This window comes from Diadema antillarum, unplaced genomic scaffold (assembly GCF_040938485.1).
Source record: "Diadema antillarum isolate AM-2024a unplaced genomic scaffold, OU_Dant_1.0 seq00000175_RagTag, whole genome shotgun sequence".
Lineage (NCBI taxonomy): Eukaryota > Metazoa > Echinodermata > Echinoidea > Diadematoida > Diadematidae > Diadema > Diadema antillarum.
Genome location: NW_027271243.1, coordinates 949199 through 1237556, shown reverse-complemented (window position 1 = coordinate 1237556; position 288358 = coordinate 949199). Strand labels below are relative to the sequence as shown.

Sequence of the window (288358 nt, the reverse complement as noted above, 5' to 3'; positions counted from 1 at the left end):
CACCATATCCAAATTGTTTGGAAACTACACGGGCAGCTCTTTTTTGAATGCGTCGTATAGATTCGCGATTTTTTGCGGAGCAGTTTCCCCACACAGAACAAGCATAGTCAAAACATGGTTGAATGGTAGACTTGTATAGGATGTTAAGTAACCGAGTGTCAAGGGTGCTACTAAGTCGTCGTAAAGAAAACACTTTATATGCTAAGCTTTTACACAGCTGTTTTACATGATTATCCCAAGTCAAATGACTGTCTATGTTAACACCCAAATATTTTACACAATCGACTTGTTTAAGTCTGATTCCATTAAGATTCACATTCAAATCCTTCAAATTAGGTTTAAAACGTGAGGATACAACTATTACATTTGTTTTATCAGCATTAATTTTCAATTTGTTATTTCTATACCAGCTATATATTTCATCAACGCAGGCTTGAAGCTTTATTTCAACATCATTCACATTTTGCCCATAGCTGTAGATTGCAACGTCATCATGCAGCGTATATATTACAGATACCTGAATTAACACTCTGAGTGATATCATTGATAAAGAGCAAAAAGAGTATGGGTCCAAGAACTCCACCTTGAGGGATTCCTATTGTTACTTTGTTTGGCTTTGATAGCTTTCCATTCAAACATACTGCTTGTTTCCTTCCTTTCAGGTAACTCTCAAACCAGCATAATTCAGTGCCATAAACTCCATGATATTGCAATTTCAAAAGTAATAATTCATGTGAAATTGCATCAAAACATTTGGATATATCTAGGAAACACACTGCCACTACTTCACGGGCATTTAGAGCTTCAAGCCAGTCATCAATTACTCTGTGCAAGCACGTAACAGTTGAATGATATTGTAAGAATGCTGACTGTTCAACAGTAATCAATTCATGATGAAGTAAATAAGAAATGAACTGCTTTTGGACAAATTTTTCAAGAATTTTTGCAACGTGAGAGACAACCGAAATCGGTCTGTAATTTGACAAAACTTCTTTATCTCCATTCCCTTTGTAGATAGGGGTGACACGGGAGAATTTCCAATCTTCAAATACAAGTCCAGTCTTTAACGAACCATTGAAAATACCAGTCAAAGTTTTAGATATATATAATGCGGCAATATTCAAAAGTTTACTATCTATATCTAAAATATCTAAATTACTGTCTTTGGGCAGTTCACGTAAAATCTTTAGTACATCATCCTCTTGTATATCAGAGAATCTAAATTCGTAAAGACATTTCGGGTTTTTCCAACATAATGATGCATTATCAAAAGAATTAAAAATTTTCTGCCCAACATTTACAAAAAAAATCATTCAATTTATCAGGACTTATTTCATTATGAACACTATTAAGATACTTTGAATTACCCGTGGCTCTATGTAATTCCTTCCAAAGTTCCTTAGGGTTGTTTTTATACTTTTCAGAAACTGATGCTAAATACACTTTCTTTGATTTACGAATTGCATCAGTGGCAATGTTTCTTTGTTTCCGATATTCATTCAAAGAAGTAGCACATGTAGCCTTGCGTTTAAGGTAATCTCTCTTATACATCATACCTATAATTTCTGATGTTATCCATGGATTATATTTATTCTTTATTCGAATATTTATGTTTAATTGGTGCATGTTTATCACATATTTTCAGAAATGCATTTATCCAATTTTGCCAAATATCATCACAAATAATTTGAGATGAGAAACCTTGATGATTTGTCAAAACATCACAGTTACATATATCATTGACAAAATCATCACAGTTAAATTCACTGTAATCTCTGAAACGGGCCAATTTATGGCCTGAGTTTCTAGCCGAACACTTAACACACGTGAAAATCATGTAATGATCACTTAGCGAGATCTGTGCAACATCAGTTATAATATGGCTCTCGGGTATTGTAGTAAGTATAAAGTCAATACACGTAGAAGAGGAGGCGGTAACGCGTGTTGGCTTGTGGACAAGCTGATGTAAAGAGAAAAGACATTCTAATGCATGAAGTGGTGAGTTATTTCCACCACTATAATCAACATTAAAATCACCCAGAATAATAAATTCCTTGTTATCCATTAATAATTTCTCAAACATACTGGTACATATCTAAAAAAAACTCATTTCCAGCATTAGGGGGACGGTATATACAACTTACCAATAAATTCATTTTCTTACATTTCAGTTCAATTAATACTGACTCAATATCATATTCCTCAATAAAATCACTTTTATCGGTTGTAGTTAAAGAACTTCTCACATATAAACAAACACCTCCTCCTCTTTTATACACACGATCCTTTCTTAAAATATCATAACCCTCTATCAGAATCTCATGATCTCCAATTTGTTCATGGAGCCACGTTTCAGAAATGCACAAAATATCAAAATTAAATGTAATCAAAATATACCGAATTTCATCTATTTTAGGCAGGAGGCTACAGACATTAATATGTGCTACTTTCAATCCGGTAAAATTTTCCAGTTGAGTACTAATCAAATAATTTGCTTTAATCTCACGACTTATACTGGGGAGCGAGTTGACATTGGGTTGACGTATTTTCAGCCCACATAAATCTGTATTTGGAATGTGACCATCTACTAGGTGTTCATATACTTGTCCATCAGAGTTCAGTGGTTTTAGGGTTCAGCAGCCTTTTGGCGGTCTCCAGACTGTCCATCCAATCGCGAGGGAATACCCTCCCTTTCGGTCTCCGACGGAATTTCTGATGATGGTGCTGCCAAAAACTCGGCGATGACTCATCGGTGATACGCGTTGTGTTTCCGCGAATGTGTGCTATGTAGTTTATAGCGAGAGCACGAATGCCGAAGCCATTTAGATGTACGCCATCTACCGACAGGTGTGAGCGAGGGTCGATGTTGCTGTTGTCGATGAATGACCAGCCGTGCTTATTGGCTAGAAGTTTGAGACCTCTGTTTACATCTTCCACTTTGCTGAATTCCTTTGTTGTTTCATTTGCGCGATGTATGATCGATGAGAGTGTGATGGCAGAAGCACTAGTTTCCTCGACTATCTGGTCAGCCAGAGATGCTAATTTGACAATCACCTCGTTGTCATCGTCATGGGGTAGATTATTCGTCCCCAGATGGAGGAGTATTTCATCAGGCTGATGTTGATTGGCCGCTGCACATGTTGCCTCAAATGCATCCTCTATCCGCGCACCAGGGAGGGATTTGCTAGCAACTCGTCGTCGCTTTGATAATCTCGAAGGTACTATCTTTTTTGTCATTGAGTCACCAATGATTAGAAGAGAGGCTCCTTCTGAAGTCACAGATTGGGGTGTGATTAGCGAGGCATGTTGTACTTTGTGTTTGTCACGGTAAGCTCTCAGTTGTTCGTCAGCACTAGGATATTGGGCAGATGTTTGATGCTCCCCCGTTGAAGTAGTAAGGCCATTGATTCTCTCGGTTACATGCCGGTCACTTTCATTGTTTTGTGGAGTTAGTGCATTGACGAGCATCCGAAGATCATTCACTTCTTTCGAGAGGTGTTTGACTTGGAGTGATAAATTCTGGAGACACATTGAAGAATCCACGGGGCTATGGTCATTGTCATGGGCGTTGGGACTGTCAGACATGACAATAGGGCTAGCAGGTGTGGCAGTATTGCTGATCCGATTTGGGGAGGTTGACGGGTCGCCCTGAATAGATGTATCTAATAGCGTATTGTCCAAAAGAATGCCATTGGAAGTGACCCTGCTGAAATGGTGGCGGCCATTTTGGATGGCAATACTGCTGTAATGTCTAGCTATTTCCACGTTTAGATTTGCATATATCATTTTCAGTTCTCCAGTTAGATACTCTATCTGCTCCTCTTCCAGAGCTGCATCCCCAATGTCATGTTTCAGGAGATGATGTAACACAGTGTATAGGCTATCATTGGTAATATGTTTCGGGAGCTTACAACGGAAGTCTTCAGTTCCGGGTTTTCCATAGAAAGTGTTAGTTTTCAAAGAATGTTTGCGTTTTGATTTCGCCATGGTATTTCACAGTGGGATAATATCAATGATGATATCAAAGATGAGATGGTACGGGTAGTCTCATACAATAAGCCAACCTCACCTCGCCAACGGGAAACTCACCCCTGGGTGTTCTTGACGATGCTTTGCTGCAACATAACGTAGTGAAGCATATGGGACTAAGCTGATGAGCACTTCAGTCACATCCAGATCTCGATTTACAACGACCGTGTTTTCCCAGCAAATTTCACATTGATGCGTTTTGATTATTGGTCCTTTTGGTTCCACCATGCACCATTGTTCCTTTCGTAGTTGTATCTCCAGTTTTGAATTTTGATTCTTGCGAGAAATTGGGTGCATTTGCAGGAGGATCGTGTGGTCACTATCAATGTGCACTATATTGTGTAGGCATGATGTAGGCATGACGACATGTAACTTTTTAAATGTCGACTTGGCAAGATACATTATGTCACCATGACGACATGTAACTTTTTTCGATGTTGACTTGGCAAGATACCTTATCTCACCATGACGACATGTAACTTTTTAGATGTCGACTTGGCAAGATACATTATGTCACCATGATGACATGTAACTTTTTAGATGTCGACTTGGTAAGATACATTATCACACCATAACGACATTTAACTTTTTAGATGTCGACTTGGCAAGATACCTTATCTCACCACGACGACATGTAACTTTTTAGATGTGACTTGGCAAGATATGTTATGTTGCCATGACAACATTTAAATTTTCAGAAATCGACTTGACTTGATAATTTTTGTCTCCATGTCAACTTATAAAGTTGATAAGTCGACATGATAGAGCTATTATGTTGACTTGACAAGATAAATTATCTCGCCAAGTCTCCAAGTTGAAGGGCACTTTAAAGCTTCCGTAGCTACATAATTTGATTTCTTTTCTATTAATACGGGTACGGAGTGGCCGGCTGCTCCCTCTGCCGCTCGCGCCCCACGCGCCGCGCCCCGCCTTCGCGCCTCCCCGAGTGGGCATGGCGCTGCCAGCTTATGAGCGAGCTGCAGTGGCGAGACCAGTGCGGCGGTGCGGACACGGCAAAGATGAAATCATGCGAACAAATATCCAACATTTTCCCGAACATGTGCAAAATTAAACTCCCTCGAAAATGAAATTAGTTGAAGGAACCCTGAATACACCTTCATACATGATAAAATTGATAATTTTACGGAGATTTACTGACAAAACAACTGCTAAAACTTATAGTGGGCCGAATTAGCCCACCGCGCGAAATGAACGTGAACCTATGGGGATCGCGAACCGCAATAAAAACGTCTGAAATTTCATTTTTACGCCGTTTTATCCCCTAAAAGTTGGAAAATATTCTTAACAGAAACCACTGAACACAATTCCATAAAAATTACGGTTAGAAAAGACATCACAAAGACAAAATAAACCAAAACACAGACAAGCGCTCACGATCACTATCGATACCAACGGGTGGGACAACTCGGCCCACCCTCGACGGGTGGGACGAGATGTCCCGTGGGCCGAGTTTACTAGCCCGACCCCTCTTCATAATAACACTGGGTCGTAATACTTCTCATTCACTTAATTCTAAAAGCCATGAAGGATGTTAAATGTACAGCACTACTACAGTAGTTACTGGAACAATTGGCGCAGATAAAAAAAAAAGTGCGTGGATTTTGTGTGACGAACAACTATAAAGATTTAAACAGAACAAACACGCAAAAAGAACATGCACAGCATTGCATAATGGGAAACCTCAAACAGCTTCATACAACCAGAAACACATTGGAATGTACGTATACCGAAATGCAATGGATGACTGTGGTCCTGCTTATTGCCTGATCGCCGTGAATTATATCTATGTTTACATGCGTGCACACACCCAATAAACAGTGCTGCTGGGCCATTGGGGTACAGTTATATAAAAGGTGAGTATACCAGAACTAGACTGAATTTTTGCCTATTATGGCCATTTTTTTCTTTCTTTATGACACACGTGTGCACCGTCTTACTGTACCTTACACTGTACTGACGCTATATAACGAGAAGATGGTTATCCGAAATAGAAACCGAATCATCTGAAGGATTTACACTATAGGCCTACGTGTAGAAAGTCCCGCTTGCAATGGCGTACTTCAGTTGACCAATTCTTTTACGTCATACGATTAAACTTGTGTGCAATAGATTTATCTGACATACTTGGTGAAATGAGAAGATAAAGGTAAGCACTTTTCTTCTATTTATGCTTCAAAGAATAGCTAATTAAGTGTGTTATTTACATAATAACAGTATATTTTTGCGGCATTTTGAAATACACGTGAAGCTTTAATACCAAAGCACTTCGCGTTACCTATACTTTACTGTCTTATACCTAACCGTCCTCTACAGGACAATAATCACTTATTATGCGGTTGTATTTATATCTGGTATATTTACCTTAATCAAAATAGGTACATTCGCTGTAATAATCAAATATGTAATCTTAATACACTAATAGCAAATTGAATAACTTACCTTTATGGAGTTTCAAGAAGTACGTCGTTTAAGATTGTTCTATGCACGATCCAACGCTGCGGAGAAAGTCATGTGATATCTGCCCCTTTCTCTCTCTCTCTCTCTCTCTCTCTCTGCTTCCTTGTGCGACACACTTCCTTCGTGCAAATTTGCACATACAACATACCATTTCGTAATTAGCTTACTATGTGCACATTTCTGAAAGTGACCTTCAAAGAGACATGGTAAATAAGTTTTCCCAACGTAACAATAAATTACGGAATTGATATTCAAAAAGGGATGAACTTGCATATGTGAACAGATAAGCCTCTTACAGGAATAATTTACCATTTGCAGATGAAAATAAAACCAAGCATTAGTGCTTTAAAATAGTTCCATATTGTGAGTTAGGAATAGAAACAATCACTGTAAAAATTTTAATCAGTGTAATCGATGTTAGTATTGTAAAAAAAAACAGAAAATGTGGGCAATGGTTACAGTAAAAATGGTTCCAGACTAAACCGTATACAGTATATGGTTTATTGATAAAAACACTGATCTCCTGATATTTCAGGCTTTATGGCGAAAATTTTTATGGTAGGATGTTTTGTGATATAAGAGACCTTCACATATGCATCAAATGTGTTATCTTGATTCTTTTTTAAATCAATGCTCCCAAAGGTAAATAGGACCTTTAATCAAAAATAGGGGAAACATTCTATTTCATTCGCATTGTACGCAGTAACAAATTATTTCCTGTACTATTGCCAAATACTACGTTTTTAAAGGACAAGTCCACCTTCATATACATAAGGATTGAGAGAATACAGCAATATTAGCAGAACACATCAGTGAGAGTTTGAGAAAAATTGGACAATCCGTTCAAAAGTTACGAATATTTTAAATATCTGTGCAGTCACTGCTGGAAGAGAAGACTACTACAGCGTATGATGTCACATGCGTACAACTCTATAAGGAAAATAAAAAGAGAATTTCACAAAACGTTACTTTTTGAATATAGTGCACATTTCTTCGAATTGCTACTGACGTATGTTAAGGGTGATATTATTCCCCCTGCCTTCTGAAAGAGAGAAGTCGAGTGTTCTTTTGTTATGCGAGAAAAATGGAAATATGTTGAATTTTCTTTATTCTTTCTTCATATCGTTGTACTCATGTGACATCACAAGCTATAGTAGTCTTTTCATCCAACCGGGACTGAGCAGAAACTTCAAAAATTCATAACTTTTGAGCGGATTGTCCGATTTTGCTCAAACTCTCACTAATGTGTTCTAGTAATATTGCTGCATTCTCTCAATCCTTATGTCTATGAAGGTGAACTTGTCCTTTAATGACTACTTTATTGCTGTCAGCTATAGATGTGCTGTGAAGCACTATCAAGGATACGTGGATAATCATTGCATCACAGATGATTATCTCAATAAATTCAAACCAGCATGCCTGTCATGGCAACAACAAAAAAAAAACACCTTTTTTCTGCTCATGGGCAAAGCGGAACTACGGAATGGCTTACACTCAGACATGTCATATATTCTATGAACAGAGAGACTTCAAAGGTTAAGAGATTATTCTAAAGAGAATGATACTATCGGCTGAAACTTTCAGCATAATATATATGGCTCTGGAGCACTCAACCTGATTCTTATGTTATTCTTTCCGATTCACCGGTATACGGGCAATTACCCCGAGAGGGCAATTACCCCCCGGCTAAATACTGGTTAGTGGTAAGCTTAGAGTAACGATTAGGGTTAGGGTTAGGGTTAGGGTTAGGAGTTTGAGTTAGGGATAGGATTAGGTTCAGGATTAGGATTAGGATTAGGGCCAGGGGAAGGGTGCGTCGTAATTGCCCAGGGGGTAATTGCCCTAGACCCATCCCTCACCACTGTCCTGTCATGGCATATCACTTAATATCAAACGCAAACATTGGGCCTTGCCCAATGAAGAGAAAAGTTACCTCTCAGAATATTGAGCGTTTACTTGACAGTCTTGATAACGTAGACTGGTCACACATTGACACAATAAATGGATGATGTTAATACCTCGTGAGAATGATACGTTCTGTAAAGTATTATTTGATCAATATGATATGCACGTTCGTATCGGGCAGAAGCATTATGATAAGTAATAAAAAAAAATTCCAAGACTTCCCAGGATCGTTAAAACTTTCTAGTGATAGAAAAAAAATAATAATTTGTGTTACAAACATAAGCTTAAAGGGATGGTATAGTATATTGGTGAAGATGAGGACTGGGCTTTTAACGGTTTGCAAGATACCAAGAAACTACTATTACTTATGAAATAGTACAGAGCATACAACTCTGAGAGGGATTCAAAGTTCATTCAATGAAAATTGACTTTGGAATGGCCGAGACACCAAAAACAAAACAAAACAGAGTTAAACCAGGCGATCCTAAATAGACTGCCATTGCCAAGACCCCTGAAGAAGGCGGAGGCCGCTGTCAATTTGAGTCGATTATAAAATGGGTTCAAGAATGTAGCCAATAGGAAGCGCTGAAATGAGTCACATGTGCTTCCTTTATTCTAGTCCCATTGCACTGCGTGTTAAATCCTATTGCCGATCGTCTGTGCGCGCGGCGGCTCCTTTGATGAATTGCATGCATACGCGCTGTCAATCCTGTAAACAACTTCTAGTTCGGGCTGCCGGCCGGCCGGCCTCTCTTCCCTTGTGCATAACATGTGTGGCTTACGTATACTCTACACTTTGTACAGTACAGTAGACCAAGCGTTGTGGGACTGGACGCGTACATGGAGTCACTTTGAAGGGCAAATCCAACGATTTAGCAGGTTAATTTTCACGCCATTTTCAGAGTATGTTGTCTAGTAGGCCTATATGAGGAGTCTATATCAAGTCTTTAAGGTAAAGGGTGCATATTCTATGTAAAATAAGTAAGTTTTCATGCGGGAACTTAAGTGTCCGGAAACCCAACCCCCCATTATACTTAGACGTCTATAAACTGTATGTGCGGGATTTCCGAGTGGGACGTGAGTAAATGTTTGGGACGAACATCTTCGGACGTCTTGATCCACAAAGGTACGTGAAAAACGCTGAAAAATGCTGTTAGTTTTCGAATTTTCGACCCATTTTATAAAACAAATGATGCACAGGATTCGCCTCGTGCATGTTTCACAATTGTGACCCTGCACCTCAAAACAAACAAAAAGTCGCCAGACAAGAATTTTTAGTTAAGACCATATTCTGAAAGAGCAGACTTTAAGCTTTAAAATGATGTATAACTCAAATCAAATGGACTCTCCTAACCTATCTAAATATTGGAAAGAAAGCACAAACTCAGGAAAAGTGTGAACTGAGAAAAGAGGCTCTGAAGTACAATGTCTATTCAAGCGCTTAATCTTTACCAAACCGTGCTGGCTGTGAGATGAATGGGACAAAAAACAGGAAGTAAACCACCAGAGTAACAACAATGAAAGGATTTTCAGATTAAACTGAAATTAAGCATGCCTCATTAACACATTCTGTCCATAATTAATGCCAACTTTCAAAGCAGTAGCACTATCCTTTCAAAAGTTATTAGAGTTGAAAGTGAAGAGTGTGGACAAGGTTTTTCAGAAATGAAAAAGGGATTCCAAAGACACACCTAATCACACTATTCTACCAAAAATGCTCGAGATAAACTGCTAAAAAAACACACTTTCCTGCCTGTTTTATGACACCAAATTTTAGTATAATGTAAAAGAAGACCCGCTCTTTCAGAAAATATGAAAAAGTCAAGTTCGGCTAGGTTGACCCATTTCACTTATTTTCAGTCCTCACGCAAGATCAGTGCGTGCGACTTTATGTTCGTTTTGAGGTGCACAGTCACAATTGTAAATACCCTCGAGTGCACTATACGCCTACACTAACGCACTCTATCCTGTGCATCATTTGTATAATAAATTCATTCTTTAATGGCAAAAATGCATTACCAGTTTATTTCTTCATTTCTTCGTGTAGCCAATACATTAATTCTCAACATATATATATATATATATACATATATATATATATATGCATATACATATAAATATATATAAACATATATATATATATATATATATATATATACATATATATATATATGTATATCTTCATATGTAATGTCGTTTATACATTTTGCTATCAGGTTTTTTTTCACATCACAGTAATCATATACTTGTGGAAACAATAAATGTGGAATTTCTTAAAGGACAAGTTCACCTTCATAAACATAAGGATTGAGAGAATGTAGCAATATTAGTAGAACACATCATTGAAAGTTTGAAGGAAATCGGACATTCCGTTCAAAAGTTATGAATTTTTGAAGTTTTTGTGCAGTAACCGCTGGATGAGAAGACTACTGCAGTGTGTGAATAACTTAGATGTCACATGCGTACAACAATATAAGGAAAATATAAAGAGAATTCCACAAAATTTCATCTTTTGAAAAAAGTACGCATTCCCCCGACTCGTTACCGACAAATGTTATGGGTAATATTATTCCCCCTGCCTTTAGAAAGAGGCAAGTCAAGTGCTCTTTTATTATGCGAAAAAAGTGAAAATATGTTGAATTTTCTTTACTTTTTCTTTATACTGTTGTACGCATATGACTCACAAGCTGTAGTAGTCTCCTCACCCAGCGGTTCCAACACAAAAATTTTAAAAATTCATAACTTTTGCATCGATTGTCCAATTTCCTCAAACTTTCACTGATGTGTTCTACTAATATTGTTGCATTCTCTCAATCCTTATGTTTATGAAGGTGAACTTGTCCTTTAAGTTCTTGCAATGGATAAGAGCTACTGAATTATCCCTTAATTTTCAGAACGCCACATATATTTTGTATAGTAACAATCTTCTCTCCCAACAAAAGAAAAAATATTGGTTTTGATGAGATTTCTGTAAAAAAGTGTTCCCCATATGAAATATATATACATATATATATATATATATATATATATATATACATATATATATATATATATATACATATATATATATATATATATATATATATATATATATTATATTATTACTGATAATAAACCTCTAGACATATCATGTTATGTCATGTTATTTATTATTAATTATTATTAATTATGTCTCGGAACGTTGGTGATATTAGCAGAGTAAAGTTTCATCTCCTAATTACTCCACTACTTATGTCGTATTCCTATCTGATTTTACCCCATTTGGGCAGCGATCATCAAAATCTGTAAGATAGGTTGCTTTTTCTGAAAAAAAAAAATGCTCTGTGTTATTTTCGACTTTTGTAAAAGATCTCACACAGATCCATTGTCTTTTTGAAAACTAAATGCTAAAAATGAAAAATTTATATTACGGTGTATTTTCAATTCGGTAAGTTCATGTTTGATTAACCTGCTTTATTTGATAATCAGTTTCATAAGAATTTGTCCATTCATGAATACCCAACGAGACGATCTCAATAATATCATTTACTTTTGTTGAGGTCCATGTTAACACAAAATACTTTTTTCGTTTTTCATTGGGTCCGCATCTTCACCCTCTGAGTAATTGTTCACTATATTTACTGATTTAGTTGTGGACAATAAGCTTGATGTCGTGGTCATAACTGAATCATGGCTCTCTGGGGATAGCAGTAGAGATGCTTACACTTTGGCAGACCTTAGATCATCTTTGCCAAATTATGATTTTACTCATCAACCCCGTGTATCCTCTAGAGGTGGTGGCATTTTTGTACTTTATAGATCGACAGTACGGTGCACTGTTAATACAAACCACACTTTTTCTTCATTTGAGCTGCTTGATCTAACACTTAACCTTACTTCATCCTCTGCAGTTAGGTTATATTGTATTTATCGTCCTCCTCCTTCTACAAGTAACAGTTTCTCAAGTCGGACCTTCTTGCAAGAGTTCCTCACTCTTCTTGAAGGCGCAAGTGTTAGTGATTACTTACCTGTACTCTTAGGTGATTTTAATGTGCATGTAGATGATCCCAATGATAATTTTGCAAAGTTTTTCATGGATCGAGTTGATTCTCTGGGGTTCAAGCAGCATGTCCAAGGTGCCACTCATCGCGCCGGTCATACTCTGGACCTACTCTTCACTAGAGACTCGGATTCTGATATCATCCGCCGTGTCAGCATGGTATCTTCGCTACCTTCAGATCATTCTGCAATTGTTGCCTCAGCAAACCTCACAAGGCCACAGAATCCCACGAAACAAGTGAGCTACAGAAAATTTCGCAACATCGACATGGACTCTCTACGTAGTGACATTGACTTGTTAGTCAGTTCTTCTCTTGATCTGACTTGTCCTTCTGAAGTTGCTGATCATTACAACACCTGCCTCCGTTCTCTGCTAGATAGGTACGCTCCTCTCCAGGTGCGAACTGTAACGATCAGACCTCAAGCACCATGGTTCAATGACGAGATTCGAGAGGCAAAGAGGAGACGCCGCCGGGCAGAACGTCGAATGATCAAGTCAGGACTTAGTTTTGATCGGGAACAGTATCGTTACGAGTGTGAATCATACTACGAATGCATCTTCAAGGCTAAGTCAACTTACCTTAAGAATCTCATCGCTGATGCTGACACCAAGAGACTCTTCAGTCTTGTGAAATCACTCTCCTCATAAAATCACTCACTGATTCTTCCTGAACGCTCGTCGGACTCTGAACTTGCAAACAAATTTGCAAAGTTTTTTGCTGAGAAGGTAGCCAACGTTATATCTGCCTTCCCCGACTCTGTTCCAGTGTCATCAACCGCAGCTTTGATTGGTCCATCTGAGCTTCAACTTTCAGAATTCTGTCCTGTATCTGATCTGGAAGTTAAGGAACTTATTGCATCACTACCACCGAAGTACTGTAAATTGGACCCAATACCTACCTGGTTGTTGAAGGACACGCTGGATGATATTCTTCCTGTCATTACCAAGTTGTTCAACCTCTCTCTGTCCACTGGTCTCGTCCCAGAACCATTTAAGTCATCTCTACTCCTCCCTCTCCTGAAGAAGTCTTCACTTGACCCAAATGAACTCAACAATTATAGACCCATCGCTAATCTTCCATTTTTGGGTAAGGTCTTGGAGAGGATTGTGTCATCACAACTCAAAGATTACCTTGAAAGATCTGGCATGTTTCCTATTTTTCAATCCGCATATCGAAATCATCATTCGACAGAAACTGCCTTGGTTAAACTTTTCAATGATCTTCTACTGGCCGTAGACAAGGGAAATGAAGCAGCGTTAATACTTCTGGACTACACAGCTGCTTTTGACACTATTGACCACAGTGTGTTACTTCGCCGCCTTGAAAAAGACTTCCTGATATCCGGAACTGTTCTTGACTGGATCCGTTCATATCTTCACAGCCGTACTCAACGAGTCATCATCAATGACACGCTGTCTTCACCATTCCCCCTGACCTGCGGGGTTCCGCAAGGTTCTGTGATTGGGCCACTCCTTTTTCTTCTATATACCAGTCCATTGTCCAAAGTCATTGAATCCCACCAAGGCGTTCAGCATTTGGTGTATGCTGACGACACACAGATTTATGTGACACTCAAACCAAATGAGACGGCTGAAGCAGCTCAAAAACTTCAGAACTGTCTTGAGGACATCAAAATCTGGTCCTCAAACAATAAGCTTTGCCTCAACGAACAAAAATCAGAGATGATCCATATATATTCCAAACATAGAAACACCAATCCATTCCAAGATTTAGTTTCTGATAATGTTTCTACCAAGTGTAGTGAATGGGTACGCGATCTTGGTTTGATCATTGACAAAAATCTTACCCTTCAACACCACATTAAGCACATTTGTAAGGCAGCATCTTTTGGATTGTTCAAAATTGGGAAGATGAGGAAACTACTTGACCGACCTACAACTGCCAAATTAACTCACGCATTTGTTTCTTGTCATCTAGATTATTGCAATGCCATATTTTCTAACCTCCCTCAGACACATATATTCCCACTTCAACGGGTACAAAATTCTGCCGCAAGACTTGTCTCCCTCTCCAGGAAATCCGAGCCCATAACTCCAATCCTCCGTTCTCTCCACTGGCTTCCCGTACATCACCGCATATCTTTTAAAGTTCTTTTGCTTACGTACAAAATTCTGAATGGGCAAGCCCCCAGGTATCTCACAGACCTTGTTTCTTTACGTTCCATTACTTCCTCAAGATCCCTCCGTTCATCCTCTACAATGCAATTGACTCCTGGACCACGTACTTCCACAAAATACGGTGATCGTGCTTTTTCTACAATTGCCCCTTCTCTCTGGAATTCTCTACCCGCCTATATACATCAAGCCACTTCCGTTAATCAGTTTAAGATTTTGCTTAAGACTTATCTTTTTAGTAGATAGTTCTTTGGAATAGTCCAGTTGTGGGTCGGTCGATGGAGGTGCACACTGATTTTGATTTTCATTATTAATCGTAATTATACACTGTGTCTATTTTTTTTTTTGGTATGTTTGTACTTGTATTTTGGTATTTTGGTATTATTCTGGTATAGATATTAATTTTTCCGGTAAACTGTGCGCTTAGAAACATCGGTATTAAGCGCCTTATAAATGTATTGTATTATTATTATTATTATTTGCTTATTTTGTATGATTTGTTTGTATGATCCATAGTATAATGTACTTTTATTGATTACTTATGCTGAAATTCTCTACTTTCACGAAACTGTGCGTGTAACTAAGTTGTTGATTACATGTATGTTGGGATGAAGAAAATAAAAAATAAATGAACTGAACTGAACCACATGACACTAACACTTTTCGTTCCCTTATTGTATTACTGAGTAAATTATACAAAGAGCATAAACAAATGCAACATTCGATTGAAGAAGGCAACATACAATGCCATAATTTATAAAACTTGATATTGTACTTTCCCAACAAGTAATTTCGAGTACATGGCATCGCAGATGTATCCAGGAAAATGTGTAATGTGACCAATGTGGTGAAAATCAGACATTGTGTTTGTGTGTTTGTGTGTGTGGCCCGGGGGAGGATATCTGATTTTTTGTTTTTGTTTTTGTTTTTGGTTTTTTTTTTTTTGTGGGTGGATGGGTTGGGGGTAATTTTTTTTTATTTTTATTTGGAACGACTTCATTCTTGAACAAGATTCTTGCCTTGGCAATATTGACTTTTATCTTGACTTTACAAACCTGTAACCCCAGGAAAGGGTAAATACGTGGCCGCTACAGACAGGTGGACATTAAGAACCACGTTTACTATTATTCAATTCAATTCAATTCAATTCATGCTTCATGTTATTTTTCGAAAAGAACATAAACATTCACTTTCTTTGGTAACAGAGAATAAGGTTGCATAGTCAAGACAAAGTAAATTGAGAAAAATAAAATCGAAGAACCTTGGAATAAGAAATACGTTGTAATGAAACTTGACTGAAGTGATAAAGACGTCATAATGCGTAAGACATCGAAAAATGGAGGGACCCACTAAAAAGACAATGCTTGTAGAATGTGGGCCCCTCAAGTACAGAATGTCAATAGAAATTGAACTGATGCAAAAAGGGGAAGAAAGACTGGGAATAAAGTAAAAAAGAAAAAAGTCTGGAAGCCCTCTAGGAAGATAGAGTATCAAACAGACATACATACTCAGGCGAGTAAACAGAAAACGAAACTGGGACGGCGAAACTAATAAAGGGGGACTCATAGACAAGACAGAACGAGACAAGACAGAACGAGACAAGACTAATATAACAGGAAGACAATACAACGGACAGAAAGACAGAGCAGATCCAGTGATCCTCGACAGAATTCATTGAAAAAAATGATGGGATGCGTGAAAAGGATACCATTATATAGAAAAGTATAGAGAAATAGATGCAGAAATAATATAAATGAAATCAAACCTACTCTGTAGGTGTCTCAGGACAAGAGAGACGAGAAAATACGGTATATCACTTGTAAGCCAAGTTCTTCGAAAAGGAATTGAAATAAGCCAACAGGCTAATTCAATTCTGTGGGATCATAAAATTGCAATAAAGAAAACTTTAATCTTCTTTTTATGGCTTCCTTATGGCTTCCTTCACGGAGTAGATAGACATTTCCGCTGCCAGCATTTCCCTGCATGTGCTTCACTTTATAAGCTATATTGTCCTGTTGTGGCTAATCGTCTCTGTGGGCTTTTAACCTTTGACGTATATTATAGGCTTTTTTTGTCGCGTCTCTTTCCGCCATATTTTCTGTCTCCTCTTTTCCCACTTCTTTTTTCTTTCCTCTGTAATTATTTTCCCGCACTCTTTGTCGTTGTAAGCTCTTCACCCCTCTTTCCCCATTCCCTTTGAGGTTCCTATATAGTACAAGCATAATTTTTTTGGTGGGTACTTCCATCTTTTTTTTTTCAGAATATTAAAAAATGTCGGTATTACATGTATTACATTTTCTGTACTGGCTACAGACATTACTTTGTTGTTATTCAATAATGCCATAGTTCTTTGTACAGTCCATTAAAAGAAAATTAAAAGTGAAGTTTGAATTGAATTGAATTTTCGTACATTGTTATCGCTTCTCTTGACCTCTAATAACACCCCCCCCCCCCCCGTCAGAGGATTTGTCTACGCCGCTGACTAACATGATAACTTATTGTTTCGTTTCCTTGAACTTCCTCGTCCGATCCACTCCTTTCATGTGAGATGTTCATGTGCAGATTTGCACGTAGCCTACAGCAATCGGAAATACATTCCATGGAGGGAGAGCTGTGTCAAAGTACAAAGTTTTCATGGTAAAGGGTTATACCGAAACTCTCAGTTCCTTCCATACATGGATCTGGCACACGTGTAATAATAATGGGACTCTTTGACTTTCCGTTCCCTTATTGTCTTACACACAGAAATATACATCCAGCAGCCTTAACAAAGTAACATCCGATTCAAGAAAACAAATTAAAACACCATAATTGTATTGTATACTGCCCCAGTAAACAACACTATACAGGTTATATATTGTGTAACAGGCATACCAAGGGAGCTTGTTATCATAGATATATAACCAATGTAGTGGATTTTTTTTTTTTTTTTTTTGTGGGGGAGGAGTGGGGGTTCAGATATACCTTTCTTTTGTTCTTGTAGTTGGATTCAATTTTTGATTTTTCACTTTGAAACGTTTTCATGCAATGAAACTATCTCTTTCTTCTCTCTCTCTCTCTCTCTTTCTTCTTCTTCTTCTTCTTCTGTTTTTTTTCTTGTATTTACGTCATAATCCATTTTCATTTCTAACCATTGATGGAAACTCATTGCTCAACAACATTCTTGCTTATATTCACGATATCTAAGTGTATTTTGATTGTACAAAACTGTATACAGCAAACCACTTATAGGAAAGGGTAAGTATAGGTGACCGTTATAGACAGATGGCCATTAAGAACAAGCGATATGAATATACGGCAAATTTGACCTCAAAATAGTGTACCCGTTGTAGACGTCACATGGATGTTTACAACGAATGCTAAAGGTCGTAAGTCGTAAATAATTGACTTAGCTCATAAATGTGCAATTGTAAGATAAACATTTGCCTTGTGAGGAGGTGTTTAGGCCTACTCTCTCCAAAGTCATAGGTAGCTGGCCCTAAAAGATATTGTGCCGGCAAATACAATTCTACAAGGTTTTAAAGAAAACTTATAACTATTATCATGATTATTATTATTACTATTACTATCATCATCATCATCATCATCATTGTCAACTTTTAAAAACACGTGACGCTGAATGAAGAAAACGAATCGAGACACTGATCCGTTTATCTCAAAACTGTCTGCGAGAAAGATACAAACGTCAAACGTGTTTTATCCCAAATACTGTAGGTCGGACCAAATGTACCAGTGCATCTACCCCATGCAGAACACAGAAATGCCATACAGAATGCATGATTTTCATCTGTACAGTCTTTGTATTTATATAGGTCTTACGATTTATTTTAAACGCTCTGATTCTCTCAGAAGGATCTGAAATGAAACCATAGTGAGTGAACAAGGTCAAAAACGAACTTTACCATACAGCAATAACAGGACTTCAAGACACTCAAAATTACGATGTTGTGCTGCACGTCAATATGTACTTCATTAATTTTTCGCACAATAGATCACTGCTTTACTGGCGTGAAAGCCACAAACATATTATCTGTCTGACCCAGCCCTTCACTTCATAACAGAGTGGATGTTTGAAGTATATTCTAGTGGAAAGAGCTTGATGACCAGAAAAAAATTATATGCTGGATATCGAAACGAATGCGCTTAGATACAAGAATTAAACAGATATGCAAACATGTCATTATTCTATAGCTGACCATTATTGTTGATTGTTGTTTCTTTGTTTGTTTCTTTGTTTGTTTGTTTGTTTGTTTGTTTGTTTGTTTGTTTTTTTCATTACATGAAGCGAGAAAAAAACCACACACCTAGCGCTCTTCTTCGCGAATGCGTCCATAAACCGATCTCACTAGCTCAAGACTTTTGCCGTCACTCGCCTGCTTTACGATGAAGCTTCTATCCGAGTCATCGGCGATCTGCGCGGCGGGCCGACTCTCGAAGCCGTCTGTGGTACTGCTGCTCTTCTTGAAGGCGGAAACGGCCAGGCGCCCTCGCGGCGTTGCTATGCCACAGTTGGGTATTGCTTCGTTGTCAACACGCGACTTGTCTCACCTTTGTTTGCGTCGCGAAGGACGACTTTCACTACCTGTGAGGTGGCATTGTATATGTGAGAGTTGTGTTGAGGTAGCACTTGGTTGACGAGGGAGCCTGCCATGCCTGCGAGGCCTGATTTGTCCAGAAATGGTTCCATTTTCTATCTCTTCCTATTAAAGCAGGGAAAAAGAAAATGAAATGAAAAGGCGATACATACCTGTTCTGATAATACAGTGACGGCGATAATGACGGATACATTTGATATTTCGCAAGATCCCGCTACGGAAATTTTGGGCATGTTCAAAACTTGGCGGCAACCATGGCAATGGTGGCAACCCTCTTCGCTTTTGAACCGTTCAAGATAAGATGGAGAAGATTTAAAGCGATCAAGCCACGATCCGCCGCGCTTTGTGGAATATTTAATGATCGTAGCGGAATCGCCGTCTACTGATCTAGTGAAATGGAGGTATTAGTGCGCGGTCAATCACCTATAAATCAAACAAGTGAAGAGTTTCTTCGCAAAAACCGATAAGTCCATTTTTGAAGATTTTGAAGTACGGTCTCTGTCATAAAGTACAAATAATACCTTTTAAATGATATATTGGTCACTACATATAATTATAAAGATACGTTTTTGAAGTTATGGTCAAAGAAACAAAAATTTTCTTATTATCTTTTATTTTTCTTGACCTTTAATCGCAAACATCTCCATTTGGCAAATATGGACTTATCGGTTTTTGCGAACAAACTCAGCGCAGAACCAGTTTGTTTGGTTCGGGTGTTTCTTCGGTCATAATAGTTTACTTTTTCATCGGTATTTACCCATGAAATAAGGTAAATGAGAAACAATTAATAGAACCATTTTATAAATCAAATAACACTGAATAATGCACAGGTTACAGTTCGGGATGTTATCGGGGGTGCAGGTCATTCTCGGGTATTCACAATGTTGTGCATGTTACACCATTATAAATACCCTTGAATGCGCTATATAACGTGTCATTTGAAAAACCTGGAAAACTGAATAACTTACTTGATGGAATAAAACGAAGTAGGGCCCTATGTCATTCAAGGATCACGACTGCGCGGTTCAAACCAACCGACACGCCACCCCCCCCCCCCCCCCCCGTCTGAGTTTGCCTCCGTATTTGAATGTCACACACACACACACACACACACACACACACACACACACACATATACACACTTACACACAAATTAAAAATGAGATGCATGTAATGTCATAGAGATTAAAACACAAACTTATTGGCCATATTTCTCGGAAGAGAATGGCTTATCAAAGTTCAAATATCAAAGTTTATCAAAGTTATCAAAAATTAACCCATAGTAGACTTTGCTTCCACAAAAATAGATTAAATAGAAACACGCATTATACTCCCTTTCAAAGGCGGGGCTCTCCCACAATACAGTATGATGTAGCTTCTGACGGTATGGCAATCGATCTTTGCCTTCCACAAATTGAGTGACCCCATGAAACAGAAACCAATAAATCAAGAAAAAAGATCATATCAAAAATACATGTATTGTGTTACTACTGCGTTATACAATGGTATGAGAGACTGGTCGAAGCATTATGTGGTCTATTAGTTCACTCCCTTTCAAAGGCAGGGCAACACTTACGATATAGCTTCTTAGGGTATGACAGTTGATCTTTGCATTCCACATCGATACTGAGCATGGGTGATCCCATATTATATTACTGTGTCACTACTACAAGTATACAATGGTATTATTATACACCGTTTAAAATGTTACCTTCTTCTATATATGCACTAATTACTAGTTAACGATACGACATAGTTATTTTTTTCCTCAAATATCACGAAATCTATGTACATACTGGTCGAAGTAGTATGTGGTCTATTAGTTCACTCCCTTTCTAAGGTATAGCAGGGCTCTCCCACAATACTCTACGATATAGCTTCTGGGGGTATGACAGTTGATCTTTGCATTCCACATGAATACTGAGCATGAGTAATCCCATATTGTATGACTGTGTTACTACTATACAATGGTATTATCATACACCTTTTGAAATGTTTCCTTTTTCTGTGTATGCAATAATTACTAATTAACGCTATGACATAGTTACTTTTTTTCAAATATCATGAAATCTATGTAAAATTCATTTCTTTATATTAATTTTAGTATTGGCGTATTGTTTGTCAAGATATACACGTACATAATCACTTATAATTCCACATCTTTGAATTGTAGGACATACAGATTTACAAGCTAGCTTTTATGTAGGCCCCATCATATTTCTGTTATTTCCTTGGGGCACCTTTATATCATGATTATGAACATTAACATTTTTGTTTAGTATGTTCTTTTTTCCACTCAATCGAAAAACATGGCTGTATACGTTTTCTTCTCTTACTTTTTGTATAACTTTTAATTATTTTTGTAATTTCTTTGAGAAAAGTGGAAATCTGAAATGAATTGAATGCAATCTGAATTGATTTCAATGTTCGCAATATTTCTCTTCTGAAAACAGGTTATAGAGAGATTACATAGGAAGTAAAGCAAAGTTATCAAAGATTGCAGAAAACAAATACACAAATAAGCAAAAATCATATGGCACCAATAAATAGAACATGGTGCTACCTAGCGTCAGTTATAGAACACACACCAAAAAAGAGGGGGAAAAAATGTTCACTAGTATGTCCAATGTGACTGCAATGTTCATATCCCATAAATTATCTTTCCTCTTCGCTGTGTCTCTTCCTCTCTTTTTATTTATCTTTTATGTCTTCCTGTCTGTCCACTATCCCTTTCTCTTCTAACCACCCGTTGAACCATGTGATATGCAATATCAATTTGTGTTTGTATCTATACGCCTTGACATGTAATCTTTAGATTTGCTCATACAAACCCGCACATATAGAGCAACCATTAAAAGGAAAATATGACCGTTATGGACAGGATAGTGTGCATTTTTCAATCGGGCGTATATATGAAGAGTTTGTTCGCAAAAACCGATAAGTCCATTTTTCAAGATTTTGAGGTACGGTCTCTGTCATAAAGTACAAAATAATACCTTTTAAATGATACATTGGTCACCACATATGATGGTACATTTTGGAAGTTATGGTCAAAAGAAGCAAAAGTTTTCTTATTATTCTCTTTATTTTTCTTGACATTTAATCGCAAATATCTCCATTTGGCAAATATGGACCTATCGGTTTTTGCGAACAAACTGCTCATATGTATGACAGGTGCAATCCAGAGGTGACTGCAACACACATTGTGTGTTAGTTGTCGAACGAGTGGTTTCCACGCAAGATCTAAAGCAATATAGCAATATTATAACGAAGAGGAATGTATAAGTTCAACATAACCTCCTGCCGTTTCTAGTATTTTAACGTGTAAACGTGCTAACATGTTCAAGTTTCCCCTCCACATGTCATGTTCACGTTAGTATTGATAAATGAATTAGAATGAAACAAACAAAGGTGAATTAAAGTTAGAATATGATACCATTCACGAAAAACATACCCCAGAGCACATACGTGGGCTATCATTTTAATCATCACTCCTTTACCGTGATATTGCACTGCTGCCTTGTTTCAATATGGGTGTTTAGACTTTTCAAGGAAACCTGTCCATTGATACATAAGATTATACAGTGAAAACTTGTTTTCCTTTATTTGAGTGTGCAATTTTCTATTTGCGAAAATGTCACATCGTCAACAAATTTCGAAGCAGATTTTTATATTCCTTGCAGTTTTCAAAACATTATTTTGATAGCAATGTGTGAATGGAACTTCATAAGTAAATACACCAAAGATAACTTATTTCATTTTGCTTATTTCTGGCAAGGCAGTCAATATCGTGAGGTTGAGTATGGGTGAGAAGCTTTCGTGAAATTTTTATTGATTATTTCCAGCATGTCTATTGCTCAAAGGGAATTATGGGTGTGCTCATAGTGTACCTGGAGTAAATGTGCACATGACTGTGTCTGTTTGTTTGCCTGTGCACATTGTCATGGACACATCTGCAAGAATAGTGAATTGTAAATGGCAGGAATGATTCGAATGAGCATGTGTGGTGATTGTCCTGTGTGTGTGTGTGCGTGTGTGTGTGTGTGTGTGCGTGTGTGTGTGTGTGTGTGTGTGTGCATGTGCGTGTGTGTGTGTGTGAGTGTGTGTGTGTGTGTGTGTGTGTCTGTGACTGTGTATCAATACTTTCAATACTTTCTCGTGAAGAAATGGTCAGTAGGATTGATTTATAATCGAGTTGTTATGTTGAAGGGAGATGATTGGCAGTATAACTTGGTAATGGGTTTGTCTCTTGAATGGCATTTGTCATGTTTGTACCGTCTTTATGTTCATGTCACACCCAGAATGGGTTGATTTATGATTGATTTGAATGAAATCAATAAGATATCATTGAAAAACCAAAAAAAAAGTATCTGCAGAGTTATTCAATTGTCAATAAAACCTTAGGGCTGAAGGCACGGGGAGGGTTGGGAAGTGCATGCTGGTGTTGTGTGGGTGTGTCTGTGTGCATGTGTGTATGTTTTCTCGCAAATGGCTTCGTTTTTCTCTTTTTTTTTGTCGGAAAGCAATGAAATATGCCCCGTTTTGTGTTGTTAAGCAAATTATCTATTATGTTTCCGTTTTGCGGGCTTTTTGCGAGGATATGTGTTTAAAAAAAAGCGGATTTCGTTTCCATGGTTAAAAGAATTAGAGAGTAAGTTTGATATTCGCTTTCACGATGTTGGTGTTACTGCATTTTGTCCTAATTAGTGTAGGATTGACGTTATTTTGTACAATGTTTGTGTGTAATGCAGTTTGTATTTGTATGATGTTTTGTTTTTGTTTCTGTAAACATTTATGTTTATGTGATATGAAATTGAAAGAAATTCGAATAGAGAATTATCAAAACAGTTTATGAGTTTTGTCTTCTTGGGGTGGTAATCGCCCCTGCTCTCTTGCGGTATGAAAATGCAAGTACATGTAGTTTCATTACAGATAAATTGCGACTCGGAATAAATCCATTTTTTTTTGTTTTGTTTTGTTTTGTTTTTTGCTCATGTACCATTATTTTCATTTCCATTGAAATTTTTAAGGGAAACAAGGGTCTGTAATGCCAAAAGACACGCAAACACATACACACACATGCACAATGAAAATACAGGCACCCACGCATACGTTTACACACATGTAAAAAATAAAAAGACAAACATATCTGTGTAAATAGGCAAGGGTTAAAATGTTTTTTTTTTTTAAATCTTTATTTTTTTTAATTTATTGACACATTCACACACAAATGAGCATAACTAACTTCGGGATGTCATAAGAACTTACAAGAGAAGTGTGGAAAATGTGTGTGTATATATACATGTATTTTTTGTTCAATAACCAGTTTAGTTGATAGAATGATTCTTTCTAGGTTGCAAATAAGAAGAATAGTATGTCGGTTTGTTGTTTTTCATCAATGCGTCACGAAAACATCAATTCTCTACTTAAAATATCCAATCTTATGTCCTTCAGTACTATCCCAGAAAACACTGATTTTGCAAGAACATATTTTACTCTTAAGATAATTATCAGATAAAATGTGAATATAATGCACTGTTCGTTGAAAGAATCTCAAAAACTAAGCCAACGTCCCTTAACCATGTTAGCTGATTACATCAGAATTACATTTAATCCTTTTTTTTTTTACCCGACACAATGATTTTCACTTCCCTAATGAAATACGTACTTATTTTATACATGTTATATCGGACTTTACCAGATGCGGCTTACCTTATTGAAGGTGAATAATGAGAGACTTTTACCCAATATAAAAAAAAAACCCGTTGATGGATGCATGCGCGTAGAATGTAATGGAGAAGCAGTTGACTATTTGAACCATAACGTCATTCCTATTCTCATCAGGCAGTTTTAGTGGTGAAACAGAATCATTTCTCTCTCTCTCTCTCTCTCTCTCTCTCTCTCTCATTTTCATATCCTAATATATAATAGTTTGATGACCACAATAATATGCTGGAAATTGTAACGAACGCACTTACATAACTGAAATTAAAAGATGTCTTTTAAAAATGAAATTCCCCTATGGTTGACCTTTGTTTGTTTGTTGTTTGATTGATTGTTTGTTTTTATTACACGAAGAGAGGTAGAAAGAGCTAGTGCTCCTCTGTGTAAATGTGTCCATACACCGATCTCACCAGCACAAAACTTTCGCCGTCACTCCCCTGCTTAACGATGAAGCTTCTATCCGAGTTATCTGCGATCTGAGCGACGGGCTTACTCTCGAAGCCGTCTGAGGTACTACCACTCTTCTTGAAAGCGGAAACGGCCACGCGCCCCCATGGCGTCGGAATGCAACAGTATTGCTTTGGCGGCAAGACTCGAGTTGTCTGAGCGTTGTTTTGGTCACGGAGGATGACCCGCAATGTGTGTGAGCTGGCATTGTATATGTGAGACTGGTGCTGAGGTAGTAAGGAGCTGACCATGTTGACGATGTCTCCAAGACCTCTGGATCCAGTGGACTGGGCCGATGGCGTTTGATTAACATGAATTTCTAGACGCGTCGAAGCAGTCGTCTGTTGAGAAGTGGGCCTCGCCGGTTTTGTCTCCTTTGGCCTAATCTCTTCATCACCTGGACAGGGTAACAATTATAACGACAGAGAAAAAGTGAAGGTGATGTGATAAATAGATTAGTTTTCATAATTTTCATAATTCATCAGTGGTTTCCACTGATCAGGTACTAGCCATGCCCTTTAAGAATGGCAACTCTAACTGGAATGGGAACATTAATCAGGAAACTGGATACCATGTCAATAGTCATTCAAGCAAATGTTGCTACCATATCAACTTTTTTTATGAAACGGGGTCGAGAACGGGTCTAGGGCAATTACCCCCTGGGCAACTTTCCCGGACCCTTTCCCTGGACTTAATCCTAATCCTAATCCTGAAACTACTGGATCCTAACCTTTACCCAAACTCCTATTTAAACCCTAACCTTAATCTTTACTCTAACCTTACCACTAACCAATGTTTAGCCGGGGGGAGGGGGAGGTAATTGCGCGGATACACCCAGAATTAGACCTCGTTTGCAGTGCTGGCTCGGCCGCGGCCGGGCCCGTCTTAATTTCAGTGTAAACATGCAAACGGCCAAATACGGGGCCAAAATTGGCTTCTCATTTGGTCATGCTATGGAGGAGGTCTCGGCCGCGGCTCGGCCGCGGTCGAGCCGGGCCTTTTCTCAGTGTAAACGCAAACTGGGCCAAGTGCGCGGCCAATTTTAGTCTGGCCTCCAGACCCTCTGCGCGCAGTATTAAAAATAATAAAAAGTTTTGGTACCTCAAAAGTTTCCCTGAATTTCCTTGTCTTGGTTTGTGTTTCACGTCAAAGTACGTTGTCTGTGAGAATTACTCGCCCCAAAGTGCTCTCATGTCTTAGTAATCATGCGATAATGGTTTCGTACCAGAGCCGTCGCCGTACGGCGTCGATAAATATTGTACGAAACCACTGACTGCGACCAGCAGCGTGCAGCCCATTGTACGCATAGCTAACTGCGACCAGCAACCCCATACGCATAGCGTAATGGGGCTTCGCATTGTAGCATTCAGGATCATGACAGAATTAGTATCGCGGGTAAATGGCAACTTAAAATCCAAAAATTTCTTCGATTTGAAGACTTACCAATTAAGTTGAAGTATTGAAAACAGGCTTCGAACAACGTTTGGTTCTGCCAATAGTTCCTTTTTTTTCGAATTGATGACTGAATGTGACTCGGTCGAGAGGACCTTGGGAGAGCTACTACACTGACTACTACTGCCAGCGTATGCGCACACAAACATCTTATCCGTTGATGGATTTGAAATTTGTGCGCATGTGATGTGTTCGCATGCACTGGCTGTAGTATTCAGTGTATGGTAGCTCTCCCAAGGTCCTCTCGACCGAGTCACATTCAGTCATCAATTCGAACAGAAAGGGACTATAGGCAGAACCAAACGTTGCCCGAAGCCTGTTTTCAATACCTCACCTTAATTGGTAAGTCTTCAAATTGAAGAATTTTTGGGATGTTAAGTTGACATTTATCCTGCGATACTAAATCTGTCATGATCCTGAATGCTACAATGCGAAGCCCGATTACGCTGTGCGTATGGGACTGCTGGTCGCTATGCGTATGGGGCTGCTGGTCGCAGTTAATTGCATGATTACTCAAGGCCGTGTCACACCAGCCTTGCGTGCGACTTGCAAAGAACAATTTTGACTACCCGGAGGTCCCCGTAGATGATCCGCACATGACAGTACCTAGCATGTACAGTTAAACTCGCCTAAGTCGACGTCGCATATGTCGAATAATCGCGCAAGTCGAAGATTTTAAAAAGTCCCGATTTTTCCCCATTGACTTACGTGTATTAATTCACTCACAAGTCGAATTTTTTAAGTCGAATACTCGCCTAAGTCGATGAAATTCCAAGAACACTTTCACGGAAAAACCATTGAATTCAAATTCAAATTCAAATTCAAGTTTATTCCGTTTCTCGACAGTAAAAAAATAACATAACATACATCACTCTTTCTTCAGTGATAAGAATCGTACCAAAAAAAAAAACCAAACAAACAATCAAAGTGAGTTTACAGAGTAAAACAGCACTTGTATACTTGCAGTAAAGATACATTATAATGCCTGAAGTAAATTAAAGTAAAGTTGAATATCAACGTACAGAAGGCGAAAAACGGAGGGACCCACTGAAAAGACGAAGCTTGTAGAGTGTGGGCCCCTCAGGAGAGAAAGAATCAGTGAAAATATTGGTAATAATTATCGGCATCAGGACAGCAACGAAAATGTCTGAAGCAACAACAGCGAAAATAGTTGTAACAGCAGAGAAAAAAAAAGTAGAGAGGAAAAAATGTTTAAAAACATTGACAAAATAGAATTAGAAATGGAAGCCCATAAAGAGTCAGACAGAAAAGGAAGAAAAACACAAAATGACAACATTAACATATAAACGGACATAAAACGACACTGGGACATCGACGAGGCTATAGTTAAACGCAAAAGACAGACTACGACAGGAAGTAAGACTAGCACAACGGAGATAACGATACACGAGGGCTGGACGATGGAAAACAAAAACAAGACAGAGACAAGACCGGACGGAAAACAAAAACAAGACAGAGACAAGACCGGACGGAAAAAAAAAAAGTCCCTCATTATATAAGCGTATAGAGTGCAGATCCCGAAGAAAAATCCATCAACTGCATGACTAACTTAACCCAAAACTTTATTCACGAACTTGGCGGTGGTCAGCTAGTACGAGCGACAATGTGTAAACAACTATGCGGATTTTATGAAAGGGGTATCAAAATGAATAACGTGTAAAACTAATCCGATTCATGACAAATGTTATTGTAAAATCGCAAAAGATAGGCTTTTAATTTCCGTTTAAATGAATACAAAGAGGGAGCTGTTTTTATATCGTGGTTCAGAGAATTCCAATAGTTTGGACCAGTGTAGATAAATGAATTTTTACCTAAAATTGTTCGGAAAAAAGGTAAATGAAATTCATTTGAACGTCGGGTGGGATAGGAGTGAAATGATTGGTTTTTAAGGAACATTGAATCAAAAATAGATGGAAGTGAACTGCTATTAAACATGTACATAAATTGACCTAAGTTGAGTAAAAACAACTCATTTATTTTTAGTAACTTATTAGAAGCAAACAGTAAATTTGTATGTGAACGTGTAGGAGAATGACAAATAATACGGAGGGCTTTTTTCTGCAGTAACAACACTCTATTCAAGAGGGTCTGATGAGTATTACCCCAAGCCAAAATTCCATAATTCAAATAAGGCAGTATCAAAGTGGAGTATAACATGAGTAATGACTTTTGAGGAATATAAAATTTCAATCTGTTCAAAACACCTATATTACGTGAAATAATTTTACAGATATGATCAATATGTGTTTTCCAAGACAGTTTATTGTCAACAATTATACCAAGAAATTTAAAATCTAATACACTTTCTAAATTAATATCATCTAAAACTATGTTAGAATTTAATACTTCGACAGTATTACTGAAAAGCATATATTTTGTTTTTTGAAGATTCAATGATAATTTATTAGCCCTGACCCAATTAGTAACTTTTAACAGTTCTGTGTTAACTTTTTGGACTAAAATATCAACATCGTTGTGAGCAAAAATAACAGTGGTATCATCTGCAAAATGAATAAAAGAAAGAATTTCAGAAACAGAAGAAAAGTCATTGATATATACTATGAATAACAACGGTCCTAAAAGACTTCCCTGAGGAACACCACACTTGACATCTCTTATAACTGAATTATTATCTTTAATAGTAACAAACTGTTTCCTATTACCTAAGTAACTCTTAAACCACTCCAAGGCCTTCCCACGTATTCCATAATGCGATAACTTATAAAGTAAAATGTTATGATTGATTGTATCGAAGGCCTTGGAGAAGTCCAAAAAAAATACTAATTAAATGAGCGTGGTTGTCAATTGCGTTAACCACGTTATCAACGAAATGAAGAATTGCATGAATAGTGCTATGTTTTTCTCGAAATCCAAACTGAGACTTTGTAAAAATTTTATGCAAATTAAAAAAATTAATAATTCTAGTATAAATTATTTTTTCTAATACTTTAGACAATGAAGATAATAAAGAAATTGGGCGATAATTACTGATATCCAGTTTGTCATCCTTCTTATATATTGGTATTACTTTCGCCAATTTCATTTTATCAGGAAATATACCATGAGAAATTGATAAATTAAGAATATGAGTCAAAGGGTCTGCAATTGCAGATATGACTCCTTTAAGAATACAATTATCAATACCATCATAACCGGAACTGCGCTTATTTTGAACAGAAGAAACAATATCAATAATTTCATACCTATTCGTTGGAATAAAAAAAAACAGAATTTGGGTTACATTGACCTAAAAATTCAGTAAAATTTTGTTTTGTGGCCGGGATATCTTGAGCAAGCGATTCACCTATCTGAGAAAAATAGGAGTTAAAAACATTGGCAATATCAACAGAATTGTTAATCAAATTATCATCCGATTTAATTTGATCAATCTCTACTTTTTTGCTCTGTATATTCATCGCCCAGTTTAAAACTTTCCAGGTATTTTTAATATCAAACTGAAATTTTGACAACTGTCGTGAGTAATAATTTTTCTTCTCAAAACGTAAAATTCTGATTAGTGTATTTTTATAAGATGTGTATTTCCTTTTCGATTGATCAGTATTTTCCATTTTGTATTTATAATATAAACGATTTTTTCTGTTAATCGAGCGAAGAATTGATTTAGTTATCCACGGTAACCTAGGAGTCTTCTTATAATCCATTCTTTTCTTTTGTTTAGGAATTATATCATCCAAAAAACAATTCAAAATATTCATAAAATTGTCAAAAGACAAATTAACATCGTCACTGTCATATACTCGTGACCAATCTGCATTATCAAGAGCGGCATCAAGACTGGCCAACTTTTCAGGGGACACTCTACGTTTAAATAAAGGAAATGAAGATTTGGAGTCATTAACAAGCGTTCTCAAAGTAAAGGAAGTCATTATTGGAAAATGATCCGTTATATCTGAAAGAATTATAAAAGAGTCAGGGAGGGGTAAAACATTACAAAACATATTATCAATGAGAGTAGCCGAATGATCTGTAACCCGAGTCGGTTTGGAAATGAGGGGCAGAAAGGAAGAAGACAAAAGCGTTTCGAGAAACTCACTTGAAGAATGATCATTTCCTGATTTCAACAAATCAATGTTATAATCGCCAAGTAAAAAACAGTCCTTGTTTCGAATTATTGGATTTTTTGCCAAATCTGCAATATAAGTAAAAAAATCTACAATATTTGAATTGGGAGGTCTATATATAATTCCAACTACCACATTCTTACATCCTGGAATACTAAGTTCAATGAAAAGAGATTCAACGGTACTATCCATTCTGCAGATATCGCTGTGAATAACACATTTAAAAGAACTTGAGACATAAAATGCAACGCCACCTCCACTCCTGTCAGATCTGTTATTAACATACATATTATATCCGTCGATAGCAAAAGAGTTTTCAGACGACGCGGTTAGCCAAGTTTCACTCAGACCAATGACAGAGCATGATTGAGTGTGATCAGATTCTAATAAAAACTGTAACTCATCAAAATGCTTATGGCCCGTATTCTGCTAAAAACTTAGACCCGAGTTTAAACCCACGCCTGGGTCTAAAGTGGGTTTTGGGGGTTTAAACCTGGGTTTAAACCACCAGTTTAGACCCAGGTTTAAACCCAGGTTTAATTTGTATTCTACTAAGTCCAGCTGTGGTCTAAATTGGGTTTAAATTAAACCTACCCAGGAGGAGGTTTATTTCGAGTTTAAATCGAGTCTAACGATGACTGGTAAGGGTGCCAATGGCACGAAACGAGTGGCTGGCCGGATACGTACAGCAGCTAGCTTGCCGGCCACACGCGTGTACACACGAGATACGCCTACTACGTACTAGATCTAGTACTTGTACACTTACACCGTAGAAGAGACTCGAGATCTACAATGTATATGTTAGAAATACTACTACCTGTAGTTAGTCTAGACTTTACGATGAAAATAACCTGAAGACTAGACCAAGAACTCAACGAGCCTGATGGCTGAGGTCGATTTGGCATAGATAGACTAACTGTTAGATCGAGAACCTAGATCGTAGGACTAACGTTAGGACTAGGAGTAGGGTCCTACTAACGTTAGTAGAACCTATTCGAATAGCTAGAATATATTATTGTAACGTTAGGACTAACGTTAGATCTATTAAAAGTTTAAGGTTAGATCTAGTAGTGTGGTACGGTAGGTTTATCGAGACAGGGTTGATATAGGCCTAGATATGCTATCTATTTCTAAATTTTAGAATGGTTTCCATTTTTATAAACTGACAATCTTAAGAGAAAAGCTTTTATTCAATTTCCTACCTCAAAGTCCTGGTTTGATCAATCGCCAAATCATTCCGAACTCACGATTCAATCGACATAAAAAGCCATGTCCCATCCAGCGCACACAGCAACCGTGCCGCCGGCCGGCGCGGCGGCTCTGCTGGTACTGAGCATTCAAAGCTAGATAATAGCCAGGCCAGGAACATAATACTGCTGAGTAGCGCAAGCAACGATACGCTTACCATGTATCCTGTGATGTGCGTCGCACACGTACACAAACTGTACAGTAAATGTACAGTGCTTCACGAGTCGTCGCAAGCAAAAATACAGCATGCCCTTATTCGACATAAATACCCGTAAAAACTATTCAAAATCCAAGAAATTCACGCTCATGTGGCTGATACACTGCCAATAATAAATTTAAGTGGATTTGCGGAGAGAAAAGTACTCAGAGAGGGAGAATTTCTTCTTCCTTAGAGGGCACCATGGTGGCTTGATCCAAGACTATTTCGGGTTTAATTTAAACCCGAAATAGACTTTGGTTTAACTAAACCTCGCTAGCAGAATACAAAATTAAACCTCGGGTCTAGCTAAACCATAGGTGAGTCTAAAATGGGTTTAAACCTTGGTCTACAGTAGAATACGGGCTGTATGTTTAGATGCAGCAAAGAAAACGTGTCTTTAGAAAAACTATGATACATATCTTTACATTCATTAACAGTTATATAATTACATAGCGGGTTCGGAATTGAATCATCAAAATCATAAGTAAATTCAGGAGCTGATGAATTCAAATTATCGGCTGCGAAATTATCATAGGGAGTTGCATGTGTAACTGGTACTCCATCAACTAAATCAGATTCGGATGTTGTGTGTCTAAATAATTCAAAAAAATCATCATTCGACATAGAATGAAAGGGTGCATTTACGAAATCAGCCATAGTAAATAATGATATGGTCTGAAATAGAGTTCTGAGTTACCAGCAAAAGTGTGAAGAGGAAGCGTGCGATAGAAAAGGAAAGCGGCCAACAGGCAACGTGTGACAAAGCACGTGAACAATTCGATACACGTAGCAATGTGCAATGCTGGCGTAAGAGTCTTGATGTAGGGATGATCGCTTCGAGGAAGGTGGAGTGGGAGTAAGAAAAAGCAGAATGGGTTGAACGAGAGAGACCAATAATGGTGAGGGAGACAAACACAGAACAAATAGAACAAGTAAACGAAGATGCATGTACAACGAGTGTCTGGGTGGGCATCCAAACTGAAAGCAAAAGACATATATATAGAAAAAGTTGGGCTGAAAATAAAGAAAGAAAAGGAAGCAAATAACAAAACTCAACTGTTGGAATGAAAGAACATATCCGCCTCGGCATCATTATCAGGTATAACATGTACAATACAATTACAGAGCCGAGCTAAACTGTTGCTGTCACCGAGCCGTGCATCTCTTCCGGGGAATGAGTTGATTACGTAAATCGAGTATGTTGCCCTACTTTGTCTAATAAAATAATACAAACGTTTTATGAACGGTATACATATGCATAAATTATCCTTGAAAAGCGAAATCAGCAGTGTTTTGTAAATCAAAGCCTGACATTACACATACAGAAATACAGAAGGAAAAGGAGAAAAAGGGAAAAGGACGAAGAAGAAAACGAAAAAAAAAATGACGGAAGGTAAGGAGGAAAAGAAACTAACAAGAAAAGGAGAAAGACTATGGGAAACTTGTCGGAAGACGTACATGCATTTATCTCGTGTGAAAAACACATTCCACAGCGAGTGGCTGTCAACTCTGTATGAAACCGACACAAACAACAGGTGACTGTTATGGCGCGTGTGAAAATATGCATTATGTATTGAACTTAAGAACCTCGTGAAATTCACAGTACCAGGGTATGAAAGCAATGTTGCACAGCGATAGTTGGGCAATTATCAGTGCATTGCACTCAAGAGCAAGATTAAAAAAAAAAGACAAACAGACAAAAATATGCATGCTCAAGCTTGACAAGGTATGTAAAGAACAATGGAAACTTGACGCCATGCTATGTCGTAGGAGAAATACAAAATCTTGGGCATTATAACGTCAAACGACGTGGCGGATTAGGTCCAATCTGCATAATTTAGTAAGGTCATTGCTTTCCTACTTACATAAGGCCAAATGTTGGCAAGCTTCGCTTAACATTCATGGACTGTAGCGAGCTAGTGGATACAATACTTTTTTTTTTTGGGGGGGGGGGGGGGGAGGGAGGGGTCTTACAAAATGCGCCGGACACACACAGCCACATAGAACCTATACACCGAAGAGATGCTAAATCACCGCAATACCACAATAGCAAGACACTTCGGTGTATGGGTGTGTTAGGTCGACATTGCATCAGACAACGCTAACTTGGTAATTGGTAGCATAATGGGAACTCGCCTCCATGGCGCGTCAAATTTAAACCAGACCTGCTCATTATAACTATCGACATAAGGCCCATTGGTTAGGCCTTCTGAGTTTCAGGAAATGATAAATACATCTTCAGATTCACTTTATGTGGAAATAACAACTCAGAATTGAAACACGAATGCGTGTATGTTCGTGGTGCACAAAAAGAAAAAAGAATAAGTGGAGCTCAGATGCACCAACTAGGCAAAAAATACAAAAACCCTTGTCAGTCATTCTGACCTACCGAAAAAAAAGAAAAGAAATTACTGAAGCTTCCACATTCAAGTTTGACCTAGCAGTGTAGGTAATAAACAATACAAAATTTATCATTTGAGCATACAGTTGTATTGATCGAGGTAATATCTGTTCTTACTTGTAGACTGGGCAATGCAGTAAATAGACTTCATATACTGACTGCATCCTCTGACGAATAAGCATAATTTACACACCTCACTTGGTATGTAGCATTAATGACACAAATGAAGGGTGAAATAGTTATGAAATCATGCTATGGAAAAAAAAAGAATTGATATATGGAAAACCGTATTCAAACCATCCATGTCCCATATATATATATATATATATATTTTTTTTTTTCAGAGAAAAGCCAAAGGGTTATCATGTACATCCTTGGATGAATCGATTCTCTGTTCAAGTCAAAACTTTATATAAATGAGAAAAAAATTCAAATATAATTCAAGTCAAAACTTTGTATGAAAAAAAAAATCCTTTAGCTTAAGGCAGTTAATTTATCACTGTTCTGGACTACAACATTTCCTCTATACCCATAACAGATCACAGAAGATGAAATCTGTTCTTACTTGTAGATAGGTCAATGCAGTAAGTAAACTTCATATACTGTCTGCATCTTCTGACGAATAAGCATGTACTACTGTACAAGTGTACACACCTCATTTGGTACATAGCATGTAATGACACAAATGATGGGTGAAATAATTATCAAGTCATGTAATGGGGAAAAATGAATCGATACATGGAGACCATATTCAAACCAAACATCTCCCATATTTTTTTTTTTTCCAGAGAAAAGCCTAAAAGTTATCATGTACATCCTTGGATGAATCAATTCTCTGAAATCAAAACTTTATATTAACCACTGTACTTGCCTGAAAGAAAAAAACTATTTTCTTTTGTAAATACCTTAAAACAGTTAGTTTGCTGTTCTAGACTACAACATTTCCTCAATACCCATAACAAATCACAGAAGATGAAATCTGTTCTTACTTGTAGACAGGTCAATGCAGTAAATAAACTTTATATACTGACTGCATCTTCTGACGAATAAGCATATTTTACTATACACACCTCATGTGGTTTGTAGCATGTAATGACACAAATGAAGGGTGAAATAATCATCAAGTCATGTAAAAGGAGAGAATGAATTGATATATGGAAACCATATTCAGACCAACCATCTCCCATATCTTTTTTTTTTTTTTTGAGAACAGCCAAAGAGTTATCTTGTACATCCTTGGATGAGTCAATTCTCTTAACCCTAAACTTCATATGAATCACTGTACTTGCCAAAAAAAAAATTATATCCTAAAACATTTAATGTACTGTTCTGGACTGCAACATTTACACAGCAGGGCAAGCCCATGAATTGTACATATCTGTGTGGTCGCACCATGATTGCATTGCCACTGAGGCCAACTCTCCCTGTGTCACAGACAAAATTAATGTTACCGGTACGGTGCTAAAAACTTTCTCCAATGCTGTTGACATGATGAACTCTTTATCTCAGCAGCTGCGAATAACTTATTGCGAAAATAAATCCTCTTTTGTGATTTCATTTCAGGTACACAAGAGTATCAGTGGACCCCCCTTCAAGTGGTTGGCTATGCTACAGGACAATATTCACTCCATAAATAAAACTTCTTTTTTCATCATACTGAGACAAAAATGCTTAATCAATTAGATTTCTTTTCCTTTTCTCAATCACAAATCCACCAAACAGGAAAGAAGATCTTGGCAGACTTTGGACTTTGCAAAATGTTTCTGGTGTATAATTTGAAATTGATATAATATACTTGTAGAAGTCTGCCAGGAAATGTTTCATTAAATAATACCTTTTCTCTTCCACCTTTCTACGCCAGTTAGGGGCCTGCAAAGCGAGTAAGAGACGATTTCAGGCTCAGTCAGACACAACCATCCATCTCGTCGTCGAACCCTTCTCCCTGCATTCTAGTTGCAGCTTTGTGCCGATGAGTTTGATTCTCGTAGATTTGTTTTCCTTTTTTCTCAGGTCATAAGCTCTCTGCTCCAGCTGAAAGCGCTTCCGTTTCAGGGTGGCGGGAAGATCAGTGACGATGCGAAAGCTGAGTCGGGCCGGTGATTCTGGATGACCTTGCTTATCGCGAGCTTTCAGTTGCACTCGTTGATACGCTTGCAAAATGGCGTCTCTCGCGAACATTGATCCAAAACGCACGATGATGGGATCTGGGCCCCGTCTGTCAGCTTCTCCATTTGGAAGACCTCGTCTTGGTAGACGGTGTGTATTGACAATGGGCATGCCTTGCGCTTCCTCATCAGAGAAGCCAAGATCCTTGATCACCTTTCTCACTACACGCACGGGATTTTCATCTTTTTGCTGAGCTATGCCATACACCAACACGTTCAATTTCCTATCATGCAACTCAAGGGCCAAAAGCATATCCTTCAGCTCCTTTTCTAGGTTGACAGTATCCCGTTTCATTTTGGGTATAACATCATTCTCAATGGTCGTGATCCTGGAGCTGGAATCGGCTACAGATACTTCTAGGTTTGACAAGGTAGTGCGAATATCTGACACTTCACTACGAATAGCAGTTATATTTGTGCTGAGCGTGTCAAGCTTGTCAATTATTTTTTGCGTTGCTTCTTTGAAATCGGACTGGCTTACCACACCCAGGGACGCCATGTTGCTGTTCGCGGCACAGTATGGAGATTCCGTTGACACGTCAGGCAAGCACTCTGTAGCGCCGTGGGAGGGTGAATTCACGGGAAAGCCGTGTGCAGGGTCTCCAGTCGTGTCAGCGGAGTCTGGGCGTGGTTTTGCACGTGCGTCTGCGACCAGGGTGGAGGAAGAAGTGCTTGTCGTATTTCCTTTTTTTGATTTGTTCCTTAGAAAATACGGTTCCCTGGGATGGTTCGCCACTTTCGTATTCCGTCTGCTCATAATACTGATGAAATTTGGGAGGGCAATAAAGTCATTTTGTATCCGGAAAAGATACACGTATCACGAGCGTATCAAGCACGTCCGCTCGGTTCCATGCCGATGATCATATATCACTGTGCCTAAGTCGAATAAGATTTTATTGTGTAATAAATCACTGTCAAAATCACGAGACATCAGTTTTTGTTTACATACAGTATATACAAAAAGAAACTTTGCGTTAATAAACATTAACGTTTCATTAACGCAAGCGGTTTCACCTGAATCGTTATTAACGCAAACTAACGATCGGGAAAATTAACGTTTGCAGTAACGATGAGTAACGATCCCAAGTGTAACGATGTTTCGTTGACATTAACGATAGGTAACGCAAGAACTCACGCGAGATTTTGGTTTCCGTTACCCAGACCTGGTGAAAGGACGACGTAGCCCCTGCCGAGTGTAGCGATCTATGCCTTATATACTTAGCGGAGTCTTTTCGCGAATCGAATCACGATTTCGCGAATGGTTAATATGCGACCGGGGTCACCAAAAACGCACGCCGGGCCACCAAAAAAAAAAGCCGGATGTTTGCCTTCAGTTTTGGAAATGAACAGCGGTAACAATCGGCTCCATAAGATGCTAGAATAAATGTCAGATGTTTGCTCTTAATTTTGGAAATGAATAACGGTAATATTCAATGTGGATAAAGTGTCTTGCTGAAGGGCAAATATCGGGCACACCGCTCCAGCTCTCGGCTTCAGAGTAGACAACATATATGTACATTATACATGTGTACGCGTGGTGTAACTGTAAGTCGAAACTCGCCTAAGTCGATGTGTTTTGCTCAGTCCCGAGAAGATCGACTTATGCGAGTTTAACTGTATCTCAAAAGTAGTCGCCCGGAGGTGCGCACGCATATTTTTTTTTTTTTTTTACCCGCAATCGTGTTTAGGCCCTGTCACACCTTTCCGGGCAAGCTACTCGGGCTTGTTACGTGTAGGGATTTTCTAGCATACCGGACATTCCTGAGGGCGGAAAAGGATTTGAGCGAGTCAGCGCATGTGTCTTAAGGGGGTTTCACACCAAGCTTTGCGTAGAGTAGCGTAGAGTTGCGTAGAGTTGCGTAGCGACTACGCCGAAATCGGCTGCGTAGTAGCGCGTAGATATGCAGCGTGTTTCGCGTATAGCGGGCGTAGAGTTGCTTACACATACGTAGGTTGAGCGTAGAGACCGCGTAGAGTTGCTCACAGTTGCGTAAAGTTGCGTTCCGCGGGCGTATTCATAAAATAATGAGACTGCAGAGCTACTTCACCAGAGCTTTGTGCTTCTCAGTTCACTCTTGTCTGCTGTTCGAACAGGTAGCTAAACGTCATGGGGAGGTTGAATCCATTGCTAGTGTCTACAATTCTTCACCATTTGGATGCCCTAGAGACAGTATTCACAGAATGCGAACGTTTTCAACGAGAAAAGGAAAGAAAACGGGCTGTTGCAAGAATAAGAAGAAGGGTGTGGGTCAAGCCTTGGATCCAGCGTCGACCCCTCCACGGGCAGTATGAACAACTGATGAAAGAACTGCATGCCGAAGATGTTTCTTCATTTACCAATTTCATGCGGATGGAGCCACAGGTATTCAATGAACTCCTGACACGAATTGCACCGAGAATCACAAAACAGGATACCAACTTCAGACATTCTTTGGAACCTGGTTTGAAACTTGCCATAACTTTGAGGTTTCTAGCCACTGGCAATAGCTACAAGACCCTACAATATGGATTTCGAGTTGCTCATAATACTATTTGTGAGTTTATCCCCCAAGTGTGCCAGGCAATAATTAAAGAATTATCTGATGAAGTTCTCATGTGCCCAGATACCCCAGAGGGATGGAAACAAGTGGCTGAAGATTTCTACAACCATTGGAACTTTCCTCACTGCGTTGGAGCAATAGATGGCAAACATGTTGCCATTAAGAAACCTGCAAAGACCGGAAGTTTGTTCTACAACTACAAAGGTTTTTTCTCCATTGTCCTGCTGGCAATTGTAGACGCTAACTACAGGTTCATGTATGTGGACATTGGACAGACAGGTTCTGGCTCTGATGCTGGGGTGTTCAATCAGAGCCCTTTCAAGACAGCCATTGAGAGCGGGAAGCTGAACCTGCCTGCAGCAGACCCTCTGCCCCATGATGACCAGCCACTTGAATACTTCCTTGTTGGGGACGACGCTTTTGCGCTGAGGACTTGGCTGATGAAGCCTCTGCCACTTCGCAACATGACTCACCAGCAGCGAGTCTACAACTACAGGCTTTCACGAGCCAGACGGGTTGTAGAGAATGCGTTTGGTCTGCTGGCAGCAAGGTTCCGCTGCCTTCTGGTCACTTTGCCTCTAACTCCAGAGAGAGTCATCAAGATTACCCATGCATGCTGTGTCCTGCACAACTTTCTTCTGTTCAGAAACCCTACAGCTGATGTAGCTACACTTGATCAAGAGGACCAGCAGCACAACCATGAAGTAATTCCTGGTTCATGGAGACAGGATGCCCATCTGCCAGACATGGAACAACTGTATCGTGGCAACACAAGCAGAGCAGCAAAGGAGCAAAGGAACTACCTCGTGGAGTATTTCAACTCGCCAGTAGGCAGTGTACCATGGCAAGATGAGATCCTGATAATCAATAATTAGATCAGTGTGACTGAATGACATTGCAGTAGCTTCCTCTACCTTTGACATCGAAGCCACAATTTGGAGACAATATGACTTTACCGACCTTGTTTGATGTGTACGTGCTATTTCATCTGAAAGTAGTTGTTGCATTTCCGTTAAAGCACACTTCCTTCATTGTGAATAAATGCAAAAGGACTGAATTTAGTTTGTTTCGACTTTACTTTGTAGCAAACTCTGCTACTTACAGAGAATCTTGCAAGTTATATTATTATTTCCCTTTTTCTTGAAGTACATGTGAAAAAGTAACAGCATGCAAAGGGGTCCGTTTGATTGTAAACAGTTTCATGATAACTGAAGCAAGATATATAATGGAACAGAAAAGGAGGAAATGAACTACCTCGTCGAGTCTTTCAACTCGCTCGTAGGCAGTGTGCCATTACACGATGACATGTGCTGATTATAAATAATTACGTTACGATGACTGAACATTCCTCTACCTTGGGCATCGAAGCCACCATAACATTTTGGAAACAATATGTATTTTAGCAACCTTGTTTGATGCGCCATTTTATTTGAAAATTTACAGAGAAGTTGTTGCATTTCAGTCAAAGCTCACTCCACATTTATAAAGCACAATCATTGTGAATAAATGCAAACGGATCGAATTCAGTTGTTCAAAGACAATAATTTGTACAAACAAGCTGTGCTACTTACAGAGAATCTTACAAGTTATATGAATATTTCGCTTTGCTTGAAATACATACTGATAACAATAGCAGCATGCAAAGGGGTTTCGTTTGATTGTAGTCAGTTTCGTTATTACTGAAGCAATAATTTCTCTATAGAAGAGCGGCAAAGGAGTAAAGAAACAACCTCGTGGAGTATTTCAACTCGATCGCGTGTAGGCAGTGTGCAATGGCTAGATGAGATACTGATCATCAATAATTATATCATTGTGACTGAATGACATTCCTCTTTCTTGGACATCGACGCCACAATAACATTTGGGAGACAATACGTCTTCACCGACCTTGTTTGATTCGATACTTCATTGAAAAATTTACAAAGTAGTCATTGCAGTTCTGTTGAAGTGTGTAGATTTGTATCACTATGAATTAATACATGTGGATCGAATTCAGTTTGTTTAAGAGACAAAATTTATTAAGAAGCAAACAAACTGTGCAGGTTACAGAGAACCTTACAAGTTATACAAGTATTTCAGTTTTTCTTGAAGAAGATATGATAACTACACAACAACAGCATACAAAGGGGTTCCGTTTGATTGTGGTCAGTTTCATTCTTATACGGAAACAAGAATTTTCTCATGATAGTCATGTAGGAAGAAATTGTCATTGATAAATGTGTCATGATTTTATTTTTGCGGTCGTGCAGATGCTGACTCTTCGAAATCCTATATATAGTGTATCTTAAAAGTCCACGCGTTGAATATTTTTAATTTTTTGTTGGGGGAGGGGGGAGGAGAGAAATATGAAATTCATCTCAAAACTACAAACTAGAGTAGTCATTTCTGTATTCGTGCGTTGCTCAAACTATTACATATCTGACATGTCTGATGTGGTGCCACGGTTGATTTAATAAAAGGCTGACATAAAAGCCTGTCTTGCAGACTGCACAATGTTTTGCAAAAATGTGTTTGATTCTAATTCCAGACCATTTCGACTTTGAGACTTGTATATTTGGTCTTTTAAAGACAAAAAATTGGTGTTTGATTACTGTTTACTCTGAAAATGTCAACAAAAGAGATTCCCTTCAACAAATAACCATACCAATCAACTTTATGGCGTCCGAGAAGAGTAACATTAACGTCAATCAGAATTTATGTGACCTTAAACAACAATAGTTTTACACAACTTTAACTTGATAATTAGTCTTATGATCACTATAATCTTATACGAACAACAGCATAAAACAAGCATAAATCCTTGTTTATACACTCTGAAATGTAATTTGTAAAGTTACATGACAAGTACAACTGACATGACTGTATCTTGATCATCAAGTAGGCCTACTGATTACCACGGTACCAACAAACAACAGAAAACAAGAATGAAAACCCTGCTAACACTTTAAAATGTGAACTGTAAACTTACAGGAGGAGAGCAACTTCAAATACAAACATGAACACGAAATAATGATTACCATGGAGACCACAGTCCCAAACTTACATGTAAATCCTGATGAAGTCTAAAACGCGGTGTAGTTCTAAATGCCTATACTTTAAAATCAAAGAGATCAAAAATGAAAACAAAAAATCTAAGAAATGAAAAAAATAAAAAGTCAAGATCAACCGTCTGTAACACTTGCCAGACACAGTTTAATCCTGGCAGCTTGTGAACACAACAGTTATTCGCTATCGGTCTCTTCCTGAGTGTTGTTCTCACTGGACGCGTTCATCAGGGGATCTGGACACTGGAAGGTAAACATCTGTGAGGCAGTATCATAGCTGCTGGTACTAGCACCCGGGTCAGAGTAGGACAAGGGCTTCTTGGCAGGTCCAGCGGATGATGAGCTTCGCTCTTGAGGCGGAGACCATACAGGGAGATTATGATGGGCCTGAAAGTCTTGCGATGTCGTCTGCTGGCCATGCGGCTGTTGACTCTGTGACGAACTGTATCGATGACCTCGGAACGGGTGGCCCTGTGGCGAGATGTCTTGGTGGCCCAGTGACTGACCATGGTAAATCGAAGGCTCAAAAAATTGTTGATTCCGAAAGGGTTGTGCAGGAGACAGGAAAGGTTGTGGATGGGACTGGAAAGTTTGTATTGGAGGTCGGAATTGTGGAGGAGCCTTGGAGGGCTGTGCAAGAGGCTGAAATGGCTGCTGGGCTTGTTGTGATTCTCGGTTCTTCTGGATTTGCTGTCTTCTGTATTGATGAAGCTGTTTTGTCGCATCGATATAATATTCATTCCATGTCTCCTCATCCATCTTGCTTGTTTCATGAAACACCAGTTCTGCAAACATCCTTTGACTCTCGAAACCCTTTTCCGCATTCATAGCTTCAATAATGGCAGCCCTGGTGGAACTGACCTGTTTTGACAGCTAAAAAGACATACAAATAGAAATAATGAGTGAAATACAGACAAAATCTGTCCTCTCTTAATTTTTCTCTTTTGCTCACGCATTTCCCATTTCTGTGTATTTTTCTGATCATTATTTCTGTCTTCCTCCTTCTATTGGCCTTGCTGTAACATGTATGGCCTTTCTCAGCTGCTTCATCCTTCTCTCACTTTCTCGTTTCCTCTTTTTTTTTCATTATCAATTGCATTATTTATACATATATACTTTCTTTTTTTCTTCCTTTCATCTTACTGTTTCGGTTTATTCCCCTTTTAATCTTCTCTTTTTTCTTTCTTTCTATAAATTCTCTGTAATTGCCGCTGTGACGCGTTTACTGCATTCGTTCCATAAGCATGATAAAATCTAGAAACACTTTACCTGAGCAAAATCTGATGCAGGGGAGATATCTCTCTTCTTGCATGGCCCTCCTTTGCTTCGTGAAGCCTTGCTGGAAGATGCCCGGCTGGGAGGCCTACTGTCTATCGAGCTGTTGACACTGAGGTCTATGGTTTCGTCTTCATCGTTCTCTTCTTCATCAGCCCCCTCATCGTCGTCCTCGGATTCTCTTTTCCCTTCTGATGATGCACATAGGCCTACTGTTCCTTTCTACACCAAGTTAAAAAAGCAAAACGTGACATTTTCATTAATATTGACTTGTTCACTGTTGATTTTTGTGTCCCTTGAAGTTAATATATTCATTTCTGATGAATAATTATGGACATGCATTAACGAGAAGTGCGACTCCTTGAACAAATGTCTCACAGGACCTTGGAATATAAATAAGCCTTGTCAGGAAATACAATTGAATATAGTGCGCAATTGGGACAAAGGCATTCATTCCAATTCCATTCAAGAAACATTTATTTCTACATTAAATGAAACAGGGAGTAGAACCAGCGATACCCTGATAAAAGTGGGAGGTTGTCGTGTAAGGAACCTATACTTACCAATCCAGCAACACTTGGGGTTCCAGTGTTCTTCACGTTTCGGTACTGATGGATCCAACCAAATCGTTTCAGGAAGCGACTGTTTTCTGCTGTCATGTTGATAGATCCACTCCCTGATGCTCCTCTAGAGATCTTCATAAGCCTACCAACTTTATCTCGTTGAGTTTTCACCCATGTCTGCAAGCGCTGTCCTGGCTGGTCACCTGTACCTTCCACCCCAATCTCCAAGGCCTTTTCCTGATACAGCTGCTTCTTTGCCTCCTTATTACTATAGTCTTCACAAGCCTTATCATAGAGCATCGGGTGTTGTTGCACCCACTCCATAATAGCCACCCTCTCTTGGTCACTTGAAACTGAAAAGGGTGGAAGCTTGGTTTGTCTCCTCTTCTTCAGTGGTTTTGAAACTTCCCGGGCATCTTCATTGCCAGATTCATCACTAGGTTCAGATAGTGCTGGCGAATTGTCTGCATCTTGATGAGTAGGAGAAGAACTCTTGCCCGTATTACACCCTTTGCTCTTCCTTTTCGGCATTGTGCAGTTATTAGGCCTACACAAGAAGGATAGTCTCGAAGAGCACAGGTAGAATCATTCACCAGCGATGTGCAGAGTCCAGTGGGATGAATGAGACCAAGCAGTTTTCCAACACGGATCATGCGTGGGAATGCCAAATTTGGATGTACAGTAATAAAGGCTACGCAACTGTAAGCAACTCTACGCAAATGTACGACAGGTCTACGCAAGTGTACACAAATGTCTACGTAACAGTACGCAACACTACGCCATGTCATACGCGAGCCCCAAAAGTCCTTTCGTGTGAAAACGGTTTGGTGGCGTACTGTTGCGTTTAAATGGCGCAGAGTTGCGTAGTGTTGCGTACATTTGTGTACAGTTTGCGTACCAGTGCGGTACGCGGACGGTACGCGAAAAAATTAAACATGTTTAATTTTCTGCGTACATCTCGCGTACAAATTTTGCGTCCCTCGGCGTACTGTTACGCAGAGTTGCGTGCTCACAGCGCATAGTTGCGTAGTGTTGCGTAGTCACTACGCAACCATACGTAACACTACGTAACTCTACGCAAAGCTTGGTGTGAAACCCCCTTTACTTGCTGGACGCGTTATACTTGCGAGTATACTGTGTGACCTTTGTACCAGTCGCGTGGAGGCTGACAACTCAGTGAAGGAATTCCTCTAATGGAATGGCTGAAATCTCACAGAATTTCATTATCTTGGCTGCATACGGGACTGCGAAGTTCCTGCGTGGGAATTGCCTGGGAAGTACTGCCGCTAAGGGTCTCCTACTGACGTTCTGCGTGGACCTCTACGAGCATTCCCGCGACTCACCCGGAAAAAGTTTTGGTCATGCTCAAAACTTGGCTGCGGTTAAATCGGACTTGCGTGAGCACCTCCGGGCAACTACGCGCTAGATACTGTCAGGTGCGGACCAACTGCGGAGAGCTCCGGGGAGTAAATTTGTTTCCCCGCAAGTCAAGCCGCAGAAGTTCCCCCGTACGGTATGACAAGGCATGAATGAAAATTGCAAACATTCTTGTTCGCCCGCTGAAAATCTTCTACGTGCTGGAAACTACCTCCTCGCCACAAGCCCGCGTAGCTTGCCCGGAATGGTGTGACACGGCCTTAAGACGTGAAAGCACTTTGGGGCGAGTAAGTCTCACAGTGTTAGTTATATGAAAGGTACTTTAACCTGAAACACAAACTAAGACAAGGAAATTCAAGGAAACTTTTGAGGTACCAAAACTTTTTATCATCTTTAAGCTATTCAGGATATTAACCCCGTCGAAACGTCGAAAACTAGTATAGTTCAAGGTGGTTTTGTCCTGCAAAGGATTTTTCCTTTAGCAAAGGCCTTTGCCCAAACGGCGACTTCGTCGCCACGGAATCAAGTTGGCAATGAGTCTGAAAACCAGACTTTACCAAGTTGCGTTCGTTTACAAGCAGAGCGCCACTACGACAAAATATTGAAAGGTTTGAATTAAAAGCGCGGCCGAACCCGGCAGTGTAAACGGACAATATTGCGGGGCTCGGCCCCGCAATTCTCCCTATCGCATATAGCCGATATCTGATCAATCGCTCTTGTTACGTGCACTTCCGGTTTTGCGGTTTGGCCCACGTCACGTCCTCCATCTATAGATATTTTCCATAATTTCGTTGTTTTGCATCATCGGCCCAGCATTCATGGGCCGCTTTGCAGAAGAATCACATTCATCAAAAAGTTACAGATTAGAAAATAACTCTATTATTCGACAGTTATAAGACAGATACGAACTGTGAATACTAGTACTTCGGCGTTCAATGTGCATAAAAGCGTACATTTACACATCGCGCGTTCATAACCTGAAGTTTATCCCAAGAATCAAAGGTAAAAAAAAATAGAGCGCCACGCGCGTTCAAATCCCGAGAGCTATATGGGATAGGGAGAATTGAGGCTGGGCTCGGCCACGGCCGAGCCCAGCCTGTAAAGCCCAGCACTGTAAACGGGGTCTAACATGTTTGCCTAACGGCCGCGTCGTAGGATTAGCGTCGTACATGGAAAGCTCGGTGATAAAGGACCATCGAGCAAACGTGCCACCGAGAGGCGTCAGCTTCGAAGCCTTTTTGTGTTTGTTTTTTCATTTGCTCTTTCCTCAGGTGGCTAAATCTACATGTTAACGAATATCCGTGCAGCATAGTCCCATGGCATTCTATAGTTGTCTGTGCGTCTATTATCCGAACGTCCGAGTACTTCGAACTAACAAGTCCATCTTATTTAACGTGAGCTAAATTGGTAAGTGCATGATGGAGGTTTAAATATCTTCACATATTGTTATCGTCATGAAAATTTTATCAATGCTATTTGCAAAGTCATTTCACTATGAAAAATGAAAATATCTCACGGTTTCAAATCTGATAGATTTACAGCACTATTGATAACCATCAACATTTCAAAACTTTAAAATGGTTTTGCCTTTTTTCGTAACTTTTTTTTTTGTTTTTATATACTTGGTAATGCGACAATTTCAGCCCTATGAAATGAAAACGAAAAAGGACATTCTGACGTTCTAAAAGAAAAAAAAGAACATGTACTGAGGTATCATACTATAATTCGAGCAACGTCTGTCTGTCTGTCTGTCTGTGTGTCTGTTTGTCTGTTTGTCTGTTTGTTTTTCTACTCCTCCCAGGTCCTTGGTCCGATCTCCATCAAACTTAGTGGGTATATGCATGTTCACCGCGAAATTGCCCTTATGGGGTTCATTTTTGGAAAGGTCAAGGTCATTGGGGTCAAAGGTCAAATAACTGTTTTTCGCTACTCCTCCCAGGTCCTTGGTCCGATCTAAATCAAACTTAGTTGGTGGATGCAGGTTCACCGCGAAATTGCACTTGAGGGGTTCATTTTTGGAAAGGTCGAGGTCACTGGGATCAAAGGTCAAATAACTGTTTTTCGCTACTCCTCCCAGCTCCTTGGTCCGATCTCCATCAAACATACGCAGTAGTGGGTGGATGCAGGTTTACCGCGAAATTGCCCTTGAGGGGTGCATTCTTGGAAAGGTCAAGGTGACTGGGTCAAAGGTCAAATAACTGTTTTTCGCTACTTGGGATTCCCCCAGAAATATCATCAATGGGGTTTTCCCAGGTGTAGGCCTACTTGTATGGGGATTCCCCCAGAAATATCCTCTGTGGGATTTCCCAGATGTAGGCCTACTTATGCTTCCAGCAAGTTTGGCCAAGATCGGAACAAGGAGTAGAGCGAAACAGTTATTTGACCTCCGTTGACCCAGTGACCTTGACCATTTCTGGGGGAATCCCCATAGAGGATTTCTGGGGGAATCCCCATAGAGGATTTCTGGGCACTGGCTGAAGTCAAACAAACTACTGCGATAACTTCATCATAGCCCCCCCCCCCCCCCCCCCCATGCCCACTTCGGCAGATTTAGCACTCCACGGGTACATTGACTAGTAGCTTATAATTATGATTACCTGTATGTAATAAGTTGTCATCCAGTCTTCCATGGCTGCCATTTATAGACCATAAACGTACCTATTGAACGACATATTTCATATCGCTCGATACGATGTTGAGATGTCCTGTAAAGTTAATTTGATTTGGTTCGATTTTCGCATTTTACACAAAGTAAATCTAAAATTACAATATATAATGACATTATATGAAGATTTTGTTCGCAAAAACCGATAAGTCCATATTTGCCAAATGGAGATATTTGCGATTAAAGGTCAAGAAAAATAAAGAGAATAATGAGGAAATGTTTGCTTCTTTTGACCATAACTACAAAGAAGTACCTTGATAATAAGTGACCAATATATCATTTAAAAGGTATTATTTTGTACTTTATGACAGAGACCGTACTTCAAAATCTTCAAAAATGGACTTATCGGTTTTTGTGAAGAAACTCTTCATATATATACATAAAAAGTAAAAAGTTTTGTTTCTGACAAAGTGCTTTTGATGTTATATAACACTCTTATCTTACCTTATATTTCGTATTGTAATATTCTGTGGGCAACGTCAAAGAGTTTGACAGATAATATCCTTTTGTTGCAAAAGAAAGCTGTTCGCATATGTACAGGGTCTGGTTTCCTAGAACATGCAGACCCATTGTTCTTGAAATTGAAATGTTTAAAAGTAGATGATATACATTTCCTACAGACTGCCCTCTTCATGTTTCGTTCTAAGCAAGACTAATTACCTGTCTCTTTTTCGACAATGTTTCAACTTAACAGTGCAGTTCACTCGTATCCCACGAGACAAGCATCAGATATACAGTTAGTGAACCCTGGTACTGCACTAGCCTATAAATCAGTCAGACATAGCGGTCCTGATGTCTGGAATGCGCTACCTCAGCATGTTCGTAATTTACAAAAAATAGTTACTTTCAAAAGGTCGATCAAACATATTCTATTATCAGCTTCACACTGAACTCGTGGATACTATCAACTATTAAATTTGCTGTGATCATAACTATTTCCCCTGAAATCGACATTTGAATGGGATTTATGAGAAATTTAATCAATTTAATCAGTACAACTTTAAACTTTTTCTTGCTCTCTCTTGTCAATGTCCGACAGGACAAATAGGCACCACACATGCATTTCTTCTTTCCCCCTCATGTTCCCATGCTCTCTTTGTAAATACCCCCCCCCCCCCAATTCCTTTCAAGTATCATTTTAAACTATTTGCAAGCATATAGATTGTGTGCACGGGGGTTGCAACGATTTTCAAGCTTTAAGCTTATGTTGCAATTCCTTTGCGTGTTCGTTACCTTGAATAATGTAGCTCTCTTAGTGGAATTGTATACTATCCTGTAACTGCTTATTATCAATGTATACTTATTGTTTATATTCTGTCTTGGCTATATGAGATGTACTTGCATACATTTGTATGCATTCCTATTTTTTGAACACGCATGAAATCTTGAATAAATAAATAAATAAATGAATATATATCATACATTTGAAATATATGTATGGGCCTATACCAAGGTAGAGATATGTGAATTATAGTAACACACAAACAATAATTCAAAAATCATCAATCATTCAATCAAATTATGTCGAAAAAATAAATGGAGACCGCGATTTTAAGCGGAAGCAAAACTTTAACTTTAAGCGAAAATAATGGTCAACTTGTGTATTGTATAGTGCATGCTACTTAATCAAGAAATATCATGTCTTGCTGTATTAGACACCAAAGATTATAAAATAATCATGACATGTAACAGAGTTTCTAAAATTGTCTTTAGTTGATATATAAATATGAATATAATAGAAATGTATGTGTTCCTCTAACGTTACAAATAGCATTATCACTATTATCACTATCATTATCATTATATTAGGTATATGTATATGTTTTCTTAAATTTGTCCACCCTCTGTAGAAATAAAATTTGTAAGACCGCAACAGTTACTTTACTGCAGGCTGATCTACATTATTTAAAAAACAATATCTGGGGGGAGGACTAGCAGGAATTGAACCTCTAATCTTCATTAACTGCTTTCCCCCTGGTTCTGTTTTTCCCGACATTATTATGCTTTAGAAAAAAAAGAACATGCAGATCCGCAGTTACGGTCTTACAATGTTTCTTTGTACGGAGGGCACAAATTGAAGAGGAAACTCATAACTCATATCTTTACCCATATGCGTAAAAATCCCTTGCATTCAGTGATAACGATGTAAATGATGATGACCATAGAATGTTTCAGTGACAGTGATAGCTACAGACAACAGATGTTTTTATGCTGGGCAAATTTGAGTGAACTATTTACATTTTCGCAACTGGTCACCCAGCTGACGGAGTCCACTCTTCGTCAAGATGTCAGCGAGAGTTTCTCGAGTGTTTTCTGCCGTGGAGCGGTCATATTGCCAGCACACGAGAATGTCTTTGATGGCATCTTTCATGTCAGGCTGATGCTTAGTTTTTACTTGCTCCAACTGCGCATAGCTGATGCCCAGATTGGTGCCCAGCTGTTGGTAGAAAGAGGGCGCTATTCGTGCTGCAAGATTTTCAAGCTCGACCTCGTCGACTCTGCGTGGGTAACGTGTTGCCATGGCTAAAAAGGGTCAGGAGTGAAAATAATAGACGTGTTTCTGCTCTCTTGATGTTACTGTCATGAAAATCGTCATTGTCGTAATAGTCATTAGCATTACCCTATTCGGGTACCCCTTTATTCTTGTCCCCTATTCTCATTTTTTTTCTCCACCTTGTGTTGTCCTTATCGGTCAAATGACATTTAAAATACACGAAAGTTTTACGCTACTTATTTGTCATGTGTATATGTGCTCTGCTCCTTCAATTTAAAAAAAAAAGTAGAATTGTTCCAAGCCGTAATGTTTAGAGGTTGTTTTCTAAATCAAACGATTTGTTTATTGAGAAACGGTCTCGTCCACCTGTATACTTAAAGATTTCCGTCATGAAATAAATGTATTATTTACATCATAATGTACTGAGATCTCCTGTTTATAATTATGTCCATGACTAGTGAATATCTATGATATTGTCGAACTTATTTTTGTTATATACAAGAGGAGAAAAAAGTTACTGAAACTAAAACTGAAAATGAAGACCAAAACAGTCAGGAATACAACCTGATATAGCAATATTTTGAATATTGATATTGTTTTGACATTAGAGTACCAAAATAAATATCAACGTTATGATAATTGTGTTATTCCTTTGATTCAGCAGAAAAAAGACTATGACCGTGAATGGTATACATTTCTATCAAAACATAGACATAAAAATATACATAGACATAGACATTCACACACACCCACACTCATACACTTAACTTTCAGCGCTGTAATACAAATTCCATTTAGACAAATAATTAATACCCTCACTCACATTTAAAAAAGACATAGTCAGTTTTATTTGACCAATATGAATATATGCATATATATATACATACATATACAATATACATAATTGAGTATATGAATATAAGAACGACCGAAGTCCATGGAAGACCATTTCGAGTAAACTAAAAAAAACTTCATATCTTTTTTATTTGTCCAATAATATTCTATTTAACTGTGATGGGGAGGCAACATTGTATATACAAATTAGAATATAATGACAATTAACATTTACATTAATTGTGGAGAGGCCATTTTGTGTGGTGGACTTGGGTCGTTCTTTGATTCATATACATGATATTCTGCTTTAGAGATGAGGGATGGATGAGAGAGGGCGCTATTATATGAATGTAAGAATGACCCAAGTCCTTCATTCTTACATTAATATAAGATTTAACTCATTCATTTCAGGCACTTCCGGGAGTAATTAGGATTTATCATTTATACACAAGATGAGTCCATGCATAAGCTACAATTTCCCATGTCAAACTGAATTTGGCAACAAATTGGACTTGGGTCATTCAGGTCTTCAATTATATATGTATATGTGTATCCATTATATTGAAACAAGAAAGGGAAAACTGACCAGAAACATACACACACACACACACACACACACACACACACACACACACACACACATATATATATATATATATATATATATATATATATATATATTTATATATATATATATATAATACAGGTGTGTGTGTGTGTGTGTGTGTATGTGGGTGTGTGGGTATGCTTTTGTGCACTTTGTCATTGAGACGATTTAAACTGAGCATAGGCAGATGACTGAAAATACAAAACTTTTACCATTTTCGGAATACCATGGAGATACATCATTTTAAAATGACTAATAACGATTCTTTTGGTACGAAGCGGCAATAAGATCTTCTGGCATTGAGTCAATGACACGAGAAGTTATTTGGGCACTTCGCCTGACATACGCGACATCCCTGGCAGGGAAAGATGGCGTCACACTGTCATGAAGTTGGGAAAAGATGGCAAACGAATATGGAATTTGGAATTTTCTAGTTAGGACCCGAACTTGATCAAAAGCCATTCAACAGCTGAAGCAAGTAGCTACCATTGTACAATCTTATGTTACTATAGCCTGAGAAGCTCCATTGGAGATTGGATTATACGATGGCTGCGGCGAATGTCCCGATGTTTACGCGGATCAGAACCGAAATTGAAAATGTCCTTTATCAACTTGCTTCCACACAAACTCGCTGAACGAACATGTAGTCACACCTACTTTTTTCTTCCGTGGTCACAAATATATTTATCGTGTGTCCATATTCGTTGCTCAACTTGGGGAGAGTGTGACGCCAGTGACGCCACGGTTATGCCTTACACATTGCTATAATAGGAAAATATGAGCTCATCGCACGGAATGGACACATGTATAGTTTTATGCATGAATTCAGAGCAAATTAAATAACTTACTTGGTAAAATGACACGAAGTATAACACTCGGGCATCACGACTTCACGATTCTACCAACAGACATAACGCACCACCTGTGATAAAATGCGTACGTTCGAAGTCCAACATTATGAACATGATGGAAAGAGGGTGAGGGGATCACATGGTTACCCTATAAATGAGGTACAGTTTCGCTTCTGTGTTTGAATATCACACACATACACACACGCACACACACACACACACACACTAAAACACAAATAGTTTTGATAACGAGATACAAGTAATGACACACATGGACATTACCATACGCATAGCCATATTAATTTTCTTGGAATAGAGTTATCAAAGTCCATTATGATAAAATCAGTATCAGTAGACTTTGGTTCCGCAAACACAGATAAAACAGTAACATATTTATATAATATTGACTGGCCATGAGGGAGGTACCAGAAAATATTGCCCAAACTGAAAGCATATTGCCCGAGTCGAAGACGAGGGCAATATGTTTTCAGTGCGGGCAATATTTATCTGGTACCTCCCGAAAGAAAGGCCAGTCAATATCATAATTATTACCTATCCCTTAGGTAAATTAAGAAAATATGTGAATACGGCTATACACTGATACAGATCAAGCCACATTTGACTACCTGTAGACCATCAACATGTTGAATAATTGCAAAATTGTTCATCAATGTATATCATTCAACTCCAACTTCAAATATACATATGAAGTTGTAACAGGCAAACTTCAAACTTCTGAACGCTCTTACACTTTATTTTTACTTCTCTGTTTAAAGTTGGAGAGCTGTAAAACTGATGGTCACTGTGCAATTACTGAGCGCAAATGGACTAGTCATTGCCTAGTGCTGCTGTAAGTGGTCGACCTTGTATGAGCTGATTTATCAGGGTTCTTCTGCGGTGCGTGTAACTGACACCCTGGACGTCGTGGAAAGTTTTCTTTTCGTGGTCGATCGGAATGTTTACGTTTAAAGCAGGGAGGTGGGGAGAGAGATTCCACTCTCTCTCTCTTCCAACCTCCCCAAACCGGAAGACTGCACTGTTTGCACACATTGTTTTGTGTACGGTGCGGTGTGTGTAACCGACACGCAGCGACGTGGCGAAAAGCATATTGACTGCTGACCTCTAACCCTGCAAAATAACAACTCCTGACCTTTAACCCTGCAAAATAACAACTGGAATTGCCTCGCAAAACTCCCTCGTATAGGTAATAATTTTCATTACTGCCTGACTGCCTCGTGAATTACTGGGATCTTTTGCGCACGTCCACAAAACACCATTCTGTTTTTAGGACCACTGTGTGAATTACACAAAACGGTGAGACAAAGTTGTCACGCATTGTAGAAAACAGCAATACATCCGTTCTCAGCAAAAATGATAGATTGATTGATTGATTCTGATTTTATTTCTGAATTTATTTTTCATACATATAGATGAAGTACAAAGTAAATTGAACAAAAAAAAATGAGCACAGTTTAAATTGAAGCTGACAATTGAAGCAAATAAATGATTTCATTCAAATATTCAACTTTCCCCTGATACAAGTCAAAATGAAAATAAACTATTTTGGGCATAATCAATTAATGCCAACATAAGTTACAGTATAAATTATCACTTGCTCGAAGACAAATTAGGCAATTCTTGATGTACAGAAATTCAGGAGACCATCGTCATAAGCAAGCGCTTGACGAGGACAATGGTCTCAGAAATGATTGTTTAAACGATACAACATTTTAAGAACATAACATAACTAGACAAGCACTCTGAGAGCGCAGACCTCCGCCAAGCATGCAAATCATTTTCACCACTGATCTTGTTCTTCCATTTATTATGATAATAGAGATATCAGTGGTTTCCACCCATACGTACAAAGTTAATCGTTTGTTACTTGTGTCATTCTCAACCTTTCCTGCAAGTTTCATCGCAATCCGTTCACTACTTTTTGAGTTACTAGTATTTTGCACACAGACAAACTAACTAACTAACTAACTAACGAACAAACAATCAAACGGTAACGAAAACATAACCTCCTCCCTTGGCGGGGGTAATAAGTCACCACTCACTGAGTGGCGATAAGGAGAAGGGAGGAAAGAATGAGGGGGGGGGGGGGGCGGGAGTGCAGTGGTGCAGTGATACCGAAAAAAAAATAGAGGTTACAGCCTTCGGTTAGAAAGCTTGTACAACAAGACATTTTAGAAGTGGATCTCGACGAATTTCTTACTTTTCTGATAGAGGTTGTTGTGCTCTGTGACTCTTTGTGCAGTTTGTGTGTTAAAACACGTGCTTCCTTGTTTAATTCCACACTATCTCCCTTCTAATGAAGGGGACAATCCGTTAAAAGTCTAGATCGTTAAATTTTCGCTCTCGCCATTTCTAGATTGAGAAGACTACAACATTTTGTGACATTTTTGTTTTCATATTGTTACCGACTTCTAGCTTTAAGGTAGTATGTGTCCCCCTTTTTTTATTGTTGTTGTGCTGTTTGTTTTCTCAACATTTACCACTTAAAGACGAAACGATAGTTCTAAAAGATAACTTGAATACATAAATTTAAAAAGATAATTCTAAAATGTGTGTTAGGGATAGAAACAGCTAATGTTAAAATGTTGATCAGCATAATCAATGTTAAGTATTGTTAAATACAAAATGTAAATATAAGTTCAAACGAAATTATTTCTAGAGTAAACCATCTATAGTTATGGTTTATTTAGAAAAAATAGTGATATCTCTTGATATATTAAGTTTTATTGCCAAAAGAAAAAATATATATATATCATACGATATTTTGTGATACAACTGACCTACACATTATGCATCAAATGAGATAACTCTTTGACATTTTGCTACTGCTCCAAATGGTAAACTGCACCTTCAAGAACAACATAGAATTGGGTCAGAAACAATGTATAGAATGGACATGTGCTCACCTAATCCGTGCTGAATGCAATCTCTCAACCGAAAAACGAACAAATGCAATGTGAATCATGCGAATCAGTGCCGTATATAAAGAGTCTGGCCAACTCGGTTTTCGGCATATGAGATTTGAAGCCTGTGATTGGTCAAAAGCTGGTCCCATGATCTACAGGCGCCATGTCGTTACCAAAGTCAATTACACGGGCGCGAGCATAGCTCACACGCAGTGCCCATTGTTCATTTCGCGCAGCTACGCGCTAATGTTGCTTGCCTTTAGGACGTCCCCAATATTGGTCACGGTGCAGTGGGTATAATAATTGTCATTGCCGTTGTCTACTTTATCGAAGTAGAAGGTATACACGAAAGATATTTTGATATTATTATCTTACCGCGATAAACTAGGGAGGTGACTCCCTGAATAAACTGAAGATTCGTCATGCCTTCCTGCGCAGCATGGCGTTGCATGAAAGAACCTGGCACAAGTGTAATTGCACACCGCTTTCCGACAGATCTAAAAGGAAGGAAAAAGTGGGAAATCGGAGTGCGACGAGAAAGCAGATCCAAACACAAAAGGAAGGAAAAAGTGGGAAATGAGAGTGCGACCAGAAATCTGGTCATCGAGTAGCAACTCGTTTCTGTTCCAGGTGAGATTCATTTTACAGGTCAAAGGATCAAAGTTAGGAAAATGTTGAAATTCTACTATCTACAGGTGTGATCTATTGTTGAAATATTATTACATAGTTCCTCCATACCTTGGGGATTACCCAATGTATATATATAAAAAAAAAACAGTATTGGCATGCCACCATCACTCCAAATTAACACGTACGGAAAGGTTTTGGCTATGATGGTCAAAGGTCAAGTGAAATACTAACATGACAGGATTTTCCCTATATTTTTAAAATGACCGCTCAAAGTATTTGAATTGTCATAAAGATAGATTAGTCAAAGTAAAAATGCTCAAATTCCTTAATACTTGCTCAGTCTGCGAGTCTTTAACAATAAAATTCCATCCATTCACACCTAGTTTAAGGAAAGTAAACACTCGACGCATTAAATTTTGTGACAAACACGCCATTTTTTTTTCTACCAGGTATGTGAAACTTTCGTGTAACATTGGAAAGACGTACTCCAGACCTGTTAAGAGAACAATATGGCGGAGGTCTACCAGTCGCCGTTATCTTGTATAGGACATTTTCATTTGTTTTTTTACTTACTACATATCTATTCAATGATCATGGCAGTGTAGTTCTAATTTGGTGCGGATGCCACCGAGGATATCCCTCATAACGTAATCCAGGTACTGTCTTGTGCTTAGTTCAATTTCAGATCTTTCTCTTTAAATTATTTTTAAACAATTTGAGATCATTTTACATACCTTAATACGCACTTATCGATGACGTTGCCATGTTGTACATTGTACATAAGTGTATTCCTTTTGAATTACATACTAATGTGTACTAGTAGGCCTTCATGCCAGTTTCATACATATGGGAGTAAATAGGATGGTAATTGATGGTTATGTACGTGCGAATCATTAACAATTGTGGAATTCGTCTATCGTCTGTGCACAGCTAGAATTGTAAATTTATATATCATTTTGTTATACAACAATCTTGTTACCTGGACAACTTGCTAAATACAATATATTTATAGCATACAGTCTGGTGACAGATAATGACCCCGCCATTGTAACTTCCTTTTTTTTTACAGCAATTTATCATGATATTCCTATAGAGGAATTATGCCTATTATTCATCAAGTTTATGTACCTTTGTGTTTGTGTCTATATGAATGTGTAAGAATGATTGCCATGACAGTTGGCTTTGTTCAACATGGTTGGAATGAAAGAATGTCCCTCCCCCAACCTACCCCCCCCCCCCCCTTTCTCTCTCTCCCTCTCTAAGAAAAAAAAAGTTAAGCATTGCAGACAGTATGTCCCTTGCGCCTTTGGGACGCCTGCGCGTACACGCTAGTTCCCCAAGCGCACGCGCTAAAACCTTAAGCGCACTGTCCGCTGGGTAACGACATGGCGTCCAATTCATGAGTTGGCCAGACTCTCTTAATATACGGCACTGATGCGAATATTACAATAGCGCCCTCTTACGGGAATTTCATAAAAATTCTTAGGAAACATTTCAATCGAGTTGATAAAGCAAACTCAAACAGAACATAAAGGATAGCTGTTTCATCGGAGTTGAACCCAACAGAATGGAAAATGGAGTATCTAAAACTTCCACACGAGAGAACTGTGATAAATAGGTCACAATCAGATGATGTAATAGTATAATACCTTCCGTTATCTTGCTCACAATAATTTTGACTCAAAGAGGTATCGATACTCACTACCTATTGAGGGCGGACTATGAATTGTAAACTGTGACCGCAAGATAGGGCAATTCTCAAACTGCGTAGAGTAATAACACTCGACAGTGTAATTAGTACAAAACCCCTTTGCCATGAAGAGATTTTGCTCTTTAACATGAGTATGAGAAAAAAATCTTTTAAAACGTTGGTTGAGCATTGTAATGGTTCTGCAATGGTTACGTTTGCAGAGATAAAGGGTTATCACTTTCAAGTATACATTTACAATGTTATTGTGTGTGTAATTTTCTTTTTTTTTAAAACCAATATCTGTAGGGTCCGCCCATAAAAAAAACAGAGAGTAATGTTGTTGCGCGTTGACATTATAGCTTCTTCATATTCAAGTATAATGTACTGGTACGACATACACATCATTGCTTTGTAACAGTTGAAAACCAGTCCAAATGATATTTGTTAAATCAGGAACATGTGCCGTCTGAATTTGCTTGTTAAACTTTATTCATGTTATTTGAATCAATTTGAACTGGTTTTAACATGGAGCGAGCATCCATTTAAGGTTCGCCATAACGGCGGAAAAAAACATGTCATCGTGGCTTGTGCACGCGCGCCCTTTGTTTCCGGTAAATTTAAAATCAGTCCAACTATTATCTGCACCACTCTTCATTACCATGACAGCATTAAGTTACGGCTGATTACTGATGTCTGATTGTATCTGCTGGATCTGTGTTCTGTTTTTATGCTGAGGTTTACATCATACAGATGACACTAAAACAGAACGAAAGAAAGAAAGTAGGGACGTAAATGAGAAGATGAATACTTCTTTTTTTTTTCAAAGGCAGCTGAATATGAATTTGTATGGCAATCAAAAGTCAAACAAGTTACAAACCCGATTAAGCAGTAAACGATTAAAGATTGATGGATGGTACGCAAGTCTCCCAAGAAAAGAGAACTGCTGAGTTCGATACACTGAATTCATTAATTTTGATCACTTATTTTACATGGATATTCTGCAAGGCGTTTGTTATTCATTGTTTTACGAAGCAGGGGACATCAAACTTTCTTTATTTGAAGTATATGGTATAGATTGCAAATAAAAAAAGAAAATCGTGATTTTCTTCTTCTTTATTTTTTCTCTTTGTTTCCTCAACAATTTATTATTGCTGTGTTTTCATCACTCCTTATTTTTGCTAGCCCTTCTCTTCCTTTTCCTATCCACTTCTCATCCTCCATCTTCTTCTTTAGATTTTTCGGCTAATGAACCTTCTTTTCCGTTTCCTGCATGTGCAATTCTTGAATTATATTTCTCTATACCCTACCCGCAATTCCTCTCCTCCTGAGTTTGTTATCTCGTTCATTTCTATCTCTTTTCTTTTCCTTTATTAAGTTTGAGAATTCTTCTTCTTCTGATTAAGTCTGCCTCCTTCAATAGGCTGATGATTCTTGCAGACTGTGCTATTTACATTAAAATACAGTTTATTTACATATATTTACAAGCACATTAAAAAAAAATGAAGAAAGTAACTAGCCACTGTGACCAACAGTCGGTTACGGAATGATCCCACAGATGGCGCTGCTCAAACAATTTCTGACGACAGGGAATTCTAGTTCCTTACAGTTCTTTGAAAGAACGAATGGCGAAAAACAAAAGCAAGCATGCATCCAAAATAAGCATCTTCATCTTCCTTTACTGAATCTAAAAGGACTGCCGGCAGCAGAGAAAGAGAACGACATGCGTTAATCAGAGCAAAGATAACAACGAAGTAAATGGTATTTAGGTGTAACGATATAACCAATACGTTTTTAGGATTGAACCGGACCACGACGAGTGTTAAAACTAACAAATCAATCAACCAACCAATCAATACGTGTAACAACAAAAACAAAATTCATAAGACAAACTAGTAAGGTGCAAATTGAAGTGTTGCACATGGACTGAATGTTTAATACGGAAGATTGAAATCCAAGGACACTTCACTTGAAAGATACAGTATGATAATTAATGGTAATTCTTTGCTTGCATATTATTATGAAGGCCTGTATGGTATATGAAACTGATACCAGCGAAGGCACGTGCAATTCAGTGCTATTGAGCGGTTATCCTATGTTTAGGGTATCAAACAGTTATTATTCAAACTCAGATAAAGAGATTAAAAAATCAACCCCTGCTGTTGATCATTGCGTTTTATAGGTGTTATGGTCAATGACAGGTTTAAAGGAAGGATTCCTAGTTTGTTTGTTTGTTTGTTTTTGTACTATCCTGTGGAAAGTTTATGATTAACTGAAGCAGTAAGAGAGTGCTTTACAGTAAAGCATTCATGAAAATGAATTCAATCCACACAAAATATTGGCAGGTTCTTAGTGTCAGCGAGCTTATTAGCAGTACCTAACGCAGTCACGTAAATTAGATTGTATTATTTTGTCCTCACTCCTGTTAAATTCTGATACAATTTATCGCTTCACGTTTCTTTGACAGGACCGCATAAACACTACAAATGAGCTATATACGAAAAACTGAATTGTGCAAAAACCAAAGGCAAAAACAAACAAATAAACAAACAAACAATCCATGATAAATAAATAAACAAACAAACCCAAAAAACACAAATATTCGTTAAAAGAAAAAAAAATCTACAGATCAGTGTTTCAGATACACCTGGAATACGCAAATGCAAAAGAATCCAGGAACCGAGAAAATCAAGCCATCTAAAAAGGAGGATCAACCCAAGCCTACGTGTACGTATACAAGGTACAAGGGAGAGGGTGTGTGTAATGGTACCTCCTTGGTATAAGGTATACCAGCTATCTTTTCGTTTGTTCTTTCGTTCTTTGGTTCTTTCTTTCGTTCTTTCTTCCTTCCTTCCTTTCTTTCTGTCTTTCTTTCTTTACTTTCTTTCTTTATTCATTAATGTATTCATTCATCAATTTATTTGTTTATTCATTCATTTATTCGTCCATTTATTTATTTATTTTTCATAATAAATATGTAAACGTTTTTATATATCAATTCATCTATTTACTTATTACAGTGGGTCAAGAAGGAGTGCTGTTGGTCACGTTCGATGCTACATAATGATGTGAGAGCAAAATTCGAACCAAAATAAGTCCGCTTATACTCGGCAGACAGGAGGCCACCGTTCCCCCCCCCCCCCCTCCCTCCCATTAGTGTTCTCGCGTCAGCTGAAGAACATCCGGTTCGTTCGCAATTAAAAGGATGGTATGGTTTGGTTGGGATGGGGTATTCCAATTTTAACTTCTTCTTTTTTGCGAGAAAATGAGAAACCACTCATATGAAATATTAAAGAGCATACGATTCTAAGAGGATTACAAAGTTTATTTGATGAAAATTTGTATTGAATTGGTTGAGATATCAAAAAAAAAGTAAAACAAAATGGTCCTAAATGAAAGGTGGGTCCCATCTTTTATTATGGTTTCTTTATTTCTGGATATCTCAGCCATTTCTCTTTCAGATTTCATAAAAGGTTTCTCATTAGGCTCTATATCCAACAAAAAAGGTTGGAAACCTGAAACCCCATCTCAACCAAAACTATACCATCCCTCAATCGACGGCACGGAAGGCAACACTGCAGGTAAGGGACGAAATCGTACAATATCATCGTCATATTTTTTCGCATTTTACATGACGTAAGAAGTGATGCAAATGACGTCACAGTTATGTCGGAGAGAAAGGGAAAGAGGGAGGGAGAGAGAGAGAGAGAGAGAGAGAGTGTCCGATATGTTTCGTTGCTCAGCTATTTTCTTTTTTAAGAGTACAGTAACCAGTTGTAATAACATAGGAAGCGAATGTTTCATTCTTATAATCCCACATCCCTTTATTTCAAGTCTTTAATCTCACGTATCTTATCAGAGCCTGATCTCGTTTCCGTTTCTTCATCATTTCTCGGGAAGTTATAGTGTTTGTTTGTTTTTTAAATCCGTTTTCCCAATTCAATTACAGAATCATCCATTTTCATCCAACAAAAGACTGAAACAAAACACTACTACTTGTATTACACAACATACTTATTATCGTTTTAAAACTTTGCTAGAAATGCACAATGCAGTGTATATCATAAAACGTGTGTCATCATAAAAAAAAAAGTAAAATAACCAGCGGTTTTCTTATAAAGAGAAGACTTAGCGGTAGAATAAAACAAAGTGAATTACTTAGACTGTCGGACCATCATGTCTATATGCCTTTCCCTTTCATGATGATCCATGAACTTTGCTACATTCATGCAGAGCTTGAATGTCATCCCGTAAGAGCAATCTCTTATATCGATAGTAAGCATCGTATATTTTCCAGTCGCGATCATCTTGTTATCGCTATTGTCCAATACTCTCTCTCCATATATGTCAGTATAGAATTATGCATGTAGACAAGTACCAGTATACCGAGGAGGTACAGTACTGGTGAAAGATCCTTGATAATATACTTTCCATAATAACATCTTACCTAATTCATTCTTCGTTACACTCGCGTGTGAGTGCGTGCGCATAGGCTTGAATGCACAACGCGCAGAGCAGACAGGATAAAAACTTGACCCTTTGTGACTGCAGTCTCCCAAGGACGACTACGGCCGAAGAAAAAACAGGCTGAAAGTTTGTTGACCGCGATCGCGCTGTCTAGTCTAGATACAGAGACATAATGAGCAGAAGATAACAAACACTCGGTTCACAATATCGAAATTCGTGGTGAAGTGGACAATTATGTACTATATGAATGACTGTGTGAGCCACGGTAACACGCAGAGGGTGATGTTTTTGGGGAGGTGTTTGATAATAGGTGCTGGTACTTTTTATATCAAGTGCGGTTCAGGATACAGACTAAGGTCGTTGTTATTGGTAATCAGCTGGTTCCGTGCCACCGGCTTCTCGATCGTGCCGATTTCTCTCCCAGCAAGCAAGCGCGCGGACGGGCATCAGCCGCCGTCATCTATTTTTTCCGAATCCCGGGAAAACCTTCAGCCTCCCTACAACCAAATGTGTCGTATCGTATCGTCCGTGCGAGATGAGGCCATTTCACAGCGATGCATGCTCTTACATTTTAACGTCTAACTGCTGGGACGTAAGAACCAACTTCTGCTGCTAAACCGTGAGTATGATTTTGCGTATATGAAATTCATCCTCTTTCTCCGCAGTAATGGTGAGATACACGTACCCTGGTTACTGACGTAACGGTTAGAGCTATGTCTATAACAAGAAAAGATGAAACTGGCGGGGCAACGTGAGTATTCTTAGGCGGTCGTGCACATTACGACTCGGGACTTTGCGTGCTCGACCGTGATTTTTGTTGGTTTTGTTTTGTTTTTTCCTTTTTGTTTCACTTTCCGTGAGAAAAACTCTCCATTGCGAGTGCAATCACGCAACACGGGAATCAATCGTCCCTTTCTTTCCCAGCCTTCGCTCTGTGTTTGTTCGAAAGCGCACGTGCGCATAGATCTAGTGGTTGTAAAGGGATTAATATCTCGTTTCCTCATTCTTTCCCCCGACTGCTCAATGGATTTTCCTTTGTTCTTTTCTGTGGATATAGCTGCCGGAATAAGTACCAAGTAGTACTAGAGCTAGTAGTACATTATATCATAATTTAATAATAACTGGTAGTTGTTGTAGTTGTACTCAGTAGTAGTAGTAGTAGTAGTAGTAATAGTAGTAGTAGTAGTAGTAGTAGTAGTAGTAGTAGTAGTAGTAGTAAAGTAGTATAGTAGTAGAAGTAGGAGGAGGAGGAGTAGGAGGAGGAGGAGCTAGGAGGAGGATAGGAGCTGCTAGCTATAAAAGACCAGTATTTATAAACACTCTTACATTCAGTAGAGTTTTGGGGGCATGGGCAATCCTTTCACTGTCTTGATTGCCCATGCAGTTTATGACAATCATCTCTGATAATGCATATTGAACACAATTGTTCACTTATCAGCATGTTATTTAAATGATTAATATCATTGGGCCTGCAAGCTCAATGTTAGCCTGCTTGTAGGCCTATGACCTGAAATTGATGCAAATGATATCAAGTAAGCCCTGCCCCTGGTTATGGTTAATTTCCATCGATCACATTTTGCTTGAAAGGGTGCCTGATGGACTGTGTAGAGCCATTATTACTGCAGAACTCCCGTTGAAAAGGCTCGACCTTGTAGGCTTGATTTAATAATGAATTTAGTAATGCCCAGATGGTTATAGAGCTCTCTTTTCAGTTTTGCCAATTTGTGTTTGTATAGAAGAAAGTTTTGCTAAGGAGAACACCAAGTAGGCCTATATTCTAGTCTACAGAGTACTAGTACTTTCACAACTTGCAAGCTACTGGTATCAGGAACTATAGCAACTCTTACACTGGCACCAATCCAATGGTCCCGGCCAGACTGGTAACAATCACTGACGGGCCAGTAACTTTGCAGGAATTGCCAAATTTACTGGTCCGACATGACCTGTATAAAAACAACTGCATTGTAGGGGCGATTTGAAAAAAGATCACTGCCAGTAAATTTTGAGGTTCAGACCAGTAAAATATAGAAAAACTTGCTATCTACTGTAGTAGCAGTCGAGAGGTCGGACCAGTAGAAATTATGGGTTAGTGTGCAGCCCTGACTATAGGAAAGGAAGTGATAGAATTATTATGATTTGAGAAAAGGAGCTTCATGATTTACCATTGATTAGAAGAAAGTAAAAGAGCAAGCAAACTTGAAAATTGAAAGGAGTGATTAGGAAAGAGAAAGAGAGAAAGATATAAACCCTAAATAATGGAAAAGGATGGGGAGAGGAGAAGAGGGAAAGAGCGAGAGAGAGAGGGAGAGAGGGGGAGAGAAAGATACAGATACAGAGCTGCCAACTAGCACTGATTTTCAGTAATTTCTACTGAAATTGGAGAAGAATACTGAAGGTTGCAAGCAAATTACTGATTTTAGAAATCATTGTCTGTGATATATTCCATTACACTGTTTAGGATTACTGATTTTCGCTCAAAAAAGGTACAAATTACTGATCTTCAGCCATTAAAGTACTGAAAGGCATTTACAAAAGTTGGCAGCTCTGCAGAGAGAAAATGAACTGAAGGACCGAAATATATTATAATGGATTGTGCTATAAAAGACCATCCACAGATTTAAAAAAAAACAACAACAACATGATTTAAGGAGATACGGTAGAAAGAAACTCATGTCTGTATTTGCTACTGGATAAATTTCTTGAAAGTTAAAGGCATAATTTACCATTTGCAGATGAAACAAAAACCAAGCATTAGTGCTTTAAAATAGTTCTATAATGTGAGTTAGGGATAGAAACAACCACTGTAAAAATTTGAATCTGTAGAATCGATGTTAAGTATTGGTAATAAAACTGTGAACAATAGTTATGATAAAAATGTTTCCAGACTAAACCATATACAGTTATGGTTTAATGAGAAAAATAGTGGTACATGTATCTGCATATATTTCAGGATTTACTGCAAAAACAAGGAAAAATATGGTAGGATGTCTTGTGATACAACTGACCTACACATATGCATATCTTGAACATTTTCTAAATCACTGCTCCCAAAAGTTAAACAGGATCTTTAATGATTAAACTATTTGCCTCATAAAACATAGCTACATTGTACCTCAGGTGGACTGCCTATCTGTTCAGGATGTTAATCTAAGTGGTAAAAAGCATCAAAGTTCAGAGGATTTCCTTGTATTTATACTACTAATTTTGGCAGCCATAGGAACTCAAGTCGTTGAACATTCAATGTACTGTCTGACCAAATAACATCAGCTGGTGTTAATCCAAGATAGAAACAGGAAAGTTTGAAAGTCATTGCCAATTTCTCCTTTTCTTTCTTCTTCTTCCTTTTCCCACAGGGAATGAAGTCTTTCAGAGTTAGCTTTGCCAGTAAAATAACTGCCCAAAGAAGAAAGATGATTTTCTATCAAAAAGGCTTATCTGGCAGTCGATACGGCCTATCTCTTCTTTGCCAATATTTGAGTTGATAGTGACAAGAATGTTGAGTAAGGAGGGGTGTTCTATAGGGTGAGCTTAGGGTCATTGTACAGAATGTCACAGCCCAGAGCCCACTGGAGTGCCTCTTAATGGTGTAGTTTGGTCTAGGGTTGTGCATATATGGGTGAGAATTTTGAACGATGTACAATTGCCAATTTTCGCACCTTATGACATTCTTTCCCTTAGAACATGCCAGGATGATCTAAGAAACCAGATTTTTTCATGTCATCTCAAAGACTGGTAAATTTCCTTTCAGGAAATATATGGTTTGGTTGACTTTTGCCTGATATTTTTCATTTGACAAGGACTTAAAGAGCAAAAATACGGTAAAAACGCTATTTTCACAATAATTTTTGTTTCTCAAACTAATGATGTGCATTTTTAAGCGTACGTGGCATCTAATATCTGACCATGTTCTGGATCTGACATATCATGGGTATGAACCACAAAATTATAAGAACTTTATGAGCAGGTATAAACTCACAGAGAACAATTGAAATATCAAAGTCCTAAACAGACGAACGTCCGTGGTGCTTTTATTTCTATCACTGCTGCAAATTCTACTTTGTTGTCCCAACTGTAATGTATACGAAAATTTGGTGTTCCACCTAATGAACATATCCTGCAAAAATTGTACGTCTGCTGGCTGTACATGGGACGCAATATTCTTTTATGCAAAATTATACTCAGTTTTCGTCACGGACGTGCTTCCGCTATTTTCTAATAAAGATCGTATCTCATTAAACGCTATTGATGATATTGTTCTGAGTCGTAATCAACTAAGATCTAGCCACACGATAATATGTTTGTTTTGAGTTTCTGTCCATCCTTTGTCAAATAGGAACCGAAATTATATTTTTAGACGAACCTCCGAGAAAAAAAGAACGTCCGTGATGATTAAAACGTTTTCGAGTGGGACACCATCTTGCTTTGATGACGAAGGTGCATTTTACCTTTGGCTCTCTAGCCAAGGAGCTGTATGTTATTTTTGGAGCGGACTGAGGCTTGTCCGCAGTTTTTGGACCATGCAATTCACCGAAAACCAAGCAAATAATTAATATTTTCTCTGAAAATTCACCTCCTGATCCCCCTCTGAGCAATACATATGTTGTAAGGATGTCAAATTTCTTATAATTTGCATTGACAATACCTTTTCAAATTTTTGAAAGAGTTAGGAAGGCTAGGTACTCTCTGCCGATTAGTTATCCGTCCAGGAACATGACCCTATCAGTAGAACGAACGTCCGTGACAATTCCAGCGAACGTCCATGACGTATGCAACCCCTTCGATAGGGATAACTTGTTCCGAAAGTGTCCTGTATTCTTTAAAACTTTGGCTCGATTAGCGACAAATAAAGTTTTACAAAGTAGAAAATGAGTTTAGAGCAGTAGTTTCAGAATTTTTAAGACGTTATGTGATCATGATGAACAAACAATTGTAAATATACTCAAAATTTTACGCTTGTTTTCCCTCTAATTATACAAAAACAGCTAAGCACTAAAAACAAAGTTATAGGAAAATGGAATTTTGCGTAATCTGTAATTAATGTGCATTTCAATTTCTTTCTCATGAGGATCTAGAGACAATTTGTACTGTTACAGGTTCTGAAAATTTCGCTCACAGACGTTCTGTCCGAGAAAGGACATTTCTGATAATTACAAATATATCACTGCACATAAAGTTAATGTTAGTTGAAAATATTACCAAATCACCGAGCCGCTCATACCCAAAAGTGAATAATGTTCAGCAATCAATTTATTTGTAATAACAAAAGGAAAACGTTTTGGTCACGGATGTTCGTTGGTAGAATAAGTCAATGGATTACATAGAAGGAGAAAGAGGATCAGTGCCACTTTTTAGTGACAGGTGCGCCAAGTGTCTATCTTTTGAGTATGGTAGCTGCCGTCTCAAACAGAACACATCCAGTTTTGGCCTCCATAACGGACGTTCGCTGTAATTGTCATGATATTAAATGCCTTAATTCATTCTTATTTTTCTATTCATGACGATTTTTCTCTCATTCCCTCAATAGCCTGGACATGCTGCAACCAAACAGAAAACAGAAACAAAACAAAACAAACCAAAATAAATCCGAAAAGTGCTACGTAATCACATGCAGGATAATGACGGAAGAAGTCTGTAATGGGCATGTGTTGAATAAAAAATGGAAAAGTTTCAAAAGGACGTGGAAGCAGTTGAATAAAAATGACTGAGAAACAGAGAAGGGCTCGAGCTCCAACACACAGAGAAAAGAATTGCCAGTGCACTCCTGTTGTGCTATATTCCTCTGGAGAAGTTTTGTTTGTTTGTTTATGTTTTTTATTCATCGAAATGCGAACAAAAATAATGCAGTATATAATTATTGTCTAATGAAAACAAACAAATCCTCCGCTTATCATTACATGGTGTTGTTTTATACTCATCGATGAAAAGCGATGTTCATTTGTAATTCTTTCCAAGATTTTTTTTTTTCATTTTACATTTAAGAGACAGAGAGATCGTCAATTTGTTTGTGCTTTTGTGCTTACTTTGAAAAAACATGTTAAAAAAAGTAATGATTAAGAATAGGTTTAAGGTTGCACTTTGATACGTTCGCTCTTCCTAAGATTCGTTACTCCGATATCCAAAGGTTTGTTATTCCGAAAATGAAAAAAAAAAGTTTGTAGTTAATTAAGGAGATTTGTTATTAAAAATGTTGTTATTCCGAAAGTTTGTTAGTCCAAAAAATAAATATTAAGGATCATTATTTTTAGGTCCGTTCTTCTAAAAGTGGAAAGGGCCTGATATTCGTTTAGGTGAAAACGGTTATTATGAGGTTTTGAAATTTGGAGGATTTTAATTGTTAACTTTTTTCAGCACATTTGGATAAGCGAACATGATTATTCATGTTCCAATTGATAAACCTTTCGATTAACCTTGGGAGATTCCTATCATTTACCGAATAAAAAAGCTTCATAATTATACGAACTCTATCAATTTTCGTATTGACAAACTGTATGAATAACGAGCCTCCGAAATGACGCTCTACAACATGTTTGTTATAAGAAACCATATTGTATAATATCGAAGTCACAAACATCCATCCAGTAATATGGACTTATTGTGTCTTGTTATGACGAAACTTGCAGTATCGCAGCTATTATCATTTCTGACTCATATAATAATACAAATTCTCCTCGGTAACTGTGTGTAGCACAAGGAGCAAACATAGAGGGATTTCTTCCCAACGTATTTGTTTGCCCTCCCCAGCTAAACTTCATATTTCTATAACGGAGCACATTTCTGTTGTCTTTCTATGTTAATTCTTTGTCATAATTTTAGCTGTGACCATGTTTGTTGATAAGCAAATTTTGCATTGTAGACTTTAGATAACAAATGTAGGACCTGAATCTTTACTTCATGATAAAGAAATTTTAATAAAGATTATTCGTTCTCAAGGATGGACTATGTCACTGAGATTACACATACGTTTGTACGTTCATTTACGAGAGATGGAAAAATTGTTTTCTTTGATTCCTCAGTATGAGAAGATAAACAAGCTTATATAATTGAGAACTGGTAATATCTGTTCAGGATTTTGCAGAGGAGTTTGTTCTCGACATGAAATTGCTGTTTGTTGTGAGTAGAATGCGTATCCAACTCAAGAGAGCTGCATCTTGTTTGTTCCGAACGTCCGTGAGCTACATGCGAACCTCCGTGATGAAAACTATGCTATGTTCGTTGGGTTATAGAGACTGCATAGATCAGATACATCTTAAAAAGGTAGGTTATTATTTGGGAGTGGGGATTGAAGTATGGGATAGTGAAATAAGAGGTCAAAATATTGAGTTTCTGTAAAATGCGCGTAAAGTGGAGAAAGTGTTTAGCGGAAGAGCAATATTTCAACAAAAACGACAAATTTTTATAGTTAAATCATCAGTTGTCTACCATTACGTACAGGTTAAGAGTACAAGCTTAATATTCTGCAAGCACGTACACATGTCCCTTAAGATATTTTGTTTGGATTTTGAACTGAATCAGATCTTTGCAAACTATGATAAATGGTATTCAAGTGTATGTGCTGTACTATTCCTCACGGACGTTCGCAGCTCTGGACATGGTAAACTTCAGCGGTGAATAAAAACTTGTTCCTCTGGGAAAACCCTAGTATAATGGGTTCATATTAAAGCTTGAGTTATACTCTTTCAGGTAAGATGAATAATTTGGGGAATTTCCTACTTTTTAAATTTTGCCTTGTTTTGGCTCAATTGTACATCGTTCAAAATTCTGACCCATATTCTTTTCTTCTAGGTACAGTGACAGATGCATATTTGTTTTTATATGAGTATGCAAGGAAAGAAGAAGAATCAAATCAGCATCAGGATTAATCAACTGTGTGGAAAACACTATCAAGGCCTGTGGAAAAAGGTGCCATACTGACAAGGAGACTTGGATCCTTTGCAAATTTGTTTTCAAACAGAATGCACAAGGAAGACTGAATTTAGACAGTTGCAGACAAGACAATGGGTCTAAAGTTGCAGCTGGAGTGGAATTTGGTTTATTGTACCTAGTGGCAGCTGTGATTTCTAACTGTCAAGGGTTTGAAGGATAAGCCCCCATTTTGACCAGAGCATGCACATATAGCTGTAACACTTCCAGAGCTTTTGATTAATCCCCTGAAAACTTGACCTTTCTTCTAGAGTATAATAGACTTTGGCAGAGGCTTAACTGTTCCACAATCCCTTATTAAGGGGATAGATGATATAATAGGGATTAGGGGGATTAGGGGGATTAGGTAATCTCTGCTCCCTGACAGTTAATAGCTTCTGGACATCCGTGCCAGTCAAGCGCAGAAAGTGCTGCAGGAGGTTACCTCAATGGCTTCTTCTTCATCACTGCTTCTTGTGCAGGCATAGCACGACATACATCAGTACTGGTTCAGTTCAGTTCAGTTCAGTTCAAATTTATTACTTTTTTTCCACAGTGAAATAACATATAAACATAAATCTCACTTTCTTCAGTGACAAAAATGATGCATGTAGATTTACACTAAGAAAACAATTATTAAAAACTTACAGTAAGGATACATTACCATAGTTGGTAAAGACAAAGTATTAAATGAAAGTGAAATAATTGTCAATATGCATTGTGTGAAACAAACAGAGGGACCCACTAAAAAAGACAGAGCTTGTAGAATGTGGGCCCTTCTTCGATAATTTTAGATTTGGTCGAAGATTGATTGAAAACAGCAACAAAGCGGCACAGAAGGTTTGGGGGCCCACCGAGAGACAGACGGACAAACAGTTACACACAAAACAACAGCAAGCAAACTAATTAAAGCAAGACAAGACTGGGACAGCAATATGACTACTTGTAGAAGAAAAAATGACTTGACGACATGACACGACAGGAAACAAAACTATGATAGCGTGACAAAAAAAAAAAAGGTAATCAAATAGGCATTAGTATGGTGTAGAAAATCAAAGTGAAGATGGAGTTGGCACGTGAAGGGTAGACAAGTGGACATAGAGAGAAATGCAAAACAGGATGATACTATTTTATGGACATGGCGAATCACTGGGACTGCATGCAATTCATTTGAAAGAGAAACTAAAGGCATTTGGACAGCAAACTGAATTTCTGTGAAAGATCACAAGAGAGGGGTAGAGAGTGAGAGAGAGATAGATAGGAAATGATGTTTCATTACATTCTTTCAGTGATATTATTATATAATACACACCCATAATATCTGTCTATCTATATGTGTTATGAATAGACATTAGGGCCTGTATCACACTCAATACATGTATATTGATGAACGACTAGCTTGCTAGATAGATGATTAGATGGAGCGGGGGGGGGGGGGGGGGGGGGAGGTTGGGGACTTACAAAGAAACAGAATTTGCCTATTCTTTTCCCCGTGTGATGAAAGAGTGAAAATCAAGATTGCAGCTGAAAAAAGGGAGCTTTTGGGACAGTGGTCTCTCGTACGGAGCTGTTCCTTGCACACCATTTGTGGTTTCTTGTGTCTGCAGACTGAATAACACAGCCCACCACTTACATTGAATGTCCCGAGGCTGATGTCATGTTGGTTAACACTTAGAAACTCCATCAGGCATTACGCATCAAAAGATGTATTCATTTGTCTGAACCTTTTTGCCCCGCTCTTACATTTTTGCCTACTTTTTTTTTCTTTCTTGTCTGTCCACCACAACAGCTGTGATGTGGACTGCTGTCTAGACTTGTCTGGTCTTTTTGCTGAATGATGTTAGTCTTGTATTCCAGCACCTAATTTTTTTTTCAAATACCGAAGCAATCTGTTTAAAAAAAAGCAGGAAATGAGCACATTACCTACTTTGACACATTTTCCAAAGTTCTGTACTTCAATTCCTTGAAATCTCTCCACCCCCAAGAAAAGCACAAAAGCAATCACAGGCATTGAGGTGAAGCAGTGAACTTAGATCCAGCTAGCAGGTGCTTACAATTTTCTGGCTTCATTGTAAGGTTCTTATTGTTGCTGTCTTTGTGTTGTAGATTTATTATCGCTTGAAGATTTCAAAGAGAATTGTTATCAGAGACTTGAGCTTTCTCATCTGCTGAAAGTGAACTTATACCATGATTATGATTGAAATGATTGTACTGTGTTCACGCAAGCTTGCATTCAATTCAATTCAATCAAATTCAATAAATTTATTTCCATTTTGTCTTCCACTCCATCGAGAGATTCAAAATCAGTTCGATCCAAATGTTTTTAGCCCTGTATGAGTATGTGTGTGACTCCCACAGTTTAGGTTTAAAAAGTTCTACTATAGTAAAGGAAAGGCATATTGATAGCTTATGAATGAGACCCCATGTAAATGCTGTTCCATGTCCCTGGGTATAGGCTGGGGGTAATTCTACCTTTCAGAACCCGTTGAGGATGTTTTGATTTTGCTACAACACACATTTCCCACAGACACCTGCCGGAGTATACTCGGGGCTCGTCCCCTCTGAGGAAATTGTTTGCTCATAACATTAGTAAGTGTTCTATGTGTTACCCTGTATAACTTTATATGGAAATAAAATTATTTGAATTGAATTAAATTGAATATGATGGCGATACAATATGAGCACATACAAATGAAGATCTTTGTAGACCATCTCTTGAAATTGATTTTTAGCTGAAATGTTTGAAAAACTAGAAAGAATTTCATGAAATGTGTCATGTCATATCATATGATTATATAATGCCGATATAGATCCTTGTCATTTGATTGGTTGTTTGACACTGATCATTCTTCCCTTTTCACTATGACGTCATCTCCCCTGCAATTGCGGCTCCATTTACCGTGCAATTTTGGATCCATACGATTTGCTCCATTGCACACACGCCGAGAGCCCGGCACACTACACGTGTAAAACGCTTGCGTTTGCAGTGTGTGTGTGTGCAACAGCATGCTAGCATAAAGCTCTCAGTTAACACTCTCTCAATCTCATATTCTCTGTTGTTTCTAAATTAATGAAGCATATGACAAGGATCTATTTTAGGCATTGTATAAAACAAATAATAAATGTTTTTCATTCATGCAATGGACAGAATATTTCATTCAGTGAAAGATGAAATATTTGATCTACTCAACCAGGCTGCACCTCGTTGAATGGATCATTTCATCTTTCACCTCATGAAATATTCTGTCCACTGCACTCATAAACATTCATTATTTGTATAATATTTCATGTCAAATATTTCATGTCATGAAACAGAATGTTTATGTATGAACTTGGTGCATATTAGAATGTAGGCCTAACTGTAGGCAAATTTATTTTCTCTTTCACACCAAATGAAGTAAAGCTATTCATGCAGCACCTTCCTGTTCTTGGCTGTTTTCAAACTGTTCTTCTAATGAAAAGACAATCTATGTTTTGGAAAGTCTGTGATTCAGAGGTCATGACAGACCAATGCTAGCTGTGAACTGCCTTATGGGAGGGTTGTGTTTAAGGAAGTTGTAGTCCCTCCTGCTTTTGCTCCACCTGATCAGCTAGTCACCTGATGATGTTGGTTACAACCACTGATCTCCATAGAGTAATCTGGATATCTCATATTGGCCATATCATGCTGTACAAACAAATGAAGCTGTGATGCTGCCATTTTGCCGCCTGTCACAAATGTACACACTAGTAGTTATGTACATGTATGATTTACTGTATGCATGGTTGTTTTAATGTGTATCTACACAGGTGGACCAGATTAATGGAGAACATTCTATGTGGTATACATATAGTACATACAGGCTGACCAGATAAGTGGAGAATTTTCTAGGTGGTATACAATGTAGCTATACAGTACATGCATGTAACAGGAAATACATTATAGCTCACTCAATCTAGAATGATTTCATCCATTCCAGAAAGTTCTGGGAAGTGCTAACATATTTGGCTGAGTGAGGCACTGTCCCTGTAGCCCAATGTGATTGGTAGTTATTCTTGGCAGTGATGTTTTGTACATAGTTAGGCAGTGAGTCATCCAGGTTTCCTGGAACTTAGACTGGCTAGTAGGTTGGAGAGAGTTATAGAATGTGCTAGAAGGGGTGAATAGATAGTATATAAGCTAGAGAAATTCTGCAGTAGGCAGAGTACCCAACACCTCTGCTCTGAGAGTTACGTCACTTCTGGCTCTGAAGCAACTTGTTATAGTCAGTCCTGTGTTACCTGCTGACCTGTTATGTTTGTGGAGATACTTGGCTTGGGAGACATTTTTGCCTGCAGAAAATTAATGTGCCTTCATTGGACTCCATATTTTAATGTCAATGGACATTGCTACGGCAAAGCTGTGACGGGCTGGATTCCTCGCTGGACACTATAAAGTGAATCATCATTCAACGCATCGACTGGACGTGATCGTTGGATTCTGCACATTTCGCTGTGAACATTATACCGTGGACTATCGTAACCTGCGCCTCTGGAGTTACGTCAGAGGAATCATTCATCCGTGCGTCAAGGATCATTCGTCTGTGCATCGAACATCGTATTTGGACACTTTCAAAGGATTATTTAATACGTGTAAGTGATTCCACTACCGATTTATAACTGTTTCTATTGATCATTGTTGTACTGATGTGATGCTGATTACCAGTCTGTACCCACAATATCACTGTTAATAAACCGCCTGAACATCAGTTGATTGTTTCTTTTGTGCGATCATTCTCAGAGTGATTTTGGTCGTAACAAAATTGGGGGCTTGTCCGGGAAGTGAATTTTAAGCCAAAACTTAGAATTTGGAACGTTCCGGAATCCAGAATATTGGTACAGACAAAATACCAGTTGAGTTGATTGTTCAATTGTATATTGTGTGTAACACATTGTCACAATGTCAATCAGTACAATGGATGTTCAGGCATTTGTTCAGAGGACAGATTTGTCCCTCAAAGATTTGCAAAGGTTACGCAAATGTGATTTGACTGCTATTGCACAGCATTTAAATGTAGATGTTCCACAAGGTGCAAGAAAGGCAGAGATTCTTGACTTAGTAGCTGGTCACATGGAGCTCAAAGAAGAAATTGACACTTCCGATCAAGCTCACATTTCAGATCAAACACGGCTTGAGCTAGCTAGATTTGAAATAGAGAAAGAGAAGATGAGATCGGAAAGAGAGCAAAAGGCTAGGGAAATGGAAATGCTGGAAAGGGAAAAACAAAGAGAAATGGAAATGAAGAAATTCGAAATGGAGCAGCAAATGAAATTGCGTGAGATGGAATTGACTCATGCACAGACTGTTGGAAATCGTGAAAGGGCTCCCTCTGAATTTGATTTGGCCAAGAACATTCGATTGGTGCCAAAGTTTGAAGAAAACAGAGTTGATGCATATTTTGTGTCATTTGAGAAGGTGGCTAACAGTTTGAACTGGCCACAGGAATTTTGGCCCTTGCTCCTTCAAAGTGTGTTTGTCGGCAAAGCAGCCGATGTGTACTCATCTCTCTCTGAAGAGCAATCACGTGACTATGCTACAGTCAAGAAAGCAGTATTGAATGCTTATGAGTTGGTGCCAGAGGCGTACAGACACAAGTTCAGAAATTCGTACCGCAAACCAGGCCAGACACATGTTGAGTTTGCTCGTGAAAAAGAAATGATGTTTGATAGGTGGTACAGATCCCTGAAAGTGGATCAGGACTTTGATAACCTACGTGAGGTTGTTCTCTTGGAAGAATTCAAAAAGAGTGTTGCTTTCAGTGTGAGGTCGCATTTGGATGATCACAAAGTGACAAGTTTGCATAAAGCAGCCTTGATGGCTGATGAGTATGAGCTGACCCACAGAAATGACAACAGACCACCTTTCAGGAATTTCTCTGGAAATAAGAGAGACAAAAATCAGTCGAGCAGTCCAAAGAATGCTGGTTCTGAAAAAGGCACGAGTTCTGAAACTTCATCGACACCAAAGCCTCAATCTGACAAAGGGTCCAGTACAAGTGCAAATGTCATCAAATGTTTTCACTGTAATAAGACAGGGCATGTAAAGTCACAGTGTTGGAAGTTGCAAAACAAAACAAAGAAGGACTTGGGATTTGTCATGTCAAAAAGTGTCCTACCCGAAAACAGTGTCCCGTTCAGTGAAACACAGGCCATTGAAAGTCAATCTCCCAAATTCAAAGATAGGATGAAGCAGGTGGATGAGAGCTATCATAGCTTTTTGTTTGATGGTGAGGTGACCCCATGTACTTCTGGTGAGGCAGGTAAGCCAGTGGTCATCCTGAGGGATACGGGGGCCTCTCAGTCGTTGATGGTGGATGGTGGTTTGACTTTTCCACCAGATAGTGCAGTGAATGCAAAAGTCTTGATTCAGACTGTTGATGGCAGTTATATGTCAGTGCCACTGTATAGAGTGGATTTGAAGTGTGACCTAGTTTCTGGTCCTGTGACTGTTGGAGTTGTTCCCGAGTTGCCCATGGCAGGCATTGATTTCCTGTTGGGGAATGACTTGGCTGGGGACAAGGTGGTTGCGTCTCCAGTTGTTTCGGAGAAACCAGTGGTGGTTGCTGAAACTGAGCAGTTGCAGGAGGAATTTCCTGGGATTTTCCCAGATTGTGTTGTGACTAGGTCTCAGGCTCGTAGAGCTGTTCAAGATGATGCGGATTCTGTTGATGTGGAGGAGAATTCCGGTGTTTGGTTGGCAGAAACCTTTTTCAAGGATTTGAATGATGGGGTTGCTGTATTAGGCTCCGAGGCTAACAGTGATGGGCTGTTTAGCAAGTCTTCCTTGGTTGAAGCACAGCAGGCAGACTCTGAGTTGAAAGGCTTGTCTCAGACGGCATGTTCTGAGGCTGAGGCTGAAAAGGTCCCTGAGTGCTATTATGTCAAAGATGGCATTTTGATGAGGAAGTGGAGACCTCCCCATAGGCCAGCTGATGAGGATTGGACGGTGGTCCGTCAAGTTGTTGTCCCTCCTAGCTACCGCGGTGAGATCTTGAGGATTGCTCACGAGTTACCTGTTGGCGGCCATTTAGGCGTCAGAAAGACAAAGGATCGGATCATGAGGCATTTCTATTGGCCAGGGTTGAATGTGGATGTGGCTGAGTTTTGCAAGACTTGTCACACATGTCAGGTGGCTGGTAAACCACAGCATTCAGTGAAGCCGGCGCCATTGATTCCGATACCTGCGTTTGAAGAACCATTCAGTCGGGTTCTAGTTGACTGTGTTGGACCTTTGCCTAGGACAAGGTCAGGTCACAAGTACCTCTTGACAATCATGGACATGTCTACACGGTTTCCAGAGGCTATCCCATTGCGAAATATCACTGCTAAGACTGTGGTAGATGCTCTAGTGCAGTTTTTCACTCGGTATGGGTTGCCCAAGGAAGTGCAGTCTGACCAAGGGTCAAATTTCATGTCAGGCATATTTCAAGAGGTGATGTATCGTTTGGGTGTGAAGCAGCTGAAGTCGTCAGCTTATCATCCCCAGTCCCAAGGTGCGTTGGAGCGCTACCACCAGACCCTAAAGACAATGATTAGGGCGTTCTGTGAGGAGTATCCCGAGGATTGGGATAAGGGCATCCCTTTCCTACTGTTCGCAACGAGGGACTCCCCAAATGAGTCGACGGGTTTCAGCCCATTTGAGTTGGTGTACGGTCATGAAGTTAGGGGCCCACTGAAGCTCATCAAAGAGAAATTCATGACTGAGGATGATGAGGTCCACCTACTTGACTATGTGTCAAAGTTTCGTGAAAGGCTTTCAAAGGCTTGTGAGGTAGCTAGGGAACACTTGAAAGTGTCACAAGACTCTATGAAGAGAAAGGCAGACAAAAATGCCAAAGCCCGAACTTTCAACCCAGGTGACAAAGTTCTTGTACTGCTGCCCATACAAGGTGAACCACTGAAAGCTAAGTTCAGTGGCCCATACTATGTCAAAAAGAAACTCAATGATGTGAACTATGTGATCAGTACGCCAGACAGACGAAAAGATCAGAGGGTATGTCACATAAACATGCTGAAAGAGTACTATGAGAGAAAGGCTAGTCAGCCGGTAGGCGTAGCTCAGGTGGTAGTAGAAGAAGTAGATGAAGAAGGGGAAGCTCAAGATGAGAATGGAAGTGAGCCCTCTAGTGCCAGGTTGTCTAACTCAGAGATGTTAGGGAAAGTAGATGAGGCACTGAACTACCTACCTGAAAATCAGAGGAAAGATGTGACTAGTCTGTTACATGAGTACAAAGAACTGTGTAAAGACAAACCAGGCTGCACCCCTCTGGCTGTACATGATGTTGATGTAGGAGATGCTGACCCTATCAAGCAAAACCCTTACAGGTTAAACCCGAGCAAACTGCAAAAAGTAAGGGAAGAGGTTCAATACATGCTAGACAATGACATAATAGAACCGAGTAAAAGCAGTTGGAGCTCCCCAATCGTCATGGTGCCCAAGCCGGATGGGTCTCAAAGATTCTGTATAGATTACAGAAAGGTGAATGCCGTGACGAAAACAGACTCTTTCCCCATTCCCAGACTAGAAGACTGCATTGACAGGGTCGGAAATTCTGCATATGTCAGCAAAATAGACCTTCTAAAGGGATACTGGCAGGTGCCCATGACCGACAAAGCCAGAGAGATTTCTGCCTTTGCTACACCAGATGGCTTGTTCCAATGCAAAGTAATGCCATTCGGCATGAAAAATGCTCCGGCCACCTTCCAACGGCTGACAAACCAAATCATTGCCGGACTTGACAATTGTGTAGTATACATTGATGACATCCTGGTGTATAGTGACACGTGGGAGGAGCACATTACACACTTGCGGCAACTTTTTGATCGACTCAAGGAGGCCGGATTGGTGATTAATCTGGCAAAGAGTGAATTTGCAAAGGCCAAAGTGGTGTATCTCGGGCATGTAGTCGGTCAGGGACAAGTATTGCCAAGAGAAGCCAAGGTAGAGGCTATACTAGGCTTTCCCATCCCCCAATCCAAGAAGGAGTTGCTCAGATTTCTGGGCATGGCTGGTTTCTACAGGAAATTTGTACCGAATTTCAGCACTGTAGTCACCCCCCTAACAAACCTGCTGAAGGGCAAGGCAAAGTACACCTGGACTGATGAGTGTCAAAGAGCCTTCGAGAAACTAAAGGCAGTCCTTGCTAATGAGCCTGTTTTGGCAGCTCCTGACTTCGCAAAGCCATTCAAGGTGGCAATAGATGCTAGCGATGTAGGAGTGGGAGCGGTTTTGCTCCAGGAAGATGAAGAAGGCACTGAACGACCAGTTAGCTACTTCTCCAAAAAATTGAACACATACCAGAAGAAGTACTCCACAATTGAGAAGGAGGCTCTCAGTCTCATCCTTGCCCTCCAGCAATACGAAGTGTACTTGACAAATAGCAAAGGGGAGATCACAGTCTATACTGACCACAACCCCTTGGTCTTTTTAGACCGGTTCAAAATGAAGAACAACAGGTTGTTCAGATGGAGCATGATGACGCAGCCATATGCACTCAAAATCAAACATGTGGCAGGCAAAAACAATGTAATTGCCGACGCTCTGTCAAGAGTGTAACATGAAGAGAGTATCAAAGGTGAAAAGTTTTCACCGCATATCATTTCCAGTGTATGTGTTAAGCATATTCATTAATGTGTGCAAAACAGTTTGATATGATTGTATAAGCTCCGAGAATCCAAGCAATATCATTGTAAATGGTATCCATGAAAAGAGAACATGGAATTAATACAGCTATCCAAAAGGTATGTGATAGTATGTAATTTTTGTTGCTTGACTTTGATTTTACCTCACATTTGTTGTAAATAACAATGAGAAATTGTGAAGGTAAAAGAAACCCTTGCTACGGCAAGGCTTTCTTTTTCCCATGGGGGATGGTGTCACAAATGTACACACTAGTAGTTATGTACATGTATGATGTACTGTATGCATGGTTGTTTTAATGTGTATCTACACAGGTGGACCAGATTAATGGAGAACATTCTATGTGGTATACATATAGTACATACAGGCTGACCAGATAAGTGGAGAATTTTCTAGGTGGTATACAATGTAGCTATACAGTACATGCATGTAACAGGAAATACATTATAGCTCACTCAATCTAGAATGATTTCATCCATTCCAGAAAGTTCTGGGAAGTGCTAACATATTTGGCTGAGTGAGGCACTGTCCCTGTAGCCCAATGTGATTGGTAGTTATTCTTGGCAGTGATGTTTTGTACATAGTTAGGCAGTGAGTCATCCAGGTTTCCTGGAACTTAGACTGGCTAGTAGGTTGGAGAGAGTTATAGAATGTGCTAGAAGGGGTGAATAGATAGTATATAAGCTAGAGAAATTCTGCAGTAGGCAGAGTACCCAACACCTCTGCTCTGAGAGTTACGTCACTTCTGGCTCTGAAGCAACTTGTTATAGTCAGTCCTGTGTTACCTGCTGACCTGTTATGTTTGTGGAGATACTTGGCTTGGGAGACATTTTTGCCTGCAGAAAATTAATGTGCCTTCATTGGACTCCATATTTTAATGTCAATGGACATTGCTACGGCAAAGCTGTGACGGGCTGGATTCCTCGCTGGACACTATAAAGTGAATCATCATTCAACGCATCGACTGGACGTGATCGTTGGATTCTGCACATTTCGCTGTGAACATTATACCGTGGACTATCGTAACCTGCGCCTCTGGAGTTACGTCAGAGGAATCATTCATCCGTGCGTCAAGGATCATTCGTCTGTGCATCGAACATCGTATTTGGACACTTTCAAAGGATTATTTAATACGTGTAAGTGATTCCACTACCGATTTATAACTGTTTCTATTGATCATTGTTGTACTGATGTGATGCTGATTACCAGTCTGTACCCACAATATCACTGTTAATAAACCGCCTGAACATCAGTTGATTGTTTCTTTTGTGCGATCATTCTCAGAGTGATTTTGGTCGTAACACCGCCATTCTACCATGCATGCCTTTATGCGGGCCTGCAACATTTTCCAGCGGAGACTGTAGCCAAGATCATGTGATCTTGTGAGCTCCATACACAAGTGTATGGGTGATGTGTGTGGTAAGATGGAGGTGCGATGGCTTCAAAGCAATTGGCCAGTGAGATATCCAGATGCTTTCTGTAGAGATCAATGGTCAGAACCACATTTCATGCAGAGTAGATGAGTCATTGATATACTTGATGCACAACATTCCTGATAATATGTGACCCGCTACAACAAAAGGATCCTAAAGTCGCTGAAGGCCGACCCGAGAAAATCGAGTTTGAAGTCACATTATCAAAATTGGTCAAAACAATCGGATTTCTGTTTTTGGTATAATTTTGTAGTCTAATGTTTTGTCCATCATCTGCCGAAATTTCGAAGCTAAAGGATCAAAGGAAAGGCAAGAAATCAGCATTTTTCTGGGCCATGATTTTCCGACTTTCAGTGTAAGAGAAATGTGTCCGAAGATTTGGATTTAGCGCCGCAGATAGACTCCGCCCCTAGCAACGAGAGAGTGATCTTATTGGTCAGTGCGTGGCATCCTGATTACCGATTGGTCGTGCGTAGACCGCTTGCGCTAAGCTTGACTGACCATGGCGGAGGTCGCTAGGAGCATACCTTCTATTGTCAAGCGGTTATAACTGTCTCGCCTCTCCATGACCATAATAGCCTCGGAAGGACATCTTTGAAGGCATTTTTCTCGAAACTCTGATTTCCTCAACCACCTGACATGCGCTGATAAAATCATCGATATCTCTGCAACCGAGTACTTTTATGGGTTGTGCTATATGAAATTAAGATAGAAGAGTACTGGAACATTATCATGCCATTTTCAGAAAATTGTCCTCCCCCGACTTTTGGATCCTTTTGTTGTAGTGGGTCACATATGATAGGCATTGTCAACAGTTCTGCAACTTTAACCTATACATGCTGAAATGTCTTCATTGGTCAGTTATTGCTATACAGTCCAGGCACAGTAGTTGGGAATAACTTTTACAATTAATAGCAAGAGCCATGTTAAAGTGTGACACTATCTTGTGAAAAATATGAATGATAAAAATAACTGATTTTTAAAAATGTTTTTAATAACATCCAACTCCAATAAAACTTCCATGATTCTCATACTCAATTCTATTCTTAGTCATTGCATTTTTTTTTATACTTGAACTTTGCCATTGTTTTAGCCGATTCACCTGGCTATAACTCTTTCTCCTTCTCTCTATTCCAAGTCAACTTTAACATGGCATGAAATTACCCAGAGCTGGAAGGATACAGTACCACTTCTCTTGGTTGCACTTCATAATTCCAAAGGTTCACTAATCCAGAAATGAAATATGGTTTGTAGTTCAGAATGTTTGTTAGTATGCACCATCTTTATGTTTTCCTATTATTAACAATTTTACTATATTTTGGATCGACAAGCCTTTTGAATAACGAACATCATTTCATTTTCAGATAAACAAATCTTCCATTAATGAACATCACCCACTTTTTCACCCATGGATTGTGTAGCGGTTTACTCTTGAAATTTAAAGCAGCAGTGATCATTGTTGTCCCATGCATTGTAGATTAGATTCCTGCCATTGTTTCATGCTGCCACAGCAACCTTTCTCACTCACCGCCACACTGAAATAAGCACTGAACCTGTTACACACACAAGTTGCCAATGGTAACAAAATATTGAGGAGAATAACATGCTATGAACAATCACTTTTTGAAATGATAGTAATAATAGTGGCCTCTTAAAAAGTGTTCATGCTATCTAAAAAAGATACTCATCTTGCTGTGGAAACCATGATGAATGGGATATAAAACATTAAAAAGAATGGTGCATAAAATATAATTAATGTAAAAGATCAATGTACATTAGAGAGGAAAGTTTTAAAGTTCGATTTAAAAACATTAATTTTCAAATTGTCTTCCCTATATTTACACTTTATTTGGGAATGTAGTATGAATATATCACACTACATTTCGGAAAAGAATAGTATAATTCCCACATTCCTGAGTTTCCTATAATATTCAATGCGTATAGTGTACACTTGTAGACAAGAACTTTCACATTTTGCGTATCGTGCCTCTTCTGAAATTTGCGAAATGAAAATGCACCCAAACATTCCTCATTTTACAGTTAGTGTGATGAACATATGAACAGCTGCCTATTTTAGTAAGTAAAGGTCAATAACTGCAGACATTGTTCACATGAAGTTACTTGACCACCTATGCCCACCCCCCCCCCCCCCCCCCCCCCCCGATATGAAGTGGGAGATCAGCGGGTTAATATCTACACTAGACATAAGCAACGTCTTGACTCTTGTGAGAAGATATCTTAATGCCATGAAGGTGTTTAAAAATCTATTTTAGTGTCTTGAAACCTATGTAATTATACTCCTCATCAAGCAATGTTCTTGAAAATATGCTTTTGCTGACCAGTCTATATTACAGGGCAGACAATGGGTAGGGCCTACTGCTAAGAATTACTTAGCCAAGTAAAGTATTTACCTTCCTTGTGGAGTTGGGGGGAGGGGGGGGGGGGGGGGGGGGGGGAGAGGGGGCATGAGTTGAGGGGGGTATGGGGTAAGTACCTTCCTATAATGCTGGCTCTATGAATGTGTGGGGATGGGTAGCAGGCCAAGATATCTAGCTGGGAACATTAAAATGTGATCTTTGCAGTCAAAGCAAGTCATGTACAGGAAGATTGAGTCATACAGTAGTTGTCTGTCGCACACCAGGGCAGTGACCTCAAATCCAAGTCAGCTGACAGAGCAGAGAGCATGTGAGCAGGTAAGTGAGAAAGAGGATGAGAGATAGAGAAGGAGAGAGAGAGAGAGGAAGGGAGAAGAGGTAGAGAAGGAAAGAGGAAGGGAGAGAGGGGGAGAGAGAGACAAAGAGAGAGACAGGACAATGAGATCATCCGAAATCAGAGAGATAAAATTTGCCTCTCAAAGGCTCGTACCTCGATCTTGCCGGTGAACTGGTATGACCCTCTTTTGCAAAGTGTTTTATCAGTCAAGGGTGTAAAAGAACAACAAGATGTCAAGATAAGAGACATCTCGCCATGCATTAATGATCCTGGGTCTTTTTGGTTTTCAATGAATAAATCTGTCTTTGGGATTTCAACTGATTAATCTGTGCTTCAATGCCATGGGAAAAAAAGAGAGCAGAAATTGAAAACAAAAAATTGTGATGGGGGTGGGGACTCTGTTGACTGTTTTATGCGGAAGTGAGTTTCAACATACAGTGGCCAAACAGGACTATTTTTGACTCAAGATAACATATCTGTCACTTTGTCGAACTACTTCAGTTTTGTTCAACACATATTAATAAGATAATAACATGTTTGGTTCATGTTGCATAAACAAAGTTGATTGTCAAGATAGGGTTGAACCTAGCTGATGATCATTCTATTTTGTGTGCTTTTTATTTTCATTTAAAAGGGGACACAAGAGGTAAAACATCCGACAACAAAAATTGCTGTGTTACATATATAGATGTGTTATTTGTGCTGCAATGTTTTTGTAATTTTGCAGAAATAGGGTCATAATGCAAGCTTTCTGAATGATAAACCATAAACAGCCTATTCCATTGTCTTTTTATATACTGCAGGCAGACGGCAACGTACATGTGCTGCTCGATTGTCATGCTTCGACTGGAACTCAATACAGCGAGCAGCTCCACAGAGAGTAACAAGAGGCGTAAATTCCCTTCTAGGAGCGTGATGTGAATCAGAATTGGCCACCATCCCAGTCGGTTTAAAACGGGGCAGTTGACACCAGACATGGCAGCAATGATGTCGAGAAAGACCTGCTGACATAGCCCCTGCAATTGTCACCATCGACGGCAAAATTCTGGTGACTGGATGGTGCAATTAGGACAGCGAGAACCCTCAGCAGAGCGAGTAACAGCAAAGTCCACCGAAAGAGGGGCTTGTGTCTTGTTTATCTGTGATATTTCTGGATGAAGATAAGAAGTACATTTTGTTGCTGACTGAGGCATTTGTATTGAGATTCATTGTCAAGGTGAGTGTTGATTGTCAGTGCTAGCTGTTCCTCAGATGCTCTCGATGTACTATGTCCCTTTGGGTTATTTTAGTACCCTGGTAACCGATGCTAACTTCTTTGTGGAAAGGAATTCCTGAGAATCATACAGGAGTGTGTAAAAAAGTGTGAGGGTACGCGAAGGAGAGGTCGTTTGAATCTAGTGGAGACATTTGTTGCAGAGGGAGGAGCAGATACATAGATTGCTTGCAAGATGGAAGAGAGAGGGAGGCTGTCCGATGGCAGGCAGTTGTGTCCAGTGGTAGTGGTGGACGTGGAGGTGGACCCATCTACTGACCGCTATAGCCAACTCAATGAGGACATTCTAGAGGAGATGGGTGATGCTAGGGCTGCTGCCGGTGACTCCGATTCCGACTCCAGTTCGGACTCTGGCACCCTGCAGACAGTGGTGGTCGTCGACCAGACCAGGCAGACGATCGACCGGACGAAAGGAAGCATGCCAACAGGGGCAGCGGCATCGCAGGTGCCACACTCGGAATCCTCTGACGAGCTGGTGCAGTCGGTGAAGACGCTGACGACGCAGATCAAGCAGCTGACGGACAACACGAAGCGGTTGGCGCAGGAGGGACTCAGCCTCCGCAACGAGCTGGAGCGCGTCGCTGACCAGGTGGACCAGGCGGAGAAGTCGGACGAGCTGACCCAGCTCCTGGCTGCAGAGAAGCTAAAGCACATTGGCCAGTCTGGAAGTGACCAGACGAGCCAGGGACATCAGGAGCAGCCTATGGTCAAGGGGTCCTACGCACTCGGTAAGCCTAATACCTCTGCCACCTTTTCTGTTATCAGATGTGGGCTGTGTAGTAGTAAAAATGTGCAGGTTGTGAGTGGGAATCTATTGATGATTTGTTCAGCATGTGATTTATAAGTGAGATTTTGAGAGCAGCAAGGTGCAAAGAGTAGGCCTATGTGTAATTACAAAACACTTTGTCTGTGCTCAATCCAGTTAACCTTACCCTACCCTGCAGAATCAGTACCATAGAAGCAGTGCCTTTCAGAAGAATGAATACAGCAACCTCACACTGGATATGAAACAGACTCTTCAAGGGAAACATTGTGTTAATGCCTTCACCTTTGCATGAGTTAACTATCACTTTGCCTTCTCAGAAATGCATTCACAGAACAGCGGTGCATTCCATCAGGATTGCCAACAATTACAGTGTAGTTTTCATACAATCTCAATGGCATTGGATCCACATCCTGATTTTGAGAGGGTTATTAAAATTAACACAAAGAAGGCTTCTGAGGGGTTTAGAATAGGGCCTTCAGTGTTCATTCTATCCAGTGGTTTCAGCCACCGTGTATGTAGTGCATTTATAAGCAGCACAAAGAACAAGCAAGAGGAGATTTCCAGTAGAATGAAACGGGACACTCTAGTTGAGTGCACAAAAAGGCTGCAGAAATTTCTTCTGATGCACCTGCTCTTGGCTTCCTATAGAAGCTCAAATGCATTTCCCTGACATACTGTTAACCCGTTTCCTATGGGAACCGGGTGGGCTGTGTATTAAGTCTATTGGGATTTCAGAATTCAGTATGGAATGGGTTAAAATTCAGAAACATGAATGTCCATAACAGGTAAGGCCGTAAAATGTGATAAGCGCTAGCTTGCAAATGATGGAGGTGTTTACAAGCACACATCTTTATCAGTATCACTTCTGTTTTCTTGATTTTTTTCTTTGCCTGTGGAGCTCTGTTTGATAAAAGTGAATACAAGCTATCCATTTCATCTGAACACATCATAGATAAAGACTTTTTCATGTGGTATTCTACTCTGTACTCAGTATTCTTGGCACTCATAGAGTAGTTTTACAATTTTTAGTCTAGAGTCAAAGTTAAAACGTTGATGAAGCTCCTGACCAGTACAGGCAAGTATCCCCCAATTCCCTGTGTGCCTTATTTTATTACCTTAGCTTAGATTATTACAGTAATAGTCCTGGTATCATGGTTTCCATCACACATCACATCACAAGAGACCATAATTTCTATAAAAAAAGAGGTTTAAGCATTTGTTACTAGTTATGAAAGTTGCAGTGATATCATCATTTACATTACAGACTGCCCATACTAATCTTAGCAGCATCACATACCCACATCTGTGGATACCTGTTAATATTCCTTGTTTCAGTTTAGAATCATTAGATTGACGTTAGTAATCCATTATTTATTCAAATATACCTTGGAATATACTGGAGTGTACATGGGTCAATACATCAATCTGGATGAAAATATGAACATTACATGGAGTCACTAAGACTATGCAATAGCATTAGGTGATAGGGAGAAAGTCTGTGTTCAGCATTTCTGAAAATATATCTGTTTATCTGTTTCATTTTGGTGTGTGTGTGTGTGTGGTTTTTTTTTTGTCCATAGACTTTATATGCAAAGAGGTGTTTGTGTTTGACTTGTTGGAAGCACTGAGTGTTCCTACAGAAATGTTACTGGCATACAATCTGTACGTGGAGATAGACCATGTATACACAAATGCATCCAAATTTATCCGTGCTTCCTCCTTGAACATTATCCAGGGCGCGCCTAATGCCTCCCAAGTCTCCGGTGACATACACTGTAGCTACTCTTTATGTATGCATGCGTAAATAAAAAACGCAGTTGTGGACGGGACATTTTGAGGGGGGATGACATGAGTAATGCGTAGGCAGGCATTTGACTAAGAAATACCGATCTGTTTAATTCAATGACTCGATGTTCCAGTCTATGCTATAGATATTTGATGACAATAATCCCTTGCATCAAATCTTGTGAAGAAACTGTAAAAAGCATTTTGTGACCCTGTTGCTAAATCCTCACACGAATGGGAAGAAGAATTTCATGACTAGTTTGTAGGAGATGGCTTGAGATCATTTAGTGTCAGAATAATTAGCATGTAGGGTCATGTATGAAAACTTGTAAGCTATTAAACTACACACTGAAGATGTTCCATGACCTTATTTTTAAATAACCTTTTAGAGCCTGATAACTCCCATAATATGATAACTCCATGTATTTTGTGATCTGCCACAGTAGCCACTTTTACCCACCGAACAACTGTCTTTGACTGGGACTCCCCCCCCCCCCCCAAAAAAAAAAAAGAAAAAAAAAAAGAATGCCTCAACCTTGTGTGATTTTCAGCATTTCAGGCATGACTAGTTGGGTGAATTTGAATAATTCAATTGGGGAGGGAGTGGACAATACTTAATCTTCATTCACGTTCTTCTCATTTCATTTCCTTGTTCTTTACCGTGGTTACCTAGTTGCTGAATGTACAAGATACCCAATAAAATTGACCCCCCCCCCCCAAAAAAAAAAAAAAAAAAAATGCCCAGAGCAACAATGATCCACATCCAGCAACTTGATTACTAAGTGCTTTTGTGAAATCTTTTTTTTATTCTCATTTGAATACATACATTGAAGTATTTGAGAATTGATATTCTAAATCAAGCCACTACAGTGTGACATAGTGTCTTTATTAGCTTTGTACAAAGTGAAACACTCACAGTGGTTCCTTAATGACAATTTTGTTATCAGTTTCACCTTTAAACACCCTTAAACTCATATCAATTTTCTTTCGATGATGGATTGTATTCTGTTTTGATTAGCCACTTAGATGTGTGATATCTCAATACATACAATACAATACAATACATTTTTTTTCCTGTGCCAAATGACAAACATATAGTACTCTGTGATTATTTTTATTCGTGATTCATTTCATGTTTTCATTATCCCATTAAATATTCAAAAAATATCGATAGACAAATATCATAGAATGATGGTATTCCTCTCTTGTTTGTGAATAGAGACCAAAAGTTTCCCAGAGGAAGTGTGAGGTACAAGGGGGGGGGGGGGGGGTCAGAGGTTGCCATGGGAATGGACAATTGTGATATCTTGTTTGGAATGAAAACAGAAACATTTCCAACAGGATTACATTCATCTCTCGAAAAAGAAAACAACGCCATTGTGTACGCTTTTAACCCTTGATCTCCACAAATCCTCATGTAACTGCTAGCTTGGAACAGCAGAAGTTTCCATTCAGCTGTAAAAACATTTTCTGAGAGTGCGCTGTTAAAAAAAGAGAACTTTTAACAGAATAAACACTCAAACTCATTATGGTATCCCCATTTGGCACAGAAAATTGTACCCTGCTATCATGTACCATACCATTCCTTTATGGAGCATCAATCATACCATCATTTTATGATGCAGTTAAATCAGAAGTTTTCGTGTGCATGAAACTTTCAGAAATTTTGTGAGGAGCTGAGATTCGTGGAAGTTAAATGCATGCAAAAGTGTTTCATACAGTATGTACACAATGCATTGAATGCCGGTGGTCATGCACAGAGGTGTAGGAGGAGTGTTCAAACTGTGTATGAACATAACTTATGTTGTGTTTAAAGGGTGTGTAGGCCTACAGTTCTGGTCGAGGTGAGGATTTAGCTTTTTAACATTTTGCGAGATATTCAGAAACCACTCTATAAGATGTCAAGGAGCATGCAATTCTAAAAGGTATCAAAAGTTTATTTGATGAAAATCGGTTTTGAAATGGCTGAGATATCCAAAAACAAGGTGAAACAAAGAGATCCTAATAAAGTTGTGGCATGTCGCCTTTTATTATTATTACTTTTTTGGATATCTCAGCCATTTCAAAACCAATTTTCATCAAATAAGCATTGAATCCTTCTTGAAATTACATGCTCTTTCATATTTCATAAGAGGTTTCTCATTATCTCACTTAGAAATGTTCAAAACATGAATCCCTTACTTCAACCAGTACTGTACAGTCCCTTTAACATTGTCAAAACTGTATTATTTCCCATTCAGTCAAATGCTTTACAGCTGTCATAGTGTGTCCCCAGAGCTGGATCCAGAGTATTATTTATAAAAAAATGAAATACTTCAAATAGTATTAGTAATGATGTGATTTTCTGGCTTGTGACAAACTGAGAGGTTAGTCTCAGGCCTGTCTACAGCCTCAGGGGTATTCATAGGGTTAGGGAGGCAAGAGGTCAACCAAGTTCAACCCAAATCGTGGGGAAGAGGGCAGGGAGGTGGGGAAATAAAATACCGGTACCAAGGGAATGCTCCAGATGCTATCGTTCATGGGGCAGTGACAGTCATGTCATGCCATTCATTACACAGGTTCATGAATATGTTTTTACTTTTTACTGCTATTTCTTTGTCAGTTGCACTCTTGCTGTTTCATTGTTTGTTGTACTCTTTTTTTTTTCATTGTTTAAGTGCAAAATCTTGCATTTTACCCCATAGGCCTACAAATATTGTACATACTTTCCTGGAATTATGAATACATATTTTCTTGTCCCTGTTGCATAGATTTATACCAGGGGTCGCACTTAACTTTTTTTTTTAACTATCCAGGCGGACAACTTAGAATCAATTTTGACACTGAAGCAATATTTTGGCTTAAGCCAGACGGACTAGTAACTTCAGAATTTTACGATTTTTAGCTAGTCCGACGTGATTTCGGGTGGCCAATGGCCAGCGGACCATCACCAATTTCGAACCCTGTATGCATACCTGGTACATAAAACACGCAGATTTTGAATGAGGAAACCTAGCCTTTAGAGTAGAGTTTAGTGGAAGTACCCCTTCCCCCTTACAAATTTTCAGGACTAAATTGAAACCAGTGGATTAACCCATTGAGGACGAGTTCTTAGTATAATACTCAGGCAAGTGTCTATGGGAAACGCGTGTTGTAGCAAAATCGACCCGTCTTCAACGGGTTAAGAAAAATGAATGACACATACCATTAAAATGGCACTGACGAATCAATGGTGCCTTTCGTGCATGAAGAAGTTTTGTCTTTAACATGTCTCAGTGGAGAGTTGTGACTTCAAGGCATTGGCATGGGTCCTTATGAAACAGACTACATTTATCTCTAACCCGAGAGAGAGTATAATGTTTCAAAACGAGATTGGATTGGCATTTAAATTTGTGAATGTGGTTTGACTACCGTGATTCTTGGGGTGCCACATATATCTACCCAACATCCAATTGCGATTCAAGTGTTGTCACTGTGCAACTGCTTTGCGCAGTACGACCTGGGAAGCAGAGGTCAACTGAAGCCTGTGTTGTAGCCTGTGAGTTGTATATTGCATGGAAGCTGACCTTTTCAGTTCAGAGGTGTAAATGCATCTTGAAATGGCATTGCATGTATCTGCTCAGAAAGACGATCATGGTCTCAAATTCGTTTCAAAATTCCCTCTGAATCGAAAGGCAGTTCAAAATCAGCATTTCTAAACACATATGAAAACACACTTGCATTCATCTTTCATCCGAAAATGCCTGAAATGCGTTTAGGATCATGATTCTGCCTCAGAAAATATGTAGATTTAAAATGCAGCCATGGTGTATCTACAGGTGTAGGGCCTATTGAGGTATGCACAGTCTGTTACTTCACTTGATTGGCAAGTAGCAAATGATAATGAGAAGTCATTGGTGATTGGGATTATGGTGGTGGTAGTGGTAATGGTGGGAAAAAAAAAACACAACTTATACTAAAACAAAAAATAAAAAATAAAAACACAGCAGCGCCAGAGAGTTTTGCCCCAGCTATGACGCTGCTCGCCAGACAGGATTGGAAATCAATACAGAATAATCCACATTCGTAATGGAATATAGCAATGAATGACAGGAGTGTGGGAGTCAGGCGCATCTATTGACTGTGTAGCCTTGAATGTGGAAGCCCACTAGCAGGTCTTCCATTTGATAGGTAGTCTAATCTTTTCCAAACCTCTTTGCATCTAATTTTTTAAAACCTTGCTTTCTGAACTGTAGTGATAGATATCACTTTTGTTTTTCATATCTTTATCATTCATCTGCCAAGATCATCATTGTGATACAGTCAAACCTGTCTCAGCAACCACCTGGTTTATAGCAGCCTTGTGCCATAAAAAGACCAAAAAACAAAACAAAACAAAAACAAAAAACAAAACAAAACAAAACATTCCCCTCTGAGAGGAAAAGCATGTTAAAGAATCTGCCTATAGTGACTGCCTGCCTTTAGTGGCTACCTGTCTATAACAGCCATTTTTTAAGTTTCCCTTGCATGACCACTATAGACAGGTTTTGACAGCAGTTACATCTCAATTGTTCATATAGTTGTTTTAATACAAGTTATGTCTAGGTAAGTGGCCTTCTCATTTAATCATTAATTGATTGATATATTCTGTCTGCTCATATTATGTCATTTTTCATATATATTGAAAGCAACTTTTATGAACTTCCTTGAATTAGCTCATGATGTATAAACTCCACTTTTGTTTCTAGCTGAAAGTTTTACATGCTGGCAGTAGCACATAGCCTTGAATCTGGGACCTTGCTCCATATATTATTTTGTTTTCTTTTTGTTTTTTGTACACTGATTGCTCAAATTGGATATGTCATTTCTTTAATTGCATAACGATGCTCAAGACAAGCTGCACAAACGTCTTATCTCTTTTCCATTTGTTATTCCTGTGAATGAATTGTGGCATTAGGCTGTGGAACAGCCATGACGAACTAATCAATAATCTTAATTTGCTCGAGACTGCATTATCAATTTATGAACTAATTGGGAAGTGTCACATATATTTTAGTTAATATTTCTACCACAAATGGAAAACTCAACACTTCTTTTACATTCTTCATATTCAGAGATGGCTCAATGCCAAGTTGGCTGGATCAAAAGCAAAGAATTTCTCAAATTATTCAGTCATCTGAGAACATTACCCAACATAGATAAAAAGATATATTTTTAATTGCATTTAATCATAATTCTTGCCCATTTGTCCCACTCTTTTATGATTGTTTTTGGTATGTCTTGGTTCCTTCCTTTTAGATGTTCTTTTCTTGTCCTTATTCATTGCAAATCCGGTTTCTTTCTTATGTGACTCGTGATTTATGAAATAGTGTACAATGACATACAGTTTTAATATTGTATATTTGTTTATGAGATCAGCCTTGAAAGGCCAATTGCCTACTGCTGATTTCCTCCACCATTTATTTTAATTGTTATGTCAATCTTCAACACACACTTTTTAACTTTTAACTATGATTATGTACTTACCTAAAATATTTTCTGGTTTAATATGTTTGATTTGATTGATTGTATATTTATATGTTTTTTTAACTGAACTTGTAGAAATAAACTAAACTGAAACTGAATATGTAACTGGAATTGTCTAAACAACAGAAATGTCATGATGATAACTACAGTCTGTGGAAATATGTAACCTTTCGAAAGTGCAGGGGAAAGGAGGTGCTAATTACAAAGTATTGTCTTGTGTATTCATGTATATTTGTTTGAAGTATAAGAATAACATTAGCAACAGTAGCTGTGTGCTTTTACACACACACACACACACATACACACACACACACACACAAACAAACAAACATATGCACACACAGAATCCCCTGAAAATATACAAAATCAACCAATTATGTATCAAAGCAGTTAGTTAGAATGAAATTTAGTGTATGGTCACAGGTTTTTCTCCCATGGATGAACATTATTGATATTATATTTACTGGCAGTCTCTGAAGTTATGGCTTAAAACAAACAAAAGAGACAGTAATACCCTGATATTTTATATGGTCTATTGTGTCAAATATCCCATGAAGGTGATAGACTGAGTTTATTGCTTGAAAAACTCAATTTATGCAGAGATAAATCAAGTTTATTGATTGATAGATAAAGTTTTTCGATTCATGGGACATTTGGCTTGCTATACCCATGGAGTTATTCATGCTGTTAAAATCCTGCTTCTCTCTCTCTCTCTCTCTCTCTCTCATATCACCCTGCATACATATTAGTTGCCATGACAACGATTACATATACTTACCAGTGGAACAATCCACAAGTTAGCCTCTGGGGAGTTATTACTTCCTTCAATTTTCAAAATCCTTTTTATGAGGGGGAAGTATACAATTTGTAGGTGTTTGACTAAAATCTGTTTTGATTGCCAGCACATCCTAATCTAGTTTGCATAAGTGCTGGTTACTAGTACCGCTTTTTGATAATATGATAGACACAACAATGAAATTTTGAAATCATCCAACTTTCTTTTGTTTGGCCGGATTTTCAAAAAGCATTTTTATAGGCCTACCATTCTGTTAACCCATTGACAACATGTTGATTTTGCTACAACACGCATTTCCAATAGACAGCCACCCGAGTATACTCGGGAATAGTCTTCAGTGGGTTAATGCTTTATGGAGTATAATTCGGGTGCTGTTCGTTATTCCAAAGTTTCGCTATTCCGAAGGTTCGTTAATCCGAAACACACAAAGTCCCTATACCTAGAGGTTCGTTAATCCGAAAATGAAAAAGGGTTCGTTAATCCGAACATTTGTGGCGTTATTCCGAAGGTTCGTTATTCCGGAGATTCGTTAATCTGAAAATGAAATTCAGAATAATGAACCTTCGCAATAACGCAGAATAATGAACCTTCGCAATAACGAATGTTCAGACTAAAGAGCCTTCGGAATAACGAGCTGTAACCTATAATTCAGCCAACTTGCGTTATGAACTTGGATTTGAGTTTATGCTGTAAGTGTTTCAACTTGTTTACTGTACTGATGTAAGCCCATTGGATGGGTTTCTAAACAACATCCAACCTGTTTGGACCATGAAATGGACACAGAACATGTGCGAGGGGAATGCTGCAAGCATGTGGTCAGAATGCTTGTGTGTTGTGGTGGGGTAAAATGTGTCAGAGGTGTGTGGCATGCAGGGTGGGTGTTTGTGTTTTTGAAGCATTCGTGATTGATGCTTTTGTCACAAACATGATTGTATAAAGTGTGTGTATGTGTGTGTGATAGAATTAAAAAAACTTCATGGATTGCTGTTTTTTCTTGACATATTTTTGGTTTTGTTAGCTTTTTACTCAATCCTTTGATAACCTACAAGAGTGATTGATTCTCACCACATTTCTGACATGTATGCAAACTTGTTTACTGCATATAAGTGCATGATGTTAATTTCCTGAAGCCAAAACATTTAGATCTGAGGTGCGAAAACAATAGGGTGTGAAAAATAGTCTTTACACCCCACCCACAAAAGGATTTTGAGTTCATGTTTAATAATCATTTATTTTCAAAGGCAGTCACAAATATGCCAGGACAATTAAGGAGTTAGCAATGAGTGGATATTTATGAAGTATTGTTAAAAATAATGTTTTCCTCTTTGATAGTGAACTATGTTCAGTGGATGATTGAAGTTCATCATCTTGAATCAATCAAAAGTTCTATATTCCATGGGGTGTGCTTCCGTTGATATAATAGTACATTTGATGCATTTCATTTGAGAGATATGATAAGTAGAGCTTGAGAGACATTAGATGAAATGAATCTAAAATGAAGTGATCACATTTACCTCAGATTTACCTGCAGATCTATTGATATAAGACAAGGTATGCAGTGGTCAAATAATTTGAGTAGTCAAGCAGATTGAGTGGTCATTGTTGCTGGTGGTATGAAATAGAGAGTGCATATCTTTATGATGCAAGAGTTGTATAACAATGTAGGCCTACATCGTTTGGTTTCAGGGCTGAGCTGTTCTTGGAAAAGACTTCCACCATACATGTAGTCACCTCAGACCTAGGCATAATGCGCCAGGTAACTCAATGTCAAATGCATAGAGTGATGTAAAACATTGGCACACAAGTCAATCTTTGTCCAAATTGTGCTGTAGAATGTGAAATACGAGCCTGCATGACTCGTGCACATCTTTTATTGAGGCCAACAGGTACTAAATGTCATTATTTGATCCCTTTTATTGATATTTCGTGCTTCTTAAAAAATAGGCCTTTATTTTTCTTTCTATGGGGAGTGATGGGATAGCTGAATGTAAATTAGGCATGACCCACTGATATATCTCTGCTTTGCAAAATATTCATGAAATGTGAAGTTCATTTAAAGAAAAAAAAAGGAATGAAATTGCTAGTGTGTGTATGTGTCACATGCATGAAAGGTATGTTACCATTACTGGGTGGTAGAAACAGCATTGCATGATTTATTTGTCATTCTATTTTTGTGGTCATGAATTCTGGTCATATACATGATCTGTAGTCATAAAATCCCTGTTCCACTTTTAGGGTATACAGTTGAACCTCTCGTATCCGGACAAGTCGGGACCGTGGCTCATCCGGATAAGGGATTTGGCTGGATACGGGAGACTCAATGCTTTATACATGTACATATACTGTACATACACATGTACTGATGTACCAGGGTAGCCCATTGTATAGTACCACATGTTTATAGTAATGTGTATACTGCAACCTTTTCGTTGTTACATTTGGGGATGGAATGTCTGAAGGTAAGTAATTTGGAAGGAAATTTGATGTAATGTAACAGTTGGAAGTAATATGTAATTCATGAGTGTTTGTGTAGGAGTTCTCAAGGAGTTGGGAATCCCTCTTTCCTCCCGTAATTATTAAAAAAAATCACGGCGAGATTGCGTCCGTATGATAGAGAGATCCGGATAAAGGGAGGTCGGATAAGAGAGGTTCAACTGTATTCAAACAGACAAGAGGGGAAATAAAACTTGTCTGTATTACCTAAAATAGAGTGTGATGATAATGAAAACAATTTGATGGTTGCTATTTCTAAGTGGTATTCCAATTTTAGCTGAAGTAAAGTATCTAGTATGTAATAGGAAAGAGAAGGGAATGTGTTTCTATAAATCTTGTTCTTTCTTCTGTGAGCTCTTCAAACGCTGCTTGAATGATGTTTCTGCTTTGTCAAATCTGAGACTCACAGTCTTCCATTGTACTACTCAAGTTTTTGATATTGTGTGATAACTGAAGAAGATAAATAAAAAAATATATAATGGTTGGAGCAACAGACATTAAGAGAGGCATAAACCATTCTGTAAAATGTTTATTAGCTTGGGGATAGTTGTTTAAAGAGTGCCAAAGTGATGATGTCACCGTCTTTTGCTATAGCTTGGGTTGGAAACAGGTGCGAGCATGGTTAGCAACAATAGTATTTACAAATATTTGGACCTGCAGGTAAAGTTGTTTAAAACCAGTTACTGTGGCAGTGAAAGGCTGACATCACACTATATTAAATGGGTTAGTCAAATACCCATGATTGTGATTGGCTAAACACAGTCACGTGATGGAAGCACATTTTGTTATGTTCGCCCATGGGCAGAACATTTTTGTAATGTTCTCCCATGGGAAAACATTTTCACGTAACCAATGACAAACGATACCAAACGAATGAACAATCATATTTTTACGCAATTGATAGGAAAGATTTGCCGTAAAAAAGCAGATGACCGATTATTGTAATGCGTATGAAAGTGTGATTTGACTAACCCGTATAATATAACAGATGATGACTTGTCGAGTGTTGTCTTGAACATGTACCAACCGTTCCACCCTTATGGTTTGAAATGCTATTTCGAGAGGCTATAAGTCCCTTGACTTCGTCCCAGGACTTATAACCTCCCTCAATAGCATTTCAAACCCTTCGGGGGGAACATTTGGTATGTTCCCTCCCTCGCCAGTCATCACCTATATATTGGTTTACTCTTTAGACTCTTGATAGTGACACTGACAGCATGATTCTCAAAACTTTTATATTCTGGAGTTTTTGTGCATACATCCAGCCATCTTCTCAGATGGAACATGAACAAACAAACAAACAAACAAACAAACAAACAAAGTTCATAAACAAACAAACAAACGAATGTCACAGTAGAACTCAGTCAGCCAAGTTTGGCAATTTCTGAAATTTAGGCATCACATTTTTGAATAATTCAAGAGCAGTTAAGATGTAGAGGCATCTTTGTGCTTCCCCAAAGAAAACAACCTTAAAAGAATTTATGGTTGGACTGGTGTGAAATCTATGTCTTGTGCCATGTTTGTTTTTACTCAAATCTGTAAGGTGAGGTTTCTTTATGAATGCATTGAATGTTTCTCCCCGCATTTCCTGTGCTCCACCAGCGGAGCCTGTCATCAGTTATTAGATCAGGCACCCTGGTGTCATGTTCATACAAACATGTGGAAGAAATGATAGAGCACAAGTCTTCTTTTGAGTGACAGAGGTCAAAGGTCATGGCTTAAACATATAAACTCTTAAATCCAAATCTTGGAAACTCACCCAGGCTCTCCCTCAGTGCCTGCAGTGCCATTACTATATTTGGTATCACTTTGAAGCCTTTTGCATCACGTACCAATGATACTCCCGTTTTCTTATGACTATATGCAGGCACAGAATATGCAGTTTGTCAGAGTATTAAGATCAACTATGAAATGATATTAATTAGCAATAGCATGACTGTGGAGTCCTGTATTATTTTGTGCAGTGAATTTAATAATTCCTATCACAGGAGTGTGACTGGAGATTTTTTGATAGGATCATCTTGAGATGAATGGCGTTGATAGACTCTTGTCAAGCATAAATGTACATGTATTGTATTCTGTGTCACCTTTTATTGATCAATACAATTATTGTTACAACTGAGTTCATGAATTCGACACTGCCATAAAGTATATTAATTGATGCAAAGGACATGATTTCCAGATGATACAACTGCATCTTGAAAGAGATGGCATAATAATTGACATTCAAACAAAACCCAGTCAGAATGATTCAGTGCATTTTAGCAGTCAGCAAGTGAGCTTTAATATCAACATGATTTTCTTTTCCTTTTTTAACAAAAATGAAATGGAACATAGAAGGCTGTGGCTTACCAGTTTTTAGCTGCATAAAAGTACTGTAGAGTCAGAATAATGGAAACAAATTCAAAGTGCAGATACTGTTATTTACTTAGAAAGTCAGTAGCAAGGGGATAATCCAATGTATCAGTTTAATCATGGTCTGATTAATAGTCTTCGTGAGCTCTATTTGATCCATGTAGAATGTATATAGGTAGACTATAGGGTACCTACCTGTAATTTTTTATTTGTATGCCTGCCATACAAAGTATGTTTTGATAGGAGTTTAATAGATATTCATTCTGCTATAGTTATTGAAGGTGACTCCCTTTGATCTGCAAGAAATTCTGTCGCTACATGGTGGTGGTAAAATTCTCACTGCAGACTAGCAGTTTCTCTCAGGATGTCATGTTGCCATGGAAACGATGACTAGATTGTTATGCTCTCTCTACAGCTGAGGTGCTTTCTGCCATTATTTGCACACTTCCTTCAAAAAGTGAGAGAGTGCCTTCACTGTTGCTAAGAACTTGTTTAAAGGGGATGGCTAGTAACTGATCAGTGGGAAACAGTGGGAATGCTGGGGATGATTGTTCCAATTCTTGTGGGATTCATTTAAGAGTACATTATATATCTATTGTTGTGTGAAAATCATTTGCTTCAGAATGGTCTCATATTCAAGTAATGTGCAGTTTAATGTTTAATGATCGGCCCGTCACTGTACAGGCACGCTAACCTGGAAACATTAAAGTACACATTACTTGAATATTAGACCATTCTGAAGCAAATAATTTTCACACAACAATACAGTAGATGTAATGTTATAAAGTACTCTTAAATGAATCCCACGAGGATTGGAATAATCATCCCCCAGCATTCCCACTGATCAGTTACTAGCCATCCCCATGAAAGTGTCTCTGAACACATTTCGTGCTTGGTGAGTCAAGTTTGAAGACTAGTCCCGAGTATATACTCGGGCAGGTGTCTATGGGAAATGCGTGTTGTAGCAAAATCAGTCCATCCTGAACGAGGTTATCATATTTCTCACCATCAGTTTCTCAAATGACATTAGACAAATTGTATATTAGGACACTACCCCCCCCCCAAAAAAAAAAAAACAAAACAAAACAAAAAAAAAACAAAAACAAAATCAAAAACAAAAACAAAAACAGTACAGGTTTATAGTGACAGAGTTAGAGAAAAGATTACGGTAAAGTTTTGGTTTAATAAAGGGCTTTTTACACTTGTGTTTCTTAACCCCGGACTTTCTCTGACCCAGGACTATCGTTAGTCCCGTACCAATTTTTTCAGCTTTTTACACTCGCCAATTAGTCCCGTACTATCTCTTGTCCGGGGCTAAGGAGAAAACTGACCTTTTTACACTCGTATTTCTTAGCCCCGGACTTTCCAAACCACATGAATATTCATAATTACGCTGTGTACTGTACACGTACACGCACGCACCGGCAGCACTTGATTACCTCGTTTCTGATTGGTCAGTGAGGGTCGGACTTCGTCTCCGTCGCTTAGCCCAGGATTATTTTTTCGTTCTGTTTACACTCACTTGCTTGGCACCGCAATTGCGGTGCTAACCCCTGCTATTTTGCAGGGCCAGATAGTACCGTACTATCGGTGGGGCTAGCCCACTTTGGCAAAAACGAGTGTAAACAGAAAGTGGGCTAAGGATAGTCCCGTACCAACGGTGGGGCTAAGGCCCCCCCTTAGCCCCACCGTTGGTCCGGGGCTAAGCAAAATTTTACAAGTGTAAAAAGCCCTTTAGACCATTGTGATGTGCCATCACACTAGGTTGAAGAAGGCTACAAAAATATGCAGTGTCAGTTCCTAAGCAGTCATGTCATACCTCATTCAAAAGGCAGCGGGAAAATTAGCCCTAAACAAATGTCCATAGCAAGTTGAAGAAATGTCTACTTTCCATAAATGAAATAAGGCATAAATGAAAATCAAGTTGTATTTTCTTTGTGTCATTCCTTCTTGTGACATTGCAAATGGTTGCAGCCTTCAATATCCAGGTGTTACAATAGCCCTACTTGGATTTAACCAAAACCTTGACAATAACTTTTTGATAGAACTTTCCTGATGTGTTCTTAATCTTCTCATATTTCTACATTCACCATATCCACATGACATGTTTGAGCCAAATTTCTCTTTATCTTAAAACTTTTTACTCTCTCAGCTCCTTCAGTTACTCATCTTTTTCTTTCTCATGATGGAAGGCAACATCTTTTTTTCTTCCAGACATGGGCAGTCATAGAAATGAAATAAATAAGATGTGTATAAACACAACAAATGCATCACAAAACACAATTCTAAGGATGCTTTCCCAACTTGGAAAGAATTGTAAAAATAGCAGAGATAGTATTTGTGGGATAAATTATGGCATTCTCTTCTGAGAGCTAATCTACCAGATAGTGCTGGGGGGGGGGGGGAACAAACTCCCCTGCTGTCATGAATCATGGCCTCATTTGTGGAGGATGGCATGTTTACGATGATTAAGTTGTATATTTTGCAGGTGGGTGCACTGTACTTTTTCTTTGACAGAGATGGTGGTGGTGGTGGGGGGGGGGGGGGTGAACAGACTGTGCCATCGAGTGTATTCGTATTTTTTATTTTGCAGTGTCTTATTTTTGAAGCTTTGATGTGGTACAGGTGAATGAAGACAAAGGTTGTCATGGCAACGAGTGATGAAGGCATTGGTTCTTTGTGTACCACAGGTGGTTAGGTCAGTATGAAGATGGAGATTAGGAGATCTATGCACTAATGATGATGGGGATGATGAATTGACTATAATAATAAAGATCATGGTATTGACGATGGTGATGATGATATTGATGATGAAAATTATGTTAATGATAATGATAATGAATAACACCTATATAGCACTTAATGCTGATGTTTCTAAGGGCATTAATCTGGGGGGAAAAAAAAGATATTTGATGATGGTAATGATGTAATAATAATAGTAATGTCGTAATGGTGATACTGAGGATGGTGACGGTGGTGATGATGATGATGTGATGACAGTGCTAGTGATAATGTTGATAGGTAATAACTATGAGGTCTTTGTTATATAGAGTGGTATCTGCAGTGGTGCCACTGCTCTACCAGAGGGCCCAGCTACTGCTGATGATGATGGTAGTGATATGATGGTAGTGATATTAATGATGCTGATGATGATAGAAGATGGAGGAAATAAGTCCTGTTTATAGAGAAGTTGGTCTTACACTGCTACTACAAGATGAAATTGGTAAGGGTGTGATGATAATGATGATGATGATGATGATAATGATATTGATGATGCTGATGATGATAGAAGATGGAGGAAATAAGTCATGTTTAGAAGTTGGTCTTACAGTACTACTACAAGATGAAATTGGTAAGGGTGTGATGATGGTGATGATGGTGATGATGGTGATGATGGTGATGATGATGGTGATGATGATGATGATGATGATAATGAGGATGATGAGGGTGATGGTGATGATGATGATGATGTGAATAGTATGCTTATTAATAATGATGGTGATGATGAAATAGACAATGTTGACATTGAAGACAATGCTGGTTGTCATGGCAGTTATGATGATGAATGTAGGGTCAAAATGTGATGATGATACTGTTAGAAAAGATATAAATGCAGAAGATATTAGGGCAATGGCAAGGTTATCGACTTTGGGCAGCAAAAGAGAAGAGAGAAAAAAAACCAACAACATTTATTCTTGTACACACATTTCCACGCAACTATATTCCTGCTGTTTACTTCATATATTGTGTGTACCACAACAGAGGGGGCAAACAACTAATGATCCCTTGTGCCCAGATGGCATATATGAAGACAATAACTCCCTGCTACTTCACTCTGCTTGATGATCCATTTATGTACTAATATATGCCGCAAGAGGATGGAGCGCGGAGACCTATTGTAGGTTTTGCAGTGTATAGTAGATGGTTATCTATTCATATCATGTCTGGCATTATATATTATATTCCTCTCCTAAAGCAATGCACACTATGGGTAGGGTGGATATATAGCAGGCATTAACTGCAATAGAAGCATCCACTAATGAGGATCAGGAGAGTCAACACTTTTTGCAGACGTGGCCAAATTTTAGGGGCATGATAGATGGCTTTTTATGCATTATGAAAAAAAAGAAGAATGAAACACAGGCAACTGCAGTGCTGAAGCCTTCTTTGCAGCAGTTTTTATAGCCACTGGAGTGTACTCCATGTTTTTCTTTTATCTGAGAATATATAATGTGTTTGTGTGTGTGTTTGTGTGTGTGTGTGTCTCTGTGTGTATTTCTTAGTATGTAGTACATGTATTATTGTATGGGTTTATATGACTTCTAAGTGTGCATAATAGATGCAGTTTCAAGTATCTTGGATAGTGTCGTCTGCATCATTATGAATAGTGCATGACTTTCCATCGGTAGTCTTGGTTACAGGCTTACAAATACACTTTTGTGATTTTTTTTTCTTTGTCATGCCAAGTTAATTGTGTTTGTATCAGAGTGTGTCAACCTGTGACAAAGTTTGTTGACCTTTCTCCCCGTTGATGCAATTTTAAGTTGCCATTGATGTAATTAAGTTGGGAGCTGTAAACTGTAAAGCTGAGAGGAAAAAGGAAAAAGGTCGTACAAGTTGATCTTGGTTGAAGAATCTGAAAACTTTTGTCTGTTTGAAAAGATCAACACTTTGTCATCCTAAGTGCCTCCTTGTCTAATTTGTTACAATCTTAATGTGTTATTGTATCATATGAAACTTTGTTTGTTTGTTTTTTTTTTGAAGCATGTTTTTTGAAATGACCTATTTTGTGTGAGTGCTTGATCTCCACATACTTCACTGCATCTACATTTTGAATCCTTGTTTATTCAAAACTGGATTGTACACTGCCTGTGTGATATTTTTGTTTTTCATTCATTAAATACATCTTATTTGTTATCATTATGACACTTTCATTGAAGGCATTGGGACAATTACAGTGTGGAAAAGTTGACAATACCAAACTTAAATAGGAGATCAACATTTGACAGCATATCAAATTCTGGGTGTGCTTATTTTATGCCACATTTCAAAAATTAACATTTTTGAGTGTGGAGAGTGTAAACACTACCATTTCATCTTGGTTATACAATGTTTGAGGTGAGATATGATGATAGAAAAACAATGTTCAATCTTGGTTTGTTTGTTGTTGTTGGTTTTTTTTGGGGGGGTGGGGTGGGAACATTTGAAGAATATGACAAAATTGAGTTCACTCTGCCATTTCTGCTGTCAGGAGGCAATCAGTGGCAATCAAACGATAACTTCCTACTTGTCCATAAATAAATGCATCCATGTTAACTGGTAAAAAAAAAATGCATCTAACAAGCAATAAAAATTTATTTTAGAAAACGGTTTGTCTATGGAACTGATAAACCACAGTCTGATGAATCTGCACCCAAGAGAATTTGTTGCACAAATTTGGACCTTCATGTAATGCAGTGCAACCTTTCGTGAAAGGAAATGTCGTGTTACTCATTGTTAGAGATGTCATGTACCTTTGAAGTGGTATTCATCAGCTCTGCCTGACCTTTGGCAAGTATAAGAATTGGTTGCCATGTTATGTCAAGAAAGTTTTCTCTAAATTACGGGGCCTTCCACGCTGCCAGTTAAAAATCATCATGCTAAAAATGGAGATTGAATGACATACTGTAAAACGAGGAATGTTCCCCATGCATTTTAATTTCGCAAATCATGGCTGTTGCAAAATTCCCTAAAATTAAAACGCACAGGAATGTTCTTGTATACGCTATGCATTGAATGCCAGCGGCAATTCATGAAAATTTCATGCCATGTAATAAAATGCCATCTGCTCCAATTCGCGAAAATGTAATGCTGCGAAAATATCTTGCTTTGCAGTAAAGTATGTCTGTAGCAAAAAAAAAAGAACATTACCTGGTACGAGACTTTGAAGACAGCTGTGTGCTAGAAAAAAATACCAGCTATCTGCCCAGATACCAGAATGAGGATGGTGTTGTTTAGGGCATATGGAGTGTCTTAAAGATAAACCCATGTGCTTTAGGGGTAATGATTAACCCTCATTTTTTTCAAAATTTCTCAATGTTGCAGGCTTGTTACCATTGTTGTTACGCTTGGGTGGAAAAAAAAATCATGTGGAAGTCTGATGTATCAAAAAGTTGTGTTTAGTTTTTGTTTTATTTTATTTGTTTGCTTGTTTGTTGTTGGGTTGTTGTTTTTTTTGGGGGGGATTATAATCACAGTATAATAGGTTGTTATGAAGCAAAGATACATAATATTTAGGTTTAAGATATATATACATTTGTTTTACTCTGGTCTTCTGATTGTAAGTAATCTTTGTTGAAAAAAAAAGAGATAATATCTTCTTCATACTGTGCCTTTGGGCTGATCAGAAACGAAGTGAAACTTTGTAGCATTTTTTTTTGTCTGCTACTTACTTGTATATGGCTCTATAGAAACCATATAAAGTTAAAATGAGTCTGAGAACCAGTTGGAGGCAGTCTCAGAGATGGAAGGTACCACCACCTTGAGATGGCAGAGAAACAGGCTCTAGACAGCAGGGCATCCATCTATGATGCATGGCTTCATCAGTGCCTCAAGTCAGCCACACACCTGGGCAGCCATACATATATCATCCTCTACTCACCCGTTCTCTTTCCCCAAAAGAGATAAATTCACACAAAAAAAAGAGAGAGAAAAGTGAGTGGTAACCTCATTCCCATTGTGATCCAACGGAACTTAAAGTTTGATGCTGTGACGATATGAGTGACATTGATAATATTTATATAATATCGGATGGCCTTGAGATTAATACAAGGAAATATTGGACGAGCTATGCACAAATATTGGACGAGTCGAAGACGAGTCCAATATTTTGCTTAGCGAGTCCAATATTTCCTTGTATTAATCGAAAATAGGACATTCAATATCATCATTATTATCCTACAGAGGATTTTAGCAAAGAATGTTTTCACTTTGGCCTACCCTTTCTGTCTCCGACTCAGAGTGCTGTTCCTACTGTGTAGTGATCCTGACATGGGGTATGGTACATGTACACTCTTCAGTGCAAGTTAATCCACTTCAGTCTCTGATAAAACAGTGATCTATGTATCCAAGGTAGCCGTCATGTTACTGTTAGACCGAGATCTAGCTAATTTAGACCAGAATTAGATGTATTTGTATCCGAGATCTGAGAAACAATTCACGTCACATCTACCGTAGATCGTGAAAGATCGAATTAGGCTACTACTACCACAACTAGTCCTACTGTGCTGTATATAACATACTTGTACACACTTACGTACATGTACAGTAACTGTAATATGCATATCGCGCATGCAAATGCAAGCGCAGCGGCGGCGGCCGGCTACATTATATCGCGCGCGGGCTATCTAGCAGTAGCGCTGAGCATGCAGAGCTGCAGATCAATCATCGCCTTGCGCCTGCATGCACAAAAAAATGCAACTTGTTTTCATCAAACCTAAATTTAACTTCCTTTTATGAAAGTTATATTTTGAAAAATTGTGTGAAAAACAATTTCAACTAATTGATATATGAAATTTGTTTGTATAAACACAGAATTTTAGAAGAAACGATATTCTAGTTAATTCGTGATTGACCAATCACAGACGTTTTTACTCCTTATTTCAGGTCATCTCGTATATATCTCAACCAATCACGGTGCAGTTTACAAAAACTTTGGGGAATCCCCCTCTTGCCGTCCAATATTTTAAATATTGGTCGCCTCGGCAAAAAATATTGGTCGAGTTCAACAAACTTTTTAAGTGGGTTGGAGGTTATGAGGTGCCTCGACAAAATAACACTTGTATTTGGGCTCTAAAAATCCTCTGTATGGATAATAATTATATAATATTGGATGGCCTTGAGATTAATACAAGGAAATATTGGACGAGCTATGCACAAATATTGGACGAGTCGAAGACGAGTCCAATATTTTGCTTAGCGAGTCCAATATTTCCTTGTATTAATCGAAAATAGGACATTCAATATCATCATTATTATCCTACAGAGGATTTTAGCAAAGAATGTTTTCACTTTGGCCTACCCTTTCTGTCTCCGACTCCGAGTGCTGTTCCTACTGTGTAGTGATCCTGACATGGGGTATGGTACATGTACACTCTTCAGTGCAAGTTAATCCACTTCAGTTTCTGATAAAACAGTGATCTATGTATCCAAGGTAGCCGTCATGTTACTGTTAGACCGAGATCTAGCTAATTTAGACCAGAATTAGATGTATTTGTATCCGAGATCTGAGAAACAATTCACGTCACATCTACTGTAGATCGTGAAAGATCGAATTAGGCTACTACTACCACAACTAGTCCTACTGTGCTGTATATAACATACTTGTACACACTTACGTACATGTACAGTAACTGTAATATGCATATCGCGCATGCAAATGCAAGCGCAGCGGCGGCGGCCGGCTACATTATATCGCGCGCGGGCTATCTAGCAGTAGCGCTGAGCATGCAGAGCTGCAGATCAATCATCGCCTTGCGCCTGCATGCACAAAAAAATGCAACTTGTTTTCATCAAACCTAAATTTAACTTCCTTTTATGAAAGTTATATTTTGAAAAATTGTGTGAAAAACAATTTCAACTAATTGATATATGAAATTTGTTTGTATAAACACAGAATTTTAGAAGAAACGATATTCTAGTTAATTCGTGATTGACCAATCACAGACGTTTTTACTCCTTATTTCAGGTCATCTCGTATATATCTCAACCAATCACGGTGCAGTTTACAAAAACTTTGGGGAATCCCCCTCTTGCCGTCCAATATTTTAAATATTGGTCGCCTAGGCAAAAAATATTGGTCGAGTTCAACAAACTTTTTAAGTGGGTTGGAGGTTATGAGGTGCGTCGACAAAATAACACTTGTATTTGGGCTCTAAAAATCCTCTGTATGGATAATAATGTGTTATATTAGTTTAAAAAAAAATATTGTTTAAAAAAAAAGCAAGTGAGTGGGTATTCATGAAAAGAATTATATCCATATATGTCTATGTGTATGTGCAAAATAATATGTATGAAGGAAGATAAAAAAATTGTTTTCTCTGAATACCCATTGACTACTTTTTCTCCATTGATATTGCAATATCTGATGTCCAGTTTTGCTACAGTAGTTACTAAAGTTTAGCATTCATTTTGGTACAAGTTTTGCTATAAGGAATAAGTAACAAGTCTCCATGATTTTGCAGGAGACTGCCTGGGAACTTGGGTGCATTTGAATCTACAAAATATCTGAAGCAGAATCATGATATAAATGCGTTTGTGGCATTTTGGGGCAATAGATAAACCATGTTTTCAAACATCTTGAGAAACGCCAATTTTAAACACCATTCATAGGGTGTTTTGAAATGTGTTTGAGACCACGAGTGCCTTTCTACAAGTAGATTTATAAATGCAATATAATATTTTCTTGCCTACTCCTATGAACAAGACTAACACCACTTAGCACGAAAGCACTCACTGGCACGCACTTGATGCACATTTTATACAACATTGTGATAAAGAGCAGGATACAAGATACACATGTTAACTCATTCACTACCATCTTTTTTTCCTTTTTTTTAAGCAGCCACCGCCTGCTGAAGGATGCAATTCCTTAAATAAGAAAAAGAAACAGCTAATTTGGACATGTAATGTTACATAGGAAAGGAAAAAGTATAATTCGTCAATTGGTATGTTTTGCAATACATGTATATCCCCCATATGCCGAGTGAAGTTATCGTGCAAACCATGGAGAGCTACAACCAGTCGTAGCTCTTCGTGCAAACTGAGAATATTGCATGACATTAATATAAAATGGGGACTGGTTCTTACTTTCATGGTGAAATTTGTTTGATTTGAAATTTGAGTCACAGCTGTTTTGAGTCTATGACAAGGAAGTGAATAATCAGAGAAAATAAATGAACAGCAACAACAACAACAACAACAACAACAAAAATTTGGGTGTTCTCCTTCCTTCATCCCATTGAACGTGAGTCTCAAGTATACTCGGGCAGGTGTCTGCGGGAAATGTGTATTATATAGCAAACTCAACCCATCCTCAACGGGTTAAAGGAGACCTCCGGATGATTTTCAGATTTTTACTTTTGAACAACTATAATATGTGCTAGTGATACTGAGGACAGAGTTTCTGAATTTATGATGATTGGGATGAAGAATGAGAATATTTTCAAAATTGATAACAAAATTGCAGTGAACAAGGATGATGACATGGCAGAGTCACCATAAGAATGCATGAGTTCAGGCTCGAGGAAGCAGCACAAAAGAAGAAGGCATGCATAGAATATACACAAGTGAACTCGCAAGCAAGCGGTATTGCAATGGAATTACACTGCTACATTTCTGAAATATGTGAACCTCTTATGTCATTATCCTTTTTTCAGTGTAATTTATTTAAGGTTTTTCAAAGTATTGTTTCTCTGCTCAAGAACCACAATAAATTGCACGAATCTATACATGGAGCTGTTGATTTATGTACCTGGTACTACATGATGTGACATTATGAAAATCGTCTGGAATGCCCCTTTAATTGGGATTCACAATTCTACCAACCAATGCAAGATGTCGTCCTCAAAAATCTACTGAACAGCTGACCAAGACAAGCCAAGACTAGAATGAATGAATATGTCTTTACTTACTGACATTTTGTTTGCTCTTGTTCTCATGGGTGTCACAATCTACCTGTGTCCCTCCGATAACCCCATTAATTTGTTGACATGACCTGGCTTTGCAGAGTAATTATAGGCCTGCTGTTGCATAGATCACACACACTTCTTGGGAAAGGGGAGATAGAATAATCTTCTTCGCTGGCTACCTGTGCAGTAACTCTTGGCAGCTAACCATCTGATGTAATGTTATGTAATCAGCCAAGGTGTCCTGAAGATGACCTTGACACTGTGGACTGGGTGATTGATGAAAAGGGTGGATCAATGACAAGATATATAGGAATGGTCAAAGGCTGACAGATTGAAGATCACATCATACGTTCACTTGCACTTGTGTGACATTAACCTGTATACTATGCTTTTCAAGTACAATTCAAGCTTAGATTGTGTGCCTCGACTGCCTGGAAGAATGATAGAAATGCATGGGATGCATGGAAGGTGTGCCCAGAAGAACGATATGAATACATGTGAGGCACGTTTTTTTCGTAAAACTTTAAATTGGTCTCCGCAGTATTCACATTTTTTTTTTTTTTTTTTGGGGGGGGGGGGAGGGGGCACATGATGGTACTGTAATATCAACCAGTTGAGGATGAGTCCCAAGTTTACTCAAGTAAGTGGCTTTGGGAAATGCGTACTGTAGCAAAATCAGTCCATCCTCAATGGGTTACAGTGTGCTTTGTTTAGCGTTTGGCACACAGGATGAAGTGCTTCTTTGTCTGTTGAGACAGATGTCTGGAGAGTAACTACCAATAAATATATAGAGCTTACCTAATCCCCCTAATCCCAGCTATGCCACCTTGGCCTTCCTGCTGGACCAAGGTACATTATTACATCTGAGCGGGCTTGCTAACTTTATAGAATACAGCTAGGTCGAATTTATAATGTTCATAATGTGTAAACAACACTGAGAGGAGAGTTGTGACATGATAGCACAATTGCTTTCCTGAGTTTCATATTTAGTCGTGATGAATATCAAGTGCTGTTTGATGAAAACTTTGACTTTCATAATTGTTGTGTTCCATTTCTCCTTTGCTAAAATCTACTATTCTGTTTGTTTGCTCAAAACCACCAGTCTTTGTAATACTCAAGTCAATTTTTCACGCTGGGTAGCATGACACTTTAAGAGTTCATGCATCTACTAGCAATGATTTATTTTAGTTTTGTCAATGTATTGCATCATTGGCAAGAAGTGAAATTCCCTCCAGATTTTGCTGCAATGTTAATTAAAGTTTGTCCTTATAAAGAGGAAGTGCCTGTCACCAAACATAGTAGATAGGGGATATTGCGATGAACAGTAGATTGTATTTTCAACCATTACTTTTGTTTTTATCACTTAAGATCATCATCATTGATTATTCCCTTTGTCATCATCATCATCATCGTCATCGTTGTCGTCGTCGTATATCCTCACTTTGTCATCTTTTCCATCTGCAAATTGGCACGACCAATGGAAAAGCCAAATCATCTTCAGAATTTTCATTAAATGTTATCATCATCTCAACCTGTATTATACTAATGATGCACAGGATAGAGTGCGTTAGTGTAGGCGTAGTGCACTCTCGGGTATTTACAATGTAGTGCAACATGCACTCGGCTTCGCCTCGTGCATGTTTCACAATTGTAAATACCCTCGAGTGCACTACGCCTACACTAACGCCACGAAATAATCCTGTGCATCATTTGTTTTATAAAATGGGTCGAAAATTCGAAAACTAACATCATTTTTCAGTGTTTTTCACGTACCTTTGTGGGTCAAGACGTCCGCAGATGTTCGTCCCAAACTTTTACGCACGTCGCACTCGCGGAAGTCCCGCACATACAGTATAAGTATAATGGGGGGTTGGGTTTCCGGACACCCGCATGAAAACTTACTTATTTTACATAGAATATGCACCCTTTACCTTAAAGACTTGATATAGACTCCTCATATAGGCCTACTAGACAACATACTCTGAAAACGGCGTGAGAATGAACCTGCTAAATCGTTGGATTTGCTCTTCAAAGTGACTCCATGTACGCGTCCTGTCCCACAACGCTTGGTCTACTGTACTGTACGTATAAGAGTATACGTACGCCACACATGTTATGCACAAGGGAAGACAGGCCGGCCGGCCGGCAGCCCGAACTAGAAGTTGTTTACAGGATTGACAGCGCGTACGCGTATGCATGCAATTCATCAAAGGAGCCGCCGCGCGCACAGACGATCGGCAATCTACCATAGGATTACAGGCAGTGCAGTTGTACTGAAGTAAAGGAAGGAGGTGTGTCTCATTTCAGCGCTTCCTATTGGCTACATTCTTGAACCCATTTTATAACAATCATTATCGTTTGCATTCATCAAAGCTTGTCTGTTGTTGCTGCAGAACTTGGGTCAGTTTCCATGACAACTACTATATTTCTGTGTTCTCCTCATCCAATTGCTTTCATTCTGTCTATTTTGATGAGATTGTATTAATATAACAGATAGTATCTTCGCACACAGACATTCTCAATAATTTTTCCCCATCTTCAGAATGTGTTTTGATACATTATGAAAGTCTTTTGTTCCTACTTTAGTGGCATTGATGGTTTCATGCTGTTTAGTGGCTGTTCCCAGTCACTTGGGAGGAAACTTTGGGGGCTTAAATCATTTGCCCATTTTCTGGCATATGTTTGTGTTTAAAGGGACTGTACAGTACTGGTTGAGGTAGGGATTCATGTTTTGAACATTCCTAAGTGAGATAATGAAAAGCCTCTTATGAAATATGAAAGAGCATGTAATTTTAAGAAGGATTCAACATTTATTTGATGAAAATTGGGTTCCAAATGGCTGAGATATCCAAAAAAAAGTGTTAATAATAAAAGGCGACATGCCCCAACTTTATTAGGATCTCTTTGTTTCACCTTGTTTTTGGATATCTCAGCCATTTCAAAACCGATTTTCATCGAATAAACTTGTGATACTCCTTAGAACTGCATGCTCTTTGACATCTCATAGAGTGGTTTCTGAATATCTCGCAAAATGTTAAAAGCTAAATCTACACCTCGACCAGAACTGTACACACCCTTTAAGCTTTGATAAATGCCTCCAGGCTTTGGTTTTTGTTTTCCACACTATGTGTCTTCCATGAGACTAGCAGCATGGCAAGGGGTGAACATGCAAGGGAGTGGCTTTCACCACTTTCCCTCTCTGTTCCTCTACTATCATCAGCTATTTTTCAATAAATGTGAGAGATGTGGAATATAAGCATAGCAGCTAAGAGGCCTGACAAATGGCTAAAATGAGTGGGGGAGGAGGAGGGAAGGGTGAATCACTTTAGCAGGTTTCTGCTAAGTGCTAGCAAGAAGTGATGGGGATCACTGATTCTTCGACCTGCATTGATTATGACTCTTGCACATGAAGACCTCCATGTTTTTTGTCTTAACCCGTTCCATACTGAATTCTGAAATGCCCATAGACTTAACATGCAGGGCACCAGGTTCCCGTACAGAACAGGTTAATATCTGAAGGGGCAGAATGTCTGGCATTTTGGTTTACAGTGGGCTTTCGTTATAACGAAGTCCTTGGGATGGGCAGTTTTCTTTCGTTATGTGGAAATTTAGTTATAACCAAATAATTAAACAGCTGAAGACATGGAGTGGATAATGTTAGGACCTGAATTTTACTTTGTTGTAACAGGAATTTCGTTGTAACCGGAATTTCGTTGTAACCGTGTTCGTTATAGCGGAAGTGCACTGTATAGGGAGCGCGTGACTGCACATAGCTCAGCTAGACTCTGGGGGCTCGGACCACAGTGACTTTAGCATGGCTTTTACACTACCAGCCGAACCACCTCACCACACCGTGTGCACCTCCTGATCAGACGTCTCAATTCATCTTTGATGGAAATCATCACATTCATAAGAAAAAGGAACATATATTATGCTACCTCTGACAGCAAGAATAGCAAGCTTTCGATCGGCAATGCGAACGCTAAGACAACGCAGCCTCCCAGGTTGACAATCGAAACAGAGCATCTCACCAATGTGCAGAAAACCTGTTTTTGCCTGATTGAGGTACATTCACCATCACTGATCTAAAGCCCACTAATAACTGCTGAACTGTAACAAAGTGCATTTCACTTTTCAGCATGTTTTAACCATGGGAATTGACTGTCCCGGGCACTACCACCTTGAAACAGTAATGATATTTGCATACCATTAAGTGAACAAAGTAATTATAGGTGAACCGAATACCAATGATTAGGTCATTGAAATGAAGCACTCTCCACATGTTCGTTTCAGAGGAGGTATATCTTGTCTTTCTAGGGAGAGAGAGAAGGAGAGAGAGAGGGGGGGGGGGGGAGAGAAGGAGAGATAGTATTGTCCACTCCTTCATCACTCTGCTCTGTACTATGGAATAATCTTCTTCCATTAACCCGTTGAACACTAGTCCCAAGAATAACTCGTGCAGGTGTCTATGGGAAACGTGTGTGATAGCAAAATCAGTCTGTCCTCAAAGGGTTAAAGAGATTCATAGAAACACAAGTATACTGGGAAGGTTATGTATAAAATGCTTTTGAGAACGGCACAAGCTGTACCATTAAAACCTGCATTCGTAATGAGACAAGGAAATTATTCATCTCACTACGTGGTGAAAGCTGGGACGCACGCAACTCAACTCAAGAGGTACATGTAATAAGATACAACCTGCTTTTTTTTTTTATTTTGATAGGTGGCTTCATGTCTCATGTTGAGTATTGGCAGAGACTAGCACTTGGTGAAAAGTTTGATGACCCCCCTCTTCCAGTAGTTCTCATCTTCTAAGAGCACGCTTCTTCTGTCGTCCAGTGAAGTTGAAGTGTTGCTCCCATGGATTATTAACATCATGTTGAAGCCATACATGCCTCATATTATTTGTGTGCAACTTCAGCGTAGCTTTTCCTGGTTAGTCTCCATGTTTCAGACCCTTGTCACAGCACAAACATATATCTTGGTGCTCTTCTACAGTGATATTATTAGAAACTTAACACGGCCTCATGTCACACTCCCCCAGCATTGTTTTTTTAGAGATCAGTCTACAAAATTCAGACCTTTATTGACAGATATGCTCAAATGTGAGTATCCGTTCAGAAGTATTAAGTTCTGATATGTATAATTTAGATACTTTATAGATACATACAAGGACACAGTGAATATGCCAGGGCATTTGGGAATTTGACATTTAAGTATGATTTTCCAAGGGACCAAGGCCAGCTAGGGAAAAACCCGTCAGAGGCATCAATACTGGTTGCAGGCAGGAGTGAATGTCACAGTCATGTAATTGCATGGAGTTTACCTGTTCTACCTGTGAGTATTTGGCATGCTGTGTGGGTGCTACACAAGAGAATCGTGGACATGCATTCATTGAGTATCGCTGCGAAGCAATTTTAGCAGCTTGCAGTTGAAAGCAAATAAAGAGGGGGAAGAGGAGGGGAGGGAAGGGGAGGGGAGGGGGAAGGAGAGGGGAAGGGGAGGGGGAGATGGATGGTGGGGGATGGTGGAGTAAAGACAAGTACAGGGGAGGATAGGGAATTGAGGGGAGAATAAGGGGTGGAAGGGAGAGGAAGGATACAGGAGAGGGATAGAGAAGGGAAGATATACCAAGTGTGTTTTCTTCTGGACCCCTTGGTAGAACAGCTCCACCATGAGGGCGGAGCTGACTAGGACCATCCAGCCGCAGTTTCATGTACTTTTGTGATAATTTCTTTGTATTATTCATTAAGAAGTGATGTACATAGTTTTTATTTTGCAGAAATAAAATCAATCAATCAATCGATAGAGGAGTAAGAGGGGAGGGGGAAGAGAGGGACTGGTAGGGAAAGGTAAGGGGAGAAGTAGAGGGGAGGGGGAGTACTCTCTAAAAAAAAAATCAAGTGAAAATATTTACTCTTAAAGGAGTGAATACAGAAAAGAGTGAATTTAGAGTGAAATTGGAGTGAATTTTGAGTGAAAATGCTCATTTTCACTCATTTTGGAGTGACCTCAGGGATCACTCGAAGATTTTGGAGTGATCCCTGAGGTTACTCTATAAAACGAGTGAAAATGAACAATTTAACTCAAAATTCACTCCAATTTCACTCTAAGCTCACTCTGTTTTGTATTCACTCCTTCAAGAGTGCATATTTTCACTCGATTTTTTTCTAGAGAGTAGGACGGTAGATCTACCCTCCCCTTCATCTTCTCTCCTCTTCTCCTCTACCCTCCCTTTGTCCTCCTTCTCCCTCCTCTTCCTCAGCTTTACTTTCTCCCCATCTCCTCCCCTCTATTCTTCTCCCTTCCCCCTTCCTTCCCTTCCTCCCCCTCCCCTATCTCTCTTCTCCCTTCTTTTCTCTTTTATATGTTCTTGCCCTCTTGGCATTTCCCCTTAAAGGGGATGGCTAGTAACTGATCAGTGGAAATCAGTGGGAATGCTGGGGATTATTGTGTCAATCCATGTGGGATTCATTTAAGAGTACATTATATATCTATTGTTGTGTGAAAATTATTTGCTTCAGAATGGTCTCATATTCAAGTAATGTGCAGTTTAATGTTTCCAGTTTAGCGTGCCTGGTCAGTGACGGGGCATTAATCTGCACATTACTTGAGTATGAGACCGTTCTGAAGCAAATAATTTTCACACAACAGTAGATATATAATGTACTCTTAAATGAATCCCACAAGGATTGGAGCAATCATCCCTCAGCATTCCTACTGATTCCCACTGATCAGTTACTAGCCATCCCCTTTAATGTCTCCCTTTGACACCCTTATTCTCATCAGTTGTTCCCCCTCCCCCCTTCAGCTGTTCCCCTCCTCTTCTTTACCCCCTCCTCTCCCACCCCTCACATCCCAATGTACGATTCACCTTCAGCTTGTATGAACACAGGCATCTGCACACACTCTGGTGCGATGTGCCCGGCTGTAAACACAGCTTGAGCCGCAAACAACTCTTGTTTCCGAGAAGCCTGCAAAATCGGGTTATTTGAAGTCCCTGAATATTCAGTCCCCTTGGTCGTTGTGATGTAAGCGATTGTTGTGATACCCAGGAGGGAGTTTGAAGACTGCTGCCACTCTCGCATGAGAAGATTAATCGCAAAATATGAAATTTTGTGGAGAAAAAGGGATATTTGTGAAATGAAACTGTTTTAAAATGTGAAATGGAGTCCCACTTCAAAGACAATTTGTGCAGTCCTGGGCCCTGGTTTATGAGAAGATGAAATTGATTTTAAATTTCCTTCACACACAGGCTGCTATAGACTTATCATAGAAATCAACTTTATGAGCAATTTTAACTCTTCATAAAACAGGGTCCTGGATATTGAGAAAAGAATGAATTTCTGTGTGATGATGTGTATTCTTGTGTGTGTGTCTGTGTTTGTGTGTCTGTCTAGTATGTAGATAAAACAACTGTTGGAACAACACATTCAAAAAGAAAAGCAACAAGGGTAGAACTGGGAAAGGGGTATAGTGGAGAAACAGAGGGATTATGCTGGAATAAGATTTAAATCTTGATACAGCAACACAAGCAAGGGGGAAAGAGGACACGAGAAAAGGAATTTAGGAAGAAAATACAAAAATGAAATGAAAACAGATCAGACATATGCACAATTGATGGATATATTCAAGATGGAGGCAGCATAAGGAAGGGAATTACTAGTATAAAGAGATAAATGGAAAGAAATTGTTGAAAGAGATAGGGAGAGAGAAAGAGATAGAGAGAATAGGAAAGAAACACATAAAGAGATAGAAATAATGTAGAAATAATGATGGGAAGAGAAAAGAATGATTTAGTGGAGGTATGAAAGCAATTTTGTTGTAGAATGAATAATGATACAGCAATATAATGGGAGAGTGAAAGGGAGACATAGGAAGTTACTGTGGGAAGTAATAATAGAGATAAAGGGAGAGAGTAGGAGAGATAAGGAGAAAAATGAGAGAACAAAGAGATTAAGAAAGCGAGAAAGACAGTTACAAATTGACATTTACGTATTTAGTGCCAGGAGAGGGAAAAAGGAAAATTGGGGGGGGGGGGGGGGGAGACCAATAAAAAAAAAATCTGATAATAAGAGATATGTGTGTTGTAAAGGTCATTGGGCAAATAATCAAATTAAGCCAGTTATAGCGATACCATCACAGTGCATTTATTCCTCAAGAGTTCGACTTCTGAAAATTAATTTTCCCTTCAGAGATGATCTCCTGGAAAAACAAGCAAAGATAAAACATCTATACAAAACTGCAGAGAATGTATTATTCAACATCTACTTTAGATAGAAGAAGCTTGTATTTAATGTAGGCTGTAGATTCTGTACACATTGTACCACCTCTTCAGTTAGTGTTTGTTTCAAGCATTCGATACAAGCATGACTAGTACATACAGATTGATTTGTAGTGATTAGAAAATCTGGGGCATTCAGAGTATAAGTGATCAGATATATGCTACTATGCATTAATATTTACCCTATAAATGTTTTCTTGTATAGTCTGCATACTGCATTTATGCAGAACTGTACCTTTTTCTATAAAAGAGAAAAAGAATGAGAGGATGCACAATGTTGGTCAATTAGTCGTTGCAAAAATGTGGAATTTGACATTCCATTCCACAGTCAAGTCAGTGAAATAGAATATAAACTCCATACATTTCATCAAAAATCATTTACGGTAAAGTTTGATTTTAAAAGACGATTCTTCTTGAAGCATTAGCAGAGAGCACAGAATGGCCTTTTACATTAAATTGCAGTTTATTGCTGAACCAAAAAAATCTCATTAAGACAATTAGGCTGATCAACGATGGATTCCAATATTTCTCAGACATCTCAGAAATGCATTGATTAGTATGTTGCCCATTTTACACATGTCATTAGTTACTCGCAGTTCAGTTGGTAGGTTAATATGTGTTGGTTTTTACTCCATAAGAACTGTGTCAGTATTTTTGTTGACAGAGTCTCATTAGAAATGAAACCCTTCAAACAGACATGGACAAGGATTTTTCTATATTTTTATTAGTATTATTGAATTCATAACAAAAGAGAAAAATGATTTCTGATTGTCCACATAATTGTCAATTAATTGGATCCTCGATAACCAAATCCCAGACTCTGATTTCCTTATTTTTCCTTTTTTTTAGGTTTTTGTTTCAGCGCTTAATAATGCAATGCATGTTGCTGTCGCCCGCTGTCACAGGAATGGCATGGACACACATCTGCGCCTCATGTGCAGTAATTGACCATGTTCAACGAATGACGTGACATGATTATTAACCAAGCTTCATCGGTTTTATCACCCCTGACGACCCCCCCCCCCCCCCACTTTCTATTTGTTGTGGGAACTCGGACCAACGTTGTATTCAGTGATTGATAAACAGTGTCAGGAAGCCACTAGCCGTTAAAGCCAATTAAAATGTTATTTATGAATGCTGATTTATTGGAGATGTCATTGGGAGACTAAACAAAGGTCAGTGTTTTTTGTTTTTGTTTTTTGATGAGATGGGATATTAAAGGCCTATCTTGCATTGCGGATAAAATCTTATCCTTGAATTCAGGTTGTTTGGGGGTTTTTTGCCACATGAGAACTTAGTTCCTATAGTCCAACTATAGGCCAAAGGTGAACCTTGATTAAGAGAGACAGTTGTTTCATATAATGAGTCCATTTGCGAGTTGTAGAGTTGTCATTCTTGTTTAGTTTCAATAATACTTGTATATCTTGTGTCAATTTGAGCATCCCCACTTTAAGAGAGGTATTCATATAAGTCTGCTTAGCTCCATATGTACATTTAGGGGGTGTTTTTCACGCCAGCCAGTGTATTCGCTGTTTTTGTTAAACCCGTTGAGGACAGACTGATTTTGCTACAACACACATTTCCCATAGACACCTGCCCGAGCATACACTCTGGACTCGTCCTCGACAGGTTAAAGGTACAAGCCGAGTATCTCTGCTCACATAATCATACACATCTGCATGATTACTTTTGAGATCATCTTCCTTTGAGCATCGTAAATGTCCTGAAAATAGGCTTTTTTTTTAGTCTGCGGGATGTCGACAATGACTTTAAGATCTGTCCAAGACTTGCCTGAATTAGCGACAACAAAGGAAGGCTAATCAGGCTACAAAGAGATACAATGTAAGAAACAGAGTCAGTGAGGGCTTGTCACTAGTGAGTGCAGCCAAAAGTAAATTATAACATCGTGTAACCCTGCATCACAAAACCAACAAAAAGTCGCCAGACATACGAGATTTTTAGGTAATCACAGATTCTTAAAGAGCTGACTTTAAGCTTTAGAATAATGTATGATGTGATTCAAATTGACTTTTCTAACCTATATTGGAATGAAGCGTACACTCTGGAAAAGTGCATTCTGAGAAAAGAGGCTCTGAAGTATAGCGTCTCAAACTATTAAAAGCACTTCATCGTACCAAGCCATGCTCTGTTAAATGAATGGGACAAAAACAGGGTGCAAAACTCCACTACAGTATAACAATGAAAGGATTATCATATCGAGCTGAAATTGAGTATGCTTCATCAACACATTCAACTTTCAAGGCACAGTGTACAGTAACACATCCACCCACACAAGCACACATAAACATGTAGGCCTAGGTATTTTATCTTCAATTTATATGCGTGTAAAACGTATGTAACTGTATTGCGGCATCTACTCCTTGCCCGACCCTGTGAGTGCTTTATTGATGTGACTGCATGTGTACCTCCCAGGTATGTTTGATGCAGTTAGTGTAGCCACACATCTCCAATTATTCAATCCATTTATAAAGGACAATGCCGCAAGGGGGATTGACAATGCAGATTGCAAATTGCATGTAGGATAGAGAGAGCTTGGGGAGATAGTGTAGGGGGGGGGGTTGGATGTCACTGAGGGAGATGGAGTAATAATAATAATAATAATAATAACTATTTCTTATTGAGCGCTTTTACAGGACCTGATCAAAGCGCTGTACATACATCAACAAACAACATTCATAAAGCATAGGAACATACTTAGTAGTTACAATTGAAATAGTTCAGTCTTGAGTTTCCTTCTAAACATTTCCTCTGAATCACATAGACGGAGTTGTTTTGGTAGAGTGTTCCAGACAACAGATCCAGCATGTGAAAATGTACGTTCGAAAGCTTTGGTTTTTGCTTGTGGGATTTGTAGGACTGTCTTATCATTTTGTGACCGGAGTTGATATCTGGTGGCTGTAGGGGTGGTTAGTAGGTTGGATAGGTATTGAGGAGCGGTATTCATCATGCATTTATAGACAAGAAGGGCTAGTTTGAAATCGATACGCTCTTTGATGGGGAGCCAGTGTAACTGCTTCAGTAAAGGAGCACTCGGGGATCTTCTCTTTACACCAAGCACCAGGCGAGCCGCTCGATTTTGGACTTTTTGGAGTCTTTTCACATCACTGACATTCATATTTGCCAGCAGAGAATTTCCATAATCAAGCCTGCTAAGAACTAGAGAGCGCACTGCATGGTTAGTAGATAGGGAAGAAATCCCTTCCTTGTTCCTGGGAATTTTTTTCTTTGTATTCTCCTCTCATTCCCTTTGTTTTCTTGTGTTCTGTTATTGTTCTTTCAACTGAACCCTGCCATACTCCTCATCACAATATGGCCTCAGTTCCAGACTTGTGTATAATTTTTTTTCTTTTTCTTTTTTTTTGTAGTTGGCTTTGACTGATTATGTGGGTTTGACTGATGGGTAGTTAGAACTGACCCATCTGAAGAATTCATTTCCACTTTTGTACAGAATCAGTCTTCTTTCTTTTTTTCAGTGACACAAGCTAACTTCTTTATTTTGTTTGACCAAAGTACTACTGATTTTTATTGTGAAATATGTAAGAGGATGAAAAAATATTTCCATAAACACTCATGTATAAGGTGCACAAACTCCTGGTAGATGGAGAATGAGAAGAATCGTGAAGAGTCTGGGCAAGAAGTCTACTCACCACTTCATGTCACATAGCATCATGTTTGAGGTGGAGAAAGTGGCATATATTTGCTGTACAGGAGACAGGGACATAGCAGCTGTCCTGTTTGAGGGCAACATTTTTCTGTTCATTTTATTCTTTATTTTTCAACTTCTCTCGTTTCCTGCACTTGTGCTTGGCCAAGTACATGTGCACATCTTCTGTGAACATTCGCCGGATGTGCATTTCCCGTTTTTCAAATTGACCACCTCCTGTTTCTAGTCTGGGTTCAAGGCTTGCAGTTGATTTTCTGCAATTTTGCAAATGCCTGCCGAGTACAGTCCACTTGAGACAATTATAGCAAATAAGGTATACCGGTACACTTCCTTGGTCTGAAACTACCAAGGGCTTACCTGAATCAGGAAGGATAGCCTCCCTCAAGGCTGTCTACCATTTTTATTGATTCGACAACGCATTTGTTAGAGATAGTCATTTAGGAAAAACAAGATTCTCCAGCTTGAATATAAGGCTTCTTTTCATCCATTCTCTCACGGGCATTTCTTGACATTTGAGATGGAAATGTCGTTCAAATTAGTCACATTTAAAAATCAGCTTCTCTTGTACATATTCATCACTTTGCAATTGTACAGTCTGGCAAACAACCTGCATGTGAGTTGAGAACTGAGTAGGGCACCAATCTTGCTCCATTCCGTGTATTGTTATTGTCAAGTGTAGTTCAATGTGTGTGTTTGTGTTATGTGTGTGTATGTGTGTTTGTGTTTGTGTTTGTGTTAAATGCGCGTGTGATAGTCAAGGGTAGTTCTATGTGTGTGTGGTAGTCCAGGGTAGTTTATTGTGTGTGTTTGTATAATGTGTGTGCATGACATGGGAATAAATTAGCATATCTTTGCTAAGTTGGAGAAATGAAAATGAGATTTTTTTTGCCCGAAATTCTAAGACATGCAGTAAAGGTGAATTCCTGTAAATTTTCTGGTCATATCCTTGGAATTGCACTTGTACATTATCACTTGTTTGTTTTGTTGTTGATGCTATATGTTGCAGCATCAGATGCTTGGCTGAAATGATTACAGAGGAGACAGTATAATGTGTTAGAGTCAGCAGTTAGAAAATGTCGAACAGTGTGTGACAGCTGTGAGGAGAAATGCTCATAATTTGCTCGATTCGCTAAGACTGCACGAGGATCCTGCCTCCACTCGCATATCGAGGCACGGGTAGTCGTCATTCGTCTGCCTAATGCGCGACTCTTGGGAGTGAGAGTGAGCGAGCGAGAGAGAGGGAGAGAGAGAAGGGACAGATACGCTGTGCAGTATGTGAATGCCAAATCATCCGGCTCAGAAGCTGCCCTCAAAGGTGAACAAACTTTCCCCTTATGAATAATGCATGAGACATGCAGGAAGTCTGAGTGGGGGAAAAAAATAAAAGAAGAAGGATCTAGTTGCTCTTGCCAGACTGTGTTTCTCGGTATTGTCATTGTTCTCTCCTTTGCAGGCGGTTACCTTGGCGATTGCTGTTCGCTCTCTGTACAAGTGTCACTTTCGATCTATAGGTCTATAGCTCTCTCTCCCCCTCTCTCTCTATTTCTCTCTCTGTCTTATTCTCTGTCTGCGAGTATTATTTGTATACTTTTCTCTTCTTCTTCCCTTTCTGTTTCTATATATCTCTCTCTCTCTCTCTGTATATATCATGCTTAGTGAATGTCTCTCATCTCTTGTCCCCCATTTTCTCTCACATCATCTATTTCTCTTTTGTGCCACTATTAATGTTTGTTTCCTTTCTGTCAGCCTATCTTATCCCATTGAGGACGGGCTGATTTTGCTACAACAGGCATTTCCCATATAGACACTTGCCCGAGTATACTCGGGACTCATCTTCAATGGATTAATATACTGTCTGTCTGTCTGTCTGTCAGTCTGTCTGTTCATTCCTGTCCTCCATTTGTATTCCATGCTGGTTGCTGGTTATCCTATTAGTTATTTTTAATTTCTTTTTTTTACAGCAACTCATGTGTAGAGTTTATTCCAATTAATGTCATTATGATTGCCTTCAGATGTTTGGATGTAATGCTGTAAAGCAAGATTTTTTTCGCAGTGTGAAATTTTCAAGAATTTTCACTGGAATTCAATGCATATAGTGTACACAGGAACTTAAGTGTGCATTTACATTTGAGAATCTGTGCATCTGCATTTGACTTGCAAATCCTTTCTCTCACAAAATCTGTGAAATTGAGATGCACATATTTCTGGTTTTACGATACTAATTTGTAAGAGTTTACTGTGAGCATTGACGATGTTTACATGTATGGGTCTTGTGGTGCAAGACTATCAAACCGAAGCGGAGGAGGAAATCAGGTGGCATGGATGAAATGGATATATGGTGAGAGACGAGTTTAGTCTTTCCCTCTCAGATATCAGACCTCTTGCATATTTCATGAATAATCCTCCTAATCATCACATATTCTTTTCTTATTCGTTTTGATTTTCAAATGATGATGAGTCTGGCTCCTGTGGGTACAACGTGCTGACTGATATCTGAAGTGATATGCTGCCATCGGATGAAATCAATTATCGATGCGTACCGGTCATATTGCCAAAGTGAAAAGTAGAAACTAGAATAAAAAGGAAGGGATATATGTGGAGATGCAGAGACTATCATAATAGAAGACTGCAGACATGTAAGGTGATTGATATGTGTGCACTCAGAAGTGCTGTCAGATTGTACTAATGGAATTGAAACCATTCCAGAGTGTGTTTCAAACATCACTCTGTCAGTGTCAATCAGGGATGAGGAAGTGTGCATAAATCATTGTTTTATTTTTCTTTTCTTTTCACCAGGTCAGAATGTTTTGTATTGCAAATAGCCTTCCTGATGCGTCAGACCATTCTCAGAATGACAGACATGTTTCATTTTCGTGAATTTTATAGTACTGTAAAAGTGGACATTTTCACGGTGTTCAAATTTTCGCGCATTTCGCGCAACCAGAAACTAGCGCGAAAATAAAAGCACGCAAATATTTTTGCTTGCCATATGTGCCTGTGCGTGATGTCTTGATTCCGCGGAATTAAAAACACGCGAAACTCTTCCGACCCGGCCAAGCGCGAAAAATTAGTCACACGACAATATCCACTTTTCAGTATATGTCTATGGTCCAGGTCACAAACCACTGATTTGTAATCAACTACATCTCGCTTTACATGGTCTAGATCCATTTAACATTTTCCATTCTGATGCTAGTGTTTTGCATGATAAATAGCCTTCCTGACACTTAAGTGCATTCTCAGAATGACAGGAATGTTTCATTTTCATATTTTTATGCTATTACTTCTATTGTCTGGGTCACAAACTATTAATTTGCATTTAGTGTTCTTCTTTTATGTTAAACCAGTCTCTGCAGAGCCTTGTACAAACATGAAGTATTCAAACGCTTAAAGATACATGTATGTACCCCATATAACCCACCAAGTTTGGGGGGATTTAGTTGCAGCAGTGTTTAATACCCTGTTACCATTATTTCATAAGTACCTCTGAATGTGTGTGACATCCATTCTCATATAATGTAAGCTGATACGAGAAAGATGATAAATTTTATTCTCATATTTTATGTGAGAAGGAGTATATGGAGGTGGTTACATTCGTGATATTTCTGTACAAATTTAGATGTAAATTTCCAGGAAAAAAAAGTCAATTTAACCTGTTGAGGATGGGCTGATTTTGCTACAACACATATTTCCCACAGACACCTGCCCGAGTATTCTCGGGACTCGTCTTCAATGGGTTAAGAGAGACAAAAAAGGAACTTTAGTTTTCATAAATCTTCTTCCCTCTCTCTGTTATCATTTCTATCTCTTCCAGTTTCTCTCTATATATTTCTATATCTATTTTTATTTTTCAACTACTCTTCTTCTCTCTGATTAAAGGCACTTTTTAGGCCTACCAGTTGCATAGGAAACAAAAACCCCGCTTCAGTGCTTTAAAATATTTCTAAAATGTGAGTTAGGGATAGAATCAACCAATGTAAAAATGTTAATCCATAACACGTGATCAAGGTTAGGCAAAAATTTTTTAAATGTACAAAATGTGAACAATAGTTTTATCAACATTGTCTCTAGAATAAACCATCTACAGTTATGGTTTATTGAAAAAAAAAAATGATATTTCCTCTTATCTGAGGCTGTAATGCAAAATTTTTGAATGGTAGAATGTTTTGTGATACAACTGACCTACACACATGCATCAAATGTGATATAACTCAAACATGTTTAAATCACTGCTCCTAATGGTAAACAGTGGCTTCAGCCTCTCTCTCTATCCAACTCATGTCCATCATTCTCTCTTCAGCTCTACTTCCCTTGTACCTCTCATACTGTCCAAGCCTGTCTGACTCTTCTGTAGCATAGAACACATGCAACACATTTGCACCATTTTTGCGGTGGTGTTTGACTAACCTTATTTCCCCAGTATCCCACTCGGCCAGCAATGAATCAATGCGCCTCTTGCTTGATTAGAGCTTGGCTTTTCCCCCACGTTCCTGACTCTGTTTCATTTTAAGTATAGAGTGGATGATTTTTCTGCCAGAGAAAGTGAGCAGGAAAAAAAAAAAGTGGGCCGCAGTTGAAATGGAAGCACATTGGGTAGACAGGAGTAAATGGGAGATTGATTTTATGTGCTGTTTGAATTCGAGATTGATTTTGCGGTGATCAATATACTAGGGAATATAACAATAACTGACTCAATGTCAGTGATATAGCCACATCTTCCATAATATTTTGTGTTAGGGTTATGGTTAGGGTCAGGCTAGGCTTAGGCATAGGGCTAGGCTTGGTGGTATCTTTGCTGAACAAAAGCTTTTTAGTATCTTATTTTGAAAACTCTAAATAGAGAAATCATTCTGGAATGATTTTGATGATTCCTCTTACCCTTTCAGGATGATTGATTCAAAATATCCTTGGCATCTTGTGACAACTTGTTGCCTGTGATGTTCAGGGAGTTAATCAATTTTTAGCAGTCTCAATATAATACGTGTTATGAGTAGGTACGAATTGTTGTAGAGCACGCTGGAGGATATGTGAATATCTGAGGGGAACAATTGAAGAGTTTGTTCGCAAAAACCGATAAGTCTATATTTGAAGATTTTGAAGTACGGTCTCTGTCATGAAGTACAAAATAATACCTTTTAAATGATATATTGGTCACTACATATACAGGTACATTTTTGAAGTTATGGTCAAAAGAAGCAAATATTTTCTTATCATTCTCTTTATTTTTCTTGACCTTTAATCGCAAATATCTCCATTTGGCAAATATGGACTTATCGGTTTTTGCGAAAAAACTCTTCAATTGAAAAAACAAAAAAATTAAATGAAATGAATGAAATTGACCTGTCAGAAGATGAGCTGGTTTTGCTATTGACCGATTCGGGTTCGTTGAGGGCAGCAGACATTTTACGGCACAGGGCGCAGCCAAAGTGGGTGTATCAGCGACCCCCCCTGCTCTCCCCCACCCCGGGGCAACATGTTTATCACACACTTGTAACAAAGGTTTGCGCACTAGCAAGCATTCGCGCTATCAGTACGAGACGCCCATTGGCTAAAGCAGTTTTTCATTCTGCGCGCGTGCTAATGTAGGGAGAGGGGTGGGGGAGTGCGGAGGGGGGGTCTGCTGATACACCCACTATGGCTGCGCCCATGCTAAAAATACACATAGCGTGTCACAGAATCGGTCAATACCACGCATTTCCCATAAATATCTCCCTGAGTACGCTCGAGACTAGTCTTCAACGAGTTACCACTGTTCAGTTATGGTATGGACTTCGCAGGCATTACTTTATCAAACAAAAAGAAGTGTCTGAAAGCAAGACTATGCTGGTGGCTCTGCACAATGTAATACACATATCACTCAGTCTGAAGGTGATGAATGCATTGTGGTCATTGTTGCGTGAGTTTTGACAGCGTAATAAAAAAGGATGACAATTCATGTGTTGAAGATGGGCAGGCAGCAGGCCTGTAAACTGTCAAACATGACAGCACTTATGATTTATTGATATATTGTTGTATATAAGTATGTTCTGTTTCTATGTATCAGGACATCAGGTATCTGTTGTTACACAAGAAGGAAAATCTTTTATCGTAGGCAGATGTCAATATTTCAGAAATGGGGTGATTGTTTTTATTTACTGTGCAGATATCAATGACATCACTTTAGCATAGTGTTAAGAAATGGTTGCACATGATATTGTCCAGAATAATGCTCCAAGCCACTGAAGATATTCAATGCACTGATGGGCGACATATTGGATATATTGGACCAGCTGCTCTCCTGGTCACTAGACTTTAATGTTGGTTTTAAAAATGAACATAAGACCAGCAACTTCAAACAAAGTCACTGAATTGGCGAATTCACAGAATAAATGACCAGTTACACTGCAAGTCAATGGAATATAATCATTTGCAAACTATGTAATAAATATGTGACCAGCAACGCTGCTAATCAATGTCCAATTATATTGGAAAACATAATGAACATCAGGATGTAGCAACACTGTTATGTAAGTCAGATCCCTTGACTCTTTATGTGCCACGTTCACACGTCCGACTCAGTCGACGGCATGCCAACTTCGTATATTCTGCTCAAACGCACAAATCCACCCAAACCGATCGATAAATCGCCAAATGCCTCAGTACAATGAAAGCGTTCCTCACGCTTCCATTCCTCTTACATACAGCTTGCATTTTATGTTGTGATTGACCAACAAGCAGTGTTCCGTACTGGATTTGCGTGTAAATTCTAAGTTTCTGTCACCGTTTTGTATGCAAAAGTCATGCCTTAACAGTAATTTAGCTACAAGTCATTTGAAAGAAAAGCAATCATAAGATTTGTCATACAATTTACATCAAAGCAAAGCTTGGCATTTTCTCTCCATCTTCACTCACTATATGTCCAGTTTAACATAAATTTATATAGAGGTAATACATAGATTTGAAAAACAGAATGTTTTCTCAAAGCATGACAACGTTGGTGTCTCAGAATAATGTGGCACACAGGGGGTTTCCACCATGGCACATGAAGAGTTAATTCAGTGAAATCCTGTAATCTATGCTGCTTGTCAGTTTCAATCTTTACAAATATAAGGTCTACAAGAATCACACAAAAACAAAAATGATTTTGTTAATAACCTTCCTGTATCACTAATATTGAATATATGACCACTAACGCTCCTAATGATCCTTACCTATGTTGCAAAGAGGGCCTTGCGATCATTCCATATCTTTGTGGGGATTGTATAACAAGCTTGTGCAGGGAAAGATAACCCCTGCTATTATAAGTGTCTCGCTGCCGAGAGCTTTCAATATTCATCAACTCCAGAGCTGTCATAGGTAATATGGGGCTAATGGAAGAGGGAAATGTGTTTTTTCCACACACTTTGTACTGTATAAGTACAGTGATGAACAGTGATGATTTATTTTGCCGCCCCCAGTCAGTATATGTGTATTATGTATGTATGTATAGCCCAGAGTGTATGTGTGTATGTATGCGTGTGTATGTATCTGTGTGTATGTATCTGGATGTTTGTTTAGATGGATGTGTTTATAAGTGTGTGTTTGTGTATGTGATGTATACGTCTGTATAATATACACACATTTATGTATTTGTATGTGTGTGTATGTTGTATGTGTATAGGACCCTATATGTATCTGGAGAGAGAGGGGGAGAGAGAGAAAACTAGAGATAGATAGACAACAGACAAACAGTACAACCTGTACATGTATAGATGCATAGACTGTACATGCATGAAGGTAAGTATTCCATGGGGATATGATGCAACAATGAATGACAAGGACGTGATTTTCACATTTGATGCGCTTATCCCCAGACCAATTACACCAGCGAGGCTAGACAGGTTCTGAGAAACATAATCTATCATACACTTGATAGGCTGTGTTAGGTGTATAGGGGGAAATGATACACTTATAGCAAACAATGATCGTTGAGAAATGGGGCAGGTTGGTTGCATTCCTGCTTGGAAAAAAAAATATGAAGATATGCTTGCTGTCTTACTAAGATATGAAATAAATGGTTCATGATTGATAAGATCAGTGCCTATTCCTACCACTATGAAGAGTTCCTCTGCTGATCCAAGCAAGTACTTTACTACTGCAGCCATTCATAGACTGCAGCACATTATGTTGTGCCTCTGATACACAGGTTGAGAGATGTGGACCACAAAGTGTATTTAACACCAGGGATACACCAGTGTGTGTAGCATGAGCAGTAGTGCAAGCACAGCACAACACCAGGTTTATACCGGCTTGTTGGTGGTGTAATGAGATCTTTTGTGAAAATTGTGATAAAGCAGAAGTTTCTAGTAGCATAACACCAGATCTACACCAGTGTGTAGGTAAATGGAGTGTGTAATGATGTGTTTAAGCAGATAATGCAATGCTATTTATTGGCAACATAACACTAGAGCTACACAAGTGTTAAACAAAATCATTTGTTAGGTGTAATAATGCCTTTGTACAGAGAATGCAGAGACTAGCAGCTTGAAGGCACCAGAGGAATACCAAGGATATTCAATCTACACCAAGAATAAACACCAGTGTTTAGCATGCTGCCACCATGACATAGATACATTAAACGCTGACATCCAGGTAGCCAATGTTGGGATTACACCTCTGTTTTGGTTAATGAAAGACATCTATTCTGTTTGGTGGAAGACTGCCAGGTTTACACCAAAGTGTATTATTACACCACCTCTATGCACACAGTGCAGAAGTATTGATTGTAAGCTTTGATTATGCAATACCAAGTGTTACATCAGTCCTTTTTTCTTCCATCTGCCAGTTGCATAACACCAGACCCTTGCTTCATCGCCTCTCAAAATATGTGATTTACAATATTAAGTAACAACTATGATGGCTGCATGCAATAGTACCGTACTAAAGTATTGTAGCTACTGCCTTGATGTGTAGATCATGTTTTAACCCGTTGAGGACTAGTCACGAGTATACTTGGGCAAGTGTCTATGGGAAATGCGTGTTGTAGCAAAATCAAACCATCCTCAACGGGTTAAGAATTAGTTTATTACTGTAATAAGTAGCCTATTGTAAAAATGGGCACTGCCGGTCATAAAGTCACATCTTCACTTTGATATCAATTTTTGAGTACCAAAGATGCAAAAAATGGAGTTGGCATGCTCTGGTGATTTCATATTACCTAGGATCCAATGTGTGCCCCATCACCATAAAAGCCTAATAACATGGTAGAAATTATGATTCCCTGTTATTGGTATCTTGAAATTCTCCATATATGCAGTGATATATAATTTGTCCCATTTTAATGTACAATACCCATTACAGTAATGGAATGGAAGCTGGTCACCAGAGGGAGGGAAAAGTTGCTGTGAGGTTCAGATGCAGTTCACCATGCATGAGTCATGGCTTACATTTGATACAGTAGGTCAATGCAAACCACCTTTTCAAAATGTTTCATCAAAATGGGGGAAAACACCCAGAATTTCAAATTGTTCTTAAAATTTGATATTTGGCCAGGGAAAAGTGAAGTTTCAAACTTGCAACCATCAGAACAAATGCCATGTTTTCTTCATTTTTCTTTTTTAGTCAGATCACATTATCTGGCAGATTCCTCAGATCTGTCTGCAACTTTGTGAGGATGAAATTGTAATGGGTTACACGCAATGAGAAAGCAGGGCTGAATCAAAGACTACAAGATATCTACACCACAATGTCAAACCCAGGTGTTAGACTGGGACAGGAAGCAATACCGCTTGACCAGAACAAAACACAACGACAACATACAAAAATTATCTGACCACGATGCAACTTTCTACCAGCAGAATTTTAACGAGGGTAGGAGCACTTGATAGCAACTGTTACATAATACCTGAAGTTGAAGTGGCATTTTGCTCTTGTATGAATTTGCATCCGTGCATTAGTTCGTCATAAAGTGATCATACTTTTAAAAACATCCTATTTGTGCCCCTCCCCCCCCCCCCCCCCCCAATGTAACTTGAAGCAAGATGGACATTCAGTGCTGGTCAGTGACCTTTCCAATTCATACCTAAGCCCAACTTTGAAACCATTTATTTAAAGTTTGTATCTTTCTTTGAACACTGGACATAATCTTCTGTGTATCTAAAATGCTTTGAGAACCTATTTTGAGTTGAATTATACTATGTAGAAATTATCTATTATTATTCTTATTATTCTTATTCTTATTATCATTATCATTATTACTACTACTACTACTATTATTATTATTATTTTTATTGTTATCATTATTGTTATTATTATTATTATTATTACTACTACTACTATTACTATTATATTACTATTACTATTATAACTATTATCTATTACTACTACTACTACTACTACTACTACTACTACTACTACTACTACTACTACTACTACTACTACTATAACCTAAAACCAATATTCAAATGAAAATTATGGTGTTGCTCAGTGATGTGCATACTGGAGCCTGCAAATTATTGATTGACAGCCAGCAATTATTGAATGACCTTCCAAAAGACTAACTGAAATGAGCTGGAATTGAAATACGTGTATGACTCTTCAGTGAAAACACATAACATTGAAGGCACGTTGGAAAATCCTCTGTGGTAAAAGACAAAGAAATATTCATTTTTTGTTTAATTTGTTTGCATGCACAGTACGACTTTATTTGCTTTGTTTTCAGTTCATTTTCTTGCACTCTAGCAGAAAGTTACACATCATGTATTAGTTCCCATGGTAACTTGACATTACCTATCCATAATATGAGCCTCTTGTTTGATTGTTGTGGGAGAAGTGTGAAGTCAAGATACTTTTGCCGCATGAAATTTTCGCGAATTGGAATCGATGTCTTTATTTCATGGCATGAAATTTTCATGAATTGCCACTGGCATTTTACACATAGGTAGTGTGGACAAGAACTTTTGTGTGCATTTTTATTTCACTAATCTTGCCTCTCATAAAATTCATGAAATTGAAATGCACATGAACATTTCTAGTTTTACAGTAGGCCCTATAGAATGTGATATCTGTCATTTTGATTGCAGTGGTAGTACAGCTTTATATGCATTCATTTTAAGAAAAGAAAATGATCTGATTTCTGTTGCTTGAGAAGATCAATAATAGACATTAAAAAATGACACTTCTTTACAATTTTCTATACAATACAAACATACACAAATATCGCAACCCATTTGTACCCTCACAAAAAAAAAATCAAAGGTCGAGTAAGTTCTGTTCCTGCACACAAAACATAGGGTCCTGTTGACCGATCTACATTTGAAAACATATTTATGTGATGCAATTCCATGTAGGTATGACAATATGTGACCCACTACAACAAAAGGATCCGAAAGTCAGGAGGATAATTTTTCTGAAAATGGGATGACATTATTCCCTTACTCTTCTACTTTAATTTTACATAGCATAATTCATTACAGTATCTGGTTGGGGAGATATCGATGATTTTATTAGTGCATGTCAAGTGGTTGAGGAAATCAGAGTTTCGAGAAAATTGCCTTCAAAGTTATCCTTCTGACGCTATCATGATCAAGGGGAGGCGAGACAATTTTCACCGCTTGACAATAATATGCTCCTAGCGACCTCCGCGATGTTCATTCAAGCTTAGAGCCAGCAGTCTACGCACGACCAATCAGTAATCAGGATGCCACACACTGACCAATAAGATGACTCCCTCATTGCTAGGGGCGGAGTCTAGCTGTGGCGCTAAATCCAAATCTTCGGACACGTATCTGCTACGTTGAAAGTTGGAAATGATCATGGCCCAGAAAAATGCTGATTCCTTGCCTTTCCTTTGATCATTTAGCTTCAAAATTTTGGCAGATGATAGACAAAACATTAGACTACAAAATTATGCCAAAAACAGAAATCCGATTGTTTTGACCAATTTTGATGATGTGACTTCAAATCCTTTTGTTGTAGCGGGTTACATAATGATTAAGTGTACATGCATAGAGTAACAAGTCAAGAATGAAAGACAGAGAGAGAAAGAAAGAGGGGGAGAGTGAGAGGAAGAAAATGGATAGAAGGAGAGAGAAAGAATAGAAAAGGAGAGATAATGTAAAACACAATATTTTCGCGGCATGAAATTTTGGCGAATTGCCCCTAACAGTCAATGCATGTAGCATAGACAAGAACTTTCACGTGCATTTAATTTCGCGAATCTTGGCTCTCGCAAAATTCGCGAAATTAAAATGCACGCGAACATTCTTCGTTTTACGGTAAAGAGAAGGCAAGATGGAGCAAAATAGATAAATGGAGGGGGAGAAAGAGAAAGAAGAGAGAGAAAAGGAGGGAGAGATAGAAGGAGAGGGAGAGGAGACGGGAGAAGAGAGAGAAAGAGATGAGAGAATGTAGCAATCTTCTGATTATGTTTGCAATCTATTGATTGGGCAGTGGGAAGAAATATAGGGCAGGGTAGCTGTGTTTACTTACACCTTGCTGTTTGATCTCAAATACAAATGTATGTCAATCTTTACTCACTGTTTGCCGTTTAGTGTCAAATCTAGGCAAAGCTCTTATATTACCCGAGATCTTGACTCCCACCTCACTGCAAACTTCATTCAATTGAGATCTGATTTTGCCCACATGAATCAACACACTTTCAATATAATTTGGATTAATGTAAATTTTCAGCAGAAAGGCAGCAGTGTACCTGATAGGTGCTTTAATATTCTTTCTTTGTGCAGATATTGTCTCATTTTCTGTTCTCTGAAAACTCTTTCTTTCCTGTCTAATGTGAACGACCACAAACTATAAACTCGGCAGAATTTTCGCCCTTCCTGCAAGCTTTTGTTTGGAAGGACGTGGAACCAAATCCTAACATTATGATTCAAGCGAACTATTGTGAAAGAAAAAAAAAAATCAAAATATAAAGAACACTGAAAATTCCATTAAAATTAGACAACCCAAAGTCATCTTGTTTCTGTTCACTTGTAATGCTTATCCATGTTCCAAGAGAGGCTGTCGGTCCTGTAAGATGACAACTGTTACTTTTTACAGTATTTTTTTTTTTTGGGGGGGGGGGGGGGGGGGGTGAAGCCGAAATTACTGCAGGTTTCACAGAAAATACTGTTTTACCCAAATTGTACTACACTCATGCCTATTGCAGGAAAAGTGATATTGCTGTGTTTAAAAAAAAATGCCTTTGCATCAGACCTCATAATACTGTGGGTGCTATTTATAAGGTTGACATCCCTGAAAAATGAGTAAATATATACTGGCTTGTCGAAAGTCTGTAAGCTCAGTCCGTCAATCTGCAAGACAAAAAAAAGATACACATTTTCAAACAGGAAGAACTCAGAGAGAAGAGAGACAAAAAAGTAGAGATATTGAGAGAATGTTTGCATCTGTGAAGTCTGTTCATGACAGCAATGTAGGTGCAACCTGGGCATTTCCATTTCTTGTTTTAAACAGTGGATAAAGTAAAACTAATTTGTGTTTTCAGTGACAGTGTAAGACAATGGCGACATCCAAAAGTATAGAGGAAGACATTTCTATTCTGCCTGGGGCAGTAAGTGTCTTTGGTAATGCTTTTGTTCCAAACAAGGATGGCTTCTGAGGAGGGCACTTGCATTTGTAAGTCTTTACAAACGTAGCTTCAAACTGAGGCAGTCAAACTGGATTGTAAGCATTTGAAACGAATTTCATTATATGGGAGCGGAAAAATTAGAGGGCTCGTTACTGGATCAGGTGGTTATAGAAATAGTCGTTTTGGTGGTAGATTCCGGGAGAGGGGAAGGGGTAATGGCTGTTTGGAAGACAGGGGGGGGGGGGATTATTATGAACTTCACGATATTAGTAAACCAGCTCATTGTTATCTCTTCCAAGGAGATACTGTGTTTGACAGCATGATTGTGTTTGTTTGTTAGTCTGTCTTCATGTTAGCAATATTAGGCCTACTTCAAGAGTAACGATCAGATTTTTGGGAAATTTGCAGAATACTTCTGGCATGGTAATAAAAGGGAGCAGGTGATTACTTTTTGGTGATGATTGAGATGCTGTAAAATGAGGAATATTCGCGCGCATTTTGATTTCGTGAATTTTGCGAGAGCCAAGAGTAGCGAAATTAAAATGCACGCAAACGTTCTTGTCTACACTATTTGCATGTAATGTTAGAGGCAACTTGCGAAAATTTCATGCCGCGAAAAAAGGCTGTCGGCTTCAATTCACAAAAATTTCATGCCGCAAAAATATTGTGTTTTACAGTAATGATCCAGATCCAAGATGTTTTTAGAGGATGCTTGCCCAGTTTCATATGCATTAGCGACCTTATGGTATTGACAGAGGTTTGTTCCCTATGGCACTTGTAGTTGTGCTATTAACCCCCTTTGGGTCATAAATGATGAAGAGATTCCTGGAAGTGTATGCCATGCCCTGCTCATGCAAAGTAATGAGTGTGTAATGGGAAGAAGTACCACATTATAATCTTTCTCCTCGTTCCTGTAAATGCATAAACCAGGTCTCTCAGAGGGCTGAGACGATCTCAACGTATCCACGTTTGTTGCAGCCATGAAAATTAAATATTAATTGTAAGTAGAAGCATGATCTTCACAAAATTGACAGGAAGGAATATAATGTGGGTAAAAATGAGGGCATGGAGTTGATAACATCCTGCAAGTGCAATGAAGTTTAGCCTTAGGAATGCAACAAATTTTAGGAGTGTGTTAAAAGAGCTATGCTGTCACGTCATTAACACGCCTGTGTGTATCGGCAACATAGCTTTTACCCTTTGCCGACCTCTTAAATTAGTATTGTAATGCATGTGAGTGCTTCTGCCTATTACGTGCTCATGCAGATGTGTGTGTGTGTGCATTGTGTGTGCTTGTGCATATGTGTGTGAGGGAGAGAGTGAGTGTGCTAAGTGTAAAGGTTTCATAGAGATACATGTAGGGGTGTGTTCAGAAACATAGATGGATTGAATGAGGTGTGTGATGTTTGTGTGTGGAGGGATGGGGCATTTGGGCTTGCGAATGTGTTGTGAATCAATGGATAAATTGAGGAAAGGGGTTCGTTGAAGTCTGAATAACAAGTCGTTAGTGCTTACCTTGTTAATGTTGTTGTAACTTGTATTAATTTCACATTTTGAGCATGCTATTGTTGAATCAAGTTTGACATTACGTAATGTATGTGGGAATATGAATAACAAGTCTGAAGTGCCAAGCATGTGTGGTTGATGGCTTGATTTGAACAAAGAACGGTTTCTACATGAAATTTGTTATATTTAGAAGGGAAAAAACTGTCATTAGGACTAATATGTGTTTTTTGGTGTGTGTATAGGAATTTGTATATATATGTTTGTTTAAAAAGCCATATGCTGACCTGTCTTTTAACAGAAACCATTTCTATTTTGTAATAGTAAAAAAAAAAGAATGTTTATATTACCATTTGCTCGCATTGAAAAGAAGTGATTCTACAAAACATTTTTTTGTTGTATGTTGAGATTTGAATTTTCTTCAATGTGTCTTCGGCTCACAAATGAAATTTGTCAGATCGCAACTGCTGATTTGTGTATGTTGTATGTGTATGTATCCAGTGATTTTTTTTTTTCTTTTTAGTCTTTGCTCTAAGTTTTAAGCATGGAAACAGGAACCTAAAATGGAGCATAGTGGAGCCAAGAAGAGAAATGACTCAATGTATCAGTGAATAGACAGGATGTTTCTGTTATTGTTTGACATGGTATCTGGCAATTGGCTGGCAGTGTTGCAGTCTGCAGAATAACAGTGGTTTCAAAGGACCTTTTTGAGTGAATGAAATTGGTTTCTTGGTTTGAAGGGATGGTATAGGTTTGGTTGAGGTTGCTGGCTTCAAGTTTCTTACTTTTTTGTGAGATAATGAGTAACCTCTTATGATATGAAAGAGCATACAATTCTAAGAGGAACTCAAAGTTTATTTTATGAAAATTGGTTTTGAAATAGCTGAGATATCCAAAATACTGTAAAGCAATCCTAATAAAAGGTAGGACCCACCTTTTATTAGGATTGCTTTGTTATCGTGGCGGAGGCATTATGTTTTCGGGTTGTCCGTACGTCCATCCGTACGTCCGTACGTCCGTCCGCTTTCGTTTGCGCGATAACTTGAGTAATACTGACTGGAATTTTACCAAACATGGTCCAAGTATAAAGTATGATGGGGCAATTACTTGAATTGAGTTTGGGTGAAATCGGCCAAAGGCCAAAGGTCAAGGTCAAATCATGAAATTGTATCCGTTTACGCGATAACTCAAGACTGGATCGAGCAAATTTTACCAAACTTTGTAGGAGGATGATGTATGATGTGACAATTACTAGATTAGTTTTTTAGTGAAATCAGACAGAGGTGAAGGTCAAATCCTAAAATTTATCTGTTTACGTGATAACTCAAAACTGAATGAAGCAGCTTTCACCAAACTTGGTCCAAGTATGATGTATGATGGAGCAATTAGTTGAGTAGATTTAAGTGACATTGGCAAGAGGTCAAAGGTCAAAAGGTCAAGGTCAAATGCTAAAAATGTTGCTATTTCCCCCATATCTATGCAATGCCCGAAGGTATTTTTTTTAAACTTAGTGTAGACATGTACTACTGCGTGAAGATTCTCCAGAGAGAGTTTCATGTCATTAGGTGAAAGGTCAAAAGGTCAAAAGGTTAGGTGAAAATGTTGCAATATCACTTTTCTCGCAAATGGTTCAATGTATCTTCATGGAACTTGGTACATACGCATGTACTGACTGGCAGGGATTATCTAGGGAATTTAGGGGTCATGGGTCAATATTCAGGGATCAAAGGTCAAGGTCAACTCCTCAAAATTTTACTATTTCCCTCATATGTACTAGTACATGCAATGCTTGCATTATTAGTTTTTTTTTTTTACCTAATATTTATACATGCATTACCTAATGGAGATTCTCTGGGAAATTTCCAGCCAGAAGGTCAAAGGTTAAGGGTCACAGGCCAAGTTTCAATGCCCCCCCAAAAATCTATTTTGTACTGTAATTACACTCTTTCTTCATACCTTGGAAATTACTCATTGCATAAACTTATAAAAGGGTCGGTCAGAAGTCAAGTGAAAATTCTCAATTCCCCAAATATGTGTACCTGCACTCTTTATAGACAATTATAGCAAACCAAGTTCAAGGAAAGTGAACATTCCAGATATTTCTGACAAACCTGTCATTTCAATATTTTGCCAGTTATGTGAAACTGTCATCACACATTGTGAAGACATTGTACTATACACCTATTGGGAGAATCATGCATTATGGCGGAGGCATCAGTCGCCATAGCGACATTTCTAGTGTTACTTTATTTTTAGATATCTCGGCCATTTCAAAATCAATTTTCATCAAATAAATGCTGAGTTCCTTTTATAATTGTATGCTCTTTACTATTTTATATTGGTTTTGTTTTTATGATGCAAAAAGTTTAAAGCTGAATCCCCTTCTCAACGAAAACTATACCATATCTTTAAATGTGACGCTGCACCTCAAAACAAACAAAAAGTCGCCAGACATGAATTTTTAGTTAAGACCATATTCTGAAAGAGCAGACTTTAAGCTTTAAAATGATGAATAACTCAAATCAAATGGACTCTCCTAACCTATCTAAATATTAGAAAGAAAGCACAAACTCAGGAAAAGTGTGAACTGAGAAAAGAGGCTCTGAAGTACAGTGTCTATTAAGAAGCACTTAATCTTTACCAAACCGTGCTGGCTGTGCGATGAATGGGACAAAAACAGGAAGTAAACCACCAGAGTAACAACAATGAAGGGATTATCAGATTAAACTGAAATTAAGCATGCCTCATTAACACATTCTGTCCATAATTAATGCCAACTTTCAAAGTAGTAGCACTATCCTTTCAAAAGCTATTAGAGTTGAAAGTGAAGAGTGTGCACAAGGTTTTATCAGAAATGAAAGAGGGATTCTAAAGACACACCTAATCACACTATTCTACCAAAAATGTTCAAGATAAACTGCTAAAAAAACACACTTTCCTGCCCGTTTTATGATACCAAATTTTAGCATAGTATAAAAGAAGACCCGCTCTTTCAGAGAATATGAAAAAGTCAAGTTCGGCTATGTTGACCCATTGCACTTATTTGCAGTCCTCACGCAAAATCAGTGTGTGCGACTTTATGTTCGTTTTGAGGTGCACGGTCACAAATGGTCCCATTCTGCGAATGCATTAAATTTTCATGATGTATGCATCTTATCATAGCTCTCTCTATCTCTTTTTTGCTTTATTTCTTCAGAGCTGCAAGACAGGAAGTCACCGGAAGTATCCTCAGCAGGACCTAGCCCTGGGTCACCCTTCAAACAGGGCGAGCCTCGGACCCCGGAGACCCAGAAGCTGACCAACCTGCCCAGTCGGCCACCGGTCAAGCTTGAGTTCGAAAACATCGCATACAGCATACAGCAGGGGGACTGCTGCAAAAGAAACAGAGGTAGGTGTATGTTGTCATTTTTGTTCACAGTTTAAAGCTCAGCCCTCTGAGTCTTAAACTGATGTGATGTACCAGCAGCTAGAAAATGTAGCCAATCAGCAACCACTTGAACTGTGCTGGTCCTCAAACCCCCATCAACAGTCACTATCATTGTCCCGTCTGAACACCAGCACCTTATTTTAACTCATTTGCATCCTTATAAAACCTACTTTACACCTGGCTTACCAGTACCCTCCATTATGACACCTGCTAGCACCATCCCAATTCTCTCCACCTTTACATCCAATAGCACCGTGCCAATATCCTCCATCTAACACCCACTGGTACCTTATTTATCTCTTGTTATCCTACCATGAGCAGCATACTGTCACCGTGCCAGGATGTTTACTACTGGCTCAGCTGCACCCTCAGTCACCCCACTGCACTCAGCTTGCAACCATTAGCACCCCATCAAACTCAGCCACCACCCCATTAACACCTCACCAGCAAAGCAGTAGCACCCCTTCAATATGAGCGAGCACCCCATCAGCATGCAACAACAATCTCTAAGACTCTTGTCAGCTTTTCACTTCACACTCTTGTAGCACCTACTTGCAACCACCCATCAACCACTAGCTTGTTTTCTGTACCAAGCAGCACCCGGTCACCACCCACCAGTATCATATGGCTGCAAACTACCATCCCATATGATGCCATCCATTGGCACCTCATATCGTCCCAGCTGCGCCACTTACAACACCTCTGTGCCAGAGCTCTAATGTTCACCAGCAACTCCATTAACATTTATTAGCACAGCTCTTAGAGCACACTTGGGACACATTTTCATCTGCTTGCTCCTAAGTGACCTCTCTTTTTTTTTTTCATGTCACCCCCTTTTTAATCTCCAATAATATATCAATCACAGTATGTCATTTTCTTTTGTGAATGAATGCCAGTGCATTTGTGATCTGTATCACAAAAACACCAAAAAGTCGCCAAACATAGATTTTTAGTTTAGGGCAGATTCTGAATAGAGCAGACCCCCCCCCCCCCCCCAGCTTTTAAATGGTGTATAACTCCCTACAAATCAACTTTCCTAACCTACCTCAATGGAAAGAATGTACACACTCTGGAAAAGTGTGAAATGAAAAAGGGGCTTTGAATTTTATGGTCTATTCAAGTGCTTTATATCTCACCAAGCTGTGCTTTATGCAAGATGTAAAACTCTACAGCAATCTCAATGAAGGGGTTAAATTGTGCATTCTTTCATGTCAAATCTCAACTTTCAAAGCAGTTACATTTTCCTTGCAAAGTTATTAGAATCGCAAGTGTATAGTGTGTAAAGGCTTTTTAAGAAATGAAAAGGGGTCTCAATGACATATGTGACAGTGCACCTCAAAACAAACAAAAAGTCGCCAGACATGAATTTTTAGGTAAGACCATATTCTGAAAGAGCAGACTTTAAGCTTTAAAACGATGTATAACTCTAATCAAATGGATTCTCCTAACCTATCTAAATATTGGAAAGAAAGCACAAACTCAGGAAAAGTGTGAACTGAGAAAAGAGGCTCTGAAGTACAGTGTCTATTCAAGCGCTTAATCTTTACCAAACCGTGCTGGCAGTGCGATGAATGGGACAAAAAACAGGAAGTAAACCACCAGAGTAACAACAATGAAGAGATTATCAGATTAAACTGAAATTAAGCATGCCTCATTAACACATTCTGTCCATAATTAATGCCAACTTTCAAATCAGTAGCACTATCCTTTGAAAAGTTATTAGAGTTGAAAGTGAAGAGTGTGGACAAGGTTTTTCAGAAATGAAAAAGGGATTCTAAAGACACACCTCATCACACTATTCTACCTAAAATGTTCGAGATAAACTGCCAAAAAACGCACTTTCCTGTCTGTTTTATGAAACCAAATTTTAGCATAATGTAAAAGAAGACCCGCTCTTTCAGAAAATATGAAAAAGTCAAGTTCGGCTAAATTTACCCATTTCACTTATTTTCAGTCCTCACGCAAAATCAGTGCGTGCGACTTTATGTTCGTTTTGAGGTGCACGGTCACATATATAATCCAACAATTCTACAAAAAAAAACATTTCAGAAAAAATGTAAAAACAAAACAAAACAGAAATACCGTTTCCCATTTGTTCTATGACTCCCAAATTTAGGATAATATAGAAGAAGAATTGCTGTTTCAGAAAATATAAAAGAATGAGGATTGACTAGGTTGACCGACTGGAACAAAAAACAGGATGTAAGCCACTGGAGCAACAACAATGAAGGGATTATCAGATAAAGCTGAATTTAAGCACTCATCGTCAACACATTCTGTGAATGATTAATGCTAACTTTTAAAGCAGTAGCATCATTCTTTTGAAAGATAGAGTTGAAAGTGATGAGTATGGATGAAGTTTTTGAGAAATGAAAAGGGGACTCTTATAAGACACACCTAATCACACTAAACTGCTAAAAACTCAATTTCCTGTTTGTTTTATGATCCCTGACTTTAGTCTTGTGCAGAAGAAGACTTGCCCTTTCAGAAAATATGAAAAACTTCAGATTTGCTGGGTTGACCCATTTCACCTATTTTCAGTCTTCACAAAAGATCAGTGTGTGCACCTCATTGTTGGTTTTGTGATGCATGGTCACAATAATTGTACATAGTAGTAGCCAAGTCCTGCTTTTTCACTGTTCCTGTGGACAGGTTTATCATTCATGATTGAGAAAGTCACTTACCTCTGTCGCTGTCAGTACTGAGTAATGGTAGATTGTCCTGGGAATGAGCAGCGGACACCAGCTGAAAGTTTGTTGACCTTCCAAGAAAACCCTTCTTAAGGGCACATTTTAACATTGTTTCCACCTTGATAAATCTCAAAGTCGTGGTCCTGTGTTTATGCTGCATGTGTCGTAGATATTGTGTGGGAGAAAAAAAAAATGGTTATGGGGAAAAAAGGCGACTTAGAAATTGAAACAGACTTGCAAAGTGACTGCTAAATGGTTGAAAAATAAGATAGTTGTGCATAAACAGTCAATGCTTATGTTTTCTCCATGGACAGCTGTGTTTAAAATAACCATTCAGATGTGGGCACGGCAGGGTGATATTAGTTTGTTGATACTTGTTATGATAGTGACAGGTATATATCAAAAACTTTCACTAGATTGAGTGTTTCCTCCCCCTCATTTGACCATCACTTCATAACATATTATGTGAAGCTCAACATTTTTTTTTTGATCTAGCCACTACATAGAGTCTTTAAGGTGTGATGATCATGTGAGAGGCAGTTGTTACGAGGTGAAATGAGTGAACTTCTGTGGAAACTTCCTTTGACTGAGTCACGACAGGCCATTATGTGTGGAGTGTGTTGGTCAACCAAATCTCTATAATCCCCTTGTAGCTTCCTGTGTTATCTGATTGTTACTGAAATAGATGGTTTAAAGGGAAGATCTATTCCCCCCCCCAAAAAAAAAAAAGATGAAATAAAATAAAGGGATTATTTGTAGATGAAGTGAATACAGGAAGGGTTTTGAAACATTATTTGTACTGAAATAGATGGTTTAAAGGGAAGATCTATCCCCACCCCCATCCCCCTAAAAAAAAAGAGGGATTATTTGTAGATGAAGTGAATACAGGAATGTTTGTGAAACACTTTTCAATGAAAAATTGTGGATATTTGGAAGATCTATTCAATAAGTTTTAAAATTCTAAGCTTTGAGTTGATTTTGTTTGCTGCCCTCATGTGATGAGATCTGTGTGTATCACCTTTTCAGAATTGCGGAACACATAAGAAAACATAGATGAAATTTCACACAAGTCTACATTTGAAAGCATTCATTCTCTTGACTTGCACCTGAGGCAAATACTGTTCTCTGCACCTTGTGGAGGAGCTAAGTTAAGTGACTGTTTGATGTCTTGGAAAAAAGTTTGTGACATTCAGTGCACATATACTCCATTCTAAAATCATTCACACGCTATGACATCACAGATTGTTGTAAATTTTGCATCAAAAGAGAGCAGCAGATAGCATTAACTAAAACCTTACAAACGTATAACTTTTAAACACATTGAGAGATTTTTCTCAAAATTTCAAGTGTTTCATATATCTTTCTGCATTTGCTGAATGCCGACATAATATATTGTTGGTTGAGCATTAGAAGGATGTTAGGTTGCCTCAAACACTTTAGGTTTAGTGGCGACTTTACACTCTTATCATTCTCAGCAATGATATTTGGTGGAAACTCATCATTTAAAGGTGTCATATTATCCTCACTGACAAGTGCAAACTTTGTCAATGGCTACCAAGTCCTCCTCCAGCCATTCCCCTGTTTATGCCTCCGCCACGAAGTGGTGCCGGAGCCATTATGTTTTCGGGTTGTCCGTCCGTCCGTCCTTCCGTCCGTCCATCCGTCCTTTCGTCCGTCCATAATGAATTTTGTGGACAGGGTAACTATCAAAACCTTTTGAGATATCCTAATGAAACTTAGCATGTATGTGTATTAGGGGGTGAAGTTGTGCCTATCAACTTTGTGGTGCACACGCTCAAGGCCAAAGGTCAAAAGGTCAAGGTCAAATACATAAGATTTCACTATTTCCACCATATCTATGCAATGCCTGAAGATATTTTCTTGAAACTTAGTGTATACATGTATTACCTAATTAAAATTCTGTGATGAAAGTTTGGGTCATGAGGTCAAAGGTCAAAAGGTCAAGTGAAAATATTAAAACTTTACTTTTTTCTCCGTACCTTGGAAATTGTTCAAAATATCTTCATGGAACAAAGTACATATACATGTACTGATGACAGGCAGTGATTATCTAGAGAATTTAGGGTTCATGGAGTCAAAGGTCAGGGGTCAAAGGTCAAGGGCAACACTTCAACATTTTACTATTTCGCTCATGTTTATGCAATGCCAGCAGGATTGTATTTTTTACACTCGGTGTTTGGATGTATAACCTAATAGAGATTCTCTTGAATTTTTTTTTGATTTTTTTTTTTGCCTCAAAGGTCAAAAGGTCAAAGATCAAGTGAAAGTGCTGAACTAATGTTTTTTTCCATATCTTGGAAGTGCTTCAAGTTATCTTGAAACTTACTACATATTTATGCATGTTCTGCCTGACAGTGATTATCTTATGAATTTTAGGGTCAAAGGCCAGATGAAAATGGTAACAATTTACTAGATTATTCAATACATTATACATACCTTGAAATTACTCAATGCATTTTTATAAACGTATGAATGGGTCAAAGTCAAGTTAAAGTCCTTAAATCCCCAAATACATGCTCTCCTATTCATCCAATTAAACCTAGGTCAAGGAAGGTGAACATTCAAAACATTTGTGACAAACTTGTCATTTTAATATTTTGCCAGTTTTGTGATAATGTAATCACACATTGTCCACATGCACTAGACCTATTAGGAGAATCATGCATTATGGCAGAGGCATACCAGTCACCATAGCGACATTTCTAGTTATTCATGTAACATGTCTGATTTTTGCAGGGTTATTTGAAATCTTGACATTTCTCACTGAAGGCCCATTCTCAGTAAAAGCGTTCAAATACGGAATTTTGGTGTCGCCGACATTCCATGACAGTTTGCGGTTCCCTGAAACCTATTAGATACTATTTAAATGTTTATAATATATCACGAGGACTTTATTTGTTAAAAATAAACACGATCAAATGCGGTTGTCTGCCTTTTTGTATAAAATTTTGCTGTTAAACTTCGTTAAGACCCCCAAAACGCAGTGTCGCCGGCTATTTCAGAATTATGTTTTATTGCTCCTATCCGTCCACAAACATACTTTCCAAATATCATTTTCATGGACGATGAGCATATCATATGTGCTAATCACAATACTCAAAAAGTTCCAAAACTTTCATTGACTTCTGTTTTTATAGCCTTTTGAAACCTGTCGCCAAATTCACCGCCAGATACGTTACCAGTTTCTTTAGTGTTACAGCATTGGGAAAATAACAAGACTATGCAATGACCCTGTGTATATGAAACCCTGAGGATATACTTCATACACTGCAAGTACTTAGATTTTTTGTGCAACAGCTCTTTATTGAGAATACGGTACAATGTTTGAAATATCGGTTTTCTACACTTTTATTTGGACAGATACGTTACATACTTTTCACGCCACCCACGGCGACAGATATTGCAATATCAAACAAATTGTATATTATACATTACTCCTCGGAATGACGCATCGATTCAACATTAAAGTTTAGTACAAGTGAGAAATATTTGGTAGATATCGCTCTCATAATAATATGATCGACCATATACGTTACCACAGATACGTTACCCCAGATACGTGACCGAATTTTGCTCATTGGTCTTGTGCTTTCTGGGGATCAAATCTGGTCAAAATTCATCCCTACACATTACATGCTTCGTTTTGTTGGACCTCAGGATTATATTCTTACACCAAAAGGACAGAGAGGTGAAAAAGAGCAACACTTCCACATGATTTTTCTTTGTGCGTCAGTGTCTCACAACTTAATGCCAAGTTTTCCGACAGATACGTTACCACATAATCAAAATGCTGAAAAGAAATTGTAAATGGTTTTACAAACAAATCGTTGTGTGCTCATAAACTCCAAAGTTCTATTCTATAAAACCCAGCCACTTTCACATTCTATGCAACAACTTTGAACGTTTATTTTACAAGACGAAGCTAAGATTCAGCATATCAGTTTTTTGCTTTTCAGATTTAGCAGATACGTTACGTATAATTCAGGGCACCCACGGTGACAAATAATGTTATGTAAAACAAAGTGTTTATAAAATAATTCTGCATAGAATGACGCTTCCATAAAAAATTAAAGTTATGTTCAAATGAAGAATATTCAGTAGATATTGCTCTGTAACTTCACCGACAGATTCATTTACGGTACGCCAGATACGTTACCAAACTTTGAAAGAGTAAAAAGTAGTTTATGAAACGCTTCCGAGAAAAGTTCCAGTGTTCTGTTGCATATTTATTCTAGTGTTTTTCAACATATGAAGAACTACTCAAGATTCATTGATAAGTTGAACAATTATTTATTCATTTTCATTAAAAGGAATGAGCCAAATACGTTACCATAGGTCAAACAACTGTTTAGCACATCGAGTTCATAGAGACTGTACCTACTTCCTTCTAAGTGCCTGCAAAAATATATATTTTAAACCTTGTTTGCATTATCCATCAAAACTTAATGAATATTTATAGTCAGATGGATAAATACATTCAGACGTAAGATGAGAATATTCTGTGAATGAAGAACTCAGCTTTCACATTTAGGGCTCTTTTCCACTACATTTCATAGTTTAAATATTACGTACAATGTTTAAAATGGTTAATTTGGGCTTACATTATTCATTTTTACATCAATTCATGAGGTAAATAATTAAACAGGTGATATTTATTAATTCATACACAACTAAAATTATTACTTATATCTTACCAGATACGTTACCAAAGGTGATTCGATGTTTTTCAATAGTTATTTCCCCGGGAAAGCAATTCATATTTGTTTCCTGTGGAAATTCCAGATCGGATCGTTCCCTTTGCATGATTTGTGGGATTCGAAACTTTATTTGTAAGCGAAATTTGCAAAAAATACAAAGTGAATCTTAAGGTTATATTTCATTTCAGCAAAAAGCATATTTCAACCTACCACACAGAAATAATTTCTACCAATTAGCAAGGGATGACAACATCTTTACTTCTTGAAAAATCCCAATATCTTTAGGGGGGACAGATGTCTTTTCCTGAACAGAAATTGGATCAAAACAATAAATTTAATTCAGAGTTAGGAGTCCATTACAACATGTAAATTTGCGGTAACGTATCTGATTGGTGATCAAAAATCATATATGATGCTCTATTTCAATTCATTTTTACTCAATGAATGGTCATCATTTAGAATGTTCCACTTTTTGTTTCGTATTTGACCGGTTTTGAAGTTTCCGAAAACACATCTTTGAATGTATTACTTTGTGGTTGATTTTTCGGTTTTACTCACATGGAATTGAACACTTAATCTGAGAATGGCCCTGAAGGAAGCCATAAATGTCACACCTCTTCACTCGGTGTGAGACAAATTGCCTGTGTAGTCATGGAGATGAACTTGCTGAGGAAGATTTTTTTTTTCAATAATCTTTATCTATTGACATTCAAATCAATGCAGTTATCAGCAGATGCCGCTGTACGAACAGAAAAATCACACTTTTTTGACGCAAATACCATTAAGGTCTCTTTGAAATGCCTAATGATAAAGAGGCTAAATCAAAGGGTGAGTACAGTTCTGGTGGAGGTTAGGATTTCGCTTTTAACATTTTGCGAGATATTCAGAAACCACTTTATCAGATGTCAAAGAGCATGCAATTCTAAGGGGTATCAAAAATTTATTTCACGAAAATCGGTTTTGAAATGGCCGAGATATCCAAAAACAAGGTGAAACAAAGATATCCTAATAAAAGGCGTAGCCTGTCGCTTTTTATTATTATCACTTTTTTGATATCTCGGCTTTTTGAAAACCAATTTTCATCAAATAAATGTGAAATCCTTCTTAAAATTACAAGCTCTTTCATATTTCATAAGAGGTTTCTCATTATCTCTCTTAGGAATGATCAAAACATGAATCCCCACCTCAACCAGTACTGCGGGGATGTACAGTCCCTTTAAACATTTGCTTGACAAAATTAGGGCTACATCCATATCATGAACTATGCATACAATGTATGTACTGAATGCAATTGAAGTACACTTTGTATGTGAAGGCTGTGGTGTAGTGCAGAAGTCATTGTGAGGTCAGCCAAGATGCTCCTCTTTTTTACCCATTGAGAATGAACTTATTTTGCTTTACCATGCATATGAAGAGTTTGTTCGCAAAAACCGATATGTCCATATTTGCCAAATGGAGATATTTGTGGTTAAAGGTCAAGAAAAACAAAGAGAATAATAAGAACATTTTTGCTTCTTTTGACCATAACTTCAAAAATGTACCTTTATACGTACTGACCAATATATCATTTAAAAGGTATTATTTTGTGCTTTATGACAGAGACCGTACTTCAAAATCTTCAAAAATGGACTTATCGCTTTTTGCAAACAAACTCTTCATATGCTATAGCCACCTGCCTGAGTAAAGTCGCTACTAGTCTTCAAGGGGTTAAAACAAGGGCTGTAAGTTGAGATGTGATGATAGAGAAAGATTTGACAGGGTTGCATTTGTAACGAAGTTTTGGCCGAACCGGTAATTACCCCTTGTTTGTTTTAGCAGTGGACATAAATCATGCGGCCTTCTCGATGTCAGAGCTTGAAGAGTGCTGTAATGGTCAAGTGTTATAGATTGCTCGTGTTCGGCACTTTCTCACAGACCCCTGTTCACATCCCAACTTCTGGACGGTTGGAATCGAGGTTGTTCAAGAATGCTTTGAACATGTAATGTTAACCAGTTGAATTTGCCAATTCATTTCCCATGGACCCCTGCCCGAGTATGCTCGGGACTCGTCCTCATCGGGTTAAGACATGAATATTGCTGATCAAGTTCTGGTCGAATGTAGCATGGAAACATGTGTGCTTCCAGTAGCTGAATTTGGAGAATTTATTTCATTATTTATTATTATCCTATAAAATGTTATATAATTATTACTGTTATAGATGCAGAAGTTGTTTATACTATTGTGACAGGATATACGGTGAATGCAACTAAAGTAACCTTTGGTGTTTTCAATATTTCTTCTTCTTCACTGATACATGCAAGAACTTGTTCATTTTGTCAGTGTGAACAGAATGCAACTAAAAATGTAGCAAGAGATTCTGGGTCAGCGTGAACTTTTGTCCAGGGTGAACAAACTTTCTTCCCTTTGCTGCTTCTGCTCGCTGGAGAAATGTAATAAACGATCAGCCACCTATTAGCATCCGTGAGAAAAGGAGGACAGAAGAGTTTCGAGTAGATTTGAAAAAAGATTAACCTTTGAGAACTAGGGAATCTTTACACATTATCAAAGTGTCTGCATAAAACATAAACACAAGCTTATTGGAACTGTGGACAATGGACCGATGTAAAGAAATAGTCAATATAACCATACCATTATAACTTTAATATGAACCATATTTGCTGACACTCATGTCGTCATAATGCAGTTATTGTACGCCCTGTTTGAACCAAAGCTATTATCACATCACATTTGGGAAATGAGAGGAAATTGAGGAGAATTTAGATTATGTTTCAGAAAGAGGATGAAGATGAACAGGTGGCAGCAAATGGAGATGGAGGCAAAGGAGGAGGATGGAGAAGGAGGAGGATGGAGGAGGAGGAGGAGGAGGATGGAGGAGGAGGAGGAGGAGGAGGATGGAGGAGGAGGAGGAGGAGGAGGAGGATGGAGGAGGAGAAGGAGGAGGAGGAAATGAAACAAGAGAAGAGAGAGAGGAAGATGCTGAAGGACTGGGAAGGAAATAAGGGGAAAGACAGCATTAGAGTAGAAAGAGGAAAAGGGGAGGAGGGGATTTCCAGGAGGATGAAAATGATGAGGATGATATCATGTATGATGAGGGTTGATGGGAAAACAGAGCCAGAAAATGTGGCGGGATACAACACCATGGAGTTTGAAACCTGTGAGGGGGTAATGTAAATTATAGACCTGCTAAAAGGGCAGAATTCTTCTGTCTTATAGATATCTATATATTCTGGGTATTTTTTCTAGAAAGCTTTCTTTCTTGTCTGGTATTCTATGTATTTTTCTCTAGAAGGCTTCCTAAAGAAATAACTTGATTTATAAATAACTTGATTTATAAATAACTTGATTTTTTTTTTTACATATGTAATTATTCAACTGAACGAGATAACCTTGACAATGGTGTATGTGTGATTACATGCCTTACTGGTTTTTTCTGTCCTCACCATCTTCCATGTGATCACATATTTCTTTCTTCTTGATCTGTAACAATTTGTATGCGTAATCTTATTTTTTTTTTAATTTTATGTATGATTGTTTGCATGCTTTATCTTATTACATCAGATGTTTTATGTTGCTTTTTAGGATTTAAAATGGAAATAAACACATTGAATTAAAAAATGATAACAGTAATAGGACACTTGAAAGGGCATCACAAACTGAATTAAAAGAAAAATATATGATGACATTGACAAGACACTTTAAAGGGCATCATGGTCAGCCAGATTGAAGCAATCTATATTCACTACCCACCAGGGTTACATTTAAAAATCATAGATAGTGCCCATCAGGGAATTTCTGTGCATCAAAACATATTATGCACATCGCTAATGGCAGACTCTAGTCAAAATTTTTCAGCTGGGTGTGTACTATAGGGATCAGTGATAAAACTGTACACGTTTTGATGCATCGATTTTCAAACACATCCAAAGCGAGGCCAGCCTTTTTACTCCGTAGTCATCATGCTATCTGGTCTTTAATCATCAAAATGATAATTGGATATGGATGAGGGAGTAGACCAGAATATGGGTGGAGAGATCTGAATGACGATAAAACAACATTGCACCAAAAATGAACGGTTAAAACAAACAGATGTCATATAACAGATTAATCCACTGTTATTTGGAATTGCGTATGAACATCAGGTCAATAGGAATGTATCGCACATTGGAAGTGTCAGATTAGGGAGTATATAATATATGCATGGATATTGAGATTTATTAACACTCTTAAATGTGACCGATTACTCCATCTCTGTAGAGTCGAAGACAATCCTCGGTGGTCTGACGGGATGCTTCATGCCAGGGGAACTCATCGCCATCATGGGCCCCTCTGGTGCGGGCAAGTCCTCCTTTATGAACGTGCTCGCTGGATACAAGTAGGTAGCACAGGATCCATCATAAGCTCCCCGTTGCTCTTTTATCACTGTCTTATTTTTCCTTATTTATTTGTTTACAATATTTCTTCCCACTGTTTTTATCCCTTGAGGTACATTGACGCATCTTGCGGCTATGTTTGGACATATGCGGTTGTGTATGTGGCTTTTTTGTAGTTTTATGTGTGGTTGTGTGTTTAATTATATGGGTGTGTGGTTATGCCTGTGGATTTGGGTTGTTGTATGTACTGCTGTGCATGCATGCTTTTGAGTGTGTGGGGTTTTTTTTAGTGGTGTACACATAATATGTGTGATTATTTATTTGTGTTGTGTGTGTGGCTATGTATAGCTGTATATTTGGCTGTGTCTTTGTGTGGTTGTGTCTGTGGGTTTTTATTGTATCTGTATGTGTGTGTTTGTATGTGTGTGCAGGTCTGTATATCAATGAGTGTGTTGTGTGTGGCATTTGTGAGTGTGTATTTGTGGCTGTCATTGTGTGTGTTCGCTGTGTGTACCATGCGTACATGTGTGTTTATGGTTTGTGTAAAAGTACACTATGATTATGCTTGTCATTACGGAGATGAGAAATTATTTTAGCTAGTGTCAATAACCAAATTAACTTGGGGCCCAGCTGTCAGGTTGTTCATATCAAGGGGGCTTTTCCATGTAAAGGACTTTTTCATTATTAAGCATATTCAGCAAATATGACATAAGCAACAAATTCTAATACAGATAGCAACAACAACATGCACATTATGCATAAGTCAAACATGTCCATCCATCTAATGCTTCAAATTACAATTGATGACTCCTAATTTGTGCTTATTTGTCCCAAAATGAGAAGTATTTCTTACTTGTAAGAACCTCAAATTTCCAATAAAATTTGATGTAAAGAGGATGGTATTGAAAACTACTGGATCAGTTACAGAATAAATAGCTCCCTCCTGGGATCACATCTTTCAGAGTTTTCGATCATCATTTTTACATTTAGTCTAATACATTGCTGACAAGCATCCAAAAAGTTTGACGAATCAACTGAGGCTATAATGTTGTGGTGATACTGTATTGTGCTTGCAAATACTGATCTGAAAATTTAAGGCACAGTGACTTCCAATCTATGGGAGATAAGTGATATTCAAAGCTTAATTGCTCACCACCCTTTTCAGAAGTCCATTTTATTTCCTGCAAGCTTATCTAATCTCCATTATATTCATCCCAAATCCATATCTGGTACCGGTAGCTGATATGATTCTTATATAGCTTTTAACAGCAACTGCATGCAGGGATGGTGGGCAGGTAGACACCCATCACTGTAAGCTTGTCGTAGCTACTCTCATCAATTAAGTAAACGAAAATGCTCCAGTGCCCTCCCTGAAGGATGGGAGATATACACAAATCTAATTAAAGGAAATGAAGTTACGTGACAACAATGATTTGAATCATGTGCGCGCAGCACATTTGCCTTAAGCGTCATCAATTTAAGCTTCCATAATGAGCTTATCACACTTTGAGAACATCTTCCACTGTTGAGGATATCATCCCCGGGGGCGCCCTTCGGTCTCTTTGTGGGAGGAGAATGTGAGTAGTGAATGACTGGTCATCGCACTTTTGTGCCATTCGAATTGTCCTCCAGCTCATGAAAGAAAGTATAGGTTACTCTGGTGCTGAATTTCCATTGCTGGACAGCCGGAGATACATTAATGTGTAGTTGTCATGAAAGTGGAACCAGGTTGAAGAGGAAAAGGGGGGGGGGGAGATAAGTTGGGTAAAGAGGTAGGTACTTTTCCCTTCTTTTCAATTCCCTGCTAAATGTGAGTCACAGGTTGATTATAAGCAGGAGCCCTGTAGTGGTATGCATGGTGGGTAAATAGGATGCTGTTCTGGACCCTCCCATTTGGGCTACATTTATCATCTTTCCCATGTTTAAAACATATGTTTTAGTACCCACTATCAAACTGCATTTGCCAAGGCCTTTTGGATCACATTTCTGGAGTTGATGCATTTATTATCTCTATCGTGAGTCCAGAGGGAGGCCTTGTCACACTGCGCAGCTCCATATTGCGCAGTTTGACCTGAGGAGTGGAGTTGTGTAGTTTGCAGTGGTAGGCATGGGCAGGTCCAAGTTATAAACCCATTTCGAAACAACTTTGTGTTTATCAAGGAGTTTGTGATCACACCTTTTTCTTTTCTTTTTTATTTCAGAAATATGTTTCTAAACCCATAATCAAAACAGCTTTGCATTAATTTTCAATATCAACTGCCCAAATCTCCCTGAAAGCTGCTTGGGAACATCAATTTGACGCCAGAAGTGAATTAATAAACACACCCATGGAGACCCTTGGACATAGAATCATCTTCTCTACTGCCTTAATTAACCCCTTTAGGATGAGTCCCAAATATACTCGGGGAGGGATCTATGGGAAATGCATGTTTTAGCAAAATCCGTCCATCCTCAACGGGTTAATCATCAAACATGATGATTCTACACATTATAATGTATCTTCCACTGGACACGGCTGTATTCATTGGTATCTTCAGGTGAAGGCTGGGGTAATAATGGTGGCTAGGGCATCTGGGAGAGTAGTACAAACAGTAAGGAGACTTCCACAATGTAAATAAGGCTATATTATCATTGGTAATGGTGAAAAGTGACCTACTTTAGTTTGCATTTGTATGTTGAGTAATAGACCATTGAGCCTGCTAATGAATGCACCATCAGCCATTATTTCAAGGTTTCGTATTTAAGTTACTGTCCTTTTTTTCTTCCCAATTCATCAAAATGACAGCTCTACAAGTGCAATTAGCTCAATATTAGACGTGGGAGAGGGTAATGACCCATATAAAATTGTACATGCTTGTGTTACATGCCATGTGAGGTGCTGAAACCAGTGAAAGATGTGATGTATATGGAATATACTACTACTGTCATTCCCTCTCTTGGTTCCCCAGCTGCAGTCCATTACATATAAAATGACCAGTATTATGTGTATAGTGTATTAGATCAACATTTGCCTATCTATACAGTTATTGTAGTATGCACACACAAACATGCACACACACACACACGCACACACACAAACAAACAAACGAATGAAACCCCTTTAATAGGCCCCTATGCTCATCTTTCAGTGAAGCTATGTGTTTAGTGGGATTAATTTATCACACTGGTCGGTCGTCACATTGTCTGTACGGGATGGACCGCCCACGGTAATTAATGAGGCTGCTTTCTGCATCACAAGAACACTTTCACTGATAGTCCGGTGAGATGGAGCATTTATCACTAGTTAGGCATTAGCTTAGTCTTTCAGTGACGCAGTTGAGGTCCCATGCTTCAAACTCGCAGAGGGTAGCTTTTTGGAGGATGAAAGTGTATATTGAAGCATGAAGGCAATCAAAGTCGTAGCACTGGATGATAGCTCTTGTGGCAGGCATACAGTACAAATGTCCTTAAAGCATGGATTATACTGTCATGCCAACCATTAAAAGCAAGCTGACATTCAGCATTTGAAGCAGACACACACATGCACACACTCACACGTACACACACACACACACACACACACACACACACTCACACATCATGTTCAGTTGCAAAGAGCTCTCCAATATCCACACACAAGACCAACACACAGAGAAAGGCAGCCATATATCCACCTACGCAGGTCATGTACCTCTTTCCCATGATCTTATCTCCATTATTCTCTGTCTCTGTTCATTCCCACATCCTGTGTTCTCTCCTTTTCACTTTCCTAGTAATGTCGGCCCGGGCCCCATTTCATAAAACCATGGTTACTTTACTATGTAACCCATTGAGGAAGGACTGATTTTGCTTTAACACGCATTTCCCATAGGGCCATTCTCAGATTAAGTGTTCAATTCTATGTGAGTAAAACAGAAAAATCAACCACAAAGTAATACATTCAAAGATGTGTTTTCGGAAACTTCAAAACCGGTCAAATACGAAACAAAAAGTGGAACATTCTAAATGATGGCCATTCATTGAGTAAAAATGAATTGAAATAGAGCATCATATATGATTTTTGATCACCAATCAGATACGTTACCGCAAATTTACATGTTGTAATGGACTCCTAACTCTGAATTAAATTTATTGTTTTGATCCAATTTCTGTTCAGGAAAAGACATCTGTCCCCCCTAAAGATATTGGGGTTTTTCAAGAGGTAAAGATGTTGTCATCCCTTGCTAATTGGTAGAAATTATTTCTGTGTGGTAGGTTGAAATATGCTTTTTGCTGAAATGAAATATAACCTTAAGATTCACTTTGTATTTTTAGCAAATTTCGCTTACAAATAAAGTTTCGAATCCCACAAATCATGCAAAGGGAACGATCCGATCTGGAATTTCCACAGGAAACAAATATGAATTGCTTTCCTGGGGAAATAACTATTGAAAAACATCGAATCACCTTTGGTAACGTATCTGGTAAAATATAAGTAATAATTTTAGTTGTGTATGAATTAATAAATATCACCTGTTTAATTATTTACCTCATGAATTGATGTAAAAGTGAATGATGTAAGCCCAAATTAACCATTTTAAACATTGTACGTAATATTTAAACGATGAAATGTAGTGGAAAAGAGCCCTAAATGTGAAAGCTGAGTTCTTCATTCACAGAATATTCTCATCTTACGTCTGAATGTATTTATCCATCTGACTGTAAATATTCATTAAGTTTTGATGGATAATGCAAACAAGGTTTGAAAAATATATTTTTGCAGGCACTTAGAAGGAAGTAGGTACAGTTTCTATGAACTCGATATGCTAAACAGTTGTTTGACCTATGGTAACGTATTTGGCTCATCCCTTTTAATGAAAATGAATAAATAATTGTTCAACTTATCAATGAATCTTGAGTAGTTCTTCATATGTTGAAAAACACTAGAATAAATATGCAACAGAACACTGAAACTTTTCTCGGAAGCGTTTCATAAACTACTTTTTACTCTTTCAAAGTTTGGTAACGTATCTGGCGTACCGTAAATGAATCTGTCGGTGAAGTTACAGAGCAATTTCTACTGAATATTCTTCATTTGAACATAACTTTAATTTTTTATGGAAGCGTCATTCTATATGCAGAATTGTTTTATGAACACTTTGTTTTACATAACATTATTTGTCACCGTGGGTGCCCTGAATTATACGTAACGTATCTGCTAAATCTGAAAAGCAAAAAACTGATATGCTGAATCTTAGCTTCGTCTTGTAAAATAAACTTTCAAAGTTGTTGCATAGAATATGAAAGTGGCTGGGTTTTATAGAATAGAACTTTGGAGTTTATGAGCACACAACGATTTGTTTGTAAAAACATTTATAATTTCTTTTCAGCATTTTGATTATGTGGTAACGTATCTGTCGGAAAACTTGGCATTAAGTTGTGAGACACTGACGCACAAAGAAAAATCATGTGGAAGTGTTGCTCTTTTTCACCTCTCTGTCCTTTTGGTGTAAGAATATAATCCTGAGGTCCGACAAAACGAAGCATGTAATGTGTAGGGATGAATTTTGACCAGATTTGATCCCCAGAAAGCACAAGACCAATGGGCAAAATTCGGTCACGTATCTGGGGTAACGTATCTGTGGTAACGTATATGGTCGATCATATTATTATGAGAGCGATATCTACCAAATATTTCTCACTTGTACTAAACTTTAATGTTGAATCGATGCGTCATTCCGAGGAGTAATGTATAATATACAATTTGTCTGACATTGCAATATCTCTCGCAGTGGGTGGCGTGAAAAGTATGTAACGTATATGTCCAAATAAAAGTGTAGAAAACCGATATTTCAAACATTATACCATATTCTCAATAAAGAGCTGTTGCACAAAAAATCTAAGTACTTGCAGTGTATGAAGTATATCCTCAGGGTTTCATATACACAGGGTCATTGCATAGTCTTGTTATTTTCCCAATGCTGTAACACTAAAGAAACTGGTAACGTATCTGGCGGTGAATTTGGCGACAGGTTTCAAAAGGCTATAAAAAAAGAAGTCAATAAAAATTTTGGAACTTTTTGAGTATTGTGATTAGCACATATGATATGCTCATCGTCCATGAAAATGATATTTGGAAAGTGTGTTTGTGGACGGAGAGGAGCAATAAAACATAATTCTGAAATAGCCGGCGACACTGCGTTTTGGGGGTCTTAACGAAGTTTAACAGCAAAATTTTATACAAAAAGGCAGACAACCGCATTTGATCGTATTTATTTTTAACAAATAAAGTCCTCGTGATATATTATAAACATTTAAATAGTATCTGATAGGTTTCAGGGAACCGCAAACTGTCATGGAATGTCGGCGACACCAAAATTCCGTATTTGAACGCTTTTACTGAGAATGGGCCCATAGACACCTGCCCAAGTGTTCACTGGACTGGTCCTCAACAGGTTAATGACCATTGCATAAAACTGTGCAAACTTTTTAATTAATGGTAACTCTTCAATCAATGGTAGTATTTGTGATTTCTTGCCCTTAATTGGCTATGGAACAGTGTTGCTATGGTAACTGCCTTTGGTTGCATGTAATATCCATAGTATTATGCAATAGAGCTTTGTTTGGTTTAGCTGTCATGGACTGGGCACAACATTGCTTTTAGATTAAGGGGTGTTGTGAGTATTTGTTCACCATTTCTAAGGCATTAGATATATGCATTGTCCAATTCTGAATTATTACTGTCAAATAGTGTGAATGAAGTGTCTTTCTGGGATGTATTAATCTTGTATTCATTCCTACTTGTATGACTATTATTGTGTGTTTTTTTTCTACTCAATTACGAAGTATATTGCCCAGTATTTGATTTCACATTTAGGGTCTTAACCCATTCCATACTGAATTCTGAGATGCCCATAGACTTAATACGCAGGCTGCCAGTTCCTGTGCGGAACGGGTTAATTAAGCAAGTGAACGTGGTTGCAGATTAATTCAAGAGATTTGCATCTCAGAAGAGGTGACCATATGTAGCATTAGAGGATATAGAGCAAAGTATTCCGATGGTAGCAGCTGTTGTATGCCAGAAGAGCAGCAGTATATGACCCAAAGGTAAGCTTTATAAGTCCCCAAGGGTGGCTGTGTAAGTCCCAAAGGGTAGCTTTATAAGATCCAAAGGATAGATGTGTAAGGCTCAAAAGGGTAGCATTATAAAAGTAGCTGTCTATGACCCAAAGGATAGCTGTGTAGGGCCCCACAGGGAGCTGTGCAAAGCCCAAAAGGTAGCTGTGTAAGACTGTAAGGATAGCTCTATATTCAGGCCCAAAGGATAGGTGTGTATAGCCCAAGGGATAGACTTATAAAGCCTCGAGGGTAATTGTATAAGGCCACAAGGCAACTGTATAAGGCTCCAAAGGGTAGCTGTGTATAACCTTTAGAAGGGATGGATGTATAAGGCCCCAAGGGAAACTGTATAAGGCCAAAGGGCAGCTGTATACCGATACATCTTTTAATAATATAGCATTGTTGTTATTCAAACACTGCAAGATTTGTATGCAGTCTGGTTTGTGCGATATCTATGTGGTTCATTAGTTTATTATTCATCCATTTTTTGTACTGGTGTAATTTTAGTTGGTCAAGACAAACATATCTGTTCTCCGTGTAAAATTATATGCCTATGAACTCGGGAACCTACAGTTTTACAAGCTTTAAAGCTTTTATGTAGGCCCCTTCATATTTCTTATACTTACTAGTGACATTTTCACACGATATGACCATGTACATTTGTGTCAAGTATATTTTCTTTTTCTTTTTCTCCTACAAGCAAAAGACATGATTGTATATATTTTGTATTCTTGTTTTGTTGTCAATAATTTTGTAAACTCATCATTGAGAAAATGGAAATATGAAATAAATTTGAACTGAACTGAACTGAACTGTAAAAGGCCCCAAGGTAAGCTGTAGAAGGTCCAAAGGGTAGATGTGTAAGGCCCAATGGGTAATTGTGAAGGCCAAAGTGTAGCTGTTGAAGACCCAAAGGTTAGTTGTATAAGGGCCAAAGGGTAGCTGTGTACAATGTTTGATCCAAAGGGTAGCTGTATAAGGCCCAAGCATACATGTACAAGGCCCAAAAGGTAGCTCTAGTTGGCAAGGATAGATGTGTCAAGGCCCCAATGGTAGCAGTATAATCAGGCTGAAAGGATAGCTTTGTAAATCACAAAGGGTAGCTGTGTATGCCCCAAAGGATGGCTGATAAGGCATAAAGGGTAGCTGTGTAAGGCCCCAAGGGTAGCCGTATAAGGCCCAAAGGGTAACTGTATAGGACTTAAAGGTAGCTGTGTGGTCTGCATGTAACTGTACAAGGCCAAAAGGCTTTCTATGATAAGGTCCAAATGGTTGCTGTGTATAGCAGCTGCTATGCCAATTGAGTACCAGGTATTCAATTTCTAGAAAGAGACAGGATTAGAACTAATGTGGAATCGGCCATAAGATGGGTTGGAACCAATTACCAGTGATATTGTCAGGGACACAGATTTGAGAATATATAGCATTGCCATCACACAGATCACCATTGTCAGGGGGTAATGACAGAATAAACATTTCATGTTTGTGTGCTGGTTGAGAAGGAGAGCTCATGGTTGCCTTGGTAACAGCCTTGCACGTGCTTTGGAGTGTTTGCCTGTATGTGTGACATGCATTATCCATGTATTCCAAACTGGGAATAGCCACATGATTGGTGAATGTCATTTTCCATACTGTACTCTTTCCTATTTCAAATTTTTAGCAATACAGTCCACTTTAACTGATTCTACCAAATGCTATATTTTTACCAAATTCTACTTAGTTTTTAGTTTCCGTCCTGTCTTGCATATTTCCATCTTTTTTACGAGCAGTTGTCAAAACATGACTGAAGTTTGCAAGGGGTATTTGGATGGCTATTTTAAAATCATGACTTTTAAAAAAACCTCTTTGTTTCATCCTTGCTAGTCACCCCACTGAGTTCTAGTAATGTCTTGTGGACATAACCCATGATCTATTGAAATGTCGTATTTTTGTGTATGAGTGGATTTACAAGAAATGCCAATAATTTTGTTTCATACTTGCCTGTGAGAAACTGTCCATTACTGATTTATTATATTATTTTTTGCAGCTTTCATTCTTTCAAGAATTTGTCTCTTTGCTTGAATTTGAGTTTCAATTAAATTGGCTTTTCTTCCTAACCAAACCAAACTAAACCAAACCAATAGATCTATCATACACAGGTGCTTTGATGGAGATGGAGAGAGGAGAATGACCCAAATCGACAGCTTCCAGCTGACCGGATAATGATATTGGAGAACTATTAATTACTGTCAGTCACCTGGGTGGTATCCATGGGAACCAGAAATTGTGGGTCAGTGAAAGTCGGGTCAGGAGGGGAAACGACAAAAATGCTGTCAAGAGCATTGGTTTAATTTGTGATGATTGTGATCAGGGTGCTTAAGTCTTTACAAATTTTGCCCCCCCCCCCCCCCACTTCCAAGGGGCTGCAGATGAGGTTTGTTTTGTCATTAGTGTTCATCCATCTGCATCAATGATGACCCCTCGTCATCCCCCATTTCGTTTCCAGGACAACCATGACCAAAGGGACCGTGCTGGTCAACGGGGAGCTACGTGACTCTCAGGTCTTCCGGCGGATGTCGTGCTACATAATGCAGGACAGCCACCTGCTGCCCCATCTCACCACCCGGGAGGCCATGTACGTCGCCGCCGGTCTCAAACTGCCTCGTCGAATGAAGTGGAGCGAGAAGAAAGCTGTGGTAAGATGGAGGAGGAGGCTTAGGGAAGAGGAATGTACAGATGGAGAATGTACATCAGACAGGGAGAGATATAATCATAATCATAATCATAATCATAATCATAATAATGATACTAATGATGATGATAATAATAATGATAATGATAATAATAGTGATGATAATAATAATGATGATAATAATAATAATAATAAGAATAATGATAATGATGATAATGATAATGATGATAATAATAATGATAATAATAATAATAATAATAATAATAATAATAATAATAATAATGATAATAACAAAAATAATGATAATGATGATAAAAATAATGATAATGGAGTCTTGTAATGCGCCATGTCTGTCACACACTGACACAAGGTAAGACCTTCTCTCACATTGCTTCATTCAAGAAAAGATCCCAATTGAAAGAAAAAATGAAGATAGAGAGAGGAGGGTCTGTTAACGTAAAGTCAATTAGAATAAAACAAAAGAACAAGTGGTAAGATGGTAGTGGGGAATAAAAATGGATAAAACAGATAAATCGAAAGAAGATACAGACACATACAGAAAAGGATAGAAAAATAAAGATTGAAAGAAGATGGTTTTTAAGTTTGGTGTTAATTAGAATTTAAGAGAGATGAGGTAAAATGGTATTTGGGAGTGGCAGATGAATAGGAAAGATGGATAGAGAGAAATACAAATGTAGCCAGAGAAAGACTGAAGAATGAGGATAGAAAGATGGAGGTTTCTACATTTGGAATGAATTTAGAGTTAAAAAAAGAGCAAGTCGTCAGATAGTATTTGGGAGTTGGAAATCGATAGAACAAGTGGATAGATTGAATATAAGAAAACAAAGAAAGAACAATGAATCTAGAGATATGATGTAGAGATATGGTTTTGATAATGTGGAGGGAATTTGATAGAATAATCAAAAACAAGCAGTAAAATGATTTAAGGAAGTAGAAAATCGATGGAACAAATGGATAGAAAAAAGATCAGAAAACAGACACAAAAAGACAAGACAGAGAGAGAGGAAGAGATTAGGGGATGATGAAACTACAGTGTATAGATCCAGGAATGGAAAAGGAGTGAGAGAATGCTGGATTCCAGCACAGATAGGACTGCCAGGCCACCATGATGTTGCAGGAGACTCTCTGAAAAGTTTATACCTAGTCATGTCCTGACAAGGTAGCATGACAGTGTCCGTGACTTGGGAATCGTTTTTCACCAAATGAAGTTGCATGCTATTGCACAAGTAAGTTTTTCCTGGATTGCTCTTTGCGACCACCAAGACTGTGATACGTGAATATTTGCATTCTCAGAAAGAGAGAGAGAGAGAGTGAAGACATGTCTTCATGAGACAGAAGTTTCAAAATAGGGCACTATTTTGTGGTTGGGAAGTTAGCCCAATATCAAATTAACCCCCTATTTGTGCAATGAAGCTCTATGCAAATCCTGTGCAATTTGATAAGAATTTCCCCCAAAATCTTGGTCTAGTTTGTGAAATAGCGTGCCAATTTATGAATTTGTGAAGTCAAGGCCATAGTGGAAAGATGGATAAAATTGTGAAAGTGACGAGAAGGAATTAAAAGATAATAATTTAGTGGTGAGATGGCTTGAGAAAGAAAGGAAAAAGGAAAGAAGGAAGGGCAAAACAGATGAAAATTATCCACCTTTTCTCTTGTCATATTATGACATATTCAAAGAATTGACACAGGTTCCACCAGTCTCCACATTGGGAGAGAGTTAAGTCAGGTTTGAAGCCTGATTAACCCTTTCTGTGCCGGGGGCCTTGGACATTGTGTGCATTGCTATGGGGTGTTCTGTGCCAATGGGTACTCAAGCACTCAAAGGGTTAGTGGAGATCAATGGGAGACAGAAACAAATGAAAAGAATAGAGTGGGTAAAATACATTCAATAGATGTAAACGAAAAGCAAGGAAAGAAAAGCACACAAAAGGTATGGGATGTCATCCAGAAGATATGGAGGGATGCAGAAAATACAGAGCTGGGCTGGAGTGGAGCACAAAGAAAGCTTTGGGACAGAGTGTGTAAGATGGGAAGATTTGGTTCTGCTGACAAGTGTGAATATTGGCAGATAGATGGCTCTTTTCATGTTTAATGTACTACTATGAAATGGGAAAACATGCCATCAATATTCAAGGCTGTCTGCAAAGTGCTCCCATGTCCAAGACATCCCTCCCTTTGCCGCTGATTTAACTCCTTAACTCCCGAGACAGAGTGGTTCCCCAGTTCCCCCACAAGCAGTGGGTTAAAGAGTGAGTGAGGGAGAGGTCAGACAGATACTGACTGAGATAAGAGGGAGACACTTTGTAGTGAAAGGCAAGTGAGACAGCTTGAGACAAAGGTACAAAAAGAAAGGTACTATCTGGCAAAAGTGCCATTTTTTACATAATGCAGTGAAAAACAGCTCAATATTTGGCTTTGTATTTTTTTTTTTTTTTTTGGGGGGGGGTCCTCTTTCTTCTTGCAGTTTAGATGTGAAACATGACAGAATTCAATTCAATTCATTTTTTTTTTTTCATTCTGTGACAAAAACATATAGACATCACTTTTTTTTTTTGGAACAAAAAATGAAAAATAACTCTTGCTTCAAAATATCTTTGCAGCTTTGTGAGGAACAGTGCAAATGTGGGAATGGTACTTCAGAGGTTGTGGGGTGCCTTTGGATGTGACCCACAGAGCTTACACACTCTTACATTTAGCTTCAGGAGTGATGTACGTCTTGGTTCAGGAAGGGAAAAAAAAGAACTAACAGCCAAAATCCTTGGTAGTATGATGTAGCAAGCATGGCAGTGGTTATTGAAATACTGTCATATGCAGTATTATTGTGGCATATTAATGTCTTGTCAGTATGATTCCCGTCAGAAAGCGTGCCAGTGGAGGCGGCAAGGACCGGGCATAGACCTCAACATCCGCAGATCAGACTTGATGAGAAGACCGGAGTTTGGAAGTGGAAGGACGAGGGGGGATGATTGGAAGTGATGGGTGGTAAGAGAAGAAGGGAAAAGAACGTAGAGATGGGAGGAGACAGACAGACAGACAGGCAGAAAGAGTGGAGAGTTGTAGCAAAACCTAGATAGAAGGTGTGAGAAGGGAAGTCGAGATTTAACCCATTGAGGACTGACTGATTTTACTACAACACGCATTTCCCATAGACAACTGCCCGAGTTTACTCGGGACTTGTCTTCAACGGGTTAAGAAGAGAGGGAGAAAAAGTCAGAGAGGCAGTCGTATAAGAGAGAGAAGGGGAGAGGGATAAGAAACAAAGAATATAATTCTCATGGTCAGGTATACGTCACCTTAGTATTATAGCTGGAATAAGAACAAACAGCTAGCCTGTACAGAACATGTGCCAGAGCTGGCTCGAGTTCGAGTGTGAATAGGTGTGTGTGCTTTGCGTGCTCAAGCATACAGTGTATGACTCTGTGTGGTGATAGAGATTTCAAGGCATCGTTGTTCAGGATCATAGATCTACTATTCTTTAATGAAAAATTGTCAGGAAAATTTCTGGTGGTTATCAGATATGTTAAGATGGGCCATATCTACCAGTTTCATGGAATTTCAATTCGAATCATGAAAGAAAAGTTGATAGTTTTATCTGAAAAAAAAAAAATGCTGATCATGGCTTTGTTTACACTCCAGCCGCCACGAAAATCTTGGATGTTCAACCATGAGAAACAGGTATAGAAAACGAGATGTGTTGAGGAGCTATCAGTGATGTAAGGAGGAGAGGGGAGAAGAGAGAGAGAGAGGGGGGGAAGAGAGCAAGAGAGACAATTGTGTGTCTCAGTAATGAAGTGGGGGAGTTGAGGAGGATGCTGAGATGCAGCTATGCCTTAGGCATCATTTAGTGGTGAAGGATGGCTGGTGGACCGAATGTAGATTTAGAAGATTAGAAGATAACGCAAAAACGAACAACAATGATGGGACAGGGAAAGGACGCATTGGTGACTTTGTTAAGTAGGAGGAGGCAGGAAAAGAAATACTTAAATAGCAAAGATCAGTGCATATCATGAAATACATTGTGACAACATTTACTGGTAAAGCCTATTCTCGTCCTTGTTGCATACATTATGCTCGGTATGGAGGGTGGATGTCTCCATGAATATGGGGCTATTTGCCATGACTGAAAAATAGCCGGTCCAATTCAACAAACTGAGGCAGAAACATGACAAAACCACATGCCATTGTGTTTTGCTTTATACATGATTTTCACTTGATTTGATTTGATTTGATTTGATTTGATTTGATTTGATTTGATTAATTTGATTTGATTTGATTTGATTGATTTGATTTGATTTGATTTGATTTGAATTGATTTGATTTGATATGATGTGATTGTTCCACATCTCAAACACGAATAACATGATACAATCGATTGAACATAAGATTAGACATAGCGTCATATTTAAAAAGAATACAAGAGAAGACAATTTTGCAAACATGAAATGGGGGACCTACTAAAAAGCAGAGCTTGTAATGTATAAGTCCCTTGATGAAAATGTTGTTCTTGTTAAACAAACAACCTAGTAAAGGAAACTTTGAAAGGAAGGAAAGGGACATAAAGGAAAAGAGATCAACATGAGTAAGAGAAACAAATAAAATACGTAGAAACATAACAAGATAGCCACCTGTAATATGCTTACAAGGTTCCTCCACTTCTACAAGTACATACATTAGTAAAAAAGTATCTTTCTCCTTGTGATAAAATGCAAAGCAATTGTCCAGAAATGACCCTAGTCTAGCAGATATCAGTGAAGACGTTCATGTTTCAAAGAAGAAATTTAGCCATAACTGTATGTATGTGTGTTTTACAATTAATGCACATTGCCCAGTCATAAATGTGTGTAGCACTAATAGTTAACTCTTATGTGCCACATTCCCAAGCCCAACTCAGTCGACGGCATGCCAAGTTCACATAATCTGTTCAATTGCACAAACATGCCCAAACTGATCGATAAATCGCCAAATACCACAGTACAATGAAAGCGTTCCTGGTGATTCCATTCTTGTCATACTTAGCCTGCATTTTATGTTGTGATTGACTATCAAGTGATGTTACGTACGGGATTTATAAATTTTGTGAAATTTAGTAAATTATAAGCTTCTGTCACTGCTTCTTGTGCCTTGTATTTGTACAGTAATGAAACAACTGGTCGTTTGAAAGAACAGCAGTCACAGATCTGTCATACAATTTAAATATCAAAGCGAAGCTTGGCACTTTCTACACATTTTTGCTTATTGCATGTCCATGAAATCTATGAAGCTACATAGATGTGAAAAAAGAATGTTTTTCCAAGTCATGATTACATTGCTGTCCCAAAATAATGTGGCACCCAGGGCATTTATACCGTTGCGCATAAAGAGTTAAGGCATATTGTCCTCGGATTTTGAGCTTACAATCAAGTTGGGAGAAGAAAAAAAAAACTAGAGAAAAGCTGCTTGTATTTCCTGGGGATTTTACTGTGTAATTTTTGTGTGTTCTGTAGGCTAACAGTTGGATGTCCATACAATGAAATGGCAGACACACAGAAAGCATGCAAAGGATATTCCCAACAGCGTGACACATCCATTGTAGTTGTCAGAGAATGGCAGGCTTAGAGGGAGAAAAACTTCTAAAAAGAGAGAGAGAAAGAGAGCATGAAAGAAATAGTTTTTGTTCCTGAAAAGCTCCCCTGTTTCTCTATGGCATGTCAATGTAAACCTGTTATTCTTCTCAAAAGGTTTGATCCATTCAAATGTCATCAGGCGGTTGAACATCGGGTCAGCTTTTCAGCACTGTGATTTTATCAATCTTTGCTGAAAGGGAAATAAAAATTGTGACTACAAACATTTTTGAAAGAGCAAAAACCCTGCCTTGTATCAGAGGCAGAGAAGTACCGTAGGCCCTATGTCCCCCCCCCCCCCAAAAAAAAAAAAAAAAAAAACATTATGTGATCCTCTGCAATGATAACTTTACAAATAGTTAATCAATTCAAATATAATTTCAGGATATGAAACTATAACTCATTGCCCACATCTTACCAAAAAACCCCATCCGATTTGCTTCAGTGGTCAAAGAGAAATGAGGAATTTTGTAGAGCATGTCAGGAATCTCTTCCCTCCAAGTTCTGGCTATTGTTATCACACATATGCAGTTCCAAGAGCATCGGAGTGCTAAATTCGGAAGAATCAGACTCATGACATGCTTTACATCCACATTTCTCTGTGACAGCTTAGGCAAATTGAATGGGCTTTTCTGCAAAATAGAGCTAAGATGTTATGTTTTAAGACCCTGAAGTAGCATGTAGACAGTTTAATCATATTGGGAGTTATGAATGCGAAAATCCGATTGTATTTTTTGGGATATACTGTATATTCCCCCCCCCCCACACACACACACACACTTTGTGATGTTTTACTGGATATATGTGACTTTGCATCACAACCTCCCCCCCCCCCCCCCCAAAAAAAAAAAGAAAAAAAAGTGGCATCCCAAGATTTTCAGTGATATTTTAAGTGAACTGTGTGAACCTAGTCAATTTTCAGCATTTGGATTTTTCTTTGGATATTTCTTTGGATATTTCTTTGAAGCTGATTTGCTCTTTATGCCAGTTGATTTGAGCTGAACTGCAATTAAGATTAAAAACAACAATATCTTGACATTTATAATGGAGCTTTGAAAATATTGACATGGTGCAATACAATGTCAGTATATAGAGAAGAACCAGAAATCGGCATACATGTGCAAGTTGCGTTTCATTCTTACACAATATGTGACCGTCGACAACGGTTTCAGGCAAAAGTCGGGAATTTTGAAAATTCATTTTTTCACTGAATCACATTGCCCATTTCCTAAGCTTTGCATTGATATAAAACACTTGTATTCTTCGGCACCATAAGTGGGCATAGAAAGAGAAAGAAAATGCACTTTTTAAGTTGTTAGCCTGACAAAATTGCGAGAAAACAGGCTCTGAAGATTCACCTCTTTCTCAAAGACAATGTCCGAGCGGCGATGCGAGGGGAGAATCACCCATCCGTACGATGGTGCCAATCGATGTTAAGCCCCGCCTCTAGCAACCACATCGCCTTCTGATTGGCTCACTGAGAGAGTCAAATTTCCCGGGCACCTTCCTCGGAGCTCAGCGTATGGAGCCGAAAAACAATGCGTTTCGCTCGGTTTTGATTACCAGTACGTCTGTCAAGATGGCGAGTACGATAATTGCACGTATGGTGTACATGTACATGACGTGTATGGTGCACGTATTACGCAATGGCATCCACACTCCACGACTGTGTGCATAATTATGTAACAGGAGCAGTGGCGAATCCACACATTTACAAATCGTGTTTTCATTGTGGTTGATTTGTCTTTATCATTGGCGACCCTTTTGCTTAAATAAAAAAAAAAACACAACTCGTTAGTTTGGTGCGATTTTGATGTGTAGTATTTGAATATAATTGGTCACATGTGACTGCTCCTTTCCTCTTATCTGCCTTCCATTGGGTCATAGACCAGTCTGCTGTCATAATCTTTACTACATGTACAAGTAGACACATTTGAGAATATTTAGTTTTCTTTTCACACGATTATGTCATGCAACACGATTTTTGTTTCACTTCCGTTGTCGAACATTGCGTTAGAATAGTTTGGACAGAAAGCCAAACGAAGAGCACGCACTACAGAGCGAGCGTATAAACCACTATAGCAAGAACAATGGAGCATGTAATCGTGCACGCGTGGACAAAGCATTCCCCACACGCTGCAACTGGTGTCTCCGAAAGCCGAATTATGTAAATGTATGCCACGCACCAGCCAATCGCATGCAAGACCATGCGCCGTAGCAACACTGAGGATATTGGCGCAGCGTTCGAAAGAAGCTCGAAACTGACGAGTGCGATCCAACATAGCGTGCTTAAAATTCCATTTTCGATAGGAAAAACTTAGTCTTATGCTATGAAATTTAGTGTAGATGTAGAAAACATATCAAAGATTTGATTTCTGCAAAAAACCTAAATCGACAAAAATAATAGTCAAAATCTTTGTACCCCGCCTAGAAGGGAATTTGCTCTTGCGACTTTTGCCTGAAACCGTTGTCGCGGGTCACATATGTTCTAAACACCATATATATTTTGTGTGAATATACTTGTAACTAAAAAGATATCATTTTCCCAAACTTCATCAAAGTAATCAATCCCAGTACTGTGCAATCTAGTCTTGACACTGAATGCCATACATTTAATGAACAATGTTAAAAAAGATCATATGATAAAGTACTGCAGTGCTATCATATTATTCATCGCTCGATAATGTATTTCCTACATGCTCTGATTAAGTTTGAGAGGAAAGCTTTGAATTTGGCCTGTCCAATTCTAGTAATTAAAATACTTGCATTATAAAATGAATTGATCAGGTCTTAGTCATTGAAAATCAGCAAGAAATGTACCTTAACTTGGATTCCATCTTGAAAATGACTGATCAGTTTGTTTCAGACTGCGGCTTTTTATCTTCAAAACTATCTCAAACAGTAACACTTTCTGTCTGTTTGTCTGTCTGTCTGGCTGTCCCTGTGTCTGCCAAGTATGTTTGCTCTCTGTTACCATCTATGCCTATTCTAAAAATGTCTGCATTGTTCTGTTCCATTTAGTTCAATTCAATTCAGTTATTCTACATTCTATCAATAAAAGGAAATACATAATACCAGGTGATACAATGTACATAATCAATTCAGCTGTTAAACAATACAGGAAAGGGCAAATCATTGAATATAATACAAAACATCATTTTGTATGAATGATATTGTTGCAATACCTCAAATTTTGATTTCCTGTTATCTCCACTGACTGCAGATTGAAGAAATCATGAGTCTGCTGGGCCTGATGGAGTGTGCCAAAACAAGAACGTCGCAGCTCTCCGGCGGTCAGACCAAACGGCTAGCCATAGCCCAGGAACTGGTCAACAACCCTCCTGTCATGTTCTTTGATGAACCCACCAGGTGAGCTTGGAAGGGAGTTCTTGGTTTGTTCATGGGCTTGAAGGGAAGTGGAAAGTGGGGATGGTGGGAAGGGTGGAATGGGGATTCAACTTTCAACTTTCAACTTTATTTTCACCTCCATCAAAATGAACAAAGAAATTATGTACATTTGCATATACACGGGATATTTGTGATACAGAACAAAATTTGAAAAGGTACATAAGAAAATTATGAAAATGAAAAGTAGATGCGATTACATCTTTGTTAAATACATAAAGCGTATAATGCAAGTCAACTAAGGATGAGGATGGAAGTGGAGGGTCCCACTAAGAAGCAAAGCTTGTACGATATGGGACCCTCAGAAAATACACAAAACATCAATATGAAACACAATAAACGAACTGATGTCAACTGACATCAAAATGATTGGGAAGAGGAGAAAGAGAGAAAAGGAAAGAAAAAAAAAGAGGAAAAAAGGGAGAAAAAAGGACACACAGGATTGAGGACACACCCTTAGGGATATGTTCCAACTTCAACTTTGTACTGTAGCAATGCCCTTTTGATACTCAGATGATAATGTGCTATAAATTCTCTGCAGGATTGAATCAAGCAACATATTGGTAACGCATGATGCAAATGTTCAATCCAACTTTCAGATTTATGGTGCATAACGTCAGAAATGTCTAATTGAGGTAAAAAGAATAAGGCACGCACACACACACACACACACACACACCAATTTTGTGGCAATGAAGGCGAAACATTGTGTAGTATCAACTTAAATACAATTCACCAGAGTACAGCAAGAAGCATTGGCTATCCAAATGTGAATATCTTGTTTGTAATTGTGGATTTGTTTATTTTGTTTTATTGTTTCACTCAGTGGTCTTGACAGTCTGTCCAGTCTCCAGTGCGTTTCACTTCTCAAGAGTCTGGCCCACGGCGGCCGAACGGTGATCTGCACCATCCACCAGCCCAGCGCCAAACTCTTTGAGATGTTTGACAAGGTTTGTCCCCACATCATGGCTAATACCTCCATTCCATAGAGATTTTCTTTCGTCGCTCACTCATGGGAAGCAAAGTTTATTGCTTCCAGCCATCAACCAAAGCATATCGGATCGCAGTCCGATGAAGGTCGACTATCAGGTCCGTGTGACACATATCGGGTGGTGATCCAATGACGGAAGATCGTTCGATGAGGATCATGCGCGACATGTCTGACACTCACCTGATAGTCAACCAATCCAGTCAGATTCATCAGACTGCGATCCGATGTACTTTGATTGGTGGAAGGATCAACAAACTTTACATACAATGGGTGACCGACGAGAAAAACACCTCTGTGGAATGGCGGTATAAACTTCTGACGATTTGTAGGGTTCTGCAGATCTCACTAGCAGGCTTGTCTGGGAGCAGCTGAAATTTATGCTGTTGAGGACCACCAGCTGATTTTCACTATTGCACATATTTGCCCTTGACACCTGCCTGAGCGTACTTGGAGCTAGACTTCACAGAGTTAAAGTGGGGGAAAGTAGAATGAATGGGCATTTTAATGCTCTAAGTTTTGGGACTTTTGTACTTATTCAGTAAGTAGGAATGAAATGTTTTTAATACCCTGATTTTGTTTTTCTGTCATGGCATGTGAAATCAATGATTGAGCAAAGGTATATGCCAGGACCAAAATATTCTTATTAAATACTAGTAACCATGAGTTAGAGAAATACAATACAACACAATACAGCCCTCACAATCTGTAAACAGATTTGCATATATCATCTCATGTTATTTTTGTTTTGTATTTCCAGCTGTATATTCTGGCAGAAGGTCACTGTCTTTACAGAGGGACTGTCCACAACCTAGTGCCCTATTTGAAGAGCAAAGGTCACATATGTCCTCCCTACCACAACCCAGCAGATTATGGTAAGAAACTGATGGTCAGACACAAAAGGTCTCAAGTGCTTCCATTTAAAGGAAATCAAAGCCCAAATACAAATGTGGATTGAGTGGAAGCAGCAATATTAGTACAACACATCAGAGAAAGTTAGAACAAAATTGGACGATCTATTCAAAGTTATGAACTTTTAGTGACGTGACTGCTGCTTTCCATCAACCCACATTCCTTATATTTAGGTCTTGGTGTCCTTCAAGTACAATATTCCACATCATGATCAAATTAAATTTGAAAAATAGCAGGGAAAACCAAAAATTTAATGGTAGAGGCATTTTACAATTCTAAACCTGAAATAGGGAAAATTATGGAAACGTTAAGACATCAGATTTTTGCACCATACAGTGACATTTGTTGCAGTGGCATATCATACAAGAAGTGGAAAGACACTGCAATATTGTGGAGGCTCACCTTTGATGCTTGCCACTCTAAAGATTGCAGAATCCATGAGGTCATTGACCAACATTATGTACCACTGTGTGAAAAGAATTTGTTTTGTGCCCGGAAGAACAGCATGAACAGTGGTGAGGCCCGTAAGTATAGCACGTGCCCTCCTTGGTTCGCATAGTTCTTCTGGGCACACCTTTCTTGAATTGCGTGCGTCTATGTCATTCTTCTGGGCATATGACAAATTTCTTTGTTAAAAGGTCAGTCAATCTTGTCTAAGTCAACCTCGCGTAAGTCAAATAATAATCTAAGTCAAAATCTTTTCATATCCTCTTCTCTTTGTATTCTATTGAGTTTAATCCCTCATAAGTCAAATTTTCTCGAAGTCGAATCTATTTCTTCAACCCATAGATTCAAAATAGGCAAGGTTGATTGTATAGTGTATTCAGTATGAATGTCGGTATGAATTTCAGTATGAATTTCAGGATGAATTTCAGTATGAATGTCAGTATGAATGTCAGTATGAATGTCAGTATGAATGTCAGTATGAATGTCAGTATGAATGTCAGTATGAATTTCAGTATGAATTTCAGTATGAATTTCAGTATGAATGTCAGTATGAATGTCAGTATGAATGTCAGTATGAATTTCAGTATGAGTTTCAGTATGAATTTCAGTATGAATGTCAGTATGAATGTCAGTATGAATGTCAGTATGAATTTCAGGATGAATGTCAGTATGAATGTCAGTATGAATGTCAGTATGAATGTCACTATGAATGTCAGTATGAATTTCAGTATGAATTCCAGTATGAATTTCAGTATGAATGTAAGTATGAATGTCATTATGAATGTCAGTATGAATTTCAGTATGAATTTCAGTTTGCATTTCAGTATGAATTTCAGTAATGAATGTCAGTATGAATTTCACTATGAATGTCAGTATGAATTTCACTATGAATTTCAGTATGAATGTCACTATGAATGTCAGTATGAATTTCAGGATGAATTTCAGTATGAATGTCACTATGAATGTCATTATGAATGTCAGTATGAATTTCAGTATGAATTTCAGTATGAATATCACTATGAATGTCAGTATGAATTTCAGGATGAATTTCAGTATGAATGTCAGTATGAATGTCAGTATGAATTTCAGGATGAATGTCAGTATGAATGTCAGTATGAATGTCAGTATGAATGTCATTATGAATGTCAGTATGAATTTCAGTATGAATGTCACTATGAATGTCAGTATGAATGTCAGTATGAATGTCAGTATGAATTTCAGGATGAATTTCAGTATGAATGTCACTATGAATGTCAGTATGAATGTCAGTGTGAATGTCAGTATGAATGTCAGTATGAATTTCAGGATGAATTTCAGTATGAATGTCACTATGAATGTCAGTATGAATTTCAGTATGAATGTCAGTATGAATGTCAGTATGAATGTCAGTATGAATGTCAGTATGAATATCAGTATGAATGTCAGTATGAATGTCAGTATGAATGTCAGTATGAATTTCAGTATGAATTTCAGTATGAATGTCAGTATGAATATCAGTATGAATGTCAGTATGAATGTCAGTATGAATTTCAGTATGAATGTCAGTATGAATGTCAGTATGAATTTCAGTATTAATGTCAGTATGAATGTCAGTATGAATGTCAGTATGAATGTCAGTATGAATGTCAGTATGAATGTCAGTATGAATGTCAGTATGAATGTCACTATGAATGTCACTATGAATGTCAGTATGAATGTCAGTATGAATGTCAGTATGAATGTCAGTATGAATGTCAGTATGAATTTCAGGATGAATTTCAGTATGAATGTCAGTATGAATGTCAGTATGAATTTCAGGATGAATGTCAGTATGAATGTCAGTATGAATGTCAGTATGAATGTCAGTATGAATGTCAGTATGAATGTCAGTATGAATGTCAGTATGAATTTCAGTATGTCAGTATGAATGTCAGTATGAATGTCAGTATGAATGTCAGTATGAATGTCAGTATGAATGTCAGTATGAATGTCAGTATGAATTTCAGGATGAATGTCAGTTTGAATGTCAGTATGAATGTCAGTATGAATGTCAGTATGAATTAATCAGGATGAATTTCAGTATGAATGTCAGTATGAATGTCAGTATGAATTTCAGGATGAATTTCAGTATGAATGTCAGTATGAATGTCAGTATGAATGTCAGTATGAATGTCAGTATGAATGTCAGTATGAATGTCAGTATGAATTTCAGGATGAATTTCAGTATGAATCATTTGTCTTACTTCTGATGTCAGTGGTCATCTCTCATTCTGCCTCCTACGTACAGTTATAGAGCTGGCGTCCGGGGAGTACGGGGCAGCGGCCACACAGCTGGTCAAGGCAGTCGAGGATGGACACTGCGAATCCTTCAGCAGCAACACCAGCCAGTCATCGATATCCCAGGCCCAGGGTGACCCACAGGGGCCCCACCGGGGTGAGATGGGTCAAGCGGTGGGCAACGGGCACTCCCCTGTGGCCTCCCATGCCAGCAACGGGATTGCTACTGTTGTTTTCAAGTCATCCAACGGGTTTAGTACAAAGACTATCGCAGTAAGTATACTCTATCTATGCTACCGTTTATGTAAGTTGTATTTTTATTTGTGTGTCAATGTTATGTATCATGTCTTTTGTTCATGTTGTCATGGAAATGGAAAATCAATTCAATTCAATTCAATTCAGTTCAATTCAATTCAATTCCATTCAATATTCAAAGTGATGTAGTACGATGGATATGATTTGTTTTTGAACTTTTCTGGAATTCGTTTTTATTATTTGAAAAAAGGAAAATTTAAAAAGTCACATATGGGTTTAATCTAATTGTTTATCAGAAGTATTAGCCAAGGTGTTACATTCAGTATGCACCAGATCACATGATTTACAATTTAAAAATGCTGAAGTTGCTTACTGCTAAGAATAATACTCCATGCATTTTGAGAGTGGCTTAACCCGTTGAGGAGAGGCCGATTTTACTACGACACACATTTCCCATATACACCTGCTCGAGTATACTTTGGACTTCTCCTCAACGGGGTAATTTTTGGGGACCTTTCATGGAAAAAAAAAAGTGTTTCAGCAGACACCAAACTATATGGCCACTATTATAATATTACAGGTAGGCATGTGGTATAATTATCAATATGTTCTGTGTGTTGAATTGCTCTTTCACTTATTTTGTTTGTTTCTTTTTTTTTCAATTGTAACTTCTTGTTTCTACCTCTGCTGTCTATCAGACGGAGAACAAGTTACCAGATTTCCTGACCACCACATTTGGGACGGACATCTTCATGCAGTTCTGGGTCCTCTTTAAGAGAACGCTAATAACGATCTCCAGAGATCCGGTGAGGGTGAACGTCCCTGTACTTGCTTATTCTGTAACACCATTGTGCATGAAAACAAGGAGCACTGTGTGCCATAGGCATGACAGACCTGTGTTCACATTGCCATGAAGTGACAAAGTGCCCTTCGCATTTAATAGTTCAAGAGTATATGCTCACAGGGTATTAACAGGTATACCGTGATGATTCTTTCTGCAGCTGAAAGCTTCCAGTGACCTTCTGAAGAGATAGAATGATATTCTCCCACTTGTACTTAAGAAACAAGGACTCATAGTGATTTTCATTATGACCAGAGCTGCAGCAAAGAGTCATGCTGAGCTTCTATCCCAATTGCCTCGTCATTTGGAATGGATTTGTTGTACTCTTGTTCTCCCTTTTCCAAGTTTGCTGATTTATGTGCATTGCGCGAAACATTGTTTGTTTGTTTTGTTTTTTGTTTGTTTTATGCTAGAAATTATTAGGTCGGTCACATTGACAGTTGTAAGATCTGGGGGGTGTTTCATCAACGTTTGTCGGTGCTGACAACTTGAATCACCATACGTTCATACGTTAACAGTCAGTGACCAGAGCATTTCAGCCAATCAAAACCAAGAATTTTGCTGAAATTGGTCAGCGGCAACAGTTGTCGGCGCTGACAAACGTTGATGAAACACCCCCCTGTATTGCTACTATCAGTTTGTTTGCCTGTAACACAGCACTATGCTTGGATTAGTGAACCAGGCTCAGCTGCAACATGAGTTCTTTCTATACATGCTCATTATCTTTTAGGGCTGTACCCATATTTGAGCCCCTGCTTTAGGTGTAACTGCACTGGAACCAGATTAGGTGCTTGAAATGTCATTATGATAATGGTTACGTTTTATTCATGAAATTTGGTATCAATTGTAATCAGATTATGATAGCACCACAAAAGAAAGAAAAAAAAAACATGATGGTCGCCCATGGTTGTCCCCCCTGCAGACCTTGACACACACTCGATTCTCATCTCATGTGGTGATCGGAGTCCTCATCGGTCTCCTGTACCTCGACATCGGCGACGACGCTGGGAAGGCCTTCAACAATGCTGGCTTCCTCTTCCTCTCTATGCTGTTCCTCATGTTTTCAGCCATGATGCCTACAGTATTATCATGTAAGTCTGTCTACTTTGTTATCCTCAAAACTCAGCCAATGACAGTACAGCCTATCAAGGAGGTTTTATACGCGGAGTTCCAACTGGCTGTAATTGAAGGGGTCGGTGCAATAAATAGTGCTAACCCACTCTTTTGTCAAAATTGAGTTACATGCATTTTCATGATCCTTATCCTTCACTCTAAACTCCATGAAAATATCATATTTGAATTCAACCAATAAGATGGTAAAAAATGCATGCATTCATGTTTTATTAATGTACAATGTATGGACTTTCCAAACATTCAACAGCGATTATCTCAAAATGACCATTGTGTGGGTTAGCACTATATTGCACCGACCCCTTCAATTATTCAAACAGTTGTCAGATTTGTATTGATGTACAATAGAATGCCACAGGTGCACTTGTGCCTTTGATGATCAATGTTCGACGCTGCCATCGTGTTGAGCAATCTGAAGATTCAATTTTAACGTTTTCATAATGTTGGCCATATTTTGCTTATTTATTTATTAAATGAAATGAAATTTCACTTAACCCTAATCAGGCTGGGCTTTTTTGGCTATGCTATATCGGGGGGGGGGGGGGGGGGGCGGATTCCGCCCCCCCTTCAGATCTCGCCTATGGAACGCGCGATCGCGCCGAAAATTGGCACACGCAACACCCGCGACGTATTCTATCAAAATGTATGGTTGCTTTCTCCGAAAATTTTTTCTTATATTTTATATTAATTAATTATTGTAATTTATGCATAAAATCAGTTTTGGGCTCTAAATCACTTATTAATGCTCCAATTAAGCTAATTTCTTTTTAAAAATGTTTCTTGTATCATTCTTCTGAGACATAGGATAAAAAAAAATCTGTATCGAAATTAATTTCTTATGTATTTTATTGTTTTTTGAATTTCTTATGTATTTCATTGTTTTTTGACCTTTTGTTTTTGTTTGTTTTTTGGCCAAAATTTGTCACAGACATTTTTCGAAGCATTATTATGCTAAAATAAATTAATTTCGGCCATTCTAAGTGAAGATATGAATTTTTATGTGAATTAATTGAAAAAACACAATTTGCATTGGATTTGTACACAAAATCACGTTTTGGAGCAATTTTGGGGTTGACAGATTTTTTTAGAACGGGTGTCGCGTCAAAACGGTACGCGCGGGTGCAACAATTTGGGTCTCAAAAGTTGCGCGATACTTGAAAGAAAAAAGTCATGAAACATCGCGGCGGGAGCTTATCGCGTTGCGAAGATATTGCGCGAAACGTCGAGGGGGGGCGGATTCCGCCCCCCCCCCCCCCCCCCAGCCTGATTAGGGTTAATGATAAAGCATGTAAAACAAAATTCAATTCCGTCCAGAAATTTGTACAAAGGTGTAAATCAGAGCTGTATCATGTGAAAATGTTTAAAACTGTACCATCCTGGAAAGCTGGTTTTATCACTTTTCCGCATAATTTCCACAAATGAAACTAATATAGGATAATCTTCAAGTATAATTCTTTATGGATAGATATATCAGATTAGTGCCCGGGTATGCCCAGTCGAGTAAATTTTATCTTTATTTCAGCATTTTTTGCTCAATTTATATTCGCCCATCCTCGTGTCTGTACCACCTACCGGTACCTTTTATAAGAAGGGACAGCGAAAAGTATGATAATTACCATCATAAAGACATATCTTTCATTGAGAGTGACGAGTCATGATGCAATGGCACATGAATCAATTGTCTTCCTATTTGTGAGGCAGCTCCAGTTTAGCACATACTTCAAATATTTCTTAGTTGCGGCATCAAACATGGGATCAAAGGGAATAACACTGTTGTTACTCCATCTCTTGATCCTCCTTGGTCCTATACAATTTGATGCCTACAGTGTCATCATGTAAGTCTTTCTGTGTTATCCCCAAACTCAATCTGTGACAGTCCTGTGTAATCCATGATGCATACCATATTTATCCCGTTTACCAAGCTTGCCTTTCTTTTGCAGGACATTTCACCACTTGTATGTCATGCTGCTTTGCTAGCTTCCCTTCAAAAAACCCGTGATAAGGTTGTTTGTTTTTTTTGCATCAAAACCCCATGATGGGGTAATTTTGATGGTGTCCCTTCCAAAAACCAGGGATAGGGGATCAAAATCCTATCCCCTGTCCACTCAGAAAGGGGGCGTCTGTAAGAATGTGGAACAAGCATAATGTATCTGGAACAAGCATGTGTATGGTTGACAGCCTGAGTTGGGTTGGGGGATGGTGCAATGACATGTAATTATTTTTTTGAAGCTGATAATTTTCCCCCTTTTGCTCGATGTTTTAATTGATCCCTCATGCAGTCCCTCTTGAGATGAACGTGTTAATACGAGAGCATCTCAACTACTGGTACAGCTTGAAGTCTTACTACATTGCCAAGATGATGGCTGACCTTCCATTCCAAGTAAGTCAGCCATCAACGGAACAAACTTTGCACAAATATTCGAGTTACAATAGGCCCGATCAGACTGCCAAAAGGTTGAGAAGTTTAAGATCACGAAGTCTTCGTGACCTTTTGTGGTCTGGTTACACTGGCAGAAGATCCAGAAGTTTGGCGGGGGTGACATATAGGGGGAAATATCCCTAGTTGGAGTGGGAAGTTTCACAAGAAGTTTGCGGTCATACTGGCAAAACGTCGAGATCTTAAAGATTGTGATCTTTAACTACTCGATCTTTTGAAACACGTCACCAAAAAATCCTGCTTTTGGTCATAATGTACTCTTCAGATCCATCTACAGTCTCTGTCTCTTCCTATGTGTGATTTTTCCCAATTAATATTCTAGAACTTGGCACAGAAACAAAATGAAAGCTGGCAACCACATAACTTCAGTTTTATGGACATTTATCTTGAAGTTGACAGGCAGTTCTTTGCAGGGGATTAAGCATGCAAATTCAATGGGGAAATTCAAAACATAATATCATTCTGCATTAAAACAAAACTGCTTTGAATCCTGAAACGTTCTTTGACTTTGTTGTTTGTATAGGAGGTACGTTGTCCATCATACTTTCAACTTTTGAACAGGAAATTCCATGTGTCATTAAATTCAAATTAATTCATATCTTCCTCAGTTTTTCTTTTGACTTTTCTGTAAATAGGGTACTATGGTGACAGCTCACCACCCCTTTATTCTAAGTATAAAGTCCTTTTTTCTTGTTGAAAGCAAATTATCAATATTGTGTATTGATCTTTTGGAGTTGTAAAAGGGAAAATGTGATGTCTTAAATGGAGTCATTATTAACCCGTTGAGGACGAGTCCCAAGTATACTAGGGTAGGTGTCTCTGAGAAATGCGTGTTGTAGCAAAATCAGTCCATCCTCATCGGGGTTTGACACTCGTAACAAATGATGACCATCACAATCTCCATCTGAATGTTTGTTTGCAGTGTGAAATATGCACAATAATTTATAGATCCCTAGCCCAGTCTATTCCTCCTGCCACCGAAGATTTTATGCGAGCTGCCCTCGTATAGAGCATTATGGTTTTTGTACTAGTATTTGCCTGGTGCTACAACCTAAGGCAATAAGATTTCTTTTCTAAATCATTTATCATAATAGTATGTTAAAATGTTAAGTATTTTCTTTTATTTAGCCTTTAAAGATAGCACGGACACTCATGAATACTTCTATCATGTGCTAAATTTTCTTCCAATAGATATTAATGCCTACAGTGTACTGCACCATAGTTTACTGGATGACGGGCCAACCAAGTGAGGGAGGGCGCTTCACATTATTTGTCGCCATGGCAATTATGACATCATTAGTTGCCCAGTCCTTAGGTTTGATCATAGGTGCAGGATTGCCACTGGAGGTGAGAGCTGTCTCTTTGTTTGTTTATTTCATTCCAATTTGTTTGTAATTTTCCTTCATCACTTTGATCCCCGAGAGCATTAACTAATGTCTTTTTGATCAGAAAGGTCAATTTTTCATTGGCTCCATTGCTATGAGAACATGATCTTAATTACTACACAAATTGTATATATTGGTGCCTGAATTACTTTTTTTTTTTGCATTGCAGAGCAGCCAAATTCCCTCTGATTTTGCAGTTCTCCTGAAAACTGAAAGTTTTTCTTGTCTGGATAAGAGAACCCTGATTGCACTCAGAATGTTACCATCTCTGATTGCATTCAGAACATTACTATCCCTGATTGCAGTCAGAATGTTACCATGCCTGATTGGTCTCAGAATATAAGCATCCCTGATTGTACCCGGGTTGTCAGCATCTGGATTGCACTCAATATTAGCAGTCCTGATGGCACTCAAAATGTTAGCATTCCTGACTGCACTCAGAATGTGAACATCCTTGATGCATTCAGAATGTTAGCGAGTCCTATAACTCATGAATGTCATCACCCTTGATTGCACTCAAAATGTTAATCTCTGTGATTACAGTCAGAATGTAACCATCCCAGATTGCAGTCAGAATATTGAGATCCCTGATTGCACTCAGATTATAAGCATCCCAGATTGTACTCAGAATGTCACCATCTGCAATTCACTCAATATTAGCAGCCCTGATTGCTGTCAGAATATGTGCATCTCTGATGCATTCAGAATAATAGCAACCATCATAACACTTGAATATTAACATTCTTGATTGCACTCAGAATGTTGACAGCCCTGATGGCACTCAGAATGTCAACCTCTCTGATTGTAATCGGAATGTCACCACCCCCGATTGCATTCAGAATATGAGCATCCGTGATTGTACTCAGAAAGTCAACATTTGCAGTCCTGTTGGCACTGAGGGTGTAACATTCCTGGTTGCACTCAGAATGTGTGCGCCACTGATGCATTCAGAAGGTTAGCAACCCTGATAACACTTGAATCATGGAGGTGGGGTCCCACCTCCCTGCTTGAATGTTGGCATTCTTGATGGCACTCAGAATGTTAACAGTCTTGATTACACTCAGAATTTTGACATCTCTCATTCCACTCAAAATATTAGCAGCCCTAATTAATTTGTACCGTCTTATCATCAAAATGCTGTTATTATCATTATTGTTCATCTGGCATTTTAACATTATAAATACAAGGAGAAAATCATGTTGCATGATATAAAGAATGTGGAGATTCTAGATGCATGCTGAAGTTGAAGTCTGCAGATAGTGATTCTGGCAATCCTAGCTCTGGTCTGTTTTGGCCAATAGGTGGCAGTCTTTGTGGGTCCCGTCAGCAGCATCCCCATTCTCCTCTTCTCGGGTTTTTTTCGTCACCCTGGAGAACATCCCGGACTACCTCCAATGGATGAGCTACGGCTCCTTCGTCCGCTACTCATACGAGGGCGTGATGATCTCCATCTATGGACTGAATCGCAGTGCCATCGCCTGCAAGAGCGGCTCCGTCTGCATCTTCGAGACGGCGCAGGACATTCTAGATGAACTCGACATCGGCTCGGACAACCTTGAGCTGGACTTTGGTGTCCTCCTGGTGTTCTTTGTGGTGCTGCGCTTGATCTGCTACTTCATCCTCCGACTGAAGGTGAAGAGACTGCTGTGAGCGGCCAGAAAGAAAAACTCTTTAACAGTGATGCAATAGACCAAACACTATGTTTGTATTGTAGGGTAAATGCTTTTACAATTAGGACTTGCTGTCATTCCAAGTGATATTCAAGACTCTTTTTGAGGCACCAGCGCTGAGGAGAAGACAGGGTCACAGTGTACAATATGACACTGAATCATTCACAGCTGTTGTATGAGAGAAATTTGTGAATTTCTGACTGTACAGTACACGCTATCATTGTGCACAATCTACTATCACAACAGCATGTTATGCTGCATACCTAGTGTTCATATTGTCAAAAAAAGCACATGCTTACCAAGAATTACACTGTGATAAATACACACTGTGATGCGCACACACTGTGATGAGTACACAATGTGATTTGTTCATACTGTGATGAGTACACACTGTGATGTGTACACACTATGATGTGCACACACTGTGACTGTGCTACTACAGTGTTGTACTCAATGTGTATCTGTGTGATTACAGTGCGTTCAGCTTTGCCAGCTGTGCTGAGAACTCACTGCAAATCGTAATTCCATTGACTGCTGTAAATTAGACCCACTTTTACTTAGGGGAAGCACTGCTGTAATTCTTTGTGTTCATTGATAGGTCTTGATATGTCGATATTAATGTACCTCGCTGTCATAACGAGGTCTAGATTGAGAGCCTCAGGTAACATCACTGAGAACGAAGCTTTCAGCAGAAAGGGGGATGATGTTTCTTCAGTGGGACCAATGGAGTAGATATTGTTTTGAATAGTGTGTGATAGACTCTCAGCGAAAAGTGTGTGGTCATTGATTGATGGACGGAGTTTCATTTTGAGACTACACTCATGGAACACAGTCAACACTCATTGTCTGCATGTGTACCCTCTTTAATACCCACATAGAATAGAGAGAAGGGTGAGAGTTTGATTTTTCAATTTGTTTCGCTGATAGGCTTGAATAAAATCAAAATATACAGTTATGTTTGCCACGCAGAATCAAGACAAGATGGACAAGGTGTGAGCAGGAATGTTTAACCCGTTGAGGATGGACTGATTTTGCTGCAACATGCATTTCCCATAGACACCTGCCCAAGTATACTCGGGACTTGTCCTCAACGCGTTAATATCTCATTTGTTATGAGTAGGGCCTAACTATGCAGTTACCTGATTTATACACTTAATGATTCTGTTCCATGCAGAGAATGCACATTGGTCTACATGAAGGATTCCTATACAAATGTAACCTGAATAATTATATCCTGAACAATGGCTACTGCTCTCTTTAGGGAAAAGAAAGTGAGTAATTATTCATCCAGGCCTTGTGTACTGATTCTCATGAACTGGAGTTTGCATGTTCTCAACTGGATTATGTTGTGTGAACAAATACATTTGTTCTGCAATGAGGTATTTCAGCTGAGATGTCCAAAAGTCTGCTCTGATGTCATTGCGAGTGACATACAAAGTTTTACTAATTTGTAGGAAAAATCTCCTGTAGTTTCTCGGAATCTTGGTCCCCTTCCTTATGCAAAAGTAGAGAAGATCTGAATTATTTTTTTTTCTTTTTATTTAAAATTCAGCCAGCATAAAATGTGTATGCTATGCAAGGTGTATTATTCTTAAGCGCACATTCACAAAATGTCAGTGTTTTGTCCCCTTCGGGTCATATAATTGTGGGCTTTGCTATGTTAAATAAAAAACATGAGAATATTTTACCACCTTTTAGAGAAGACTGCACCGCCTCTATGGCTACAGACAACTCTGCCTCTATGACTACAGACAACTCTATCATTATTGTCACAAAAATCTGTCTGGCAGTTAATGTCTGGCATCTCACAATCATGTATTTGGGATGGGGTGGGGTCAGTTCAATTATCATTAAAGATGAGGACCTGCAGACATCATAGTCCAACATTTGTTTAACTGTATTTCAATGACTTAACAACTCTCTTGCACCTGATGAAGTAAGGCTGAAAGTTCTGATTCACTCGCTTATGGCCATTGCAGTATTTTCACAAACCTCATGGTTGCATTCTTTTACAAGGTACAAACACTTGGCAAGGTATAGAAGCCAGGTGGTATTATACAAATTCAAACTATGATTAATGTAGTTGGTGCAGGGTTTTTTAAAGTTTATTACTATTGTTTTTACTATTGTTGTTGGTTTTTTTTTTTTTGCCAAGCCATTGCAGCAGTACTATCAGCATTTGTGTTGCAGAAACCAAGTATCTTCCAAGCATTTTTTTTTTCTCTCTCTCACTCTTTGTTTTCATTGTAGATGAGGTTGTGGTACAGTTTTCCAGGTCTTTACCTTCAGGCTGAATCATGGGCAAAGTTTGTTGTACTCATGACAATCATGCACTGTCAATAGACAGTTTGATAGTCAGGGCTCGACACTAACGGTGGCCCGGTGGCCCGGGGCCACCAAAAATGAAAGTTGGGCCACTAAATTTCAAAAAAGGGCAAATTTGGTGGCCCGCCTCGGCCCACCAAATTTTTTTGAAAAGTATGTCAATAAATTCGTAACTTTTTTTGCGCCAGAAATTAGCAGTTAGATTTGTTTAAAGGATGGATGAAAAGGACTGAATGAGTGCCTGAGAGTGAGTGTTGCAAGTTTGTTGAAGTTTATTTATGAGTAGATAATTATGTCCAACTTCTAATTCTTACTATCATAAAACTTAAATATTTGACTCATTAAAAAGAAGGACTTTTAATGTTTTTATTGTTTTTTGGGGGACACCAAATTTTTCTCTCGGGCCACCAAAAATTTGAAATTTAGGATTTTGGTGGCCCCATCGGGCCACCAAACAAAAAAGTTAGTGTCGAGCCATGTCATCAACATGTTCAGAGTGTGTGTATGTGTGAGTGATTGTTTGTGTATGTCAACTACCTTAGTCTTAAGTAAAAAAAGCTGTTGACCAAAAATATAAAACAAACAAAAAGCAAGTAAAAATCAACCCAACCCAAATCAACAACAAAAAACAACAATGACATCAACAAACAATACATTTCCCCTTTTGGACCACATTAAGAATGCTAACCATTCCCTGTTGCAATAATTTGCCTTCATATTTCTATCGAATTCTGGCAAATTGATTTTTTTAACCTGATATAGGTGGTATGTCATTGTGTTTTATTTGCATGCATTGGAATGATTATGTATTGTAATATTTCAGTGTTTTATCCAGAGTGAGGGCATAATTATTTTGATATGGGCAATGTCTTAGAAATGAAAATGGAAATGATGATGCTAATAATGATACTACCATTAACCCTTACACTGTGGTGTTTGCAGATTAGAATGGATGTCTGTAAACTAACTGCCAAGTCAAGGGAATAGAGATTGCCTATTACTCCCATTGTGACACAGTGGCTTTCCTGTGGAACTGAAACACACATTGTTTGCCTGAGTAGGCTGGCTGACCTACATCTTGGTCAAGCGTTGATTATGTTTAAATTAATGCTAATGAAAAAAAAAAAACATGGCAAGTTACAGCCGAGAGCTTCCACGCATAAAGGGCTGAGCATATTGCAAATGATAATAACGATAGTGACAATAATCATAGAGAGTAATAATATATTTTTGTCAATTCTTATAACAGTGATAATAACTGAACTTTGTTATGCACCACATCTGCTGTACTCTGACATTGCTGAAAAAAAAAAATGATAATGAATTGATATCTCTAGATGTGAGAAGACCATGGACAAAAACATTTAGTAGTATTGTGATTTTCTGTAAAGTATTCCAAAGGGTCAGCTTAATAACTGCGCATCAAAATGGCATTACACTAGTCACATATTATGCATGAAGTAAGTTGATCTACTGCCTGTGATGTTATCAACTAAAAAAATTGCAGTATACAGGATATCATTTTGAGTCTCATCATCTCTAAAGTGATTTTCAGAATGTAGTTTACAAATTAAAGGCAAAAGAAAAAGATGCAGAACTGTCCAAGAAACTCAGCGCTTATAATCATCACTAAAAAAAAAAAAAAAAAAAAAAACACAGAATAACCCTGCTGTTCTGTCTGGTTCATTAATACTGCATTTATGCCCTCAGATGAATGGTATTGGATTCATGTTGAAACTATAATCAATTGTAAACCACCAACAAATTTCAACAAGAAGTAAAAATCCAAAGGAAATGTATTAAGTAAAAATGTGACTCAAAAGTATGTTTGCCTGTGAAAAGGAACAGTAATAGTCAAATTACTAGGTAGTATAACTTTCAGTGTATTTCAATACCAAGTAATGAAAAGCAAAGAGCTATGTAAATAGACGAGCAATATGTAATAATTTAAAACGAATGTGACGTGTGTGATGAAGCAAGGTTTTATTGTATCAAAAAGATTTTAAGAAAGAAAACAGAAGTAAGATTTATGCATATTATGAACCTGGGAAACTGAAGCTGTTGTGTTTTCTTTATTATGGCAGATTTCTTGTCTAAAATGATGGTGTCATTTTTTTAGTGTTTGCTATTTTATGCTGTAAAATTATCTTATTTTGGTCAGTGTGTCGTGATTATTGGAAATGTTACCATTCCATGAGAATCCATTATGTGCATAATCTGTTGTTAATCTTGAGCATTGCACCGTAGCAGCTACAATTCCCCAAGTGTTCAGTGCATATTCATTGCAGAGATTTATTACTAGTATGTTCCTCCAGAAAACTACAGAGCACAGTTTAGTATTTTTTCCGAGATTGGATTGCAGAAGTAAAATTATTTATATTTTTGTATGCAAATATTATCACTGACGCTTTTGTCCATCACTGTGTTAACATTCTGTGTAAAATGTACATTGTTGGAGGTTGTGTTTAGCTTAAATCATGGAGCATGTTTGATGTTTAAAAGCTATCTCTTCCTTGATGATAAAGACTGTCTTGTTTATTTAACCCATTTTGCATAATGTTGTAACAGCTGCTTCATTTCTGCATAGGACGCGCCAAGTTCCCCAAAACAGCGGGTTGAGGCAGCATTTGTGAAGATCAGATTTTACGGCAAATGGAGTGTGAGCCCATACACATGCCACATTGGCACATTGTCAGTGATTAGGTCACACACACCAAACTTACCCACATTGGTGCAGATGATGATCGAAAGTGAACATAGAGGGAGCTATGCTACACTTTGTTTCAGAGCCACCCGTACGTAGAGATACGGCTCTGCTTTGTGTGTTATGTGTGTGTGTGTGTGTGTGTGTGTGTGTGTGGTGATTTGCATTTTGATTGTGGAAACTCAGCATAAAGAGATTGGATATTAGTTCTAACTTAAGATAACTGATAGAACAAACTTTGTTTCTGTGATACCAATGGAACAATTATTGTTTGGTTTTCTTTATTCTTTTTCGTGCCCCTTGACCACTCAGAAAAAGTGGTAAGGGTCATTACAAATACCCTATAATTATTTTTCATTCATTTTGTTATTATTTTTTCCTTCTTTTTGGTACTGTCTTTGCTTTAATGAATACAACTTCCTTGCTCCAAAGATTTATCTTCATATGCTTTAAATCAAGTATCCACTGTTATCTTTGTAGAGCTTGGAAAATTGTGCGAAGTGATCAGATCATGCCACTGATTATCAGTAATTCCTAATTTTATTTGATGCGTTCTTCAGATTAACGTGGCTGGCAAAATTATCTTTCTTTATGACAGCATGCATGGTTATCTTTCTGAGTTATTTGTTCCCCAAGAGAGTTTAATGTTTTGTATCTCCATATTATTTACTTGTAGTGAGGAAGAGAGAGCTGGGCTCTCAAAAACAGATTAAGATTATAAAGGAATAGATAATGTTCAATAATTATTCTGAATGGAAAGTGTAATATTTTGCGTGAAAAAATTTGTAATTTGTTATAATAGCATAGTCTGTGTGGCCTGGATTTTGTTTTGTTTTCTTTTGTTTTGTTTTTTTTTTTTTTTTGAACAAGGTAGTTGTGTACAGGGTTCACTTGGCATAAGGAAGGTAAAGAATATTTCTACACGCAAGTGAAGGGAAAGCATGTTTTATCAATCATTGTTGTATAAATGTGGATTTTTTTTTCATGAAACAGAATTTTTTTTTTTTTTTTTGCTGGTCTGTGTGTCATGTCTATGTGGATTTCAGAATTCAGTGTGGAACGGGTTAAGATGAAATGAATTGATGAATCATGATTTTATGTTTTTGTACGCATCATATGTCACTGAATATTTTTATAATGTAATGTAGGCACTTAAAATCACTGTTCAACACTATTTCCAATGTGAAAACTCACTATTTTAGTTTATAGAGTTTGATCATAAAACAAGCTAAGTGCAATTTTCCACTCTTAAGTCCATAATCAGATGGAGCAAAGTAAAAACTCTTTAGCGATACCTCGCTTGTTATACAGAAATATTCTAGAAGTCATAAAGAAATACCCCATATTTTCATATTATTTTCTTTGTTCTCTATAGCAGGTTTAATCACAAATATCGCTCGTTTTTTGCGATCAAACTCTAAATTTGTTCACAGATCTTTTGCTGGCGATATAGTTCTCACCATTTTTTGTGTAAGAGAGAGTTTTGTTATGTTTTGTTTTGTTTTGTTCTCTGAGGTATTGGAATTATGTAGTTCCGTAATACATTGGCAGATTCAAACTTTGTCTCTTTTTTTTCTCAGTTCATTCGTAGTGTTAAACAGTTTGTTCTGTTTCGTTTTGTTTTTATAAAAATGAAGTATGAGAATAAGTGGAGGTATCACATCGAGTTACATGGGAGATATCATTTATGTTTCCTATTACTTAAAAAAGAATGATTTACCAGTGTCGGCAAATCCTGTAATCCATTCCAACGTTGATATGATAAGCAGTTGTGCATTCATTTTCCATTCTCGGATCCACGTTCAAAATGGTAATCGTATGTATTTCAGATCATATTGAGTTTGATTTTACCCCCATTGTCCATTATTACGTCAGGGATGACAGTATGTTTCCATGACTGCTGATTGAAAAAGAATGACTGGAATTGGAAATAAGCTTCCGAACACAGAGAAATCGATAAAAGTATCAAATTTGGGGGGAAAACAATTATTAGACTATTTAGACTATAAGACGTGTCTCTAGTAACAGAGATGAGTAAATGAATACACATTTGAATAGACATTTGTTACTTCTGTAGATTAGATTTTACGTGCAGTTAGAAGTGTAAATTTGGGGAAAAGCAAATTGTTTTCTAGTGGAATTGAAATAATGCGTATAATGTATACAACGTACGTGATATCTTAGAAGTACCCAGCTGTTTTGAGTTGTGGTTAGGATGAAATAAGGCTACCTGAATGTGATAAAGGTTACTGTGGCCATGTATAAATCCACTTTCGTAAATCACCGGACCGTTGAATAATGCAGCGTAAAGCACATCAGTAGGCCTAAACAAAGAAAACAATAAGCTAAGAATAAGATGACTAAACATCATATTCTGTATCACTGTAGGAGAAGCCTCGTTCTTGCTACATATGATTGTATGAATAATATTGGATTCACGGGATACACTAATTGAAGAGAAAGACTTACATACTTTGAGTGCAAAAATTGATTTACACAACTTTTCCGCCCAAATTATTTCAATGATGTAAAGTAAATAACTCACATTGCTCTTTTTCTCTCATTTTAATCCACGCTTCTGTAAATCTGGGCTTCCATGACTATCAGAGGTTCAGTGTGTACAGTCTCCATAAATTGGAAAGAAAGGCAATTGCCACGTTGGTTGTATTCACGTCGAAAGACCTCATACCTGTCAGTGTAATGTTGCTGTGGTTCTCTAGTTTTCGTGAAAGACGTGAAGTAAGGGATTGTTTCATGACGTCACTATCATACGTGTTTTTACCCTGAGTTTGGATGAAGGAAAGTGTTGTGGCTATAGGTGTTGAAAGTGATTGAGTATATCTTGCCACGTTTAGCCAAATGCCAAGTACTATATTCATTTTGTTTGCAGGTGATTTTGGTCATTATCTTGAAGCAAAGGTCGAGTGTGTTGTCGCTTCATCAAGTTTTTTTTTTCTTTAATTCAAAGTACGATAACTTGCCGCCAACTGTGACCTGTGGTGTGTGTGCGCATAACCTCTTAATTTACGCAAATCATTCTTGCCATTGTTTTGATGAAAGCGAGCAGGAAATCGATATTGAGTATAGATTGAATACATTCTACATTATTGTATAACTATTCTCTTTTTTATATGTACAAGAAAGTCTGATATTGATCAAAATGCGTACGCTACCAACGTGAATATAATATTGTCAACGTGGCGTAATGATCTATCCATTAGAGAAAAGAAGGCTTTAATTAATGTCAATACTTCTGTAAGCTTCAATATCCTCGTCATTCTTAATGGAAAATATTTGTCTCTCTATATAATTATGGTAAAGAATATTATACACTGTTTGTTGAAGATCGCACTTTAAGATGAAGATGGTAGTGGATTTTCTCATGCATGAAGCTGTATGTATGTAAAGGTCTTTAAACAGTATTAACTCATTCTGGTTTTTGTTCGATCAAGCGTTGTGCGCTTTTCTTGGCACATTGAAATCATTGGAATGTCTGGGGAATGAACTCTATGTATTGGCAATGATGACTACCTCAAATACGCTCGTTGTTTTAACATTATACGCTGTATATCGTTTACCTGTACAGGCAGAACATAAAGTCAGGCATTTAGATTCATAGTTCCCTGTAGCCGAGATCCCGGTATACAATGAAACATGAAATCTACAAAAATGTTGGCAGTTGTGAGAATATCGGTGCTTTGCCGTATCAATAGCTTGCGTTATTCGGTTTGTATCATATAGGATTAAAACATCGAAACGGAGCAGAATTTTTTTTTTCCTTTAATAGTGGGTAACCTCGCAAATTTCTGCATTGACTGTAAGAGAGGAGAGAAAGAAGTCGAAATAAAATGTAACAGTACGAATTCCATTGAAATCGGGCCAAGAATAAGGAAGGTGTGTAATAATCTATTTAACATGTTAAACATGCAATGTAAGTAAAACATGACGTCATCACTACAAAATTCTCTGATTGGTCGGTTCGCAGAAATACAGGGAATCATGATTCCTGTCAAAATTTGTAGCGGCTGACCTATGACTCCTTTAACGTTACGGAGGTGTCATTGCTAAATCATTCAACCTGTCATATAGAAGTTTGGAGGAGAAGTTTGATGGAAACGATAATTAAAATGTTTCTTGTGGGATTGTTAGAGCCGGGGACATTGAATGTTTCTACAGATAGGACTTAAATGGCGCTGTATAAATGCATTAGGGAAAGTGTGTGCGTAAGGATATTGTAGGGTTTTGAAATCATCGCAAGATTTCATCTGATTAGCGGAATGGCTGTGTAAATGGTCTCACAGATGGTATGAATTTTAAAATATGATTTGCGAAAATTGCATTTGTTTCACGTGTAATGCACGATTATCATTGTGATTCGGCAAGCCCTTATCACCAATGTTCACTGAGAAGAAAGGCAGAGTACAATCTTGGTATAATAAAGCAGACTTAATCTCAAGCAATGTAGAGCGCCAACCCTCCAGTTTGTACAATTTATATGCTTTGCGGGAAACAAAGATAAATGTTAGATATAGATTATAATACTTCTCGCACAGGACAATTTACCATTACGCACAGTACATCGCCCAATATTGACAATTTTATTATGTGCACGATACTTTGTAGGGAGCCAAACCTAAGTTAAAACAGTTATTTTGATACACGTGTTACTGAATTTGGACAATTCGCGTTTGGCCAACTTCCATGCATGTGAGTCTAAGGGTCATTTTACACTGTTGTTTTTTGATTTATTTTTTTTTAAATTCAGACGGGTAGTGAAACAGAAGCAAACTTTTTTTAAGGTGAATGAGAAGAATGCATGTTGCATGTTGTTTTCACTGGACAGATCAATATTTTTACCCGCCATGAATAAGCATGTTAATGTAATATTGCTAGAAGATGCTCTTGGTAAACTTTGCATGAAACACAGTCGATTTTGGAACATTGTAATGCGCTTGGTCACTCTCTCTACCGAGTTCCGTAGTATGACGCTGTGGTAAGGTTCACTTTAAAGAGAGTCAAATATTGATTACATGTTCGAATATTTTGTTATTGTCAATGCATTGTTTTGGAAGTTGTGAATGTTATTAATTATTGATGTATTTCGTGTAAACATGAAAATGGAGTCAGACCGATACACTCCGTATTGAGTATGTCGCTACTTTGTTAATATGATTAAAAATGTTTCAGCTACAATCAATCATTACTTTGCTATTATGAAGTTTGTTTTCAGTATCTCGTGTTTGTTTTTGTTGTTTTCTTCTGGAAACAAGACTACTTGCACAAATTGGAAAGTTATTGTTCTATGCCACTGGGCAAGTAACCTGGCTTCACCGGAGTGTTACACATCACAGTCAACCTCTCCTAAGACGATTTCGCTCAAGTAGAAAATTGCCTCGAGTGAAAGGAAAATCTTCCCCGCGATGAAATATAAGAGTGTGCTTATTCTAGTGTATAAGTTGAAATTTATTTGTGGTCCCCCTGGATTCGTCTTTATAGGCGAAGCTGACTGTGTAAAGACAATATACAATGACGTAAAGGAAGAATGATATTGACAGCATGCGTTCGTCTACTATGGGGCAGATTCCTGGGAGTTATTTCTTTTTTCCAAAGGGCAATGTCGTCGGTATCCCTGCATAGTTCAGTCATAGTTGCACACTTTTGTTATCGGGGACGGGAAGGGTATATTGGTTCCATAACATCTTACTCCAATTATGAAATATTGGCACGCCAAGCCAAACATAAATCTACCCGCAAACATAACCCTAACCCTAATCCTAATCCTAATCCTCATATCAAATTAAACCTACAACTTTATCACAACCCTTACCCAAACTCTAAGTCCATGGAGAAAAGAAGACGGGAGCAATTGCCGCAGCCGCTATCGTGTCATCGGGTAAATCGTGTCTGATGAATGGATGTGCAAGCAAAGGATTCGAACCCGGGCCGGTGCAGTACCTATCAACATTGTTGCACATGGTACCATACACTATAGTGCACGTATAATGCCCAATTTCTGTCATGTACATTATACATTCAACAACACCTGGATCGAATCCAAATAAACCCGAAAAAAGTCCTTCGACTTACGACATACATGTACTTCCAATTTCGACTTACACAATAATGACTTGTTTATATCCGGTAAAACTTTTTCTTCGCCTTAGTCAGTTTTCGACGACTTAAGCCAGGCTGACACTTGCACGAATTTTGGCTACGATTTTGTCGTGGCAAGTCGTGACCAAAATTTTGAACAATTCAAAATTCTCGTCCGGACATGGCACGCAGGTCACGACGGGTCTACGCACAGTTCACGCCAGTTTACGACTAGTTTGCGCACTGGCACGACTCGAGTCGTGCCAATGCGTGCCACAGAATCGTGCAAGTGTTAAGCCAGGCTGACACTTGCACGACTTTTGGCCACGATTTTGCCGTGGCAAGTCGTGACCAAAATTTTGAACATTTCACAATTCTCGTCCCGACATGGCACGCAGGTCACGACGGGTCTACGCACACTTCACGCCAATTTACGACAAGTTTGCGCACTGGCACGATTCGAGTCGTAAGATCATCTTTCTTATATAACAAGTGTTCAAATTCTAGATATCAAAAATATGATTTTTATATCAGTAGCAACATGGAAGTAAATCGCATACACCTTTATGACTACAAGGATTAGCATTACTTACGTACGTACACTCACAAAACACACATAAACCGTTGTAGATCGTTTATCAAATGGCATGGCCTTTAATAAACTAATTTCTTTTGTATTTATCATTTTCATTTACAATGGTGTCTGTTTTTGTGTTTTTTAACATGTACAATAATATAACTCCATACACAAAAATAAGAATTGATTATCTGCGTGTGAAATAAAAACATACTGTACAAGGAAACCACGTACGTGACATAAAATACGAGTCTCTTCCAAATGCACCGTTTACGAGATGAAATATGATAAATGCATTTTGACATTATATCGTTCGGAAAACAAGCAATTGACCAACAATGAAAGAATGCATAATGCGTTGATGACGGCATGCCACAAAATATGAATCGGGTCGTTTGCTGAAAAACACTCTTCCGAATAAATTCAGACCAAATTTTTATAACTTCCCTTCCGTGAGGGGAAAAAAGAAGAAAGAAGAGAGAGAACACGAAATACAGAGCTTATACTGAAAAGTGATCTGTTCCATACAGCATGATCAGGTCATGGTTCATAACGCAGACATAATGGTTGGACCAGAAACGCATCGATTTGCAATGCAATGATATCCAGATTTGTAAAGCAATACACGATACATTGTATGCCCATATTTTCTTTTTAAATCAACATGTGCATGAAATTACATATTACTACTACATCAGATGCAAAGGTATATTGATATATAACGCAAGGGGTGTCTTAACATTCATGCCTCGTTCGCGTCATGAAACCCGACATATACCCATTGAGTTTGATGCTTGTCAGATTCATGTAGAGACTTACAAGAATAATTTTTAACGACTCCAGCAAAACAATTTCACAACAAAAAACAACATTTTCTTACCAGATACACGAGTAACTTAGGGGATGCGGGTGGGAGTGGGTGTGGGTTGCCGGCTCAAACATCGAATCAGTAACGCGTACATCACAATTCACAATTATCAAAAGACACATACAACGCGTATCCTGATTGAGTGAATAGAAAAGTGAACGTTGCGCCCCACTGTGTGGCTTTGTGCATGGCTGTTGTAGGAGGTGAACGAGTAAACATGAATGTGACACAAACGGTTAATTCGTATGTTTTATTTTCCAGCACTGTTACAACATGGAAAACGATGTCATTCACCTCATGGCATAGAAATACGCAACGATTCCTCCTCTTTAAAAAAAAAAAAAAAAAATCATACGAGATTCTACACGACCAGTTGTCCTTGAGTTGCTGAAGACAAGAAACATAGTTACAAATTTGCACCGCACACCGCAGTATTTTCGCCCTCCTTACCTTACGGAAGAAAAACTCATTGACATTTTGCTTCTGCAATATTTTACTTGCTGGTTTAACCATTCATCTACGCTCAAATATGAGGCACAATAAGAATGAAAACATAAGAATGGAAAAAAATCGAAGTTAAAGGGCACAACTATCCTCACTTATCAGTCGACTGAACATCAGAACATTTGACTACAGGACACTTATTTCGACACTTTGGAAAATTTGGATTATTCATTTCTTTGTATATTGTTTAAAGTTACAAAATCACTTCCTTCGATTTTAGATAATGTTCCGTAACATAAATCGTAAAGACTTTTCCTTGCAGCACCAAAGCACTAATGTGACTATAGCCAATGTTTTGTTGACATGTCTCACGAGGAAGCATATTTAAGCGCTTAGAAACTTTAGTAACAAGCGCTTTGTAAATGATATTTATTATCTATTATTATTGTATTTAAATCTTTGCACAACGTGCAGTCGCAGTGAGAGAGAGAGCGGCAGTACGGGCTAAAAAAAAAGAAATAAATAAAAATACCAAAATAGAAAAAAAAATGATTCCATTCATGATGCATAACACATTTACCATAGGACCTAGTGTACTGTGTCGAGGGCTAAATCCAGTGGCACAACGAAGCCGAAATGGCGATGCAACGAGACATGTTTTCACGGCTCAATCGATGTCCAAGCATAGCGTAGCAATTGCCAGAAAAGGCAAAATGTTTTAATAATAGCCACACACAAATATGAGAGAATTAAGAGGCACAGTCATGGAATTAGAACGAGAATCAAACACGCAGCATAAATGCAACATCGAACGATCCCCTGACACGTTCATAACGTTCTAAGCGTGTTCATAGCCCGGGTGAGCTCTACGTACTCTCGTCACAAGAGGGCGGAGTGCAATCGCAATCTCAACTTTTGTCACTGTTTTTTTTTTCGATAGCACAAAGGAAATGACACGGGTCTCACGGAGACCCTGTCCAATGCGCCTGCGAAGAGGGCGCTGTACTTTACTCAGGCATGTTTCCATAGCAACGCGGTACGTATGTAGATAAATTGTCATTTTCAGTGGGTCAACTGTCCTCGGAAATCGCATATAACCAGACTGGAACCATATCACTTTAGGCATGTATACATAAACATAAACACCGATTTTCACATTACGTTGAGCCACTTCTTTCCGACAATCAAATGCATCGATCTTATCGCCATTATTACAATTGTACCTTGTCTGAAAAAAAAAAAGGCATTATACAGATTCACACATTATTTGAATTCCATGATGATGTAGAAATGAACACTGAATGATTAACCCCGACACGTCAGACTTCATTATGTGACCTTTACATTGACATTGTACGAGATCTTTCTCTAAATCGTACCCGTTCGTATCTGCCATCATTCATAACTAGAAAATTCAAATTCAATTCAAATTCGAAATTTGGTACAAAAACCAGAAATTCTAAAATCCTGGAAACATCTTTGGAATTGTGAAGTTCCTTTTTCACCATAATCAAATACTTTGAAACAATGACAAGAAACTTACACGCTCATTGTCTAATCAACATCTATTGGATTGATTTAAGGAGCTCCTTCAATTACTCAAAACGGGGAACGATAACCCTGTGACCTTTGATCTTTGACTATAAAGCTTGCTTTCTCTCTAAAAAAAAACACACACACAAAACCTGTCTATAGTGACATACATAATTACACATAGTTGTTTCATTACGAAATCTCAAATTGTTCCTCGATTAGGATGACCACTGAATAATCGTACTCGCAAAGATCTGTAGAAAGACAACGTGAAAACACGATGCTTTAAGAGGCATAGAAAAGCTTTTGTATCACCTCAAAAGCAACTCGCATCGGGACATTTCCACTTTTCTTGCTTTTTGATAAACTCACGAAGACATAGAAACAAAAGCTATGTGGAAAGTCTACGTGAAAACCTTTACGTCATCGGCATTAGGTTTTGCCTGGGGCCTGTTTCATAAAGAAAGGTGCAGGTATACCAAACTTTAATGTCATGGCAGCTACCACGGTGATGACTGAAATACTAGCAGCCGATTGGTTGTTACCAAGCTGTCACCATGGCAACTGTAGCTTATCCTATACACAACGATTACAAACCGTTCCATGACATGCGTCTCCGATAAGACAAATGAGCATTTTTTGTTTTGTTTTGTTTAATGGGAGGGGGGGGGGGGGGAATAACGTTACGCCAATGTGATACTGGGGGATAATTTTTAGTACCTCGCTGAGAAATCGGAACATATTTTCATCGAGTGATTGTTGCTGGAATCGGCGAATCCTTCAAAATCACACGCGAATATTAATAACGGGGGGGGGGGGGATTTCATTGAAAGAACTAAGCCTTAGCGCTTTAAGGTTCGACAGGAATATTCTCACATTGGAATCGGCTAATTCTTCAACATGACATGCGAGTATTAATATCAGAGGTAAAAATGCTCACAGAAAAAAAAGCCCTAGCAATTTAAGGGTTCTCGAGGAGTATTCTCACACCTGGCTTTAATAAAAACACTTCACAGATCTAAAATTGCTCTTTCTAAGACGTCAGACACGCTCTCCAACAATGGTGAACCTTTAAATAAATCTAATGCATATTTCATATCCATTAATCAAACGCGTCAAAGCAGTAATCAATATATATCTCTTCATAAAACTGATCACTCATAGTCTCCACTAAAATTGAATGGAAGCCACATAAAAACAAGACCGAATCAAAACAGTACGATATAGAACGCCACCCACATAGGTCAATGAAAGTTCACATACCGTTCAAAATCGTTGACGCATCCAAAACACAGGGGATACTACGAATGGCCTAAAACATGACTTCTTTCTGTTAGAAAAAAAAAACAAACAAACAATGGCATAACATTGTATTTGAACTTTCCTTATGCATATATTTTTCTTTAATAAAACTGCATGATGCCCTCTGAAAAAAAAGAGGCTAAAATTCATGATTTGAAGGGAATAGTGGAATACCAAAATACCGACACTTTACAAGGCATAGTGGTGATATGCAGCATCGTAGTCACCATAACGAATAGAATTAAGAAGACTATTCAAATCAATCACATCGATAAATGGAATTCAATTCGCTGCGTTCACAATTTAATGTATCAATTGGATTGTTTGACGTGTGTAGGACAGTGTTCGTTTCAGTTCCTTGTTCAGAGCATGGACCTATTGTTGTAGGTCCATGTTCAGAGCCACAAAACCACTTTCTTTCACTACGGTCAGCAGTTTTTAACCACAGATACATTGTATGGGGGAGAAATATGCATAAAGTATTTTGACTGTCGCTGGTCTGAACGCATTAAATACATAGTCGGCCTCAAAATACTTAAGGAATACTGACTGCTTTCACTGATGTGTATTAACCAAAGCATCTCCGAAATGTTATATTCTCGTTTTGAAGAACAAAACCGCCCAGCATTGCTCAGCAGAGCGCTTGGTGTGTTTTTACAATTCATTTCGCATCAATATTCCACTAAAGGATTTGCATTCTTGTTGTGAAAACGCACACACACACACACACCTTGTCAAAGCAGTCAGCAGTTGAAATCATTATAAACGGTGAAATGTTCCCCCGCCTTCACCGCGATCGTTCTACACCATGTCCTGTCGCTCGACATAATCTCGACTAGGCATGACACATGTTTTCAAAATGACATGCCATCACGATGAACAAAGATACAAACAACGTAGATTAGCTCGACGTTTAGGCAGCGAGCATTAGCGCCTACGACCTGCAAACTGGCAAGTGCAGTCATTAATATAAATAAAAAGATATCTCTCTATTTTCTACGATTCCACCACGCAAGGGGGAATAGACGTCAATTAATCTGGGCTAGTTTGGAGACATGGAGGCGTCTTCCTTTGCGGACGAAGACGGCGTGTCCTCTTTGCTCTCGCCGCTACTCTCGCTGGCGCCCGAAGTGGCGATGCTGGGCGCACTGCTCGAGTTGCGCATGTTGAGGACAGGGCGCAAAGGCTCCGACTTGGAGATGATGGATTCTATACTCAGACTCAAGGCGCTCCCCTTGGGTCGCCTCTCGGGTTCCTGGAGCTTTTGGCTCTCCAGAGCAGTAGGCTTGGTGTCGAAATAGTAGTCCCTGAAGCGGCGTAACGACTCCTTCTCCTTTTCCTTTTCCTTCGGAGAGGTCAGGGAGGACGGGGACTCGTGTTCCGTCTGGGTTTCCATGGGACTGGGGAACTGAAAGAACGTCCCCATCTGGCCCCGTTGCGTAGGCGTGCAAGGCAGGGAGCGGGAGGATGGACTCGAGTCCAGGAAAATCTTGGGCGACTTTGTATCGTTCTCGATGAACGAAGGAGGTCGCGTGCTGTCGCGGTTCCACTTGCGCTTGAATCGCAGCTTAATGGGTATTGACTCCATGCCACCAGTCGCTGCCTCTTCCGCGTCCAAGAGATCCTCCTCGGAGCGACTCTCACTGCTTGTGTGCACGATGATACGTCGTGGCGGCGCCGGTCCGAACTTACGCGCCTCCAGCCGGTCGTTGATAGGCGGTGCGCTACTGGGTGGCTTACTATCGAACAGGAGTTGTTTGGAGTCCACCTTAAGCGGGGGTGGCGGTGTCTTTCGGCGCGGCTTATCTCTGTCGCGTCGCTCTTCGGCATGGCTGGGTACCGCGCATTGAGCTGGTTCTGCGGTCTTCCGAACCGGCGAGTTCGTCACGGTGCGATCGTCGATGGTGATGGCGGGCGGGATGCGGCGTTCGCTGGCTTGCTGCTCACTGGCATGCCGTTTTTCAGTCATCCTGCGCTTGTAAAGCTCGGACTGCAGCGGCCGCTCGGGAATACGGATGGAGAGTTCTTTCTCGGGGGACTTCCGAACTCGTTGCTGCTGCTCAAGAGCTTGCTGCTGCTCAAGAGCTTGCTGCTGTTGCTCCTGCCGCTTCTGTTGCTCGAGCCGTTCCAACTCCTGACGCTCGAGTCTCTCCTGCCGCTTCTGCTCTTCCTGTCTCTGTAGCTGCTGCTGCTTCTCCGCCGTCAGCTCCAGATTCCGTATACGCATCTCATTCTCCGTGTGCGTCCGCCACAGCGTGCCGGGGGACTGCGGTAACAGTGGGAAGGCCCTGGCGCGGAGCTGGGCTACCCGCTCGTGTTCCAGCCGGGCGATGGCGGCTTGGGCCTGCGCCTCCTGGTGGGCACGCTGGATCTCCGCCGGAGTGTACGTGAACCGCGGCCCGTGCGGCGGGTGTCCCGGTGCGGAGAGGAGCGGGCTGATGGTGGACGAAGGACTAGCCAGAGGCGAGATGTAGCACGGGCTAGCTGGCAGAGAATGGGTGAAGAATGGACCCGGGCGCATCACCTGCACGAAAGTATTGGGAAAATCATCAAATTTCTGTGGAAAATGGATTCCAGTTCAAACGTCATTAAAGACCACAAAATTAGATCAATCACTTACTTGTACTACAGCTTTAAGAGAAACTGTTCCCATGATATCTGAACAAGCACAAATTTTTCATTGATCTTTTTTGGTTAGAAATGCTTTCAATTATGCATTGTTCCATAGTTAATATGCACTGGGCCAGTTGGCCTGCTCACTGTAGTATCTACTCTCCGTGTATGGAGAGGGATTCACATCGTTCTTAGACTTACAAACACACATTGTTCCACCGTGACTCCCACCCAAACCAATTTGCATGCTCTAGAACACGAATGCTGATGTACAAGCATACTTCGGCGGTAAAGCCGTACCTGGAATGCTGCACCGCTGTAGTTGGGCCGAAGGTTGGGGCTCATCAAACCAGCCAGTGGTCGGTCGGGTTCACTAAGGCCTTGCAGAGTTTGCGGTTGAGGGGCAGGGTGACTCGCCAGAGTCGAGTTGGGCTCGGTATCGCCGAGGCTGTGCGAACGGTGCCGTCGACTGCTCGGCTTTTCGTCACCGTCCAGCGACTCGCCCGAGTCGCTGCACGAACCTTCCTTCGTGAGATGCGAAGGCGTGCCCGGCTCGTCGTCCATGTTGAGGTCTTCCGAAGCCGAGCCGAGTCCAGCTCGGGAGGCCGGTACGAATGGAGGCACATATTTGAGATCGGTTCCCGGGTAGTTCACCAAGATGAGCTTGCTGAAGTTGAACTTGTACGTAAAACGTTTACCTTTGGTCTTGTTCAAAATGCGTTTGTTGTAATAGTATCTGTCGGAGGGAAGGTAGACCATAAGAAAATTACACAGTAAGAGCAGAGAATGAATCAAACTCAAATTAGTAGAAGTATTTTCATACTTGGTATAACCAAGAATACTTTGTACAACCAAGAACTCAGCGTGTTACAATGTCTTTTTTTAAATGCAAACTATTTTATATTTTCCGCCAGAAATAAAAAGAAATCATTAGATTTTGCCAATGTTGTAATTTTCTAAAGCAAGCGATAAAATACATTGCCGAAAAAGTAAAGGTTTTTCTATCCATTATTAAATGGAATCTCATTAATATTATCTAGACTATTTTCAAGTGGTCAAATCGTATTATCTGTTTTATGTATCACATGACGTGACATTTATTTGTACTGAATGTTGATTAGTAAATACATTTTGTTAGTTAAAAAAAAAAGTTGAATAAAAAATGTGAAAAAAACAGAAAGATAGATCACTGGGTTCTGTTAACGAAACATGAGCTCTCGTTTTCGACAATCATGAATAAAAACGGAAACTGTGCGTGTACATCATTACAAATTAATAAATATCAGCAAATTTCTAGACATACAATTTATAAGCTCAGATCGGGACATGCAAGGCTTCCACAAATTCTTGAATTTCAAGGAGAAAAAAACAATTAGCAGACTAAGACAGGAAAAACAATTTTGCTCAAGTTTTTATACATTTTAAATCTACTGCGCTACTTTTACTCAAACAGCCTTGGATGTAAAAGTATCTCACATAGACTTGAGTAGATTCTCATCGTCATTATCATATCTTCGTTAAGTATTATCGTTGAGGGTGTACTCCTAGTCAAAACAAAAACTACGTTTCAGAGTCACTGATCTCTGTTTAGAGGTATCTGGATATCTCATTGTTCTTTTCACGTCGCCGCACCGCCATCTTACCAGGCACACTATGGGGATTTGCACATATTAGCTCTAACAGAGACTGTCACCAAGATCACGTGTTGTCGTGAGCTCTATAAGCAAATGTATGGACGATATGCGTGGTAAGATGGCGATGGGGTGGCTTCAAAGCGATTGGCTAATCATGGAACATTCAGACGCTACCTGTAGAGATTCGAGTACGTTTCTTACCGGAGCGCGCGGCTGAGCTTGTCATAATTCATGTGCGGCTTGCACTTGCGCATGCCCCAGAGGCGCGCCAGCTCGTCGGGGTCCTTGATGAGGAACTCGCCGTAGTCGCCCTGCCAGGCGATCACGTCGCGAAACTCTTCCTTCTGCAGCAGCTCGAGAATGAAGTGCCAGAGCTGGATCTGCCGGCTGCCGGGGCTCGACTCCGGCTTGTAGGCCCAATCTGGGAAGGCAACACCACCTCGAGTTGAGGCGAAACGGGAGAAAGACTTAGAAACGACACCAACCACCACACACTTTTCCAGCAGAGGGGGCAGACACACATTTACACATCGAATTTAGGGAGGATTGAATATCGCATACATCTCAATGGCCAAAATTGACTCCCGTTTATAGAAGATGCTTTTACCAGTCTTCCCAACCATCCTGACTGAAAAATATGGGAGCTTTGGCTCAAAACTAGGGAAGAAAGAGAGGTTTTAATGGCAGTGTGTAGTAACATTATCAAGAAAAAGATAATACTCCTATCGAAACATCAGTCAGGTATAATCAAATTCATATTCTTTCCTCCAAATTCAGAATAGCTGGGAAGTCTGTTTTAGATTCTCTCGGAGGACAAAAAGAAATGATAATCAGGGATAGTTTTCAAGCAGCTTCCTGTAGAATCAAGGTGACTAGCCATTTTCATATCATGTAAAATATCTTCGTTTATTTATCACACGGGAAAAATGACCGGAGAACGAGTGGTTTTATCAGTTTATTCAAATTCTATCACTTTATATGCCCATGAGGCCTTTGTAGTATACAATTCATACAATTTAGCATTTCCTAATGAAAATATTTGACGAGGTGCAACATGGGGAAACATCAGGTAAAAATTATGTTTGGCGGAAACCATCTTGGTTAAAATAAGTGGCAAAAAAAAAATGGCACACTTTGAATCAAAATTAAATTTCTCATTTCAAGTGTCCATGATTATAATCATGACCGTATCCGAATTAAATAATAAATGTTTATAACATACTAGCGTTTATAGAATACTTCTAAGAGCATGTTAATTGTTATAATCCCTTGTTTTATGGCTCCAGTAATGTTGCAAAAGTACAATATGCATACTAATGCAAAAACAACAAAGTCAAAACTATTTAACCATAACAATTGTAGGAAATAATTACTGGAATTCCACATGGGCACGTTGGGACTCGCCAAGGGGCCCGAACTCGGCTGCGGAGGGCCGGCTGGGTGGTGCGAGTGGTGGGGCGGCACTTGTGAAGGTGGTCCCAAGGGCGGCTCCATCCGGCGGTACTGCATGAGCATATCGCTGTGCGGCTGCAGCGGCCGGTGTACGGAGAGCGGCAGGCCCGGAACAATGCTGGTGACTGCCGCGGTGCAGGCAGGGGAAACCCCAGCGTTGGGGGCGCTGCTCAGGGTGGTGGTGGCTGGCGGTGGACAAGGCATCAATTAATGGTGTGCACGTGGGATCGCAAAATAGAAACGGGTGAATCTGAAAAAGTGAAGAGAGAGAACGAAAAAAAGAGGTTGAATAACAGATCTGATTGACGGAACGCTGACGAAGAAAGTTAATGTTGTTATCTGGTAAACAAGAAAGCAAATGCAAAATGTTCCAATGACTTTGGCAAATAAAATGCAAAGTATTTATTTTACTTTTATTTTTTTTTTTTCAAACTAGAATCGGACTTGGAATACAAAAGTGAAGGAAACGCAGTGACACCGCTCTCAATCACAATTAACTCACAATCCTCCAATTCGCTTGGATAAAACAAAAACAAAAACCGGAAAGTGACAAAAAAAAGGATTATCATACAAGTCATGTTTTAACGTCGAGAAGTCTGCAACTGCAACCATTTCCCCGCAACATATTCAACACTCAATTTTCAATGTTTAAATTCCATTTTTTTACTTCAAAATTAATGAAAGAAAGGGCATTGAGTGCAGTTGTGGTTAGGTGAATGGAAGACTTGTCTGGCAGTGACGTCATCACCTCATCTGATTGGCATTATGACGTGTTTGATATAATATCACTATTAGTAAAAACATGAAGTGAAAGTCTATGATCACTGTCCTGCCAAGATTTCCGCAAAGAGATAATGCCTTTGAGACTACCTCAAATCTAAGCATGTCCCGCAAATGAAACCATTTTCAAAACCTTCAGTTTGCCCTATCACAAACGGTCGAATATAAACGTCTTTTTTTTGGGGGGGGGGGGGGGTAATTGACAAATTGATTAAGAGCAATTGCTCCTTACTGTGTTGGGTTCTAATCTGGCTTCGTCTACTCGTGTGTTTTGTTTTACTTTGAATGGTATTTTGCCTCAAGCTCGCCCACAAAGGCGTTAACTCTGCAGGATGTAAGTTGGTAAACTACGCATATGATACATGGAGAAAACAATACTTGCTGAACATGCAAGGTAATACACGTGTACACAGTATCGGCACGAAGCTTCATGGTATCGGAAAGGAGAAGCGGCTGAAGGCATTAGATAGGAACGTGGGGATGGAGAAGGAGGAGGAGGAGGAGGAGAAGGAGGAGGAGGAAAGAATAAAAGGTGATGGTGGAGACGAAGATTGGACATACACATCTGTGGCCCTTTGCATAAAACTTACCGTTGAATTTCAATGGTAACTACCGTCAAAATTAGGCGTCACAGCCAATCAGCATCAAGGATTATAAAATTTACCACTAATTTGAAGACTAACCGCTAGAAAGGAGCGGTAAGTGCAGCGGTAAGGGTTTTATGCAAGCAGGGCCCTAATAACCAGTAAGACTTATAAATTACCTCTGTAATTCCTACGGGCAGTTAGACACAGAGACAAACTATCATTCCGAGTATAGTGATTCTCAACAAGTCAAATCATTATCTCCACTTTATACACCTTTTTGGGGTTGGGGGTTGAGGGTGGGGATTGGGTTAAGGAGTGGCGTCACAGTAAGGAGGCTCAATTCCTCCTTCATTTTTTCTCCATTCTTTCTATGTACCTCTGTCTCTCTCCCATGGCAATATAGCCACCGTATGAGATGCGTCACGATAAACTTTTGACAATGCCGTGACATTTCCCAATCCAAAAGGTGGAAATATATGGACTGAAGGGAGTCGTACAAATATATATACCTATAGAGAAACACATCTAAAGAGAGCTTGATCCTTTATAGAAGCAGCATTGTCGAGGAAGTTGCATCAAAACCCCCAAAAGGAATAGAAGACAATGACATATATCGAGGGACTTACCTCCGACTCTGAAAAGGGCAAGGAATATACAATCCCCAGGTTGGTGACTTGCCGAGCAAAGGGGTGGGGCGGGAGTAGGGGAGGTAAGGTACAGAAGAGGAAAGACATGACATTGTCGTAATAATATTACAGCATGGAATCATGAAAAGAACACCATAGCGGAGCGCGAAGGGTTGTAGCGGGGGGGGGGGGGGGATTTCATGCAAAGAAACACGTTCGACATCGGAAATGCACAGGATCGGAAATACGCATTCTGACGCGACCTTTTGCTTCTCCCAAGAACGCGCTGAGCGGACAATACAAGTGGCCTAGTTTGCTTCTGGCTAAGGATAAGGTTGAGATTTTTTTTTCATGAATGAGTAAAAAAAAAAAAAAAAAAACAGAAGGTGGAATTGGAGGAGATACTGCAGTGTACTGGCAAAACAAAAGCAAGGAGAGAGAGGGAGAGAGAGAGATGGGGGGGGGGGGGGAGAAGGGATTGCTGATATTCGAAAAGAGATCTTAAATTCGCCGGCAAAACGTCTCCACGTTCTTGGTGAATAGTTAAAACATAGGCGATGGTTATTCATGGCATTTTTATCCGCTTATTTAGTGGCAGGTTATTTTTGACTTGAATCGATGGATGTTAAAACCCGTAGTTTCCCTTTTCATGGAATGGCGGGTTGCTACCGATGTCATGGGAACACCGACCGAGGATTGATGGTTGGCAGATTGGGGAAAAAAACACGGAAAGGGAAATAATAACTTGCCGGTTGCTATTCCTGTTTTAGTTACGCTCTTGGCTGTTGCTATTTCCGCACGCTGTTTATTCACGGCGGGAGAAAAAAAGCGGCTTGAATCGGCTCAGACGCAAGTCACAGTCGTTCGGTATCTCTCGCTGATGGTTCATTACCCACTGTAGGCCTAATGCAGCGCGCCATGCTCACTGCGCCGGTAGCCTGTGCAGGGAGGCTAGCTATGATCACAGCGGGTGACGTCAATCTAATTTACATACGAGAGAAATACCCCTGAACACACGGGCGTGCGGAGTCTCGGAAGGGAAATGCGTAGAAGATCTAATTTTAGTTGCAAACAGATATCCAAGGCTAAACTTATCTGTACGAACGCCATGAATAAAGATGAGAGGAAACAAATGCGTGTGCGGACGAGAGAGGAAGTACCTCGCGCCGAGAACATTGTTTTAAACGTTTGAGCCTACTAATAGAACAGGATTTACGGGCTTTCGACTCGCTTCTCTGCGAGGCGCTTGCGGAAACATTACGATTATAATCGTAGTTGTGTAGAGACGAATCAAAGGGAGTCTCTATAAGGTAAAGGCACTTGACGTAAATTGTTGAATAAGATGGTGAAGGGGTGGGCTGGGGTTAGCGAATTATTTTTATCAACTTCACAATTTTGCTTTGAACCATGCTGCGGAGATGCGGTTTAAAGCATTTTCCTTGTTTTATTTTCACGTGGAGAATGAGGAGGTTGGTCTCCTAAACACTGGAAATACTTATGCCCGTGTCATGACGTAAACAGATCAAAATAATTAACGCGTTAATCTAACCGGTTGTATACAAACAGAATCATTGTTTCCGTACAAGGAAATGCCGCCATAAGGCTTCTTTACGCGTGTGTTCTTATTTTATCTGTTGCCATTGCATTTACGTGCCACATACAGACACACACACATGGATTTATGATCTTATTATGATAATAGCCTCTAAAAATGAAATGGCAAATCAACAATTTAAATGTCACCCCTCGAATCTTTTGTTTGTATTAAATTCAACGCTCAAAATGTTGGGATTTGCAATTCAGTGAAAGGATGAAAAAGATCCGCGATCCAACATTTTGGTGTTAGATTAAACATTTTGAGTATACACTCTGACATTTACAAAATATTCCAGGATTAACAACATTTAAGTGGGAATTACCGTTTTATTTCTAGAGTGTACAGCTGTCTGCAAAATATATACCCACGATTTTTTGTTTATATCATGCCAATTAATAAACTGATTGATTTTTGCTGTCAACCATCTGTCAAACATCAAAAGGAAGTCAGAAACCGGATTCATTTTCTATTTTTTCTGTATATCTTAATGTTTTTACATATTTTTATTATACATTTTTGTTTTTACATATTTATCCTACATTTTTGCTTTGACACATTTTATTACATGTTTGTTTTTGTTTGAATATACGGTTAAATTCACATAAATATATTTTTTTTGACATTCATACCGCACAGTTTTTAATGTGTTATTAGGTAAATTTTGAATTTTTTGTGTAGTATCAACAGCAATTCAGCCTGTTAGCTGCTATGTTTTACTGTGCATGTTTTTATCAATAAACCACTTCAATACAATTCAATTTACTGTGGCACTCGGGCATGGGTTTGATACCGTACATTGTCATATCAGTAGACAGCATTACATTTCCAGTTTCATTTCATTAGCATAACAAAAGAAATGTACAGATTATTATTAATTTTAAAGGCTTTACACACTTTAAACCAACTCGGATATTAGTCATCAATATTGATCACAAGACATATGTTTATGTCAACAACAGTCAGTGCACTGGATTTCTTTACGTTCTCAGCGAGAATTCTTACATTCCAACAAAATAACCAAAGTATGTCTAAAGACACATAAAGATCTGGAAATCTCTGTAATTCTCTTGTTATGTCAATGGAGTTAAACCCAAATTTACTTAAATTGGTAGATGACCCCTAAATACGTCATGTATATCAAAGTCATACCGAAGTACGATCATTAAATCACTCACTTACCAGAAAAAAAAAACAAACACATCTTAAATGTTTAATGGTATGAATAATTGCGCAGACAACATACATATAACATTACATGATGTATTCATATACACAGGGCCATATACATAATAAATATAAACGTGTTCCGGTGAAGACATTTGAATCATGGATACTTATGTAGGTCTACGTCACGAATCACATTGAACACGTTCAAGATAATTAATCTATCATATACAAGGATGTTACTTTGTTTTTCTCTTCTCGCCATCGTGTAAATCTGGCCACCGTCTCGACACAATTTCTTTCTTCTTCCTTTTTTGTTATTTTTATTTCTTTTTTTGGTCGCACCTTTTCCAACTTCCTTTCTCCAACACCGATAACTTCATCCCCGCTCCTAAATTTTCGTTACTTATGGCGGTAAAAAGTACCAGGCTCAATCACTTCCCAACACAAGAAATAAGCACGATTGGTAATTCTCATGAAATTGCGACTTTTCTCTCCAAGGAATCACGCAACACGCCCTAGAAATAGTCGACCCCGCGTTAACACTCGGAGAAAAAAAATCAAGAACCGCAAAAAAAAAAAAAAAAAAAAAACGCATGGAAAAAAAAGTGAGAATCTTCAATCGAATACGTCCACAACCTAAATATGTCCCAGAGTTTCTAAAAATTTCCGCGATACATTAGTGCACCCATCCCAATACAACCCTCTTGTAACGACCGAACCTCCTCAAGTTTATACGTCGGATGTTATTATCAAAGCGATATCTGGATTGATTTTCACGGGACAGAAATACACAAACAGTCCGCCGACGCACACTCACTCGACCCGCGCTGGCTGTTGCATGCATTTTGTAGACGTTATCGTGTCCTTGCTTGAAAAAAAAAAGAGAGAAAAAAAAGAGAGAAATAATAATAGAAAGGGGCTTTAGCAATGATCTCATCTGACAGACACACAATTGTATTTTCCTGTCATAATTTCTGCTCATTTGTTTGTTCGCCATTTTTTTTCTCTCTTTTTGCGGGTTATCCTGATACATTAAAAGGAGAAAGACTACGAGAGTGATAGATACAGAGAGAGAGAGAGAGAGAGAGAGAGAGAAGGAGGGAGAGAGGGAGAGAGAGAGAGAGGGAGAGAGAGGGAGAGACGGTGACGGGATGTTCTGAGACAACCCAAGACTTACATTGAGCAAAGGAAGACGCAGAAACAGACATACAGAGACGTGAATGCGACAAGACTCAGGTGAAATGGGAAGGGGGTATTAGTGTAGACAAAAGATAACGGAGGAAATTGACAAGAAGGCATCTTATACGAAGGCCGCTGTTGACGATGATGGTGATTTTCAGTGTAATGTGAGGTCGCGCCGCCGGTAGTTACGCAGTAGACGGGGCAGAAACCCGAGTAGAAAAACTGACAGCGGTAAGACATTATCAGTGGGTTTCCTGTTTTGCTTGTCTCTCCGCTGAAAATAAGACTATAGCGACATTGCGTGACATTAATGATTAAAGCTAGTGGTTTTCACAACAGCGTGTGTATAAGAGACGGAGAAAGATAAGCCTTGTTTACACTCTGATTTCTTTTATTAAATTAGATGGATTTGGTGCCTTATCTATAAGTCCGATACATTACTGTTATTATCATCATTATTATTATTGCTATTATTATCATTATTATTATTATTATTATTATTATTATCATTATTATTATTATTATGTCCTGTAGTGTTTCACTTTATCGTTTTTTTCCTCTTTCTAAATGTATGTGTATGTATAATATGTATCTTGCATATAGTTGCGCCGACAGCATGTAAATATGAGATAGATTTGGCGCCTTATAAATCCCATATATTATTATCATTATTATTATCATCGTCATCATCATTATTATTGTGGTTGTTGTTGTTGTTGTTGCTGTCACTGTTGTTGCTGTTGCTATTTATGAAGTACATGAAGGAGAAAAATATAAGGCGGTGTGTGGCCTTGTTTTTCGTTGATATTTCTATCGGCTGAAAAACATTATGCACTATTCATCATCATGCTGAACACACACACACTCGAGTTCATGACCTACATCTTTCTATAATATATCGTTGGTGTGAGATCATTCTGTTGAGACTCCCCATAATAACATAGTCGCGCTACTATAAATACACAAAACATCGGGAATGTTAAAGGTACTGTTTACCATTGGGAGCAGTGATTTTTTTTTTAAATCAAGTTATCACATCTGAAGCATATATGTGTAGGTCAGTTGTATCACAAAACATCCTACCATAATATATGAACATTTCGCAATGAAGCCTCAATTATAAGGAAATATTATCACTATTTTTCTCAGTAAACCATAACAGTGCACGGTTTACTTTAGAAATAAAGAATTATAACTATTATCCACATTTTGTATATTTGCAATTCTTAACATTGATTGTATCGATTAACATTTTTACATCCGTTGTTTCTATCCCTAAGTCACATTTTGGAACTATTTTGAAGCACTATAATCAATGATAATAAAGCTGGGTTTTTGTTTCATCTGCAAATGGTAAATAATGCCTTTAAACATGGCATGGCCATGGAGTTCTCTGAATGCCTAGATTCATGGTTGCCGACATTGGTTCCACATACATGACATACACGTACACAATAACCTACCTCAAACAACGTGTAGCATATACGAGTCCAGTCACTACAAACATTACTGTAATATTGTTTACGATTGCCATTGCTATACACTTCTGCCTGAACTCTGGACATAATCCTGACTCTCACCGTCAAGATAACAGCACTCTCCCCAAAGTCTATAACCACATCTTGTAAAAACTGTGTCAAACGACACACAATGAAGTACAGGTTTACAAGAATCATGAGCAATCTATAGATTAAGTCATACGAATTATCAATATGCTCAAAACTTTACTGACCACATCCGCAAAAGGGATGTGCGTAAATGTAGCAACAAGAAAAGAACAACCAGAGAACGGAGCAGAAATGTAAATTTGACCTTCTCCACTGAACTTGTTAAAAAAACAAGAGAGAGATAGTAAGAGAAAAAAGAGCGACTTCGCATCCCTCCTCTTACGAAATATGAGAGAATGGGATATATTCACAAGTCCTCACTTTAATATGCTGAAATCTGATTGGCATCTCTTCCCCCTTTTCAGCAAAGACGCTCCAGATTAAGTCTAAATTCTCGTCAAACCGAAGAGGGATTCTCGTCAAACCGAAGAGGGGGAGATGAGGACAATCACTAAATCTCAGATAATACTGACTCTACAGATCCGACTGCTGGAATGAATCAGGAAATTACACATTCATTGACTGTAACGGGAACAAACAACTCGAGCGAGGAGAAAGGAGGGGGATGGGGAGGGGGGGGGGGGAGAAGAGTGAAAGTGTGGGAGGATAGGTGTATATTGACCTGCATATGCAAAATTATACGTCATTCCACTGCGGAATCAACAATTTTTTAATGTTTTTATTAAACGATAAATAACGTATGTACAGAGTGGTTATGAATACACTTGAAACAGATCAAAACAAAACAAAAATACATAAAAATGACAATAATACTAAAGGAGACTTTTTCGTTTGAACCACCATAAGTTGATTATACTGGATACAGAGTTTCAGAATTTTTAGTAATTGGGGTGAAGAATAAGAATGTTTTTCAAAATTTGTAACAAATCACAATGAAAAAAAGGATGATGATAGCCAAGCCACGCAGAGTGTACGATTAATAGTACAACTCATAATGTAAATAATATGTTTATGGCACAAAGATTCTACAGGTTTTCTTTTTTTTTTTACAGTATTGTCATCGAAATCAAACGGAATTTTTTTCGAGAGAAAAAAAAAATGCCTTAGATGGATTTGTACGATAAAACAATGTGGAATCATCAGCAAGTGACGTCATATCACGTGAGCTCAGCATCTATACAAATTTAACATACCCCGTGATACATTGCCAATTGATTTATTGATATCTACAAGGTTTGATTAATATTGTTCGACTACGTTTCAACCTTCATTATAGAGTTGGATGTGTCTAATCTCTCATCGCACACGAAAAAAGCTTTCGTGCGAGACGGCGGCACAGTGATATCGAAAAGTTCTATGCGTACAGCCGAATACTATATGATACAGAGCAGGCGTTACCGCCTTTGGTGATAACCGCCAAAGAAGCGAGCAAAATGGCAACAGTTAGGGCTTATACCTCCCTGCATACACACTGTTAGTTGGGTAAGATTGATAGCGCGCTGTCAGGGTTCCCGTGTATACATTGTAGGACCTTTACAGGGGACATTATATCCAACAACAAGGACAACAGCACCCAAAAGGTGCTTTCGTTTCCCACCTAAGGTGGTGGCGCGTATTTTGCAAAAACGTTCTCGAGTATCGGTTCTCACATGACAGTAACATATCACCAAGTATTTACATTATTGATTCAATTTATCATTCTCAATGCAATTGTGCAGCTTTAACCATGAAGAGAAAGAGAGAGAGAGAGAAAGAGAGAGAGAGAGAGAGTGGGAGACAGTGAGTTTTGTTGTTTTCTACGTTTTTCATTGCCTGACAGCATACCAATTAAATCTATACAACTTCTTCGTATCTGCACACGCTGAAAATCTTTTACTGTCGATTTCTCTCTTCTGAAGCTAAAATCACTGAAAAGGGGCATTCAAAAGGAGGAAGAAACATGCGGAAAATGCTTCCTTTTTCTTTTCGTGGATCATGCAAGCATTTTGATCATGATGGCTTTACAACACGGATGCTTCTCTGTATGATTTCTCATTTATGGCCCACTCTCTTTTCTTTCTTTTTTTTCTTTCTTTCTTTTATATGTACGGGTAAGATAACAGAATCCTTGTGAACAAGATCTTCTAAAGCTTCCCTTTATATTTCAGTTTATGAAATGTTAAAATGACGCTCATTTCGGAGGTGTTTCAAATATGCCCATGGTCAATAGTATTCTTCATAAATAGTACCACCACTACCACCATCATCATCAGCATGTATAATGAACAACATCGCAGGTCTTACTTTAAGCGTCGATTCCGCCATACAAAGCATGAAGATGAAAGGGGGATAAAAGAGGAAATGGAGAAGAAAGGGGGAAAAACGCACACACGTGGCGGACATTCTCAAGACTTGTAGAAACAGCAAACGGGAATACTTCCCGTCTTACGACAGCCAGATCTGGGGAGAAAAGAAAAGAGAAGAAAGGCGATTCTCTGCCGTACAATCCTCCTCTTGACAAGTTCAGTCGTCTCCCCGGCACACAGCGCTGGACGCGCGAGACTCAACCAGCAGCCATTATTTTTATTGATGGGAAAAAACGGCGGATCGATTGGTAATAGCGGGGCGGAAATTACGACATCGCAAACTCATTAGCGAATGAATCAAAGACGTCAGCAAATTAGGAGTGGGTCGCTTTTCATCGTCTGCGGATCCATTCACAAAACGTCCTCGTATTAAAGTACAGATTATCAGGACGAAGATTCTCGGAGACCTTCTTGCCCATCTTTCAGACACCAGTGGCGACAACGGGTTATAAGTCGAGCCATCTCTATGCCTCTTGGAGGCGCGCTACATAGGCATGACCAATATGTCTGAACAAGTTCGCAAGTTCTGTTATTATATACCGGGAGGCATGAACACCTCTGGAAACAACGCACGAGCTTTTCACTTGCAGCGCGCTCGGCATAAATTGGCGGCTGCCCCCAATCCCCTTAAAAGGCAAAACAAAACAAAACAACATAACCAAAATAAACCATTCAACGCAAAACAACACGAAAATATAAGATAAAATAATTACAGAAAACACAAACAAATACACAAATACACATATAAAAACAAAACAACATTGCAAAGTCATCTCGACTCTCGTCATCTTCGGCTACACGAGAACGCCTTGAGCAGGGAAACGAGACAGACTTCCCGAGAGATCATGCCTCCAAGTCAAATACGGCGTGGAAGTTTTCCTGGGCTGTTCATCTCCATTGTCCCATCTCATCACTGCTATCAATCACAAGTGTACTGATCACCTGATCAGGTCATTTATCTTCACTAAATTCGAAATGTCGCGACTGATTTCCCGTCCGGAGAGGTGGGCAATTACCGCCGCCTGTCACTCGACAATTTCGTTCTTTGTTGCGGTGACGACACGAATTATGAAAACAATTTACACACTTCGACGTCCATTCACAACACTAAGTAGACCTTTGTTTTCTTGTTTACTCTGAAAATCTATTATACACCGCTGACATAGACCCACATAGAAGACAGAGGCTGAGGCCTTTGGTAAACAAGTTGTCACAGCGGAAATCATGCCCAATGAATAACAACGTCGCACGTTTAGTTCCTCCAAAAAAAAAAAACAACAACACACAATTTCCGCACACGTGTCGAGCGTGGGTACCTTAGCGAGCGTGAAATAGAAGGATAAGAAAATATGCATTAGCAGTAACTACAAATGATCTGCCTTTTTGTTTTCTTCGCCGTGTGGAAGCCATACAACTATTTTATTTGAGCAATGTATCCACGTCTCGTACATCCCTGAGTGTTCTTTAGTATATTGTTGCTTTTCTGAATTCGTTTACTCGAGGCCAATACACCAAGTATATTATGTGGGCTGTTTCCCCCCATAATTACCTTGATTTCCTGTGAGTAGAATTCAGAGATACGCTCTCCAATCAAAAGGCTCTCTCTCAAAAAGAAAAAAGAAAAAAAAGAAAGCAAGAAAGCAAAGATTCAATTTGAGGCTCGCCAACGCCTATCAATAATTCGCGCTGTGTCATACGCATTGAACTCTTCACACATGTTCTCGTGTCAAATCCTCTTTTCTGCAAGTGTACCTATACAGATTCGGAATGGTCTCAGTCAAATGGATTTTGAACAGGGTAGTTTAGACGACATCTCACAGATATCATGTATTTTTCATCGAAAATGCGTTGATTAGCAAACTGGCAGCAATAATATTGTGACTTCTTTGTTACGACACAGCTTCAGACAAATTTACGCTTTAGAGGCAGGTGGACTTATACCACTATCGGCACCATAACCGGGTTTCAAAAGGGTCTCGATGGGAAAATATATATGAAGAATCAGGCTAGTTTATGTACGGCCTCGTTCATACAAAAAAAAAAGAAAGAAACTTAACATTTCGACTAACGGTATATATACATACATACATACATACATACATATGGTATTATACCCTCCTTTAGGCGCGTTGACATCGTGCTCATCATAGGTTGCGATGTATCATCTTCACCTACCCTGGTAGCAAATAATCGTATGTTACTTCAGCATCGGGAGTGTATCAATTTCTGTGCATGTTCTAGCCTCCGAGTTCTAAATGAAGGGAATACACTGATTTCGGGGAAAAAAGAATAAAAAACTGCGCAACAACATACATACTCTAGGCAAAATTAGATACTTGGCTACTACACTAATTTGCCATCAAGCTGTAGCTGATTCGTGAAATAAACAAACAAGAAACATAATAGGCACGCCCGTATACCATTCATTTGCATAACAACCATGACAACTGCTACTTAAAGCGAGTAACTCTCAACTCAATACAATCTGAGGGCTTGGGTAGGGAGTTTCTTGAGACGAGGATTCGTCCGGGTTTACAGACTATAAAGAAAACGTATGCCTCATTCTGTCTAAAAACTCTTTCATGGACATTCCGTTCGATTCCCAGTGCCATTCTCCGTTCTGTCTCATGTTTTGCCCACAAATGTTATAAGTATCAGTGGTAGTTTGATGCTTCTGTAAGTTTTTTCAAATTTTTTCCACACGTTTGATTATAAATTATCTTATTTTGAGCATGTTGCCAATTCTTGAGGACGTTGCACGGCATGTTGCTGACTTTTGAGGATGTAGCACCAGAAATTGAGTATGTTACAGCAACATGCTCAAACCCCTAAATTGTGGACCACCCTGGTTATGGTTTGACGCAAACTTTCACTGTTATGGTCATATGACTGCAATCTATCTATTAACCTCTATACATGAGGACAACAAATGGTTTCCATTTCAAAAGACATAACCCATTGTTTTCAGGCTCTTTCTTGCTCAAGTACACTATAACAATTACACAAGAAGATGGCGACAAAGCTCACGAAAAAAAAGAGGAAAATCCACCGGAAACTGTTCTTCCGGTTGGCCGGCAAGAACAAAACGCGCTGATCGAACGGTGCGTCGTCTGTATGACGAGTGCCCACTGAATTTCCTTATTTACAGAGAGATAAATCGAGTGTCCGTGTCCCATTAATGCATGTTATATGTATTTGGAACACACTGCCGAGGAGGATGTCGTTTTGCGTCAAATCAAGGAGTCGTTGTTTCAATTGCACACGTGGTTTATTTCTGAACCGGACATCTTAAACCATAAAGCCTTGAGCAGTGAGGAAGCAGATACTGCATAAAATGTGGATGCAGAAACGTCACAAGAGTCGGGTTGCTGTGACAATGTTTTTACATTTCCAAATTTGTTGATCCTCTTTATCCAGATCCCCCCTTCATTTATATATAAATATGCTGTATATATATATATATATATATATATATATATACATTTTAACTGCGATAAACTTTGTCTATCTATGTTCTAATTATCTCTCTGTTTGTATTGTATGTGATGACAACTCCCAATGCGCCGCTGAGAGAGTAACACCAAGGTCTAGCTGTCGTATTCACGGGAAAATTGAGGCATGGAGCCCAGCACAATATACAACTGTCAGAAAAAAAAAGAAAGAAAGCCGCTGCTGGCTTCCTTCTGCGCAAATTCTATCAGTTCTTGCATGGACACAAGGCGATAACAAGTAGCCCATAAAATGATCATCAACTAACAATGCACCCTCAATCATGTATAGATATAGGTATGGGTTCTTTGGTAATATATAATTCCTTTGGGAAAGAATGAGTCAAAATATCGCCCAATAAACTCTCGCGTTTTGAACACTGGAATGAGCAGTAGGGATGCTATATAGATCATCTGAGAAGTGATGATTAACACTTGACGGCAGTAATGCTCGGTGAAGTGTAATGAAATACAAGAAAAAACTAAAATGAGCACAAGAATTTCAAAGCTGAATCTGCCAACACTGGCAAGAGAGAGATCAGCAATACCTTACCAATATCTCTCGTGCAAATTTAATACACGCCCGGAATTGTTATGATTACTTAACTTCCACAAGCGACACCAAACCTTTCTTATTGACTTTCCTGTCGCTTACAACGTCCCGGGTGGCACTCGTAAACTTTGAGACGATGAATAATTTGCTACATTTGCTTCGTACTATTCAACTACAGAAATAAAGCTTTCACCTCCGGAATCATGATTTCTCACGTATCCAATGAACAACGAGCAGATGAAACAGTTTTTACTTTTAATTGTAAAACGGAGTGGTAATTGAAGTGTTTGAAGAAAGAAAGGACTCGCATCGCGCGTTTCGTTCATCCGCATGCTGCAAAGGTAAATTACGTTTCTGTCACGAAACAAAACAAAAACAAAGCAAAACAAGTCACCAACAGGATCATAAAAAACGCTCACATGCACACACACACACACACACCAAAGAAGACAACGTGAAAAAATTGTTTTAACGGAGAATGTACTTACCAGAATGTGAATTCCTCTTTTCAACAAAGTCGATAATGGATGCGGGTTTGAAATTGCAAGCTTCAAGACGTATGGGCCAAATATCGCACTGTCGCTATAGCGCCGAGGACGGTTTAACAAGTTGATATCTACTGCGGATGACACACGCCGCACAGACTGTGATCAGAGCGAAAGCACTCGAGTTAAACACACCGCGCTGGAGCGGCGCTTGGGCGAACACGCCAACAGCCGCGCGGTGAGTGTACACACATGTGTTAGCGAACGTGTGTGTGTGTGTGTGCGTGTTTGTGCGTGGAAGTACTGAGTAGTTGTGTGTGTAAGTTGTGTATACTAGTCTGTGTGTGTGTGTGTGTGTGTGTGTGTGCGTGGACACATGAGAGTGTGTGCAGACGACAAAATTAGCGTCGTGTCGAAAGCTCCGCAGCGCACGCCGGGTCGCCTGACCACTGACTGAGGCGAACAACTGCCTGTTGTTGATATTTTAGGCGCGATCAGAGGGAGAGAGCGATCGTGCGAAAAGTTCGGGGTTGCTACTTAAGACCGCAAGCATCTGACGTCATCGCAGTTGAGACCCACGTGTGGTAGTGACTTTCAATAGTTCTTTATTTACAGTCGTCTTCATGTATTATGTCCGAAATTATACTATAATAGATATTCGTCAGGTTGCGGAATGTATACGATTATCAACTCCATGCTATTTTGGAATTGAACTTTACTTGACATTATGTGCGATTCAAGGACAAGCGCGCGCGTGTGTGTCTAATTGATAATACATAAGACCTCAACGGACAAAAACCCCAATCAAGTTTAGATTTTAACGTTTAAAACACCGCAATAAAACAAGCCACATGGGATTAAGACAAATCGGAAAGTTATACACGGCGAAAAAAAAGAAAAGAAAATCAACTGAAAATACCGAGTAGGAAATTTCACCACTTTGACAACGCAAGTTTCCAACGTGTTTCCCTGAAGATCTGAACTGCATTAAGTCGGTTGTTAATATTGATTGTTAATTGACAAAGAGATATCACAGATGTCAGCAAGAGATTGTACAGAAAAAAAAAAGAACAGATACAGGACAAAGATACATTGGGTTTTGCAAAAAGACATTAAAACCTTGCCGTCGGTATACAAAACTGGCACGTGGATTTGAAATAAAATACATGCACAGATGCATATTATATTTGCTCAACACTCTACAAACTGAACACACACACACACACACACACACACACACACAGACACACATATATAGAGTGAAAGTAACTATACCATCGAGAGATTACACGCAATGCGGTGCGAGAATTCGAGTAAACCTAAAAAAACACACGAGCTGGGAAGGAGCTATTTTGAGGGGAAAACAAACCAAAATGGGAAGGAGGGGGTGGTTAAAGAGGTTCCTGAAGAAAAACGTCCTTCCTTTATTTTTTCTTTTCTTACTTATAAGGACGAATGGAGAACTGGCATGTGGAAACATGCGATGGTAGATATTCACTCAACCTCGCATCATTAACATGACGTTTACATACTGCTATCTCGACACAATCATAGCCGTGGCCCGGTGGACTGGGCCCATTGAAATCTGACGTGTCGGTCCACCAAAATGTTAAAAAAGTAACCTTTTGCTTGCCTGATCGCAAAATTAAGATTCCAAATGAATGTTTTGCTTTTGTTTCGAGCCACTGCATTTCTTTTTCGAGCCATCAACATTTCAGATTTCAAGATTTCAGTGGCCCATCAAACCACCAAAGAGAGAGAGAAGAAAAAAAAAAGTGATGAGCCCTGGCTAAATACTACAGAGGATTTAAAACAGGAGATAATGAGTGCGGGAACTATTATGCGTTGTCTAACAGTGTTCTTACTTCACTTCACAAAGGGAGGTGTGGTTAGATTGTGAGTTCGGAAAAGTAACGAAAAGAAAAAGAAAAGAAACGAAACGAAACAAAAAGAACGAAAAGTCGCTTTGATGGTAACCGCAGTGATAATCAGACCCGAGATCTTAGGAAGACTGGAGGGGATTGGATCAAACCATGTTTAAAATCTGCAACAAGAAGTACGAAAGTCAATATACACATCAAGAAGATGGTTCAAACATTATACACTCGGGAAGAGTCTCGAAATGGATATCATATAAGCTCCCTCTCTTTGCTTTGTTGCTGCCTTTTCTTTTTCTCTCCTTTTTTTCTTAGTCTAGACTTGTTTCTGTCTACTTATTTCCGGTAGAAAAGAAAAAACTGGATTCAAATGAATACTACAAAATCTATTTCATTCATTTCATTACGAAGTCATCAATTTCGTCGAATATGCGGCACACACGCTCGGACTGCTTGTTTTTTCTTTCTTTCTGTTTGACCTACGGATTTTGGTTCGTCGCGGATCATTCGATTGAAAAATATTCAGATGTTTATTTATGTCTTCATATTACAGTTCCCAACATGGAGACCCTGATATCCATCAATCTATTTCACTTTATTGGCTTTTGTAATTTGCTGGCAAAGCCTACAATATGTCGTAGGGAAGGAACGTGCGGTTCACTCTCTTTTCCGTTTGTTCGCCAACCGTAATTCCTGCATACAAAAAACTCGGGGCATATATTGAAAGGAAAACTAATATTAAGGGTGTACTATTGAAGAATGACGACCTTTCTGCCTCTTCGACCGTATATAGCTGTCCTCAAATACGAAAGGACATTTTGCGTCTGTGACTTCAATATTCGCTAAATGACTGCGTTTCCAATATCGTACTTAAATGTTACAAAATATTCACTACGCGATACTACAAGCATGATGCACTTCTCTAGTTTACTTTCCTAAGTAGGTTTTCACTTGTTGCAGAGTTGTTTTTATTGGGCGGTTATTTCTTCAAAATCCAATCTGTTTGTTCTTGCCTTTGAAGGAAAACTATAACATGTGGAACTTTCGATGTCCAAAAAAGACATCTTCTACAAGTGTCTACCGAAAAAAAAATGTATTATCCGTACAATCAATATACAGAAGCAGTATAAAAAAGTAGAACAGTTGCCATTGATTGCTGTAAATATGATTATTTGGAACGATGTAAGCGCGAAGCAGAAGAGTAACTCGCTAAAGTTTATAGCAGAAGTGGACGTGATCTTCACTCGGATGGGCAAATGCCCAGAATCGCGCCCTCACAACGCTTGCCATTGTCACGTGGTGCGTCTGGCGCTACGACGACAAAAAAAAAAACGAGCACACTATATAACAAACAGCCAAGGGCCCTGTGTTTGTTTGGGGTTTTTTTTTTCCAAAGATATAATCGATTTTAAATTTCCTTTACACACAGGCTGCTAGAGACTTATGATAGAAATCAACTTTATAATCAATTCTAACTCTTCAAAAAACAGGGCCCAGAATCTCAACTAGCAGTAACACAGCCCGAAACGTTTAAATTACATTACATGGATCAATGGATCAACGTGGGAAAAAGTTTGACATGAAAAGTACAAAACGCGAAATCGTAACTTTCCATGCATCAATTCGACATAATAGAAGAATGAGAATCACTTTAGAATAAGCTAAATGAACGAAGGTGATTGATTATACGGAAAAGAGACCCGCGGGTCTCGCGCTCACCTGAGTATCGCAAGTTCACCTTCCATGCATTCTGGCAGATTCTTACCTGAGAACATTGGAAACTTGTGGTGGGGTAGCTTTGAGACTTTTGAATCTAGAGAACAATATTATTGAATATTCCTTAATTTCAGAGGTGCTTTCTCGCATCAAAATTGCTTGGATCCTGGATACCCATTATACCAAAAGAAGCCCGACCTTGCGAACCGAAGAGATAAGTATAATGCGGCGACATCCGTGTCCTAAGAATTTCGTAAGGCTGGCACGTTCTTACATCGCGCGACTACTCGCAGCATGTCGAATCAAATCTAAGTACGACAAACATACATATTGGCACAAACACACACAGGCATACACACACATACAGACAGATAGGTATAAACATCGTGTATACAGTTACGAATGACAAAGTTGTGTGGTAGGAGATAAAGTGCAAGGAAAGCAGACGAATGAATTGGACAGGGAATTGAATGCTATGATAATTATGCTGTGTTACATCTCGTTCACAAGAAGCCACAAAGTATACCAAGTTGTATTTGGGGGGGGGGGGGGAGTTGTCTGGTTTGTCTTACCGGAAATACTATTGCACCGTGGGGGTGGGGTGCTCATTTTGATGAGCGCGCTTAATGAGAGAAGTAAGAACCTTGAGCAAGGTCAAGAGGTGTCTAGGACGGACGTAGACCGAAGATCTCGGCAAATGATTAATTCCATCTACATCATAGTATCGAGATGGCCAAAGGACGAACGGGGGCATATGGTGGGAGTGAGAGAGAGATAAAGCACGACAAGAGTGCTGGCGTAATGTGAAGTAAAATAGGTTATAAGGAGGGGAAGATCGACAGCGCACAAGTTATCAACTAAGATCAATGTCACTATACGTCTGCCCACTACGTTCTTATTTTACAATGTAACGTAGGCCTATATGGAAGGTCGATGATTGAAATAACATAAATAAACTTAAAAACACTGAATCATCATTATTTAAAATTACCTAATTGTCGATATTTCTATCCGAATCATCATCAAATTGTAGTCATAATTATTATCTTTGTTACCTTGCTCTTTCTCGTAACTATATGGCTGTCTTTATCAGGATCATTCATTGTCTAGACTTTATTCGTTTTGATTGATTTCTATTCCATTAAAGGTCATCTCGACGTTGTCATAGCGTTACGTCGTCCATTTTTTTTTCAACATTTATTCAACATTTCCATATCGATGGAGCACATTACACTCATATACGGCAATTATACGGAAATCAGAGAGGAAGAATTGTTGAATTAGCAACTATCATCGTTAACATTTCTTATCTCCCTCTCTCTTTCTTCTTTGAGTTTCTTATTATACTTCGTAGTAGGTATCTTATGTACATGGAAACGCAAATGTACGCATTATGTATGCATATTCACACATAATGCAATAACGTCTATAAATGCTTGTAAATGACTACGTTCTAATTGTTTCGGATATATCTTGTGTTTGCTTGAAATATTCCTGTAATCTGCACGCACAAACAGGTGCACTGTTATAATCCTTTTTTCTTTTTTGTCATTGTGATTCGATTGTTGTCTACCAAGATGACGAATGAGGTAATATTTGCTAGTTTGTGATGTATACGTAAAAAAGGCACGTCATCGACCACGAGATCACCTACAGAGAACCTTAAAAAGGATATAATATGAACTGTATATACACACACCTATACAAATATATAGATAGAATAGAAAGGTAGGCATATAGAAAGACAACAAGAAAGAGGGACAAAGACGATAAAAACAAAAGGAGAAAAGAGGGACGAGAGGTCGAAAATAGAAACAGGAAGAAATCAAGCAATATCTCGCTGCGCCATCGATAAATCCATATTCTGATTGGACCATTTCGTCCCCCATCAATTATCACCGCCCTGCACGCTGTCCCCTAAAATAATGACAGCCAAACTCAGACAAACAATCCTATTTTTTTTCTCTCTATTCAATGTTTCTTTCTTCTAACGACGTAAGTGCGGAGAAAACGACATGTCGGTAATTTGTTTTTCGCGAAAACAACGCGCATTTCATGTTGGCCACGCCTATTCTAAACCATGACCACATCCCCCAAGAAGTGAGAGAAAGAGATAAAAACAGCAACAACAAAATGTAATAGTATTTCGTCAGCCGATCTAACACTGTTGAGCAATCAAATTTGCAGATCGATTCATGCGACAGCTGAAGAGAGACATCCACTGAAATAAAATTATACCGTGGAATACCTTCATTTCCATCAATACCCCTAAAAATAAAGGCATAAAACACAGAAAACCACAAACAAATTAAATACGAATTATGATTTGGCGGAAAATACAATTACAATACCGTATCGGTTAAACCAATCATTCTCTTGGTTAAAGATAGAAAATAACATATTGAAGTTGCAAATAAAAAAACAAAAAAGTGTGTGTGTGTGCGTGTGTGTGTGTGTGTGTGTGTGTGTGTGTGTTGAGCCTAAAAATGTGTACAAGAGAAGAACAGGAAACGGAGAGCTCGCATGATGTGGAAAGTCTGTTGATGTAAAACACTTTAAACAAGAACGAAGCCCTACATTTAATGTTCGATCGCAATTATGATCAACACGGGGGGGGGGGGGGGAAGGGTAGTGTCCCGTCCGTCAAATGCAACATCCGTAATGAGAGGTCACTGGAGACGTTCGTTAATTTTCTCATCTCCGACAATGCCGTCTCTTGACATTGGTATCTGCCAGGTTGATTAAGAAGCAACGGATATTCTCGAATGTAACACAACTCTAGATTGACGATGCAGTGTATATACGGACTGCATGCAAACCAGAAAAGATGTCCCATTGCATAGACAAACGAGCATGGTGACCATTTACATCGATTTCTGTGCCTGTTTTTACGACCGTTTTCTAAAGACATGTAGGTAATACCATCATGTTCTGGTGATCGTATTAATCTTGCTGCAGGGTATACGAATGCAGGCGTTTTGCTTTTTTGCATTTCACCGTGTGGTCAAATTCTAGATTGAAGTAGCTGGCTACTGGAAAAAAAAAAGAAGAAGACAACCTTCCTGGCATGAATCCTTATAGTGTTCATGACGATGATAAGGGGAATAATAAGAAGACACTTCTTCTGGTGCCTCGGATAACCGTAAGGCTAAACGACCTCTCGCGACGCAAAATGTCGTCACCAGCATTCGATCGGTTGACATGCTCCGCATTCAGGGGAATCCCCGTTGGCGTCCGTAGAATGCGACGCACGAGATTTTTGTCACCGCCCCACGACAGCTGTGATGGTGGTGAAGCCAGGACTTCGGTGGAGCATACGGTAGGGTGCCGGCAAAAATCCAAAGCTTCTCTCAAGAGAGCTTTTGTTTGTTTGTTTGTTTGTTGTTGGTTTTTTTGTTCATTTTCATCTGAGAAAACGGCTGGATAGCCCATATTCAGCTACGATAAGCTGGTGTTCCATGGGGTCCAGTTGGATGTGAGGTGGGACCACTTCACCTGGTTAAACACCCTGCTCTTTGCGATGAATGAATGAAGCGGGATCTTTTACGAGCATGAGTTGTTATTCTCACATGCACGGGACCTCCATTTTATGTCCTATCCGAGGGACAGAGTGTTTTGCCTCTTGCTAGAGGGGGCGGTATGCTTACACATAACATTGCTCAGTCCAGACTCGGGTTCGAACCCGGGCCGCGTGATCGTAAGGCAGACGCGCTACCGACTGAGCCAACTCAACGCATGGCGGGATATGGACATTACATTTGTTTGTGTGTTTGTTTGTTTGTTTGTTTATTTATTTGTTTGTTTGTTTGCTTGTTTGTTTCAGTTTCCACTTTAGAAGAGGCTGATCAGCCCATACTCAGCTGCTCTAGTTGGTCTTCCATGGGGTCCAGTTGGATGTAAGGCGGGACCGCTTCACCGGGTTAAACACCCTGCTGAGTGAATGAAGCAGGATTTTTTATTTGCATAAGTTAAGACTCTCACACACCTGCACACGTGACCTCCATTTTATGTCCTATATATTCGGCGGGCAGAGTTGTTTTGCTTCTTAGTAAAGGGAACAGTATGATTATACACAACATTGCTCAGCTAGACTCGACAATCTAGTCAGAGTCCTATGAACTGAGAAGCACACAAATTCCCTACACCTGTTAGACGTTCGTTAATCCAAAACTGAGAAGGGATTCGCTAATGTGAACATTACTTGTGGCGTTACTCCGATGGTCCGTTACTCCGAAGGTTCCTTATTTCAAAAATGAAGTGAAGTTATTCCGAAATGAAGTCCGTTATGCCAAAGGTTTGTTAATTCGGAAATAAAGGTTCGAATCACCCTCCCCCCCCAAAAAAAAAAAAACAAAAACAAAAACAAAAACAAAAACAAAAACAAAAACAAAAACAAAAACAAAAACAAAAACGAAAGAAAAAGAAAATGCGTACCAACGGACCTTATTTCGTTTGGGACTAACGAACCTCCGGAAAAGCGAACTTTTTTTTATTTTTGGATTAACGAACCTTCGGAAATAACGAACCTTAATTTTCTGTTTAATGAACCTTCAGAATAACAATCTGCTCCAAGATATACAAAGTTCGATAAGCGTCGCCACACGAGGCCGCTCTTCTGTTTTCGCACTATTGAATGTTAGACACAGCAAGAGAGGGGTGAATCTAACGATCGTTACAAGAAAAAGCAAGTGGTTGAAGTTCAAGTAGGGGAACCTCGAGCCAGATCTTTACAAACAAGGAGATGGCCTGAAGGGATAGATGTAAAGTTGAACGTGGGATAGAGTAAAAGCATTTACATGACCTCGGCGTTTCATAGAATTGGAGGGGGCCTAGCTGTAGAGAAATTTCTTATAGAGAAAATATGGAAGAGAAGTTTGAAATTGAAAGGTTGAAAAAAAAACACTGTTCGTGAAAGGCAAGGAAATAGACGAAGTAATGAGTCCATAAATTCGTCAATAATTGCTTCAGGCATTCAAAACGAGGGTGGTCTCTTTTGACGCGATGCGAATGGACTAGGGATTTCCCCGTATAAACACTAAGGTATAGGCTACAGACAAGCGTTGCCCCCTTGTTTCGCCCACCCCCTCTTTCCCTCTCTTTCTCTTGAGAAGAACATTATCTATTCACGCGACGCACATCGTGTATAATACGATGAGCTTACAGAGAAAACAGATTATAAAGGCTCATAAGATTACCTGGAGTCTCATAAAAGCCCCGACAAACGAACTTCAGTGTTCTTTTGGCACCTGTTGCTAATTTGTCTCTGCCTGCCCATAGCCAAATCTCCTGCGGGGTTATAATTCAAATTGCATTTTCCATTGTCTTCGAGTGGACCGCCTTCTCGGCGTTCACTGACCCAGACGAAGAGCCCATCTTTTCGCGCACTCGGGGGACCACTCCCGCAATTTCGGCCGAACGGCTGAATATATTGGTCCCACGTATACGATCTCCCGTAGGTACAATAAAGAGTTGTACGCTCAGTTAGTGTTCGCCGAGAAAGGGGGTTTGAATCTCGAGCAGTCCACAAGGGGTTTTGATCACTCGTAAATCATGAAACTAAGTGGGATATCATTTATTTACTTTTTTTTTTACTTTTTTCTTTTTTGGTTTGCCTTTCATATCTCACTGTGGCTCTTAGGTAGGGGTTCAATGATTGCAGAACCACATCGCGTTTACAAACACTACTTACGCCAAGCAGATTTTGATTTTTTTTTTTCCCTAGTATGTTTTGTGGACGGAGGACTTGTTAGCGCACCCGAATGTTTTAATAATTACTAGATTTTAACATAATCCGACGTTCTTGGTGAGCAAGAGTTTGAGCATTTCTAATTTCATGGAGTTGTGGATTTCATTTCGGGTATGTTTTTTTTTTTTTTTTTTTTTTTGATTGTTGGTTTGGAGTTTGTCAGTTAACTCATCAGTACGTACAGAGTTATATGATAAGTGTTTCATTGACTTTATTCGTAATTTTTAGAAGCCACGGCTGCTGGATTCCTGTTACCTTAATCTTCATTTGCAGAGAAAAAGAACTTTAGGCATTTTTTGTTCTTCTCATTCATTTTCACAAAGTTCTTTGACACTGGCAAAGACAAATTAATAGTTTCTTGTATTTCTGGAAAGTCCTATACGGGCGCTTCCCAGTGTATGTATAGTCAAAAATAGGAACATTCGCAAATACGGGGCAAAACAAAAACAAAAAAAAAAAGCTGATGCTTGGATCGCTACTCCAGCGTCGATGCCGATAATGGATCCCAGTCAAAACTTCACTGCCATTGGTATATATGATTGCAGGGCCAAAAGAATGGTAAGATTTTGCGATAGCATAACCGCTTATCTTCGAGCAGAACAGACTTACACCCTGGCCACTTTTATCAGCCGTTGACTTTCATGTCAGGGTTTTATGGTTTCATACTATATCTCATACTCCCAAAGGTGTCATGGGGTCGAAAGAAAAGTTAAAACAAAGAGTAACGTTGAAAGTTACGGAAGTTCACAAAACTACTTGGCAGCGAGTATGAAGATGACTGTGCATACGTAGTAAAAACAAACAAACAAACACACAAACAAATTTGAAATTTGAATTGAAAAATTCTTAGTGTAAGCAAGACGAATGACACGCGCACGAACTTAGACGTCCCACACTTCCGGTCAAACGCGTATCATACACTGCGATGGATCAGTGCGCCTATTGCAACCTCGTCAACTGCAGATATGAACTTATCGGTTCGGCGACGTGGCACTCGCCATACTATATAGCGTAACCTCGTTCGCATCCCGGGAGTTTCTCCTCGGGCGCTTACCTCTGGACGACCGTCCCAGAGGTACACTTCGGATGACTTCTTCCAAGACTCGACAATCCCTCCGGGAAGAAAGCCCTTGCATTACTCACGTAGGCCCTACTACGACAACTGGGATGGGGGCCAACAGTCAAAAGGCCACCAACGTATGTGGTAAATCAGTGGATTCTACAACACTATATACGCGCATGCGCGGAAGGTTGCGAGATAAATGCCCTGACACGAGTGGGCACTGTCATTGTTTAGAAAGCGTAAAACAGACGCCGTTGGTTTAACAGTTTGATACAATATACTGTCATGCTACGACGGGCTCTAATATACATCGTCTGTGTTTTCCTCCCACAATCCGGACAACAGACCAACAATTTTTGATCTTATTAATAACATCATGTTCACTTTTGAAAATCAATGTCGTAAATCAATAATCTTGAAGGTTGGCAGAGTGACTATTCTTTTAAACGTTAAGATATTTGAAATAAAAAAATGATATGGGGGAAAGGAAAAAGTTGTCATGCTAACTAACCTGGACGGGATAAGTCGTCAAATGCTAGTCGTGTCAATGGAAGTCTTTTATTTCATCCCTGCAGTAGGTAGCGTCGCCGGCACAGCCAAAAGTGACTAGAATGGAAGACTACGGAGGATCGCGTGTCTGAGGTAGGGGTTTTCATTGACTCCGAACCTGCATAGGAAAAACATTGAAGAAAGGAAAAAGAACGCGTTACTTTCATTTATATTCTTTCTATGTGCTGCAGAAGTGTTCAGTAATGTGATGACTTTACCCGATTTGATTTTTTTTTTCTCTTCAATGTATGAGGGCAAATACTTTGAAACCTCGACTACGTCATCTGTGTACGTTATGTTCAAAAGCTTGGTGCAATGGTGATGCACTATACTGAAGAATGATGATAAAAGTGATGGAATGAACCGTTTGTTTTCACACTCAAAGATTCCGAGACAGCTCAATCTACCGGTATGAGAATGTTTCCAATCATCCCAAGCTTCGACGTTTGAATCTGATCATCAGTGGCAAAGTGGCATGGCAAAAGGCCTATAAAAAAATGTCACAATAGCGTCACACGGAGAGATAAACCATGTTTATTTGCGACGGCCATTCTCCCACAAATTCCTGTTTTTAAATGCATTTTTGTGTCTTGTCGGCATTTCGTAGACACTGAGGAGTACAGTTTGCTGGGCGTTAGATATGATTCCTATTTCCGGCTAACCACTGAGTGATGCTATACCATTGCCTTTAGAAAAAAAAAAACACATCAAATGTACTTGGAAAGAATTCCTACAAGTAAGGGATTCCATACGTAATGTTTTCCCAGTTAAAATCAAGTAATTCAGTTTAAGCAGACGTAAGTTGATGGGAACACTTTAGCGATGACTATCAAGTTCTGTTACGATGAGATACCTTACACATTACGCGAAAACAGTTTATACGTTTAAGAGACATAATATCACCTCATAAATTTACAGAGACACACATGATTCTGCAATTATTAACTAAATGTAGAAGTCGTCCTCGCATACTTGCTGCGTCGATTTACACACACTTCGCACTACATAGCGTGGATAAGTGAAGACATTATAATATCGAGATCTTATACTGCATCGGTCAGAGAGTAAACACATACATCGAATTCGACACAGATAATACGTTTACTCGATATGGTCATTTTGCTTTCATTTCAACTTCTCGGTTTCCTGAAAGAAGACACAGAGAGAAGGAGAGACAGGGGTAGAGAGAAGGAGAGATAGGGGTAGAGAAAAAAAAAAAGACCAAAACGGAAAAAGGAAAAAGGCAACAATGCGCGTCACTTTTTGCCCCGTTTTCGCCTATTCACCAGGTCTAGAGATGACTGTATCATAAGGGTGGAGCTAAAAGAGGAATATGGGCCACCACGAAAGGTTGCCATGGAGACCAATACGCGCTGAAGGATATAGGGACTCACAGCCACTCGGATGCGGATCCCTGGGAACGAAAGGTCGGCTTCCGGGCCGCTATACTGGCATCATCACAGATAGACATGCCGGTGGAGGGAGAATGAATTGCAGCGATGCAAAATGAAAGGATTGCAATCCAAGACCTGGAAACGTATGACATCTGCATGCTACCAACGGCGTCTTTTTGTTATATCTTAGCATGTACCCCAAGGTTTCTTTAAGTAAAACTGTAAAAAAAAAATTTAAAAAAAACCACGAGCATATCAAATGACTCACATCAAAGGGACATTCCTGACATTTTCTTTAATAATTTCACATCATGTACTACATACATCGATAGTAAATCGATAGTGTCGTGAGTAGATTTGTGGAATTCATTTTGCTCCTACAGCAGATAAACCAATAATCTAAAAAAAAAATCAAAGACATATTACACCAAGGTATATTACACACTAAACAAAACAAGGATGATGACATATAGGACGCTCACATAATTTTTCCAGTAATGTAGTATTGTTAATTCTACTACAGTACCAATTGCTTAACAACTTCACCTGTGTCGGTTTCATGCATGCTTTCTTCTTTTGCTCTGCTTCCTTGAGCGCCTAATCATGCATTATTATGTGAAGCTGCTACGTCATCATCCTCGTTCAATGTGATTCGTAATGAATTTTGAAAACATTTTCATTCCTCATCCAAATCACTACAAATTCTAAAACTCTGTATCCAGTTTAAGCAACTTATAATTACAGAATCGATGTTAAAATGCTCAAGTCTGAAAATCATCCGGAAGTCTCCTCAATATTCAGTGTAATAAAATGTTGTATTGCATAACGTAAGACTGTTTCGTATAAATTCTCAAAATGTGTAATGCAAACTCTCTCACACTCTCTCCCTTTCTTTTATCTCTCTCTCTCTCTCTCTCTCTCTCTCTCTCTCTTACTCTCTGTCCCACTCTCGCCCACAGTTCATTGTCTGATAAAATTTTGACATGAGCACAGAACTTCTTTTCTTTTATTATAATTTTCTTCACCTTGTTTTCTTGCCTGCTGTATTGTGTCTTCTTTCGTCTTGCATACCCACTATGCTTTCTGTAGATTGTTTGTTCGTTGTTTTTTTTTTTTTAAACAAAGGAGTGAAGGGGAAGACTTTTTTTTTAGTGTGCTTGTTTATTGCTTCCATGCTCCTCCCGAAACGGAACATGACCTTTGAAGTCAAGGTCTCAGGATGCCAAAAGGCAACAGAATACACTGCTCAGCTGAAATACGAGCCGCTTCGAGACATAACGAGTGGTTAAACAAAGCGTGTACGCACATCAACGCTACGAGTTGCCCTGAAGCTCAATTGCTCGTACGGAATCACTCGTGCTACTGTAATAGTGACAAGTGTTCTTTGTTTCTCTACTCATCCAGAGTTTTTTGTCGTTCTCCTTTTACGTCGTCTTCGCCATGTCCCTTCCTCTTCAGCGGTCGTGTTTTCCAGCGCGGATGTTCATGCGACTACACGACCCGTCGCTCTAGGATGTTTCTTTACCCTTTGTGGCAAAATCTGGGTGAGCATTTCCTGTCTAGCAATCGATCCATTGAATAAATGCATTACTTTTTTCTTTTCTTTTTTGCTTCGCCCTGCATGATTCTCTTTCCTCTCTTTCCGATTTTTTTTCTCCTTTCTTTTTATTTCTGGATCGCTTTATCTGGCTTTCTACATTCGGACATCACGAGCAGCACACTTTTAGAAAATGGACTTTGGTAATACATTAACTTAGGATATTTTTTTTTCTAAGTTCAGGCGAGATCACCCCTCACTAATGACTCAAGCCCGCAGCATCAACGCTATGCATGTCTTTGAAAGGGAAATATGACACACATATACCTTTGAAATACGTATAATCTCCCCCAAACTGCTTTGAAAAGAATACATTTCCAGTCTAGAAAGAAACAAATTGTTTTCTTTGTTTATCCCGTGCCTACTATTTTTACTGCACAAGTGTACACTACATGCTCTCACTGGACTGTATCTTAAAAACAACAACAACAACAAAAATCCTCAAATTTATTGTGTCATGCATGTCTTAAGCCCCGGGTAGCATCCGGGTAACGTCCGGTCCGGGTAGCGTCCGGCCGGATAACTTTTTTTTTAACCCTGTCTGCTAAAACGGTTCCCGCAAAATGTTGCTCTGACGTTGTCGCGTTAACTTTTGCCAAATTCTACCCTAGCCAGCTATAATACGGTAAATACCGCGACATTACCCTGACATTACCTGGGTAACCCTTCAGTTATAGAACGCAACTGCAGTAAACACGCATGTGCAACATTGCAAGACAGAATAAATTGACACACCGCGCACCGATCACGTGCATGGATTGTATAACCACTGATTTCTATAAGATTATGGAGCTACAGCTTCATGATACAGTTGAGATCAGTGATTGTAATCCTGTTTTGTTGACGCGCGGCGCTGGCCGGTGGGCGGGGTATTTGCACCCCATTAGTACCTCCCTGCTGAAACGTACCCGGAGAAGGTTTTTGGTGTGTGTGTCTCGCTCTCTTCTGCTGTTTTATTGCCCGAGGTTAGGAATTCTATGTTCTCCTGACGTTGTCGCGACGTTAGGCCCATTTACACTTGCTTGGAAAAATCGCGATTTTTCTAAAATCGCGACATTTGGGTGTAAGTTGCTAAGCAACTACACCCAAACGCCCTCGAAACATCGCCAGAAAAATCGCCAGCCGGAGTGCGATTTTTTGAAACATCGCGAAGTTTGAGGCGAAGTTAGCGAGTGTAAACCCAAGCTGCAGAAATATCGCGATTTTTCATCACGTGACTCTCGGTATCGGATTGCACCGGGAGTTTACGCGCGCTCCCGATCCCTCTTTGGAACGTGTAGAGAGCACGTCGGTCACTGGCCAGAGTACTAGTACACGGTATAGACAGCTGTGTACAGGTCTAAACGGCCGATCCTCGGTCGGCTCGTGGTCTCTCACCTCACCCTCCCTGATGAAACTAGTACACTGTACGTGAAAACTACTACTGGTAGCAAACCTGAAGTTCTCCAACCACGTATCATCACCCCATGACAACTTAACAAAATAATGTTCTCCCAGAAATGCGTTGATTCAGATTGTGGGAGTGCCGTACTGCTCTCGATATATATACGTTGTTTGTGGAATACAGGACTCAGGAGTACGTAACAAGTGTAAGTTCTTGCTGTCGCCTGTTAAGATACCAGTCCTAACTTCCAAGTCTTATATACTTCCCACTTTCGTCATATTGGCGAAATTTCATGATCCTCCTGAATGCTGCTGTAGATGAAGTTTTACACACCTACTACGTATGTAATATAGCAAGCTATATAGTTTTACCGTAAGTAAACAGTCTCGAGAAGCACAAATTTATGTGTGCATTGTACTGATAAAAAGCCCTGGCTCAACGTTGTGATCAAAATATACTGCACTGCAGTGAAAACGAACAGAATAGCGCGCGCTTCCACTCGGCTACCGTGTTGAAAACAGGTAAATTACGCATGCGCACTACCGACCAAAAAATCGCGATGTTTCGTGAAGCTCAAACTTCGCGTGCTTTTGCGCAAGTGTAAACGGTGGAACCAAAATATCGCGATTTTTAAAATCGCGATGTTAGTAAGTGTAAATGCGGCTGTTGTCGCGGTAAGGTCTATTAAAACGGGACCTCAGACGTTTAAAAATGACTCCTAAGAATGACTGAGGTTTTGGAAGACAGCACACTAGATAACACACACACACACACGCACACACTCATATACAAATGAACAGCATTGGAATGCTTCCAATTCAGCACGATTCCACAGAGCAATCAGGGAGATACTGAATGCATTTATCATACGGGCAAATATACTTCTCAAGCAGAGATATTTTGATATTCTCTCATCCAGACAAGATACTGACATTTTTTGGAAGAATCCTTCACGGAGAAGGCTTGGCAGCTCTGCAATCCTCCAATTGCCCATCACATATTTATGTTCTATAGTTGCCTCTAGTGGTGAAACAGATAGTCAGCTTTTTCATTTGTGATCTCAAGTCTGGTGAACAGAACAGGAAGGTGACGTCTCTCTCACGTCCGTGTGTACGATTGCTTTGTTTTTGTTTGGTTCTGTGTTGCTACAAATTTCATGTTATATAACTTATGATGTACATTGTAAACCCCATCATCGTAAGCGAACTACTGGAGGTAAGTACTTTTTTGCCAAATTATTGAAAGAATTTTCGATTATTCGGAAACGAAAATACAAAAGTTCCGTCCACTGCCTAGTAATGACATTAATCATTCACCGAGAAACGTGACAAACATTCGGCTATAATAGTTACTTTACGTCATAAAAACTTGACAAACTGCTTATTCATCCTCCTGCTGCTATAAAACTGACAGAAACACAGGCTTTATGAAATGAATTGCAACACACACACACACACACACACACACACGAAAGACAATATGCCAATGTGGTGTGCGCATTATGAGGTTGCACACTTCAACAGAACATTCCCGCTCTTATATAAACAACCCTTTATGCGCTTTTTTTGCAGCTCTTTGAAAAAAAATTCCACGCGACGATATCCGCAGTGCCCAAAATGGTCTCCAAAATGACACTGCCATAATCACTATACAAACTACAAACACTCTCCGTGAACGCAGACCTCTGCCAAGCAAGCAGATCATATCCACACATTGTGATTTCCACCCAAAATTAAAAACGAATGAATGAATGAATAAATAAATAAATAAATAAATATATAAATAAATACATTCATACATACATAAATAAATGAATAAAAAAAATACAACTAAATAAACCACGGCTATTCGGATCAATACCAAAACTAATCATCTGTTCCTTGTGTCATTACAAACTTTTCCTGAAAATTTCAATCAAACAGACAAAGAAAACAACGCTGGCAAAAGCATAACCTCCTTGGCGGAGGTAAGTAAAACACAATTTCATACACTGTTATGTCTGAGATGCAGTGTAAATTTTGAAGCATACAGGTTCTGCACTGGGTGCTGGAAAAGGCGGAAAATGACAAGGTCAGAGACATGGGCCCTTAAGCAGGAACATCGCTTAGCAAAGCAAATACACAACGAATAAACCAAAACGAACGACGACTTCACCTAGCAATGACTCCTGCTCTAGAGCTAGCAGAAACTCAGCAGGATGTAATGACGGTCAGATTTCTTTTTCATTTTCTTTTCCTTTGTTTTTGTTGTTGTTGTTCTAGGAAATTTACGATACATGTTCTGACATTGCCGCAAGAACAACTGGAAGACAGCAAATAATTTTCCTCGTTCAATATTATATCGTTCGATTTCCTTCCGTGTAACACATTCAATTGCAATGCATAAAGTGAAAGCATGTACCATATTCAGGTTACTCGGCCAACCGCATTTCCATGGCAACGAAAAAAAAAAGAAGATGTGCTGCTGGTATTGCGGAGAGCCTAAAATAATTCCGGAAAGAGGAGAAAGGGTGGATATTATGTTCGTATTTTCGTCTTCTTCGTTTCAGTAGCCTTTGTGCTGCATTTGCTCTCTGCAGAGATTTTGGAAATCGTCATGAAATATTCATGTCATGGCTTGCAACGACGAACACCATATTATGCTCTGTCGGATTCTAGCTTGATTCAGTGCTGACATTTTGTTTGCAACGAATCATCCTAAAGCTATTCTTGCTCGCTATGACGACAATATCTTCCTTTGAGTGAAATTCTTCAAAAAACAAAAACGAAAACAAACAAACAAAAAAACAAACAACTTTCTGAACTCTTTGCTCCTTCGGCGAGTTTGGTGAACTTATTTACTCCAGATAACTACATTTCTATGGTTTGACGCCGTTTCTTTTGGTCATTTCTATATATACTGATACATTTATACGTGTATATTAATATAAGCATATATATATATATATGTATATATATATATATATATATATATATATATATATATATAATATAATATACATTTACCAGCTAGCACAAGAATTTCATAGGGTAAAAATAACTTCTCCTTCTTTTGAGCCCTTGATTTCTGCGGAATATTTTTTTTGGTACATTTCAGACACAGAGATTATCTCGAATCTCTAAATTGCTAGTTGTATCCTCAAAATTGGCAGCCCATTTAGAAAGATTAAAGTCAGCCTTTTTGTCTTCGTCCTTTTCTTTTTCTACCGCATTTAATATTGGCTTGTAACTTGATACGAAACCTGACCACCCTCACGCAACACTGTCGACTTCTGAATACCCATTATTGTAAAAACAGAAATGTTCGCGTGCATTTTAATTTCACGAATTTCGCGAGCGCCAAGATTTGAGAAATTGGAATACACGCGAAAGTTCTTGTCTCCAAGAACGTAGGCAAGAACTATTGCCAGTGGCAATTCGCGAAACTTTCATGCCGCAATAAAGGCCGTCAGCTCCAATTCGCAAAAATATCATGCCGTAAAAATATCTTGCTTCCTAGTACAGTATCATGAACCCTCCTATACGAGGTCATGAGACCAAAGCGACATGAACTTTACTCTGCATAGAGAAGTGTTCAAAAACATACAGCAGAAAACACAAAACAGAAAAAAAAAACAATGACGTTTTCTATAATTTAGACTCAAATTGCAATATACGGACAAGCGTTTCTCGCGACAAGCTTGCCCGACACAGCAAAGACGTGTGAATGCATGATAATGAAGTTCGAGACTTGCATAAAAATTATCACGGAAAAAAAATGCATTCTGTGTACGAACAAGAACTCAATAGATCGGTCATATGTCATCGTCATAACATAACAGGTTTTGTATAGTGGTAGAGCGGACTCAACTTTCCACACACGCCCCCTGTCCACTGTGTGTGTGTGTGTGTGTGTGTGCGCGCGCGCCTCTCTCTTTCTCTTTCTTGCGCCTTATGTGAAGACAACATCGGCAAAATTAATACTTTCTTTGCCTAGCAGAAAGCTGAATAAGGAGAACTCGCTAAATATAAAAGTGCCATTTTAATATATAAGTGTCATTTTAATTATAAAAAGTGTCAGTTTTGTTCTTTAATTTTCATGGACGCACTTGATCCGCGAGTCACTATTATGACATATAAGATGACAAAATAATGCGCGTTTCCTCGCAAAGCAACTCTTGTGAGGATGTTTTTGGAAGGCTTATCAAAGCGAAGTGTTGTTCGATCGGCGTTCAATACCTGTCTCATTCGTTACCATGGTATCTCTACCTTACAAATGTGACTGCCATAGTTCGACTAGTACTGTAAGGTGGGGGGGGGGGGGGAAAGCAGATCCAGTCTTGTAAACAATAAAATGGTACAAACGCCTCTATTCGTCTTTTCCTATACATGTGTCAATACAAAGCATCCGATCTTTTGCATCATTCTTTGTAAACCTAGCGAGGGCGAAAATTGATGTTGGTTATAACCAATAAACAGTTCCTGCGTCACTAGCGACGTCAGAGTTATCTGTACACACAATGCAAAAAGAAAAGGGGACAAAATGGAAAGAAAAAAATGCCCCCACTTCGGAAGGTGAAGAAATGTTGGTAAGATTCGAATCTATTATGATCATTTCTTTCCCGCCTTGGATGGGGAACGGCGCGAATGAAAACGTTTACGTCAGGGAAACATCTAATTACGTCACAGAGCGGCCAATTCTCCTCCTCCCCCCCCCCCCCCCCCCCATTCTTCTGTATCTCAGTAGACAATTAATGTGACGATGCAAATGAAAGAGTCACAGAAAAACAATGTGTGCTTTGTGAGATGACTGTCATACCTGAAGCGGCCGTCTAGAAGAAAAAAAAAGTACAAAGGTTGCTGCAGTGTGTGGTGGTACAATCTACGTCGGTCGGCTGACTGGCTGTTCATACGTTGCCACGAACGCAGTTGAATGACACGCACAAACTTCAGATTCCTTAGCACTTGCCGTCAAACCGGGAAATGATTATAATGCTCATTTCACAGTGTAAATATCATGCACTTAGAACACTGTCTACCAATATTGTAAAGTGGCAATCCGTTGGTTGGCCATGCATATTAAGTATGTGACTGTATTTCTTTGGAAGTGAAAGTAAAAGACAAGAACATAAACACAGACCATATCAGTTACTGTGTAATGGATTTCCGGGTCGCCACAGAACAATGCGCTCTTGACAAAATTGCTGTTCTATATTTGACCACCGTATGTACATGAGAAGTAGAATAGTTCCGGTTTCTGAATGATGTGCTTTTGGCAGTCGAATCGCTTTAACGCGAAGAATCAAGCGGAAGCGACTCTTATTAAAGCTGTTTGTCTTGGCTAAGTAATAACGCGAAGATTGATATCACATTACAATCACCGCTATGGGAAAAGCATAAAAAACTTTCATTTCATAATGAAAACAAAAAACACTATTTGTTTTGTTTTGTTTTTAAGAGTAAAATCTTGCTTTATTGTATCTGTTCGCACATATACCTGAACTTTTAGTGCATTTTTTTGTTGTGATCAGAGCTCAACAGGTTACTGCATTGTTATGACAAGTTCACCTTCATATACATGTGAATTGAGAGAATGCAGCAATATCAATAGAACACATCAGTGAAAGTACGAGGAAAATCGGACAATCCGTTCAAAAGTTATGAATTTTGAAATTTCAGTGTTGTCATTGGTGTACGAGAAGACCTCTAGCTTGTGATGTCACATGCGTAGAACGATATAAAGTAAATACTTTAAAAAATCAATATATTTTCACTTTTTCGCATAATAAAACAGCACTTGACTTGTCTCTTTGAGTATAGGCAGGGGGAGTAATATCATCCTCAGCATGCTCAGCACACATCAGTGACAAGTCGAGGGAATGCGTACTGATTATTAAAAAAATTGAATTTTTGTGAGATTTTCTTTATATTTTCTTTATATTGCTCTACACAATCATGTGACATTATAGACTGTGGTATAATCTTCTCAACCAGCAATGACTGAAATCTCAAAAATTCGTATCCTACGAACAGATTGTCCGGTTTTCCTCAAACTCTCACGGATGTGTTCTACTTATGTTGTTGCGTTCACTCATACCACATGCCTATGAAGGTGTACATGTCCTTTAAGCTCCATTTCAACCGAAACTATCATCATTTTGATATAGTAACAAAAGATAAGGCTCCTCTCCTTCAATTCCGTGATATCCGCGCTCCCTTGAACAGCTGCCAATCATGGGAATTCTCACCAGCTATACCCCCCCCCCCTCCTCTCCTTCTCTTTCTTTTTCTTCTCTGTCGACATCGTCACCTTGTTTGGAGGAGTGAACAACACTGATTCGTCTAATGAATGATACGGTCACTATAATGACCATCGCCACGAAAAACAAGATGATGATTAGCCGAAATCAGGTCTTACGTAGACTGGAACCTTGAGTATACTTTCTCCTTTTTCCCTTTCTTTTCCTTCTGATATGTCTTTTCCTTCATCTTCTTCTCATGTTTTTCGAATGTTACATGTCCGCCCATCGCCCTGAAGACGTTGGCAGAAAAGAACAACGACAGAAAAGTCGCTGATGCTCATAATCATGACCACTATATACGGGAAAAGAAAAACAAAATCTAAAAAAAAAACCTAAGCTGGAGGTCGTGATATCCACAGCGACAAAATAATCGCGTGTCGACAGAAAAACAATATGAATTTGATGAAAATGTCTACTAAATATACAGCAAGCACACACAAACACAAACACACATACACACATAGGCCTACGTATACATAAGACAGAAAATTCAATCTGTCTTCTCACAAAAGGAAAACTAAATTCGATGTCACATTAATGTTAATAATAGATGTTCTTTGTAACATGGCAACATTTTGACTAACAAACACCATTTGATGTAATATTTTGGTGAAGGGAATGGCAGTGTGACTATCTTTTTACACTACCAAGTATATTGAGCAAACAAAGCTTTCATTCGAATTCCTTCGAATAACGGCGGAAATTACAGGAGCTTGAAAAACAACACCAAACAAATAAAACTAATAAAAGAAAGCAATACTCAGAATGACATCCCCCCCCCCAAAAAAAAATGTGCTTATTACGCTCGTTTTACATTTTGTTTACGTTAATTGTGAAATGTCCTTCTTAATAACGTACTTGACATGGAATCCAGCAAACTGGAAATTAAGCTGGCAAACCAATACACAGTAATCACCAGCTGCGTGTGACTATACGCACTTTTTATGGGTATGGGTATTTGTGGTTGTTCTTCTTTTTAGTCTTCAGAGTTGTTGGTGTTGCTGCTGCTGCTGCTGCTGTTGTTGTTGTTGTTGTTGTTGTTGTTGTTTTTGTTTTTGTTGTTGATGATGATGATGTTGTTGTTGTTGTTTGCTGTGTGAGGCCGAATCAAATTAAAGTTTGAAGACGACGAACTGAGGGGTGTTCGGGTAGTCGCCACACTGAACGACTAGAAACATGTCAATCGATCAACTGTTTGTCGGATCTGCTCGGAACTTTTTTCGGAATCGCTCGGAATTTTGTCGGATTCTTCCGGCATTAGGCCTCATCAATGCCGCAATGGCTACAGCATTCTTTCCGCACCAAGCCCGACCCGTTCGGATTTGCTCGGCACGAGTGTCGCATCCGGTCGGCAACATGCCGTATCCGTTCGACAACACCTCGGATCCGTTCTACGCGTCTGCATAAAAGGACCTCGATACACATTCACTCAGTAAAGGACAAGAATGGACTGACGAAGTACCTTCGCAGCGACTTACAACGCTTTAGAAAAGGCATCTAAATGTAAGTTTCAGATAACCTTTATTTTCTTTTTTGTAACTGTAACACTCACGTACACCACAGTAAAGTAGCCGTAGTTCCGATTTAAAAAAAAAAAACAACACACACATTATACGCCACGAATGCGTAAATAAACTGTTTTTAGTAGTTACATGAAACGAGAAGGTAAAAAAAAAAAATGCATCCGGATGCCACTGTTTTATGCTGCTTTCCAGCGGAGTACGGAGTTTTAAAAAAAAAAAAAATCACACACAAACAAAACAAAAAAAACACGATAATCGCTTCAGCCATGAGTGCAAGCGATCAAACAGCCTCAAAAAACACACAAACAACAAAACAAAAAACGTGGACGTGCGCTTGCCATATGAGATGAATGCCAAGCGTCAAAGGCGGCGGCCTGCGCAACGAAGGGATCACCGACTTCCGTCACCCTTCAGGCTCATCGCCAAAGGGGCCTCGAGAAGAAATCCGTGGCGTGCTATCGAGTCAGCTACGCTCCAGCTAATTTCCAGTGATAACGCCATCTTTCGGTTTAAACATTACAGTAATCGCTGAAGAGAGGCGGCAGATGTGATCGTTATTACAGTATAGGCGAGTATAAAATATACGACGAAATACACCGAGGTGAGGGAACTCCCATGGTGCAGGGAGGTGCTCTGTATGGTGGTATACAGAAAGTGCTCTGTGTTCCTGCGGAGCTTTCTGAATTTTGAATTTTGAGCACCCACGACATTGTGTACAAAATTAATGTATCTGTTGACAAGATAAAAAAATAATATGGACGCCAACCCGGAGACTTTTGGGGGCATTAATGACCCTTGACTTCGCATAGTGCTGTCCCGTCTCACAACGTACAAATTGAAGGTCGACTCTCGTTTGTCCCATTTGCAGGATTAATTTCCGTCTTCCTCCTCACTCCGACATCAAAGACATTCGATCTTCTGGGTGTATCTCATAGAAAACGAAATCTGCTCCTTCAATGGAGCCCCACAAAAAGCATTAATTGTGACAAAGTATACTTTCGTGTTTTGGTTTTTGTTGTTATTGTTTTGTTCTGTTTTTGATCCGATACCAATACATGGTGAACACCTGATAGGTTGACGGAACTTCAGAGTATGGTATTTAATTTCTAACAAGTCAGTAAAAATGGCACGCCCCTCCCCCTCCCCCCCCCCCCCCCCCCCCCCCCCCCCCAAAAAAAAAACCCCAAAAAACAGATATATAAGAAGCAAAATATACATTGTAATACTGATACAATAAGTGAAAGTATTACAGGAATGATTAATCATTCAAACAATCAAGCAATAAAGAACAAGTAAAAGTATAACACAAAAGAAATCCAGGAAGTACATATTGCTGGTCTATAGGCGTACATCATAGTAATTATAATAATAAGCCTATAGTTCAGCACACCCAGCTTGGTCACACCGGGATGGTGTCGGGGTACTTCTCACACCTCACTGGTGTCACTTAAGGCGGTTCGGAAAGATCAAACGGGCGACTTTTCTTGTACACAGATATGCGATCACTTGCCGAGATGTCACCGTATATACGGTGTGCAAAATAAACAGATGGAAAAAACAAATGTGATTGCTTCCAAATAGATAGCAGAAAAACCGTGAACGGTACTGATACAGTAATTGTAAGTATCGTTTCTATAAATTCTATTGTTGGATAACATTACCAGTACAGGCCCCATATCAATATTTTGAGAGAACGTGTTACAAATGGAAATTTAGATTATCATCATGCAAACAGGTAAACCGCCTCATATCATACGTGGTGTAAATGGTAACTACGACAATTTTGCTTTCTTCCTCCTTTCCCCCTTTTAATACTCTTTCTCTTCTTATTTTTTCTTCCTTCAGTTATTCTTTGTCATCGTTTCCCAAAACCCATCTTAGTCTGAAAACAAGACTAGATGTGAAATGTGACATTTCCCGCGCCTTTCTTCGAAACATCGCACTTCGTCGTGGCTATGGCACATGTGTGCGCGGCCCCGTAAAGAGGCTGTTAGCAGAAAAAAGAAAAAGTACATATACATACTCTCTCACACAAACACACACGCACGCACGGTCGCGTACACACAAGAGGTGAAAAATGTTATGTCACGATCGTTCCGGAGAAGCGCTCTCTCGCGGAGATCGCCCGCCGTCATCACCGCTCAGACAGATAACAGCGAAAAATTAACGCTAATTAATTACGAACGACGAGGCCGGACACGCGCTTACTCATCGACGGCGTGCGTCTCGTAGAAGACCGTCCTATGCGCAGTAAAATGGTCCTACGTGCAAAGATCCGACAATGCTTGTATCAAAGTCCTCGTTGCTTAATCTTGCGAATTGGAGATATTCCATCACAATTAAGAACGACTTGGCATCAAGTAATATCTTACGATGGATGTGTCCACCTGTTCTACGGTCATGACTTTGACAATGATCTTACCTTATAACAGTATGAATTGTATGCTTTGTTTATAGGTCATTTTGAATTAAGTGATTACATACATCGCCACTTTTACCTTTACTGAGAATAATAATAGCAATCAAATTATTTTTAAAAAAGTGTCCGAGAGAAAACAAGAAGGTCGAGCTAACGTTCAAAAATGAACTGGACTGAATGATTAAATTAATATAAATATGTATTTTATAGATAAAAAATACATTTATTATTTATCTACAACTCAAAATAAAATGGTCACTGTAAGATAAACCGTTTTTCTACATCTTCACTCGAGTCAGTGCGGAATAGGTGTTATCTCCATAGCTGAACCAGCCTTTAATCTCTCCCTAACCACGGAATTATGAGTAAGCCTGTGGGCGGCAGCTCGCACAGAAAAGAGTGACACTCGTACAATGATGTTGACCGCTGCCGAGGTAAGGTCGGTCCCTGGACTATCCTCCCCAGGCCGGGCACCCTGCCATTACACGAGGATCACTTCCAGGGTAGTCACTGATGCCAGGGACTGCTGTCCGAGTGGATAATTCCTCTGGACTCGGGAAAAAGTTGTCCCGATGTAACACCGTCCAGCAGGTTAATTGTACGTATATACAAAAATAAAGACGTCTAATAAGTAAATAATCAAACAAACAACTAGTAAAACAAGCATCAAACTGAAATGAGACTAGACCCACACACGAAATCAATGTCATACAAAGGAGGTACGAAATGCTGTGTATGCCTACAAACCAACGTGCTTATCAGCTGGTAGGATTAAACAGGAATTAGCCCGCCCTCTTTTGTTGGATACGGTAAAGTTGTCCCTTCAAATCTTTTTCATCCGAAGATGGATGGATACTAGTAGATGATGCGCTGACAACGCTTTTAAATGGAAAATTAACATTCATTCTCTTCCTTGCGGGATACGCTTCTTTGATATGAAATCAAAATAAGCAATGAATTGGTTGATTGGGTTTTTCTAGGAGGGAGGTGGCGGCAAATGAGGACTATAACAGTTCTAGTGGGCCTAAGTCCTGTAATAATGTCACACTGGAATCTCCAGGTGGATGGGATAGAGGTAAGTAAAGGGGGCGGGGTGGCTTATATCGGTCCGGGACAGAGTTGTACTATTGCGGCTTGAACTGATGACTCATGCTATCTTGATACTCGCCGAATTTTGATTCATGGTCATACGTGAAATGTCATTCGCAGATCGGAAATCGAACGCCTTCGCCGAGGAAATCGGAAGGCCCTCGAGCAATCAACACGATGGAAAAGGAAGCTTGGAGGGAAAGCATGAGAGCACTAGTGTGAGAGGATGAAAGGTAGCTACAGAGATAGAGACAGAGAGAAAAATAAAAGAGGACATTCTATGTCCGAAAGCCAAACACGAAGGCCCTGTGGTCTGAAATAAAATGACCCGTGCTATAATTATCCGAATGACGATCCTTCCATGGAATATGCAAAAGGATAGAAGGCACGGAAACGATGGTTTCGGCCACTCAGCGCGAATACGTCACTCTTATCAGGTCTTGCGGCTAATCACTTCACAGTCCCCGTCTACGTCTACTGTAGCCTGCCTCTCAGGTGTTTTGTTTGTTATTCTTTCACGTCTTCACGCCCGTTTGGCTTGCACTAATGTTAGACCTGGAGGAAGAATCAAAACCTACGTACCACGGCTTATGTTATGAGCTACCAAACGCAAAAGAGTCTGCGAAATCATAGACCCTTCATATCCAGCATATCCCAGGCTGAATCTCAAATGTTGGAATCATTCCACAGGGCAGTCAGTTTTCAGTTTCGAGGAAGGGTAGGAAAGGGAAACAATGGGAATTACTGGTTGGGAGCCTGGACGCAAGGCTAACTTACCTCGGCCCCTCTATCTCCGACTGTTCCCCTTGCCCGCCATAGCGGCTTCCCTGGATAATCGGTTTGCGGTATGTAGCATATCGGTTACACGGCGAATTAGTGTTAGGCGCGAGATGAAAATAGAAGCACTTGGACGTGGGCGCTAAAATAGCGCCGAAGCCCCTGGGTACGGGTGATTTCATTCGCTGCATCATCGGCGACGCATCGCGAGATCTAACGCGTGTCTGCCGTGGCCGCTAACGTCACAGCCGCCCTGGTGAGACGCCCGCATCAACAATGGGTCACCTCGATGATGACCACGGGGACGGAGCGAGAAAGGTAACCTGACTAATGATGAATTGATCGCGGAGAGGTGAAACGTTAATGTTAAAGGGAAACATCTTCATCGGCACGTGCTCGTTTTGTTCACTATAATGATATTTTCAGCACCAGAACCAACTTACCAAATCGTGTGTCAAAAGTCATATATACAATAAGCAGTGCTGTATTTTCCAAAGGAAAAAAAAAATCTAAACTCTTTTCCTAGGTTAACAATAGCATCAAGCGGCTGATGATGCATCGAGAATCCAATATAAAAGGGGGCATTCATACATCCAGATTTGTGCGTCCTTCTTCCTGAGAACTAGTTACAGACTTTTCAAATGCCCTCTTCCTTTAAGAAAACCCCTAATCCACTTTGCATGTAGGCCTATTGGTTGCTGCTGCGTAGGGCAAGCCTCATACAAGCTTTTCCAGTGGTCATGAACAACCTTCATTACAAAGAGATACACTTTAATGCATCCTTTGAAATAGTCAACTACCACACTGTATAAATCCCATGAAGCCTAATCATCTTTGTTCGGCCATGGAGGTACAAGTGCATAGTACCCCTTGGTTTACCTCGATACAATCTGTCTGTGCAAGTTCTCCTATTATTGGTTATTCAAGTCAAACCTCAAATCGGTTATTCGATTGAAACTCGTTTTCTACAGGGCAGACAAGGCTCACATAACATCTAAAGCATAACATCTACATTCTGAATAAAGCACGCACATCGAAAAATAAATATAAACAGTTAATGATTACAACGATCATCATTATAAATGCATCTGTAATCCTCACAGCATTTCATGTATGAATTATCGCGATCACCCCCCCCCCCCCCCCCCCCCCCGTAAGGAGTGAAATGCAAGTCAGGATAAAGAAAGGCTGAAAACGAAGACTACTCAGGATGACGAGGGGCTGTACGTCAGCGTCTCTGGAGCCTGTGGGCTCCGATCGGGACAAGCTTTCCCAGTAACTGGTCTCGGGGATGAGTCAGGGGGACCAACTCGGAAGCGTGTGGTCCGCGGATAGGTCGCGGTAGCGTGGGCCCTGGCAATCAGATGCCTGGCCGAGTAAATACTTCCCCATGCCCGACGATGGATGCAGTCATGTCGACAAAATATGTGTCCCTACCTCGAATATAGTGTCCCACAGGGAGCACCGTTTCTCGAAAACTTGCCTTGCCTGACGCAGTACTTTCCCGATCCGTCTCTCCCTACGTCCTTGTTTCTCTCCCTCTTGTACTCACACATAACATACCTTATACCTCCCTCCATGTTAGAATAGGCCTGTCTCTTTTCTACAGTATGCGAAAGGGAAATTATTTTGATAACAATGATTCAAGTAGGTCGCTCAGAGGTCTGTCACTTTTAAGTTGAGGAGAACTGACTAACTTTGAACCGGAAGCAGGGAGAAGAATTCCGTAAGACTTTTGTTTTCCTTTATCTCCGGCTCTCCAATTCCCGCTGAGCTCACATCGAAAAACAATCAGGCTCCTACATGTATTTAAATGTGTGGGAATATAATATTGCCAGGTGCATATAACGAAAATAGAAACCGATGTTCCTCTGCAATCATGGTATCAAACACACAAACACACACACAAACACACACACACACGCATACACATACACACAAAACAAGGTTTTTAAAAAAAAAAAGTGAACGAAAAACACAGTTGCAAAAGCACGCGTGACCTGTGGTGATACCGAGGGAGACAACGCTCAAAGTGACAGAAACTTATGCGACTATTGGCACTTCGCGGATCGAGTCGCCGCCAATCTGACATTGAACCCATCGAGAAGTGGGTTAACTACAGCGTGCGGGCTTACTACCACGATGCACACCACACGGAGGCAGGAGCTGGAACGGGAAGCGTTAAGCAACAAACGGTTGGGGAGTAATTACCGAAATGAGAGAAAAGTGATGAGAAGGTAATCCACAACTTCGCAAAATTTCCCATGACTTGTGGCGAGACTAGCAGACATACTGGAAATGTAGTGAAATAGAATGGTAAACTGTTATAACACGCACAGCATTAATTCTTATGTGCTATGATATGCACACACACACACACACACACACACACAAAACATCGGCATATACACGTATATGCGCCTTCGTATAAACTGGCGACGGAGACCTTTGCTACTGCACGCACTGACCTGCATCAGTGAAGACAGCGGGAAAACGAGATTCTCGGGACAACATTTCGGGAATACTAGCCTAATGGGGTATTGCAAGAAAGTTGCAATCAATTGCAACTTGCAACTGATTGTCACTGGCCAATCAAAATCATTGTTGCATGCATGTCTTCTCAATAGGGCAGACCCTGAGCCAATCAGAATGATTGTTTCAAAATTAGCAATTATTTGCAATTGATTGCAACTTTCTTGCAACACACCATAAGTCTGAGAAGACAACGGGGATCTGACGAATTACCCTACATCGCATTAAAGGAGCGCGTTTTTCCATGCGGCACGCTAGTTATACCAAAGAGTTACCTGGATGTGAAAAAAAAAAAAATCTTGGAATAAGGTGTACGTGTGCATGGTGTGTATATTCAGCAAATTGTTACCTAGTTAACCCCATTGCTAATCATTTTTGCGAACATCGACCCCAATCGATACGTACTATGGTTTATGATCTACTAGCGTATTTTGAATGTCATACCACTGTGTAGCGCGTAGGAGTCCACGTGGTATAGTATATGGTTGTACCTGAAGATGGTGATGATGAAATTACATCCTCCCATATGCCGGGGACTTCCGACAACCAGGTCTGAAATGGAATCCGGCTGCTCTCCGCCGCATGAGATAGAAGCAATACAGAACAAGAGTAGCAGGGAGGAGGGAAAGAGGTCCCTGAAGGTACGCACTATGATGGTCAGAGTTATAGGCAGGTGCATCCGGAGATAGATAGCTACCACTTGTGAGCCCTGCAGACTTCCGTAAACGTTCCAGCTGCCGCTGGCGACTGTCCTCAGAATGCCATGACTTGCGTCAAATGAAAATCATATTAAACGCTAAACTGAGCCGTTAAAACGAAAACAAAACAAAAATCTGATAATGACAAATGGAATTCACGAAAGCGCGTCTGGTATCGGTAATCCTCTCTTACGTGCTGATGTAATACTGCGATTTAGGTTATGTATCACTACATGAATTTGGAAAAAGAAAAATCGTAATAAGCTGGTACAACAGACACACATGCACAAACACCAACACTGCCACCTATAGGTAAAAAAAAGAACATTAAAAAGTCTGAAGGCGAGACTACATCCAACGTGACAACTCCATGACTCTGCGCTTACGCGACGACATCGCACGATGCGTATGGACAGGCGATATCCTTGGCAATGAATTGACACTGGCATTGACGTCTCATAGACACTCCTTTTTTTTTTCTCAGAACATGCTGAGGGACGATTGACGCACGTTGTACCACTCAGTACCGACCGCTTGCCCGCTGTATCATTGCAAATGAGAATGGCAATGATTTGTGATTGTGCTTGGATTCATTACCTGGTCGCTGGTATAAAGTGGGCACGGGGCCTACGGACAAGGCAGAGAGAGATTCTTGTTTGCGAGAAGATTCGAACCGGGGACTTCAAGTTCACGACTGAGAATCTACTGAGCCACAACGGGACCTCACTGGAAAGGGAGTTCAGATGGATGTCAGGTTTATGGAATGTGCAATAAATTGAATACCTGAATACGAGAAAAAAACCAATGTCCATAATTTATTGAATACTGACTAGAAAAGATTTCGATAAAAAGATAACATCCTATACCATTTTTTCATATTTGTGAATGTTACGTATGCAAATAGATTTTGAGTGATTATTATTTCCATTACATCGCCAGGGGTCTCCAAGATGATAGCTACATTTATGCTTGGGTTGCTCTTATAATCCAGGCATTCAATGAATTATTGTATGGTTTTTCTTTCGTTTTTGTTTATTCCTTCTGCCTTTCATTAACTGTTATTTCACTTTCACTGATTGATGGATTGACTGATGGAACAACGGAGCTAGCTCCATAATTGAACGGTTTGTGTGTTCATTAAACAACATCCAATCGATTCTCATCCACCCCTCTTACATTTACGTCATTCGTCTACAAAGATTAGTGTTTTCTCATCATAACGTGTGATTCCATAGCATTAGAATCACCAATCTGTAAACAGATTCACGTACACTTGGATGCCCACTTCTTTGCAATGAACATTGTTTTTGCTTTCTTTTAGCTACATACTCTCTTTCGAAATGACGGTACCTCATGAAATCAAACATACACAACTGTTTTTATACCCAGAAATAAGTATTGCATACAATCAGTTACGACATATAGCAGATACGATATTGGAAGATAAAGGAATTCAGATCTGTGGGTGCATCGTGATTATTACAGCACACACCTCGCTACAGTACAGATGCGTGCGAAAACCGAACTAAAACTGGACGTGGGATGTAGTAATGAGAGAGAAGTTATCAATGTGATTAAACGCTACGTTTCCATTCCATTTTGTGTGTGGGTGTGTGTGGGGGTGTGGGTATATGCGTGTGTGTGCGCGCGCGCGCCCAAAGACATGGTTCAGCCTGGAGGCTGGGTGCAGCAGACTACAAAATCCCCAGGTACTCCCCAAAACCGACTCGACGTCCCTGGATCTCCTAGCCTGGGAGAGGTCACTGACCAGCGCAGGACTCGACTGCGCTCAAGCTTCTGGCCGATCGATGGAGCTTGAAGGAAAGAAAAGGCGTGGGTGTTTTGATGAAGAGGGCAAACTCTCTTTTCATGTGATGAATGGGGCGAAAAGCTGGTCATTGGAAGGAGTGGCCGATTAGCTATACGGTATGAGGTCCCCCCGTGGCAATATTACACTCGGAAGTTGGGAGTCGAGGCTCCGGATGCTCAGACCGCACCCTGGCCGTCCCGTGCGAACGATTCAACATTTCCGAATGCCTCCAACGAACTCCCTCAATCCCCACGCAAAGTCTGGCTTCGCTGGCAAGAGTCATCTCCACATGTATGAGAATTAAAGGCCAACGCTTTCAAGAGCGATCCAACTTCTATCCAACGTTTCTTTTTTCTTTCTTTTTTTTTTTGGAGGGGGGGGGGGAGTATTCTTCCTCCATGACTCGACGAATGCTATGGAAATGATCGCCTCACGATAGCCATGTAAAAGCTGAAACCTCGACGCGAAGAGATCTTGACGAATGATTTCAATTTGGCAACGAGCCTTGATTGAAGTCAGCCCTCCCCCTTCACCCCCCCCCCCCCCCCCCCCCCAAACTTCGGAGAAAGAAACCATCAGTGGTACATCCCCTCAACCACTTGGCGCCATGCCGGTATGGGGATGATCTTTTAACAGGTACGAAACGTCATCACATGACACGGCAGAAAGAATCGGATCGCAGTGACATTGCCAGAAACTCGACTGCCTTCGGCATCTGGCGATGAGATTTGAGCAACGTTTCGCCGTTCGCTAGTGTTCCACGTGAAAAGTAAGATGAATCTTAAATGAGAGGAGAGCAGGAATTCTTTAACCCTCTCATGAACCCTCTATACGTCAAAACACCGTAGACAAAGCATGCAAACATGCCATCAATACTCATGCTACACTTAAAAACGAAATCCAGCTCTCTGACGACCATCAGGCTGGCCGATCGAGTTAGCCTCGGGCAAGGCGGCATTAACAATATTCTAGAAGCAAATAAATGAAAGAATGGACACCGTGTGAATTCAACTCGATGAGCGAATCGAAATTCGCAGAAATCTGTCTAGCAGTGAACAACAAACTGGTTGGGGTAGAGAGCGTGGCGGAGCTGAGGGAGTATGTAAAATACACATCTCGTTTGGTTTGAGATTCGGATAAAGAGATTTGGCATGAAGAAAAGAGTGATACAGCAAATGGCAGGGAGTATAATAAAACCTCCAATGATAATTACAGCACTGAATCCCCCTTTTTGTGCGACGGTGGAATTCGGGGACGCGGTCATTGAAAAGAGGGTCTCGTTTGTTCTTTCGTTTTCTCACCGCAGCCCCACGAGGAGTAGATTCGAGGCGGGCGCGCGTTCGATTGAACAAGTCTCCGTTATTTACAATCATGAAATACAACGAGTAAACAGCACATTGGAGAAGAGGGGCATAAAGAATGAAGGCGAGAGAGACAGAAAGGGTGAGGAGGAGAGAGAAAGAGAAAGAAAAACACTGCCCAAAAACCGATCCGAAAAGGATTGTTGGGAAGAAAGTAGGGCCTTGTGTACAGAAATAACCCCGCAGTGATGACAATGGAGATAATACCACCACGTACAAAGAACCAGCCACGGAGGAGCACAGCGGACCAGCAGCTAGTTTGATATCGCAGACCGTCAATACATTCGTCTGTTTCTGTAGGTGGACACCGGGAGTAACTTCTGCTTGAAGATCTACTGTTTCTACCATCACTGGCCACGGATTTTGACGACTTTTAGAATGAAACTGTATTTGCAAGTTGTCGTGTTAATGCAGGGAGGTGAGAGGAACCCTGGTTAATGCAAAAGTTTGACGTACTATGTAAATGAATGCTTGATCTGAAGTAAATGTTGTGCGGTAACCATAAATTCAGCGAAGACCAGTGAAGTTCGTTATATCGTCGTGATCTCAGCCATAACAGACAATGCACCGAATTACACCGTTTTCATCTACTTCGTATTTTCAAAATATCGTACGATAAAATAAGCCTAGGTATACCAAAAGGAGGAAGAACGAAAAAGTTGTGAAGACGAAAAGACGTCCAAAATTTCAGGGATTATATTACGCCCACTTTCCGATGACCATCTATAGTAGGCCTACATCTATACCAACATGTAGACCTACTGTATTTTACACAAACCTTAGTCAAACCTTTTTATATCCATCGCAACAAGCCAGCACTGGTAATCGATAAAAATTTAGAAATTTAGAAATTTTTCGAAGATTGCTACTTTTAAACAAGAGACCCGCGGGTCACGCGCTCACCTGAGTATCGCAAGTTCACCTTCCATGCATTCTTGCAGACTCTTACCTGAGAACATTGGAAACTTATGTTGGGGGTAGCTTTGAGAATGGGGGCATGGTGTCCATTTACATATTCCATCACACTGGTAAAAATACCTGCCAAGTACACTGTACTTTATAGAACGTTGGATTATGCAGCTTGGGAAAAAAGACTTAAAGCCCTATTACTTTTGATTAGAACTAGAGAAAAATGTTATTTAATATTCATTAATTTAGGAGGTTTGGACCCCCTGGGGCCCCCAAGGAAGCATGGTGTCCATTCAAACACTGTGAGAATTTATCCCTAGATGGGAATGCTACTTGACAAGTTTGGTGAAAATCCATTTTGTTGTTTTCAGCAAGAAGACGAAAATTTGGGCACCCATTTGGACCCCCCCCCCCATCCCATCCCGCTTCCGTGGGTCCCAAGGGGGTGGCGAAGGGTACCCCTGATTCTCCCATGAACAAACTTGAAACAACAGTCATCAATATACTGACTCATTGTATTATCTTAGCTCAATCACTTCCAGTTCTAGAGAAAATCTGTAAAGATTCCTTACAGGAGGGGGGAGGGGTGGGACCCCTGAGGCCCCCAGGTGGGACATGGTACCCATTTGATGGAATTGAGATTCTATCCCCCTAGGGATGCTACCTGCCAAGTTTGGTGAAAATTAGTGGTAGGGTTTTTGAGAAAAAGATGAAAATTTACCATTTTGGTCCAAATTTAGGCCCCCTGGGGCCCCCAGGTGGGGCATGGCGCCCATTTGATGGGAATGAGATTCTTTCCCTTTAGGGATGCTACCTGCCAACTTTGGTGAAAATTCATAATGGCATTTTCAAGAAAAAGATGAAAATGTACAATTTGGGCCCCATTAGGACCCTTCCCCACCCCCTCCTCTGGGTCCCAAGGGGGGCACCCCTGATTCCGCCATGAACAAACTTGAAACTACAGTCATCAATGTACTAATTCATAGTATTAACTTAGCTCTATCACTTCTGGTTCCAGAGAAGATTTTTAAAGATTCCTTAATTTTGGGGGGTTTGGGCCCCTCTGGGGCCCCCCAGGAGGGGTATGGTGCCCAGTTGAACAAATTGAGATACTATCCCCCTAGGGATGCTACCTGCCAAGTTTGGTGAAAATCGGTCAAGGGGTTCTCAAGAAGAAGATGAAAATGTAAAAGTTTACGCGCGACGGACGACGGACGACGGACGACGGACGACGCACGACGGACGACGCACGACGCACGACGCACGACGCACGACGCACGACGGACGCCGGACGAAGAGCGATCGCAATAGCTCACTTGAGCCTTCGGCTCAGGTGAGCTAAAAAGAGAAGAAGGAAAAAAAAAACATGTCACAGAACAAGAACAATTCAAAGTAGCCCACTGCCCAGAAAGGCCACTGCTCCTGCTCAGGTGATTCAGGCACATTTAGAATTAGGCCTATAGATTAATTTCAAAAACGAAAATATCGACAACCAGAAGAACAGTAATTGTGTGGTCATTCTTGCACACGAGAAAAGCCAAAGGTAAAGGAACAGTATGTGGCCATTCCAGTGAGTTGCGACACTAACGGATTCCACTATTTCCTCTGTTATAAATACCCGCCTGGACATCAGGGAGAGGTGTCACGTCCATACTCGGACTTCGCAGATGCTACAGGGCGCCGATGTCGTCTTTCGTGGATTAAATGAGAAGTTTTAGCTTAGGGCTATATACTTAACTATCAAGACTACTGTTATGATTCATTATAGAACATATGCAACTTTGGCAAGACATTTCATTCAGCAGTGATCACAGTACAAGATGTGTAATCAAACTAGATAAAGATTCGAAGTCGGAGGAACCGAAAAACCTCCAAGCAGCTGACAGTCTCAATTGCAGCGTTTTTAGGACGCCGAAGATCCAGGAACAACATGTAAAACGTAACGAAAACAAAATGACGCCAATTTGAATGTGCATAAAATATTGCCTGGCGTCGTGACTCCGTTACAACGGGTCTGTAACGCGCAGACTAAGGACTGCTGGTGAGGTCAGTCGGGTTGGAATGCGAGTCGGGGGTTTTTCCTCGAACGGCACACCTTTGTCTGCGGTCAGAGAGGAGGGTAAACGGTGACATTGTTCGGGCGGGGCGGTGACCCGACGACTGTCGGCAGACACCCCCTGTCAGCCTGCCCCACTTTATACCGCAGGCCCCGTCCCTGATGACTCCATTCTATGCTCATTCCATGGACTTGACTCTCTCTCTCCTCCATCACTGAAGTGAAAAATGAATTCGGAGTAGAAATAGGAGGGAGGAAAAAAAGAAACGAAACAAAACAAAAAGACAGATGTGTGCGAAAAGAGTTTGCTGATCTGTTGCCCTTGACGAATCTCCTTCATTCTTTGGTTCTCCACGCGCTGGTGAATCACAAAGCAAAGATCCGCCTCCCCATCGAGTTCAAACACCCCTCCCCCTTCCCGACACCCTCTTTGCTCTCTTGTCCTCCACACAGACAAGATGGCGTGACCACGGTAATAATCCGGATGGTTCGGGAGTCAAGAGGATGCCCTACATTCCAAAATGCCATTCCATTTACTCCTGTCCACACATAAAGAGAAGGGATTTTTTCGAAACCTGCTTTGTGCTATAGGAACTCATCAATTAGGATGGCAGGAGCGGGCTTTCCGATGCACTTCATGCACAATGAACTATACGGAGACACAATATATCACCATGTATGTTTCGCCGTTTTCAATACACGGGGAAATCAAGACATGGGAAGTTCACCTGCTGTACCTGCCTTGGGTAATCCTCGTTCTTTCGCGTATCCTCTTCGCATACGATATTACATATTTTGCACAGGCAATGTCAATGCTACCGCTAAACTGCTGAGAAAAAATAATAATAATACACATTTCCTAGACATTTCTGGCAAACGATATCTATGTCAGACCACAACTATCTAACATAAAATAGTACTTAAATTATACAAAGCATCTCGTACTCTGTATACGTTCTGTACGTAAATAACGCTTGTGTGTATCAAAAACACATGTTTTTTTCTAATCCGTTCAATTTATTCAAGGATGCGAGAATTAGAAGACAATAAACGTCATGATTGATGAATATGTCGCAGTGCCGATGTTGTAAGTTAGCACGTATTCCATGACTTACTAAATAACGCACTATCAATAGTAAAGTAATGTTGTTGATACAGCAAGACAATAGGATACTCACGTGTTTATTGACTGATGTGAAGTGGTACTTGACGTTTCTCCTCAGTAAAGAGATTTTGCGGACGCATCGGTCGCGTTGGCAGAAGTCAGAAGTCAGGAGTTACCTCTTATTAATATTCAACACTCCGTAATATCTCCGTTATCGTTCGCAGAATGTTTTCATAACACACAGAACGGTACTACCACTTGCACACGTGCGTCGACAGGTTGTATAGGTAAGTAGTGTAAAACGTCCATCCCTGTGGATTACCGTGAGCGCGAATGATGTGTCACGAAGGTTAGCTTGATACCAAAAAGCATGCCTCATTTCATTGAGGATCCGTGCCCATTCACGGCAAGGTTAACAATGACACTTACTATTGCCACCAAAATCGATACAATTATAACCACGGGCGGAGCGGCACAGCTGATCCGCTTAATGTGATACAATCATAGTAAGCCCCTGATAGTCTTTATAGAAGAGCTCGCCGGAGCAAAGTTACTAAAAAAAAAAAAAAAAAAAAAAAAAAAAAAAATGGAGAGGGGGGGGGGGGGGGGGGGGCATCCTGTTTGCTTTTACGCCTTGTTACCAACGTGCTGTACCACCATTCAGCAAACTGGAATGATATTCTTTCTCACTGCGAAATATAACAAGTGCTGAATCACAAGAAAATATATTTTTTTTCCGAGTGAATCTTTTCGATTCCAGGTACGAATGTTGCTTGCTTTTCTCGATTTCTTGTTTCCACTCATTCTCCAGCGTCTTCTGCATCCGAATAGAGCACGCGCTGTACCACCTGACAGTTGTGACAGCTTTCCATCTCTTTTCACTCTCTCTCTCTCTCTCTCTCTCTCCGGGACTCACACTTCAGAACCTCGACAACGTGACTGAATGGGCGATGTCCAAACAGTTCCCTTGGGCAGAACGACCGGCCTTTCTGGCTTGGCCACACCTCGAAGTTTTCACACTAGTGCTCCCATTAAACGTCAATTCTACACGGCGGCTTTTGCTCCCAGACGTCTTCTGATCCATTCAAGATAAGCGTAAGTTTTCAATTCAATTCAACTCAATTCAATTCAATTCAATTTGTATTTTCCACCAATGAGGTGAAACACCCTCGTCTGCCAAGGCTGGTTTTCAGAGGGGTCTAGACAGGTTTAAAATATTTTCTTTCTTTTTTAATCCATTTTCATGTTCTAAACATTGCGACGGTCATTAATAATGTGACGTCACTCCAGGCCGATCTGTTAGGCGAGTCCGCGGAGATATTTCAAACTGGATTCTGAAGCTGCATTCATTTTCACGATCCTTCATTTCGTTCTTGTTCGGAAGCCCTATCCCAGAGCACCTTTGCTGAGTGCGTCATCGAATACCAAAAAGGCGCCAGTCTGATGGACTAAGTTACATGACAAGTAGGTATCGAGCAAGAAAGCTTCCATCGTCATGGAAAAGCCCGAGCTGTTGCCATGGTGATCGCGATGACACCACATCCACGCATCATAAAATCACGAAGGTCATCTGTCAGGGAGCAATTATCGATAACGTACCTCTGTATCATTCGTCTGCGAGCATCCCGCGTAACTCGACGGTAATTGTGCGATTTTTTTCCCCTTTCTCCATTTCATTTTTTCTCTCCTCTCTTTTGATGAAAAATCAACGATAATCATCCGCGGAGATGAGTAAAAGGACGAAGAAGATACTTCTGGTTGGGGCAGTAAGTGTACTTGTGAGGTGGGGCAACCTGATTCGAGCATCTGACACGAAACATCAGACGCCCGGAGGATTACGCCGCCAGATCGTTGTTAGCCAGGCGGCTGATGACGTCAAATCGAGCACTCTACCGTAAGCAGAGCGTTTGATCGTGTGGAAATCCTTATTGGCGATTATAGTCTGATGCTTGTCATAAAAGGCTTTTGCTACGCGATTCATATATACATATATACTATATTTGTATATACAATATAGGTATATGGTAACAAAATACTTATAATATATATATGCGTCATATATATAGAAGTTGATTTCTGTACAAAGCGAAAGAGGTGGGGTTGTTGCGCTTTCTTCCCCCTCTACTGGACATTGATATTTTTATCTTTTCATACTTCTTACAAGCGATTGCTGAAACGTACGGTAATTACGCATTTTCTCCACGTGCTTTCCAGGTGCTGCTGGAGGCGAATATATTCCAGTCGATTTTCCACATAAATATACTGATCAATATAAGTTTAAATTCGCTCAATCCTTTTTTGACTCACTGTACACGTTATACCATCCTTACACTGAACAATAACGCAATAAAATACTAAACAAAAAGCTGCAACTCCAGACACGCACTCTAACTCACCCTCGCACTGATGCATTCTTTATGGATTCATCCCCACCAGGCATATGAAATTATTTGTAACGATAGGAACACATCTTATGTATTCTTTGAGGTCGTCATCAAAATCGAGCTTCTGATTACGGTCGCAGGTCCCTGTATTTTGTTCCTAATAATTTGATTGAATGGGTATTAATGATTATAATAATAATAATAATAATAATAATTCACAACATTTATATTGCGCGTTATTACATAAAATGTCTCTATGCGCTAAATGATTATGATTAATGATTAATGATTATCTATTTGTTCGTACATGACTACTATATTCTAGGATTGGTACATGACTATAATCATTTATTCTTTGTCCAATGAATGATTAATTTTTCCAAACAAAACAAAAAATACATAATTATATATGAAGAGCTTGCTTCTAGTAGGCGCTAAATCCATTGAAAAATGATGGATTTAGTGCCTTTTGACAGCAAGCTCTTCATACATGTATTATATATCATATATAATACATGTATGAAGAGCTAAATCATTGTGTTTGTATGTGTGTATACAATATCCAGCATATACATTGTATATATCATACACACAATTTGAGACTTACCGGAGTGGTGCTCTATCGAGGAAAACCATACACTGTGTCAGGTATCCATACTGGTTCGTGGCGCACAAAGTCTCAGGAGATAGCAGCGCGCTGCGCCACGACACAAATTGGATTCGGGCCTTACGTCCCCTCGCATGCAGGGCGGTCTCTTAGCTGGCCGGTGTTGTCGTTGTGTAGCTAATCCTTTTTTGCTCGTCGTTCCTCGAAATCTTTTTCGTCAACTTGGCGTAGAAATTACCTGTGGATAGGAAAAGAGAAGTTAGACGGCGAGGATGGCAAGACGACGGAAGAAGTCTTGAAAAAAATAAAGAAATAAAGTAGCTTAAGTATCTTGCAGAGAAGACCAAAACGGCCAAATGATATCAAGTGAGTCAACAAGACGACAACATTACTACCGGGCTGACGAACGTTTTCTTAACAAAGCTTCAAAACCATGCGGAATAATCTCATTGGACGATAGAAATAAGATTACTACAGACAATGTGATACACGTATCTTATCAGAGGATGATTTAATATCACGTTCCTTCGACAAGCATCGCGGTTTGACAAGTGATATTATCAATATAGGTGACAGGCGACATACCCTCCCCTCGCTCCAACAAAGAGAGAAGGAGAGGGAGAGAGAGAGTGGGGGAGGGGAGGCCGGTGCTGCGTGCGTCAGATACAAGTAATGGATTAATGTGGCAAATGATATAATTGGTTTGTCACGATATGTTCGGGTGTGTTGGATCTGACACCCATGTCGCTTTGTTCACTTTTGATCAATATTCTTATTGGTTTATCGGGAACATGGCTGCACGTGATTTGAGAGCACTCTGCGTAGTTCTATGACCGCATAGTGTGTCATGTTCATGGATGTTGGACTCGGGGTTGGCTAATTTCGAGGGCATTCATCAAACCGGCCACGCTTTGCACTATAAATCCACAATAGATCGACAGCACATGGGTACACTGCAAAAACTAGGGTGTTAAATATCTAACACCAGCACAGAATCGAAAAATATTAACACTCTTGGTGTTGATTTTAGGTCCCGTTCAGAAAGAATCACACCAACTGGTGTCGAAATATTCAATTACAGGTTGATGTTAGAGTTTTGGTGTCATTAATTGGTGTTGAAATTGCACATGCGCATAAGTCAGAGAATTCGAGCAAAATCATTGGACGAAAGTTGTCATGTGACCTCGCTCTGCGCTCTCGCTCGGATCGCGCTGCTGGCCGGCATTTATGGCTAGCTAGCTAATCTTCGCCTTCGGGCCGCGGGTAATGAAAATTCGACTCAATAATATCCTCATTAATCAGCAGTTAAACAGCACAATTATGCCGATAAGTGTAAAGATTTGTTCTGGATATCGCCGAATTAGAAAGTTGCTGCCACTAAATCCAGAAGACATCGTAGGATTCTTTGAACTGAGTAAGTGTACGGTACCTGTTTTTCAGGTGTTTGTCATGAGTCGACTGTACAATACTGCTAATGCATGTGGAGCATGTGGAGCTGCAGCTAGAGTGCGTGCGACAGACTAGACGCCATCTAGTAATTTATACAGAAACCGGGCGCTAGGTGCTAGCGTCCGGAGTGCGGTGCTAGCTCTTTCGAACCGTTACTTACGTAGCTGGCCTAGCTCTAGACTCGGTCTTATTCGTACTATACAACTATAACGAGTTAAGCTATTGGCACCCATGATATAGTCATTCTATTACCCGAGGTCTGTTCAAAATGACCACTTACCGAGACGTTAGTCTATACTTATAGTCTAGTCGAAGTTTACCGGTACTCTTAACTCTAGTTCACTTAGGCCTACCGAGACGTTAGTCTATAACCTGTTAACTAACGTTAGACTTCTACCCTAACGTTAGTCGAAGTTAATTGCCATTTTGATAAACCGACGATAAACAGTGAGACCTAACGTTAGACCTACACCTAGTTTAGACTCGACCAGGTTCTAGTAACTTGGAGTAAAGCCTAACAGTAACACATTAGGTTGTTAATGTTACTTGTTGTTAGGTAGAGTTTTCCTGTTGTTGGTCCGTCGGTGTCACTAGCTATTCACATTAACGCTGTCGCAAAGCGACAGCGTTGCACCCAAAAGTACTTCTCCTACTATCCTAGTCTACAGACTACAGGTAGTTTTCTAGTCTTAGAATCTAGTAGGTCCTAACGTTAGAAACTAAATCATCCCATTAAATTTAGAGTCTAACTGCTACAACGAGCCTTGGGCTTGGACCAAGCCTTCTTGAACTTGAAGCCTTGAGCCTGGGGACCACGCAAAATACTTCTTTATAAGCGAATTTTGTTTGGCAAGAGGAGTTCATATCATGTGCAAATGTACAAAACTACAATTGAAACCTTATCTACTGGTATGTTATGTGATACAATGCATATAGACTCTAGATCTATAGCCATAGAGTCTAGTGTTACTGTAGTTTTTAGATGATAACTATTTCTCTATTTGTGGTAGGTGTCTATACTTTACGTTAGATCTAGACTCTGTAGTCTAGTCCAGGTCTACAGAAATTACATTATCTTCTTGGATAATCGGTGTGCTCTCCCGATGTGCTCCGCTTGTAGTGGGTGCAACGCTGTCGCTTTTGCAATAGTATGTGTGTACTGTCCTGGCCCCGGGACCGTCCCGTGATTAGCGAGCTCATTTGGTGAGCTGCCTGATCACAGCAATGTTCGTCTGATCTATAATTGCTGTTCTCACGATTCCCGAACTTCTCTCTGTTTCCTTTGTTCACTCTCGGCTCACTCACACACACGTACGTCCAGCATGCACAGAGTACATGCACTCATCGACTACGCTTGCTTCGTAACGTGCAAGGCATTGCCAGACCGGCCGGGAGGGGAGTCTTTACTGGCCTACGTACTCGAGTGATAGTGATACTCAGTGACAGTGCCTTTTGAATTGCGTGTGTTGATTGTAATGTTATGTTCATCGGGATAGTGACATCATGCTAATCAAGGGATCTCCAAAGGGCAGGGTGTGGGGTTAAAATGATGGATTACAGAATTCTCCAAATTAATTAATTTGGAGCTCCCTAATGATGTAATTGAGGAATATTAGTTGGCAGCTCTGGATATGGGTCTTAATAAAGAACTGCTATTTTAGGGTTAACACTTGAATTTTGATGCACATGTTCCCTACACTTGTAGTTCACTGAAAAAGTTCTAAGCGCCAGTGAATTAATAAAACTTCAGAAACATTCACGTAAAAGGATTAACAGACTATTTTTCTTTCTGAATTCTAAGTAAGATGAGGGTATTCATCTCAAAATATATCTACTTTTCAATGAATGTTGTACTTTTCCTTTCACTCTAGGAAGCTTTTTTTGATGCACGAAGTAATACAGGGTTCCTGGCTGCTAGAATAAAGAATGTGAACCGCACAACAGATGAGAAAGCATCCATACCCAAGCCGTCAAGGACAGATGGTGGTCCGGGGAAGGTCCGAGAAGGTACCCAACAACCTGCTGCAGGCTGCAGCTATGATGAGGACCTCAACTGGCTACAACACTGCCCGACATTAGCACGTGATTCTAGCCTGGTTGTAGAAAAGATGCAGTCTACTTTCCCTGTCAGACAACATATGGTCAAGGAGGGACGCACTGCATCAGACATCTTGGAACAGTTTCCTTGTTTTGAAACTGTTCCTGGTTTGGTATGTATTTCAAAATATTTTACCTGTCTTTTAACACTATCGGGCCCATGGGCAATCTAACATGGCTAGCACACAAAATATTTTATTTATAAGCCATTGATAAAACATAGGCATTCAAAGAATTAAGACATTACTATCATAATCATTATTGTTCATATAAAACACAGCTCAGCTGGACTGCTCCACTTTTACATTGCCCAGCAATTAGGTTGAAGTAAACACTAAACAAGGTACTTAAAAGCTAATGAACTCCTTTGTAGCACCTTGATTGTAACTCTGGCTAGACTTGACCTAATGAATAAAGTGTGAACACTTCTTTGTGCATGGCACTTCTCAATACAATGGACAATGTAAGCTTGGTTAGTGAGTGGGCATCTTAATACAATGCCAATGGCTTTTGCATAGGTTTAGCATGTAATGTATATACTGTACAGTAACATATAGCAGAAACCTGTTTAAATAAGATACTTCTGCCCTATGTAATCAAGATGGAATACTAAATTTGCCAAATCAACTTGAATTCCCAAACTTATCAATGTCGTAAAATAAATGAAATGTGCAACTTTGTCAAGTTTTGTAATGCAAGAGTGACTATGATTTGGGGCATTACAATAACAGCTACACTCTCTGTGTCGAATTAAACTTTATGTGTACAGAAATTTCATAAATTTCCTCAAGACTGGCAGGTACGTGGGCAAGTACATGGACTGTGATTCTCCTGTTGTGATGGTACCTCTTTCCAAACGAGGTGGTCTTAAAAAATGTTATGCCTTTTCTAGAATAGAAAGTTGTGTTGTAACAATGGAGTCTGCTTTTTAGACTGCAGTGTCTTACTTGCCCTAAAATCAGAATCAGGCCTGGACTTGAATATTCCTGCTGTGAAATTATGGATAGCTGTTGATTTTTTTTTTCCTCTCTCCCTCTCCCCTTTTCCTTAAAATATATTCCGGCAGATTGAAGAAGATTTTCGAAAGATGTTTCCTGAGAATCACTCACGTTTCCTGACCAAGTGGCCTGAATTGAAGCCCAGGGTTGTGGCACTTGCTCGACAACTTCTGAAGCAGAATGGAAACTTGACAGTCATGGAGCTCCTGTCATCTTTTGACAGTTCTGACCAGAACAAAGAAGGTATTTTTGCACATTCCCTGGAATGCACCCTCTAATTTCATAAAGAGTCTGAAGTGTCATCAGAAGTTAAAATTAAACCAACCTTATCATTAAACATTCTAGTGATGGTCAATTTTTCATGGAGCATAATCACACTCCCACATAAACACAACACAAATGTGGGCCAGGAAGCTTATTTTCGAGTAGCCATACAAAATTTTCCCCACCCTGAGAGGGAACTCCCTCCCGGATCATCCCCTCATCTAGTTATTTCACTCCATAGGATTTTTTTAACAAAAAACAATTTCCAATACTCTGAAAGTATATTGTACTCACTTAAATGTGCATCAGAAAAAGTTTATTTCTAAGATGCCAATTGCTAAATTTTCCCTACCCTTAGATGGGGCAGTCCCTTCCAAACCTTCCCCTGCATTTTACCCATCTAACTTTAACTTTTAACATTTTTAAGTCGTCCAAAGGAAAGACCTTATGCCGTCATATTTGTCCGTCTGTCTCTCCGTCTGTCTGTCAACAATTTGGTATCCACTTTTTCATCGATCTATATCTTGGCTCCGAGTTAACCAAACAAGTTCATATTTGGTATCGGTATCCTTTAGGACTTTCCTGATATTAAGCTCATTTTTGTGTTGAGGTTGAGCTTAAAGGCAAAGATCAAAGGTAATTCAATGTCACATGGGTTATATAAAACAAATGAAAATAGATCTTTCTCGCAATATTTTAAGAACGGTTTGGGCAAACAACTTCAAACTTGGTATATGTATACCTATGGAGGTGACAATGATCTTTGACCTCAACCTTTGACCTTGACCTTTGACCTTGATTAAACATGAAAATGGCTCTTTCACGTAATATCTCAAGAAAGGTTTGGAGAAACAACTTCAAACTTGGTATATGTATACCTATGGACGTGGCAATGATCTGTGACCTCAAGCTTTGACCTTGACCTTTGACCTTTGCCCTTGATTATTTGTAGACAACATTTTGAATACTGTCCATATTGGCACGGTTTTCAATTACTCGACATTGGACGACTGCTTTGGACGTCGTCCATATTATTATACACTTGGCTTGATTTCTGCTATTCTGATGGCAGAACCCCTTCCCACACACTCCCCCTGCTTTGTCCCTTCACTCCCTCACTCAGTGCCCCCCCCCCCCCCCCTCCTTTTTGTCTCACCTGAACAAAGTTCTGGCAGAGATTGACATAGTAATCACTTTTCCTGTTGCTGTGTTAGAAAAATGTTAAAGGCTTTTGTTGAACTTGCTCTCATTTCTCTATTTCTGCATCAATTTTGTTCAAACTTGGAACAAATAATCCTTGGGTATTACCAGATGTGAGTTGATGAGGATGATGAGGTGAAAGGTCATCTAGGGGTCAAAAGATCAAATGATGCGAGGCCATGTGCATCATTTTTAGCTCACCTTAGCCGAAGGTTCAAGTGAGCTGTTGCCATCCGTTTTTGTCTGCCGTCCCTTGTCCGTTGTGCGGTGTGCGTCATCTGTAAACTTTTATATTTTCATCTTCTTCTGCAGAACGAATGGTCGGCTTTTAGTCAAACTTGCAGAGAATCATTCTGTTGGGTAGAGTTGTTCAAATGATAACTGTAGCCCCATGGGGGCCCAGGGGGAGGGCCCCCAGGGTGCAAAATTCTCAAAATTTCAAACATCTTCTTCTCCAGATCCACAAGAAGATCAGTCAAGTTGTTTTGTGTGTAGATACCTTTATAAGTAAAGAATGAAAGTTGTTTATGACAACTCCTGTTGTGCCCCCTCCTTGGATTATTCTGTGTCAGTTTTCCTAAGAGTTTTCCCATTCAAATCTCAAAATAATTATATTGCTATAGCGCCCTCTAGACAACTACTGAAACTCCCCTTTAAATGAATGTTGAGTAAAAGTTGCCTTCAATGAGTTTGTACAGAAATTACCAATGAGATTGATAACTCAAAGTTTAATTCATGTCAAAATGAACAGAGCCCATGGAAGTACAAGAATTGTATATTTATTAAAGGAAAAAAAATATTTTAATCTTTTACAAAAAGGGAACAATTAAGCTGTGATCATTCAGAGCATTACAAGTTACATTTCAGTGATCACAGCAAGTTCCGAAAATGACCACAAATTACTCACTGGACCATCTCTTCATGCATGAATGATCAAGGTTTTTAATTATAGACAATCAATGACTACTAATCTGATACATGTGATTGTAATAAAGTATCTGCTCACCATGCACTTGTAAGATTTAGGAATAATCTGCATGTGTATTGTTACTAATTGTTTTGCCAGAGTGTCCAAATGGGGGGGGGGGGGGGGGGGTAAATGATTTTACATGCAACTGTAGTAACTCAGTGAGTAATCATTTCAGGTGTTCACAAGTGAGTTTGACTCTTCAGCACAAGGTGAGTATTGATCGAAAACTCACAAAAAAGTGCATGTCCTACTTTTCTCCTACTTTTACTGAAATTTAGCTCCTATTTTTTTTCTCCCACTTTTTCACCATGATCTACTAGAAAGCCTGCTTGATTTTATTATTTTGCATTTTGAAATACAGGATGGAATTCTGGTACATCTGCCATCCTCCTCCTCTTGCGCCTGTTGCCTCCTGCAAGCCAAGGGAGGTCTAAAGCTGCCTCAGCAAAAGTATCCATTTCCTCAGCAATCTCAAGGATTATTCAGTTTCAGAAGGTATGTAGCTTTTCAGTATAAAAGTGGACTATAAATAAATAATGTTATTAGTACCCTCGTCACACCTTGCATGTTCTCACTGCATTCTAGAAAATGTTGCCAAAACTGACTAAATGTGTGTACACAGGGAGTAGATGTAGCAATGGTCTATCTAAGAATTTCATGAATGTGCTTAGACTGGCTTGGACTAAGAGGGTGCTCAAGAACTTTGGGCCTGTTCAAAAACTGAACCTATCCTAAGATTATTAGGAGTGACAATGCGCTAGAACGAGATGGACCTACTGCAAACAGGGTTGCCATACTTCAATCCTACTAGGAATATGTTTCAGCGTGACATTTTCACAGCCCTAAATGTAGAGTTATATCAACAAACAAAAGGTCAGTACTTTTTGCCTCGATATTGGAAATTGATTACAAATTTGCAGCAAGAAAATAATTGTGAAGGAAATTTTAAAATCCTTATTTTCACAGTGTCTCCTTTTGTGTGAGTTGAAATGACTCAACCATATTAGAAAGACTCTTCTCAATCAGATACTTAAAACCTGCTTTGAAAATACTTGCATTTTTTACCAGGCCTCTACAGCCTACCTCTATACGTTTATAAAATTTTCTGTGCAAAGTCCTGGTTGAAGAATGTAGCTACAGTGTATATCTCTGTTCAGTTCATTAACCATAAAGTGAATTGAGCGAGATACAAGTTATAGGGGAGACTACGCTGCACATGGATGTCACCATCATGCACAAGCCCTGTGATTTATGCACTTTTCCTATTTGCTCAAGAGTTATGATGGAGCATCACTTGCAGCCAAGCCTTGATAGTCTGCAACATGCAGCCTGAAGGCCACTGCATATCATACAAATCTTTGGTCGCACAACTTGCCGACTATCATTATGAAATAAACAGTGCGTATATTCTGTTTTATTTCAGATCGCTTAAGTCGCTGAGTTGTGTGACAGAAAGTCATATCGAATGCGGTGGCCTTTAGTCTAATCAGGCCTCTTAAATTGAGAAAAAAGTCAGAAAACGTTGTGCTACTTTGCACATTGCAGACATTTTCCACAAAACATCCAGATCCCCCCACTATATATGTATGTATGTATGATGATGGTAACAGTGATGATAAAGATAGAGTTTTGATAGAATTAACAAGTGGGAAAAGGGTAACTGCTAGTTTCATCGTTTACTAGTACATGTAATTTGTTTCAAACACAGAGTGGAGGGAGCATTCAAGATTTTCTGGATGGCACCAAACAGACCCAGAGCCAACCGTTCCTTCTTGGAATTGGAAATTCTAAGGCCTGTATCAGCAGTTACCCGGTACTTGCTCATTGTCGATCACAAGGCCATTCCATGTGGTGCCCGTACGGTGGAAGGAGCAGTAGATGAACTCTTCAAGACGCACTTTGTCTTTGGCTTGCATTACTGCCAGTCTCTTCATCAGTTCTGGACCTTCATCCAGACAGCTGTTTTCGAGATTGATGTTGGAGTTTCCCGCGAATCACCGAGAGTGCGTGAACTAAGATCCAAATTATTCACACCATGATTTGCTTCAAATGCAAGAGAAATTTTGCAATACCAAAGTTGGTGCAACATTTAAGATTAAGTCATGGACTAAGTGAAGGAGGAAAAGAGGTGTTAATCTGTGGACAGGGAGCTTGTGCAAGAACATTTTATTCTTTTCGTGGATTTCGAGGGCATTTGCAGACTCACCTTAAATCTGGTTTGCCAGATAATCAAGAACAGTTTACTGAAAATGAGAAAGCTGGTGAATCATTCGAAGAGAGCTTTGCAGGAAACAGTAATGATAATGACGACAGTGATCAAGATCAGGATATAAATGCAGAAGATGACATTTTATCCGCTGAAGATTTGAATAGGCAGTGTGCAAAAGTAATTTCAAAATTTTCAGCAAACAGTGCAAACTCTGGAAAAGTTGTAAATGACATCGTGGAATCAACCAGTTTGATTGTAGGTGATGTAGTAAAAAGTGCAGCAGCGGCAGTTAAGGCTACTTTCTTGAAACATAAACTGCCCATTGAGTCCGAAGCTTATAGAGAAATACAGACGCATTTTGCTATGCTTGAAAAGCCATTTGAAAATTTGAACTCAGAATATAAGCGGATGAAATATTGTGCAACACTTGGACTTGTTGAACCACAAGAAATAAAGTTAGGCATCCGGTATGAAAGTCGTCTAAATAAAAGAAGTAAGCAGTATGAACAGATTGCTATTGAAGATACCTTTGTTTATATACCCATTTTAGAATCTTTAAAGCAACTTTTGAGCAATGAAGATATATTGCATTTTGCTACTCATGACCATAGGAGCACTGATGGTGTAATGAGAGATTACTGTGATGGTGCACAATTTGAGAAAATCCCTCTTTTCCATGAAGATGAAAATGCCCTACAAATTCACTGTTTTTATGATGACTTTGAAACTGTAAACCCCATCGGTTCAAAAACAAAAATTCACAAGTTAGGTGCCTTTTATTTCATTTTGAAAAATCTGCCACCAAAGTATAATTCTATTCTTTCCAATATCAATCTTGTAGCTCTGTGGTATGCTGAAGATGCCAAAAAATATGGATTTAATGCTATTCTCAAGCATATTGTGAAAGACATTAACATTCTGTCAACAGTTGGCATTACTCTTCCTAATGGCATTGTGAAGAGGGGAACCATTACTCAAATTAGTGCTGATAATCTAGGTGCAAATGCCCTGTTTGGTTTTGTACAGAGCTTTTCTGCTAATTATTACTGTCGATTGTGTGTGACAAGCAAGGAAGAGGCGCAGAACACATTAAAAGAGGTGTTAATGGAAATGCGCACCAGGCAGACTTATGAGCAACATTTACAAGAAGCTGAAGCTCAAACTACACTGTCACATGTGTTTGGAGTTAAACAAAAAACTGTATTGAATGATTGTATTTACTTTCATATCTTGACAAATTTTTCACTTGATATAATGCATGATCTGTTGGAAGGCATAGTTCAGTATGAGCTGAAACTTGTACTAGAATATTTCATCTATGAAAGGCAACCACCACTCTTGACCCATGATGAACTGAATCAGAGAGTTGCCAGCCATTGCTTAAACCGTACAGATAACAAGAACAAACCATCCTACATTAAACTGAGAACAGCTGGCAATGATGTGGGTCAAAAGGCAATGCAGGCTTGGTGCTTGATAAGAAATCTTCCATTCATCATAGCTCATGACATTGAAGAAGGAAACGTCTACTGGGAACTGCTGCTAAGATTACTAGATTGTATGGATATTATTTTTGCTCCCCAATTAACAGCAGGCTTGATAGCCCAGTTGTCTGTTCTCACTGAAGAACATCACACACACTTTCAAAAAACATTTCCTGCCAATAGGTTGTTGCCAAAGCATCATTTCATGGTGCATTATGCTACATGTTTGAGAGAAGTTAGGCCACTCGTACATGTATGGTGTATGCGGTACGAAGCGAAACATCACTATTTTGGCCGTGTTGCAGAATCTGTACGTAATTACAAAAACATATGTAAATCACTTGCAAAGAAACATCAGACAGCACTAACGTTCCATCTTCAGTCAAACCATCCTTTGGAGTGTCTCGAGGTTGGGCCAGGTACTTCACTTTTATTGTCAGATTTAGATGAAAATATTAGACAGACTGTGCAAGAGAAACTCCAAGTAGAGGAACTCTCTTCTGAAGTCTTTGATGCCAATTGGGTTAAAGTGTATGGTACACATTATCAGTTGTCTCTTTTGGTCTGCCATGATGTCGAGCTTCCACTGTTTGGTCAAATAGAGCATATCATTGTACACAACAATGACATTTTTTTTTGTACTTCTCTTGCTAGATACATTGCATTATAATTAACACTATCATGCCTTTACAGTAGAAATAAGTTTTCCACGTGGTCATGTTGTCAAGAATCAAAAGGAACTTGTTGACTACAAACCACTAGATTTAATGACAAATTTGTCAAACACAGACTCGAGGAAGTACGTGGCACCAAGGCATGTTCTTTTCAAGTAATTTAGACCTGTAGAGCCGATGTTATGTATGGTTTTGGTAAATGGTAACAAAATGTTCAAAATAACTTCAATCAATAAGATATTGTGGACTCTTGTTAACCCTATGTAGCCCGGGCTATATTTATCTGTAGCCCCCCCCCCCCCCCAGATCTTGGCCGCCGATCATTAATTCAATCTTAAAGAATGCTAATTTTTGGTACATTTTTCCTTTTGAACATCTGACCAAGTGTGCACTGAAAAAGTTTATAATATTTTTGTAATGTAATATATGTAATATTTTCCATCTTTTTTTCTTTCGGGAAAAGCAAATTTATGATGCATGTGCATGAAAGCCAAGGATTTGGAAATGCACAGATTGATTTGTTGTTGCTTATTTCCTGGAGGAAAAAGAGAAAGGAAAATGCATGTTTTGATGTACAAATAGCTTTTTGTTAACTTGAATGACAAATTTGTCAAACACAGACTCGAGGAAGTACGTGGCACCAAGGCATGTTCTTTTCAAGTAATTTAGACCTGTAGAGCCGATGTTATGTATGGTTTTTGTAAATGGTAACAAAATGTTCAAAAATAACTTCAATCAATAAGATATTGTGGACTCTTGTTAACCCTATGTAGCCCGGGCTATATTTATCTGTAGCCCCCCCCCCCCCCCCCCCCCCCCCCCCCGATCTTGGCCGCCGATCATTAATTTAATCTTAAAGAGTACTAATTTTTGGTACATTTTTCCTTTTGAACATCCTGACCAAGTGTGCACTGAAAAATTTTATAATATTTTTGTAATGTAATATATGTAATATTTTCCATCTTTTTTTCTTTCAGGAAAAGCAAATTTATGATGCATGTGCATGAAAGCCAAGGATTTGGAAATGCACAGATTGATTTGTTGTTGCTTATTTCCTGGAGGAAAAAGAGAAAGGAAAATGCATGTTTTGATGTACAAATAGCTTTTTGTTAACTTGAATGACAAATTTGTCAAACACAGACTCGAGGAAGTACGTGGCACCAAGGCATGTTCTTTTCAAGTAATTTAGACCTGTAGAGCCGATGTTATGTATGGTTTTGGTAAATGGTAACAAAATGTTCAAAATAACTTCAATCAATAAGATATTGTGGACTCTTGTTAACCCTATGTAGCCCGGGCTATATTTATCTGTAGCCCCCCCCCCCCCCCAGATCTTGGCCGCCGATCATTAATTTAATCTTAAAGAATGCTAATTTTTGGTACATTTTTCCTTTTGAACATCCTGACGAAGTGTGCACTGAAAAATTTTATAATATTTTTGTAATGTAATATATGTAATATTTTCCATCTTTTTTTCTTTCGGGAAAAGCAAATTTATGATGCATGTGCATGAAAGCCAAGGATTTGGAAATGCACAGATTGATTTGTTGTTGCTTATTTCCTGGAGGAAAAAGAGAAAGGAAAATGCATGTTTTGATGTACAAATAGCTTTTTGTTAACTTGGTTGAGGAAAAAAAAATGAGAAAGAGACTCAAGACAACCAAGTACCTACATGGGTATTTCTTTTCATATGGGTACCAGGAGTAATTGTGTGATATCATGTGATGTCATGTTCATGTTACACATGAAACATTTAGGGGCTAATTGTGAATGAACATGTTACCAAAGAAATATGCGAGTGTTTGTGAGTGTAATGATTATTGGCTTTTATCTTAGGTATAACACAGTACAAAACAGCTTAGTTTCATTACGTATTAACCAATTTGAGGTCATACTTTGGTACCCATATAAATAGAAATACCCACATGCATATTTTTTGCCTTTAACTACTTTAGTATACAGGGTGGCTCCCAAATTGGGCAAAACTTTGTACATTTTAACATTTTCTTCTCTTGATCCAGATGTAGAATACAAGTTGTATTCTTTAGGTGTAAGTTGTGTATTGTTCATCATGATAATTCCTTTTTCCAGTTTCTTGAATAAACAAGAACCAAGTTTTGTTTGTCAAGATAATTTGGTTTGTTCCTTTTCCCTTCTCTATGTGTAATGTGTAATGAATTTCTGTGTTAGATTCTAATGCATTGATAGAGTGAGTTGGATTGAATTGTTGGTGCTAAATCGTTGGTTTTTGTTTTAACAACAATTTGGGGTTGAATTCTGCATATCACTGTTGTTAAAATAATTGTGTTAAATTTTATCACCGAAAATAGAATTGAATTGCAACACCAAAGATTGGTGTTGGAATCTTTCTTTTTTTTTTCTTTTTAACACCAAAAATAGAATTGAATTGCAACACCAAAGATTGGTGTTGGAATCTTTTTCTTTTTAATACCACAAATAGAATTGAATTGCAACACCAAATATTGGTGTTGGAATCTTGTTTTTTACACCAAAAACAGAATTAAATTGCAACACCAAACATTGGTGTTGGATTTTTTTTTAACACCAAAAACAGAATTAAATTGCAACACCAAAGATTGGTGTTGGACTCTTTTTTTAACACCAAAAACAGAATTGAATTGCAACACCAAGAGTAGGATTGAATTGTTTAATTCCAGAACTTGGTGTTAAATAACACCAACCGGTGTTTTCCGATATAGATACCGGGAAAGTGTTAAAATCAACACCCATGGTGTTGGATTTAACACCATTGTTTTTGCAGTGTAATGACAATTAATCAGGTAGGAAATATTCACAAACGAACTTTGCGCCCAATTGCTGTGATCTTTCATTGATCCCTGTCATTTTATGGCGATGTCTATTTTCTTCAAACATTAGTTTACATTGTTCCAGAAGGGCTTTGAATTGTTTGTTTGTTTGTTTGTTTTGTTGAAGTCACTCCAGCCAAAGTGATCTAAATCAAATCAATGCAACTTTCGTTTTCGTCAAAATTTGAACCGACGAGGATCTGACCCCTCTCGCACATTCTTTGTTCGTTTTCCCCTCATCAGCTCCTCCCCCCCCCCCCCCTCCCTCACCCCACCCCACGGCGCCCCATGATGAATCAGCGCTATGCAAGTATGGCGACAACACCAAATCACGGCATCCAATTAAAGTAAATTCGCCCCAAAATAGGGGGAAAGGAATTAGGCAAATTTTCGTCCGTCAGATTTGCATCATATCAGGGCATAAAGATAAACACACTGTGACCCCGGCGAAGAAAGTGCAATGCGCACACGGCGATCACTGCGTCCCTTAAATTAATGGGATTCGAAGTATTTGCTCAGAAATTCAAATTCGCTGCAGAGGATAAGAAAGCACCGAGATGACGGCGCGGGTTTGAAAGAGAACAGCAAAAAAGGAAATACAGGGGGTTTGAGAATTTCTGAGGGGAATTAGATTTGTACGATTTGTGATCCACTTAAACAAGCCGAGGCAAGTGCTGTGTTTCCCGCCAGGACTCGTGTACTTCTACTCCACAGACGCGACATCATCTTTGCAGCGAGGGAAACGTAAACGGAGCGAATATGATAATAAAATAACAGTAGTCGTGTTCACATTATTTTCTGCGGGAATCCGAGAAAAAAAAAGGAGAAAGCGGGGATTTCCGAAACAAAGAACGACCCGCGATCAAACCCGAGCCGCAAACCGTTCGATAATCCGCAAGGAAAGGTATCGCAGCCTAATTTTAAAGGTAAAGTATTGATAAATACGAAGAGTCTCAATCAAGAAGACAAGAAAGAATTGTTAGTTTTACTCAAACTGTACACGAACAGAATCTGGCTAAATTTTGTATTTTTTTTTTATATAATCATGTGTACACAGACGACAGAACTCTTCAACTACACGAAATGCAATAAATCTATAGTATCAATAAAGCACGAAATGCTGAGCAACATGAAATATTCATCGAAAATTAATTCTACTTGTATACGATGAAAAGGGGAAGTCAAACAAATACATAAGAGTATCATCAAAACCAGAATATAGAAATAGGGAAATAATGCGATATCTGATTTTCTTCAGTTTTCACGACACAATAATATTTGCTAGTCACGTTATAGCATGACGGGTATAATGGTGACTACGTTCATGATTAGAAAGTGGCAACAAAAATATTTCAAACTTATGTAGTTGCAAAGGAGTTTCTTTCTTTTTTTTTCAACGTCATCGCACATCTTGAGTCCACAATATTCTATATTCTAAAAAAACCCTGAAATGTTGAACATTGCTTTCAATATCCACTACAAATTGATCATTGCAGTCGCAATCAAATCACCATAATCACATCATTACTTTGAGTTGTGAGTGCGTGTATAAAGGACGTACGATGAGGAGGGAGAGAGATAAAGACGACATTTCTTTAAATAAAGATAGTGAATTCCTTGCCGGTTCAATCGATGGTTCAAACGATGGTTTGAATGCTTTTGTTATACTCAGACCTGACGCCAAACCTGACGCTGGGAAAACGAAATTCCCGACGAGCCTTTGTGAAAAGTGGCTTCGGCGAGGAGATAGTAAGATTCCACGTTGATTTGCTATTGCCATGGCAACGCTTTAATCGTGTTACAAATGACGTGCTGGTTATGACCATTCTTCTGATACAGGTAAAATAAAAAGGAAAAAAATCTCACTATGATGTTCTCCCATCCTTTCCCTCTGTTCTCTCTTCATCTTTCTTTATGTCCACCTACACTCGTCCCCCTTTCAGTATCTCTTTCTTCTCTTCTTGTGGGGTCAGTGAAAAAAAAAAATACGCAAATGGTGACTTACTCCCATCCCTCGAATAGAATGCCTTGTACATAACGAGAGAGGGATATTTAGCCACGTAAATAAATGAAATATAAACATGTTTTCCCCACCATTTAATTTCTCCCATACGTTTCTGTAATAGAGTTATACCGGCCGTGATTTGGCTCGTAAACCACGCTGGCGTCCATTCGTTTCGTTTAAGTCTGGCGCGAAGGGAAATGAAATATGTGGATAGAAATGAATATAATAATTACATCATGGTTGTCACGTAATGAGGAAAGGAGTCCATCCGTCACGTTTACGTAGCCTGTCCAATGTTATGGAAAAAAAAAAGAAAATGCTTGCTGGTTTGTTTCTTGATCACGATAAAACTTTGATTCAGCAATTCAGGGGGCGTTTTGAATTTGTCCACTATATAGGAATATTGCTATAAAACATCACAATCATTAACTCACCCAAGTTCTACAAACCCAAGCCCTCCCATCTCGTTTGTTGTTTTTTTTCTACGAGAGTATATTTGTATATGAGCGTAAGAACATTCTCCTCACTTGTTTAGCTTACAGTTTTTTATGGATCAAATTAACAAATAGATCACACAAATTGAAATAATTATATATGATATTACACAACTCTTCTACATGTTTTGGTTTAGTTCATCTTTCAAGGGTAACAGTTCTCTATTGAAGGTCCCTCCAAAGCACGGTCAACTAAATCACACAATAACGGACAAATTTCTTATCATTTCCTTTCCTTACTTTCTGAAGGATAAATACTTCCTTCGCCTATATTCCGTACGAAAAGGACACCATAATTACACACAGAAAAGTCGGGAAAGGAATAGGCACTGACGCCGTATAGCCACTGGTTTGAAATGTCATCTACGAATTGATCCCTTTTTCCCACCAGGGAAAGGATTTGATCAAATGAAGGCTGCTTGATCCCAGGTTGCCGTCCCTACTCGACTGCGCTATCTATCTTTACTTGGTGTCTACTATAATTACATTTTGAGAAAAAAAAAAACAGGAAAAAACTTGGGTGTTTTTTTTTTTTTTTTTTTTTTTTTTTTTTGGGGGGGGGGGGTGATTTATGCGTCATCGAAAACATTTTGTCCTTTTCTGTCCACTGACTGAAATAATCATCGCATATCTACCGTGCGCTGGGGCACTGAGCGTTCGAGGCACATTCCAAGAAACGAACAGAATAACGCGATCATGGAGACGGCTATTAATCACCGAGGCCAAAACGCGGACGGGTCCGTGACAATGACGTAATGCGGCTACTCTCACCGGACAGGTTGACGCACGCGTCTAATGATAATAATGATAGTGATACTGATAATGATAATGATAATGATAAAAAGGTCAACGACAGTCGGGCTCGGGAAGAAACGTTCGAGCGGTACAACATGCCTTACGGAGACACAGAACAGAGTCTAATAGTAATGGTCACCAACAGTCAGTGGCAGTAAGAGAATCGGAAGATTCTGAAGAGAGGTTTAATCGGCAACACATCATAATCCACACGAACGAGGAACCACCCCCAAAACTATTCCCCTGTGAATGCACAGGTTCTTCTGACTGAACCAGCCAAAACTAAAAAAGGACACCGATCGCAAGATGATACGGAAAAAAATAACGTAAAATAAATTTTATTACAGTATAATAACGCAAGTATGTCATATCAGATTATCATTTATGATATGATATGACTTATTGCATCATGAAACATATTAGAACAATGTAGTAGAGATGGAAGAAAAGGGTAGTAGGATGCCTACAAGATAAATATAGGTTACTAATAAGTTTTTCCTTGTGTATAAAACTTCAGTGTCAGTTAATTTAACAATTGCTACAGCCGTTTCGTGATCCCCAATTAAAAAATGTATAGGTCCCCATATCTTTGGTGAAAAATAATAAACTACACAGAAGTCGGTACTGGTGTTTGGATAATCCGCGTGCAATTATTATTACCCATCCACGATGCATAATTTATAGGTTGTGTGTCATCTACAACTCTGCATATTATTACTATGTATGCGTGGGTGCGCGTGTGTACGGCTGGACTGGTAAACGTGCTCGCGAGTGCTTGCTTGCGCGCACGTGAGTACAGGTGTCAATACCAGTAATGTACAAAGGGGAAACCGCTCTTTGTTCTTCTGATGTACACCAAGTATCGGCAATACCTAATCTTCATCAAGGCGTTCGTTGTTTGTCGGGCGTGGGTACTGTTACGAGGCCTTCAATCACCGGGATGCTCTCCACTATGAACGTAAGGGGGTCTTGACCTTGACGGTGCTTCGACATCGCGCATCAGCGATCGAGAAGAGTCGGTCAAACGATACGCGGTTTGCGTCAAAACTCAGCCACTCAGCCCCGAGTGGATCCCCTAACGGGCTCTACATGGGGCAGATATCGTCAGCTGATGCCCAATCATTTTCGGGCTCGACATCCGAAATGGCGTTCAGGCTGAGAAATCATGATGGTGAACGTTTGAGAACAGCGGGATTAAGTTTGAATCGTAGTTGTTCCTATTAAAGCGATATGCAAAATCCGCTCAATCACACAAGAGTGACAAATTCTACAGCAGCAAATCAAGTGCGCATGCGAAAACAAAGGGCATCATGAAGTCAGACATAATGACGTAAAGATGTGCGCAAATCAATCACCTAGATGATTATGCTAGAATAATGGCGAACCTTCACGTGCTTTCTTACAGAAGCATAGACCTCCAACATTAGCACTGTTGGGAAAGACTACACCTTGCGGTATGAAATATTTCCCGCCAACTGTTGACTGGTGTGCAAAGGACCGAAAAAAAAAGACAGACTGAAAACAAAAATCGAAAATAAGATAAATATCGAGAACAGTTTTATTGATCTTCAGATAATCGAGACCAAACGCTCGGGATCAAAAATGATATCAGGTCTAAGGGGTGTGCTGTATAGCAAATTCTATGCGTCACTCAAGTGGTGTGATTTGATCGATAGCAAAAGGCGATCAGTTGCGCATGCGCACGGCTTCGAAGTGACGTCCTATTTACGAGCCCACGAACGTGTGCAGTTCGAAATATTATTCATGACTTACATATGGCGGCATTATAACTAGGCATAGACTCGAGCGCGCTGTCGCGTTTGCATTGCATCAGAAAGCGACACGCTGCCATCATTTAAACGCCACAAATTAGGAACTAAGCCGGTTTATTTTCGTCTTTCATCGGGCACGCCGCCACGCAGATTTATGACATTCGATATGTAAACTCGATTTGCTTGATTTGTCTCGTTCCCCGGGGAACTCGCGCATTATCGTCGCTGATTGTTTTTTGACAATACAATACACGCGAGCCTTGCAAATCAGTGACTTCACAAAAATTGCGATTTGTTCGCTTCGCTCACGCACGACGCTTACGACAGCTCCACTCGTCGTACATCACGCTAACTGTTTGTTGCAACAATTACCATAAACACATTTAAGTTGGCGCGTCCGCAAACCGGTATGTGCAGCGCCATACCAATTAGATTCGTGAACGCGCTGACGTAAAGGTCAGACAGTTTGACGGATATTGATGGGTGGCTCGTCTTCCGTATTGATCAAGGGAGGGACGGACGATTTCACGGTCACTGGAGTGGCGACTGTAGCGTCATGATTGTGAACCATGCGCGACATTTATCGGCAGTTAGGCGTAATGATCGTCACCCAATATTGTCTTTCCTCGCAAGGTGACGCCCGAAAACCCACCGATCTTCTTTGATACCCCGTCTCTAACCCTCTCTTTCTCTCTCAATATATATATATATATATATATATATATATATATATATATATTCTCCCACTGTTATAGGCCACGGTGAACGCCGCTATGCGCAGTATATCATGTGACTGACTGTATACTCAAAATAAGTTTTCTCCCTCAGAGTAGATCCAGTGTATGCTCCACAATATGCTGCAATGCAAGCGTTGGTACAAGGTGGCACGCTTACTTCGTGCTTTTCGTGTGCGTTTTAACCGTGCGTTTGGGAAAGATTTCACATTCTTTACTTTTTCTTTATCTCATAGTTGTCAATATCCATGCAATGGAAAGACGCACGACGGCACTCTAAAGAGCCCCTCCACTCAGGGTCAAGCCGGAGAGGAAAGGAAGGTGACGTTCTTTCCACCTTCCTGGTCAGACCAGAGAGGTGGAGAGAGATCTATAACCTCCTTCCTCAAACTTGCACAGAAGGCAGCGCAGAGTGTGGCGCCATGTACAAATATCGTATACTGCATTTGTGTTTCATTGGTATGCTGCAATCAGGCATATGATTTTTCTCATACTTGGTATTTTCATATTGATATATATGTAAGCCATTACGTATAATGTGTGTGTTATGTGCTTCGTTTCATTTCATTTCATTCATATTCAATTTCTAACAAGCGCACACAGACACACACAAATTATACACAATGTGTGTGTGTGTGCGCGCGTTGTTACATTATCTGAATAGATTTTTGTACGAGGTCAAAAGACCAGTAGTCAACATGCAGGGACGTTTTAGCAGTGTGAATGCATGGAGATAGCATTTGGTAGCTCCATGGTGAATGTAAGGTCCTGAAATGTTCCCCTCACCAATAAGCCGACTTTTATTAGACTAGAAAACAAGCAGGCCGATAGCTGCCCCGAGGCCGACATTGATATTCTCGGGCAGCAGCAGCAGCGCTCGTTCGCTGCAAAGCCAAAGACTATTCTGGGAATCACGGAACCACGTGATAACAACCCTTTCCTTTTACTTTCTTTAGGTTTCTTTCCCACTCTCCCTCTCCGTCACCCTCCCTCTCTTCCTTTCTCTTCCCTTCTCTCCTTTATCTTTCTCTTTCTCCCTCTATTTCTCAACTCATCTTTTGTGACGTATCCGGTCATGACATCTTCATTGCCATGGCCACTTGTTCGCTTGTTCGTCATCGCGATACATCTCAGAGGGTTTGTATTGCCTGCTTGATGTGTGCTGTTCCATTTCCCATCGATTCCCTCTCCAATATACTATATCCTCCTTTTTCTTTTCTACATCTCTCTCTTCTCTCCCGCTACTTCTATTCTTGCGAACAAAAGTTGCCTCTTCAGTCCGCGATTTCGTCTCACCTTACCGATGTGACTCCCACACTGGAAGGATGTTCGTGAGGCAAACGCACGTAAATAGAAAACGATAATTCGAACAGTCCAGGGACCGCGCGACATCTCCGGTTGTAGACTCTGGGATTTCGTCGTGCGTAGAGGTACAAGACCAAGTATTTTTTTTTTTTTTTTTTTGTCCCCATCGGCACCGTTTTTGAGGGTCAAAGCTTGGCTAATATAGTAAAAATAGTCCTTTTTGGATGAAGCCACGCACGTCAAAATCATATGCATATGTAGAATGAACATGTATACGTATTCTCCTCGCGAAGAGTTTCATCCAATCAATCCTCAACGAGGAGGGGGGAGGCATTCTCTTAGAATCACTACTCAGGTCACAGGTGTTTTTCTGCTGGCTTATATTAGTGCCGTCTTCTTGATGTCTTGTCAGTTTTAAGGAGTTTTTATCTCTCGTGATGACACCTAGATGTTATGATACGATAGAATACTGTAAAAATTTAATTGTGGTATAGTACAAATTTAGATGAGGCTGCTTCCACATAGAGTTCAGTACGCGAATCGAAACAGGATGCATAACTATAAGTAGTGAGTAGTGTGTAGGATACCCAGGAAATTCGCACGGACTAAAACACTTTCTTTTATGCTTTAGTTGTAAAGCCAGCTTTAGTATCTCACAGGGTTCATCATCAGCGTAGACAACATGAATCTGCTTGAGTTATGTCGGATGGGAAAAGTGTATAGGCCTGACGCACGAATATTGGAGGGGTGTGCGTATGTGTGTGTGTGTGTGTAGCAGTAGTAGTAGCAGCAGTAGCAGTAGAGGTAGTAACAAGGAGGCACCTCACGGAGTTGCATTTAGTACCTCCTTGGTGGTGACATAATGTAAGTATACGACCAAGAAGGCCCTTGGCTTGCAAGAGTACCTCCTTGCCACGACCTTGTAGGTCCATAGTAAGAGCATGGAGGAGCTTCCCACCTCGTACGACGCGTGGTGTCAACTGCACAGAAAGTAGTCAATAATATATGCAAAGTACGTAATAAAGGGGACACGTTTGTCACCCGTAGTTTGCCTCGGCTACGACGCAGCCACCTCCGCTGAGCGTTGTGGTACACCCTGAGGCGGCCATCGCTGAATACGGAAGGGGGCGTGCTGAGTGAGCGGACCAACATCGGGGGATTTCCCGAAACAGTCGCGAAGTTTGTTTGAGCCCATACACAGCAAGCCGGGCTTAAAGGAGAACTCCCAAGTTTGTGAAACAGTCGATCAAAATCCCTTCCTGGGAGAGAAATAAAGAGATGGTGAGAATGTGTGAAACACAGAATCGGACGGTTTGTATAAATATTGCCTTCTACTTGCCAATTGTAAAATGGCAAACTCTCGACACCGAGCAATTAATGGCACGGCAAAGTAAAGCCTTATTCCATTAATTTTGAATGTCTGTCTCAATGTAAGGAAAAAACTGCATTTATATTATCACCCCTGACAAAAAAAAAGTGATTATAAATTATGATCTTGTTTTATTCAGGTTAGTTTCTTTAGAGATACCAATGCTCTTCATGAAAGCCCGGATAACAGGTTTAGCCGTGCATTTTACCATAGCAGGTTTAAGGAGGGACATCGCGGGTAAAAGAAATTGCCGACGGTTGTTAGCACTGACTATAGGACTCGAACGAGGTACCTTCTGCTTGAAAGTCCAGAGCCTTAGTCCCTATATCATAACATGATGAAGCAAATCCTGATCAAATGATTGGTTGAGAGCGCACGCAATTTTGCTTATGGCCGGTCATTAGCAAAGTGTAATGACCGGTCATTAGTACTTTCATGTCGGTATGGTGACTGGGCGAGATTTCATCGCTTTATTTACTCGCGATGAGGCTGATTTATCGAACGACAAGGATCTGCTTCATCATTTCATATAAGCAAATGATACACATCACTTTGTCATTAGTATAATCACCCACACTCGATACCTTCGAAAAAGTCCCACCGCCCCCGGAGATCGCCTCAGGTGTGTTAGACTTGTAGTTCAATAAAGGTATTGTGGGTAATTCTTAATAATGCCCTCACTGTCGCATATCAACCAACGAGCTCCCCTCCCAAGTTACCAACATCGCATTTCATGGAGACGCAAAAATCTTTCCTTTATCATAAGTTTATGTTGCAACACTATCTTGTATATTTCCCCCATGCCGGTATCGGATGTATGGGCCTACCTCAGACATTGTGTTCTTATTGCATAATACCCTGATGGACACAGACAGGCGAGATATGAAATATTCAGGACTATGTTTCTGAAATCACAAACCTGTTTACCTATCTGTCCCTTTCATAGTCCACGCTCTCACAGCAAACTTTAATCGTTCTTCTTTCAGATAATCAAGGCAGCTAAATTTTGATGCGATTGGAATACACTTGAACACACATGCTGCTCCAGGTAAGGATAAAGACACCTGAAATGCTGAAATTCTGAAGGCGTTTATCATGCTTATGTCCGTCTGAATTCTTGGACAGAATTGGCATGCTTCGTCTGCCAATTGCATTTATACTTCTCGTGTACACTCCTAAAAATCCTCGCCCTGGGAATCGATATTTTATGCATGACAAACAAGATGGAGGTGTTTCGATAAAGGACAAAAATAAACATTATCAGACACAGCATAGTCCCTGTATTAGTGCGGAGTTTGAGATGGAGATTTCTGTATACCTAATTCTTGCCATATCTCCGTTTATCCCACACCTACGGAAATCCATTGGAGGTCCATGGGAAAACTAATTCGGCCATTCATTTGTGCCGCGCTGGGAATACATTTCTCTAAGCGCCTAGGCTATATAACATTAGGCAGTTGAAAAACTGATTTTGTTTTCGTTACGAAGAGAGCGCCTAGTTTGGAGTTCAGGTGCTTCGTGTTGGCTTAAGCCGAGTGAAAAGATGGGGTTACTTATCTCAGGTATTTATTTTAAAAAACAACAACAATTGATTATAGACAGGCTGCATTAAAGACTCTTTAATCTATTTTCATACACAGTAATGCTCTTGCTTTGTGTTTGAGCGATCATCTTCTCCAGTATTTAGACGAGGGGCGCGGGTCTGGGGAATTATGAACTAAAGAGATAATTCTACAGAGCACATGTATTATTTTTCTGTAATGCCGAGTTCTTCTCTATAGCCTCGTTCAAGTTCAAAGTTTTATAGCCGCATGGCTCGCAGGACGATAATGTTCACAGGTCACGTGACTACATCACCACTTTCACTCTTCTAGGACCACCAACCAGTAATACGCCATTGACATGCATGGAATGTAGTCATGTCCCCGATGGTTAAGGGCTATAGTTACTGTAATCGGAAATCGTCTTCGTATCCTGATTTTTTTCTTTTTCTTTTCTTTTCTTTTCTTTCTTTTGGTAAGTGGATGTGCTGATAGAGTACAAAATAACTGATGAATACTAAAACTCCGTTTCAAGAGTACATAAAAGTCAAGGCATTCTTGTGTCGAATATGATTACTATATTATTTTTTCGTCATTACTACTATCTCTTTCAGTTTTATTATACAACACCTTTAATTTTGAGTGTCAGGGTGGGTATAACATGCTGGTGACGATTCAATTAAGAAGTTCTATACCGGTTCCTGAGCAGCAGGACGCCGTGCAAGACGATTTTGGCGGCATCGACACGATAGTGTCAAATATACCAAGACAAACAGTTTACGAGCTCTGTGTTAAATTAAGCCTGTGCAGTGATAGCATGATTATGAAAGATTGCTTCTTTTTTTTTTCTGATGTGGTGATTACAAAGTTACTGGCAATCACTGATACTCTAGATACATCCATATTTTTTTTCGTCAGTCGAATGCCTTTACAAAACATCCCCCTGGGCAAAGGTTTTTGTCTCGCCGTCTCGTCAGCATGCACACCCACCTCACAATAAAGGGAAGAGAGTTGCATTTGTACAATATTCAATTCCGACACACGCCCTTGACCGAGCACCGGTACCACGTACTCACGATTTTTAGCTCGCGGCATGCAGATTGTGAAGTGCCAATGATACCAAAAAAAAAAAAAAAAAAAAAAAAAAAAAAGATATGCATGTACCTTCCCTCAATTGCGTTCGTTCAGTAGCGCGATTTATTGACAGCTAGTCTTACAGCGGATCATTTCGCCGTCCTTCCCCAAGCGATTCAATTCTGTCCTTCAACCTAGCGGCAGTCACGAACTACTTTGTGCGGAAGTAGATCACGAAAAAGGGCACAACTCCAATGTATTTCTCAGTTTGGGAAAATTAACAGATTATCAATTTTCTTCATACAAAACACAAAATGACCGGAAGTGAATCAACAAAACGATTTGCTCTGAAATCTCGTCAACATGTTTGAGTATACCGATACGTTTTGTAAACTTACGTGGGCGCACACACACATACACACGCAAATTCACGAGGTCGTAGACTTGGTTGTAGACTTTATACATGGCTGCCCTTTTCGTTACTAAGGTGCGATAGACAGTGGAAATGAAACGAGACACAAATCGAAGTCTGGTTCGGAACGACCTTCTCTCTTCTTCCACCGAGAGACGTACAGACATTGTTTGATTTTCTTTTCATGTCATATTATTTGTTTGCACAAGGCGTCTATCAGCCCGCCTTACCCTTAAAAAATAATGTTTGATTTCTCACGAACATGCCACATGCTGACCATGAAACTAAACACCGCCATTATTCCATTTCAGTTGTGGGGTGCTTTTTAATGCTTTATACCGTTTTGGATTGTTTCCAGTAAGGCCGTGTTACTCCAAGTTTACAATTCCCATGATTCTGTTAAAGATCACGTACATGTACGCCTACAGTACAGACTAAGATTGTTATGTAGAAGGCAACGAGAAAGAAAACAGGGGAAAATGACTTTGTTTGCTTCAAGATTCACATTTTTAAAGGCATAATTTACCTTTTGCAGATGACACAAAAGCCCAGCATTAGTGTTTTAAAATAGTTCTAAAATGTGAGTTAGGGATAGAAAAAAAAACACTGTAAAAATTTGAATCGGTAAAATCGATTGTTAAAATTGTTAAAACATACAAAATGTGAACAATAGTTATAATAAAAATGTCTCCAGACAAAACCGTCTACAGTTACGGTTTACTGAGAAAAATACAGATATCTCCTTATATTTTAGACTTTATCGCGAAAATAATTATGTGATAGGATTTTCTTGTAGTACAACAGACCTATACAGTACACATATATGCTTTTATGCATTAAGCGTACCCGGGTAATATCTTGAAAAAATAATTTTAAATCACTGAACTCCCAAAGGTATAGACAGGACTTTTAAGGGGGGCTTTTTAATCCCTTTATTTCAGTGTCGTTTTAAGCATTGCAATCGTGTCAGAAATCAGCTCTACCTATATGTGTTGATTATCAATCGTCTTTCACAGCATAACTACATGTGACATCAAAATGGTTTAATGGCAACACTGTTTTGAAGACAGCCTTTCGCGCATTTAGAACGAAAAAAAACAAACAAACAAACGAGCGAGTATGGCCAACAAGCTGCTCAGAAGGATTTCTTCGGATCACCCCAAAACATACACAAATTCATTTTCAAGAGTCCTGTATCGTTCCAGGCGATACAAATGAATAATGGGAAAGATCATTATCGAATGTCGACTTTCGAGTGAATTTATCCGTGCGACGACCGAAAAACAAGAGTTGCAAGCGAAAATGACCTAGAAGCCAGTCGTGGTTGTCGTAGATAGACAATGACTAACATGCAGTAATCCAGTAATATATGCATGCACATTCCGAGAAATAATCTTCCACAGATTTACGCTGAATGGTTGTCGAACATGTTACTATTTAGAGGCCTTTGATGTTGATTCTCAATTCTTTATCTTTGGCTCGACTGGCAAATGCGAAGAGAAAGAATCACAGCTAATCTTTTATTCTTACCGCGAACAAAATATATTTTTCTTTTCTGCTTTTTTTCTTCCCATAGAGTTGAACACATCGTCTTTCAAACGGCTCACCAGACCGGGGTTGATGACCTTGTCAACGGAGCGATAAAACGCAGATGATGAAGAAGGTATTCCTGAACATTGTACAATATATGTAGGTACGTACAAGAAGGTTAAATGTGTATCATTAAAGTGTGCCTTTTGCGTGACAACTAACGCTTGAAAACTTTTTTTTTTTCAAAATGGTCATGAGTATCTTACGCAATAGAGTTGCTATAGTGGTACTCATACAGAGTACATACAGGGAAAGTGAAGGTGGTCATGTGATATGCCCAGAGTAAACTCCGTCAATCAATGCAACCGGCGCGTTGACGTCACGAAACAAACGGCAGGGGTGCGTGACGCAATGTTCGCTATGTTAACTCTGCCTGCTAGTGCCAGCCCTTCGTGACGAAACTCAGGTTCCGTTGTATTTACATAAAGTATAGGTATGCCAAGTGGGCGATAAGTCCCATTACTGTCACACACACACACACACACATACACACGCTACAAGGGAGGACGGACGATCCATCATTTATGATACAGCAACACTCGCCCGACGTATCCACTCATCCACTCAGCTCCCTTAGCCTTGAGCCCAGGCGTGTGTCTGTAATCGCAGATTACGCATTGGGAGTATCAATTGAGAAGATGTGCAACACTCGCAGAAATTACGTCTTGATGGTACGACAAATTCAAGAACTTGTCAGTCGATTATCGTAACAGACAAACATAATCATTATCAATAATATTCACCAACACTATTTCATAAAATCGTCCAAAAAATTACC

General features: G+C 39.2%; 2 protein-coding genes and 2 pseudogenes across 2 annotated transcripts; 3 read left to right on the top strand and 1 right to left on the bottom strand.

The window, feature by feature from the left end:
• Positions 1-37418: 37418 nt before the first annotated feature.
• LOC139728365 (uncharacterized) lies at positions 37419-39705 on the top strand (annotated as a pseudogene).
• A 23659-nt stretch (positions 39706-63364) lies between these two features.
• LOC139728369 (ATP-binding cassette subfamily G member 4-like) lies at positions 63365-183635 on the top strand. Its single transcript, XM_071639313.1, is given in 15 exon segments — positions 63365-63498; positions 85385-86582; positions 140412-140603; positions 152306-152423; positions 161984-162173; positions 171014-171159; positions 172022-172145; positions 172944-173058; positions 175809-176071; positions 176752-176859; positions 177817-177985; positions 180305-180405; positions 181654-181809; positions 183149-183202; positions 183204-183635. Coding segments are annotated over 14 exon segments (2583 nt in total). The 5' UTR covers positions 63365-63498; positions 85385-86029; the 3' UTR covers positions 183498-183635.
• A 15126-nt stretch (positions 183636-198761) lies between these two features.
• Positions 198762-230449, bottom strand: LOC139728353 (uncharacterized). Its single transcript, XM_071639297.1, has 5 exons — positions 230354-230449; positions 204984-205312; positions 203812-204049; positions 202277-202712; positions 198762-201887 (listed from the first exon to the last, which is right to left on the bottom strand). The coding sequence occupies exons 2-5, from the start codon at positions 205264-205266 to the stop codon at positions 200406-200408; spliced, it is 2439 nt and encodes an 812-aa protein (XP_071495398.1). The 5' UTR covers positions 205267-205312; positions 230354-230449; the 3' UTR covers positions 198762-200405.
• Positions 230450-263087: 32638 nt separating this feature from the next.
• On the top strand, positions 263088-269847 carry LOC139728370 (uncharacterized; annotated as a pseudogene).
• Positions 269848-288358: the final 18511 nt, after the last annotated feature.

Excerpts from the sequence above, each read along its gene's own strand:
- LOC139728353 (XM_071639297.1), bottom strand. The coding sequence starts at position 205,266 with ATGCCTTGTCCACCGCCAGCCACCACCACCCTGAGCAGCGCCCCCAAC. Across the intron at positions 204,050-204,983 it reads CGTGCCCATGTGGAATTCCA|GTGGTGTTGCCTTCCCAGAT; the intron begins GTAATTATTTCC and ends CCTCAACTCGAG. Across the intron at positions 201,888-202,276 it reads ACAGCGGTGCAGCATTCCAG|GTGATGCGCCCGGGTCCATT; the intron begins GTACGGCTTTAC and ends ACTTTCGTGCAG.